Source organism: Megalobrama amblycephala, linkage group LG21, assembly GCF_018812025.1.
Source record: "Megalobrama amblycephala isolate DHTTF-2021 linkage group LG21, ASM1881202v1, whole genome shotgun sequence".
NCBI classification, from domain to species: Eukaryota; Metazoa; Chordata; class Actinopteri; order Cypriniformes; family Xenocyprididae; genus Megalobrama; species Megalobrama amblycephala.
Window position 1 is genome coordinate 9874442 of NC_063064.1, and position 278338 is coordinate 10152779.

The 278338-nt window shown below is 36.9% G+C and overlaps 2 protein-coding genes and 4 long non-coding RNA genes across 8 annotated transcripts; 1 reads left to right on the plus strand and 5 right to left on the minus strand.

Moving 5' to 3' along the window:
- Nucleotides 1–5472: 5472 nt before the first annotated feature.
- Nucleotides 5473–217643, minus strand: lrp1aa (low density lipoprotein receptor-related protein 1Aa). The gene is given in 96 exon segments (XM_048172233.1): nt 5473–6973; nt 10092–10236; nt 11232–11261; nt 11416–11509; nt 11645–11715; nt 12131–12229; nt 13573–13756; nt 15339–15500; nt 15940–16110; nt 17375–17515; nt 17696–17872; nt 19687–19806; nt 19897–20003; nt 20138–20316; nt 21141–21412; nt 23839–23958; nt 25153–25284; nt 26227–26364; nt 28807–28929; nt 29761–29851; nt 29853–29884; nt 30809–30941; nt 31028–31134; nt 34217–34333; nt 35181–35306; nt 35468–35590; nt 36775–36894; nt 38126–38242; nt 38340–38433; nt 38545–38693; nt 39812–39974; nt 39976–40001; nt 40203–40408; nt 40663–40850; nt 40924–41043; nt 41132–41213; nt 42627–42630; nt 44433–44616; nt 45832–46019; nt 46332–46472; nt 49864–49986; nt 50086–50214; nt 50805–50921; nt 52371–52493; nt 54970–55119; nt 55378–55491; nt 58948–59067; nt 59159–59287; nt 59491–59616; nt 62154–62346; nt 63305–63509; nt 63642–63831; nt 68685–68797; nt 68799–68897; nt 68899–69034; nt 69382–69506; nt 69724–69875; nt 72942–73068; nt 73152–73281; nt 73365–73499; nt 73904–74035; nt 75726–75851; nt 78739–78879; nt 78960–79109; nt 80747–80841; nt 82321–82495; nt 85605–85832; nt 87474–87605; nt 88681–88843; nt 88845–88926; nt 89682–89846; nt 92160–92364; nt 93850–94047; nt 95045–95290; nt 96769–96966; nt 97811–97993; nt 99978–100145; nt 101432–101512; nt 101808–101924; nt 106426–106551; nt 106641–106781; nt 108660–108785; nt 108898–109087; nt 109224–109446; nt 109610–109790; nt 109890–110126; nt 110630–110773; nt 110904–111093; nt 114237–114459; nt 114621–114783; nt 128185–128442; nt 128606–128734; nt 132338–132457; nt 144856–144993; nt 176821–176943; nt 217196–217643. Coding segments are annotated over 96 exon segments (13647 nt in total). The 5' UTR covers nt 217293–217643; the 3' UTR covers nt 5473–6832.
- On the minus strand, nt 161132–164708 carry LOC125256330. The gene is made up of 2 exons (XR_007182095.1): nt 164545–164708; nt 161132–163737 (listed from the first exon to the last, which is right to left on the minus strand). It is a non-coding gene; the product is annotated as an uncharacterized LOC125256330 (long non-coding RNA).
- A 12518-nt stretch (nt 217644–230161) lies between the features above and the next one.
- dtx3lb.3 (deltex E3 ubiquitin ligase 3L b, tandem duplicate 3) lies at nt 230162–245097 on the minus strand. Of its 3 annotated transcripts, none has more exons than XM_048172834.1 (13): nt 244935–245095; nt 244368–244516; nt 243628–243707; nt 239520–239627; nt 238770–238998; nt 237796–237950; nt 236159–237106; nt 235238–235455; nt 234511–235096; nt 233865–234082; nt 233130–233715; nt 231653–231870; nt 230162–231533 (listed from the first exon to the last, which is right to left on the minus strand). In XM_048172834.1, the coding sequence occupies exons 1-13, from the start codon at nt 244955–244957 to the stop codon at nt 231464–231466; spliced, it is 3588 nt and encodes a 1195-aa protein (XP_048028791.1). In that variant the 5' UTR covers nt 244958–245095; the 3' UTR covers nt 230162–231463. The 3 variants fall into 3 exon arrangements, with proteins under 3 accessions (XP_048028791.1, XP_048028792.1, XP_048028793.1); XM_048172836.1 differs by lacking the exon at nt 230162–231533 and adding an exon at nt 232748–232850 and having other exon boundaries at nt 231735–231870; nt 244935–245097; XM_048172835.1 differs by lacking the exon at nt 244368–244516 and having other exon boundaries at nt 244935–245087.
- A 10959-nt stretch (nt 245098–256056) lies between these two features.
- Nucleotides 256057–256866, plus strand: LOC125257028. The gene is made up of 2 exons (XR_007182234.1): nt 256057–256291; nt 256794–256866. It is a non-coding gene; the product is annotated as an uncharacterized LOC125257028 (long non-coding RNA).
- Nucleotides 256867–261837: 4971 nt separating this feature from the next.
- Nucleotides 261838–263569, minus strand: LOC125257185. Its single transcript, XR_007182261.1, has 3 exons — nt 263339–263569; nt 262764–262836; nt 261838–262136 (listed from the first exon to the last, which is right to left on the minus strand). It is a non-coding gene; the product is annotated as an uncharacterized LOC125257185 (long non-coding RNA).
- Nucleotides 263570–275890: 12321 nt separating this feature from the next.
- Nucleotides 275891–277461, minus strand: LOC125257161. Its single transcript, XR_007182255.1, has 2 exons — nt 276368–277461; nt 275891–276169 (listed from the first exon to the last, which is right to left on the minus strand). It is a non-coding gene; the product is annotated as an uncharacterized LOC125257161 (long non-coding RNA).
- Nucleotides 277462–278338: the final 877 nt, after the last annotated feature.

Genomic DNA, 278338 nt, shown 5'->3' on the forward strand with positions numbered 1-278338 from the left:
TTTTATGATTGATATAATGATTTACAGTCATTGATTTGCCAGAGGTGTCTGATAGACTAAACTCCAAGTAATGAGCCAACAGTATTTTTATTATAGCCTTTGCTTGTTTTATCTTCAGTCTTTATGTGTCGTTTGATAATTTCTTTGCCAAAATCTGCTGTGGCATAATAAAGTATGATAGACTGTGACATTCCTTAGCCTATTAATTGCTTTTTTCCAGTTGGTAAATCGTTCCAAACAGCTTTTAATCATGTTGGTTAAGCTGTGAAATCATCAACCCTGTAGTACTTTCACAATGAATTTTAGTTCATTTCTACAAAATGAAATTTGTGTACATTAATACACTTATAATGTTGTTACATTATTTGTTAATTGCACCTAATACACTTTCAGTAAAACATTTGCAACTGGTTTGTGCAAATGGTTATTCAAAGTGGATATTCAAAAATGTGAATTTGAAGGCATGGCATGTAATTAGCAAAAATAATTTGTGATTTAAACACATAGGCCTATAGACACAAACAGTCTACATATGGTCTTGGCATCCTGTTCTTGGCAAATGAAAATAGTTTCTGCTCATTATTTTTGCTAATTACAATTGTAAACCAATTGCACAAACCAGTTGCAAACATTTGATTGAAAGTGCATTACACGCAATCTACACAAAGAAGGGCTTTCTCTATCCAGCCTTTTTTTCCTTGTCTCAAGAAATACACACAAAACCACTAAAACGGACTCAAAACGATGTAGTATACATGCCAGATCAGTATGTGGCGCTGTAATTCTGCCACAGAAATACACTAAAAATGGAGAATAAAACTTGGAGCATGAGCATAAACCTTGCGCTCTGTATACAAACTTTAGTAAAGCTTAGAAATAAAGCATTATTTTAGTAAAGGCTCAGTAGCTTCTGCGGCACGAACACAAGCATGTAGTCCGCTATTGTGGTTGTTGTTGCTGATACGTGATGAAGCGGTGTCTGACTGTCGAGGCGTGGGGTGATGACATCATCATTTCGCATCGTTTCTCCCCTCAAAATGTCAGAGGTAGTACTTTTCAGGAACTTTCGGGAATGGGACTTGGGCGCTGAACATGCTGATTGGTTGAGTTCACGCAGCATTTTATTTCAACCACCATTCAAGTCTGTTGAGGTGCGAGAAGTAAGAGTTGTTTGCTATTCGAATTGTCAATGGAGTTTAAAAATACAACCGATGGAGCGACGACGAGCTTCAGGGTTTATTAAGCTTAAATGCAGAGGACGAAATCCAGCAGGAACTGGAAAGTCGCTCGCAGTCCTGCGTCACCGGACTTATCGGACAAATTGTTCCTGGAAATTTTGGTGGAAACAAGGCTTTACATTTAATAATTTAGCAGACACTTTTATCCAAAGCTACTTACAAATGAGGAGAACAACGGAAGCAATAGAAGTTTGACAGTACATACTGGAAGCCCTACTAAGAGAGCATTACAAAAGTCTAGTCTGGATAGAACAAGAGCTTGGACAAGGAGTTGTGTAGCAAGCTCTGATAGGAAGGGCCTGATCCTCCTAATGTTGTAGATGGCAAATCTGCTGGACTGGGCAGTTCTAGCAATGTGGTCTGTGAAGTTTGGCTGGAGATGGAGAAGAGAAGTGGTCCAAGCACTGAGCCCTGAGGCACCCCAGTAGCTAGATGTTGTGACTTATACACCTCACCCCTCCACCACACCCTAAAGGACCTACCTGAGAGGTAAGACTTGAACCACTGGAGTGCTGTTCCTGAGATTTCCTTTGTCACAAGGATTGACTGGAGGATCTGGTGGTTAACTGTGTCAAAAGCAGCAGACAGATCCAGCAAGATGAGTACTGAGGATTTGGAAGCTGCTCTTGCCAGTCTCAGAGTTTCAATAACCGAGAGCAAGGCAGTCTCAGTTGAGTGGCCACTTTTGAAACCGGACTGGTTGTTGTCCAGGAGGTTGTTCTGTGTAAGAAAGGTAGAAACTGACTTGTTCAAGTATTTTAGCAATGAATGGAAGAAGTGCTGGATTTAGAGTTGGTTTTTTAAAGGGATAGTTCACCCAAAAATGAAAATTCTGTAATTTATTACTCACCCTCATACCGTTCCACACCCGTAAGACCTTCGTTCATCTTCGGAACACAAATTAAGATATTTTTGATGAAATCCGAGAGGTCTCTGACTCCCCCATAGAAAGCAATTATTAAATTACCACTGTCAAGGCCCAGAAAGCTTCTAAAGACATCGTTAAAATAGTCCATGTGACTGCAGTGGTTCAACCTTAATGTTATGCAGTGATGAGAATACTTTTTATGCAAAAAAAAAAAGAAGACAATTCAACAATCTCTTCTTGTCCATGTCAGTCTCCTACGCAGTTGACGTAAGCACAATGCAGCACTTCTGTGTTTACCTCAGAACGCCGGCACCAATATTATTACCGTTTAACTACGGTTGATGCTCTGAGCAGCCATATTGGATTCTGAAGTCAGGGTTGTTGAACTTCCTTGAGTTTCCCAATCGCAACTCTGAATTGAAGGGGGTTCCATTTAAAAGTTCCTACTGGGAACTTGGGATTTTCCACTTCTGAGGAAAGAAGGAACACACCACACTGCATCAAGTCAATGTGTGCAATTTGTACTTGTTTCATTTTTCAAGTTTTCGATTGTATCTAGTTTCAGAGGATGAAGAGGTTGCACTTTATAGTATTTGGTGTCTTTAACTACTACTGTGCCTACATGAAAAAATGTTGATGTTGTATTGTAACAGTTTTGCTGCTATTGAGGTGGATATGGTTATGGTTAGGTTTAAGGGTTGGTTAAGGGGTAAGGAAAGGGTCAACATTGTAATTATAGATATACAGAAATGAATTACATGCAGTATAAAAACATGTATGTACACACTAAGTGCAGTGCATCAAATGTTTGCAAATTTAAATGTTTATACATAGAAAAGACAGTTAATATAAAGTATTACCTAAGAAGAATATGACCATCTGTTCTAAATCACTTACTGTGGCATCCAGGAAGGCAACAAGGTAACAGTATGTTTTTTGGGGCAGCTGCAGAATTCTTCCACCTGGCCCTAAGTAACCCAGAGATTAAGAGCTGACACACACAAACACCATTTATCTTCAGTCATTTACTCTGTAAGTTTCATTTAAGTGTCTTTCTGTTTTTATTTCTCCAGATAAGGAGCTTGTTCACTGTACACACTGGTGTCAGTCGCTTTGCTACACTTGTTATGGCTTAACCTGTTAACTGCCACCCCCTTTTTGAGCATTGATCTGAACTTATATGTTGTAACTAAATGCTTTGGAATAGAGCTAAAGTTGGTCTATTTTTAAAGAAGACACTCAGCAGATTATTGCAGAATTCATTAAAGCATAATTTTGTTAAAAAGGTTTGTTTACTGTAAAGCAAATGTACTGAACTAAACTTTTATTTTATACAAAATATATTTTACGAAATAATTTGTACTCTAAAATTGCTAGAAAATCAAAGTCATATGTCAAGTTGATATCACAAAACTTGAGCCCGCTAAAAGGTTTTAAAGTACAGTTTCCATTGTACCATAATGTACCATTTCAAAATGTTTTTCAGAATGAATTTTGAATGTTTAAGCTTTCGAATGATACCTAATTTATATATATATATACCAATCAGGCATAACATTATGACCGCCTTCCTAATATTGTGTTGGTCTCCCTATTGCTGCCAAAACAGCCAAGGTGAAAAGAAAATTACATTTCTATAATGTACTTAAAGTGCTCTATTTTCGTGCACTAATTTTGTACTTAATATACTAAAAATTCTTCTTTAGTACTTCTTTAGATAATCTTAAGAACATCTAAGTGTACTCAACTGTGCTATTTTGAGACACCATGAAATATGAACTGCTATTTTGAGACACCATGAAATATGAACTAAATGTCCTTTTAATATACCATCTCTGTATTTAAAAAAATATATTTAGATACTTATAGTACATTTGAACCCATAGTGTACTACAAGTGGTATCTAAATATATATTTTTAAATCCAGAGATAGTAGGTGGTGGTACATGTCAAAGTAACATCCACATGGATGGCAGGACCCAAGGTTTCCCAGCAGAATATTGCCCGAAGCATCACACTACCTCCGCCGGCTTGCCTTCTTCCCATAGTGCATCCTGGTGCCATGTGTTCCCCAGGTAAGAGACGCACACGGCCATCCATGTGATGTAAAAGAAAACGTGATTCATCAGACCAGGCCACCTTCTTCCATTGCTCCGTGGTCCAGTTCTGATGCCCACTGTTGGCTCTTTTGGCAGTGGACAGGGGTCAGCATGGGCACCCTGACTGGTCTGCGGCTATGCAGCTCCATACGCAACAAACTGATGCACTGTGTATTCTGACACCTTTCTATCAGAACTAGCATTAACTTCTTGAGCAATTTGAGCTACAGGAGCTCGTCTGTTGGATCGGACCACACGGTCCAGCCTTCACTCCCCACGTGAATCAATGAGCCTCGCCTCGCCGGTTCACCACTGTTCCTTCCTTGGAGCACTTTTGATAGATACTGACCACTGCAGACCGGGAACACCCCACAAGAGCTGCAGTTTTGGAGATGCTCTGATCCAGTCGTCTAGCATCACAATTTGGCCCTTGTCAAACTCTCTCAAATCCTTACGCTTGCCCATTTTTCCTGCTTCTCACACATCAACTTTGAGGACAAAATGTTCACTTGCTGCCTAATATATCTCACCCACTAACAGGTGCCGTGATGAAAAGATAATTAGTGTTATTCACTTCACAGTCAGTGCTCATAATGTTATGCCTGATTGGTGTACATACTGACAGCTATCTCATGGTCTATCACAATATTAATGTTACACCAGCCATAAATTATGAGATGCAAACATAAATCAAGAGGAGACTAATTTACCCCAACCCAGGGTTCTTGTGCAGCTGATTAACCTTAACTTGACTCTTGACTCTATCCACTGAAGCTGCAAAATCTTGCTAGGCTATGGACATTAGACATGGAAAACAGAAGTACACCTGTACCATTATACAGTACTAGTAGTGAGTGTCAACTGAGTATAAATGAATGCGAAAAAATTGGTGTCTCAAATTAAATCTCAAATTATGCCACCTGCCATGCTTGCTCTCAGGCATTGAGTTCTGGATACACACACCAAGATTAATTACTCCAGAGGAATAATTCACTGTCACTGTCCCAAGCCTTTCACCAGTCATTTTACTATGCTGAGCCAAAAGCAGACCAGAAAAAATATAATAAAACTTAAACCTTCCATGCATTTTGTATTAAAAGTTGTCATCTCTCAAGACGAGATCAGATGAAGAAGATCTGGCATTAGTCATTGATCTAAGATGATGATGACTGCATTTTTGTTAGTTGTAGATGTTGTTTTTCTTTGATTGTATTTTTGGAAGATGTTTTACAATATGGCTGATAAGCATTCTGACAAAAGCAGCATGTCAGCAACCAGCTGAGCAGGAAAATATGGATTTACTGAGAAAAAAGGTGTACATTTTAAAAGTATAAGCAACATGATGGATGATATATTTCAGAGGAAGATTACAAAAGACGAGATGAAAGTGTGTCAATATTAGAACACATCAGTTTTTCATCTTTAACTGTGACATTTTAAAAACATATATAAACAAGTGTAAAAATTCACTTTCTTCTGTCGTAAACCCTCTTCAGGTTTAAAGGTGCTCAAAACACGCGTCACTACAACCAGTGCACAAATGTGCCTTCGATTGTTTTGGGATTCACTTGTAAGCAGCTTTCTCTTTCAATTACCCACACTTCACTTCATTCATCTGAAAATAAATACAGTACCAGTCAAAAGTTAGGACACACCTACTCATTCTTTACTATTAATCTAAAATGTGAAACTGAAATATGGCAAATATGTAGTGACCAAAAAATGTTAACTCTTTCATATCGTCTAGATTCCACGTGTGCTGCTTTTCCTTCGCTATCTGTTCCAACTCACCCATTTCATTTTATTTTTTACATTTGAACAAAGATGTTTAGTTTTGTAAAGAGATTCATACATAGGCACAATTTATTGTTGTCTATAAAACTAATTTCAAGCAGTTAAGCAGAAGCCTTTCGATCAAAAGGTTTTTAAGATCATGAGAAACATTTCAGTCAAGTGTGTCCAAATCTACAACACTGACATTCTCACTTTAAAAAATCTGTTCTGTAAAAGTTTGTAATAAGCATAAGTAATATTGCAATGGTTTGGATCTGTGCATGAGAAACTGATTATCCTTATAAATAATTATGAACTTACAATGGGAGTAGTAAAACTGGCACATAAATCTGATAACATCTGCTTGACATTGTAGTAAGTTTAAAGCAAACACTGGTTCCATGTCAAAGTTGCCCTCTCCACACAGTCAAACATACAACAAACAGTTGGCATTACTGATGGAACAACATTTTTCTCTATACATCTCATACAAAAATAAAAAAATGTCATTGTTCCAATCTCTTTTTCTTTTTGACTCCATATTGCACAGAGGTAGTGGCTATTAAGGTAAAAGGGAGGTGACCTAAAAATTTAAACCAAAAACTGCATCTTTTTTTTTTTTTTTAGAAAATGCATCTTTTGTTCTTGTGATGTTTTGTTGTGACCAGAAGAATTGGAAAAGAACAAAATATAATACTGCAATCACATACAAAAGTAGTCCTTCATTTTTGTACATTTTATACAGTGTTAACACTTAATCATTGATTTTCTTCATGTTTTCTTTTTTCTTCTTTTTTCTTTTTCTCAAAAAGGCAAATGGTATTTTCCATGAATGGACCGAACTGATTGCCGGTCTAAGCCAGCGGGTCCACCAGCGGCTCCTCGTCACCCCGTGACAGCAGCTCCTTCTTCTCATCTGTACTGGCCAGGGAATTGCGGCTGTTGTGCGCTCCCATGTACAGAGTAGCATACACGGGATTCGTGAAGTTGGTCGGCTACAAAAGACACAAGTTGGAAATATATGGGATTATACATATCTAGTTCAGTCATGAAACTCTAGAGGGTGCAGGCTAATAGATTCCTTTACAGTCACATTATTACTAGTCCTGCAAAATTAACGTGTTAATGAATGTGATTATTTCTTCATTTTAACGTGTTAAAAACGCAATTAATGCAGCATCCACATTTTCCGTCGTCCTTTAGCTACATTATATGATCACGCTCTTATTCATGCAAATGCTTTCAAACCATTCAAGCGTGACAAGAATGCAGTGCGGTACTGGTGCGTTGTCTGTGAATCTCATGTCTGACAGAGACGCACACGACTCGAGCACACTGAAAGCCGCTTCAGACAGCGTGTGACCGCGTTGAGTTCTCTTTTGCACTTGAACAGACAAAAACACACAAATGTATGCCAAAATGCCTGTTTTGTCAAGTATCCTCGTAAGCACAATCTTAAATGAGTTAAATAAAGTTTCAAATGAACACAAAGAGTTGTGAGAAAATAGGATGCAGATCCGCGTTGTCATCACGTCTTAAAGGTGCCCTAGATTATGTTTTTAAAAGATGTAATATAAGTCTAAGGTGTCCCCTGAATGTGTCTGTGAAGTTTCAGATCAAAATACCCCATAGATTTTTTTGTATTAATTTTTTTAACTGCCTATTTTGGGGCATCATTATAAACGTGCCGATTTTATGCTGCGGCCCCTTTAAATCCCGTGCTCTCCGCCCACAGAGCTCGCTCTTGCCTTGAACAGTGCCTTAACAAAGTTTACACAGCTAATATAACCCTCAAAATGGATCTTTACAAAGTGTTCGTCATGCATGCGGCATGCATGCGTCGGATTATGTGAGTATTGTATACTGTTATATTGGTTTACTTCTGATTTTGAATGGGTTTGATAGTGCTCCGTGGCTAACGGCTAATGCTACACTGTTGGAGAGATTTATAAAGAATGAAGTTGTGTTTATGCATTATACAGACTGCAAGTGTTTAAAAATGAAAATAGCGACGGCTCTCTTGTCTCCGTGAATACAGTAATAACCGATGGTAACTTTAACCACATTTAACAGTACATTAGCAACATGCTAACGAAACATTTAGAAAGACAGTTTACAAATTATCACTAAAAATAGCATGTTATCATGGATCATGTCAGTTATTATTGCTCCATCTGCCATTTTTCGCTGTTGTTCTTGCTTGCTTACCTAGTCTGATGATTTGGTTGTTCACATCCAGACGTTAATACTGGCTGCCCTTGTGTAATGCCTTTCATAATGTTGGAAACGTGGGCTGGCATATGCAAATATTGGGGGCGTACACCCCGACTGTTACGTAACAGTCGGTGTTATGTTGAGATTCGCCTGTTCTTCGGAGGTCTTTTAAACAAATGAGATTTATATAAAAAGGAGGAAACAATGGAGTTTGAGACTCACTGTATGTCATTTCCATGTACTGAACTCTTGTTATTTAACAATGCCAAGATAAATTCAATTTTTCATTCGAGGGCACCTTTAAGTGACAGCAGCCTAATAAACCTGCTACAGTCTGTCATTAATGTAAATCAAAGAACAAAAGAAAAAGAAAATCACTCACTACTCTTAATTGAATAACTTTTGTAGTTTTAAAGGGTTAGTTCACCCTAAAATGAAAATTCTGTCATTAATTATTCACCCTCATGTCGTTCCACACCTTTATTCAACAATATCTAGTGATGGGCGATTTCAAAACACTGCTTCATGAAGCAGTGGTGAACCACTGAAATTTCAAAACACTTTACATGATGTAACAAAGACTTGTTTACTGAAATCATGTGACTTTGGCAGTTTGACACACGAACCACTGATTCAAAACAAAAGATTCGTAAAGCTTCGAAGCTTCATGAAGCAGTGTTTTGAAACCGCCCATCACTAGATATTGTTGAATAAAGTCATTATTTTATTTTTTTGGTGCACAAAAATGATTCTCGTCGCTTCATAACATTAAGGTTGAACCACTGTAGTCACATGAACTGTTTTAAATATGTTTTTAGTATCTTTCTGGGCATTGAAAGTGTAAATTATCTTGCTGTCAATGGAGGCCTCACTGAGCCATCGGATTTTATCAAAAAAAAAACAAAAAAAAACTTAATTTGTGTTCTGAAGATGAATGAAGGTCTTACGGGTGTGGAACGGCATGAAGGTGAGTAATTAATGACAAAATTTTCATTTTTGGGTGAACTAACCCTTTAATAAAAATATATCTATGTTTTAATCTAAATTAAGCAGTGAAGACTGAAGTGTTTGAGAACTGCTTTGATTCTGTATATTTCCTTCCTGTTAGATCAAAAATATACTGTCTTTATGTTGCTTCTACATTAATTTGGAGATTAGATGTGAAATTATTACAATATAAAAACATATTAAAAACTTTAATGTTAGGTGCGATAAATCATGATTATTTACAGAAAAATTTGCAATTATTAATTAGTTGTTTTTTTTTTAAATCGATTAACAGCACTAATTATTAACACATGGCAAAAGCTGATTGGCCTGTGCTCATTCTGCAGCCAATGAAATTGCTTGCTCAAAATAGTCTGGTTCAGTGTTCCCTGTAGGCTAGTCCTCTGAACCCCTCCACCTCCCAAGCTCCACCTGCCTAGATCTGCTACAGAATTTATATATGTCTCGCAGCAGCAGCATGAGCTGCTTACATAGGAGCACGTCTATGATGCCTTAAAATGCTGTCTGACACAAAGATTGTTCCAAACCGTACTTATGCCCTCTGGACAGTGAACTTAACTCATGGGAAACACCCCCTGACAGTGATTTTGGGGTGGCCAAAAAAAAAAACTGTAATACTGTCAAATATTATTACAATTTAACAGAAACGTTTTCTATGTGAATATATAGTAAAGTGTATTTTATTCCTGTGATCAAAGCTGTATTTTCAGCATCATTGCTCCCATCTTCAGAATGATCCTTCAGAAATCATTCTATGCTGATTTGCAGCTCAAGAAACATTTCTGATTATCAGTTAAGACTGATTTCATATTTAAATTGGAAAACAATACAATAATACTTAGTAAGTCTAGGACTAATGGAGTAGTGCAATAAAATATTGCCCTGTCTTACTTTGTCGGGATCCAGTGTGAAGTCAGCGTCTAGCAGTTCTCCAACGTCGTCATCTTGCTCTCCTTCATATATTTTATAGGCTGGGTTCCCGATCTCAACATTCATAGCGCCATTTGTCATTCTCTGATGTTGAAAGCCTTTGGCTCTGCAGATATACAACATACAGTTGAAGTCACAGGAAATGAGGCTGTGAGGTCAGTATTACACTGTACAAAGCAGCACAGGCAGAGATATGGCCACAACACAGAGGGATGCCACTAACAGTCACTGGAACAACCTACAACACCATCATAAACCCAGCGCTTACCAACATTAACTGTTTATCTGGACAATTTTTATCCTTTTTGCTTGTAATCAAAAGTATAATGTACCTATAAAAAAAGTGTTGGGCTGTACGACCATTGGACAGCTGGTAGAGATTTTGCTCTATACCTTTTATACAGCAGTAAATAAATTTGCATTTATTTCAATTTAAACTATAGAGAGACTCTACAGTAGGGGTCAAACGACGGAAGAATGTTTGTAACCAAGCAGATCTCGCCCCCCCATTGACTACCATAGTAGGACAAAATATACTATGGTAGTCAATCTGCTTGGTTACAAACATTCTTCCAAATATCTCCCTTTGTGTTCAGCAGAACAAAGAAATGTATACAGGTTTGGAACAACTTGAAGATGAGTAAATGATGACAGAATTTTCATTTTTGGGTGAACTATCCCTTTAAGGACATCGAATGCCTCATTATCTTGATAAACACTGGGTTTTGAATATGGCACATGTTCAACAGATCTGTTTCAACTAATGCAGTCCTGCTGAGAACCAATCTTAGAGAAACATAATGTATTACAGTGGGACGGGTATGACTCAAAACATTATTATGAAAACAATACGATTGGTTCTCATAGTCTAACACGACTAGATCTATTTCTTTATTTTCAGTAACAGATTACCACCTTCTTCTCTGAACAAGGGACAAACCACTTGTAAGGTTTAGTCAGGTGGTTTGACAGAGGTATGACAGAAAGAGATCGGGTGAGACCATGAAGACAACAAGAACACCACAATTCTCCAAACCAGCAAGAAAGATGGACAGAAAGGCAGAGAGACAAAATAAAGACATAATGGACAAAGACCGTTACCGCGGTCGTTTGGAGTGGGATTTGCCAAGCCTACAGAAAAGAGCAGATGCGGTTTACCAAGAAAGAAGGAGAGAAAAGAGGTGTTTTTGGGATGGGAAGTTTCTTATATTTCAAATTCTCAACAGTACAACACTTTAGAGAGGTGAAAATCATTTGAAAAAGCAGTTCACTGTAATATACTCACCCTCTCATTCGTTTTCTGTACCATAATACTGCTCCTCCAATCAGCAACACCAGCAGTATCAGCAAAATCAATGGAATAACTATTGAAGCTGTTCCTAAAAGAAATACACATTATCATTACTATTAAGCATTACTGAGATTTGGGGGAATGTTTAACAAAACTCTTACCAGTATTGCCCTCTATTGGCCTAACATATTTCTACTGGCTGTCGAATTAAAAATGGACTTACGGCCACTGGATTCAGCATTTCCAGTGGAGGCAGGATTATCACAGCGATGACCCTCCCATCCAAGAGGACACCTACATGAGGCAGAGAAATTTAACATTTACATTCATATATAGTCAGAGGCTATATGCACTAAGTGAAAATAGCAGTATTTTCTTTGTACTAAGTGTATATACTTGTTAAATGCAATTTATACTTGTGTCAAATACTAATTGCACCTCAGTTTATTGTAGTAAATTATAAAACAGTATGCAATAATAACATCATATTCAGTGTGTATTATATTTATTAAAATAATAAATGGACGCCATTTTGTTGGGACATTCTCTACACTTACCCCTAGCCCTACCCATTAAACACTTTATTCCCACTATTTAACATACATTGTGCACTTTATTTCCTCTTTTCAAATATTTTCTTAATTTTTATTTAAAATAAATGCCTCTCTCTATATATATATATATATAATACTAAAATGACACTGCTTACTTGCACTGCGGGAGGTTTGTGGTGCTAAGAGAGCACTGGCCATTAGCACAGTATCCTTCACACGTGTAACAGCTTGGCTGGATTCTGCCACTGGTACACCTACAACACATAAAATAGACACACCATATAGCTTCACTTAAGTACTGTAATATTCAGTAAACAAAAAAATAGAGAAACCTAGAAAAAACATGATGAACATGAACGTTTCATCAAGATAAGTTATTACAAAAAGTGTTATTACAGTCAACATGAAATTACATTCACAAATCATTTTACAACAATAACTGAACTTTCAAGGGAGGTTGATTTTAACCAATGGGAAATGTCTCAATATGACATGGGAGGGAAGGGGATGCATTGTTATATGTTGGAGGGGAGGCATTGAAAAGTAAGAGGGTGATGTCAGTTCCTGTTGTTCCAGTGGTAACTCGCTTTTCTGAGCATTAAATCTATCCAGTGATTTCAACAATGGACACTGAACAGGAAAGCCTTGTGAGCGAACAGATGTAGGACGCTCTTTTGGGTCTGTTCATTGTATTATATAGTGTATGGGTGTGTATAGGGTATGTACTGTATTGTATAGTGTATGGCCAATAGCCTACACTGGCCAATAGAGTGTTGCAGGGATGACGTATTTTTGGAGGCCAAAACCTGAAAATGAGTTTCATTTGAGCACATCCGGTTCCATCGTCCTGAAGTCAATTGTTTTTTTGAATGGGTTTTTGTTTTATATGCGTGAAATAAGGTCTCTGGTGAACACAAACTCAAGCTATTTTCACGTTTTATTCTATAACATAAAATACATCTGTAAAACTTTTATTTATCTTGAAAAAGGCGGTTGCTAACAAGTGTCTAAATGGGTCTACTGAGGTTGTCGGAGACATTAAACATCATCGGACGAACAGGTAAACTCATACTCACTAGTTGTTTTCACAGCCTCGTTGTGTTTATAATCGTAATCTTGCAAACTCTTCTAACTCAAACTTTCAGGGAAAATGTTTTTTAAATAAAGACTGAAAGAGTGTCAGAAGATTAATGGTAGTGATGTTGAAGTTGCGTGACCGTGGTGTAGTTTGTTTATAGCCTACGTTTAGCTTTTTACTTCTGCCGACTGTATTTAGAATTCATAAAAGTTGTGTTCATTTGTGAAGATTATAATGATAAACAAAAGTAAGCATCATAAAATTTTGTTGGTCACAGAGCTTAATTCCTGCAGTAATCCAAAAGGCAATGGAAAAATCCAAATGGGTTTTTGTTGAGGGAACCAGTGTGATGCGAACTGACCGTTTGGCCTGTCATCACTGCAGTGATCTATAGCCATTAATGTGTGATTATAAAGGGCTTCATAAATGTCCACACACAAGGGTCAGTTTTAATGCTATGTAGCCCCAACATATGGAGGTTCTAGTTGTATATGTGTCCTAAAGTATGAGATTGTGTACCTGCATGTAACGTCTCCATGAGGCTGGTAGATGTTGGTGGGAATACACTTGCCATCACGGCAATAGTGGCATTTGTCCACTTCACAGTTGTTTCCGATGAAGCGTGGAGGGCAGCGACATTGTCTCGACCCATCGCTGGACTGCATGCATGTCCCTCCATGATCACAGAATCCATCACACGTCCCTGGTTAAAGGGTAGAGAAGACCGTTTAATATCCCACTTTAACTCTATTAATCTCTTCATCATGACTTGAAGATCTCCTTCAGACCTTGCTAATGCATCGATCCCACAGTAAATTCACCTGTTAATTATCTAATGTGCAGTAAGTCAGTAACACTTTATTCCATGCAAACAGCGCTTGACATTAAAGGATTAGTTCACTGTCAAATTAAAATTTCCTGATAATTAACTCACCCCCATGTCATCCAAGATGTTTATGTCTTTCTTTCTTCAGTCGAAAAGAAATTAAGGTTTTTGATGAAAACATTCCAGGATTTTTCTCCATATAGTAGACTTCAGTGGAGCCCAAACGGTTGATGGTCAAATTTACAGTTTACAACGATCCCAGACGAGAAATAGGGGTCTTATCTAGAGAAACAATCACTCATTTTCTAAAAAAAAAAAAATAAAAAAATATATACGTTTTAACCATAAATTGTCATATACAATATGCAAGTGCAAGTATATAACAATTAGTTCAAACTTTGACCTGTGGAGGGCAGTAATACACTTAGCAGTGTCTACACTGCTGGAATTCTAATAGAGAAGAAGAAGAGAGCTAGTTCAAGATGAGCATTTATGGTTAAAACATATACATTTTTAATTTTTTTTTTAGAAAATGAGCGATGGTTTCTCTAGATGATTTTGACCTTCAACCGTTTGGGCTCCATTGAAGTCCACTATAAGGAGAACAATCCTGGAATCTTTTCATCAAAAACCTTCATTTCTTTTCGACTGAAGAAAGAAAGTCATGAATATCTTGGATGACATGGGGGTGAGTAAATTATCAGGAAATTTTCATTTGAAAGTGAACTAATCCTTTAACACCGCCGACCCGCCAAATGCGGGTATGTTTCAGCAGTGGCGTGTAATGCAGTCACTCCTACTAGCCACTTTGGCGGGTTGAACTTATATGACACACACATTTTTCTATTGAGGTCTTTTAAAAAGGAATCTGAAATAATAAACTAAACCTTTTTTCACTATAAAGAAGGTTTTGTGGAGTGGAACGTTTCCATGGATGTTAAAGGTTCTTCATGAAACCATCAATGCCAATAAAGAACCTTTAGTTTTAAGAGTGTACAGAAAATTCCTTCATATTGACAGTACATTGGGCCCATTTTTTACAGACTCTTTTTTTGTGTGTGTGTGTATGTGCAGCTTTAAAATAAATCATCTGTCCAATGGAAATGTTTGGAAGAGCCTAAACAAAAATAGTCTTCAAAAACATCTAGTTTGCCATATACAGTGACAGATTTAGATGAAAGCACCTGCTAAAAGAATTAATACAGATCATGTCAAACATGGCAAAATTCATTTAATACAGCTACTTGACTAAAATAACAATGAACAAGATGCATTTGAGATTAAAACCAGATGTGAAGGGCTTGATCACTTGTGATCAGTTCACCTGAGAAGGATGCTTATACCAGGTGTACGGAGGGCCTTGAGGCAGTATAACATAAGACATATGTGTTGAACATCTCGAGTTCTCATGAAAACTCATTTTATCTCCACGTCCAGTCGGTGTGGCTGTAGTACTTACGATATTGGCACTGGTCTCCGAGGAAGTCTGCCACGCAGCTGCAGGTTGGCTGGTTTCCACGGTTAACTGTGCAGTTTCCTCCGTTCTTACAGTAGTTCTCACATGTGCGCTGGTTACAGTTGGGTCCTGTGAAGCCTGCCAGACAACGGCAAGTCGGAGCTCCTGAAAACATGACAGACAAGTTATTTTAGTTTTAAAAATATTAAAATAATATAATATACCTCCAGGAAGTCACTAATGTGTTGTCTCTACAGAAAGCGGTCTACTGTATGATCACACGTGAGAGTGTGTGCCCCATTTATGCTGTTTTAAAGGTTCCTAATTTTGTTTTGGCATATCCTAAAAAAGTTTACATGCATCCAAGGTCAAATGCACTTTAATTTTCTTATAATATCCATTTCAGCATCAGCTCTTTTCTCTCAGTGTCTGAAACGGTTCGATCAAAGATTCCGTCTCTCTAAACCCCTCCTTTCTGAGAGCTGCTCTGCTCTGATTGGTCAGATGGCCCAGTCTGTTGTGATTGGTTGACCACTTACAGCGTGTGTCGGAAACCAAACACTCATTATCATATCTGAATGTGTGTGTTTTTGTGGTCTTGTACCTGTGGGCGATGCGGTGCAGGTTCCTCCGTTCTGGCAGTAGTCTCTGCACTGGTTTAGCTCACATCTCTCTCCTCCATAGTTGGGCTGACAGCGGCATTTGGGTTGTTTTCTGGCATTCAGGACACAAGTACCACCATTAAGACACAGCAGACTGCAAGTGCCACTCGGAGCTGAGGGATGATAAAGAAACAGATAAAAAGTATTAACTCTTTTTATAAATATTCAAGTCAACAACCCATTTTATTTCCTTATTGTGACATTTTTGAGTAAAACCAGAATAAAAGAAGACCTGAATAAAATGTACAATTGGACTAAATTTTTAGCCATAAATAATTCTTTAGTATTAACCTGCAGTACAGTATAGGGAGGCAGTTTTTTTTGGTAACTGGAGCAGCTGAATTCCTTCTGGAGATCTTACAATAGAGCAAACTCTTGCAACACACATAGCAGGCAAACAACTAGTCCTCATCCTTAACCATCACCGTCTTGTCACTCACTTTCGTTTCTCTAAACACTTCTTTTGCAGTTTTCTGTCATTTTCCTTTCATGTTCTGCACTGCCTGGACTGCAATGCCCTTTTTGCTGGTATTCCAGCCAATACAAGTAAGACTATGCAGATGGGCCAGAAAGTGTCTTCAATCTATATTATTCAATCTATAATCTATATATGTGACCCTGGACCACAAAACCAGTCATAAGGGTCTTTTTTTTGTTTTTTTTTTATTTAGATGTATGCAGGATAGGACACTATTTGGCTGAAATACAACTATTTGAAAATCTGGAATCTGAGGCAATGCATATCCACTCACAAAAATACATTTTTGATATACTTACGGTAGGAAATTTACTTAATATCCTAATGATTTTTGGCATTAAAAAATATTGATAATTTTGACCAAAACAATGTATTGTTGGCTATTGCTACAAATATACCCCTGCGACTTATGACTGGTTTTGTGGTCCAGGGCCACACATTTGTGGAAAAGATGTGCATGGCATGTATGGGAAATATGACTATTTTGCAGTTTTGTTTTATTTCCAAATGGATTAGACTAGTGCCGCTCTGGACCTTATGTGTCCTCACTTCTACTGTTACAGCATTATCAATACTGACACTGAGAACGAAAATTGAACTGAATTGAGATGAATGTTGACACCTTTGTCTTCTGTTGAGCTGCTTTATAGCTGAATCGACTTTGTTTCATAATTGATGAATTTTGCAACAAAAATGTTATTGAACTGAACCAAATGAACATTGAATTGATATTGATTGATATGACTGTTTAGCATATTGTGCCAGTCATAGAGCACCATAGCCTCACATTGACTATGACATTAGATATCAGTTTCCATTCAAAGAGTACCAAATGAAACTGCTGCATCCTTTCTCTGTTTTAAGCATTTTGCAAGGCCACAGCTGTACTGTATACTCACAGACAGGGGACAGTGTCGGGGTCGGCACCTCCACACAGGTACCATTGTCCAGTATTCTGCCATTGGGACACATGCAGACTGGGCCGCTGGGGCTGAGCAGACACAACCACTCACATTTCTTCCTGTCACATGGGTTGGTCACTAAAACAGCAATGTGAACGATACATTTATTTGGAATGATTCAGCTGACCTTAAATACATATATCCATCAAATCATGTTATCTAAATTTCTCCCATCCATCAATCAAGGAACAAATTCACACAAAATAAAGTGTGAGTCTGGTAACATCCGTTGTTTGACAGATTTCAGCCCACACTTACTCTCTGGCTGTTTGTACGGGTGGTACAGGACCAGATCTGTAGCGTGGTTCATTCCTGTGGTCAGATGCTCAACTGAACTCTTGCCAAACTTGTTGACACGGAAGACAAAATTGTTGTGGTAGGTCACACCATATATGAAATCCTCAAAGATGTCGATGCTGAAAGGGTGGTGCAAATCTGTGTGTGCAGAGAGAGAAAAACACTTAATGTCGTTATTTTGTAGCTCAAGTTTTAGAAAAGCACATTCAAACTTTAGTGATGCATTAAGTGATGCATCAGCAAATACTTTTTTCCCAGCCCTATTATCCAGCTACATCATTTTATTCTGGCATATGAATGTACATACAGTGGGTACGGAAAGTATTCAGACCCCCTTAAATTTTTCACTCTTTGTTATATTGCAGCCATTTGCTAAAATCATTTAAGTTCATTTTTTTTCCTCATTAATGTACACACAGCACCCCATATTGACAGAAAAACACAGAATTGTTGACAGTTTTGCAGATTTATTAAAAAAGAAAAACTGAAATATCACATGGTCCTAAGTATTCAGACCCTTTGCTGTGACACTCATATATTTAACTCAGGTGCTGTCCATTTCTTCTGATCATCCTTGAGATGGTTCTACACCTTCATTTGAGTCCAGCTGTGTTTGATTATACTGCTTGGACTTGATTAGGAAAGCCACACACCTGTCTATGTAAGACCTTACAGCTCACAGTGCATGTCAGAGCAAATGAGAATCATGAGGTCAAAGGAACTGCCTGAAGAGCTCAGAGACAGAATTGTGGCAAGGCACAGATCTGGCCAAGGTTACAAAAAAATTCTGCTGCACTTAAGGTTCCTAAGAGCACAGTGGCCTCCATAATCCTTAAATGGAAGACGTTTGGGACGACCAGAACCCTTCCTAGAGCTGGCCGTCCGGCCAAACTGAGCTATCGGGGGAGAAGAGCCTTGGTGAGAGAGGTAAAGAAGAACCCAAAGATCACTGTGGCTAAGCTCCAGAGATGAAGGCGGGAGATGGGAGAAAGTTGTAGAAAGTCAACCATCACTGAAGCCCTCCACCAGTCGGGGCTTTATGGCAGAGTGGCCCGACGGAAGCCTCTCCTCAGTGCAAGACACATGAAAGCCCGCCTGAAGGACTCCAAGATGGTGAGAAATAAGATTCTCTGGTCTGATGAGACCAAGATAGAACTTTTTGGCCTTAATTCTAAGCGGTATGTGTGGAGAAAACCAGGCACTGCTCATCACTTGTCCAATACAGTCCCAACAGTGAAGCATGGTGGTGGCAGCATCATGCTGTGGGGGTGTTTTTCAGCTGCAGGGACAGGACGACTGGTTGCAATCGAGGGAAAGATGAATGCGGCCAAGTACAGGGATATCCTGGTCGAAAACCTTCTCCAGAGTGCTCAGGACCTCAGACTGGGCCGAAGGTTTACCTTCCAACAAGACAATGAGCTAAAATAACGAAGGAGTGGCTTCACAACAACTCCGTGACTGTTCTTGAATGGCCGAGCCAGAGCCCTGACTTAAACCCAATTAAGCATCTCTGACCTAAAAATGGCTGTCCACCAACGTTTACCATCCAACCTGACAAAACTGGAGAGGATCAGCAAGGAGGAATGGCAGAGGATCCCCAAATCCAGGTGTGAAAAACTTGTTGCTTCTTTCCCAAAAAGACTCATGGCTGTATTAGATCAAAAGGGTGCTTCTACTAAATACTGAGCAAAGGGTCTGAATACTTAAGACCATGTGATATTTCAGTTTTTCTTTTTTAATAAATCTGCAAAAATGTCAACAATTCTGTGTTTTTCTGTCAATATGGGGTGCTGTGTGTACATTAATGAGGAAAAAAAAATGAACTTAAATGATTTTAGCAAATGGCTGCAATATAACAAAGAGTGAAAAATTTAAGGGGGTCTGAATACTTTCCGTACCCACTGTATATGTTACAGGGATGTGACATGAGCTGTTGAAGCGAATGACTCAACTGTTTTTAAGGCTGGTGACAGCTATGACCGGATCTGTGCCATTCAGTCTGACGCTCCCAATAACCGAGAGTTTAGCATCAGCCCAGTACAGACGCTCATTGAAGTAATCCACAGCTAGACCTGACAAACAAACACAACAGAAGTCATGTGTTCGGCTGTTACAGGTGCTTAAATCAGTGTGTGTGGTGTTTGATTCACATGATGTCTGACCTGTGGGCCACTGGATGTTTTCATGCACCAGCGTCTCTCTCATGGTCCCGTCCATAGCAGCTGTCTCAATCTTAGGGTGGTTTCCCCAGTCGGCCCAGTACATGGTGCTTCGAGAAACAATTGTTAACATAGTTTTAATGCAAAGCCAAACACGTATTGTGTGTTAACCCTAATTATGAACAGTATAATTAGCCAATACCACTAAAGGATGTGTTTAAGACACTAGTCTGTCTCTTCTCACCCTCTCTGTGGGTCCACCACGATGGCGTAGGGCTCGTCAATCATGCCCGAGATGAGGGTCTTACGATTGCGTCCGTTCATCTGTGCCACCTCAATGACATCCCGACCAGAGTCTGTCCAGTAGATGTTGTTGGCCACCCAGTCCACAGCAATCCCACGGGGCATCTTCAGACCAGGGATCTACAGCAAACCAAAGATGCACATCAAATCTTACTTCATTTATTCTGTGTGTATTACACTCTTAGTTTACTCTGCACTGTTATGCAATTATGTTTTTGTTTTTTTTTTCATTTGAAATATTGCTATTATGTTAATACTTTACAGTCATCATACAGTAATAACTATAAATTATGCATAATTACATGCAACTAACCCTAAACCAAACCCTTATCCTAACCATATAGTAAGTACACGCAGTTACTTAATATTACTCAGTACTTAAATGTATAATTACAGTATATCAAAGACACCTTAAAATTACTTTAATTGTTAATATTACTTTATTGCTCCATTTATTTTATTTTATTGTAATACTCATCATTTGTTATTTTATTCTATCTACAGATATGATTTTTTTATTGTCAAGGCCAATAAAGGGTCAAATTACTGTAAAAAATGTCAAAATGACAAAAGATTATGACCCCCCCCCAAAAACAAAAAAAAGGGTATTGTTTTATTGTTTTATTATTATTATTATTTTTTTTAATTATATTTGTTTTTTAAAAAATATATAATTTCAGTTATTTTAGTATATCAAGTTAAACTAAATGAAAATGAAAAATTTTGCCATTATATATATTTTTTATATATATTTTATTTTTATTCCAATTATCAAAGGTTTTTTTTTTTTTTTTATGGTTTTATAAATGTTTCAGGAGTTAGTTTACTAAAATAACCCTGATATTAAGACAGTCTGTGTGATGAACCCCATGCATCAGTACTGACACTATACTGAGGCTGGACATGGACTCTGAGGTACTGTCATGTCACGGTGAAGCACTGACCTCTAGATCAGTGACTCTGGAGTCCGTCTGCCTGCGGTTGCGGTTCGAGTTTGGCGAAGCGGGTCCAGCAGACGGCTGCTCGAAAGATGAGATCCTGCCCGTGTGCCAGTTGGTCCAAAAGATCCGTTTGGATTTGATGTGCAGGTCCATGGCGTCGATGCGTACGTTGGCATCTCCTTGGAAGGCCTGTTCATATATCCAATTTTGCATTCCAGGATACAAACTCCGAATTTCATTATCATCTGCCACGTACAGAGCTTGTTTGTCACTGCCTAGAACGACAGATAGGGGGCGTCACAGCACAATTACAGACACCGAAATGAAATAACACATTTGATTTGACATGAGCAGATTAAATTTCTCGTTGACCGTTTGTAAAACAATTCTTTCATTAAATGTTGCATCAACACAAACTATTACACAGAAAATTGTTCTGCTCTTATATCATATTTGAGAGACACTGAACAGGCTGTACTTTCTCACAGCATTGTTTGTGTTCATGGAAAACTCAATTATGTTTCCAGAAAATGTACCAACAGGAGACAGATCCAATGTCAACTTGAGCACTTGATGAATACTGTAGTATATTTATTTACACAGACGCAAAATGTAAACTATATTATCACACAGCTCTGTATAGAGGTACAAACCCGATTCCAAAAAAGTTGGGACACTGTACAAATTGTGAATAAAAAAGGAATGCAATAATTTACAAATCTCATAAACTTATATTTTATTCACAATAGAATATAGATAACATATCAAATGTTGAAAGTGAGACATTTTGAAATGTCATGCCAAATATTGGCTCATTTTGGATTTCATGAGAGCTACACATTCCAAAAAAAGTTGGGACAAGTAGCAATAAGAAGCCGTAAAAGTTAAATGTACATATAAGGAACAGCTGGAGGACCAATTTGCAACTTATTAGGTCAATTGGCAACATGATTGGGTATAAAAAGAGCCTCTCAGAGTGGCAGTGTCTCTCAGAAGTCAAGATGGGCAGAGGATCACCAATTCCCCCAAAAAAATAGTGGAGCAATATCAGAAAGGAGTTTCTCAGAGAAAAATTGCAAAGAGTTTGAAGTTATCATCATCTACAGTGCATAATATCATCCAAAGATTTAGAGAATCTGGAACAATCTCTGTGCGTAAGGGTCAAGGCTGGAAAACCATACTGGATGCCCGTGATCTTCGGGCCCTTAGACGGCACTGCATCACATACATGAATGCTACTGTAATGGAAATCACAACATGGGCTCAGGAATACTTCCAGAAAACATTATCGGTGAACACAATCCACCGTGCCATTCGCCGTTGCCGGCTAAAACTCTATAGGTCAAAAAAGAAGCCATATCTAAACATGATCCAGAAGCGCAGGCGTTTTCTCTGGGCCAAGGCTTATTTAAAATGGACTGTGGCAAAGTGGAAAACTGTTGTCAGACGAATCAAAATTTGAAGTTCTTTTTGGAAAACTGGGACGCCATGTCATCCGGACTAAAGAGGACAAGGACAACCCAAGTTGTTATCAGCGCTCAGTTCAGAAGCCTGCATCTCTGATGGTATGGGGTTGCATGAGTGCGTGTGGCATGGGCAGCTTACACATCTGGAAAGGCACCATCAATGCTGAAAGGTATATCCAAGTTCTAGAACAACATATGCTCCCATCCAGACGTTGTCTCTTTCAGGGAAGACCTTACATTTTCCAACATGACAATGCCAGACCACATACTGCATCAATTACAACATCATGGCTGCGTAGAAGAAGGATCCGGGTACTGAAATGGCCAGCCTGCAGTCCAGATCTTTCACCCATAGAAAACATTTGGTGCATCATAAAGAGGAAGATGTGACAAAGAAGACCTAAGACAGTTGAGCAACTAGAAGCCTGTATTAGACAAGAATGGGACAACATTCCTATTCCTCAAATTGAGCAACTTGTCTCCTCAGTCCCCAGACGTTTGCAGACTGTTATAAAAAGAAGAGGGGATGCCACACAGTGGTAAACATGGCCTTGTCCCAACTTTTCTGAGATGTGTTGATGCCATGAAATTTAAAATCAACTTATTTTTCCCTTAAAATGATACATTTTCTCAGTTTAAACATTTGATATGTCATCTATGTTGTATTCTGAATAAAATATTGAAATTTGAAACTTCCACATCATTGCATTCTGTTTTTATTCACAATTTGGACAGTGTCCCAACTTTTTTGGAATCGGGTTTGTATATATATATATCGTTATCCACATACATACAGGCGATATATACTAGGTTGAATATTTATATCATCACAAAATGTAAACTATATTATTGACTAGCGCTGTATTTAAAGTTGGATATTCAGTACATCCGATTTCACCCACATACACACAGTACAGTACACTCACATGAAGAAATACATACTATATAGCAAATCGTTGCTGAGTGATTGATTAAATCGTCACAAAAGGCTAACTATATTATCACACAGCTCTATATATACCCAACTTCATCTGCATACATTGTACTCACGTAAAGCAGTATATACTTAAAACAGAACTGCTTGAATGTTTATATTGTTGCAGAATGTAAACTATATCAACCAGCTCTAAATGCTACTGTAAGGCTTGAAAATATTTCTGAAACTGCTTGAAACAATGTGTATTGTGAAAAGCGCTATACAAATATATTTGATGGTAGTATTATTTGAAACGTACTGTCAGCCTTGCAGGTGTCGTTCACTCTGATGAAGTTCTTGGAGCAGCTGCATTTGTGGGAGCCTTTCGTGTTGTTACAGATGTGAGAGCAGATCCCGAACCGCTTGCACTCGTTCACATCTGTTGAGAGAGAGGGTGTCATTTTAAAAGAACGCCAATAATGACAACATGGACTCCATAAAAACATTAGATCAATAAAGTGAATTTCACATTTGACTCCACTGAATGATGATATGATGCATTCATTCTGGTTTGATGCTGCTGGATTGGTTTGGTGTTGCAGGTGCAGCCTTGTAACTAAAGGATTAGTTCAATTTAGAATGAAAATTTCCTGATAATTTACTCATCCCCATGTCATCCAAGATCTTCATGTCTTTCTTTCTTCAGTCAAAAAGAAATGAAGGTTTCTGAGGAAAACATTCCAGGATTTTTCTCCATATAGTGCACTTCACTGGGGTTCAACGGGTTGAAGGTCCAAATGTCAGTTTCAGTGCAGCTTCAAAGAGCTCTACACGATCCCAGACGAGGAATAAGAGTCTTATCTAGAGAAATGTCAAGAGCGTGACCTTTCCAACACGATTACGTAATGCGTGGTGCATCGTAGAGCAGCTGCAAGACGAGCATTTGTGGTTAAAAAGTATAGAAATTTTTACGTTTTTTTAGAAAATGGCCAATGGTTTCTCTAGATAAGACTCTTATTCCTCGTCTGGGATCATGTAGAGCTCTTTGAAGCTGCACTGAAACTGACATTTGGACCTTCAACCTGTTGAACCCCAGTGAAGTCCACTATATGGAGAAAATCCTGGAATGTTTTCCTCAAAAACCTCAAAAAGAGTGTGTTTTTTACCCATGGGTGTCATGATCATGAGTTGGAGTGCCAAGTTTAGCCACCAGAGGGCACTCCAACTAGGACTTTTGTCACCTGTCTACTACATTACCCATAAGACACTTCCCTGGACTCATTATCTCATTGTCATTGCACCCAGCTGTTTTGTGTTTCATCATTAGTGTCTGTCTATTTATACTCAGTTGTTTCTGTCCTTGGTTGTGGTTTATTGTATTGTTACGTGCACCGTTTGTTTCTCTGGCTTTTGTTTTGTGGACTGTGGATTATCTGGATTTTGACCCCTTGCCTGCCTTTGGAATTACGTTTCTGGATTCCCCAATAAATGCTAATGCTGCAACTGGATCTCTACATCTTGTTCTTGTGTGTCCGTGACAATGGGTACATCAAGGTTTAACAAATAAAAAAATCTGTGGTTTAATTCACCCACAGCAACACGTCCTCTGTGTTTGTGTGTGTTATACCCGTACCTGTGCAGGTTTGCAGGTGTGTTTTCTGGAAGCCGTGTCTGCAGGAGCAGAACGAGTCGGTTCCGTTCACCACACAATGACCTTCATCTCCACACATACTGCGGTTGTGACGGCATTCATTCAGGCCTGAATCTGTTCAGAGACACACAGCAACACAAATACACACTCAGGGTACCTTAATAAGGAAAAAAAAAAAAAAAAAAAAAAATAAATAAAAACCGACATGCACCAGTGGTGTAAAGTATTTGAGTAAATGTAATTAGTTACTGTACTTAAGTATGTTTTTGGCTATTAACTTTTACTCTCTACTTGACTACATTTTTGAACAAGTAAATGTACTTTTTACTCCAATACATTTGTGATGAGTAATGCAGCCAATCACACATTACATTTTGCATGACACCCAACTTATTCTGCAGCAGTTTGTTTCTGATATAAAGAAGCAATATCGCCATCCTAAGGGTATTGAAGGCACTACATCTTGTGTGCTTTGACTTTACTCACCCAAACTTGTCAACAAGGTTACTTTACATGAATGTGAGTGCATTGCAATGTGAGTGCAATGTGAGCAGGTAGTTGCTCAGTCACAGGTGTTTGATTTAGGAGATGAGGAAATGACTGCAGCCGGTGATGAAACCAGCACGTCCAGTACAAGTAGGCTTCGACTATTTCATTTTACTTAACATTTTATATATCCGTTATATTGAAACCATTTGGAAGGGTATTGCTTTATTATATGATTATATATGATTTATTGCAACATTGAGGTGTTCAGTTTTATTTTGATTTTAGAAAATAAACTTGATTTCTCATGTGACAAATCAATTGCTTTCTTATTTTCACTGGCATGTCTCTCAGGACTATTGCATCTCTGAGCCTACATTCAGCATGAGTAAAATACTAAAGTACTATTAAAATCAGAAACTCTAAGACTTTTACTCAAGTCATATTAGAATTGGTGATTTGTAACTTGTAATGGAGTCATTTTTGCCGTAAGGTATCTGTACTTTTACTCAAGTATGATTTTCAGGTACTCTTTACACCTCTGACACGCACACAAACAAATAAACTCACCTTTCTTGTTGCAGTTGATCTCATCAGAGCCATAGTCCTCACAGTCATTGAAGAAATTGCAGCGTAGGTTAATACTGATACACTTCCCGCTACTGCATGTAAACTCGCCCTTTCCACAGACCGCAGGGGCAGGAGTTTCTGACAGGAAACAGAGAGACAATTCACTTCAATAGAGATATACTAGCATCATCAATGGCTTCTTCTCAGGAAACTGGCATCATTTGTGTCCTCATGATGGCCTACTGGCATACAGTTGTAAGAAAAAGTATGTGAACCACTTGCAGAATCTCTGAAAATGTGAAATATTTTAACAAAATAAGAGAGATCATACAAAATGCATGTTATTTTTTGTTTAGTACTCTCCTGAGTAAGATATTCTACATAAAAGATGTTTACATATACTCTACAAGAAAAAAAAAAAAAGCTGAATTTATTCAAATGGCCCCATTCAAAAGTATGTGAACCATTGATTCTTAATACTGTGTGTGGTTACCTGGATGATCTGAGACTGTTTTTATGTTTTGTGATTGGTTGTTCATGAGTCTCTTGTTTGTCCTGAGCAGTTAAACTGAGCTCTGTTCTTCAGAAAAATCCTCCAGCTCCTGCAGATTCTTCAGTTTTTAAGCATTTTTTGCATATTTGAACCCTTTCCAGCAGTGACTGAATGATTTTGAGATCCATCTTTTCACACTGAGGACAACTGAGGGACTCAAACACAACTATTAAAAAAGGTTCAAACATTCACTGATGATCCAGAAGGAAACACGATGCATTAAGAGTCGGGGGTGAAAACTTTTGAACAGGATGAAGATGTCCTAAATTGTTCTTTTTTTATTGAAATATCATTGCTTTTCATTTAGTACTGCCCTCCAGAAGCTACAGAAGATACTTGCATGTTTCCTGGAAGAAAAAAATAAGTACAATTTACCTTGATATTCAAATTCAAAAGTTTTCATCCCCCGACTCTTAATGCATCACGTTTCCTTCTGGAGCATCAGTGAATGTTTGAACCTTTTTTAATAGTTGTGTTTGAATCCCTCAGTTGTCCTCAGTGTGAAAAAGATGGATCTCAAAATCCTACAGGTCACTGCTGGAAAGGGTTCAGATATGCAAAAATGCTTGAAAACTGATGAATCTGCAGGAGCTGGAGGATTTTTCTGAAGAACAGAGCTCAGTTTAACTGCTCAGAACAAACAAGAGACTCATGAACAACAATCACAAAACAAAAAAACAGTCGCAGATCATCAGGTAACCACACACAGTATTAAGAATCAATGGTTCACATACTTTTGAATGGGGCCATTTGAATAAATTCAGCTTTTTTTTTTTTTCTTGTAGACTATATGGAAACATCTTTTATGTAGAATATCTTACTCAGGAGAATACTAAACAAAAAATAACATGTATTTTGTATGATCTCTCTTATTTTGTTAAAATTTTTCACATTTTCACTGATTCTGCAAGTGGTTCACATACTTTTTCTTACAACTGTAATTAACATGATACTGATCTTACTCAAATTATTTGATAGATTTAACTCTTTCTAGAGAATAAAGCTGAAGAAAAACATTAATTTCATCACGTTATCAGTCGGTTTTGTCCCCAATAAATTGAAATGGGTTATTCTGGGTTATAAAAATTGTATCTAAATTTTACTTCTATTGACATTTAAACATCATGCTTTCATTGACATTATGCATTTTCTGAAAAAAAAAAAAAAAACCCTCACTTTCTGTTCAACCCTGTTATACCGTGACATTCCCCCCTACTGAATGTTAATAATCGTTTCTGACATCATATCTGAGGAATGACTTCATCAAGCAAGTTTCTCTTACAGACTTTTAATTTCATTGTTTGCACTTATGTTGGCCTTGTCTATCTCAATATTTCACTATTTCAACTCTGTTATAGAGTCTTTATTTTTTTACATCAGATCTTTTTAAGTGTTAATAAAAACATTTAATGCCAATCATGTGGTATGGTGAAAGACATTTTTGCATTGATCATAAATTCTGTAAGGTTCAACCCCAAAACATGTGATGTAACAAGGGTTTTATTGTGCAAAACATGCTTTAAAAGAGAAATTCCATGGGTTATTGATATTTCTTTTAGCTATAATACGCAATTTGTGAAGGCCCACCAAAACTGTGTTACTACCAGAATTTACTCAGTTATCCATTCGAATTATATGTATATGTATACTGTGACAGGGCTGAAAGGATGTAGGGTTTGTGTATGTAATGACAAATAACTATTGGGAAAACTGTAACCACATATTTAGGTGGAGGGGGTCCCTCAATGGTGGTTACGGGCCCTGGTATTTTGGGTGTGAGGTGAGAAAACAAGATTTCATGCAACCTTTTCAATGAAAAAATACACATATTATATATATATATATATATATATATATATATATACACACACACACACTGATATTTTCAGAAAGAAATGGCACAGAATGACCCTGAAACACATGAGTGGAGCTCATGATGATTATGATGTAATGGCACAGGCAAATATTGCATTAAAAAAACATGACATTTTTAAATAAATCAGCCAAGAAAACTGGCAATTACTCACGGCAGTTGAGTTCATCACTGTTGTCTCCGCAGTTGTCAACACCGTCACATTGTTTAGACACTGGCAGACACACTCGGTCATTATGGCATCTGAACTGTCTGGTGGAAGGACACTGGAATCTCTCTGAAACACACAGAATAAAAACGTGAAGCCAAATTCATATAGAATTCTGAGACTGATGCACATCAGTCAAAATTTTCCATTTTATGTTAATATGGTTTGCTTATTTCGAGTTATTTTGCTTTAAACTCAAGAGTTTTATAAGCTGTTTCACACTTATTTCAGACTAAAGGTCTGTTCACATGAAGAACAAATATATAAAGATAAATATAGTGATAACTACTGTATATATTAGATCTGTTTATTCTAAGCATTTCTATACATTTAGAATGATTTTAAAAACAATATCTTTATCGTTTTCATTATAGTTTTCGTCCTTGGTGTGAACTCCCCCATCATGAGTGGACACTCCCCCTGCTGATGATTGGCTCACTCTCTCTCCGATATAGCGATAACTACTGTATACATTAGCTCTGTTTATTCTAAGGTTTCTATACATTTAGAATGATTTTAAAACAATATCTTTATTGTTTTCATTATAGTTTTCACCCTTCATCTGAGATTTTTTGGCTTGTGTCCATCAAGTTCCAAATAAAAAGAGGAAATAATCAAACGTTGTGAAATATCTTTGATTTGTGAAGTGTTTAATTCACTGAATTATTAAAAAATAGGCATTAGTAGAGGGAGATTTAAATATATAAACCATCTCTGCTTTCATTTTCCCCCAAAAATACTTTTAATGTGATATAAAATGACAAAGCATGATGTAAGATTTCGCTCATATTATCCATCCTTATTGTACTTGCTTGTATCAGAGTTCAGGGAACTATTTCATAGGGAGTCTGAGGGGGAAAAAGTGCTAATTTAGTTGAAAAAAAAACCTGAACTACTCACTGCACACGTCTGGGTTCTCGTCTGAGTTGTCTCCGCAGTCGTCCTCGCCATCACACATCCAGCCCAGCGGCTTACACAGAGTGTTATTACACTTGAAACTCATCCAGGGGGCAGAATCGACCCACTAATACACATACACACACACACACACACACACACACACACACACACACACAGGTTTGCTATCTTAGTGGGGACATTCCATAGATGTAATATATACTGTACAAACTGTACATTCTCTCCCCCTACACTACCTCTACTCCTAAACCTACCCATCACAGGAAACATTCTGCATTTTTAATAAAACATTATTTAGTATGTTTTTAAAGCTATTTTAAATATGAGGACCCATGAAATGTCCTCATAAAACATACCAGTGTAATACCAATGTCATTACACACACACACACACACACACACACACACAGAGTAACTCGTCTGTATTCATTCCAGCACAACCACACAGCAATTACCAAGTGTGTGTGTGTGTGTGTGTGTGTGTGTGTATGTGTGTGTGTGTAAAACGCTTGGCAGCGCATCTTCAGAAAGGCCTCCTTGAATACTAAAACCCTCTCCAGACAGTCTGATCACTCTAATTAATACTGCAGGCACTAAAGGAAAAGTTCACTCATAAATAAAACTTCTGCCATTATTTAGTTTTTCAAATCATTATACTTTCATTATACTTTTTTGCTGCTCTTTCCAAAAACAACCATAAAAGTAGTCCGTTCAACTTGCGCAACACGTTACAAGACAAGAATGTGGGCTAAACGCAGGGAATTTTAGCAAATAATGACCTTTTGGTCAGTTCCTCACACAAAGCTATCTTGTATGACTTTAAGAGACATGTAATACAGTGCACAAATCTACTTCTTTTACGGACCTTGACAAACGTGGGTACGACAAATTATTATCTGGAAAAGAGCTTTGAGAAGATTCTTCAAAAAGTCTCTAAAACAGCACACAATACAGGTGCGAAGCAACATAATATTGAGTTTCAGTTTTAAGGTGAACTATTCCTTTAGCATGTTTTCGAGTGTGTGTTTAACCTCCAGTGTCACAGTTCTCCTCGTCACTGCCATCCATGCAGTCGGTATCAGCGTCACACCTCCAGCGGAACGGGATACAGTGACCGTTCTTACACTGAAACTGGTCATTATCACACTTCACATCACAGCCATTCTGCAAGACACATACAATACCGCAATGAGTGTTTCTGAAAATCTGCTGCAGTGTGTTTTCCTGCACTGAATGGTTTTGTGACGAACCTCATCAGATCCGTCGGCGCAGTCATGGTCTCCATCACACTTCCATCTGCCAGCGATACAGCGGCCGCTGGTGCAGGCGAACTCACTCTCAGAGCACTGCCTGGGCACTGACACGACACAACACAAACCTCCATTATTACTCTGTAATATCTTGTCATATTACAGCATACAGTAGGGTGAATCACACAAAACCAGTCAAAAACAGGTCCAGGTCACATTTCACTACATAATCAAAAGAAAGAAATAATAAATTATATTTAGTATAAAGTAAATGAAGGCTGTTGTTAGGGTACTTTTTTCATCTTGACATTTTTTTTAATGACAATAATGCATATTTTCATCCCAATTCTTATTTGTAGTGCAAAAACAAATCTCATTCTCATCACAGTAATAAAAAAGATGTATTATTTGTAAGGTATTCATACACTACTGTTCAAAAGTAAAAACAAAACAAACAAACAAAAAAACTGTAATTTTGTGAAATATTATTATTATTTAAAATAGCTGTTTTCTATGTGAATATATTGTAAAATATAATTTATTCCTTTGATCACAGCTGAATTTACAGCATCATTACTCCAGAATCACAACTCCCTAACCCCAAACTTTTGAAAGCTAGTGTACATCAAGGTAGAATTTGCTGCACAGGCTATAATTTAAGCTCATTAAAGGTGCAGTAAGTGATTTCTGAGAAACACTGTTGATATCTGAAATCAACCCAAACAAACACGCCCCTCCCTTCATTGCTCCGCCCCCAAAATGCACAAACACACAATGCAAGAGTGAATGATTGGCTGCTGATTGCCTCACTCTCTCCTCCCCCATCATGAATGGACACTCCCCCTAATTCTGATTGCCTCAATCTCTCCTCCCCCATCATGAGCGGACACGCCCCCTACTGCTGATTGGCTCACTTTCTCTCATTCATCATCATGAGTGGACACACCCCTACTGCTGATTGGCTCAACCTGTCTCCTCCCCCATCATGAATGGACACTCCCCCTAATTATGATCGGCTCACTCTCTCTCCTCCCCCATCATGAATGGACACGCCCCCTACTGCTGATTGGCTCACTCTCTCTCCTTCCTCATCATGAGTGGACACGTCCCTACTGATGATTGGCTCACTCTCCCCATCATAAGTGGACACGCCCCTACTGCTGATTGGTTCACTCTCTCTCCTTCCTCATCATGAGTGGACACGTCCCTACTGATGATTGGCTCACTCTCCCCATCATGAGTGGACATGTCCCTACTGATGATTGGCTCACTCTCTCTCCTCCTCCATCATGAGTGGACACGCCCCTACTGCTGATTGGCTCACTCCCTCTCCTCCCCCATCATGAGTGGACATGTCTCTACTGATGATTGGCTCACTCTCTCTCCTCCTCCATCATGAGTGGACACGCCCCCTACTGCTGATTGACTCACTCTCTCTCCTCCCCCATCATGAGTGGACATGTCCCTACTGATGATTGGCTCACTCTCTCTCCTCCCCCATCATGAATGGACACTCCCCCTAATTTTGATTGGCTCACTCTCTCCTCCCCCATCATGAGTGGAGACGCCCCCTACTGCTGATTGGCTCACTCTCTCTCCTCCCCCATCATGAGTGGACATGTCCCTACTGCTGATTGGCTCACTCTCTCTCCTCCCCCATCATGAATGGACACTCCCCTAATTCTGATTGGCTCACTCTCTCCTCCCCCATCATGAGTGGACACGCCCCTACTGCTGATTGGCTCACTCTCTCTCCTCCTCCATCATGAGTGGCCACGCCCCTACTGCTGATTGGCTCACTCCCTCTCCTCCTCCATCATGAGTGGACACGCCCCCTACTGCTGATTGGCTCACTCTCTCTCCTCCCCCATCATGAGTGGACACGCCCCCTACTGCTGATTGGCTTACTCTCTCTCCTCCCCATCATGAGTGGACACGCCCCCTACTGCTGATTGGCTCACTCTCTCTCCTTCCTCATCATGAGTGGACACGCCCCCTACTGCTGATTGGCTCACTCTCTCTCCTTCCTCATCATGAGTGGACACGCCCCTACTGCTGATTCTGATTGGCTCACTCTCTCCTCCCCAATGCGCCCTACTACTGATTGGCTACAAGTGTTGTGCTGCTCAGTCCGATCCACTTTTAACAGTGTTTCTCAGAAATTGCTTACTGCACCTTTAAGTTAAAATGTATCACAGTAAATCACAGTAATAATAATCTAATGAAATTCACCAGTGGCAATAGTAGTAACTACAAACAAACAGAGGAGTAAAAGGTCTGGAAGGATTACAATGAGAAGTTTAGGGGTGGAAATGTGCTTCACTGCCATTAGAAATAATGTCATGGTGCAAAAAAAAAAAAAAAAAAATCTAAATGATCCAACAACAAGATTAATTTTCTTTCAACAAAATGTAATTTCGTGGTGAAATGTGGCCTGGACATTTTTTTTTCTTCTTGTGATTCACATGATCTCGGCTGTAGAAGCAGGGGTTTGTAGGTGATATGACCGGAGACACAGGGACAGATGGAGGTTGGAAGGTTTGGGTGTTTGAGAACAGCAGGGAACAAAATCAAACTCAAACCATAATTGCTCAAAAACTCCAGGAATGGGCTTGACAGTGGCTCACTGCTGAGACTGGAAAAGGCTCAGTAATGTATTATATTGGCTTTGATTATCATGATTATAGCTTCATTAACTGAATAAAAACATGTACATCACTGTCAAAAACAATACTGTAAGTTTTTCATGCATATTAACATTTAATATAAAACATGAGACATTCAAGCCTCCCTGTCATCAGCGAGCAGCCACTGAAGGAAACGTTCCAGGACTGAAGGACATTTGAAAATGGAAACCTACCTCTAACCCACATCAATGTGGCAGTGTGAAATGAAGAATAAACACAAGATGTAGACACGTAAATGACTGGACGTAACGGAAACATGCACGAAGGAAAAAAGACCCCTTGTTCATTAACAATGTGCTCATGAACAATTAAATGAGAATGACAACGATCAGGTTTTTCAGCAAGTGAGAATTTGCTCATTTCATATCTCCTGTCTGGGAGCTTTTCTTTCGGTGTGTTCTGTTCCTGCTGTCATTGCTGTGGTGATGAAACATGAAGTGTGTCTCTGGATGTGTGTCTCAGTCTCAGCGTTCACATGCATCAGCGGCCGGTGGAAACATACCACACTTGTCCTCGTCCGAATTGTCACCACAGTCATTGTCGTAGTCACACTGCCAGCGGCCGGGAACACAGCGATTGTTTTTACAGCGGAACTGATACGGCTCACACGTCCTCTCATCTGCATAGATAGTCACAATATTAATGCAGTTAAAAAAATTTAAAAAATAAACACACACACACACACACACACACATATATATATATATATATATATATATATATATATATATATATATGTTAATAAATAATAATAATAATAATATATATTATTTATTAAGTTAAAAGTTAAATTTACAAGTTAAAGTTAAATTTAAAGTTATTTTAGACCATGTGTATATATATATATATATATATATATATATATATATATATATATATATATATATATATATATATATATAACATTTAAATCTTTAAAAATATATTAAATATATTAAATTATAAACTGAATTATAAGTTTTAAATAAACTATTATAAGTTTTAATCACATTCAAATCTTTTACATTTTTTTTATTTTAAATTTGTCCAAAATTCTTTAAAATATGAATTATAAAGTGAATTTAATTAATAAAACTACAATGAATTTTAATCACATTTAAAACTTTTAAAATTTTAAATTTGACCAAAATAATCTTTAATGTACAAAACTATTGAGTTTTAATCACATTTAAAACTTTAAAAAATGTTAATTTTAAATTTAATCACATTCCAAATTTAAAAAATAAAAATCTATCCAAAATAGTTTTAAATATTAATTATAAACTGAATTTAATGAATAAAAGAAAAGCAATAAATAATAAATGAATAATGAAAAAAAAGAGTTTTGTGACATTTAAAACAAAATATATATACATTTTAAATTTGACCAAAACAACTATAAATTTTACTAATAAACTGAATTTTTAATTTAATTTTGAAAGTTTTAATGACATTTGCTAGTCTTCTAGAGGAGCATATGGACGCACCGCACTCCTCTTTAGGCTCATCTGAGGAGTCGCCGCAGTCGTCCTCTCCGTCACATTTCCAGCGCGCCGGGATACAGCGGCCGGAGTCTTTACAGCGGAATTCATCCACACCACACGTCATCTGAGCTGCAGAGAGACAGAGAAACAACATGATGATAATATCAGCAGATATTCTTGTGATTATTTATCTGTTAATAGTCTTGGTAAAGGATAATGCACAGTTATTTTCCAGTAAATACTGTACATAATGAGTGTTCATTTAATTTCACCAGACAGATTCCACTTACTGCAGTTGGCGGGTTCGTCGGATCCATCGACGCAGTCATTATCACGGTCGCACACCCACACACGCGGGATACAGCGCTTGGTTATGGTGCACTGGAACTGGTTCGGTGCGCACGTCACCTCCGCTACACACAAATAAACACGTTTATACTTCGAATCACATCCACAAAATCATTACTCTCACCTGTGTACGGTAAAGCCATGGCCAAACATACTGAACTACATGTTCACACACTGCATTCCTGTGTCTTACTCATGTGCAAATATATACTACTATTCAAAAGTTTGGGGTCTGTAAGTCTTTTTATTTATTTATTTATTTTTATTTTGGTCATAAATACAGTTAAAACAGTGAAATATTACTATCATTTTCTATGTGAATATATATTAAAGTGTAATTTATTCCTGTGATCAAAGCTGAATTTTCAGCATCATTACTCCAGTCTTCAGTGTCACATGATCCTTCAGAAATCATTCTAATATGATGATTTGATGCTCAAGATCTCACATTCTAGCAGTATTCTGTGTTTCTAAGGACTTTTTCTAAGGAGTGAATTATATTTTGTTTCTTTTGGTATCCGTGTTCATGTTTCCTGTGTTTATTTCCTGTTTCCAGAGTTACTGATTATGTTTCCATGGTTTCTTATTCTACACATCTGTTTCTTGTTTAGCTCCTTGTTATATAGTCCTTTGTTTCCTTTGACTGCTGTCGTCTTTTTCTCTTCAAGTAATGAACTTCTCTCCTGTATCGTCTTCAGGTGTTTCTATTACAGCTGCACTTCAATCAAGGACACAAGATACATTTATTATTATTAATGTTGAAAACAGCTGTGCTGCTTCATATTTTTGTGGAAACTGTGATCCAATTTTATTTTCAGGATTATTTGATGAATAGAAAGTGCAAAAGAACAGCATTTATTTTTAAATAGAAATATTTTGTGACATTATAAATGTTTTACCGTCACTTTAATGCATCCTTACTGAATAAAAGTATTGATTTCTTTAAAAAATATATATATATATATAATAAAAATATAAAATCTTACTGACCCCAAAGTTTTGGCAGTTTATGATCTCAAATTCACATACATTCACACACAGTAATATTTCAGATGAGCAAACGCTCATCATAGATGTTCATCTTCCAGATGTCCAATGTCTGTGATGTATGTATGTGTGGCTATACAATTAACACATTAAAATCAAAATCACAGCATGGTCTTCTGCGATTATTAAACTACAAAAGGCTTTAATATGCCTATTGTTCTTTTAGCAGCAATATTTTTATAATTTTCCTAAAGAAACTCACGGCAGTCTTTCTCATCCTCTCCTTCTCCACAGTTGTCCTGGCCGTTACAGCGGAATATTCCTGGAATACAGCGGCTGGGATTGGTGCATTTAAACTGACTGGGCAAACACACGTGGATATCTGCAAAAACACACACATACACAGAATTATAACATTGATATGGTTATTACCCTACTGGAGCCAGCTGAGGTACAGTCATATTTTGTATTTTTCACAGTCTAAAAATTGAAATGCAAACTCAATACTAATTTAAGCAATGGCTCTAAAGAGTTAATGCGATACAGTAACTTTAACACACATAATATGGTGTTTTTTTTGGCAAAAAGTAAAACTTTTATAAAGTCATAATAACAAAATAATGACTTTATTCAACAATATCTAGTGATGGCCAATTTCAAAACACTGCTTCATGAAGCTTTACAAATCTTTTGTTTCGAATCAGTTGTTCGGAGCGCCAAAGTCATGTGGATTTCTGCAGTTTGATACGCAATCCAAATCACTGATTCGAAACAAAAGATTTGTAAAGCTCCGAAGCAGTGTTCTGAAATCGGCCATCACTAGATATTGTTGAAAAGTCATTATTTAGTTTTTTCGGCACAACAAAAAGTATTCTCGTCACTTTATAATACCACTGTAGTCACATGAACTGTTTTGAATATGTTTTGAGTACCTTTCTGGATCTTGAGAGGTTCGGTGACGTTGCTGTTCTATAGAGTCCTCACTGATTTAATCAAAAATATCTTAATTTGTGTTCTGAAGATGAATGAAGGTCTTACAGGGTGTGGAACGACATGAGGGTGAGTAATAAATGACATTATTTTCATTTTTGGGTGAACCAACCCTTTAACTGCAGACTAGCTTCTGACCGAATCACTGAATCAGTGAGTTGTTGAATCAAGAACAGCAGCAAATGAATCAGTCCGATTGACAAATTAATTGTTCAGTGCGATTTGTGAACTGATTCTTCAGGTTCATTGAGTTGTAAACTGTAGGCTCGCTCTGACCGAATCACTGAATCAGTGAGTTGTTGACTCGAGAACAGCAAGAACTGGATCAGTCCGATTGACAAATTAATGAATTGTTCAGTGTGATTTGAGAACAGATTCATCAGGTTCATTCAAATTGTAAACTGCAGACTCGCTCTGACCGAATCACTGAATCAGTAAGTTGTTGACTCAAGAACAGCGCCAACTGGATCAGTCTGATTGACAGATAAATTGTTCAGTGTGTTTGGTGCACCGATTCATTGGGTTCATTTAATATTTGCTTTTGCTTGTAGTGAAGGAAAAGTGAAAATTTGCCAAAATAAAAATACAGTGCAGATATGCTTTAAAAGTTTACATAAACGTACCGCAGTTGGCCTCATCAGAGTTATCCTGGCAGTCGTTGTCTCCATCACAGATGTACGCTGGGTTTGTACAGATACCAGTGCCGCACTGGAACTGACCCGGTCTGCATTTAAACTCAGCTGTTGAAAGAAATGTGTACAAATGTGCTCTTATTACACATCTGTTAGTCATGGGTTTGGCTGTGAAAATATATCTCCTTCAATCCACGTCACTCACGGCAGTCGGCAGGCTCGTCCGATCGGTCGCCACAGTCGTCCTCAGTGTCACACTTCCACCAGAACGGGATACATTTGTCATTCTTGCAGACAAACTGAGGAGAGATGTTAGAGGTACATATTTCAAATGAGAAACGGTGTGTGTTATTCTGTCTTAGACTGGGTTTAACTAATATCATGATCTGGGTGGAGTGTCATGCCCACACCTGGCTGGCGGTGCAGTTAGACATGCACTGTTTCCCATCAGCAGCCAGGTAGAAGTTATTGGGACAGGCACATTTATAACCACCACCCGGAGACAGCAAACACAAGTTACTGCAGCCGCCGTTGTCTGTCTGACACGGGTGATTCGTGACTACAATGGGAGAGAAGAGAATACAACATTACAGAGGGCCGTCGCTAACGGGGCGAAAGGTGGAGACAATTCTAGAGGCCCCTCGATTTCACCCCCATCCGCCCTGGAATGCGATTTCAAGGAGACCCACAGCAACAACATGCACCGGGGCTACCCCAGCTACAGCCCAGCGTGAAGTATATAAGATTTTTTATGTTAAAATACATTCTCTTAACCCAGTTTATTGTTCACTGAGTACTATTAGTATGTCATTAAAGGATTAGTTCACTTTCAAATTGAAATTTCCTGATAATTTACTCACCCCCCATTTCATCCAAGATGTTCATGTCTTTCTTTCTTCAGTCGAAAAGAAATGAAGGATTTTGATGAAAACATTCCAGGATTATTCTCCTTATAGTTGACTTCAAAGGAGCCAAAACGGTTGAAAATCAAAATGTCAGACGAGGAATAAGGGTCTTATCTAGAGAAACCATCGCTCATTTTCAAAAAAAAAAAAAAAAATTAAAAATGTATACGTTTTAACCATAAATGCTCATCTTGAACTAGCTCTCTTGTTCTTCTCTATTAGAATTCCAGCAGTGTAGACGCTACTAAGCGTATTACTGCCCTCCACAGGTCAAAGTTTGAACTAATTGTTATATACTTGCACTAGCATATTGTATATGACAATTTAGTTCAAACTTTGACCTGTGGAGGGCAGTAATACACTTAACAGTGTCTACAGTGCCAGAATTCTAATAAAGAAGAAGAAGAGAGCTAGTTCAAGATGAGCATTTATGGTTAAAACGTATACAATTTGTTTTTTGTTTTTTTAGAAAATGAGCAATGGTTTCTCTAGATTAGACCCTTATTTCTCGTCTGGGATTGCTGTAAACTGTAATTTTGACCTTCAACCATTTGGGCTCCACTGAAGTCCACTATAAGGAGAAAAATCCTGGAATGTTTTCATCAAAAACCTTCATTTCTTTTCAACTGAAGAAAGAAAGACATGAACATCTTGGATGACATGGGGGTTAGTAAATTATCAGGAAATTTTAATTTGAAAGTGAACTAATCCTTTAATGGGTTTGCTACTGTGAACATCTGGATGAGATGAGTGTGTATATGAGAGTCCTGACCCTCTGGTTGTCTGTAGGGGTGGTAGATGTGGATGTCCATGGGTCTGTGTAGGGTGCTGATCAGCATGGTCTTGTTGGTTCCCTGTGTTTTGTGAGCTCTGTTGATTGACTTGGTTTCCCAGTCTGTCCAGTAGATGTACTCCTCAAAAAGAGTCATTGCGAAATATGTGCGGGATGTCCTGACTCAAAACTGCAGCACAAAAATAAAATATTTTTTTCTTCAGACACAAATCTAGAATTCACTGAAGCACTATAATATAATATAATATAATATAATATAATATAATATAATATAATATAATATAATATAATATAATATAATATAATATAATATAATATAATATAATATAATATAATATAATTGTGTTTATATTTGTCTTTTTTTCCTCACCAGTGTGCCTATTGGATCCGTCTAAGCTGGCAAACTCGATGTAGTCCTCTCTGGCGTCTGCCCAGTAGATGCGATCATTGATGAAGTCCAGAGTGAGACCGTTGGGCCAGGTTATCTTGTCCTGTATGATCACACTCCTGTTGGCGCCATCCATCCCAATGCGCCCGATATGAGGATTATCACCCCAGTCAGACCAGTACAGGTACCTGACAAAGACAAACATCATTGTTCAGACACTTAGCTTACAAACCTACGTAGGCTCAGCAGGAAGTGAGACTGGAATTACTGATGACTCGTTTCAGGCAGTTCAGAATCGAGACAAAAACTCCATTTATCTGCACTTTGATCTTTGAAACTTTTCAGATCTTTTACATTCATAAACAGCTCTATTACACACTACATGAAAGATAATACCTCAAAAATCATAACAGGGACACTTTCAGGTATTTTTATTGCTTACCCATTGCGGACGTCCACAGCTACAGCTCTGGGCTCCTTCAGTCCCGTGTTGACCAGAACAGTCCTGTATGCTCCGTCCAGCTTCGACACCTCAATAGTGTCCCGTCCCTTATCACACCAGTACAGGTTACCACCGACCCAATCAACAGCCAGACCATCAGGGTTGCTGAGAGACGTGCGATGGAGAACCTGCCAAAGAATCCAAAGTTTCAACCAATGTTTGGCTGACATCACAGGAAGGTTGAATTAAGATGCAAATCACCTGAACGTTGCTGCCGTTGATGTGCATGCGTCGTATCATGCTACCCTGAGTCGTGACATCTGTCCAATAGATCATCTGCTGCCTGTAGTCGAAGTCTAATGCAACAGCATTGTTCAGACCCTGGAAATGAAGAGCATTCATGAGGAAAAACTGGAATTAAATGTTACAGTACAGAGTTCAGAAAACTAGTATTAGTGTCAAATCATACCTGCTTTAATAGTGTGTAGTTTGAGCCATCCAAGTTGAGCTTTCTCAAGTAATAACGGTTGGCAAAGATGAGGAATGGCTTCCTCGTCTATACAGCGAAGTGAAAATGAAAACATATTAAAGTAAAAAAAGAAATTCCCATGACTGCAGGTATGAATAAACATGTCATGCACTTGCATATTTTGAGATTTTAGGCTATTTTGCTTCTATTCTTTCAGACTTGTGGAAAGTAAACTATCACTTACAAACCCGATTCCAAAAAAGTTGTGACACTGTACAAATTGTGAATAAAAAAGGAATGCAATAATTTGCAAATCTCATAAACTTATATTGTATTCACAATAGAATATAGATAACATATCAAATGTTGAAAGTGAGACATTTTGAAATGTCATGATTTCATGAAGAGCTACACATTCCAAAAAAGTTGGGACAGGTAGCAATAAGAGGCCGGAAAAGTTAAATGTACATATAAGGAACAGCTGGAGGACCAATTTGCAACTTATTAGGTCATCTGGCAACATGATTGGGTATAAAAAGAGCCTCTCAGAGTGGCAATGTCTCTCAGAAGTCAAGATGGGCAGAGGATCACCAATTCCCCCAATGCTGCGGCGAAAAATAGTGGAGCAATATCAGAAAGGAGTTTCTCAGAGAAAAATTGCAAAGAGATGGAAGTTATCATCATCTACAGTGCATAATATCATCCAAAGATTCAGAGAATCTGGAACAATCTCCTGTGCGTAAGGGTTAAGGCCGGAAAACCATACTGGATGACCGTGATCTTCAGGCCCTTAGACGGCACTGCATCACATACAAGGAATGCTACTGTAATGGAAATCACAACATGGGCTCAGGAATACTTCCAGAAAACATTGTCAGTGAACTCAATCCACCGTGCCATTCGCCGTTGCCGGCTAAAACTCTATAGGTCAAAAAAGAAGCCATATCTAAACATGATCCAGAAGCGCAGTCGTTTTCTCTGGGCCAAGGCTCATTTAAAATGGACTGTGGCAAAGTGGAAAACTGTTCTGTGGTCAGACGAATCAAAATTTGAAGTTCTTTTTGGAAAACTGGGACGCCATGTCATCTGGACTAAAGAGGACAAGGACAACCAAAGTTGTTATCAGCGCTCAGTTCAGAAGCCTGCATCTCTGATGGTATGGGGTTGCATGAGTGCGTGTGGCATGGGCAGCTTACACATCTGGAAAGGCACCATCAATGCTGAAAGGTACATCCAAGTTCTAGAACAACATATGCTCCCATCCAGACGTCATCTCTTTCAGGGAAGACCTTGCATTTTCCAACATCATGGCTGCGTAGAAGAAAGATCTGGGTACTGAAATGGCCAGCCTGCAGTCCAGATCTTTCACCCATAGAAAACATTTGGCGCATCATAAAGAGGAAGATGCGACAAAGAAGACCTAAGACAGTTGAGCAACTAGAAGCCTGTATTAGACAAGAATGGGACAACATTCCTATTCCTAAACTTGAGCAACTTGTCTTCTCAGTCCCCAGACGTTTGCAGACTGTTATAAAAAGAAGAGGGGATGCCACACAGTGGTAAACATGGCCTTGTCCCAACTTTTTTGAGATGTGTTGATGCCATGAAATTTAAAATCAACTTATTTTTCCCCTAAAATGATACATTTTCTCAGTTTAAACATTTGATATGTCATCTATGTTGTATTCTGAATAAAATATTGAAATTTGAAACTTCCACATCATTGCATTCTGTTTTTATTCACAATTTGTACAGTGTACTAATTTTTTTGGAATTGGGTTTGTACATAAATGTAGTCTATAAACTATAGTGTCCTGTACCCATTAGTAAAAAATATAAAAAATGTCTGAATATTTTTTGGTTTGACTGTATTATTCCAAAAAAACATGGTGAAAGAGTTTTTTTTTTTTTTTTTTTGTTTTTTTTTTGGCTGTTGGCAAGGGCTAGATTTGATACAGATGTCTCAATTAGATTCAGATTCGATTCTCGATTTTTTATTTGATTCAGTGAATTCAATGATTTAATTTTCACTGGCCTCACCACAAAAAAGTAATAAATGAATAAAATAGTTGTTTTTGCTGTTTTTGACCCATGTATCATTGTATTGTAATAAACAAGGTTTTTACACCAACATTTTAGATACCAGTGACATTTTAACAATTCTCCAATCCAATTTGGATACCACAGCTAAAACGACTAATACAAATTTCAAAGATTATTAAAGACAAGTAAACAGTCATTAATAACAAAAGAACAAATAATCAAACTACAAGAAATAGCACAAATGAATAAATAATAAAGAACAAAGATACAAATGAAATAATCAGTGCTTTTCAGGTTTTTCATGTTGGTTTAACAGTAGTTTTCAGGTAAAGAAACTGAATAAAGTAATCAAATGTAAAATAACACTGCATATATTCTTCACTATAGAAATTAAATAAAGGTTAATTCTAATTAAAGTTACAAAAAAAAGTTATTCAGTGAAGAGCAGTGAGTAAGAAGAGTTAGTCATTTGTAGTTTGATTACCATTAAAAACAGACAGCAACAGGAATATTAGGCTGCTGTCACTTTAAGACTAATGCACGGATCCAATATAATGATACACGTGTTGTCTTTCACTTAAGCCATAACTGACTTACTGACTGTTTACTAGGATACTCACCAAGGCAAGTATAAATTTGAAATAAATCTGTGTGAATTTGTTCATTTAAGCACCAGGAGAATGGAGAAAAAAAAAAAAAAAAAAAATAAAAAAATATATATATATATATATATATATATATATATATATATATATATATATATATATATATATATATATATATATATATATATATATATATATATATATATATATATATATATATATATATATATATATATATATTATTTGCACACTGTCATTTTGTATTTTCACAAGCGGCCCTCAAGAGAAGTATATGAGTATCGCTGGTCTAGTTTAACAGTATAATATGGCCTTTACTGTTCGTAACAGCGATGGACAGATTGGCTATGTGACTGTGTCACGTGGGTTTTGCAGGTGTTTTAGTTCTGTTTCCTGTTTTTGTATTTGTTCCCATGGTTTCTCCTTGATTTGATCATGATTTGCACCTGTCATTCATTTCCGTTGATTAGTTTGCCATGATATCTAAACCCTGTGTTTGTCCGTTCACATCACGTTACCGATTGTTCTGTTCCCGTTTTGCCTTGAGTGTTTTATTTAGTGTTAAAGTTTAATAAACTGTTACTGGCTGTGATTAGATCCTTCTCATCTCATATTTATGTGACAGTGACTCATACCAGAGGTGGACTTGCAGACCGTGGGGTCGGAGGGGCTCAGCTGGAAGCCGTCCACACACAGACAGCGGAAGCTGCCGTGAGTGTTGATGCAGTGCTGTGTGCAGGGATACGTGGTGGAGCACTCGTCCACATCCACACAGGTCTTCCCATCATCCTTCAGTCTAAAGCCAGGGCGGCATCTGCACTGGAGAGACAAACACATAAGAAATGTAAGTATCGGACAGTGCCAGTGTAAAGTAAATAAAAAGTAAATATTTTTAAAAGCAAGACACTACAGATAAATCTATAAATAAATCTATATTCTGAAGGTTTTTTCATGGAGGGGTTTGTTCATATATCATTCACCTGATTTATAATAAATTTTTTCTTACTTTCTTACTCACTTTTTTCTTGACAGTATTTTCTGAATTACGCTGTGATAAAAAGAGGCATACATTTTCCCCTTGAAAAAAAAAAACTCATCAAAATGAAACAAACCTAGCAAATGAATGCATATTTAATTAGATAATTCTTTATTTGCATATTTAAACATAACATTTCATAAAACTTAATGTACTGTTCTTAATGCAATGTGATCAGTAAACTGGGGAAATATGGTGATATCTGTTTGGTAAAGGTTTTTTTATAAACACTTTTTGATATACTGGTTGAAACTCTCTTCTCATCCTAATAGCAATAATAGAAGTGGTCTTAATATTAAAAAAATATATACATATATGTTCTATGGAAGTCTCAGGAACAAAAAATGTCTTAAATAATCATTGCATTTGGTCCGATGTCCTACCTGCCTGTCAACATACTGTATGTATTTCCATACCTTCGCGCAGACATCACGCATCATCAGCGCGTTCATTAAGGGTATGCAGAGTTGTAGACAGACATCAGTCACCGAGAGCCACAAACAAACAGCAGCACCTTTTACAGTTCCTCCTGAACCAAAACAACAAGCTTATGCTGCGTTTACACCATGTCATAACCGTAATTACGAGATGGCAACCTGTGATGTTCTACCAGGAGTACAACCTGTACATGTCCTCAGACTCGGATTTATGCGTTTCTATGTTAACACTATCAATGGCGAAATGAATCTGCAGCAGTCAGGTGCTACAAGTAAGAGCTCTGTAGGTTGTTTACATTCATTATTGTAATGTTATGTGCTTTGAGGTCATTTAACGCCATCTCTCACGACTCTACTCTGGCTGTGCGTGTTTATGTGTTTTGGAGGAGGAATGGCTTTAGAGACGCTCTGAAGGGGGGTGGGAAATGCTTTCAAAGCTAGCTTATTTCTAGCCTCTCTGAAATTGCCTTCCCTACCTTTAATTTTATTACCCTATTGGTGTCTTGCCTTAATCAAGTTTATTTTCTAAAAATCGGAAACTGCCATAAGCATGATTTTTACCTTGAATCCGATCTTCAGGTCCTCACACAGCTGAGAGCAGCCGCTCAGTTTACTGTTCAGACATTCATTAATGAAGCAGTTCAGCTCATCCGTTCCATCGCCGCAGTCATCGTTGCGATTGCACAGTAACGTCTCACTGATGCATTTACCGTTCCCACATGCGTATGCTGTGTCATTACACTTCTTCTCTGCTTGAAGGAAAAAAGAAAGAATCCATTAAATGCATGTGCAGACTGGACTGCTCCAGCTCATGAGGACATGTTTTCCAAAGCCTTTCCAAAAATGCTCAATTTAATTTGGCATTTTGATATTTTGTTAGTGTGCCTGCACTTGTTCTGTGACTCAGGACCAGTTTGGCCCGATCCCAAATGCTCTCAGTTCTGTTGGTCCTCCTTCACACTTTGGTGGCATGCCCGCACATAGACTGTTGGGTAGTTTGTGGGCTTTGTCATTTAAAACAAAGCCACAGATATCCAGCTGGATTAGCATTTAATTCATACCAGAGCCGTCACAGTGGGGGTTTTTGGGAGCTTCGTCTGAGTGATCGTGGCAGTCAAACTCTCCGTCACACTCCCATGACTTCTGGATCAGGCAGCGGCCGTTGTCACAGCGGAACTCATTGGCCTTACATGCAGGATACTCTGCAGAGATGAATACATACTGATGAGATCGCAAATAATACAGTGAAGTCGAAACCTATTAAAACGTGGCTTCTGTAGTAATGGCTTCCAAATAGTTTCGCTGAGGTTTTATTCTCTCTTCTTTTTATTTAAGTTTTAACAATATCGTTCATAAGGTGTGTTCACAATGAGGAATAACTTCAGACCCCACAACGAATATTGCCAAGATGCAGTGTTATTTTACTGTCATTGATATTCTATTATAGTTTTTGGTAATATTTTGGGTAACACTTTAAGTTACTTTGCAACTCCATGTCAACTAGCAGTCATTAGAGTATTAGTAGACTGGACTGATTAATATCTGCTAACAGTTTATTTTGATGCTTTTAAACGACATTCTACTGACTATAAGTAACTTTGATACATGTCAACTTATTCTAATACAGTTAATGTTTATTTTATTGCAAGTAAAACAATTTTTTGTATGGTTTTAGTTTTAGTTATCGATAAATATGGAAGCTTGAAATAAAAAATGTAAAAAATAATTGCGACATTTTATCTAGCGATACTGACTTTTTTCACAGAATTGTGTGATATAAACTCGCAATTTTCTTTCTTCCCTCAGAATCGGACTTTATAACTCGCAATACTGACTTTATAACTCGCAATACTGACTTTATAACTTGCAAAACTGACTTTATAACGCAATTCTGACTTTATAACTCGCAGTTCTGACTTTATAACTCGCAAAACTGACTTTATAACGCAATTCTGACTTTATAACTCTCAATTCTGACTTTATAACTCGCAATTCTGACTTTATGACTCGCAATTCTGACTTTATAATTCGCAATTCTGACTTTATAACTCGCACTTCTGACTTTATATCTCGCAATTCTGACTTTATAACTCGCAATTCTGACTTTATAAATCGCACTTCTGACTTTATATCTCGCAATTCTGACTTTATAACTCGCAATTCTGACTTTATATCTCGCAATTCTGACTTTATTTCTCGCAATACTGACTTTATTTCTTGCAATTCTGACTTTATTTCTTGCAATTATGACATTATAACTCACAATACTGACTTTATTTCTCGCAATTATGACTTTATAACTTGCAATTCTGACTTTATAACTTGCAATTCTGACTTCATTTCTTGCAACTGTGACTTTATAACACAATTCTGACTTTATTTCTCACAATTCTGTCTTTATTTCTCACAATTCTGACTTTATTTCTCGCAATTCAGAATTTATAACTCACAATTCTGACTTTATAACTCACAATTCTGACTTTATGACTCATAATTCTGACTTTATAACTCACAATACTGACTTTATTTCTCGCAATTCTGACTTTATAACTCACAATACTGACTTTATAACTCGCAATTCTGACTTTATAACTCGCAATACTGACTTTATAACTTGCAAAACTGACTTTATAACGCAATTCTGACTTTATAACTCGCAGTTCTGACTTTATAACTCGCAAAACTGACTTTATAACGCAATTCTGACTTTATAACTCTCAATTCTGACTTTATAACTCGCAATTCTGACTTTATAATTCGCAATTCTGACTTTATAACTCGCACTTCTGACTTTATATCTCGCAATTCTGACTTTATAACTCGCAGTTTATAACTGACTTTATAACTCGCAAAACTGACTGACTTATAACGCAATTCTGACTTTATAACTCTCAATTCTGACTTTATAACTCGCAATTCTGACTTTATAATTCGCAATTCTGACTTTATAACTCGCACTTCTGACTTTATATCTCGCAATTCTGACTTTATAACTCGCAATTCTGACTTTATAAATCGCACTTCTGACTTTATATCTCGCAATTCTGACTTTATAACTCGCAATTCTGACTTTATATCTCGCAATTCTGACTTTATTTCTCGCAATACTGACTTTATTTCTTGCAATTCTGACTTTATTTCTTGCAATTATGACATTATAACTCACAATACTGACTTTATTTCTCGCAATTATGACTTTATAACTTGCAATTCTGACTTTATAACTTGCAATTCTGACTTCATTTCTTGCAACTGTGACTTTATAACACAATTCTGACTTTATTTCTCACAATTCTGTCTTTATTTCTCACAATTCTGACTTTATTTCTCGCAATTCAGAATTTATAACTCACAATTCTGACTTTATAACTCACAATTCTGACTTTATGACTCATAATTCTGACTTTATAACTCACAATACTGACTTTATTTCTCGCAATTCTGACTTTATAACTCACAATTCTGACTTTATAACTCACAATTCTGACTTTATAACTCACAATACTGACTTTATTTCTCGCAATTCTGACTTTATAACTCACAATTCTGACTTTATAACTCACAATTCTGACTTTATGACTCACAATTCTGACTTTATGACTCACAATTCTGACATTATAACTCACAATACTGACTTTATTTCTCGCAATTCTGACTTTATAACTCACAATTCTGACTTTATAACTCGCAATTCTGACTTTATGACTCACAATTCTGACTTTATAACTCACAATACTGACTTTATTTCTCGCAATTCTGACTTTATAACTCACAATACTGACTTCATAACTCACAATTCTGACTTTATAACTTGCAATTCTGACTTTATAACTCACAATTCTGACTTTATAACTTGCAATTCTGACTTCATTTCTTGCAACTGTGACTTTATAACACAATTCTGACTTTATTTCTCACAATTCTGTCTTTATTTCTCACAATTCTGACTTTATTTCTCACGATTCTGACTTTATTTCTTGCAATTTTGAGTTTATATCTCGCAATTCAGACTTTATTTCTCATAATCGTGAGTTAATATCCCGCAATTCTGACATTATAAATCGCAATTGTGACTTTATGTCTCGTAATTATGAGCTTATATGTCACAATTGTGAGAAAAAAAGTCAGAATTATGAGATAAAATTCGCAATTACCTTTTTTACTTTTTATTTAGTGGCAGAAAACAAGCTTCCATAGATAATGTGAAGTCATGGTCTAGGCCGGGCTTGAATGAAATTTCTTGAAATGTCCTTGTACTTCCCCTCTCCTGCATTCATTTCCATATGAATGTCTAGTGTGAGCACACCTTTAGGCCATATACACTGTATTGTAATGTTGCAATGTTTTAAAAATACAAGTCATATAATGGTGCTATTAGAGAGACAGTTTATGTATACACACACTCTGAACAAATGTAAACAGATTCTTCTTCTGTACTTATTTCATTTCGTATTGACTAAAGAGTTGATTTAATTCAAGTGAGAGTCAAGTATCGTGACATCTTACAAATCATTCGCCATTATTATCTCATTGTTTGCTAATTATAAGCTAATCATCTCATAATTATCTTGTTTGAAAGAATCATGAACGCACCGCACTCCTGAGATTCATCGGATCCGTCACCGCAGTCGTTGTCATGGTCACACACAAAGTGTTTTGGGATACACTGTCTGTTCTGGCACATGAACTCTCCTGCTTTACACGTGTTATTGAACACTGAGCAAAAACAAGAAACAATAATACACACAAACATGTTTAGCAGGAGAGATTTTCAGAGTATTTGCACAAAAGCAAGTGATGTATTTGACCACTCACCACAGCCGGCCTTCACACTCTCGTCGGCTCCGTCCGGACAGTCTCTGTCGCCGTCACACACCCAGCGCTGCGGGACACACTTGTGTGAGTCGGGACACTGGAACGCGTCTGCACTGCACGTTTTATTCTCTGAGTCAAAAACACACATGATTCACCAACACATAAAACAATTTCTAGAATAATTTAATGTCATTTATTATGTTAAAGAACCCCTATTATGCTTTTTGACATATTATCTTTCATGTAGTGTGTAATAGAGCTGTTTGTCCTCGTTTCTGAACTGCCTGAAACGAAGTCGTCAGTAATTCCAGTCTCACTTCTACTGTGTAGGTTTGTAACTAATTTGCAGTCTAATGCCAGTCTATGGTCTTCATTGGCTGCCAGTGAACCACATCTACTTTGTCTCTCAAAATACACACTGTAGTTGTAGCTGAGCGGTCAACCAATCACAACAGACTGGGCCATCTGACCAATCAGAGCAGAGCATCTATCAAAAAGGCAGGGTTTAGAGAGACAGAATCTTTGATTGAAAAGTGATTTTTGACCTTGGATGAATGTAAATCAGATGTAGGAGATGACAAAACAAAATTAGGGAACTTTTAAAATAGCATAAAAGTGGGCACTTTAATAAAAATTGTAATCTCTGTTGATTCATCAGTCACACTATTTGTTACTTTAAAATGTCCCAATTAATTCTGTTTTTCAGGATCAGCACTCACTGCATCTGCTGTCCTCATCTGTTCCATCTCCACAGTCGTCCGCTCCGTCACACACCCAGCTGCTGGAAATACAGCGATGATTCCCGCACTCAAACTGCGTCGCTGAGCAGAACTTATCTGAGCAGAATCATTAAACGATCCGTTAGTGAATTATTCAAAAGATTCTTCAGAGACAGAACATATTTAAAATATTCTCTAGAAAAACTCAAATGAACTGTGCAGATCTGAAAGCGTGTTTGTATGTTCTTAAAATCAAAATGGACAATTCTTGTTCTTTTTTTTTAATGGAATATTGCAGTGTTTATTATAAATGATTTATCTGTTCACATCATTGTGTTAAATTCATGTTCCTCGTAATCTTGAATCAGAATATCTTCCCCTCCCTCTTGCAGCATCTCCTCTCTTCTCTGATAATGAGGGCGGGGCAACCTGTCACTCACATTAGATCCACCAATACACAGCAAATTACATATGGTCCCTCTCTATATAGTGTTAAAGTAACACTGAAGCAGAGTTAAAGTTAATGAGATTAATTAAGTTATGATTGAGCATTAGTGATGAACACCTGCTGTTAACAAGCAGAATCACTGAAGAGAAACACAATAACTACAAATGACTTGCCACAGCCTTAGATGAAATCAACTGAAGATAAAAAATATTAAATCTCTCAAGATCTGATTAAACAACTCCACAAACAGCATATTATCCATCATATTAACTTTAACTCTGCTTCAGTGTTATTTAAACTCTATGTAGAGAGGGACCATATGTTCTTTGAGCACAAGGAATCACAACCATCCAATCAATTCCCCACGAACAAAATCAAGCCCCGCCCTACGTTTGTTCTCTTTCCAGAAGCTGTTTCTGGCAGGTCCCCATTTTGATTACCAAATGTAAGCAGTCATCAATGGTCCCTATGAGCAAAACCTCTTAATAAACATACTGCTAAATAATGTCTTAACTCTTTCCCTGCCATTGACAGAATTTTCTGGCAATCCAAGTCTTCACTGTTATACGGTAGGGGGCGCTAACGCATCTTCTGAAAGAGTACATAATCTCCTGAGCGATAGAAGCATAGAAGCGATAGAAGCATTGCTGCTGCTCATGTAAAATAATGGGATCATCAAACAGAATATAAGCATCATTAAACAGAATATATATCAAAACTGCCTAACGTTACTGAATGAAATGTTGAACCCATGAAGAGGAAAAGATTGTGAAGCTTTGGGGGGGGTCGATCTGCTCCATCTGTGTTTTCATCATCAATTTGAATGAGATCATTGACAAAAATGCAATTTTCTCAGCTTTTTGTTCTAAATGTTGCTTTTTTATGAAAGGCAGAGGCTGCGTTCTTTCTTCTGATATATTGCATACGACTATGATATTCATACAGCTAAATATTCTGGGGGCCATGAAAGTTTTGTGGAAATGATCACAAATGCTGGCGCTGGGCGGGAAAAGAGTTAACGAACACGCATAAATCAGAAGTGGGGTATTGTATAAGCACAGTAAAGGTCAATGGAAAATCCCCAGGATGGCAGAAAAACTAAGACGTGTGCAGCTCACCACAGTGTGCCTCGTCATCTCCGTTCTCACAGTCGTTCTCCTTGTCGCAGGTCCAGCTCATGGGGATACAGCGACCGTTGGGACAAGCGAAGAAGTTTGATGGACATTTTCTCTTTTTCTTATCTGATGTGTAAAAAGAAACAAGAGACAAGTGAGTTTAGAGGTTGTGTGTGTATTGCCTGACATGGTGAATCACTTCTTGATCAAATATTTTCATAATTTTCTCTACATTTTTTCTTTATAAAGAAATATTTGCTTGAATGCTCTGTCCTTTATAATTTATACCTAATACTTTATTTCCTTTATTAAGCATCAGTTGATTGCAAAGAAAGTGGCCGGAATTGATTGATGTCATATAGTATGTGTCTTTTCTGAAGTTTCAATCAACAGTAATGAACAGCAATCAACAGTCTTATATAGTTCAAGCAAAATCGAAGAAACAACTGGTGTGACGTCATTTTGACCAAAATCGGGCCAAAGCAAACTTCCTTGGATTCATAAAGAAGAATGCAGAGAGTGCTACTTCTTCTCCTGGTGCTCTTTAGATAAGCTATAGTTTATTCCATGAAAAACATTTGAAGCCAAGACACTCAGGATTAAAAGATCTAAAAACACTTTATTTACTCATGGCTTAAATAATTTAAAAACAGTGTGATGCCTGATGAAGGCTTGTTCAATTATTTAAGCCACGGGTAAATAAAGGATTTTTAGATCTCTTAATCCTTGGCTTCATATGTTTTTCACAAAACAAACTTCAATTGGAGTTTGTTTCAGGAGTCAAAGATAACTTTCCGGAAAAGTTTGATCCGGCCGATAAAAACCTTTAAAGGTGCCCTCGAATGAAAAATTGAATTTATCTTGGCATTGTTAAATAACAAGAGTTCAGTACATGGAAATGACATACAGTGAGTCTCAAACTCCATTGTTTCCTCCTTTTTATATAAATCTCATTTGTTTAAAAGACCTCCGAAGAACAGGCGAATCTCAACATAACACCGACTGTTACGTAACAGTCGGGGTGTACGCCCCCAATATTTGCATATGCCAGCCCACGTTTCCAACATTATAAAAAGGCATTAGACAAAGGCAGCCAGTTATTAACGTCTGGATGTGCTCAACCAAATCATCAGACTAGGTAAGCAAGCAAGAACAATAGCGAAAAATGGCAGATGGAGCAATAATAACTGACATAATCCATGATAACATGATATTTTTAGTGATATTTGTAAACTGTCTTTCTAAATATTTCGTTAGCATGTTGCTAATGTACTGTTAAATGTGGTAAAAGTTACCATCGGTTATTACTGTATTCACGGAGACAAGAGAGCCGTCGCTATTTTCATTTTTAAACACTTGCAGTCTGTATAATGCATAAACACAACTTCATTCGTTATAAATCTCTCCAACAGAGTAGTATTAGCCGTTAGCCACGGAGCACTATCAAACTCATTCAAAATCAGAAGTAAACCATATAACAGTATACAATACTCACATAATCCGACGCATGCATGCCGCATGCATGACGAACACTTTGTAAAGATCCATTTTGAGGGTTATATTAGCTGTGTAAACTTTAAGGCACTGTTCAAGGCAAGCGCGAGCTCTGTGGGCGTGGACCACGGGATTTAAAGGGGCAGGATTTAAAATTGGCGCGTTTATAATGATGCCCCAAAATAGGCAGTTAAAAAAATGTATAAAAAAAAATCTATGGGGTATTTTGATCTGAAACTTCACAGACACATTCAGGGGACACCTTAGACTTATATTACATCTTTTAAAAACATAATCTAGGGCACCTTTAAACTACCAGTGGTCCGTGGCATAGGAGCCAATTTATGTTTCTGCCTGTGGGTGCACATCCTCCATATCATCATGCAAAAAACACAAGCTTTTGTCTCAGGTTGTGTTGTAATGCTAAATATATAACGGTAGAATCTCAATCAATTTTTTGATCGATTAAAATTAATGGAGCATATCTTGCGTAATAGGTAGGTGTAAATCTTCTCTGGTTCATTTCTTCTGTTCAGTTGGTTGAGGTCAGACGCGAGTAAAAAAAAAACGCACAGAAACTGTAGCTGTAATTCTAATTGAAAGTGACACTGACCCTGTCTTTTATGTTTAATACCAGTAAGCTGCTGCTTTAAAGCAATCTATTGTATAAAGAGCTGTATAAATAAACGTGACGTGACTGGAGAGCTGAATTACAGAGCTGGTGCAAACATCAACATCTATGATCTGATGCTTTCTGAACTGCTGTTTTCTCACCGCTGCCAATTTTGTTGTGTGTTTATTTTGTTATGGAGAGGAAAGCGTGCAGCACATATATACGGTATATCTTTGCAAAGATATTATAATGTTCTTTTACCACTAAATGAACAAAAAAGTACTTCACCATGAGTATATTGGGGCCTTGAAACTGTGCTCATATATTCTAAGATCCCAAAGTCTGCAATTAAACTTCAGAGATTTGAATAAAAACACAAACATTTCTTATCAAGATTTTAATTTCATTGCTTTAAATGGAAAGGACAGGAAAGACAGCTATTTCACAGGGTCTTTAAAAGGCTGCACAACTCTGAACGCATGCATGTGTGTTTACCTGGGCAGTTGGTCTCATCTGAATAGTCTCCGCAGTCATTAGCGCCGTCACAGACCCATGACGGAGCGTAACACAGTGTAGTGAACTCACACCGCTGATAGGTGTCGACTTTCACACCCAGACGGAAATAACTGGAACAATCAGAAGCCACTGGGAAAAAAAAACAAGACACAAGACACAGGCTTAAGAAATCAAAGAACAGGATGTGCAACTCTTAAGGAAGGTCTTGCTAATGTTTATTTTGGTTAAGGATAAACTAAAAAAAAAAAAAAATGCAGATTTTCACTTACAAGTGCATTACTGTAAATATGTGTGATTGTCTGTTTTAATCAACAGCATGATACAGTCCATGTCTGAAATACTGAATATTATTATTCATCTTCATGTAAGTAAATGTTTGGAACTTACAGCAGTTCATTTCATCGCTGGCGTCCTCACAGTCCAGCACCTGATTACAGCGACTGGAGTTTGACACACATGATCCGCCTCTGCACTGAAACTGATCCGCCGTGCACAGGGTTGCTACAGTACAACACACACAAAACAGTACAGTCAGAAAAGTGTAAAACTCACAAAAACATGAGGGAAAAAAGAATTATAAATACAAAATAGAATGTAACATATTTTAGGACCATTTCAATGACAATTTAGCACATTTTTAGCACATATTCTTCCCAATTCATAATTTCATATTGTTATATGTGCAGATGTATTACTTTTGAATTTTTTGTGGTAATTCCCATTATTCTTAATGGTGATTTTGAATCTATTTCTCTAATAATTACTGAAATACAATGATTGATTGATTGTGATTTCGACATAATTTTTTTTCCAACAAATATTGCATGTTGCTAATAATTTCTCTGGTCAGCTGCAAAACATTTAATCTGCATGAGTCAAAGAATATTCTACTACTAGTCTATAATTATTCTACTAATATTCTTTAAGGCCAGTGACAATGAAACTGACCAAACGTTCAAAAAATCTCTAATGATTCCTATTGATTTCCTTTGATTTTGGGGCAAAATATGACATTTCACCCATTAAAGGTGCACTATGTAATATTTTCTGGTCGCTAGAGGCCTATTCAAAACAAAGGCGTAGCTTGATGACGCCAAGTTTGAGCGTGGAATCTTGGGATATGTGGTCTTCACCTCAACGGACGGTGCAAAAGAATAGGGATAGGACTCAGGAAGAAATCATGTTCATGGATGCGATTATTAATGTTACTGTAGTATGAAGCAGAGCAGGACCGAGTGTTGTGGAGCTGAACGAGGCCGCTGAAGCGGTGATCAACACACGCCTCACGAGCAGCGTGACTTTTATTATGACACAGTCGCCGACGCCGCTTCCGCTTTTCCGGTCATGAGTATAAGGCAACGCAGCTCTGTTTATCATATTAGATACATTTGAGAGTGTTGAAAATGATGTTATAGCGTTACTCTGTGCGGTCGCTCGGCGGCTGCTGTGAGATACTGTTGCACACTGCAGTAAGATAGATCGATTTTAGACATCATATTAAATGCTGGATGGCTTGTGTTGATAAATGGCATGCAATTAATTTTAAAACATATTGTATGATGGAGAAAATGCTGTGTTACTGTTACTAAAAATAAAGCTGCATCTGATTATGCTGTTAGCTACTTCACAAAATAGTATTTTTCTCTGAGGCATGGTAAAGCATGGTACTCGCAAAAAATCAAGAAAATTGATTTAAACAATAAGACTAAACGTGTTGAGCTATATAACAACGATTAGTTTTCTGTCTATAAATATATCAGAACAGATTAGGGGTGACCCTGAATAGTCGACGATTCGAATCTTCGATAGGAGGAGCCTGATTCGACTACCAATCTCACAGTCGAATCTTCGCAGAGGTGTTATGAGAAGAGATATGGGGGCGCTCAATATCTGATTGATTTTACATAGACATACCGGTTCTCTCCCAATAGGTTAATATACAGCCTATTATGTTAATACCATAAATAAAAATGTGAAAAGAAAGAAGCTTTTAATAAATATTTTTAATGTGCGTGAATAAATCCAACCACCCCTGTGACCGATTTAAGTTTCACTTCCATCATCCGTGACCGGCAGATGAGCATCTTTGCGGCAGGGTTTAAATCTTTAACAATGTCTTGGATAAAGTGCACAATTGGATGCACTTTGAAATGGTAAAAGATGATCCAAAAAACGTATGATGCAAGTTGTGCCAACAGCTCATGTCCTAGAACTCAACAACAACAACAAACATTGCGGCGAGCTTCTGCCGACCAACGAGCTGACTATAGCGCGCTATTTAAAAAGACTCAAACGGACACAGGCAGATCGTGTGAAAGACTGGATTTTTCTCTCTCAATCAGGTAGGGTAGAGCTACAAATGATTTCAATCTATTTTAGACGGATGTAATTTGATTTTTGAATGTTTAGCTAAAAAGACTGCCACTCCAGTTCAGCGTTTATTGTGTCTGCAGTTAAAAAGACAAAGTTGACAATTCTGGCTATAGGCTACTTTCGTTATTTTAATAATTTCTTTAATTTTAATTTATTTATTGATCACTCTGGGTTATCTAATTTAATTATTTGTGGCTTTTGTTTTGAATATATGTTCCCCTGCACTTCAGGCATTTTGCAGTTTGACTTAGCCTATTTCTGTTCTAATTCAATTCTGTAAATTAATGTTTGATAACAATTATAATTGTTTTATTAAATTAATTAATTTTTTTGTTTTTTGGTGCATCAATGTTGCGCAGTAGAGTTAAAGCTTGCTTGGACAGACAGTTTAGCCGTTGTAATTTGATTTGCCGACATATGAAATGTATATCTGCAGTGTGGCTTTTCTGCAGTTATTTTTATATATATTTTAAGGTTTATTGATCCAAAATGTTTTTATTCATTTTCTTCTATATCTTTGAGAGTGTTCTGTACATCGTGGCTGTGAATGTTTATCCGCATTGCCTTTCATTTGTTTAAAAAATATAAAATCATTGTCAGTTTCGTCTATCACTTGACAGGCAGTTTGGTCAGTTTATTAGAAAGACGTTTCTCTGTGCTGTGTGTGAAAGAAAATAAAAGTTGTCTTAAGCCGCGCCCGCGGGTAGGCTATAGGCCTTAGGCCTACTTCATTTTCCGTGTCCCCCTCCATCTCGTGCACAGTTCAGCGCGCGGCCCTTTTAAAGTACGTGCGCACTCTCTAGTGGACTGCTGTTTTTCAAGCTCAAATCACAACATATATGATTCGACTATCAGTCGAATATAGGCAATCTGATTCGAATCGGATTCGACTATGTAAATCCGTAGTCGAGGACACCCCTAGAACAGATATTCCCTTGTCTATTAAAACATGTAAATATTAAAGCTTCTTTGGTGTTTCATGGTTTCTGCAAAATAAAACCAGAAACCGAGGGTAACGCGGGTATGACGCCATCGACAGGCGACTCCTCACAGGTCCCGGAGCCTTGGTTAAAATTGCAATTTTCTCACGATTTACAAATAGTTGCAAACATTTGGGGTACTGTAAGTACTCAAGTGAACAAAATATATAACTCTGGTCAAGTGGTTTTTGGATATTTTACTGCAAAATTCTTACATATTGCACCTTTAAGTGTTGTCTTTTCATGTTTCATTTTATTTTTACAGCAGGTTTAAAAATGACATCAGTTGAGCCAAAATGCTTTACAATCCAAAAGACAAAAACATCAGAGCACTGATAAAGGGGGAGGAGAAATAAAACTAAACAACCTCAGAAAGTTCAAACGTTATATAGGATAAAACAGCTATTTTAAATTCTAATAATGTTTCACAATATTACTGTTATCCTGTATTTTTGATCAATTGAATGCCTTGATGAGCAGAAGAGACTTCTTTCAAAAACATTATAAAATCGTAATTATTCCAAATTTTTAAAGGCAGTGTAATGCAAATCTCATGCAAATGAGGAGATACAGATATATAGTGTATATGAACAGGTGGTCTTACCATTACAGAAGAGTTCGTCAGAGTTATCGCCGCAATCATCCCGGCCGTTACACCAGGAACTGTGTCCGACACAGCGTCCGTTCACACAGCGCTTATAGCCCTTCTTACACACACGGTTAGCTGAACACAAACACAGACTGTTAGAGCGACACGTGGACTTCACAACCGCTGTGAACATTCATAACACACACACACACACACACACACTCACTGCAGTAGGACTGCTTCTCATCTGACTTGTCTTTGCAGTGGGCCATGCCGTCACAGGTGAGTGTGTATTTGATGCAGTCTCCATTCCCACACTCAAAGTCGTCCATACTGCTGCATGACGTGTTCTGAGCTGAAGGACACAAGATGCCAACTATTAACACGCAATAGTACACGCAATTGTATTTACAATCTCTTTTTGAAGCTTGAAAGCTTTGGTAGGATGAACTAGAGCAAGAGAAGGACAGAAATCTGTGAGCACTGTGTTGTAATGACAATAACAGCATAAGCAGACATATGATGCATTGAGCCTGTGATTGGTCGGCGGTATCTCACCTATGCAGGTGTTGTCCTCCAGCAGTTTCCTCTCTCCGCGGCAGCTACAGTTGACCCGTCCATCTGATGTGAGCAGACACAGATCCTGACAGCCGCCATTATTCACCCGACAGGGCGAGAACTCACCTGCACGCACACACACACACACACACACACACAGGAATGTACCATCCTCAGAAGCTCTTGACATTGAGAGGTCACAAGAAGCATTATGTGTATTCATTATGCACCCCTTCATGAAACACACAAACAGATACAAATAACCCACTTAACATTCACTACCCATTTGCACACATATTTACAGAAAACTATTTCCTATTCACAGCACACAGATGTAAACACTCAGTTCTCACAGATGGGATTTTCTGTGCAGCCAGACTGCAGAAGAAGCAACAGCCTATACTTAAAAGGTGAATCTTATAAAGATAAATAAAATATAATAAACTGCTTGACATGTGAGAACCAAAGAAGTTCATTCTCGTGTTACGCAGCATGTTTGAGCTTTCGCAAGAACCAATGAGGTTCATTCTTGTGCGTGCATCCAGCAAGTATGTTCGAGCTTCTGTTTATGTTCACTGATCAATGTTTATATGTGAATAAAAGCCTAAATTAAATCTATTCATTATATAAAGTGATCGAGTCTCTTCAGAAAATTTGGACTAAACTGCTCGATTCATATGGATTAGTTTTACGATCTCTTATGACGTTTTTGAAGCATCAAAGTTGCATAGATGTTCAAAGGAGGGATAGAAATCACTCAGATTTAATTAAAAACATCTTAATTTGTGTTCTGTGGCCTGTTGCATGAAGCTAGTTGAACAAACTCTGAGTTTCAGAGTAGGTTTGGAGTTGACAAATCCAGATAAATTCAACCTGGATTAGATCAGGATCAGATATTGCACAACGCTGTCAACTCAGGTTTAATCCAGAGTTTGAAAAGCGCGTGCAACTGAAAGTGTGACACGTGCGGCAAACAGCCAATCACACGGAACAAGGAGAACGTCAGTTTGATTCACTTCTCACGAGAGAGCCGTGCAATTCATGTCTCTTCTGAAGATTAAGAGATCGTTATGAAAAATATATAATTACAAGCATTTACAAAACGGGAATAAACACTGCTGCAGTGAAAGTTTGAGAAGGCAGCTGAAAGAAAATATCTGACTATATCAATGCATGTGAATCAAAGAAATAGACCAAATAATTGATATAGTTTCACAAAGAGCTCAAAAGAATACATGTAAGCTTAATCTGTTTAAAAGCTTTATATATTATGCATGCCTTATATTTACTTTAATTTAAAAGCAAAGTTTAATATTGTCAATTAATTTAATAGGCCTAATTATATGAATATCTCATGAATTATTCATAATTTTAATTTATTTAATATAAATAGAATGAATAATTAACAGCAAATGTTGAGCAATTTTGTCTCTAAAATGTTTACTATAAACTGATTTAATTTGGAGTGAGAGATACAGGGGGAGTGGCTTTATTGCATCAGATACATGTCACTTTACATGTTTTCTATGTGAATATATTGTAAAATATAATTTATTCCTGTGATAAAAGCTGAATTTTTAGCATCATTACTCCAGTCTTCAGTGTCATATGATCCTTCAGAAATCATTCTAATATGATGATTTGCTGCTCAAAAAGCATTTCTGATTACTATCAATGTTGAAAACAGTTGTGCTGCTTCAGCTTTTTGTGGAAACCGTGACATATATAATATAAAGTATAAAGTTCATATTTTTAACATTATAAATGTCTTCACTGTCGCTTTTGATTAATTTAACGCATCCTTGATTAATTAAAACAAAAACAAAAAACTTTTGAATGGTAGTGTAACTTAATAATGTTTGTTAATATTACTGACAGTTATTAAAGTGTTAACAATACTGTATATTTTCTTCCAGGTGCACATAAACTAAGTCCTACCTATATGTAGGCTATGCTAAAGAATATTTTGCTACTTAAGAAATTAACTGAATCCATGATTCTTATCATTTAGTTTTTCATGGCCATTTTATACCCACTCTGTGACTCTCAGTTAAACAGGCTGTTCTCGCTACTGTACCTTTAAGATCTCTGTATGTAAATGACCTCTGTTGTGATTGGCTAACCCCCACATACGGATGTAGTTCAGTTCACTGTTATTCATTAGGGCAAGTCTGCTTAATTCTTTAAATCTGAAAATATGGATGAGTACGTGATGAGCTCATAGTTTTTTCTTTGCAGAATAATTTCAATAGAAGTTCAGGGTGGATTGGAGAGAGAGCTCTTAATATTAGAATATGTCAAGACATCAAAATCTTCCATGATATGAGGATTTTAAAGTAAACATGAAAGAGTTTTTCATTCTCAAATCTATCATTATTTGCTATTTTTTCGGTTTCGGTCTGGTTATTTGGGAGGACAGTAAATAGGGGTCTTCAGAGATGTTGTCTGTGGGGGTTTGAGTGCTTGAGAATTGCTTCTATCACACTTAGAGAAGCATGATGAAAGATATTGATTGTGTGTGATGGTGTCATTCGCGAGCATTATAGAGCTCTTCTTGGTTCTGAGACAATCACAGAGTACTTTTGGCACATAATTACGCGGGTGAGATGACAGGACACTGTGAGGCACTCTTGACCACGCTGCCGTCGCGTTCGTTCACTTACAGCTATTTGTGTCGTTGGCCACAGCGACGATCCCCATGGGCTGTTGTGGGATATCAGCTCTTAACACCTTCATGTCTCCTCCAACATATTTGTCGGCTCTGAGGACAGCTCTGCGGACCCAGTCTGTCCAGAAGATGTGGTCACCGTACACGGCCAAACCGAAGGGATGCACTGGCTCGTTCTTCAGAACCACCTACAGACGTCAAGACATATACAGAGTAGCCACTCAGTTTGTAGAAATGTTACAATTTTAAATGTTTTCCATTTTGAAGTTGAACATTTCACAGGTCTGACATGATAACTATTTTGGTTTTGCCCCAGAAATAATAGTGATAAATTATATTATTTTCATTTTAATACTAAATTGACTCATTCTTGGTCTGAAAACGAGGTGTGTTCAGGTGCATTGTTGGCATGTTGCTATTTTGAGGCAAGTGAAAACGACTGCGCTATTGACCAACAAAAACCTGGTCTAAAGTCAATGGCGTAGTATTTTTATTTTTTTTTGTTATTTAAAGAGCGTGTTAGTAATATGCACCAATATGCGGGTGCACAACACGCGTACACTCTGCTTATTACATACACAGGGATGTGCAGCAACACAAAAACATGCCAAATATTAAAAATAAAAGGATTGCTCTCTGGAGAAGCATTCAGTCTTTCCACTTGTAAATTCCTCCATGTAAATAGTGATTCCGCTATGGAGCAAGCGCAACTCTCTTTTAAAGGAAATGAGATATGACATTCTAATTGGTTTATTGTATGTTACACCCAAAACACACCCATGACTCATTAAGAGACTAGGGACAACCCTTTTGGACCATGTGGCAATCATTTTTTCCATTGTTAAATCAGCAAAAGTGGATTCGGACATGCCCTAAGTGCACCTGCACCATGCGATTCAGACCATGTGCTTAGATAGTTAAAAAAGGGCCCATGGTCTTTAAAGATATGTATTGTAATTAAAGTCTACAGATGCAAACTGCAATAAAATAAACACTTAAAAGTGTACTTTTCTTCCTACTAGTCTGAAACAACATTATGAGAAAGCCCAAAACTGACCAGTGCATGATAAACCAGTATTTTTAGCTGTAGTGTCATGATGCAAGTTGAACAAAATTGGACACTCATGGGTTCAAGTTCCAACTTACATAACGATGGGTGCCGTCATACTCGCAACGCTCGATCTTATCAAGCGTAGCATCCGAGAAATAGAGCTTCTCAGCACGATGGTCGATGGCGAGTCCATTAGGAGTGCGAATGTCACTGCCGATGATCACAAGGACGTTGGCACCAGACAGCTGAGCACGCATGATACTGGGAGACTGCTCATTCCAGTTGGTCCAAAACATCAAGCTGGTGAACAGCAGAGGAATGTGAGTCAATGACAAACAATTGAGCCCAAAAGGGAACGGTTAATGACTGTGAATGTTGTTGCTCCACTGCTGAAAGTTGTTTGCTTGTGAAATGAAGAAATTGGACACTCACTTCTGACATTCATCCAGGACGAAGGCCCGCGGGTGGTCATCTCCTGACATGGTCACTACGTTGTCCCGATCGAAAGCCCCCCAGCGGCTCTGGTCTACAGTGTGACGGGTGATGGTGGACGTGGTGTAACTGGTCCAGTATAAAGTGTCCCAGGCTCTGTGATACGCCAAGCCTTCTACTGACCCAACGTCTGCAGACAGAGAACATTTAAAAACATTTTAGCTGCTGTATTATTGTAGGGAAATAATTGACAAAATTTGTCTCATGGCGTAGGGCTGCTTGATTATGGCAAAAATTCTAATCAAAATTATTTTGGTCAATATTGAGGTCAATTATTTAACACGATTATTCAATGACTTTGGAAACATTGTGCATTTATTAAAGGTTTAATTCACCCAAAAATGAAATTTCTGTCATTAATCACTCACACCCGTAAGACCTTCGGTCATCTTCAGAACACAAATTAAGGTTGAACCACTATAGTCAAAAAGGTACTAAAGACATGGTTAAAATAGTCAACATGACTACAGGGGTTCAACCTTAATGTTATGAAGCAACGAGAATACTTTTTGTGTGCAAAAACAAAGAGATTGTTGAATAAAGTTGTTATTTTTGTTTTGTTTTTGCACACAAAATGTATTCTCGTTGCTTCATAAAATTAAGGTTGAACCCCTGTAGTCACATGAACTGTTTTAACAATGTCTTTAATACCTTTTAGGACCTCAAAAGGTGCAATGACCTTGCTGCCTATGTGTGGTTCAGAAACCCTTGGTTTTTATCAAAAATATCTTAATTTGTGTTCTGAAGATGAATGAAAGTCTTACAGGTGTGGAACGACATGAAGGTGAGTAATTAATGACAGAAATTTCATTTTTGGAAAGAACAAATGTCAGGGTTCTGTCTGGTTTATTCTTGGTTTGGTGACAGAGCTCTGGCACTCCTTTCGTTTTGTCTTTGTGTGAGCGTGTGGGTTGGAGTTTGTTCGAGCTGTACATGTTTTCCTCTATTTGATATGTTATAAGTTTGTAGCATGGTGTTCAGATCCTGGCAGTTTGGTCTAGTTTGGTTTCAGTTCATTTTTCGGGGTTCGGACATTCATGATCCACGTTTTGTCTTTCGATGTAAGCGTACGTGTTGAGTGTTCATGTTTTCATTGGCCAGATGTTCTTTTGTTGTTATGTTCTACAGTATGTAGCACGCGGCTCGAGTCTTCATCGGCCACATGCTTTCATGTTGTCACACAGTCGGCTATTTCTTTTTGGCTGTGTGTTCTTGTGTCATGTTTTGTGTGAGCACATGGCTTTGTTTTGTTTGTTTCTATGTGCCATGTGCTTCGGTGTCTATAGTCTTAACCCCGCTATTCTTGTTACCTGATTATTAGTTCATTTGCCCTGCCTGCTCTCCTTCATTAAAGTGTTAGTTCACCCAAAAATGAAAATTCTGTCATTTATTACTCACCCTCATGTCATTCTACACCCATTAGACCTTCGTTCATCTTCGGAACACAAATTAAGATATTTTTAATGAAATCCGATGGCTCAGTGAGGCCTGCATCGCCAGCAAGAACACTCCTTTTTCAATGCCCAGAAAGCTACTAAAAACATATTTATATTATGACAGTTCATGTGAGTACAGTGGTTCAACCTTAATATTATAAAGTGACGAGAATACTTTTTTTTTTACTTATTGAAAAAGGGAGTGTTCTTGCTGGCGATGCAGGCCTCACTGAGCCATCGCATTTTATCAAAAACATCTTAATCTGTGTTCTGAAAATGAACGAAGGTCTTACGGGTGTGGAACAACATGAGGGTGAGTAATTAATGACAGAATTTTCATTTTTGGGTGAACTAACCCTTTAACCTAATTTTCTCTCCTATTTATTCTCCTTGTGTTCTCAGTCCTGTGCCAGTTTGTCATTGTATGTATCCCTCGTGTCCAGCCTGCTAAGCCATGTCTTGTCTGGTCTTGTCTCATCCTGCCTTGCCAGTGTGGTTTCCCCTATGGGATACTTTTTTTTTTTTTTTATTTATTTCAAATAAAAGCCCATTGAACTCTGCCTCATTCCTTACCCACAAAACCTGACAAACCTGGGTGTCAACAAAGTGCATTTATTTCTAAACAAAAGTTTTTAAAACTATAATTTCAAAAGATTTAATCTAGGCTCTCATGCCAGTTCCAGTGTTTTTACTCAGAGTTTTTGACTTTTGACGAAAATATCCTTTAAATTTAGTATTTCATCATGTCATAATCATAAATTTTAGTCAGTTTTTCTCTGACTATAAGGGCACTAAATATAAGTCAACGGCATTTTTTTGATCATGAGAAATTGCAAAATTCAACCAAATAATTATACTTATTACAGATTACAGATGTGTTATTACAGAAAGGGCGTATTTAATAAAGGCTTAATACATCATCTGAGATTGAGTTTCTCACAGACTAAGCTTTGACCATCTGAAGAAAAGCTTCACATCCATGTGGAAATAACTCACCATCTATTTTGCACCATGTTTACAAGCAATATCCAAATGTGTGTGTTAGTCATGAGTCAATTATATCTGGACATAACAACAATGAAAAACGGGGAAAAAAAAGATTTGAAAGCAAATAGTTCATTGTTTGTTTGTTCATTCATTGCCATAGACGGTTCAAAGACGAAAGAACTGACATGTGTTTGGCAATGCTACATTTACTCCTGGCTTTAATTACATAACCGGTTCATAGCCAGTGTAATGAAAACCACATGGTAAGAAAAAAGCATTTAGCACTTAAAAAAGCCAAAAACAATAAATATTGTAAAAGCACCAAAGTGCATGAATGCAAAAAAAGAAGACCTCTGCTCTGATCGTGCTGATGATATGAAACCTTTTTCCATTATTTTTCTATATAACTCTGTCAGATGTTTACAATATTTCAACCTTTTTTCTTAGTCAGCAGTGAAATCATACAAGCGCCTGAAAGCAAAGATTCATTTAGTACTTCACCCATTTCCATAAAAGTTTGATTACTACATAACTAAAGCATCCTTATATGTCACTATACACATATATGTCATATTTGTCATATATATTATTTGTTTTTTTTATAAACTTGTAATTGTTTTGGCTTTTATTCAATTAGCTAAAGGTAACATTAAGTCTTTTATTCAATTGACTGGAATTAACTAGTAAATAAATACTTCATGACTACATTTTGAGGCCCTCCATATACTGTAAGTGAGTTTAAATTTGCCAGTAAAAAGTAAAATCAAATGGATCATATAATTATACAGGGTGAGACTCTACAAACGAATCTATAAAACTCAAACATTATTGTTCAAAACCACATCTCTGCCTAAAATAAGAGTAAACAAAGCTAAAGGATGCAGAGTGAATCTGGTTTTGATTGTAGTTTCAGACAGACGAACTTTTCCACTTCAGCAAAAGGAAGTCAACATTCCTTCAGGAGGCATTTGGTCGAGAGTTTGCAATTATCATAATTATCCTTCCTTCATTTGGTGTTTGTGGCAACAGAGGAATAAACAGATACACACATCTTTCTTTGCTCAGTTCTCTTGCTGTGAAAGCCAAGCGTCTTGTGAAAGAATGAGTTTATTGTGCTCTCACAAAGGAACTGTCCGTGACTTCAGACTTTCCTTGTCCTGCTTGATTGTGTGTCTGCCGGCTAGAGCAATGATTTAGTGTTTGACTTGTTTTCTCTCCAGCTGTGAGCTGCTAATGTAGAGTTGAACGAGAAGGTGCTGCGATCAAACCACCACCGCACACACAGCACAGGGACTTGTTTTGGGCACAGCAAAATAACTATAGCCAGGTTTCCATACACTTTTTGTGCTGTTATCAACAAAGTGAAAAAAAAAGAAAAAAAAAAAAAGTTAAAGTTTGCGAAAATAAAAGGGGTGGGGCCTGGTTGAGTTAGTTAGTAGTGTGTTGAAACTAAGGGGTGGGACTTTTCCCAAACGCCAATCATAACACACTGCTCCAGCTGACCAATCAGAGCACATTGTGCTTTTCAGAAGGAGGGGCTTCATAGAGACAGGAACTAAACAGAGCGTTACTGACAGACTGGGAAGAGAGGAGCTGCAACAATATGAGGAAAATAATCAACATTCAAGCATGAAAACCTGTTCTAGAACAGAGCCTGAAAACAACATCAACACATTGTAAAAGAGCATAATATGGCCTCTTTAAAGTAGATTATATTAAATGCCCAAGAACGTTTTCACAAGAAATATAAGTCTAAGGTGTCTCCTGAATGTGTCTGTGAAGTTTCTCAAAATACCATAGATTTTTTTAATTAATTTTTTTAACTGTATTTTGGGGCTTTAACAATGCACTAATTTACACTCGGCGCCGCCCCCTTATCTGCTCCCTGCCACCCGTCGTATATTACAGCGCATTGACACAGCTAATATAACTCAAATGTTTTACAAGATGTTCGTCATATTGTATGCCCAAAGTGGATATTTATTTGTGTTAAAGTTTTATTCGAGTGAATTTGAGGCTGTCCTCCGTGGCTAGATTGCTACACTGTTGGAGAGATTTATAAAGAATGAAGTTGTGTTTATGCATTATACGATGCAAGTGTTTAAAAAATGAAATAGCCCCTTTTCCGTGAATACAGTAAGAAACGATGGTAACTTTAACCTCATTTAACAGTACATTAGCAACATGTAATGAAACTTTTAGAAAGACAATTTACAAATATCAGTAAAAATATCATGCTATCATGGATTATGTCGATTATTGCTCCACGTTTTTCGCTGTTGTTCTTGCTTATGTGGTCGGGGTCTCCAGACGTTAACGGCTGCCCTTGTCTAATGCCTTTTATAATGGGGAACATTGGGCTGATTATGCAAATATTGGGGCGTACACCCCGCGTTGAACAGGTTTATGTTGAGATTCGTCTGATCGTTTAAACAAATGTTTATATAAGAAGGAGGAAACAATGGGTTTGAGACACTGTATGTCTTTTCCAGTATGAACTCTTGTATTTAACGCCAAGGTTCTTTCTGAATAAGGGCACCTTTAAATATTTGAAACTTACTCTCAACCACTGTCTTCCGATCTGACCCGTCGTCATTGATCTGTTGAATATTCCCAAAGTGGATGTCGCTGTAGAAGATCCGATTGGCCCCTTTTCCGCCTCCTCCACGGTACGAACGTTAGCGCGATGACGTTTTTCATGTGGTCGGGGTCTTCGAACGGTTTGATGGGTGCGTTTAGGTTGTTTTCGTCTGATAAGTGCCCACTCTTTAGTGAGCGCAAGGTATCCGTCATAGTCACGGCAACTGACCGTTCGCTGACCGTGAGCGCAAGCACATGTTCGCTGACCGTTACCACGGTAAAGACAGAGCTGTTGGCAGCCACCGTTTTTGTTCTTGCAGACATTAGTTCCTGCGAAGAGATTTGTTTGAAACAATTAAGAAATGCTGCAAGTAAGAGAAATCTGAATCTTGTTCATAGATTCAATGATAAGTGATGGATAGGTCAATATCTTTTTCCCTGATCTTGACTTTACCAAAAAAAAAAAGTCATAAAAGAACTTCTTATATGTGCAACAAAACCGCCTTTATTTTTAAACCTTTGCAACAATTTGGAACCAAGTGGAACATGTTAACCAGTCAGAATCAAGAATGCAATGCAGTGCTAAAATGAATAATAACATCCACATTCCAAACAGTTCTGTGCATGCTAATTTATGTTGTGTTACAGCACACTTCTATAAGTCACTGAACACCCACCTTGCTGTCGAGCTCTGTTAAAAACCTTGATGTCTTTGAGTTGGACGCCGATGCCCGTCCTCAGACTTACTGAATCTGTTGCATTGTCTTTACTGCCGCGCTTTATAGAACCATTTGCATGAGTCCTACAGAAAGAAAAATACTTATCTCTTTGGACAAAGTTCAAAGGCACTTTAAATAGGGTTAGCTAACAAAATGAAGTTTCATTAAAAACTCAATAAAATTGTTTAAATCCTGTTTAATTAATTTTCATGTTGGTTCTTTGGAGAAAACAGTGGAGAGGAAGATGATTTCTGTGAAGAGGAATTAATGGGTTAAAGTGTCCAAATATAGTGCACTGACCGGTCACTCCAGTATATGTAGCTTTCAAACACAGATACGGAGAACATGTCCATGTTGTTGCTGGACAGCACCACCTCTCTGTTCTCCCCCGTCTCCAAGTTAATGCGCTCGATCTTATCCGTACGTGCGTCACACCAGTACAGCATATCTTCCTATAGGACACATGGATAATGATCAGTGGTGAAAATCAAGTTTTTAATGTTGCTTTAACCTGGTAGCCAGCACCCCCGCTTTTGGAAAATCACAAGAAATTACATACCTAAACTAAAACAGATACAGTTCATGAACCCTTTGCATTAAAAGCACAAGTAAGGTCTTATTTGAAAGCAGACACTTTGCAGATTATGGTAAATAATTAATTAATTATTGTCACAATGAATAGTTAAAAATAGCTTCAAAGTTTTGAAAAGTTATTAGAAATTTATTTTTATGAAATATATTTATGAAAATAAAAGTGAAGTTGGCCTTGTGGCAATCTAGAAATGCACTGCAGCTAAAGCCACATGTCTGACCATGTTATATTTCAAATATGAAGATGATAAGTTTAAAATTCTGAGTTTTATTACATGTTTTTCAAGACCATGTCATGAGACTTTATTTAGAAAGGACCCTAAAATGTTAACTGATGTGTATTGTCATCTATTCAAGTGTATTGTCTATATTGTGTTTGTGGTGCTAACTGCCCCATTCAGTTTCAGTCTCCCCTGAACACATTCACACCTCTCCAGCCTGCTTATGGCTCTAATTATTCTTTTCTTTTGTCTCTATTATAATTACTGATGTTCTATTCAAGATGATTTAATCCCTCATTTCATTCACCAAACTTCTCACTTCACCTTCTTTCAAACTGTATCTAATGCCCTTCTTGGAAAAAAAAGAGAGAAAAAAGTGAGCTTTACGATTCAAAATGATTTATTTACATTAGCTCAGAACAGGTGCATCTCTGGGCTCGTTAGCATGTTAGCTTAGCACACCAACAAAACACGACAATTTATAAGATTAAAACCACGTTTTTGCTCCAAACTTACTAGTCGGTTGTTTTAAATAACCTTATGTGATGTGGTGTGGCTTCGGATAAAAAATCTGACAGAAAATATATAATTTAATGCTATTCTGCACAATGAGAAAAGCTATCTCGATTAGCATTGCATTATAAATATAATCTACTATTATGAATACCTGACATGGCGTGAAGAACACAGATAAACCACATATCGTCACAATCGTGTATTAATTACTTTTAAATGTGACGTTCTGTATGTTTATATCAATGATTATAGCGATGTCTGGTAGCCTCTGTTAGTTCCTTCTATGTCACATGATCTCCTTCATCATGTGTCATAATTGTGGACTAAGTGTGCACAGAGCGCCCTCCGGCTGCAGGTATGAGTTGAAAACACAGTAGTAAGTGCAGCGCTCAAATGACGACAACAGCGCGTCTTGGCTAAAAATTGAATAAATATTACTCCTCTGTATAGAAAATTGACATAAACGTACGAGAATCCATCAATATTTATCCAAATGTGGATGCTTTTAAGCTAAAAGCCCTGAGGGATGTTATTTTGTGGAGTTTTTTTCATGACGATCTCACAGAGTTTTTTTTCTCAATGGCTGAGGCTGACGCTCATATTTCAATGAAAAGGTAACGACTCAGTTTCTCATATTCATAACTCCCGACGCATATTAACAAATAACGGTCACTATACGATGTTGAGAGTAAAATAAAGATTAAAAATTGAAGCTCGAGTCTTAGATCTTTTTAATGATGTATAGTTTGTCAAGGTAATTACATTAAATCTAACAGTAAATTTGAGCTAATTTAAACAAAGAAGCTTCGGTGCGTCGGCGCGCCAGTACAGGTTAACAGGTGCAAATTCAGCAGTCAACACCATTACTGAGTATTTCCTCTTTAAAACTGCAGTGGACCAAAGACAGGCTCAAAAACGCAGTTTGAAACCACCCCGTTTCCTACTGTCACAAACATGTGACCAATCCCATCAGTGTGCTGGGCGAGGCTATTACTATTATTATTTCTACAGATGCTGATTGTTAGAAGGCAGCTGTCTGAATCTGACGTGGCGAATGTGAACATGGTTTGTGTAACGTTATCAACACATTATAAGCTGTTTGATAACAGTCATAATCATATTAATTACCGTCATGCGTCGACTTCTATTCAAATTCTGAATGGATTATATATAGCCTAGAAAGCCTGCAAAGACTTCCTTTATAATCATTAAAAAGCTGTCACTCATCTTAGTTCGCGATTTCACAAAGGTATAATTAATAAAGTTGTTTACACTGCACAATGAATCTTTTATTTACATTGTGTTTCGAGCAGTAAATGGATTCTGACTAAATTAAAACTGATTGGCCACTGCGTTCAAGAGATCAACAAACATGTCTGTGATTGGCTACACTGCTCAAAAAACACATTATAAATAGGGTTGAAGGTCAGTTTCAGTGCAGCTTCAAAGAGCTCTACATGATCCCAGACGAGAAATAAGAGTCTTATTTAGAGAAACCATCAGTCATTTTCTAAAAAAAAAGTGAAATGTATATACTTTTTAACCACAAATGCTCGTCTTGCACTGCTCTGCGATGTGCCACACATTACGTAATCACGCGTTACGTAGGCGTAGGTGACGTTTCACCAGTAGGCTGAAAAACTCCATCTCATTTTCTCCTCCAACTTCAAAATCATCTGACATCGTTATTTTAACATTTTTCTTTTGTAAAGGGTGTTTGACTTAGTCTTTGCACATTCGCTTTACACTCGATCGGTTCTTCTGCCTACGTCAGACCTTTCCAACATGATTACGTAATGTGTGGTACATCACAGAGCAGTGCAAGACGAGCATTTGTGGTTTAAAAAGTATATAATTGTTATTTTTTTTAGAAAATGAGCGATGGTTTCTCTAGATAAGACTTTTATTCCTCATCTGGGATCATGTAGAGCTCTTTGAAGCTGCACTGAAACTGACATTTGGACCTTCAACCTGTTGAACCCCAGTGAAGTCCACTATATGGAGAAAAATCCTGGAATGTTTTCCTCAAAAACCTTTATTTCTTTTCCACTAAAGAAAGAAAGACATGAACATCTTGGATGACATGGGGATGAGTAAATTATCAGGAAATTTGAATTCTGAAGTGAACTAATCCTAATCCTTTAAAACAACGGCGTTCAGACAAAGTTGATATAAATGTGTCATATGCACCTGATAGTCAATGGAGATGCCGTTGGGCCAGCTAATGCTGACGTTCACCAGCACGGCTCGATTAGATCCATCCAGACGAGATCTTTCTATGCGTGGATACTGACCCCACTCCGTCCAAAACAGATACCTGCACACACAACCACCAACGCTTCATTCATGCAGCACACACTCACAATAAAAGACAGGAAGTCAGGGTTACGCAGATCTCACCCTTTCTCAGGATGTACAGTAATGGCCCGAGGTTTGTCCAGTCCTTGGGAGATGACCACATATCTAAACGAGCCATTTAATCTGGCCACCTCAATCACATCAAAGCCCTGGTCTGTCCAATAGATGTTTCCTACAGCACACAGGAACAAGATTGGTTTATGGACCAGTATTCTGATAAAGCTCTGAAAGCATGTGAAAGTGCTCAAGACACACCGGCGATCCAGTCGACAGCGATGCCCTCCACGCGCCCGATGCCGTTAGTGATGACATCTTCTCTCCACGTCTGATCTCTCTTAGCTCTGCTAATGGTGCTCAAACCCATGTCAACCCAGTAGATGGTGTCGTTATCTGCATAACAACATACATATGAATTATAGGATAGATTAAATACAGTTACAGGAACAGTAATATTTTATTTTACAGTTCTCCATTTAAAGTCACCATAAAAATCGGAATGGACATTTCTTGTTTTTTATGGAATATACCAGTATTTATTACAAATGATTTAGCAAACCACAAGCATTCAATCAATTCCCCAGCTAACAAAATCTGCAGCAACTGTGTGATGCGATTATGACAATATGGACCAAATCTCTGAGGAATGTTTCCAGCAACTTGTTGAATCGATGCCATAAAGAATTAAGGCAGTTCTGAAGGTAAAATGGGTTCAAACCTGTACTAGCAAGGCGTACCTAATAATGTGGCCGTTGAGTGTATATCTGAAAACATAAATCAAGAGTGTTGAAACTCACCGGCATGAAAATCGATCCCGACGGCGAGAGATGTGCCTGAAACCGGTACAAGGGCATCGGACTTGTCTGCGGGGTCCAGCGGGATTCCTCTAATGCCCTCATGAACAGAGTACAGCAGGAATGAACCCACACCTGAAATCAACACAACAATTGCCATACTTCAGGCTCATTCTTCACTTTCATGTCCACAGGTTTGTTGTTATTAAGAGATTTTCATTCTTTATAATGCCTTCGTATTTTTTTTGCTACTTTTCAGATTCCTTAAGATTTTGTTGTTTTACACTTGTTTTTCCTTCCAAGACTAATTCTAATATTCAAAGGTGTTTCAAAGTTTGGGATTGCCAAGATTTTTTAATGTTACTGAAAGAAAGCTGCACTTATTCGATCAAAAATACTGTAATATTGTGAAATATTACTACAATTTAAAATAGCCATTTTCTGTGAATATATGTTAAAATGTAATTTATCCTGTGATCAAAGCTGAATTTTCAGCATCATTACTCCAGTCTTCAGTGTCACATGATTCTCCAGAAATCATTCTAATATGATGAATTGCTGCTCAAGAAACATTTATGATTATTATCAATGATATTATTATCTTAAAGTAAAACATGACATTTTTTTACAGGATTCTTTGATGAATAGAAAGTAAAAAAAAAAAAAAATGCATTTATTTGAAATAAAAAGCTTTTGTAACATTATAAATATATTTAATCTCACTTTTGATCAACTTCCATGCTGAATATAAATATTAATTTCTTATTACTGACCCACAATTTTTTTTTTGTAGGGTAGTGCATAAAAATCTATAATAACTATTATTATTATATTCCGATATTTTCAACAGTCACTGATGATTAGTAAACAACAAACCATCTATTTTCTAAAAAATAATTTATATAAAATTTACAAAAAAAAAAAAAAATAATTTGTGTTGTTTTTCAAGATGTAATTTTGACAAAGTATTAAATAAAAAGTGTGAATATTTAATTATATGTATTAATTGTGTATGCCACATAAAATGCTAGCTTTGCCACAAAATGTTCGAAAAAAAAATCTGGAAATTGTGGTTAAAATGTTTCAGAAAAATTCTGTCAGAATTCTCCTGTATATACAGTCAAACCAAGATATTTATATATTTTTACTAGTGGGTGCAGAACACTATAGTTCATTTATGTAAGTGAGGATAGCAAAATAAAGTAAACTGAGACATATTATACCCAAACATTCTTCATTCAGTGGACTACCAGTAAAATTGAGAAAAAAAAAAAAAATGGAACCAAAAATTATTCATACACTTTGACCTGACCATGTTTTGCTTAAGTTATCTGACACGATTAAGATTATATTAAGATTAATATAATTAATTTTTTCTGACACAGTTTAACTCTGAGATCTTGACATATTTTATTACCTTTTTTTAAACTATAGTGAATAAACTGTATTAATGAATGAAATGTTCAAGGTGTCGGAATAAATTTTGGTTTGACTGTATGTATGTTAGTAGGCAGTTCATTTTCCAAAAGGCTACAAGGTCAAAACTGCCTTTTGTTCATTGACTACAACAGCATTTTGTAGAGTCTGTAGATAATACAAAACAAATTGATAGATAATTGCAGAAAACAACTATTAAGCCTACAGTATTCAAATGATATTATCGTGCAGTTTGCTGATCCTCTGCATGTTTCTTATGGTGTTTCCAGCTGTTCCCTGAAGGAAATGCAAACACTGTGGTCTACTGTACCTCCATGCCTTTTTCCCAAAAGGAAGTCACATATAATTGAGAGTTTGAACGTCAGATGTGTGTGTGTTTGATTCGTACCCTCACAGGACTGCTGTCCGCTCCTCAGGCTGTATCCTGCGGTGCACATGCAGGAGCGGCTGGAGGGAGATGTGGGCAGACACAGCTGAGAGCAGTCACCATTGTTGTTACTGCACATGTTTGAACCTGATGATACAACAAGGCCAACAAACTCAATTCACCAACGGGACAATTTCAGTACAAAGCCTGCATCTATAGAAAAACCACCCACAAACCAGGTTAAGCAGATGCTATCTGCACTGATACTGATTCAGTATTTAAATCAAGGCAAGGTCATTCTTTTCAGCACAAACTCTCCTTTTTTCTATGCTAATAAGACTCACTGTACAGTAGATTGCTTCTTATTCATAAAACTCATACTGGCACAATGAACCGGCCTGAAAATTTCAATAGAGTCCATTAGTGCTGCCTATTTTTCAGCAACATTTCCATACATTTTTCCCATATGGATTTTAAAAAACGTCTTAGAATGTTGAGCCATGAATGAAACCAACCAGCGATGAGGTAAATCACAACATTACAAACTTTGATTTGAAGCAAAAATGCATTTGAATATTTGTCAAAAAGACAAAGGTACAGGACTCTGAACTTAATGCCGTTAATGAGGGAAACTGACAATGCTTCACAATACCATGAAGCATTGCCAATGACAATCAAATTACTATTTGATTGTCATTGGCAAAAACTATTCACTTAAAGTTGTTGATTATTTGAAAAGAAACAAGAAAAAGCAATTAACTTTATTATTAATATATATATATATATATATATATATATATATATATATATATATATATATATATATATATGTATGTGTAACGTCACTGTTTTTGAAGTAATTAAACTCGCAGCTTCATTGGTTGAAGAGAAAAAGACAGCAGGTAATTTACATACGCAGACGCAGGTAATTTACATACACCTCTCTCTCTCTCTCTCTCTCTCTCTCTCTCTAAAATCAATTCAATTAAATGCTATAATTCATTAATTAAAATAAATGCAATCTTACCGCACTACTTCATATCTGTGTCTAATTTTTAAGCAGGTAGAGTGCTTGATCTAACAAGCTGTAATTGATTAAATCAACCATCATTTTTATCCTTCTGGTCAATTATTGTGCTGTAAACATCATTAACAGCTTTAACTTGTTAGTGCTGGCAAATGACTATGGTATAACCGGGATAATCCACGGCTAACTGTGCATTAAACCATTTGAATGCACTCCACTTCATGTCGGGTGGTCCTTTGCATACACTACCGGTGGATTATCCTTTACATATATAGTATTTTGCCAGCATAGCGAGTCCGACTCAATTACATCATTTGCTGGTGCTTCATGGGAGTGGGCGGAGCTAAAGAGCTCTTTTGGAAAAATTTGCTTGCTGCGATTCTCTGTAATTTCTGTAGCATCATGAGTAATGTTTTTACACCAGTAGTAGTAATTCTTTCACCAAAAATTAAATTGTTAAACATGATTATTTTAAAAATAAGTTGAAAATATAGCTGCAAGCAGCATTTACGGGGCCAAGCACAAAAACGGCACAATAAGCCAGCCAACATGGCTGTGAGCAGCAGACCAACTGCAACAGTGAGCAATTAAAGATCTATTAAGATCATTTTAGGCAAAAGAGCTGAAAAATTATCAAAAATGAGGATTTATTGGTTCATCACTTTCGACCAATAGGTGGTGCTGTGACCAAATTAATGTGGTATGGTAAGAGTGAGGTGTCAATGACACTTGCAAAGTTTGGTGTCAATATGTCATAGCATTGTAGAGATACAGCTTCAAGAGTGGGTTTTGCATAATGCCTCAAATTCGTGGCACCGGTATATGAAAACGGTTTGATGTATCGACTTGAAATCCGTAACTTTTTGTCGGCATGGTCTGAAGATGATATGGTTCAATTTTGGTGAAAAATTTGATATCTATGTTCTCAGCATGACCCAAGGAATCTACTGAGACCAGTTTCATTACAATCGGCTTAATATAGTCAAAAGTTATTAACATTTTTGTAAATTTTGTTATAAATTTTGACCACAAGGTGGTGCTGCACCGAAACTTTTTGAGTATTGTCAGGGCATGGTGCCAAAGACCCATACCGAGTTTCGAGACGATACGCTAATGCATTCGTAAAATACAGCATTTTAGCACAAAATTCAAAATGGGCGATGGTCAAAATGTCCAATATGGGAAAATTGGATATCATTCGATTCGGCATGATGCCCTGAATCTAAAATATGATTTTTTGACAAACCCATCAGAAGTTATAAGCAAAAATATCAAATTTTTCATATCTCCGCACCAGTAGGTGGCGCTGTGCCGAAACACTGCATGACGCCTCAGGTCATGCTTGTGATGACATGTACCAAGTTTGGTCTGAATACGATAAAGCATTGCGGAGATACAGCCTTACGTCTATTTTCGCAAGCACTATGTACAATTCGTTCGCGTGTTTTACGAAAACGGTTTGAGGAATCAACTTGAATAACTTCCGTAACTTTTTGTCGCCATGGTCTGAAGATGATCTGGTTCAATTTTCGTGAAAATCGGAGTAACGGCCTAGGAGAAGTTCGAAAAAGTAGATTTTTCAGAAAATTCAAAATGGCGGAAAAATTTTCATGACAGAAAATACTGGCAAGACTCCAAATTTGCTATGGACAAAGGTCAGACTGTCCTCTAACTGTGTGCCAAATTTCACAACTTTCCCGCAAGCGGTTCTATGGGCTGCCATAGACTTCCAGAGCGGAAGAATAATAATAATTAAAAAAAAAAAAAAAAAAAAAAAAAAACGCCAACGGATACAATAGGTGCCTACGCACCTTCGGTGCTTGGCCCCTAATAATGTGGGCTGATGGCTTCAGCAAAAACATACTATCGATCAACAACCTCAAAACTCACAGTAGTGTTATTTTTAAAAATCAATTGAAAAAGACAGAGTTTTTACTTCCGGAACACTTTTTTTGGGCATCACTTGAACGATTCCTTATACACTACATATGCAAATGATTATTGTACCTGTCTGCACAGTCTCATTGTAGACCTTCATGTGCATCATGGGAGATGTGCTGTTTCTCAAGACCTTCCAGTCTCCTCCATCACTCTTATCACACGTGCCGATCTGATCCGTGCCTTGATCCGCCCACCACAGCTTATCACCTACACAACATCAATCACATCATTATTGTTCAGAAAAAGACAAGAAATGAAAGGATCTTGCAGTGCAGTGCTATATTTACCCATGATAGCCAGCGCAGAGGCTTTGTTCAGTTTGCCTTTGACGGCGTCTAACACCTCCAATTCTGATCCGTCCAGCTTGCAGCGGTTAATGGTGCTGTTTCCTGAGCTGATCCAGTACAGCTGCTCCATGTCAAAGTCTATGGACAGACCTGCAGGCACAGAACACAGACTTTCTGAACTGTTTCAGAGCAACGAATGAGTGTTTTACAGTTCTATACTACAGTTATCATGGAGAAGGTCATCAGACACACAGGGTCTCTTACTAACCGTGCATATAAATATATTTATGTCTACAACTGCGTGTTTTTGCGAATTTATGATCAAATCTAGAATCAGCCTTACAGAAACATGGAAAGTGTTAAGTTAAAATTGTTGTATGTATGAATATAATATAATCAAAATGACACATTGTAACTTGTAACCTCAATTATTCCTGAAACTGTTACTCTAGTACTACTATTCACCTTTTATCTCAGCTCAATAATTGTTTTAACTTCATTGACTAACTAAACACAGGGTTCAACAGTAATAATTTCTTCTTCTTGCCCAGTCAGGACAGTAGTTCGGACTTTCTAGCGACATTTAGCTACTTTGTGAGCAGGCTTTAGCTGCAGTCAATGTTTTATTTTTGGGTAAATGTATAATTTTATATTTAATGTACAGATATTAAATCAAATTAATGACTACATTAGTTAACTTGAACTAACAATGAACAATACTTCTACAGCATTTATTAATCTTACTTGATGTTAATCTCAGCATTTACTAATACATTTTTAAGCAAAAAGTTGTATCTCTTAACATTAGTTAATGCACTGTGAACTAACCCTATGGGTCCTATCATACACCCAGCACAATGCGGCACCAGGCGCGACTCAAGTGTTTTTTGCTAGTTTCAGCCCAACGCAGTTTTCATTTTCACGTCCTGCGCCATGTTGTTTAAATAGCAAATGCATTTGCGCCCATTTGTGCTCCCATGGGCGTGCTGGTCTGAAAACGAGGTGTTTTCAGGTGCATTGTTGGCGTGTTGCTATTTTGAGGAAATTTTTTTGTTATTTAAAGAGCGCGTTAGTAATATGCAAAGCTTTTTTTTTTACAATGCTTTTAGACCAATGACTAGCAAAAGTGGACTTGGACACGCCTTAAGTGCACTTGTGCCGTGCGCTTTAGACCATGTGCTTAGATGGTTAAAATAGGGCCCTACTATTTTTATGAATGAAAACTATTCATGAAAACTGAACTGACCCTCTTTTGTTGACTCACAACAATAACAACAAAAGTCACAGAAAACCAAAAGTTTAAATTTGAAAAGCATAAAGTACACATCGGCGCCATAACCCTGTGGATGGTGCTCTGACATATAGGGCAATAGTGCTTCAAGTGACCTGAGATCCTTTCCCAATCCTGTTTCCCTCTCTACCACCATTGCTTACGGTCATCTCTACACTGTTTTATCTAATAAAGACCAAAAATAAAAGCTAAAAAAAGTGCATGAACATGATCAAAAAAAAAAAAAAAAAAAAGTAAGTAAATATGGTTCTACAAACACAGCAGACTGAACTGCCTGATTCTCTCATACTGGCAATTTGTTGTTGTAGGCAGAGAAGTACACAAAGGAAATTACAATTTGGTGGATGATTCAGATATTATCCCCTGAAGGTAATGTATCTGTCTAATTAGTTCTAATTGTCGTCCCACAACACAGTGCAACCATGTTATAAGCTTTTTGAGCCTGTATGAACACCACTGGAAAAAGCCCTTCAGTACAGTCTCTTCTGTCACTCACCCACTGGAGCTTTCTGATTGGTGAAGATCACGGTACGGTTCGTGCCGTCAGTGTTGGCCATACTGATGTTATCGCCATCAGTCCAGTACAGCTTCCTGGACATAAAACAGTTAAAGAAAGGACAATGTAAAAATAACTTTTATATTGTTAGTAATATTTCAAGATGAACACCAACCTGGATGGAAGCAACTTCGGTTTGCTTGATTATCCACATACTATTTTTTAGAAAAATCATGTTCAAATGTGAGTATCAAATATGGGCCTTTTATAAATCAGGCTTTTGAGGAATGTTTACTTGTTCATCTCTCAATCATCATTGTATTGCATTGCATTGTATGTTTTACAACTACAGAGATTTGATCATAAAACTTTCTAAAAAAAATGGAGGACATGTTATTGGCAGATAATTCAGCATCTGCACCAAACTGCATATTTTTGCTCAGTTTGAGCCTCTAAATAAAACCGAGGTGTTTTTTTCCCCTCCATATTTTATATTATATGAGCCATAAAAGCCTGATGTATCAAATGACACTCAAACCCCCCTTTTTTCTTTTTCAGATTTTTAAAAAAATATTTTGTCAAGTTTCAATAAACTGTTCCATTTAAAGATTTTTCTGACTATTGTTTCATATGTCAGGCTTTACAGGGTTAAGCAGGTTAATAAAGTGATTTCTGGGTTACCACATAAATATTTTAATTAATTATGGTCACAAATGATTAAAATGGTTATTGGGTTATTATTCCACCTACGTCACACGTGACCTTTCCAATGTGATTACGTATTGCGTGGCACATCACAGAGCAGAGCAAGACGAGCATTTGTGGTTAAAAAGTTTATAATTGTTTTTTTTTTTTAGAAAATGGCCAATCGTTTCGCTAGATAAGACTCTTATTCCTCGTCTGGGATCGTGTAGAGCTCTTTGAAGCTGCATTGAAACTGACATTTGGACCTTCAACCTGTTGAACCCCAGTGAAGTCCACTATATGGAGAAAAATCCTGGAATGTTTTCCTCAGAAACCTTCATTTCTTTTCCACTGAAGAAAGACATGAACATCTTGGATGACATGGGGGTGAGTAAATTATCAGGAAATTTGAATTCTGAAGTGAACTCAACCTTAAAGAATTATTAGAAACTTGCAGATATCTTATTTCAAACTATGAGTAAGTATTTCACTCCACTATTTTATTTCATTATGTGCTTCATTTCCACTTGCATGGAAGACGATAATGACAAAAAGCAGTTTAGGCCCTTTTTTATCTTCTCATCCTCAGTATTTACATCACCCTCCACTGAACATCATTTCTGCATGAACTGCCTTAAGGTCACCATTAAATCGAATTTGACAATTCTTATTTTTTTTATGGATTATATTTTTTCTCATGCAAAAAAAGTGCAAAAAAAAAAAATATATATATTCTAAAGCCTCTACTCTATGTCATGATTTCCCCCAGTAAAACATGAGAAAACAATAGTGCATGTGGTTGCATCCTGTTTTGCATCTTTTTCTCTGCCTCCAGGAAGTAAAGCATGAGGGCAGGGTTGTGTGTGTAAATGTCACAAATGTACGCTCACCCCAGTATAGGATGCAGTACGAGGCAGTGGGGCTTGTCCAGGCCCTGAATAACAGCGTTTTTGAAGGAGCCATCCAGTCTGGCCACGTTAATCTGTTTCTTATTGCCGTCATAGCTGGTCCAGAAGAGATTACGTGAAACCCAGTCCACCGCCAGACCATGTGCGTTGGGAATATCTGCTCACACGCAAGACACACAAAATAACCATTTCCAGATATTAATTGCTTGAATCAATATAATCAGATGACAGACACTCAAATCTAAACATCCGCATTCGGTGCGTTTCCACAGGGATAAACATCTGGATGAGCAGAAACACGGATGGTAAAGTGTGAGTCATTATTTCATCATAAAACCCAACATGTCTGTAATTTGGTTTTGAGGGCTGTGCTAATTTTACTTAAACAGCACTCTCCAAAAACACTCGACTGTAAACACGACAGCAGTTCTGCAGTGTAAACAATGACCAAGATTCTCATACACACAGTAACATCAGATTTAAACAACAACATCCTGATATTCTAAAGCCTTATGTGAACTTATATGAGAATTATGGGATTCAACTCAATGGGGTTGGTAAACCAAAAATGAAAATTCTGTCACCCTCATGTTGTTCCAAACCTGTCTGACTTTCTTTCTTTCACAAAATATATATATATATATATTTTTTTTTGTCCATATCATGAAATTCATTGAGGTCCAAAATGAAATTGACTTTCATTGTATGGACAAAAACACAGAGACATTTTTTTTTTTTAAATATCTTCCTTTAGTGTTCCACAGAAGAAAGAAAGTCACACGGGTTTGTAACAACATGAGGGTGAGTAAATGATGACAACATACATTGATTATAATGTAACTGTAATTTTAACAACCATGCTTTCTATGATTTCCACTTTCATTGAGTCTATATGAAGTTAAAGATAAATTTTGAAAATTCTCATATCAAGTATCTGCTTCTGAATTTAAACTTGTGAAACTGAACTAGTCAAAACTAAGATTTTGGAATGTTTTCGAAAGAAGTCTCTTCTGCTCATCAAGGCTGCATTTGTTCAAAAATACAGAAAAAAAAAAAAACAATTTTGTGAAATATTATTACAATTTAAAATAGCTGTTTTCTATGTAAATATATAGTAAAGTGTATTTTATTCCTGTGATCAAAGCTGAATTTTCAGCATCATTACTCCAGTCTTCAGTGTCACATGATCATTCAGAAATCATTCTGATATGATGATTTGCTGCTCAAGAAATATTTATGATTATTATCAATGTTGAAAACAGTTGTGCTGCTTCATATTTTTGTGGACTTTTTTTTTCAGGATTCTTTGATGAATAGAAAGTTCAAAAGAACAGTATTTATTTGAAACTGAATCTTTTGTAAAATTATATATGTCTGTCACTTTTTATCAATTTAATGCAATAAAAGTATTAATATCTTTAAAAAAATCTTACCGACCCAAAATTTAACTTTAACTTTATACAAAATGTAATCATGAATTTGTAATGCTGGGAACATTAAAAGCTTAAAACGGCTTGCGATATCAGTCAACATCAACGGCAGGACATTACGATTAAGGGCTCTATCATACACCCGGCACAATGCGGCACGAGGCACGACACAAGTGTTTTTTGCTAGTTATCATTTTTACATCCAGCAAATTCACTCACACCCATCTGTTCACCCATGGGTGTGCTGGTCTGAAAACGTGGTGTGTTCAGGTGCATTGTTGGCATGTTGCTATTTTGAAGCAACTGAAAACGAACTGCGCCACTGATCAATGGTGCAGTATTTTTTTGCTATTTAAAGAGCATATTAAGTAATATGCACCTATAGGCGGGTGCACAACGCTCGTACATTCTGCTTGTTACACACACAGGGACGCGCAGCAGCACACAAACATGCCAAATATTACAAATAAAAGGATTACAATGTAAACTGGCTTTTAAAGGGAATGGGAGATGAGACTCTGATTGGTTTATTGCACGTTACGCCCAAAACACACCCATGACTCATTAAGAGAATAGGGACAACCCCTTTGGACCATGCGTCGGGTGCGCCGACCATTTTTCCCATCATTAAAATAGCAAAAGTGGATTCAGACATGCCCTAAGTGCACCTGCACCATGCGCTTTAGACCGTGCTCTTAAAGGTGCCCTAGAATCAAAAATTGAATTTACCTTGGCATAGTTGAATAACAAGAGTTCAGTACATGGAAATGACATACAGTGAGTCTCAAACTCCATTGTTTCCTCCTTCTTGTGTAAATCTCATTTGTTTAAAAGACCTCCGAAAATCAGGCGAATCTCAACATAACGTAACAGTCGGGATCATTAATATGTATGACCCCAATATTTGCATATGCCAGCCCATATTCAAGGCATTACACAAGGGCAGGCAGTATTAACGTCTGGATCTGTGCACAGCTGAATCATCAGACTAGGTAAGCAAGCAAGAACAATAGCGAAAAATGACGATAATAACCGACATGATCCATGATTACATGATATTTTTAGTGATATTTGTGAATTGTCTTTATAAATGTTTCGTTAGCATGTTGCTAACGTACTGTTAAATGTGGTTAAAGTTACCATCGTTTCTTACTGTATTCACGGAGACAAGAGAGCCGTCGCTATTTTCATTTCTAAACACTTGCAGTCTGTATAATGCACAAACACAACTTCATTCTTTATAAATCTCTCCAACAGTGTGTAATGTTAGCTTTAGCCACGGAGGACAGCCTCAAACTCATTCAGAATCAAATGTAAACATCCAAATAAATACTATACTCACATGATCTGATGCATGCATGCAGTATGCATGACGAACATCTTGTAAAGATCCATTTGATGGTTATATTAGCTGTGTGAACTTTGTAAATGCACTGTATTATAGTCGAGAGCTCGGGAGGCAGGGAGCGCGAGATTTAAAGGGGCTGCAGCCTGAATCGGTGCATAGTTAATGATGCCACAAAATAGGCAGTTAAAAAAAATAATTAAAAAAAACTAAGGGGTATTTTGAGCTGAAACTTCACAGACACATTCAGGGGACACCTTAGACTTATATTACATCTTGTAAAAACTGGTTCTAGGGCACCTTTAAGTGTCTTGCATGCTGTCCAGAAATGCACATATCTAGTATATTAATCCACTAGCAAAAGAAGCGTTAATTCCCATATTACACCATCTCAGTAAAAGAGAACCAATAAAAGCACTGTTTTAGCAGCTGTACATGTGCATCTGCTTTTATTCCAATCAAATTGAAGTCAACCTGACAGAATGTTGTACCTGCAGACACCACTGTCTCTATTCCTGTGCCGTTGATGAAGGCCCTCTTGATGGTCTGAGTCCGAACATCCGACCAATAGATACGCTTCTCCAGAGCGTCATAATCCACAACCGTGACGTTGTCGATGTCAGGGACGGTGAAGGAGATGATGTAGTTGTAGTATGGATTATAGATGTCCACTCCTCTTATCTCAATCTGACGGGCATACAGCAGGAACTGACGTGACTCTGGAAGAGAGACAGAGAAAAGCGTCCTGACTGAGGCCAGAAAGGAGACAAACCAAACCAGACAAAAGGTCACTGGAAAAAAAAAAAAAAAAAAAATCCTCCAAGCAAATGAATTTAAATGTGAAGATCCATTAACTGAAAATGTCAAACTGAAACTAGGTTTTTTCTATTAATTATAAGAAAGTGATGATTGGTTGAGCCGGGCTCACTGCACAGGGCTTATTGCTTTTAGTCTTTAAAGCCTTCTGCATTGTTAAGGAAAAAATTAGTAGAAAAATCAACGAATGCTGGGAGAAAATTACCAGTACTTTTTCCATTTTCCTTCAACCCTAAAAAAACCTGTGAAAAATCAATACAGAAAATTCCTTCATATTAACATTACACCAGGCCATATTTTGTACTTATTTTAGGGTGCGGTTGGAGTTTATATGGGAGTTTTATATATAGAGTTTTGAGCATATTTAAAGGTTTCTGGAAGAAATGGTCCATGAGAAATTTGTTCTGATGTTTATATGTGCAAGTCTTCTTCCCTGTAGACTTCCACTGTAAGAGCATTACTGGAAAAATAATACATACATGTTTCTATAAACTAAGGGAAAGTTTATTTTATGTGATAATCAAGGCTGCATGAGAGAGACGCCAAGATATCGATCGTTCAGCCAAAGCAACATCAGAAAAAAACATATTTAAAGGAATATTTATTTATATATTACCTCACCCTCATATTGTTCCACACCCTTATGACTTTCTTTATTTTAGGCATCATTGAAGTCAATATTTCACTATTTAAACAAACATTAGGATTTATAAAAATAAATGTAATTTTTTATATAATTATCTTGCTCTTCTACATACTATGTAATGACAGTAAATGGCGACTGCATCACACTTCAAAAATCACGAAAAACACCATAAACCTGCCAAAAAGTTGACATATGCTATAAAATAGAATCAAATGACAAGTTTTGACCAAGTTTTATGAATAAAATGACAAGCGACCAAGTTTTATGAATTAACTTATACTTGCTTATAATTAACTTATAATGCTTTCTGTGCCATTTTTGGAGCTCGACAGCTCCACTCCCCATTCAAAGTATCTTTATTTACACTCTATGGAAGAAAGAAAATCCAAAACAAAAATCCAGTGGACAAAAATCAATTAAATGAACAGTAATTATATCCCTCACATCTTCGTTTTCAATGTTATACACCATTACAGTATTTATTAATATTTTTTGATTAGTTTTTATTTTTATATTTCAGTTTTCATTTTAATTTTAGCTTAAGTAATTTGTCATCTTTATTTGTTTTGTCATTTTTTTCTATTAAGCTTTCAATTTATTTTTATTTGATTTTTAGTTTTAGTAATTTTAGTACTTCTAACTTATAAGTTAATTTTCATTTAAGTTTCAGTTTTTAATCTAATAGTTGTACTTTATTTTAGAAAACAGCTTTACTTTAAAAAACATTTTTTTTTAATAGTTTTAGTTTCAGGTAACAGTAACAGCACTGCTGGTTTTCATTCATGCAAGACTCTACTAAAAGCCCATTAAAGAATACATGTCTAAACTGATGAGATGTTGAATGAATCTGAAGATGATAACAGGTCCGTTGTGCCATGGCTCCAGCTCTAGTTCGTACCGTAGCAGGTGTGGTTGTCTTCACTCAGTCTCATGAGGTGAGGACAAGCGCAGGAGAACGTCTGATTATAGTTGATCAAGCACAGGTGAGAACATGGACCCAAACCACCGTTAGCAGCACACGGGTTCGGTGCTGGAGAGAGAGATGAGACAGTCCGAAATAAATAGGAGGTGACGTACTGAGCTTTATTGTGTCATTGCCACATTTCAATTTAAGGCCAAACCAGAAACCAAACCAACTGAGACAGGAACTAACGACAGACTGGATATGTCGGCCGTGCTGTGCAGATTAACTGACCAACGTTTGACTATTTTTTTGTGATCATCGGAATCTGTGCTTACTTGGCTGATTTATGATCTATATATATGTTTATTCATATGGGTATTTTGATAGAAGTATGATTAAAAGTAAGTAAGAATGAGAAATCCAACGGTTAAAGGTTTAAAACAGATAGAGGAACTTCTGAAAGCATGTCTAAACCAATTCATCCTCTCTGTCTGCTCCCGTCAGACATGAATAAACAAATGTCTGCCTCTATAAGATGAAGTCAGTGAGCTAAACTATCATGACAAGTTTATTCACAAGCTACATTATGAAGCGCCAAACACCATCAACATGTGTGTCCATCAAGCAGACTGGACCCTCCCTCAATTTGACCCACAGTCAAATTTTACTCAATAACTAAACATACAATTAAAAGAAGACTCGACAAGAAATTTTGAAAAATGATCAATAGAATGATCTGTGATGTTCAGACAACAAGCCGCTATTAAAAGCTCAAAAAGGAGATAAATGCCACGAAGTGATTAAATGAATCTTGTTTATTATTAATGAGACTCCCAAAATGCACTGCAATAAGCTCAATGTGATGAGCGCTTCAAAAAGTTGAGCGAAATGCCACTAATAACGAAAAGTATCAAAAACAGTTCTACTGAATTAAAAACTCACAATTTTACCCAATATGTGTGTGCTTTTTACACTTAAAAAAGGAATTGCTGAGAAAATTTCAATGCAACCTCATACATTTAGATTTAAAATGGTCCTAAGCAACACTACTTTGGTTTTGTCAAGTTCACTCACTTACACCATGTGTTACTAACTGAAACACCATGTTACACCATGGTACTTTGATATATACCACTGCATTGAAACAGGCATTAGCAATATTGATAATTGGAGGAACTTTGAAATAAAGTTGGAAGATTACCTTGCGGTTGTCTTGATGGGTGGTATACCTGCAGATCGAAAGGTTGTGTGTTTGTTCTCTGAACCACAGTGACATTGTTTCCTGTCCATTTGTTGGCTTTGGCCAGTGTGTTTGTGCGCCAATCTGTCCAGTAAACCTCTCCTCCGTACATCGTCACAGCGAAACGGATGCGAGAGATACTCGTGTCCTCTGAGCACCTCGATCAGTCCTGACCCATCATACTTGGCTGAATAGATTGCATCAGATCTGAGACATAAGACATAAATAAACCATTTATATGGTCATTCATACATTAAACACACCTAAACCAGCTAATTAAGGTTGTTGAGGATCACTAGAGACTTCCAGGAAGGTGTGTTAGAGCAGGTTGGAGCTAAACTCTACTGGAAAGTGGCCTTCCAGGAGCAGGATTGGACACCCCTGGATTAGGGATTGGGTTAGGGTCAGGACACTGCTTGGTTTGTTCTAGGACCGGAAAGTCAAATCTTGCTCCTGGAAGGCCACAATCTAGCAGAGTTTAGCTTTAGACCTGATTAAACACACCTGAACCAGCTAATCAAGGTCTTCAGGATTACTAGAAACTTCCAGGAAGGTGTGTTGGAGCCAAACTCTACAGGACAGTTGTCTTCCAGGAGCAGGATTGGATACCCTTGGGTTAGGGATTGGGATAGGGTCAGGTCACTGATTGGTTTGTTCTAGGGCCAACTTCCATTTATCCAGAAGCATGTCCTGCATTCTCATAAAAGAATGTTCAAGGGGCAGTACCCCTAAAAGGACATCTCTGTACCTTATTTACCTCTGAAATTTCATTCTAGTACCTTACAGGTACATATTACTACTCTAAGGTACTAAAATACACCTTTTAGGGCTAGATAAGATACAAAGTTGTCCTTTTATGGATACTACCCCAATGACAAGCTGTTCTACCCCTCTAAAGGAACCATTTTTACATGTTTTTTCTGAGAGAGTACATGGGTATAGTACATCACATAAAACATTACCTGGCATCTATCCACAGAATGCGGCGCTCCAGGTAGTCCACAGTCAGTCCGTTGGGCCATCCTCCACTGCCAGTCTCCTTATGGATCGTGCGTCTGCCATGTCCACTCATGGACGCAGCCTCGATCCTGGGCATGCTGGCGTCCCAGTCTGTCCAGAATAGGATTCTACAGAATCAGAGTACAAATGAGGGCTTTTTCTATGCTGCTTAGAAAAGTTTATTTAGTCTCAAAAACAAAAAGTCATTTATGGAACTGGCTTTCACTATATGGAAAAGAGCACTGTGAACATTCTTCAAAAATTGTCTTGTATTTGGAACAACATAAGGTTGTGTGAAATATTTTTCATTCTTTGGATGAAACATTCCTTTAAAGCAGTAGTTCTGACTTTAAGGCACCCCATTCTCAAGACAGTATTTGTCTAAGGTAATTAAGGTAATTCTGGTACTTCTGTTGTAATGATAAAGCTGCTTATTTTCAAGCTTTTATTTACAGAAACTATGAGTGGCAATATATTATAATTATTAAATAAAATAATTACAATTTCATTTTTCCAATAATCTTTAGTTATTATGCTAAAGTGTTACAGGAGGGGGCATAAGTGGAGGACGCAGAGCAGGCACAAGGGATGACCACAGGAGCCAGGATGGCACAGACAACAGGAAGAGCCAGGGAGGAGAAGACAGCGGCAGAAGCCAGGGAGGAGTCAATGGTAGGAGGTGCCAGTACAGAACCCCGAGCAGGAATCCCAGGACATAGTTTCCACGGCAGAGTCGAGGGAGGAAGGAGCCATGGTGGAGATTTGGTAGGTGGAACTAGGGGTGATGATGGCAATGGAAACCCAGGGAGAGCTGAAGAGACAAGGCAACACAGAAGGTCCTGGAGACCAAGGCGGAGCCATGAGGACGAGTGGCCGAGGACTGAGGTGGAGCCGGTGGAAAGAAGGAGCCCGATTTTGCTAAAGGGGTGGACGGACGAGTCAAAGACGAAGGCCCATAAGTCCATGAATACAGCAGAGCGAACGACTGATCAAAGAATGGTGGCGACGGTATGGGACGATGGTTCCAGGTAGAGCAGAGGGGACTAAGGAACCACGGTGGAGCTGACAGGTCAACGAGTGAAGGTGGAGGATGGGCTCGGAGGGCAGTGCAGGCAGAGGGTTACGAAAATTGGACTTTCCTAGCCAATACTGGACACACAGAAAGTCTTGGCCGATGTAGAACAGGCAGAATTTTCAGGAATGGCCCTTTTGGCCGAACACAGAACAGGTAGAGAAGGTGGGAGTGCGAGGCAGGGCGGGAACAATTGAAGACTTCAATAACTCTGTGTTAGGTGAGGAAATGGGCTCAGTGCAGGGCGACGAAACAGGCATGGTGCAATCATTCTCCATCTCCTCAAACAGTATAAGGCAGAGGTCTCCAAACTTGGTTCCTGGAGGGCTGCTGTCCTTGCAAAGTTTAGCTCCAACCCCAATTAAACACACCTGAACCAGCTAATCAAGGTCTCAGTAGGCATACAATAAACTTTCAAGCAGGTGTGTTGCAGCTGGTTGGAGCTAAACTCTGCAGGACAGTCCTGCAGCCCTCCAGGACCGAGTTTGGAGACCCCTGGTATAAGGGGTGCTGAGTTCAGCGCACTTACATCTGCTTTGGCTGACAGGGCAGGGCTCTGGCTTTACATCCGTTGGGACGGTGGTGGCGGGTGGTACAAAGTGCATGGCGAAGACGGTAGCATTGTGATCCTTCTCCATCTCACCAATTGTAAAGAAGATCCGCAGTGAAACAGGGCCCAGTCCACAAAGTACTGGAAGCTCCCTCGAGATCTGTCTCCAGGCAGGTGTACTCTCGTCTCACACAGAGGCTATCTACCTCGTAATGTACTAGATGCACAAGGTCTAAAAATTCCTCTGTGTGTCTTCTCGAGGGAGCAATCCCCGTGGGAGAGGCGGAGGATTTGAACTGCCCCTAGATCCATATGAATGGATTTTCTGTCACACTAGGTTGAAGTAAAGATGAGCAAAGCTGGATCTATGCACTAGCAGTAATGATTTTATTTAAACAAATTCAAAACAAAAAACACTGGACTCAAAACACTAACAGAACAAACTGTATAGAGGGTATGCAATGACATAGAAACAAACTGAAACACAGGAAACTGAACTAAAACACGTCAAACCCACCCAAAACAGAAACAGACACAGATGATTCCTTAACAGAATCCTGATTTATAAATAAAAATGCCAGTTGTTAAAGAAACAAATTAAAATAAGAAACACAATACCAGCTTACATCTTAATTTTTAGCTGTTTTAGCTTATGTTTTGTCTTATTTTAAATCCTTTTAACCCATCCTAATTTGAAATATTAATAAATACTGTAATACTACATAAATAATACTAAAGCTGCTTATGAAGCACGTGTTACACCGAAGGGGCTCAACACAAGTTTCAGAAGTATTAAACTGGTAATAATGGATTGCTTACCCCTCTCTGGGGTCCAGAGCGATGGCTCGTGGATGCTCCACATCTCCAGCTAGTAGAGTGGTGCGCATCGTACCGTCCAGTTTGGCCACCTCAATCTGATCTAGGTTACTCTCCACCCAGTAGATGTTTCCAGCGATCCAGTCTACAGCCAGACCCTCAGGAGTAGCTAATCCATACTGGATCACCACGTCAAAACTTGTCAGTGCTGCTGTGTGAAATAAAAATGAAGGAAAGAGAGAGGAACAGAGACAATATATGTACAGGAATATATATATATTTTTTACCTAACTATTGGTTAATTGTAAAAAAGTCCATATTATAGTTAGTGGCATGCCACTTTTTGTGTGTTTAATGTCTTAATTAAACTTTTTTTGCTGCGGGGCATTAAGTAAAAATGCCTAGGCGGTCTTGAGATTGTTAAAAAAAAAGTATCAGTATAAATCAATATCAGTATTTTTTTTTTAAAACTATAAGGCTGAAATTCGTGTTTTTTATTACTCAAATTTATTAATATGCATAATCTTTATGTTTTATAAATTGCACCTAAAAATAAAACTGCTTCACTGTTTATTTCTTATTAGGGCCAAGCAATAATAAAAAAATAAAACCATCTCGAGATTAAAGTTGTTAAATTTCGAGAAAAAACTTGAAATAAAATGTTGAGAATAAAGTCATTAAATTACGAGAAAAAAGTCGTTAAATTATGAGAACAAATTCGTAAAAAAAGTCGAGATAAAATGTTGAGAATAAAGTCATTAAATTACGAGAAAAAAGTCGTTAAATTATGAGAACAAATTCGTAAAAAAAGTCGAGATAAAATGTTGAGAATAAAGTCATTAAATTACGAGAAAAAAAGTCGTTAAATTATGAGAACAAATTCGTAATTTAATGACTTTTTTCCTCATAATTTAATGAGTTTATTCTCAACATTTTATCTAGACTTTTTTCTCAAAATTTAACGACATTTTTCTCATAATTTAACGAATTTGTTCTCGTAATTTAACGACTTTTTTCTCGTAATTTAATGACTTTATTCTCAACATTTTATCTCGACTTTTTTCTTGAAATTTAACTAGTTTTTTTTTCCGTAATTTAATGAGTTTATTCTCAACATTTTATCTCGACCTTCTTCTCAAAATTTAACGAGTTTTTTCTCGTAATTTAACGAGTCTATTCTCAACATTTTATTTTTACTTTTTTCTCGAAATTTAACAACTTAATCTCGAGATGGTTTTATTTTTTTATTATTGCTTGGCCCTAATCCTCTTCTGTAGTTATTAAATATTAAATTCTATAATTAATATTATAATTAATAACTAAAGTGTTTTTTGACCTTGAATGCATGTAAACCTATTGTAAGAGACTCCAAAACAAAATTAGGAACCTTATTTAACTATTAACAATTGTTATTTCAAGACTTTTTAAAAAAAAAAATTCAATCTTTTAATTAGTTTTTTTTCTTCATGATATCAGAATAGTTGTCACCATGACATTTTTACATTGTCCCTCTAAAAAATTCTAAAAATGAATTGAGAAATTCAAAACATCAGAATGAGCTTTATTCGCCATATGTGCATAAACACACAAGGAAACTTGCTAATCATAGAAGAAAGAGATGTATTCAGACCATTTCATATATCAACTGTACAGCATTTTTAATGTATTTTTGCACAGCTACTAGTTAACTTACCACCATTCTCTGACAGCTTCCCACGGTAAATTTTGTCCTCAACAACATCAGTCCAATAGAGCGAGCTCTCGTTGAGGTGGAAGTCGAGAGCGATGGTGTTCCTCAGGCCTGGCACTAACACGCTGAACTCTCCTTTGTGAAGATCAATCCGTCGGATCTCATGACGGTTGGAGAAGATGATGAAGGGTTTAAATGGATCTGGAAAAACAATGAACTCACTGAAAGAATGCCATGATTCGCTCTAGTAAGGTTTTGAACTGGGTAAATGCTTTGACATTTTTAACATGTCTGTAAAATTATGTGAGATTGGCAAAAACATACATGTCTGTGACATTTCCTCTGTTTATCTAAATGATTTTTATTTCTCAAAGGAATGTGAAATACATCCAGCAATACATAATTCATCATTTGATTGGCTGAGTGGGCTGCTGTGCCACTTCCTGTCACAGTAAATCTTCTCCCCCTCCTCTTTCTTCTGGCATTTACATTCTTTCATTACAAAAATAAACCACCAATTATGCTGCCAAACAGTTCCCCGCCATTTCAGCATGCTTTCTGTCACACACGACTCTTAAACTCAAACCTCAATTTTCAGTCTTTGAAGGAAAAAAAGTTGCAACGACTGTATAGAAGACCACTTCCTGTGCGCGGGTGAAATTTTTCTTTTGCCATACACTGTGAACCACAACATATCTATTCTAGTTTTTTTACCAGCCTTTACCGATTCTTTCCATCTGTTTGTTTTAGGATGCAGTGTAAAACGCTTTTCATTCAGAAACTGAGCTTTGGAATGCCAAAACAAAACACACAACAAAAACAAAACGTATTTATTCAAATCGCTTACAATTATCATAAATCTGTTTATTTTTAAAACAATTAAATGTATTCATGTAGAATGTTTGAATATGATTAAAATATGGCTAGCTGTGGAACAATTTATATGCAACCTAGTTAAAATGTACAAGGTTAAAACAAACTGGGTTGATTGATGATTAAATATACAAACCTGGTTATTGTGTATTTAAAACACAAAGTTTATTAGTACTATTACAGAAATCATCCCAGTTTCATTTAGGTATGACTGATCAATAAGCATCACATTAAGTTTATTAGCTTATGCAAAAAAAAAAAAAATAATATATATTTTGTTGTGTGTGTCTGTAGCTCACTAGGATAGGAACAGAGCGGATCTCACCTGTGCTCCTGCAGCTCTCCATGTCGGGTTCGAGAGCCCAGCCATCATAACAGGAGCACTTCACATTAAACTTATCCTGTTCACAGCGCTGGCTGCACTTCAGGTGTTTGGCACAGAAGCCCTGGATCTGACACGTCTTGTTGTCACTGCCCAGTTCCATGCCCAGTGGGCACGAGCACAGAATGCCTTCACCCGGGGCCACTGTACAGTTATGACTGCAGCCACCATTGTCCAGAGAACAAAGATCTAAACCAAGAGAAACAATACAGTTAGACTAACAACAAAGGAAGAGGACAGAGGAAGAAAACACTATATGGGATTGTTGTATTACATCGGTACTGATGTATTTAATATAGACTGAAATCATTTCAAAGCCTTTACATTAACATTGTAAAGCATGTAATTACACAATAAAATAAAGAAATACACATTTAATGTGTTTGATTTGCTGCTGTAGCTTCAGTGATGATGTACAGGTATGTAAGACAGATGTTTTTTGTTTTTTTTTAATTGCAGTATAAAAACTTAATACAAATTAATAGTTAGAAATAATTAGTTTGTTTATGCTAAAACTATGTAATCCAAATGGATGGATTTTTTATGCAATTCATACCGTTTTAAAAATAACGAATATGGATTTTTTTATGCAATTCATACCGTTTTAAAAATGACGAATACGGTTTTTAAAAGTATAAAAAAACACAATGGAGATATAATTAATTTTGAAGTTTTATTAAGTGTTAACAATGAGATAGTGTGGTTTTTATAATCAATTAACACTGCTTTTGTCATTTTTTTACAATATGGACAAAATTTGTTACCAAAAAAGTCATTCAGTTTAACCAAAATTTCGGTTTTACCGAATGACACTTTTGGTTATACCGAATGACGATATTTTCAAACAATGCTACAGGCTGATATCTAGCTAGCTAGCAAAAGGACAATCAAATATTTTATATTTAGTACAAGTTTTTAAAATATTAAAACATTTTCCATGTTTTATAGCGGTTGTAACCGAATGACCTGATGCTTCGGGACATGCGTATGATCAAGTGAAAACATGAATTTTTCAAATAGTTAAGAGAGAGTTAGTTACTTTGCTTCATGACCATATGGTCCTGTGCAGGTGTCTGACTGATGTCACATCCTGTCACATCCTGTCACATGATATTGACCACATGACTTGATCTAAAATGCTTCCTTTATATTGGTTACTCCAAATTACATCAATGAAACTCATTTTTCCAGGACATTTTTTCTCATAACAAAGCAACGACTTCTACAGATAATTTTAATACCATTTTGCACTATGTTGATATATGATGTTATAAAATCATGCCAGAATAAAAAATATTACATTTTAAGATATTGTAATAACAAATTAAATGGTTGTATTGGCCTTTGGACGGTTAAACCGAATGACCTTTTGACACTTCAAAATCTTTAAAATACCTTTATATGTAGCAAAATATAATAAAAACCTTTTGGATTCATAAAAGAGATCTAGTTGTACTACCTTACATACTTTGGATGTCATATCTTTGTTTTTTTATTATAATTAAGGCCTTTAGACAGAAAAATGACCCGTCACGTCATTAACCCATACATAAATCTTAAATGTAGGCCAAATTTCCATCAGCTTCCTGCTAGTGTCAGTTTGCAAACGACATAAAGCAAGTCTGAATTCAGTGAACATCATCTAATGTAACAGCAATGAATCTTACCACAGAGTTTCTCATCGGAGCCGTCAGGACAGTCGTCTTTGCCATCACAGAGTTTCTCGGCAGGCAGACAAATGCTAGTGTCATTAGCACACACGTGATGGGAGAGTTTACACACCAGCGCCTCGCAGTTATCTTCATCTGAGTTATCTTCACAGTCACTGTCACCATCACACACCCAAGCCTTACTGATACACCGTGCTACAAAAAGAAAAAAAAAAAAGAAAAAATATATTCTTGTTAACATGTTAACTGAGCAAAACTAAATACACTTGAAGTTACTACCTTGTGACCCAGTAAAAAGGGAATTCTGGGAATGATCTTTTCTTGGACCCATTTTATATTAAGCGTCTTAACATAAAATAATCATTTGATACAATGAACTTATTTAGTAAATTTATATTTATGATGCACTTTTATTTAAAAAAAAAAATACCTGCATGTAATTGCAGGAGTACATAATTAATTTCTGTTTACATATTTATATAACAATGTTGATCCTACCCCTATACCCACCCTTAAACCTACCCATACCACCAAACCTATCCCTAACCTTACCCGTAACACACCTTAATAGCAGCACAAGTGTTCTGCAATACAATATGAACACAATAAGTACATTGTACCTAACATTTTTTGACATAAGTACATGGTAGTTAATGAAGTGGGACCAAATATTCAACTAAATATATATTTTGCTACATAAAGAACCTCTAGGAGCAATTTTGAGTGATGACTCAAATGATTTGACGTTATTGAAACAAAACATCTGAATGAATCAATTCACTAATATGAACTATACACCTCTCTTGGATTATTTGGAAGGTAAGAAAGGACATTTTAAGAGAGAGTTTTACTATTGCCTTAACTATTGCATTTTTCTCATAACTAAATCTGTGATGATTATGACCCATTTGCTCGTAAAGGCACTATCTACTCATGGATCACTAAATCTTAAGAAAAGACTGAATCAGTTTTCTTATTGGTCTGAGAACATCAGACCATTAAAATGAGAAGATATCATCTATATTTTATGCATCATTACCAGAGTCCCTACAGCCAAACTTCACTGCTGGATCACACATGTGCGTTACTCCCTCGCAGTTCTTCTCATCGCTCAGATCCATGCAGTCAGTGTCTCCATCACACCGCCAGCGGAGGGGAATACATAACCCATCCACACGACACTGGAACTCATCTGTGTGACAGCCACCGGGAGGACGGGTTGCTGTCGAGAGGAAAAAAGAGGAATTATAAAGAGAGTGTATAGCAATGTCCAAACAAATATATTTTTATTTGGGTGAAAACATTTGTGAACAATCGATAGTTTCATCAGTTTTAAGCTGCTTGTTAACAGTTTACACTCTGTAAAAAATCCTAGACAGATAGGTAGGCTTAGATAGGGGAGAAGTGTTTAAGTTCCATCAAAAACTGTGGGTGTACCTCAAGGTTCGGTACTTGGCCCCCTCCTCTTTTCAATATACAGGCAAACTGATTGTCCTACTAATGCTACACCAATGACAAGCAGCCATACCTTGAATGGCACTTCCATCTCCAAATTTGTGAAGACAGAACTCCGCGTCTTCCCAGCTAGCTAGTAATTCAACACTTTTGCAACATCACGAAGTGAGCAAATTTCCTGCTATTTCACTGTTGTACATTCTGTTGTTTAACTGCTTCAAGCCTACATCTCTGTTTTAGCTTTACATTTTCTAAGGAATTTTGGATTTTATTTGTATTGTGCCACTTCTTAAAAGACACTAATATTTAGTAAAATTATTGATCTGACTACACTGATACTATTGGAAGCAACATGTTCTCCAACCAATACGCCTATATAGGTCGTTTGTTACTTCCCAGAAATACGACCCATATGAGTGTTTACTAAAGTTTCGCCCCTATCGACAACAGGACACTTTCATTTTAATGCATTGTTCCCTTTTATCTGCGTCATATGTCAGGTTTCGCATAGCTTAATTGGCAGAGCATTGCAATATATAACAATATGCAATCATGTGATCGTGGGTTCGATCCCAGGGAATGCATGTGCTCAAAGTGTAAATGCACTATAAATCACTAAAGGTAGGTTTAGGGGTGAGGTAGGGGTAGTCGTTAATAAATAAAAAAATAGTTTTGCTAAATGGAAATAGGAGAAATGGTGTAAAAAGTCCACACATTGCATTTAAATGAACACACATTTTGATTGCTAACGACAGTCATACGTCATTTCATGACGACAGACGTAACACGACACTGTGATTATTTTTATGGCAGCTAGAGGGAGCATGATTTTACAAACGTAAATATAGGTCGTAATAACGTGCTTTTTTTTGGAAGAGAACAAAACTTGAACTGAATTGAGATGGATGATGAAGCCATGTCTTCTGTAGAGCTGCTTTATAACTGAATTTGATTCATAATTGATGAACTTTGCAAGTTATTGCACTGAAATGAATCAATATTGAACTGACTTGAGCTGAATAAGGACACTATTGTCTTTGTAGAGCTGCCCTACAGCAGAACTTGAATTCGTCTTATATTTGATTAAGTTTGCATTCTGTTATTGTATTCTCTTATTTTCTTATTTATTACAGTGAAGCTGCTGTGAAACAATCTTTATTGTATAAAGTGCTATATAAATAAAGATGACTTGACTTCTCATGTTACTGTCTCTTTAGGATGCATCACTTATGTTGTTATATTCTTCATTTGCAAGTCACATCTGCTAAATTAACAAAGGTAAACACTGTGAGTGCTCCAAAGGCGAATAAAACTGTTATTGTGGTGGTTTTGTGAGGTGGGATTTGTTTGTAATAATCCCTTTTTAAATTCATCATCACCCTGTAATGTGCCTCATATCTGACTCTAGTGCTAACAGAGCCGCTGGCAAACACGTTTATCCCCAGGAGAGAGAGCGAGAGAGAGAGAGGTCTATTTTTGGGTAAAAATGGCAGTAGTGTATATGAACGCAAGGATTCCTCATTAATTACCTCAAGATGTGCCTTAATGTGGTTCTTTCTGAGTAATGGCTTCTTTTATTTCTTTCTTTCACTTACTGACAATTGAGCCAAAAGCATATCATCATGTATTCTCAATTCAACACATTGATACTGCCTCAGATTTAGTCCAAAATGTGGTTTCTTAGATTGCAGCATAAGTTTTCTGCTTAGGTTGGCATGGTGTGGAACAAAGCATCAGTGTCATGAACTCACCCTGGTTAGTGCAGTTGGCGTGGGTCTCGTCACTGTAGTCACCACAGTCGTTGTCTCCGTCGCAGGTCCAGTAGTCGGGTATACAGCGACCGCTGTTACATTTAAACTGAGCGCTGGAGCATGAATGACTACAGCCGGCTTCATCACTGTTATCACCACAGTCATTGTCTGGAAGAGGTTAAATTGTCAAATGTATGCTCTGATCCCCTAAAATATAATGTTTGAAGTAAGCCATATTCTGAAGTACACCACCAGTCGAAGGATTGGACACACTTGAATAAATTCATGCTTCTTACAATCAAAACAAACCTGTTGAAATGAGACAAATATAAACTGTCAAGATTATTATTATCGTTAACGAAAACTAAAACCATAAAAAACATTTACATTAACTGAAATAAAATATTAAAAATGTAAGCTTATTTCGTTTCAGCTAGTTGCTAAAATGTCTCATTTTCGTTTGGTTTAACTTAACTAGTCCTAAAATAAAAATTAAAAAAATCTGCAAAATTCCCATTCTGTAATTTGCATTGTTTCACAGTTTTGATTTCTTTTAATCTATTTGATGACAAATTATTAATGGCAAAGAAAGAACAGGTGTGTCCAAACTTTTGACTGAAACTAAAAACTAAGTTTCAATCGCTTTAAAGTATAGTTAACATTTAATACTTTACCAATATAAAAGTAACAGCAATGCTGGGAAACATTTTTTTTATATATACATACTGTACTGGGCCAACATGGAATACCCATGTGAGCTATAGACTATGATTTGATAGAATTAATTTGTAATACAAATACACAAACAAGTGACATCAATATTAATATTGAGTATTTCATATTAATATAACATGGTAAATGTGGCAGCTTGTTTTTAGACACATTTCACACAGTAAACAATTTTGTAACAATAGAAAATGAATAATAAACATCACAGAAACTGCATAGATCACACATGCACCACTGGGAATGAACACTGGTTAATATTTTAAAGCTAAATCTCTTCTTATGGATGTTAATAGTGATGTTAGTTAAAGTGAGATGGGCAGGGGCGTTTTATTTATTTTATTTTTTTTACCATTTTGGGGCAGGATTTTAGAAATAATGAATTGCTGCAGATATTTTAGACCTTTCAACAGCTTTATAGGTATTTCCTGAAATCCTGTTGAGACGTCATTATAATGTTATGACACAAGTAAATTTATGGTGCATGTTGATCTATGCACTAACCGGTCGGGTTCGGACAATTGAACTCATCAGAGCTGTCCCCACAATCCTTTTCTGCAACACACAGCCCATGTGACACAGGGGGAGGGGCAAATGGTCAAGAGAAGAGGACATGACGTTACACAAAAGACACATGAAATGATCAACAAAGACAAATGAGGGAAATCTGTTGAAAAAATGCAACGGACACAAAAACAAAAGAGAAGAAAAACACGTCAGAAGCTCACCGTTATCACAGCGCCAGTTGATGTTGATACAGCGTCCGTTATTACAGGTGAACTGAGTGAGCGGGAAACAGGTTGGGTATGCTGACGACACAAACAACATCATAAACAATCAATGATAACATGGCAAATCTCATAAAACAGTAATAGTATAAGAAGGTTTGAATTTAATTGATCAAAAATGAGCTTTTTCATGAGCCATTAAATAGACAAATAAACCTAGTAAAAACAAAATGTAATTCTAAATGTCATAAAACATTTCCTTCAAAGTTGGAACAAGCACTGAACTAGTTTTTCTAAAAGTATCGCATGCATATTAATGCATGCTGAATTCATCAATTTTAATAAGTTGGCACCAACATAAAGTAACATCATTTACCGCAGGACGCAGGCTCATCGGAGCGATCCCCGCAGTCATCATCCAGGTCACATGTCCAGGAGATGGGAATACAGCGGCCACTGGCACACGAGTACTGATTAGGAGGACACGTCCGAGCTGCAACAGAGAACCAAAACTGAACGCATTAAAATCTAAATGCATGTGTGTTATAGCCTTCGGGTCATCTGCATGCCAGTTTACTCTTAAAAGTATTTAAGCAGCAGATTTACAGTACAAATTATACAGTCCTTCTCTTCCTAGAACAGGAATCCATTCCCCACAGCTTTTCTGTGGAAACAGTTCATCTTCAACATGTTTGCCATGACATTTTAGCACCTAATATGGAGTTTGAAAAAATGCTGTTTTATAAGTGGAGTCATGCGTATTGTGCAATAATAAGAATTTATTCATTTTTACAGTGTTCATTCATTTTATTTGTATTATTATTCATTTTATTTGTATTTACAGGAAGATCTTGACCTTTTCAATATGACAGACATGGTCTCAGTTCTTTCATTGCTTCATGTAATCCCAGACCAACTCAATCACAGTGAGATCTGTTTTGGGTCGAGTGTTGTTGGACTCCTTGTGCATGCAAAAATCTCTAGATTATTACAATTAATGACAAAATCATTGTTTGGAAATGTAAACTGAATCTAACTGAATTTACTACATGGCACACGCTGATTGGTCTGTGTTGATTATGAAGCCAATGAGATTACTTGCTGAACATTTAAAGAGTATGGTTCAGTGTTAGCTGGTCATGGAGCCCTCTACCTCCCCAGCTCCACCTGTCTAAATCTGCTATGTGATTTATGTATGTATATCTTACATGCTCACAGCAGTGTGTCTATTGGCAGTACCTGCTCTGCAGCAGCAGTGTGTGTAGAAGATCTAGTATGCCAAGACCAAATACATTAAAGGTCCCGTTTTTCGTGGTTTTTTGAAGCTTTGATTGTGTTTATAGTGTGCAATATAACATGTGTTCATGTTTCGCGTGTAAAAAAACACAGTATTTTTCACATAATTTACTTATCTGTATACCGCTGTTTCCACTGTCATAAAAACGGGCTGATGACTTCCTTGTTCTATGAAGTCCCTCCTTCAGAAATACGTAACGAGTTCCGATTGTGCCAGCGGTTCCTGTGTTGTGATTCGACAGCAGCTTAGCGAACCATGCCCGGAAAGGTCACGCCTCTTACCGTAACGTGGCGATGCATGCGCTCAGTGTTATTGTAAACATGTCTTTAATTTTACCCTATCAATTTGAGCCGGAATCAGACCCGGTGATTGGACTGCGGGATGAAAATAACAGCGTTTCGATGACATGGCGACAAACACACTCTACAAACGCAACTCTTGTGTATTCCTGTGGGCGGAGGTTAGTCAAAAAACTGTTTTAGTGACGTCATTAAAGAAGGAAGTAGAGGGATGTAGTCCAAACTGGTCGTTCGATGTAGGCGACTTCTGTTAAATAAAATATCTCGCTTGGCATTGAACTTTGATCTTTAAAATTTTACAGATTTTATTTATTCTCTAACAACAACATTACACACTAACTAAAGTTTGAAACATGGGATCACGAAGAACGGGACCTTTAACATTGTCAAACCCATTAACATGCTAAAACTATTCTGAGAGTTGTCATGATTGAAATATACATGTATAATGCACAGTACTTATATATGGATATCTGTAACTGTTTGTTGTGTATTGTACATTTTTTACACAAAAAAGAACATGCATTGGACAAAAAATGACTTGTTTCCTACTGTCTCTAACAACAAAACATACACACGCATAATTATAACTTCAAAAGTGGGAAGTAGGATCTTCTGATCCTAACACGTGAAGGAAATACAAACCTTGTGTGATTTCTGTAGGAAATATGTCAGCACAAAAAAGAAAACTGTGTTGTCAAACCATTTCATGAAATCTTCAAGTAGTAGAAGAGACAAATTCATGAAAATTTTAAATAATATTAATAATAATTAACCGTTTTTATTTATTTTTTTGCACTCAGCTTCCCTGTTATTTCTTATATTTTATCTGAATTTAGATTTTTATGTGAATCTGAACTTTTTGATTTTCTTTTCTTTCAGAGTTGCCAGCTTTTTGTGTTCAAGGCTGTTTAAACGACGTCGCCGGCACCAGACTTATCACGTGATCAAGCGGAACGTAAATATCACTGTACCGAACCTCCTTCCAGAGACCTTGGCATTAGAGTGTTTCAGTATATGATTTTCTAATTTGCATTAGATGTAATATACAGGGCTTTCCTGCAAACATTTATTCACTATAGCATGTAGGTTCAATAATCCACACAGATAATCAGATCAAATCAGTAATTTGAAAACTTTGTTTGAGATGTTTCACAAATAGCAAGAGTGATTCAGCACTGTTCTCTTTCTTTCAAAAATGTGCACATGGCTTCACATCACCACAAGTGAGCTGCATTCTGCGATACAAGACTTTTGCACATAATTGTCACTTTCTCAATCGGTCCAGTGTTGCATTGTTACTAAAGTTTTCTGTGTGCTCATACCCAGAACACACACACATAAAGCTGCTTCTCATACAGCTCGCGAGTTTAGTCTTTTTTTTTTACGGCTTATTGTGCTTAAACAGTTAGAAATGTACAGAATTATGTCAAAATGCCCGCCTTGGCAAGTATTCACATAAACAGTTGGTTAAGTGAACATAAGCAGCAATAAGAGCATCAAACTCACTTTAAGGGGAGTTTGAACAAAACTCACAATATTAAAGGTGCTAAAGAGGATGTTTTGTTTTATACATTTTTGCAATATTACTTGAAACTAACTGATAAAAGACTATTTATTAGGTGCACTAAAAGGAATAATATTAATATACATCATCTGTGCACGAGGTAGGGCCTTAAAAACATCAGCCAATCGTTTACGCGATCATCGCGTAAACGATTGGCCCTCTGGCTTGTCAATCACTGCCGTGACATTCCTTGTGAGAGACGTGCGCGGATTGGCCCTCTGGCTTGTCAATCACTGCCGTGACGTTCCTTGTGAGAGACGAGCTCTCCAGTAACTTTCCACACTCCACAGGCGCCGCATGCGATGTTTTTGTCAGGAGACAGGAGTAACAACTGCAGATTATGAGTACCTGCGGTGAGTCCGACATAATGAATCCAATAACACGACACAGCGAATGCCGGTGGTAAACACTCGTTTTCCAATACTCGTGCAGAGTTTTGGGAGGCTTCCCTCAAAAGGAGGGGGGGGGGTTGTTCTTACGCATGCGCTCATTTCAAAAACTCAGTAACAGTCTTTGGTTTCTCAGTCGACAAAAATATCCTCTTTATCACCTTTAATTTGGTGCCACGTGTCAGACCCCTAAATTCTGGTGCCCATTATGAGAAACTGTTCAATAAGTAGTGCCCGTGTGAGACCAAATTTTACACTACATTGCAGTCTAGAGTTACTTGCAAATGCAGTATCATAGACGGCCATGCCCTTAATATAGATAAGGTCTAAATTAAAGAGCGCAAACCTTACAATTCAGCCATGAAGTCAAATATAGTACAACAGTTTGCTGAAGAGCCCAGAACCGCGTCAGTTATAGCGTGTGTGATAAACTATATATATAGAGGGCTGTCTAGAGCACATTTCAGCTGACTCAGAGTTTAGCAGAAGGTCATGACAACATCACAGAAAAATATTTTCAGCTGATAACTTTATACTTTATTTTTCAGCAATTTTTCAAAGTTCCAGTTATCAGATGGTGTGTTTAGTGTAAATTTAAACCTACACACTTCATGTCTGAGATGGACTATGGCAAAGTTTGTTGGACTTGTGTGTTTATGTTTGGTTATGGATGGATAAGTAACCGAAAGGTGCATTTTGTGGGTAACATGTATTTATTTCTATCGTGTTGTGCAGGAAAGCTCTGCCAATAGTGAAATTTTGTTAGCCCAACTCCACTTAATTGCATTTACCCGCACATAGCCTGGTTAGGACATGCCGTGAGAAGACATTTCTCATCAGACTGTATGAGGGTGTTGATTATAGATGTTATATTTGATTATTTTTAAGCTTTTGCATTTTTATTGGAGTCAGTACACATCATAGGCTGGACTAAAACCTGTATCAACAAGTAAGCATCAGGGCTCAATAACTATGATGATATATATAGGGTAAATTCAGGGTGATTTAGACACTTTTTGCCTTAGAAAAAGTGTCCCAATTATCCTGAATTCAACCTAATATAATATATCATAACAGCCCCTTCGAATGGTAATGGATATGGCAATATTAATGTATTTGGTCTTGGCGAAATAGATCAAGATTATGAAAAAATAACAATTCTCCTGTGCTTCATAAACGTCCACTGACATTAAAGTGGACAAATTAAATAAAGTAATGGAAGTGTGTTTTAAAAGAACTTAATTTCTAAAATTCCACAGGGCAAAAACACACCATAGAAACACCAAGTTAACATCAAATTTGCCAACCTACACTCCGACTAAAACAGTCTTTGCAGAGTGAATCATTGGGCTTAGTGTGAATAACGTCATAGTGTTGCAAATTCAGATTAAATGCAAACAGAAATTGACTGTATGAGTGTGTGTGTGTGTGTGTGTGTGCACCTGAGCATGTAGTGTTAGACTCGTCTTCATCGTTGCCGCAGTCGTTGTCTCCATCACACAGCCAGCGCATGGGGATACAGCGGTTATTCTGACACTTGAAGCGATCTGCAGGGCATGTGTGCTGATCTACAGATGGACAAACGACAACCACTGCATGTGTGTGGAAGCTTCATGCAAAGAGGTTGTTTAAACGTACAACATGGGTGTGTTCTTACGGCACAGTTCAGCGGTCTCGTCGCTGTTGTCCAGACAGTCATTATCTCCGTCGCATTTCCAGCGGTCTTGAATACAGCGGTTATTCTTACAGGCGAACTCTCCTGGCTGACACTGCGGAGGGGGAATGTACGATGGGTTCGCTGTGAAGAAACACACACACACACAAATGTAAATAATTCTGCTGAAGGCCAAGCTCTGTGAAAAAATACATCTGAAGGGTTTCTGTTTCAAACATTCAGACACAAAAACCAAACCGCTTGATGCTGAATTCATCTGATTGTATCAACAGTCAGCCACAGATTAAAGCCTAAGAATGATGCATTATCTGACAGTATGATCGAGCAGCCGGCACAAACAGATTTGCTTCTGCTCAGCAAGGCTTTTCTTACGTTGTTCTCCGTCAGGACTGAATGAACTCTTATCCAGCTTTATTTGGCAGTATGATTGACAGATCTTTAAAAGCCATTTTTAACCATTCAGAGTATAAAGTTACATCCAAACCACCATAGTTAATCACCTTTGATACCCACATTAGAAGTGTTGCAATATACTTGTACTGACCATAACTTGATACTTAAAAAAAAAAAAATTAAATACTGATTGTATTTATAGTTAATGCTACACATTACATCATCATAAATAATCCAGTGCCAGTAACTGTCTGTCTGGTTGATACTCCAACACAGTAGGTGGTGGTGTTGCACCTTAATGCTGGTTGCCACCCTTCATAAAACAAAGGAGAAGACTTTAGTTGCGTCCCAAATGACGCACTATACACTATGCACTTATACACTATGTACTCATCCATGTAGTGCGTGAATTGTATAAGATTATTTTGTCATTAAACATTGGCTTCACTTGAAACAGCACGCTTACTGCATGACATGGAGGTGCCGGTGCGATCACTTGCATTTAACTTAAAATACTCATTTTGGTCGTAATGCAAACTGTAAAGGGTCCACTTTTATTTCTGTAAACTCACAATAACAGCAAAATGTTGTGCTTTTGTAAAACACTGTAAACAATCAGAATGTGTGTTCTGCAGTCTCGGTCTCAGTGAACTTTAGCACGTAACAAAAATGAACCGAAACTTTGAGTATACTTGCCTCACAGACACAAGAAATATATCTATAGAAAGATCGAAATGTATACTTTTAAACGAACCATAAATATCCTCAGGTTATGTACTCAATCATTACATTTGCCGGCGTGCTGTGGCAAGCTTTATGCATTTGAACGCTGATTAGGTTGTGTATTATATATAGGCAATTAAAAGCTCAATATTATGATTTATGGCTTATTAATATAAATGCGCGATTAGTCGACTAATGGTTTAAATGAATGACAACTAGTCAACTAGAAAAATCTTTAGTCGAGGGCAGCCCTAGAAAAGAGTAGTATGTCTGAATTCACAGATAATGACAACATGGTGAATGTAGTATATCCGTATTCCATTCATACTATACAGAAAGCACAGTTTTACAGTTATAATTACAAACTACCATTATTTGTGTTTTGAGTATGATTCAATGGCCAAATTCATTTAAAAACGTATTTTCCTCTAAAATTTCCTCATATTACCATAAGGATGACAGAAAATTTACTCGCAATCGCCGTCCTGCGTCAAAACACAACGCAGGGAATGGCGATTTCATGTGCGTCCTGGACACACCAATGAGTGGAAGGATATTTTGCTAAATAAATAATTGCAAACATCTAGTTCAAAGCTTAAATTATTAAACATTTTGTGAATTCTGTCCTTCAACATTAAATTTTAATATCACATTTCTGTAATAGATGTTGAGTAACATGAAAGCATTAAACATTTTGGCAGTGGTATTTTTCATAAATGCACAGATGTCACATTTGTATTTCAGCAAGTTGTCGTGTGTTTTAAATATAATAAATATCAGTTGCAAAGAATAGATTATTAAATGACCGGTTGTCATAATTTGCTTGTATTAATAACACATTATTATTTAATTTGTAAATATGCATGCAGTGTACACTTGCGTTACCTTTACAGCTGATGTTGTCTGCGGGATCCAGTAATTGGTCCTCAGCACAGGCACATGACCTGCCAGTGGGAGTGGCTAAACACAGACTACTACAGCCGCCGTTGTTTGCTCTACACGCATTACTTCCTGTGATGAACACATGTAAGAATTACATCTGATGAATGTTCCATAGCCAAATCATGCTGGATTTTTTTTTTAAAAACACAAAAATCCAAGGCAAATAACATTCTATAATTACCTAGCTGCTGTTGGGCATCGTACATGCGGATCTCGAAGATGGGTGGCCGTTCGTTGCGTAGCAAAGTGACCGTTTTGGTGTTTTGGTCCAGTTTATAGATGCTGCCGCTGCGGTACTCATTCCAGAACAGGAAGTTTTTGTAGTGGCACAGACCGAAGGCATGGTTCAGTTCCTGTCCGTCATAAACCGTCTAAGCAGAAAGAAGATGTTACATCGACAATTGGCGAGTAAATATGATGTTCTAGTGTTTTCAGCTGTTATTTGTTATCCATTAAATATATGTGCATATGTGCACATCATCTATTAGATCAGTGGTGTGACAGCACCTTGCGTGCAGTGGTGTTGAGATAGACCATCTCGATTCTGTCGTAATAAGCATCCACCCAGTACAGGATGCCCTGAGGGATGTCCAGACTCAGGCCGTTGGGCCACAGAACCGTCTTAGAGGTCAGCAGAACGTTCCGGTTGGTTCCGTCCATCCAGGCCCTCTCAATCTTCCCTCGCTTGCTCTCCTTTGGGTCCTCCTCCCAGTCAGTCCAGTACATCCAGCTGAAAGAGATAAAACATTTTCAAAATGCATAGTTCTTAATTAAAGTAATTTTACCACAGTTAAGGCAGTTTTAGGCAATGATGATATGACATTCATTTATTAGCCCACAAATAACCCAACAACTGCTATACAATTGAACCTTATTGGAGATTTAGAGCTCACCCGTGCCGAGGGTCCACCACAATCGCTCGAGGATGGGTCATCTTGCCCTCAATGAGAGTCTTCCTGGTCTGAGAAGCTTTCTCGAGCCGAGCAACACTGATGGTCTTCTTGGGACCATCATCTGTCCAGTAGAGATTATTGGCCATCCAGTCCACAGCGATTCCTTCAACAGTGTGAATACCTGGAAAACCATACATAATAAGACAATACACCCATAAGCACATGAGAAATAAACACCAGCAATAAGATGAATTGGAAATGAAAATGAACACTTCAGCACCCTCTTTAAGGATGATGTCTCTTTCCGTGCCATCAATCTTCTGTCGGCCAATCAGATAGCTGGTGGCGTCAGCGAAGTAGATGAAGTTACTCTGTGCATGGAAGTCCAGAGCTCGAGGGTTCATCAGGTTCTCGATGGGGATCATGTATTCATCCTGAACTTTAGGGTTGATGTCCATACCACGGATAACGCCCGGACGACCCTTCCCGTACACCAGGAATAACTCATGCTCAGGCTCTGGGAATTAGATACCAGGAATTGAATTGAAAAAAACATTTCAAGTAGGTTTCCAGTTTAATGGAAGCATTTATTTAGTGAACAGTGAGTCTATGGTGACGGTACTAACACACGTTTCTTACAATCAATTCCAATCTCCTCTTCTTGTCTTTTTCAAGGTCATGTGTTCAGAGGTCACTCACAATTCACTAATCAATATTTACCAACAGTTCATTGCATATTCAAAGCAGCTTGAAATCAATATTGGGGTAAATGGTAAAGACCTTCATCATTTTGATTGATTCAGCTAAAATGTGGGTCAAACCTCCAGTCTAGATGATATGCATAGACATCGCTAAGGAACTATGTGAAAAAGTGTGTGAGAGCTTGAAATAACAAATGCTTAATAAAGCTGAGCCGATCAAACTTTTTCATTTTAACTAGGCAAAGCTACGGTAAGTCAGAATGATGATGAATTGATAGACAGACAGAAGTAGAATCTGAATGGCTGTGATGTTTCTCACTCTTGCATGATTTGCCATCGTTGCCCAGGCTAAAGCCAGACCGACAGCGACACGTCCGACTCTTGTGGCTGTTGCCCAACAGACAGATGTCTGAACAACCTCCAGCTTTCCCAAATTGATCCGGCTCACAGGCGTGACTCCGCACTGAAGAAGAATAACAGGAGTTAGACTGAGCTGGAGCTTGACTTCAGTGTAGTGGCTGCATTTTAAACCATTATATATGATACCGGTTCAGTCTATACAGCTGAGCAATAGATGAGAAAGAGTTTAATACCAGGGGGCTGGCGTCTCTGGTGGTAAACATGTAGAGCTCCTCCCTTGTCCACACGGGTGACCACTTGATAATCTGAACTGTTGAATCGATTGACACGGATCACGCTGGTCTTAGGCTGCATGTTGGCATTGTCTGAGTTTGTGGCATATAGATAGTTCTCAAACACTGTGAGCCCATAAAGATGCTCAATCTGAGAAAAAAAAAAATTCAATTACTTCTATTATTTGGAAAGTTGTGTTTGCTCTGTTGGCTTGAGTTAGCATGACATGCACATAAACACACCGATTAGCCTTGGGCTGAGCAGCTAAATCCATAACTCATGCAGAGATGAAGAAATCAGGCTAATATATTTACAGAAATAGCTTTAATAAAATGACTCAGTAGCACTAATGAAAAACCACTGTCTCTCCCATCTACTAAAGCATTTATCACAGTAAATAAAGCTAGCTGCTATTAGACACACTCACAAGGTTCCATACAGCTGCTGAAATGTAAAGGGGATGGATGGATGGATGGATGGATGGATGGATGGATGGATGGATGGATGGATGGATGGATGGATGGATGGATGGATGAATGAATGAATGGATGGATGGATGGACGGATGGATAAACTGATAGACATTAGGATGGATGGATGGATAAACAGATAGACGTCAGGGTGGATGGATGGATGGATGGATGGATGGATGGATGGATGGATGGATGGATAAACAGATCAACGTTATGGTGGATGGATGGATGGATGGATGGATGGATGGATGGATGGATGGATGGATGGATGGACATGAGGGTGGATGGATGGCTGGGTGTTTGGATGGATGGATGGATGGATGGATGGATGGATGGATGGATAAACAGATCAACGTTATGGTGGATGGATGGATGGATGGATGGATGGATGGACAGACGGATGGATGGACAGGTCAATGTTATGGTGGATGATGGATGGATGGATGGATGGATGGATGGATGGACTTTAGGGTGGATGGACGTGAGGATGGATGGATGGATGGATGGATGGACGTGAGGATGAATGGATAATCAGATGGATGTTAGGGCGGATGGATGGATGGATGGATGAACAGATCAACGTTACGGTGGATGGAAGAATGAACTGATGGATGGATAAACGATCAATGTTATGATGGATGGATGGATGGATGGTTGGACGGACGGACGGATGGATGGATGGATGAATGGATGGACGTGAGGATGAATGGATAATCAGATTGACGTTAGGGTGGATGGATGGATGGATGGATGGATGGATGGATGGATGGATGATCAGATCATTACGGTGGATGGATGAATGAACTGATGGATGGATAAACGATCAATGTTATGGTGGATGGATGGATGGATGGATAAACAGATTGACGTTACAGTGGGTGGATGGGTGGATGGATGGATGGATGGATACACAGACTGACTTTATGGTGGATGGATAGATGATGGATGCATGGATGGATGGATGGAAGGATGGATGGATGGATAAACAGATTGATGTTACGGTGAATGGATAGATGGATGGATGGATAAACAGACCGACTTTACGATGGATGGATGGATGGATGGATGTTTGAATGGATTTCATTGCATTGTTTCTCTATTGTACAACACTGTTAAAACATCTGTTTGTTTTTTTAATGTGATTTATAAATAAACCATGATTTGACTTGGATGGACTGGGCAGATGGTTATGAGGTAAAGGGCTGATGAAATAAAGTTTGGATTGACAAAATAATTGGATGATTGAAGGACAGATGGATGTTTGGGTGACTGGATGGATGGCACATTCTGAAGGTGTGTGGGATCTTTATCTGCTCACTGTAAGTGTTTTTTAAAAGATGGAAATCATGTTCATCTACAGCAGGGGTCATCAACTATATTTGTCCAAGGGCCAGAATTTTTCTCTGCAGACACTGTAAGGGCCAGATACTCGTAATATAAAATAAAATTCGAATTGTATCCTAATATGTTATTATTTGATATACTAATTCTAATTCCAAATTTATGTTATTTTTACATATTACCTGTACTGCAGCAAGCCACCAGGGGGCGATAGCGATATTTTAGGCTTCATATTTGTGAGGCTGTCAAGCTGTCCATCACTGTCACGCAATTGTGCGCAAATCCCAGGCAAGGAAAATTTTGACATTTGTGAAAAAATGAGCACGTGAAACAATAAAAGATGTTCAATGAGAGAACGCGTTTATTGTCATTCTTGACTGAAGGCAGGCTATGGCACAAGCTACTTTTCAGAAGGCTTTTTGTTTAGTTAGATTTAAAAATAAAAAACGGTTCTCATTCCCCCTTGAATAAGGCCGGCGACACACTGGCTGCGTGAGCGTCTCAGCTGCGTGGCGTGTCCGTTTTTATTTCGGCTCCCATATTTAACAGTTGGAGTTTGCACACTGAGACACGCGTCTCAGGCGCGCTCGAGCCACACAGAAAACGCGTGCATTTTAGTAATAGAACCGACGCGAGTTCCAGCAACGGGAGTGTTCTCTGGCTAGAGCGCAGAACAGCGGAGTTTATGCATGTCTAAGCTTGTATTTTGTTGCTTTGACATTGTGGAAAATAGAATAATAGAAACAAAATGTATTAGCATTTTTACTCGTTATTATCAATCTAAATTAATCTCGTTTTTAATTTAACTTAATTTCGTTTTCTTTATTTAAATTTCTGTGTCAATTTGTTAGTCAGAAAAATATTAGACTACCTTAAAAGTATTGCTTAATTTAACAGACCTGTGTGTGTGCGTTTTATATCACTAGTGCAGTGTCCGTTCTCGGAGCATAAGTTTATTAATTCTGAATGTGTCGCTTCTCGCGTGTCCATCTATATTGCACCAAATGCGACACTGCACTCCCTTGTGAAGTCGATTGGATGAACGGTTCTCGAAATAATAAAAATGCAAACGGACATACAGACACAGATTCCTGCCTTTATTAGAGAGAAAAATATGTTCAGCCCCTCTCTCCGAAGCTTCGAATAGTCGATGCTCATCAAAAAATGGTATTCGGACCAGCCCTAAACTTTTCCTCTTACAAGGCTATTCCTGAATTCAGTATTATTCTGGGGGCCGGATGGAAATCCCTGGCGGGCCGCCAGTTGACGTTGCATGATCTACAGAATAATGTTGCTTGTAGGGGTAATAAAAGAGGGAAGTTAAATCAGGACCAGGTCCTAAACCACATCATTGCTAAATGTTACATTTTGCAACACTTTGTCATTTAAGTGATTCATAACAATGGAGAAATTAGTTCTGGAGCAATACACAACAATGCAACCACGTGTAAAACATCTGATCTTGGTATTTGCTCCTTACCAACAGTCCTTGAATGATGGTGTGTCTGTTTTTGCCCTCATAGTCCACTACCTCGATGTAGTCCAGATAAGCATCAGCCCAGTAGACCAACCGGTTGACCAAGTCCAGGGTGATGCCGTGTGGGAAGACAATTTTACTGTCCACCAACTTTGTTCGGTTCTGTCCATCCATGTCACATCGTTCCACCTTTGGGATCTGCCCGTAGTCAGTGAAGAAAACCTTTCTGTTGAAGGTAATGTTGAGAAAGAAGTAATAATTATACATGAGTACACTTACACCTCCTTTCACCATTTAGCAAATACTTTGGTTTTTAAAGGTAACTGCTAAATATTCAGCTAGCTAATTGTGTACATGGAGGAAGAGTGAGCTTGACAATGCTCATACCCCATGGTTGGATCCAGAGCGATGCCTTTAGGGTTGTATAGTTCTTGATCCAACAGTGTCACACATGTGGTTCCATCCTTATCACATACAAAGATTCGATCATCCACGTCGTCAACAAAGTAGAAGTTTCCCGTAAGCCAGTCGATTGCCATCTGCTCTACATCTGTAAAGAACAGGGAGTGGAGAGAAATGTAGGTAAAACATTATGTGTTTTATTTGTTCATGTGCCCCATAAGAGTCTGAGTCAAGACAGAGACCAGAAAATGGTCGAGTCCGAGTCAAGACAGAGTCCATATGTTTCCAAGTCCAAGACAAGACAAAGGCCACAACCATGAAAAGGTAGTCTTGGACTCAAACCATATTTTCATGTTTTTGCTCCGGTCATGACCTTGGGAGAATGTGAATTAGATCTTGACTTGGACTCCACCCTCAACCAAATCTTGACAATAAGAAGTCGGCACCGATAGCCTCGTGGGCAGCACCGACATGTAGTGCCGTTGTGCTTCGAGTCCCGGCTCAATTGACATTTCCTAGTCCCGTCCTCCTCTCCCTCTACCACTTTGCTTCCTGTCTGCTTACTGTCCTATCAATAATAAAGGCATTTATTAAGAAAGTAAATATAAAAGAATTGGTAAGCATGCGTTCATTTATATGCAAATAAACACACTGGTGCCTGACTGGCACTGACTGTCCACGTACCAAATCATGCAGTTTTGTGGTTCGATGACTCTGTGACTCTATTTAAAAACAGTGCTAATAATAATACAGTGGTCCCACATCCATGTTTCTCTTTTTCACTTCTACAATGACGCTCTTTCTCTTTGAAACAGCTGAGTCAGGGGACTATCTGAAGGCATGTGCACATGTTACACAATTTCCAAAAAAGTTGTTTTAACAGCTGCGATCGCTGTGACTAACTGTGGATTCTTGCTCCTTTGCAGCCTCCCACCTCATTCTGACCTTAAAATATCAGACATCTCAATGTATCTGAACCTCTCCTCCTTTAACCCCAGATATTTTCAAGATCTTACTAATCATACTTTTAATGGGATGTTGCACATTTGATCATTAGAGTGGCTTTAAAAACGTGGCACAGGAAGGCATAGAAACCATGACTGTTGGGTAAAATGGTACAGGAGGAGATGCAGGAAAATCCAGACAGATGGAGAGATAGAAGGCTCAGGGGAGGAGACAGAGACAGTGTTGGCCTCTCTTGTTTCTACAAAGGAAAATTGGCCATTGTGCAAGGGCCAGACGTTTACCGGAATCAAGGGCTGTATCCCCAAAGGTGTTGTTTATTTAAGAGCCGAGTCCCTGCCTAAACTTTTCCAGCTGCCCGGACTGAACGCCAGTGATTAAAAACACAGATCAAAAACACCAAAGATTGGAGAAAAGAGCAAGTGTACAAATGACGGTTGAGGTAGACGAATGGGTCTTAAAGCAGCTGCCATCTGAACAATGCAAGAATAGAGGAACGCCACAGAGACAAACCACAGAAACAGTGGGCTGAGGAACCTGGCTTCAGTCTCATTGTAATTCCTAGTAAAATGGTAGGTCTGAGTGGAAGGAGGGTAAGAAATTCCATTTGTGACACAACCTTCCCTCTACACTGAAGGAAAACAAACACTCTTATTGCTCTAGCTCTTATTTCAGCTTCATATGAAAATACATTGAGCCTAACAAACAAAGGTCTGTATTTACATCTTTTATTTTATTAATAGTAGAGTTTGTTTAAAGCTGTTGCTCAAATGGCCTTGACATTTCAGGAATGAGTTCTCGAGTTCAAAACTAAAGGCATCTGACAATATGACAAGTGGTCTGCCATTTTTTTCGCTCTCAATCTCTGTACTGACCAGCCAGGTTTACAGCTATTAAGTAAGTAATATTTCTGTCCACACCGAAAGCAAAATGCTGTGTGACAGTCACAGCCAGTCAGTCATATTTGATGCTTGGAGCGGGATTTTGGACCAATGCGATTTCACTGTGGGCGGGACTACCCAGCATGACACAGCAGAAATAGAACCCAAACAACTGACAAAATGTCCTGTCGCTCGTCATGGTCACAGCTAGTAGTAGGATAAAAAACTCAATTAAGACTTGTTTCTTTACTGCATTACATGTATGCTGGTTCACCCGGAACATGTTTTTGTGATTCACTGCACTGCTTTTTAATTGTTTTTCAGTGGTTCTCAAACTTTTTGACTCCAAGGCCCCCCTTAGTCCAAGAACATATCCGAAGTCCCTTCTATCTAAGCCAAAATGCATTTCTTTTGCAATAAATTTAAATTAAAAAATAAAACTTCTGTTTAATATTGAACATTTTAGCATTTTAATTCAGATTTCAAAGATTTCTGGGCCCCCCCTGGAAGTTTGCCAAGGTCCCCTAGTGGGCCCCGATCCCTTATTTGAGAATCACTGGCTCTAGATGGATGTCTTTGACACAGTTGGATTCTACTGTTTGCGGTTTTGTACTTTTATAGAAAAAAAAAAAAAAAACACTTTACGGACAAAGCTGCTTGGTCCAATTTTGATTCCACCCTTTGGCCCACTGTAAATACTACATTGCTTGGCATTTATCAGTAAATTAAATTTTTTGTCATATTTATGAAACTTTGCAGGATATATGTACTGTAGTACCAATTTTTAAAAAAGCAATAAGCCCTGTGCCTAACAACAGTGCTTTGCTATTGTAAAATCACTGTAAACCATGGATTGTCAGGCTTATTGCTTTAAATAGACCCTGAACTTTGTGGCAGCGGATTGTCCGAATCCAGTCCCTTATTGTTTCTGTCTCTTGTCAAATAGACTTAAAGGGACAGTTCACCAAAAATTGAAAATTCTGTCATTATTTACTTACCCTCAAGTTGTTCCAAACCTGTATGAATTTATTTCTTCTGCTGAACACAGAGAAGATATTTTGAAGAATACGGTTAACCAAACAGTGGATGGGGACCATTCACTTCCATAGCATGGAATAAAATTACTACGGAAGTCAATGGGGCAGATCAACTGATTGGTTGCCGATATTCTTCAAAATATCTTCTCTGTGTTCGGCAGAAGAAGAAAACTCATACAGGTTTAGAACAAATTGAGGGTGAGTAAATAATGACAGATAATGACAGATTTTTCATTTCTGGGTGAACTATCGCTTTAACAAAAATAAAGGCAAAAAATACTGACAAATACAAAATAACTGGTGGCTGCTCATCACTCCCAATAACTTCGAAGAAGAAGAAGCAAAAAATGTGAAGTGTTGTTAGCTTAATTTTTTACTCATGTTATTTCCCTATGGTTGTACAATTAAATTTTAACCCACATGATCTTGATTTTGTCTGGTTTATCGTCCCTATAACCCATTCAGTTACTTACTGAAGGCAATTTCTCTGAAGACAAGGAGACATTAAAATGCATTACACTATATGTATAATAGCAGTTCAATAGCAGTTCACCTCTGCCAGTTAGGTTGGATTGCTTCCAATTGCAACAGAAGAACTTGACTCACACTGCACAGCAACATAATGAACAGAAGTCTGACGTGAAAACTCTAGTCTGATCCAAAAGCCTTATAGTGTCAAAGTGATAAAAGAAATTTGGTGTGAGATTTGGAATACTATAAAGATCACAGATGAGATTTGGTCAAGCAAAGCACAGATTGCCAGAGAAATAGGGTAAGGGTTCGATAAAGAGAGATTAAAACCAAAACAATGCCCTGAATGTCGGCGGAGCCAGAAATGTGCGGCGACGCGGTTGAGCGTGAGCCGATTCAAGCACATGACTATTTAAGAGGCTTTCCGGAAACTTCTGTACCATGCAGACCGTATGTCAGAGAGCCGCTCCCTTCTGCTTTAACCCACATTACTTCATTGCACATCCTGTCTTTCCGCTATTTATGCTGAGACACACCAAATTAACGTGCAAGAAATGACTTTACTGGAATGCCACGACTCAATTACACTCACAGTCTCTGATGAACATGTGCATGACATTTTTGTCCATATTTTCCAAGATACTACGAGACACATGCATTTATTTAAGAGATATCATAGTGATGACGTAAAGATCACAAACAGAGGTGGCGTAAGCATCACATCTCCACATGTACATGTCAGTTTTCTATGTTTTCATGATAAAGCTCCGGAGCCGCAGACGGATGGGGGTTGGGTCGCCTCATGTCAACCACAGCGTCTGGAAAATGTTCCACAAAACAGAATATAAATATGCTGCAGCAAACCCCAGCAACCTACACAAACCACTCATAAAACACACACATAAACACAGACACATATGGACATACGGATAATGGTTTCCGGAAGAAGTGCAGTCCAAAGAGAATGTTGTTTAATGGGGAGTGTCTGCATACTGTATCTCACTGGCTGAACTCAACCCGTCCCAGCAGATTCAGGCCACATATATGAGGCACACGTGTGTTTGAGTGATTCAGAGAGCCAAAAGCACTGTCAAAAACAAAATGTGAAACTCTTTCCAATGGAACAACCAGTCACTTTCCACGAAAACAGTACACTTTGATGTTCCATGATTTCTTTTAAAGCATTAGAAGAACAAATTGAAGTACAGAATTCTTTTTTAATCCTTTTAGATATGTTTGATAAACTGATATTTAACATAAAATGAACCTACGCTGTAAAAAATGACCGTGATTTTAACAGTAAAAGACTGTAAAAATGCTGCGGTGAAAAACTGTCAATTGGTTTACAGAAAGTTTCCGTACTATATACGGTGAATAACTGTAATAGATCTAACGGTACATTTAATGTAATTTTACGGTAAAATACCGTTAAATTCACAGTTTTTGGAAGTGAAAAATAACAATTCATTGTAAAATTTACATTGAAAAAGCGTAAATTGACATTCCCACAATTCCCTGCGTGACACTTCACATTTGATATATTTTCGTTGAAATAACTGAAATAAATGTTTCTTCTTAGTTTTTCTAATTTTTTTCTAATCAGTTATGTACATTAGGGTTTTATGTTACATCTAATGTTGTTAAATTAATGTTTATTGCATTTTTAAAATTTCATGCATGTTACCATGATGGTGTTTAGTGTGTGTGTGAATGACACTGTGTGCACCTTCTATATGTTAGTGTTGTCCTTCTCAGCTTGTGTAAAATCTGCTTGTGATGAACTTTGATTCATCATGTGACTCTTATCACCACTGTGATTGGTGACTGTCAGTGTATTATAAAGGTACAAAACAGATATTAGTACTTCATTAGGTTGGTAAATTAACATTATATCAGTTAATGAAATACGTTATTTTACCGTAAATTTAACAGATTTGTTTTTTACGTTGCTGATGTATTTTTTACGGTAAAGTTCTGGCCAACCACAGCTGCCGGTTTTTTACCGTAAATTTTACTGGGATATTTTTTTACAGTGTAGCATGAAATGCAGTGTTCATTTTGACAGCAAATTTTAATTTAGTTTTAGTCTTTTGACTAAAATGCCATTTAGTTTAAGTAATATTTTAGTCACCTGCAATTGTTTTAGTCTAGTTTTAGTAGACTAAATATCATAAGATTTTAGTCATCTAAAATCTAATAGGTCTAGTTAAATTATAATGCATCAATTAAGCATTTCTCTAAAACATCTATTAATCCTGTTAATTAATGACATTAAGGTTTGAATATGCAATACAGACACAGATTTAACTGCTGTGACATATAACATGTCTTTATTTATCTTAAAATTAAATAAAACCATTTATAAAGGAACAAGAACATGGTCTATTCAATCCATGATATATGCATTCTTTATAACAACTTGCATACCAACATTCTTAATTCTTTCAAGCAGACATATTTATTTGTATACATTAAATATAAATGAATCCTTATTAAAGCTATTAACATTATTCAGTCAAGAACATTGAGTGTTTTTCTCTTTTTCTTTTGTTGTTTGATTAACATCAACGACAGACAGTGGCAGGTTTATTAGACTGATGTCACTTTAAGGCAGAATGCACGGATCCAATACACTGATACACATCCGATATTGTGTTTGCGTTCACTTAAGACGTAACAGGAATGTGAATACTTGCCAAAACCGACATTTAGACATAATTTTGTGTGTATTTGTCCGTTCAAGTGTCAAAAGATGTAAAAGAGAACTCAATTTAGTACTTGTGCACTGATGTCTGAGAGACGGCTTTCTGTGTGCGCACAGAAAAACTGACAAAATTGAGCTCTCTTTACGTGTCTTTTACTTTTTCAGAATTTATCCATATATCTGCTCTTCTCTTTCTCCCAGACGTTTATATTTTTAATGTTTTATGAGACAATGCAGCAAGTGTATGCAAAGGTATGTTGTGTCCCACTGGGTAGATCAGCACGTTATAATTCAAATGTGCGCATATACCATGCTGGACATCATTCTGACTGGATCTATTTCCCAAATCATCCCTCCCTAACATTTTTGTCTCATTTTTATTCATTGGCGAAAATGTTAATAGATTTTTGTCATAGTTTTTGTCATTCAAAATTGTTTTTTTTTTTTTTTAAATTAGTTATCATCTCGTTTTTGTCAGTGAAAAAAAGTTGTTGATGAAAATTATGATGAAACTTATTTGTCAATGAAATTAACACTGATGAAATGAGCTAGTTTTCAGCATATCAAATGTATATGTCTACAGTATCCTATAAAAAATATCCTCAAAAAAAAACTAAGAGGCTTTCACATTTAGCACATTTTCTGCGGTCCGAGTCTGAGCACGAGTTTCACACAGTCTGGTTTCACACTTGGTTTCACACTGGTTTCACAATATATTGTTCTTTATTAATTATATGCTATTATGCATAGCAGAGTGATGCAACAACACTTGCGTCTACTGTATATGCGTTGCATGAAGGCAACTTTCTGCTGCTTGCAAACCGGCTCTTTCGAGGATACAGCGTATTACAAGGAATTCATTTGCTGTTCATTTGCATTCAGTCTGCATGATTACAGTACATGCTCACTCTCTCGCTCGTATTGTATATAAGGTAAATCATCGCCACTGTCATCCCCTACATGCATTTTGTTGAATTAGTGACGTCGCCACTGGCTAAAATGCATACACAGGTTACTTTACTACAGTATCTAAACAAGCATGACCTTTCTAACCGAGATTCAAGTAATGCGTTTCACATTCATGCAGAATCAGTGCCACAGATGAGCATTTGTGGTTAACCGAACTCAGATACACCTTCTTTATTTTTTACTTCTGGGATCGCTCGCAGAGTCCGCTTTGACAGCTTTCACATTACCAAGTTTCCATGCGAACCATGCCCCGTTTCAAACTAAACTGACAATAGCACTTTTGGTGCGTACCTGGGTTTGTTTGATCCTCAAAAACCTTCATGTTCTTTTCGGATGTGAACGCTTCCGAAATCGGGTGCACATCTGCGAACGGTACCCAAGTCCTCCTAAAAAGGGTGGTTTACAAAGCGAACGTGCAAAGACTAAGTTCAAATGGCCTTATCCTAATCCTTTAACCCTCTGGGGTCTGAGGATTTTTGGGGCCCTGGAGAAGTTTTGACATGCCTTGACATTTGTGTTTTTTTCAGTTGTTCATAAACATATAAATGACAAAAGTGTCATTACACTGTATTCAGCACAAACTAGGCTACCATAACATGTGAGGAACATGCATGTACATGTTTGTGTTTTTGAAGGAATAACGTTTATGCATGGTTATAGAAAAAACAAAAAACTTAAGTCACTGAAATAAGGCCAAAAAAATTTATTAAAATCTGTGTTCACATGACTTCTGGGTATTGGAGGTTATAGACTAGAGTTTTTGCTTCAAAATGATGTAAAATTATCCTGCCTACTCGTTCATATAAAACAATAGAGCGATTTAAATTTAAATTCTAAGACATTTAAATTTAAAAAGAAACACAGTATGCATGGAGGCGTGAATCATCATGAATAATGCTGTGATTCACACCTGAGAAGACAAAGGATTTGCATAATGAGCCGCATAATGAGCTCTTTCAGTCAGGTAGGCTGTGAAAAAACCCTCTGTGATCATGCTGATAAGAGGATTAAGTATTTGCCTATTAAAATACAAACAACGACTTCTCATTACAAAACAGTCTTGTTACATTTTGTGGTGCTCCATAGTTGATTTTTAATGTGAGAAAGTGTACTGTTTGAATAGCCCAAACCTAAGTGTTAAAACTCAATGTATAGAAGTCATATTAATATTGCCATCTAACATTACAGATTTACATATACTAATACCATCATTTGTGATTTCTAACTAGTGAGGTAAACTTTCTTCATGCATTAAAACGTCTGTTTCCATGAATTCTACAATAGTATCTTTCAGTTTGTTGAAATAAAAAGAGAACACAGCGCTATCCTTCACTGTGTTAAAAATAAAAGAGAAGAAAAGAAGAAGAGTGGAAAACATCTGGTCGTCTCATCTGCATGTCACGCTGAGGTCATGAATCACGGCAAACACATTTCCTGTGTGACCCTTCCAGAGACCGCCAGCTAAAAGAGATCTGAACCTGGGTTCACGACTGTATTTCTACACGAACGCTTCAGGTTTATGAGCTCTCTGGAAAAGAAAGTCATTTTAAAAAGATATCTTAAAAACTATATGGAAAATTTTGCAATAATACGCAATGAAAATACCAAATCATTTTGATGACACTATTTCAAGTTATTAAATTACTGTAAGAAAAGTTTTAACTCGAGACTCTAAATCGATTCCAAGGTCATTATTTGAGATTGTCACTTTCACCCCTTCATTATTATTCTCTCTTTAGTTTTTCTTCCTCACACACGCAGCAGGCAGCTTTATCTTTAACAGGCGACAGGAAGCCAATGATCTCTTTATCGCTTCCTAGTGAGGGCATAGTGCCGCAGTCAACCCTGTGACCTGTGACCCGTGAGCGTGTGTCTGAGAAACATGTTAAAACTGCCAAGAACCTGGAAATCACTGCAGCATTCAAACTAAGACACTCTACGAAAGTATGAGAGAACACAAACATTCGTTCATGTCTGCATTCTTGCATAGAGTACGTTTATGGCCTAAATCTCCATCTGGACGGTTACTGAGTGCCAGCGTTGTTGTAAGACCCAAAATATGCACTCCAGGTTAACACAGACATTTCCTGTCTACACTACTGATCCAACTATAGAAGATGACCAAGAAAGCAGGGACAAAGAAAAAACAAGAGTACAAGAATGTTTTTTGATTAATGCAATACACTTCTATACAGATGGATTTATTTTTTCACTAACAATTTGCAATGCATTCTGGGATTGCAGGAAGTGCATTCAGGAAATGCTGCCTTAGAATTCACACTGGCTTGTCATGAACTGCATGCATTCTTTGATCGCTTTCAGTTGTAAAACTCTCATGTTTAATGGCCTCTTATACTGCATGTCAAAACATTTCACAAATCATGACCTCTTTAATGCCTTGAAAAAGTGTTTAAATGCTGTCTCTGTGGTATAAGAACAGCTCATCTCTCTCACTCTCTTGACGTTGTAAATCCTGGCAAATCTGTCAATCCCAGTTTCTGGTCATTTCCCAAACAATACACAAACTTGTTTTGTTTCCTTCCCTCTGAAATCTTTTAATCTTATTTCCCAGAATGCTTCTTTATTTCATTCATTCAACCTTTCATCTCTTTCATGAAAACTCAGAGGTGATCTTAAACCGGCATCTAAGCACATGAAATCCAGTTTAGACAGCAGCTAAATATGCTGAAGCAGCACTGCACCATGCATGTCAATGATGCATTTATTGTACAATTAACAGCAGCATTGATCACTGTAGAGTGAAACTCTACAGCATATGCAAATAAATGACTCTATCAGATGGCACAAAAGGAAAATATGAGATTTTTAACTTCCTGAAGATGATCACCAATGAACGGCTCTGTTCAGTGTTAGTAAAGATAAATGGTACTTTGTAAAGCTATAACCTGATACCGAGGGAACAGTAGCACTTTATTTTACAGTCCTGTTCCCCATGTACATACTATGTACTTATTATCGTAATTGCAATAACTGGGTAATAACTAGGTACTAACCCTGAACCTACCCCTAAACCTAACCTTAACCCACCCATGTAGTTACCTTATAATACCCAGTACTTTCTTAGGTAAGTACATTGTAAGTACATGTAAGTGCACGTATTGTAAAATAAAGTGCAACCGACGGAACAGTTAACCCTGTAAAGTCTGACAATATTCAGAAATATTATATTCAGAGATAATATTCAGAGATATAATTCATAATATTATTCATGGAACAGTTTATTGAACCCTTAGACAAAATATATATAAAAAAGTTTGCATGTGCATTTTTTTGTTAAATATCATATTTGTCTTTTATGGCTCATATAATATGATATAGTCAGAATATGGAGGAAAAAAACTGAGCAAAAATATACAATTTGGTGCAGATGCTTGCCAAAAACCAAGATTAAATTCTGATCGCCTGTAATGTAATTTGATGAGATCTTTATAATACAGAAGGCTATTTACATAAAATGCATATAAATATCAGTTGTTACTCTATATCTTCCAATAATATGTCTTAGTAAGATTATATTTAAATAATTTCTTACATTGTAAAAAAAAAAAAAAAAAACGGTAAAAGACTGGCAGCTACGGCTGCCAAAACACCCCCGTAAAATTAAAGTAAAATATGTTAGTTCAAATAAAGTGCAAAAACAATCATTTTACAGACATTTTTCATTTTTGTTTGGCAGCCGTAGCTGCCAGTCATTTACCATTTTTTTAACGAGTTTTTTTCTACAGTGTAGGTTTATGATTTATGACAAATGGTCATTTCTCAAAAGCCTGATGGATCATATTTGATAGATCTTGAACATGATTTTCCTAAACAAAATTGATCTTGAATTAATTCTTGAAATATTACTAAAGATATATAAAAGTTATTCTTACACTTGCTTTATAAAAATCAGTAAAGATTTGCAGCAAAAAGACACGTGAACCAGGAGCTGAAGGTGGACGTTTTGATGTTGAAATTTGTGCATCAAATGTGACACAGTAGGCTTCAGGGTTTAAAGACGGGTTAAAGCCCTTCTGTTGAACATTAATATAAATATTGTTGGGAATATGGTGGTCCTCTAATGCCTACTGTGGTTACAACCCTGGTGAATATAATAATAAGATTCAGCAGTAACCCACTTGAGACATATGTTTCAGCAGGCATCATGGGTAAGACTCACACATACTGCTCTATAATTCTCACTCTGTTTCACTCTCCCTCTCTCGGTTTAGCAGGAAGAATGAAAGGAAAATGTACGTTTTATGTACTTTGAGCCTCAGCAATGTGAAGTCACTCTGCATGAGGACTGAACACACACACACACACACACACCTTGAACTGCCGCCTTCATGCTAATGCTCAGACCGATGATTAATATTGTAAATATTTTCATTCAGTTGCAGACAATTGCTCAATGTTTTCACTTAAAAACTATTTCACAGTACTGTGAACTTCATAAGGATGAGATTATAAGACAGAAAAACAATATTTAGAGGGATAGCTCACCTAAAAATATCCTTCCAAAACCTTATGACTTTCTTCCATGAAACACCAAAGGAGGTTTAGCTGAACATTCACGCACTTCTGTTTCATCAAACTGCACGGCTCAAGTAGCGTCTGACCAGGTTTGACATCCATGACAACAAAATGTATCGTTTCTCACATGTCTCATAAATGAACGTAATGCATGTGATGTTCCTCACTTTGGATAAAAATCATCTAGTGAATGAATAAATATAACTGTAAAAGACATTGCGCCGCATACATTAATGAGATTTGAGAGCTATGGCAGAGGGAAAGACTATCAGTGAATAACAATTAAATTCTGTCATCATTTCCACATCCTCATGTCATTCCAAACTCACAAGACTTCCTCTTTGAAACTCAAATGAAGATATTTTTAATGAAACCTCCATTCCGATCCAGTCCATTCAACCAAAACATTCCAGCCTCAAAAAGTATATAAAAGCATCAAAAGTAGCCCATATGAATCAAGCGGAACATCAATTATGGTCAACTGCAGCCAAACTGTATGTGACATGCAATATCAAATCTCATTGGTTCTGGTGTGTCAATCAAGCACGTTTGAGCTTTCGTTTACCATATTTGATGTGCTCTATGTACAGTACGTTTATATGTGAATTTATTATGTTTATTGTATGTTTATTACTTTTACGATGTCTTTTTGAACTTTTTTGGCACTTGAAAGGTTTGTTGGAATGGAAGGACAGAAATCTCTCACGTTTCATTGAAAATATTGTCATATATTGTGTTTCGGAGTTGAACGAAAGTCTTAAGGCTTTAGAACGACATCTGCTTGAGTAGTTAATGACAGAATTTTCATTTCTGGGTGAACTCTAACCCTTTAAAGGATTATTTCACATTTCAAATTAAATTTCCTGATAATTTACTCACCCCCATGTCATCCAAGATGTGCATGTCCTTCTCTCTTCATTCGAAAAGAAATTAAGGTTTTTGATGAAAACATTCCAGGATTATAGTGGACTTCAATGGACTCCAAACGGTTGAAGGTCAAAATTACAGTTCCAGTACAGCTTCAAAGCGTTCTACACGATTCCAGACGAGGAATAAGGGTCTTATCTAGAGAAACCATCGCTCATTCTCTAAAAAAAAAAATAACATTTTATACATTTTAAACACAAATGCTCATCTTGAACTAGCTCTCTTCTTCTTCTCTATTTGAATTCCAGCAGTGCAGACACTGCTAAGTGTATTACTGCCCTCCACAGGTCAAAGTTTGAACTAAATTGTTATATACTTGCACTAGCATATTGTATATGACAATTTAGTTCAAGCTTTGACCTGAGGAGGGCAGTAATACACTTAGCAGTGTCTATACTGCCGAAATTAAAATAGAGAAGAAGAGGAGAGCTAGTTCAAGATGAGCATTTATGTTTAAAATGTATACATTTTTTTTTTTTTTTTAGAAAATGAGCGATGGTTTCTCTAGATCATACCCTTATTCCTCGTCTGGGATCATTTAAAGCCCTTTGAAGCTGCACTGAAACTGTAATTTTGACTGTTTGGAGGCCACTGAAGTCCACTATATGGAGAAAATTCCTGGAATGTTTTCATCAAAAACCTTCATTTCTTTTCGACTGAAGAAAGAAAGTCATGAACATATTGGATGACATGGGGGTGAGTAAATTATCAGGAAATTTTAATTTGAAAGTGGACTAATCCTTTAATTTTGTTGACAAATCTGTTTAAAGTCATATAGGTTTGGTGTTTTGCTGTTCCTTTAAAGCTGAATGCAACAGTAATAATGATGAAACATGCAGCGTGTTGTTTTTTTAAAAAAAAAAAAAACACTGTTTATGGCATAATTCAGAGTGGAAGTGATGAACATTTGACCTTACAGACCTTAAAGACAGTTTAATTGAATCGTCACCAAATTATCTCAAAAACATAGTGTAAGCATCTTCATTAATTAGCATGAATTTCCTCAATTATAACTGCGTAAAAAGTGGTTTGCAATGTGAAATGACGTCAGCGTGACTTACGGTGTAAGCTGAGGGAGATGTTGATGGTTCTCTCATCTGTGAAGCTCTTGAGTCCTGTTATCTTAGCGCACTTCAGAAGTGTGCCCGCAGGGGAGTCGCCCACATTGATCCAGCACACCGTTTCCTGCGCGTACAGGAAGTCCATGGCTGTGGTCTGTTTTGTGCTTATGTGTGATGGGCTGCTGGAGCCGCTTAGAGACGTGATCTGGATGTTCTGAGAGTTCGCAATCACTAACACGGGGAGACGATCCACAGGCACTACGGCAACAGGAAGACATCTGTTTCATCTCAAATATAATAACAGTTCAGCCAATCATAATGAATTAAACTGCTGGCTGATTCGGATGCATGTATGTGAGGGGAACGGAAATGGAGAAGCCTTTTATTTTTATCTTATCTTGGACTGTTATGTTTGTCTTACCGTTCTTGGCCTTGCAGGAGCGGTTGTCTGGTTGGACAAGATAACCTTCCACACAGGAGCAGGTGTATGAGCCGTCTGTGTTTGTGCACGTCTGACTGCAGGTGCCGTACACCGTACACTCATCAAAATCTGAACCCACACAGACACAATAAAACAACATCAATGTTTTTGTCTGGTTTTACAGTGAAATATCCAAGCATCCTTAAAAAATGCCTTTCAGAGAAACTGTATTATTTAAGATAACATCTTTCTTAGATACTTATGAAAGTTTGATACTGCCACCAAATAATAAAAAAAAAAAAGTAAAAGATAATTGCGACTTTTCGCAATTCTGACTTTTTTTCTTGCAATTATGAGTCTATATCTTGCATTTCTGACTTATTTTCTCAGAATTTTAAGATATAAACTCACAATTAGAAGTTATAAAGTCCAATTCTAAGGAAAAACAGACTTTTTTCTCAGAATTGTGAGTTTATATCTCATAGTTATAAAGTCGAAGACTTTATAAATCACAATTGCATGTTATAAAGTCAGAATTGCAAGATATACCCCCGGTTTCACAGACAAGGCTTAAAGGTGCCATAGAATTGAAAATTGAATTTACCTTGGCACAGTTGAATAACAAGAGTTCAGTACATGGAAATGACATACAGTGAGTCTCAAACACCATTGTTTCCTCCTTCTTATGTAAATTTGATTTGTGCAAAAGACCTCCGAAGAACAGGCGAATCTCAACATAACACCGACTGTTACGTAACAGTCGGGATCATTAATATGCACGCCCCCAATATTTGCATATGCCAGCCCATGTTCAAGGCATTAGACAAGGGCAGCCAGTATTAACGTCTGGATCTGTGCACAGCTGAATCATCAGACTAGGTAAGCAAGCAAGAACAATAGCAATAGCGAAAAATGGCAGATGGAGCGATAATAACTGACATGATCCATGATATCATGATATTTTTAGTGATATTTGTAAATTGTCTTTCTAAATATTTCGTTAGCATGTTGCTAATGTACTGTTAAATGTGGTTAAAGTTACCATCGTTTTTTACTGTATTCACGGAGACAAGAGAGCCGTCCTTATTTTCATTTTTTAAACACTTGCAGTCTGTATAATTCATAAACACAACTTCATTCTTTATAAATCTCTCCAACAGTGTGTAATGTTAGCTTTAGCCAAGGAGCACTATCAAACTCATTCAGAATCAAATGTAAACATCCAAATGAATACTGTACTTACATGATCCCATCATGCTGCATGACGAACACTTTGTAAAGATCCATTTTGAGGGTTATATTAGCTGTGTGAACTTTGTTTATGCAATGTGTTTAGAGTCGTGAGCTCGGGGGTGGGAGCGCGAGGATTTAAAGGGGAAGTAGCCTGAATCGGCGCATATTTAATGATGCCCCAAAATAGGCAGTTAAAAAAATTTATCTATGGGGTAAAATCTACGGGGTAGCCTGACGTGGTCATACTCAATTCTAGTTCGAATATGAGTCTGATACTGCTCCATTGGGCTTTGATTATGGGGGCGTATTTCAACCGATCCAGGAAAGACCTCAATTGGATAGACCTACAACCAATCAGAGCTACAGAGTAAGTGACGTATGTTGAGCGACATAGTTGTCAACAGAAGTCTTCTTAGCGACCATCGGGGCCAGCTGATAAATCAAACTTTTGCCGAATTCCGTAGGAAGGACATCTTTCCCATCGGCAAATGCCTTGATCGCGGTCCTCTGTCCCTTTTTTAAAATTAATGCGCTGTCGATATCTTCTATAACGGACGCGATGGCGGAATCTACACATCTCAGTTCTTCAACAGCCATCATTGTTGTAAACTAATTGACCTTTCGCAAAGACCCGCCCCCCTTAGTTACTGTTGCTTTGTCCGACAAGCCGTGGTGCTGTCACGCCACACAGAGTGGAAAATAACATCGCGGAGCAAAGAGGAAACTGACAACACATCGACAGACGAGACAGAGCAGGTTACTTATGATATTAAACAAAGTCCCAGCTTTCAAACTGTGTAGTTATTAAAAAATTCAAACAATAAAAACCGTTTTGTGGCTCTTTAATGGGTTGTGACCATGATCGTGACAGATTGCTGTAGCGCCTCAGCTCAAGAGGCTCGTGAACCGATCATCTCTTCCTACTAGTCCATTTATAGCATCAAATAAACATGAATGAACATGAGAATGAATGTTGTTTCAAACGCGGAAAGACGTCAATATGCACAATTTTTCAAGTTTAACTCCACCGAGGTTAATCTTCTAACTCCTGACTGCTTTGTCAGACAAAATGGCGGATGCGGCGTTCTGATTGGTTAGATCGCTTGTCAATCAAACTCCCCAAGCGCTCTTTGATGACGTGGCTGATTACGTTTCTGGTGTTAATCTGTCAATCATCGCCCTGACAATGTGATTGGTCCGAACAGTTTCTGTTCGGGCATAATTACTCCTCTACGGATCGAGTCCAGACCGAACTCCCCGACCTCAAAATGTTGTGGGCGGCTTCTGGCATCCAGGCTATCTACGGGTATTTTGAGCTGAAACTTCACAGACACATTCAGTGGACACCTTAGACTTATATTACATCTTGTGAAAAAGCATTCCAGGGCACCTTTAAGCTAGTCCTAGACTAAAATGCATGTTTGAGCTGTTTCAACTGAAAGTAACTTGTACTGACATATCTTAAAATATGTCAGTGCCACTGTTTTGTCTTAAGATGCACACCTGTAATGTGTTTTTCTAGTGTATGTTTATAAAAGCTACTTAAATACCCTAATTGACCTAAGATCTTAACCTGGCTTAGGCTGTATGTGAAACCGGGCCTTTATTTCTCAGAAATGCGACTTTATATCTGGCAGTTCTAAGAACTGTGAGAAATAAACTTGCAATTGCGAGAATAAAATTCACAATAACAGATAAACAGCCTCATTTATTTATTTATTTATTTATTTATTTATTTATTTATTATTCATTCATTCATTCATTCATTCATTCATTCATTTATTATTCTGTGGTAGAAACAATCTTTTATACTTACTAGATTTACAATTTAGTACAAGTAAGTATTACAAGTAAAAACTTGCCAATATGCTAAAAATGCATTCTAGATATATTCTCAGATCACAAGTCTTATTATTTTACACATTATTGTCACACCAGTATATTTAACTTGTTTAAAAGATGTTTGGACATTTTTACAAAAAAATAAAAATAAAAAAATAAGACAAAAAAATACTGACAAACAAAATGGGCAATAAATGCAGTAGAAGTATTGTTCATTATTAGTTCATGTTAACTAATGCTGTTAAATAATGTTAACAAATGAAACTTTTTTTAGAGTGTAAGAAAATGAGAAAAATTAGATGTTACTCTATGTCCTAAGACAGTGTGGCATGACGTTATTTTCTCAAATGAGTTCATATTAAATAATACAATAATTGTACATTTATGTAATTATGTTAAATATCCATGTAATGGATTGTTGTACAGTCAGACTGTCAGTATCTTAAAAAAGCCTGATATGAAAAATAATTTGTGACAATGACCGGCTGACTGACATTTTTCCTTTCATGATACCTGATTCTTACATGATTCTAACAGTTTCAGTCTTCATATTGGTTATTCCAATACAATTAAAATAATTATCAAATCTCCATATCTGCATTAATGTCTATTTCGTTGCGTCCATATGTTGGTGTGAGTGTGTGCACTGCAACCGACCTTTACAGTTCTTTCCGTCCTGGCTGATCTCATAGCCGCTCTTGCAGTAGCACATGGGGCCGGAGCGTGTGACAGCACAGTTGTCCTGGCAACCAGTGAGAGTACAGTTGAGCGCCAGTTCTACAGAGATCAGAACAGAGGACAGCTAGAGGTCAAACAACACAACGCAATCTATGACCAAACATACTGACCGCTCACACTGCTGGCTAAAAGAGATTCCATGAAGACCACAAAGTTCAAAAGAGCAAAAAAACTATTAAAAGCAGTCTAAAAGCAAATAAAGCATATGACATATGAAATCTCACAAGCTCTATTTTTACTCCATGTAGAAACAGGAACTTCATCACATACTAGAATTATAATGTAGTGCAAGTAAGGCTTTAAGCACTAGAATCTAGCTAACATCTAATATACAGTAATTTACCAGGGCATTTTCATAGTGTTCAAATATATAGCTGGGTCATTAAAGAATAAGGTTTTAAAAGTGTAAAAAAAAAAAAAAAAACACACAAAGGAGATATAATTAATTTTGAAGTTTTATGAAGTGTTAACAATGAGATTATGTGGTTTTTATAATCAATTAACACTGCTTTTGTCTTTTTTTACAAGATGGACAAAATTTGTCACCAAAAAAGTCATTTGGTTTTACCGAATGACACTTTTAATTACATCGTATTTTCAAACAATGCTAACAGGCTGATATCTAGCTATCTGGCAAAAGGACAATCAAACATTTTATATTTAGTACAAGTTTTTTTTTCAATGTTTTATAGCGGTTGTACCGAATGACGTGACGTTTCGGGACATGCGTATGAGCAAGTGAAAATATGAATTTTTTAAATAGTTAAAAGAGAGTTAGTTACTTTGTTTCATGACCATGTGGTCCTGTGCAGGTGTCTGAATGATGTCACATCCTGTCACATGATATTGACCACATGACTTGATCTAAAATGGTGCCTTTATATTGGTTACTCCGAGTGACATCAATGAAATTCATTTTTCTGGGCATTCTTTCTCATAACAAAGCAACGAGTTCTACACAACATTTTAATACAATTTTGCACTATGTTAATATATATGATGTTATAAAATCATGCCAGAATAAAAAATATATACATTTATTACATTTTAAGATATTTTAATCACAAATGAAATGGCTGTATTGACCTTTGGACGGTTAAACCGAATGACTTTTTGACACTTCAAAATCTTTAAAATCTCTATATGTAGCAAAATATAATTAAAAAAACATTTTGGATTCAATAAAAGAGATCTAGTTGTACTGCCTTACATACTTTGGATGTCATATCTTTGATTTTTATTATTATTAAGGCCTTTGGACAAAAAAATGACCTGTCATGTCATTGATACACATATAAAAAACTTACTATATACATATGAAATTGAACAAACAATCTAAAAAGCATTTATTTGACCCTGGTCAAGGGAACTTGGATCTCTTTTTAGACCACTTTAGCCTGGATATCATTGATCTTCACAATGCATGTTCAGAGCGAGACACACCATAGCAAACTAAAATGTCAAATCAAATGTCAATCGGAAATGTCTTACAATCAAACAGGCTTTGGATCTACTGTATCTTTAAGACTTCTACATAAATCAGCTGTGTTATGTTTGGCTAACTTTTGTGTGTCACCAAACTTCACATTGAAAAAAAGAAAAGAAAAAATTCTGTAGAAAAGTGAAAAAGGTACTGGTTATTATCTGTTTACAGACATCTCTTTTAACCCAAAAACAACACAATTCACAAATACAGGTAAAACACCTGTGAAAAAATCAATATGGAACATTCCTTCATATTAATACAGTACATTGTGATGGTAAGTTTGAGTTGCTGAACAAATGATCTGCGTGGACTTTGGTTATGAATTTTGAGTTTCTTATTTTAACACAGTTAGAAAAATCCTATATTCTGTGAAATGGCATCTTTAACTGATTTAACAAACCACAGAGTGACTGAAATGAAATAACAGCAGCTGGTACCTCAGCAGGCGGTGAACAGGAGTGATGTTAACACACACTCACACAAGAACACACTCACACACCTTTCCCAGAGCTCATGGGACGCCACAAATATGAGCACACTGTCAGAAACAAATGAGCCTCTAGATCAGGGATGGGCAATGTCGGTCCTGGAGGGCCGCTGTCCTGCAGAGTTTAGCTCTAATCCTGATATAAACTCACCTGCCTGTTGCTTTCTAGTAATCCTGAAGACTTTGGCTGAATCTGGGCAGCCGCCTTTGCTTAGTTTGTGCTTGCTGTTTAATAATCATTTGAAACTTGCAGCTCCAGTAGAAAGATGAAAGGATTTATCCTAAATTATGTAATGGAAATTATGTATAAACCTTAGATAAACAATGTAACAATCAATTAAAAACGTATTTTATTATGCTGTATGCTGCGGACGAACGGTTTGTAAAATAAATGAATGGATTGATGGATGGGCGCCATCTTCTGGCAAGACGCGGGAATTCATTCGGCATGCGACTATTGCAGTGCATTATGGGTATTCTAGGCGTACATCCGCTGTACACTCGTTATTGTGGTGCATTGTGGGATTGAATGAGTGTACTCAATAATGTCCACTAAGATTTCAGACACCACTAAAATGACTGTTCCCTCAAATAATGCCCTATTTAGGGGGACTGGGGGCAATTGATTAACTTGTTCAGGTGTGTTTGATTAGGGTTGGAGCTAAACTCTGCAGGACAGTGGCTCTCAGGACTGAATTTGTCCATCCTTGCTCTAGATGAACTGCTTCAACAGCTCATAGCAACTATACTAATATGCTAACAGCTCTTTGTGTAGGTAGCTTTCCGAGCTAACAGGGAACATTATGAACAAATGTTCTTCCAGTGACGTTAATAGCAGGGTTGCCAGGTTTTCACAACAAAACCCACCCAATTGCTCCTCAAAACTGGCCCAATCGCATTTCAGGGGGGTCTCACGGTAAAAATCACATTTGCATTCCAGGGACTAAATATCATGTTATTTTGGGTCAATTCAACCTGTGGGCATGAAAAAACAACCCGTGGCAACAGTGTAAAAGTAGCCCAATTCCGCGGGAAAACCGCTGACTTGGCAACACTGGTTAATAGAGCATTAGTTCAAAGTTATCTGCTCTTTAATAATGTTCTCAAAAAGTTAGCACAAAAAAAATTACTCGTTCATGGAACGTTTTTACCCGAAACATTTATCTAGATGTTCAACTTTTTTTACTTGTTTCAGAACGTTCAGAGAACATTCAAAAGTAACCTTTCTATAATCTTTGCAGAATGATCAAATGGAACGTTCCCTTAACGTTCACATAACCAAAAAAAAATAAAAAATTAAAATTTAAAAACTGGACGTTTTGAAAGTTCAGAGAATAATACTTCACCATTAGCTTAACAAAATGCTAATGAGAGCACTCAGAGCTGCTATGAACAGCATTACAAATCAGTCACTTATTACAGTAGGTTCCATTTCAATTGGGATGCTGCTTTAGAAGACAACAGCCTGTACCAGCGAGACGGTTCGCTAGGTTTTAGGACAGTGTCAGTATATGATAGAGCAGAAAGCATATGACAGTGATTATGTGTTTTGATTTGCATGCAGGTATATGTGTGTGGATGAGGGTAAGCATGTGCAGTAAGTTCTTTACTGCTAATCCTTAAGAGGATTGAGGAGAAATTTGACAGGGATTTTGCCTTAACTTAACATTTCACCACACTATAGTAAAGTGTGTATACTTAACAAGTACTCTGATGGGTTACAACTGACAGAGCCTAACACTTTTCACAAAAATTACATCTCAAAATAAAGTTAAATCAGTCCAGCATTGTACATTTCACCTTTCTTGTTTGCATTGTGTAACACATTTTCCATTTCATTATGTTAATTTGCTGTAATTAAACTATTAAATCGTATATTTACACAGGTATTATATCAACTATTGGTCTAGATATTGTTATAAATACTAAAAATGAAAAATGTTCCTGTCGCTCAAACAGCACTAGCAATGCCAAGATAATAATTTTGATTGCCAGTGACGTCAAAATTGTATATCTTGGATCCATTTAGCTTTGGATAGAAGTGTATGCCAAATGCATAAATGTAAAATGAAAAACTCATATTGGTCTTTTAACAAATCAAGTCAAACTAACTTTTCCTAAGACTAAGTTTTTCCATTAAAATATCATGTAGGAAGAATGATTATTACTGTATGCTGTATTTGGGTCATTGACGAATAAGGTTTTTAAAAATGTCAAAAAATATAATGGAGATATAATTAAGGTTTATTAAGTGTTAACAATGAGATTATGTGGTTTTTATAATCAATTAACACTGCTTTTGCCATTTATTACAAGATGGACAGAATTTGTCACCAAAAAAGTCAGTTTAACCAAAATTTCGGTTTTACCGAATGACACTTTTGGTTATACCGAATGACGATATTTTCAAACAATGCTAACAGGCTGATATCTAGCTAGCTAGCAAGAGGACAATCAAACATTTTATATTTAGTACAAGTTTTTAAAATATTAAAACATTTTCCATGTTTTATAGCGGTTGTACCGAATGACCTGATGTTTCGGGACATGCGTATGATCAAGTGAAAACATGAATTTTTCAAATAGTTAAAAGAGAGTTAGTTACTTTGCTTCAAGACCATGTGGTGCTTTGCAGGTGCCTGAATGATGTCACATCCTGTCACATGATATTGACCACATGACTTGATCAAAAATGGCCCCTTTATATTAGTTACTATGAATGACATCAATGAAATTAATTTTTCCGGATATTCTTTCTCATAACAAAGTAACGACTTCTACACATTTTAATACCCTTTTGCACTATGTTGATATATTATGTTATAAAATGATGCCAGAGAAAAAAAAAAAAAATATATATATATATATATATATATATATATATATATATATATATATCTTTTTTTTTCTGATTTCTGAAGGATCATGTGACACTGAAGACTGGAGTAATGATGCTGAAAATTCAGCTTTGCCAACACGAGAATAAATTACTTTGTAAAATATATTCAAATAGAAAACAGTTATTTTAAATTGTAATAATTTTTCACAATATTACTGTTTTTACTGTATTTTTAATTAAATAAATTAAGCCTTGGTGAGCAGACAAAACTTCTTTTAAAAACATTAAAAACCTTACTGATCCCAAACTTTTGAGCAGTACTGTGTGTATATATATATTTATTACATTTAAAGATATTTTAATCACAAATGAAATGACTATATCGGCCTTTGGACAGTTAAACTGAATTTATATATATATATATATATATATATATATATATATATATATATATATATATATATATATATATATATATATATATATATATATCAGTTAAATATATCAGTAAATATATCTGTTCCTGAATATATTAGCATTTTTTAACAAATCAGTTGAGTGAATCATACAATGATTGAGTGTAAAAAGACAGTCAATTGTTTTGACACTTCAAAATCTTTAAAAATACCTTTATATGTAGCAAAATATTATTAAAACCTTTTGGATTCAATAAAATAGATCAAGTTGTACTGCCTTGCATACTTTGGATGTCATATCTTTGTTTTTTATTATTATTAAGGCCTTTGGACAAAAAAATGACTGTCACGTCATTGACCCATTTGTCTGTAACAGACTGGCTTCAAACATCAAGCTCTGAGATGGTAATGTCTGTTCTAGTTTTCCTGACTAATGCACCTTCTGCTGACCAGTGAACTGTTGACTGTTTCACCGTTCCTCAAGATATAAGGTCAGATCGGATAGTCTTCAGTTTCAATGACTGACTCTGCATCGAGTATCTAAAATGACACGTGGCCTCATACATGGAGCCGTGCAGAGCTAATAGCATGTTTCAATTCAAATTTGAAGAAAATGCACAGCATTAAGTGAAGCAGTTTGAAATCACTGCTTCTGCCATTGAACAGTATTGGGAAGCTACTGTGCAACCGCAGTTTACAAAGCTAAAAGCCATTCATGATGAACCAAACAACATGAAACGACATTAACAATCCATTTTACTTTCGTAATGCGACTGGGTCGTAAAAATACATACCAGAGCGTGTATTTGAATAGGACTTTGAAAACGTCAAAGCTACTGAGAAATGTACATGTTAGTACCATCAGTACATTTTAGTTACTCCAAAAACCATTAAATCATTTATTAATCTAGATGTGTTTATGTATGTGTTGTGTAGGACCGTGGTAAAGCCCAACACTCAACAAGACAGAATGATGTTTATTCACACAGAAGGTCAAATAACATTCTGCGAATGGTGATATTTCAGGTCACGTGTGCATTCAGTACAGAGCATAAGACCGCTAATCCCTCTTCACACTTCTCTCATCAATGCACACTCACGAAACACCATGAATTCCTTAAGAGTGAATCTTTATTTGATGATATTTCAGCCAGTGCTCTTGTATCTTATCAGACAGACCTGTGAGATGAGAGAGAAGTCGCCACGGAAAATCAGCAGCTTTGATGGCGACATCAGCGAATAAACAAACATTAATAAAAAACTGGACACATCGAACGGTGTAAAGCTACAGGTACTTGGAGTAGGACTGTGGTAAAATGTGTATTACATTAAAAAATAAAATGTTTTTTTTATGAATATTTAACAATGAAACTAGGGTGTTAAAGAAATATAAAACTGCAGCTGTTCTTTTCCATACAATTGGAGAGTGTTTTTAACCGCCAACTTAAGTATAAAAAATAACAAAAACATACAATAAAATGTGATCCATACAATGGTCCTTTATTCCAAGATTTCTGAAGTTATAAGAATTTTAGTCACAAGACACACAGCAACCAGTGTCATTTGTTGTCCCTGACCTCAAACCTGGTGTAAAGCATGCCAATCTTGTAAATGGCAGTAATACTTAATTGGATGATCTAACAATTGTAATTAACCTAGAATAAATCTTTTAACTCAGTTTTCTATCTGCATCTCTCCAGGTTTCAGTAGGGTGTTGTGTTCTGGTTCCTTGTCCTCTATCACCTCGCCTGTGTGTTCATGTCCAGACGGGTTTGTGTCACCTCACTGGAGATCACCCGCTAGATTCATGCCCTAAAAGAGTCACTACAGCTGTGTGTGTCAGAGAGAGAGTGTGTGCATATGGGGTGAAGCTAAAATAGACAGAAGGTAATCGAGGTTAACTGCATTTGAAAAGCCCATCAGAACCAATAAAGATTTTTCCTTTCCTTATATACACTATTTGACCTACATTGAGATCTGGGGCTGTATTCACAAAACATCTTAAGTCTAAAAGTAGCTCCTAACTTGCCGATTTAGGAGAAACTCTTAAAAATAATGGCAGTGTCAGTCCTAATTTTAGGACTAAATTTTTGCTCAAAGAGTATTTCACAAAGCAAAAAATAGCTCCTAAATCTGTGAAATGTTAGGAGTAGTCAAGAGGACTCCTTAAGTCACTAAGACAAAATCACAAAGGATCATAATGACCATTGCTGCCAATCTGCCCAAAGACAATGTACGCCATTGAGGCAATAGCGATAGAGCCTTGGGTGCTGAACCTTTTCTTCATAAATGCAATACATATTTTGATTCATAGATTTGAATCTACAATGAGACACCAAAATAAATCTTATCTAAATAAATAAATAATGTCCCATTGCCTGTGGCAGTTGTTTTCGTGAGTTTATACTTACAAATGATCGAATAGAGTAAAAAAATATATTAAGCTTATTTGTCGTGCTGTCCAAGGGGATCAAAGGCTCCGAGCTTGGAATTTAGAACAAATCCAGAGTTCTCCCCATATCCCCAGGAGCGGGATGGCGAAGGGATGCAGAAAACTGTTGAGGTAACTATAGGTGAGTCGGCTCTCGTCTGTGTATATATACCTCCTCTCGAGCTGGGGTGCGTTTCCCGTACAACGGCGTAACTCGCTTCTAAACTACCATAGTATGATGCATCGTTGAACAAATCAACTAGCTAGTCATGACTGTTTCCCCAAACCATATTGTCACAAACCTGTCGTTTAACCATGTTGGTTAATGATGTCACGCAGGTGGTGGAGTAATAAAAAATTTCAGTCAGGATTCAGATCTCATCATAGCACAGAAACTGCGCTCGTTAAAATGACAAACGACTTACTTCTAGCTTCTGACCAAAGCTATATCTCAATACTAGTGTTACTTGACCTCAGTGCTGCGTTCGACACTATAGATCATAAAATACTCCTAGATCGACTACAAAATTACACTGGTATTCAGGGCCAGGCATTACGGTGGTTTAGGTCGTACCTATCAGACCTCACAATTTTCTTTATATAAACGGGGAAAAATCTAAGATAACGATAGCAAATTACGGAGTGCCGCAAGGATCTGTGTTAGGCCCTCTGCTATTTTCAATATACATGTTGCCACTCGGCAATATTATAAGAAAACATGGAATTAGTTTCCACTGCTATGCCGATGATACTCAGTTATATATTTCAATACAACCAGATGAAATCTCTAAATTATCCAATCTGACAGAGTGTGTTAAAGAAGTAAAACATTGGATGACTAGTAATTTTCTTCTATTAAATTCAGATAAGACTGAAGTATTACTTATTGGACCAAAACCCTGTACACAGAATCTCTCAGACTACAATCTGCATTTAGAAGGATGTGCTGTTACTCCATCCTCGACAGTTAAAGACCTGGGTGTTATATTAGACAGCAACTTGTCCTTTGATACGGAATATGTTATCTATTTCTGATGCAGAAAAGTTAGTTCATGCTTTCATGACATCTCGACTAGATTACTGTAATGCATTATTAGCTGGTTGTCCTGCTTCCTCAATAAATAAGCTACAATTAGTACAAAATGCAGCTGCTAGAGTTCTTACCAGGTCAAGAAAATATGATCATATATCACCAATTTTATCATCTCAACACTGGTTACCTATAAAGTTCTGTATCGATTATAAAGTATTGCTAATGACCTATAAGGCTCTAAATGGTTTAGCTCCTGTGTACTTAACCGATCTTCTATTGCCCTACAATCCTTCACGCTCTTTAAGATCACAAAACTCTGGATTTCTGGTTGTACCTAGGATATCTAAGTCCACTAAAGGAGGGAGAGCGTTTTCACATTTGGCTCCGAAACTCTGGAATAGCCTTCCTGATAATGTTCGGGGCTCAGACTCGCTCACCCAGGTTTAAATCTAGATTAAAGACGCATCTCTTTAGCCAAGCATTCACATAATGCATCTCATATCAGATCAATTGCACATGACTATCTTTGCTTAATGTTATGAACAGCAGATACGCTAATTATTCTCCATTTGCTTTTCTGTTTTACACCCGTCCCGAGGTGACTAGAGAGGACATCAGCTTCAGTTTGGATCCAGCCTCTTAAGAAGACAGTGATTGTAAATTAATTCCCTAAATTATTACATTATTTGCTAACTGCATTCTTTAAATTGTAATGTTGACATGCATTCTCTGTAAAGCTGCTTTGAAATGATATGTATCGTGAAAAGCGCTATACAAATAAATGTGAATTGAATTGAACTGAACTTGAATTCTGCATTCTCTCGAGACACAAACATTTAGACATAGTTTTGTTAGTGACATTTAGCCTACATTTTTAAACCTTTATTTCAATATGGCAACATTTTTATTTTAAAATCTTTATTTGAATATGGCAACATGATACCTCATTCTACAATATTTCTATGATTAAATCGCTTACAGAGACTCCTCCCCCATCAGCCAATCACTGTGTGCATAGTCCATAGCAACGAGGTTAACCCCGCCTTTACTCTTAGCTTCTCTATTCACTAGTAAAAGTTGGTCTCAGCAGAAAAGAGAAAACTCTTAACTAAGAACTTTTACTGCCATTCAGATGAACTCTTAGTGGTAAGATAAAATGTTTTGTGAACACGGCCCCAGATCTTCACCCGTCCTATAAAAAACCTACATAAAAACCTCAAATAAAAAAGTCATAAAACTTTGTATTTAAGGGTGCTAATGTTCCAACCAGCAGCATGTGTGAGTGTGATATTGTTTTTTTGTTTTTTTAACAACCATTTAATAAACAAGAAGTTAATACTGAGTAACGTACACTTAGGATACAATATTGCCAGTTAATTTGTGTATTTATAAAATAATTCCAAACCAATTCAAAGCAGGATTAACCATTGTGCATCAGTAGTAAATATATCAGTTCCTGAATATATTAGTGTTTTTGAACAAATCAGTTGAGTGAATCATACAATGATTGAGTGCAAAAAGATTGTTTTGCTCATCAAATGTTTAACGCTATTAAGAGACCAAGTGTGTCATTAGCTATTTTTCCAACTACCTATTTTTATGCGCATTTTGGGATATCATGTCAGTTGGTGTTTACTTGTGTTTCTGAAAGTAACGCCCCTTGAAACGTAGTGTTCTTTGACAGAGAGTGGAAAAGGAGGATGGAAAATCTCATTTTTACAAATATTTGAACTTTTTTGGCACCAAAAATCTTTGCTAACATCATAAGCTAACCTTCAGAAACATAATATAAAATTCATGACCCCTTTAACTTGTTTGGAGGGGAAAATCACAACTGGAGGAATGTTGGGCCATTCCTCCTTCTATTGTGGAATTTTCTCAGATAACTCGATACTCATAGTTTCATCAATGATGGCACTCTGTCCTGGTCCAAAGGAAGCAAAGAACAGAATTATTTAAACCAAATAACCGCGAGCTGTGCTTTACAGTTGGGACACGGTTGCTATTATTGAACGCATGTGTGGTTTTTGCCAAATTGAATGTTGATTATTCAAACTTAAACTTTTTTTATGTTTTTACTTTGGACTCATCTATTAAGAATCTATCATCTATTACATTTTTCCAATAGTCTTCTGGCTCATCCATGTGGTATTTGGCAATCTTAATACAGAAATGTTCTTCTTGGAAAGAAATGTCTTCCTCCTTGCTGCTATGCACATCATTCATGTTCAGTGTTTGTTTGATAGCCTTATGAATCTTAGCCAATGCAAGAGACACCTGTAGATCCTTGTTACCCTGCGGTTCTTTGTGACCTCCTGGAATATTGTGGTCACTCGTCGATAGAGGAAGAGATGGTGTTGAATCTCTTCTCTTTGTACAGTATCTAATGATGGACATCAAACTCTTTATAAATACTTCCCTAACTTTGTTCCAGCCTTGTGAGTAGTAATACATTTTTGTCAGTAACTTTTGATTAAGGCATGGCAGTTTCCACAAACAGGTGTGATGAGGTCCAGATTTTGCTAAACTTTTGATTTCTGCTAAATTCACACCAGATTTATACCACTAAAATAACAGAAATGCCTGAATCCAATTATGTTTTTAAATGGATAGAGAATCCTGGAGGTTCATATATTTCTCCAGGAATGATGTTTACTCCTGCATCATTTTGGGAGATAAATAAGAGAAAATATACACAGATTTGTGTGCTATTGAATTCTATTGATAGAAAGATATAATCACAATGCAGATCAGATTTATGTAGAAATTCAGAAACTTCTTAAGGACTTAATTTCTAGCATGACTGCATTTTGTTTGTGTTTGTCCAGTGAAAATTTGAAGTGCAGATCCATGCACACTCTAACAGCAAACACAAGCCATTGTGCTATAAACATAAGTCATAAAAAAGGTGGATGTGCGAGACTGACAGTGAATTAGAGAGGAATTTGAGTGATAATGATCAATATCGAGACTGATGAAAAGTATTTATTTAATCTGCAACAACATTGTAAACATTTATAAAGAAACTTTTGGCCAATAACTTTTAAAGTCACCATGAAATCAAAATTGAAAATTCTTATAGCACATATGTTTTTTAAAATCCATGTTTCATAATCTTGAATCAGAATATCTTCCCCTCCCTCTTGCAGTGACATCTCTTCTCTAATGACAAGGGCGGGGCATCTGTCACTCGCATGAGCCAAAAGCAAACCACAACCATCCAATCAATTCCCCACAGACAAAATCAAGCCCTGCCCTACATTTGTTCTTGTTCCAGAAGCCATTTCACTCAGATATTTGTCACAATAGGGAAGAAAAGACTAGCACAACTTCTGTTTCATGTCGAGCTTAAATGCATCATTATGCAAAAACAAGCGGCCAGTTCTCCGCATGAAAGACCCACATCTGGCAGATCAACGTGCTTTTTCTTTTCTCTCCAATACAGTAGGAAGAATTGTTGAATAGCATAATTAAATTAACTGAAATGTGTATGTGAGTGTATGTTAACTTTGAAAAGATGATTGACAGTCTAGTTTAAAAAAAGATGAAAAGATGATTGACAGTCTAGTGACAGTGTCACTAGACAGTGACAGACTATGTAGAGTTTTCTGTTTAAGACACAATTACAAGGTGGTAGTATGTCCCAAAACTCTTCTGCTACACACTCAAAAGTATGTACCTTTTCTTCACAAAAAGAGTACATACTTTACAAGTGAGCAATGTTAGTAAGTGGTGCAGTTGTTACCTCTGCAGTGCGGCCCCTCGTCTCCTCCGTCAGTGCAGTCAGGGACGCCGTTACACAGTTTGCTCATGTGAACACACAGGTCTGAACCCAGACACTGATGCTCATTGGGAGGACACCGCGACACACGGTTATGAGGACCTGAAAGAGAGCAGAAAACAAACACATTATGATGATGATTCAACAACTCACAGTACTTTCAAAATCTCCATGTAAAATGCTGAAATGCTAGACAACATTTTGCAAGGCCGTAACCATGTCTTGAACATTGGTGGGACCAAAGTTTTTTTTTTTTTTTTGCTTTTTCTTTAAAGCAATTAAACAGTTAAGGATTAAAACGGATTTATGGGAATAAAGAGTAAAAAAAAGTTATAGGTCTAATTGTAGTTTAAATTTAATCTATTTGCATTTTTAAAAAAATATGCACACATTCATTTATTCATATGTCTAATATGTCAAAAATGCGAAATGTTTCTGGTCTCATCACATTCAGTTATGAATCATGTAACTGATAGCATATTTTCTATTCAAAATGGCGAAATTTGATAATAAAGTTGAGTTTGCATCACTGGATATTTGTCGGTCGTTTAACATTTCAATTGCAAAACCATTGTAAAAAAAAAAAATATTTAGCTGCTTACACATTCTTACACACATATTCTTTCATCGTTTGCATTGGAATTCACACTCATCTTTGATGAACAGTAAAACTTGCCTTCTTTGATTTGATTGGCTATCTCAATAATTTTGAGATCGACATGAGCGTTCTTAGACCGCTGAAGCAGACACGCCTAAAACGTAACTTTTACCTTTTCTAATGAATCAATTTGTAATTATAGTAGCCCTTGAGCAAGGCAAAATATTGTAGACCAAATATTTTGAAAGAATACTACAATTTACTGTGGTGACACAAGGTATCTGTTATTTTTGGAACTGTGGTAATTGAAAAAAAAATTCACCTAATGTAACACATGCATCATTCTGTGGTGATTTTGTTTCTTGCTTTCATACACAATTGGTTAAATATCCCGGTTTATGGTTTTATTATGACTGTGTCCATAAGTGTGCAGTCATGTGTTTGTCTCTGAGTCACTGGATGAGCTGTATTTGTGTGTCTGGGCTCTCATCTGCTCTGGAGTGGACAGAACACTGGGCGTGGAGTGAAAAACACCAAAAGTCTCCAAATTATTGACCAGAAATGAGCGAATGTGTTTTTGCCGAAAGGTTACGCAACACAGCAGAGTTTGAAACAATAAATGTTCCCTGAATGTCTAGCTTTCTGATGAGATCATCAATACAGCGCCAGTACAAACACACAAAGTCACGGCTTTATGAAGTTATGACACGGGTTTCTATCGAGGCGTGTGGAGCTGGCGTGTATGTTTTTTTCCTGGTTGTTAAAATATGTTCTCATATCCCAGTTTCAGTCAATTATATTGGTAGGTTGATATCTGGAATTCTGCTCTGTTTGTGCTCTACACTTTTAAACTAAAAATACAAACCCAATTCCAAAAAAGTTGGGACACTGTACAAATTGTGAATAAAAACAGAATGCAATGATGTGGAAGTTTCAAATTTCAATATTTTATTCAGAATACAACATAGATGACATATCAGATGTTTAAACTGAGAAAATGTATCATTTTAAGGGAAAAATAAGTTGATTTTAAATTTCTTGGCATAAACACATCTCAAAAAAGTTGGGACAAGGCCATGTTTACCACTGTGTGGCATCCCCTCTTCTTTTTATAACAGTCTGGGGACTGAGGAGACAAGTTGCTCAAGTTTAGGAATAGGAATGTTGTCCCATTCTTGTCTAATACAGGCTTCTAGTTGCTCAACTGTCTTAGGTCTTCTTTGCCGCATCTTCCTCTTTATGATGCGCCAAATGTTTTCTATGGGTGAAAGATCTGGACTGCAGACTGGCCATTTCAGTACCCGGATCCTTCTTCTACGCAGCCATGATGTTGTAATTGATGCAGTATGTGGTCTGGTATTGTCATGTTGGAAAATGCAAGGTCTTCCCTGAAAGAGACGACGTCTGGATGGGATCATATGTTGTTCTAGAACTTGGATATACCTTTCAGCATTGATGGTGCCTTTCCAGATGTGTAAGCTGCCCATGCCACACGCACTCATGCAACCCCATACCATCAGAGATGCAGGCTTCTGACCTGAGCGCTGATAACAACTTGGGTTGTCCTTGTCCTCTTTAGTCCGGATGACATGGCGTCCCAGTTTTCCGAAAAGAACTTCAAATTTTGATTCATCTGACCATAGAACAGTTTTCTATTTTGCCACAGACCATTTTAAATAAGCCTTGGCCCAGAGAAAACGCCTGTGCTTCTGGATCATGTTTAGATATGGCTTCTTTTTTGACCTATAGAGTTTTAGCCGGCAACGGCGAATGGCACGGTGGATTGTGTACACCGATAATGTTTTCTGGAAGTATTCCTGAGCCCATGTTGTGATTTCCATTACAGTAGCATTCCTGTATGTGATGCAGTGCCGTCTAAGGGCCCGAAGATCACAGGCATCCAGTATGGTTTTCCGGCCTTAACCCTTATGCACAGAGATTGTTTCATCATCTTTGGATGATATTATGCACTGTAGATGATGATAACTTCAAACTCTTTGCAATTTTTCTCTGAGAAACTCCTTTCTGATATTGCTCAACTATTTTTTGGCGCAGCATTGAGGGAATTGGTGATCCTCTGCCCATCTTGACTTCTGAGGGACACTGCCACTCTGAGAGGCTCTTTTTATACCCAATCATGTTGCCAATTGACCTAATAAGTTGCAAATTGGTCCTCCAGCTGTTCCTTATATGTACATTTAACTTTTCCGGCCTCTTATTGCTACCTGTCACAACTTTTTTGGAATGTGTAGCTCTCATGAAATCCAAAATGAGTCAATATTTGGCATGACATTTCAAAATGTCTCACTTTCAACATTTGATATGTCATCTATATTCTATCGTGAATAAAATATAAGTTTATGAGATTTGTTAATTATTGCATTCCTTTTTTATTCACAATTTGTACAGTGTCCCAACTTTTTTGGAATTGGGTTTGTAAGTAACTTTTTATGTACTAATCAGATATATACTTATACTCAACTATACATATAATGATGACGAATATACAGAAAAGTCTAAGTATATTTGACCTATACTTAAAAATAAAACTTTTGATTGAGATATACTTAAGAAGAGTATGAAGAAGTTCACTAGGCATGTAGTTGGGTTGAGACTATTAAATACTTTTTCACACATATTGGCTTCTTTGAGGCAGTACTCCAGCATGTTTTACATACACTCTTAAAAATGCTGGGTTAAAAAACAACCCCAGTTGGGTTGAAAATGAACAAACCCGACAATTGGGATGTTTTAACCCAGCAGTTGGGTTAAATGTTTGCCCAACCTGCTCGGTAGTTTTATTTAACTCAACTATTGTTTAAAAATGACTGCATTGCTTGCTTAAAATGAACCCAAAGTATGTTGGAAATGAACATTTATTTATTAAACAATAAACATTTCTTAAATTGCTTATTAATAAATGTTCACCACTTGATTATTATTGCCTCTAGTAATTATATATATGATTTTTAATTTCCAACCTATTTTGGGTTCATTTTAATCCAGCCATATAGTCATTTTTAAAACTACAGAGCACATTGGGCAAACATTTAACCCAACCACTGGGTTAAAACAACCCAATCGTTGGGTTTGTCCATTTTAAACCCAACTTGGGTTGTTTTTAACCCAGCATTTTTTTAGTGTACTATCTTGTAAACTTACACATTCGGATTTATATTAACAAGTCACCTTTAAAAGCTCATTTTAACTTAAGTAAATAAGTTTATATGTAAATACTTTAAGTAGTAAGTATACTAATATCACACAAACACACTTTACAATAAGGTCTCAGGTGTTATCATCAGTTAATGCATTAGCTAACTTTGACTAACAATGAGCAGTATATATATATATATATATATATATATATATATATATATATATATATATATATATATATATATATTTAAGCATTTATTAATCTTTAATAATGTTAGTAAAATATAATTGTTTATTGTTAGTTCACAGTGCATTAACTCATGTTAACAGATGATTTTAATAATGTATTAAATGTTGAGATTAACAATAACTGTGCTAACAGTGTATGAGTGAAATGGCCTGAAGGAAGAAGCTGCTCTTGTGCTCCTGGATGTCTGGTGCTCAGTAGCGCCTGCTGGAGGGCTGGAGCTCAAACAGCTTGGGATCTGGGTATGTGCATTCTGTAATTCAATTCTTCAATTAATTCAATTATTTTCTGCCCGTGTTCTGCCTCATTCTGTAGGTGTAAAAGGTGGTGGTAAGGGGGAACTAATCCTATCTGCTCTAGCCTAGCCTTTTGTCCAACTTGGACCCGAAGCAATCCAGAAAGTTAAAAGTCAGATGTAAATTTTTAAATTTTATGACTTGACAGGAGGGTGTTTAGAGGTTTAGTCTTTAGTATAAGGTAGGAACACATCTATGCAGAATGGCAATGCTGACAGCTCATGTGCAGATGCAAATTTCCATCTGTCAAGAGGTTGGTGACCAATGACATGATGGTGGCAGAGAGCTGGAGAGCTGGAACCATTTCAGTTTTTAAACAATTTTTAACAATGCTGACATAGGATTGCATATCACCTTGACAGCTTAGGAACTTATGAAAGATCCTAGTTGTGGTCTTCAGTTTGCCATTCAATACTGAAGAATGCCAAACTGAAGACCACAAATTCATGGGCCAACACCAGTCTCTGAAAAGACATTTTAAGCGCCGACAGGTCTGTCATTTAGTGCTCCTGGGATGATGGTGGAGCGTTTAAGGCAGAAGGGAATATGGAGGTGAGCTAGTCTACACAGTCTAGTCTTTTAAACAGCTCATGAGGTAGATTCAGTGTGATATTCTGAACTATGCTGTTGACACCTGAATGGAAATGCATTGGAAATGGGACTTCCTGAAAAACTACCCTTGAAATTTGAATTTACTCAACAGAAACCTGTGAAGAGTTTGCACCAATGAAGACATTTGTCCAAGTTCATAGAGGGTTCATATGATGGAAAACAGAAGTCTTCTTGCTCTTATGAAATAATAAGCATAAACTGACAGAGCAGTGGCCAAAAGTGTCCGGAGAGGATATTTGTTTTTAATGACCCTACAAGTTCAATTAAACCAACAAAATATAAGGAAAATATTTTATATATTTTAAATATGAGGGAAAAACAAGACACTAAACTTGGTTTAGGTGTAATTATTTTGCGGGAAAAAAATGCATTGAAAAACAAAAAGTTCACAGGAAAAAGCATATATTGACTACAATATAATCAGTTATTAATATTTTATTGGTTCTTTCATGTTTTTGCATGTGTTCATAAGTTCTTTGCATGACAGCCTGGCCAATCGACTCCAAGTACAACTACACAATATGCTTACAAAATCTTTAACACATTGTTAGTAATATATGAATAAATCGTGAAGATGTCAATGTTCGTAGGCCGGACATCACTGAAACATGTAAACTGCAAAAACAACCCGTTTTGAAACTGTTGTGGTTATGACATATAGTTATTGATAATGAATTTGAAATTAAAAATGTTCTGATATTTTCAGGATTGGAATGTGTATGGGAATCCTATCAGCAAACTGACTCATCCAGATGAATGGCAGTACAGTGTGCAACAACGGCAAAATTATTTGTATCTGTATTCTGATAAATCAGATGTGGGTGATACATAAAAAAAAAGACTATTTCAAGAGTAAATTATTTTTCCTATATTTTCTATATAACAAATATGCCTTGTATTATTCATAAAATTATACATAATTACATATTTTATGTAAAAATAATTAAGAAAATAATACTAAATGGTAAACAAAAGTAAAAAGTCCTTTAGTATAGAAGACAGGAGTCATGTGCGTTTGGGACAGGTGGGACAGGCCCTGCCAAATCATGATTTTGTCCACATCAATTTTTTAAAATCCAATAAAAACAGCTTGCAAAACCCCTGTATAGTACAACACACAGAAAGCATCTCCAATCCCTCATTATTCATAATTAAATTTATGCATGTAACAAAATACATCTGCGGATTTCACTTCACACACTCACTAATGCGTTATAATTTTAGGTGACTATTTTATACAAGATTATTATCTTATACTTAAGCAAAAACAGTCAGAGAGCAAGTGGTAAGGTTTTACTTTGAATAATATTACTGTAATATTACATTATTAATATTTTGAAGAAATTAAAAAGCTTAAAAACGACAAACAGCATTAGAAATCAAAATCCTTTGGCATTGTTGCTGTGGCAGGGGTCCTGTGAGTGTGAGGGATTGTGGACACCTTGCACAGGCGTGTGCTGAGACCATAAGCCTATTGTAATATTATGATCACATGTGGCGTTCCAGAGGATCTGGAGGTGGAAACGCTCGTCGAAGGGGAAACGCTCAGTCAAAAAAACCTCAGCCACATGGAAAACTCTGGAATAAGAGCCATCACATGGGGAACATGACCTGGGGCCCCAGCGACAAGACCACATGCCACTCAGACAAATGAGGCAAAGAGGGAGATTTTGAAATATAAAGACTGAATGTGGGAAACTAGTGCAGTTTTCACATGCTGAAGTCTAGTTTATTATAGATCACAGATTATAGATCACAGATGCTTGAAGTTCTTTATGAGGATAATTCACTCCAGGTAAAATAATTTAGGGCAAGGGTCAACTATTTAGTGAAGGCGGATTTTAACTGAACGGCTGAATTGTGTTCTAATAACAGTATTTGTCTTAAATATCAGGCACGTGTGTTTTATTATTTTCTATAAAAGAAAAAAAAAAAACAACAACAACAACTGCATGTATATTATAATTTTATATCATTCAATTTCTGTTTCATCAGGCCAAATCAATGGTTTGGTATTTTTATGCAGTTTTTACAGTTTACTGGTCACACTTTTTCATTCAGGTTTCATTTGTAAACATCAGTTAATGCACTGTGAAATTTGCAAAGGGGTGGACAGCTTCGAGTAAATTTCCAGAAACTTACCTGGGGAATTTTGGAAATATTCAAATTTGAAAACTTAACAGGAATTTATGAGAATTTATGGAAATTTGTGGGAATTAATTGGAAATTTTGGGAAATTTATATACATTTTATATAAATGTATATAAAATGTATCATATACAAAATATAAACATTTTGTTTGGTCATGATAACATGAAATAACAGTTATTTCTTTTGTGCATCCAATTAATTCTAATTTAGTAAATATGTCAAATAAATATATTTTTATTGCAGCAATTGTTATGCATGAGTTATTTATTTCAGTGTCACATGATCCTTCAGAAATCATTCTAATATGCTGATTTAATACTCAGTTATCAATGTTGGGAACAGTTGTGCTGCTTATATTTTTTGGAACCTGTAATAGTTTTTTCAGGATTCATTGATGAATAAAAAGTTCAAAAGAACAAAATCTTTTCTAACAATACAAGTCTTTAATATCACTTTTAAAGGTGCCCTCGAAGGAAAAATTGAATTTATCTTGGCATAGTTAAATAACAAGAGTTCAATACATGGAAATGACATGCAGTGAGTCTCAAACTCCATTGTTTCCTCCTTCTTATATAAATCTCATTTGTTTAAAAGACCTCCGAAGTAGAGGTCTACAAAGAAGACCCGAGACCCGAGGACCCGGGACCCGACCCGGGACCCGTACGGGTTCGGGACTATATTTTAAATGGTCAGCCGGGTCCGGGTCGGGTCCTAATCTATTACTTCGGTTCCCGGGTCTGATTAACATTGTGTGTATACCCGAGCCGATTTGATTCGGAGATCACCCGGCCATGTTGGGAGTCAGACAGCGCTGTGCGTGTTTTGTAACTTGCAAAGTATGAGCCGGGAAATAAGGTGAAAAAACACGAGTGACCCCAGCCATCAGAAGCAGAGCGGGCGGAGTTAATGCAAGCGAACGGTGATCATCGAGTTTTACTATTCCTATCGTGTGCAACAGTAATGCAAACAAACTTCAAATCTCAAGAACTGCTTGTAGCCTTGCACATTCGCATTTAAATAACATAGCCTATTTCAAATCATTAACAAAATATGAACTATCACACAAATGTTTTCTGTGACGCTTAAAGCTTATGTTTCAGGTTGCTCCAGCTAACGCGCATGTCTCATGCGAGCGCACTTTCTTTCTCCTGTTTTTATAATAACATTATGCCGTCTTGTTATATCTAAAGTTTTGATCAGACTCAGCTCAGAAAGCACAGAAATGACCGCAAATAAGTAGGCTAATGCTAGCGTCAGCGGCCATGTCACTGAACAAGCAATCGTAGTTCAAAAGGGCAAACAGTCAAAGTTATTTTATTATGTGAGTTGACTCAAGTCTCCAGATACAACGAAATAATGCAAAACTGCAAAGTCGTATTTGTCATCGTGACAGCAAGTGAACTTTTAAAGCTGGAATAATGAGTGGATTAAGCATTTCAATCGGCAAGAGAGGAATAACAGATGAACTTTCTTGGCAAGTGCATCACAGTCAGGTACAAGGGAGAAAGCTATAGCCTACTAATATTAGGTAAGACAACACGTTTTATTTTCGCAACTTGTTTATTGTCTTATTAATAGCAATTTGCTGTGGAATAGACCTATGTGCCGATCGGGTCCAGACGGGTCCGGTCAGGTTCGGGTCCAGCTTAGACGGGTCCGGGTAGTACATTTATGGCATTTCTCGGTTCTGCACGGGTTCGGGTCCAACTTTCAAAATAATAGTCGGGCCGGGTCGGTTCCGTGTAGCACATTTACGGGTCTCTTCGGGTTCGGGTATGAATTTTTGACCCGTGAAGACCTCTACTCCGAAGAACAGGCGAATCTCAACATAACACCGACTGTTACGTAACAGTCGGGATGTACGCCCCCAATATTTGCATATGCCAGCCCATGTTTCCAACATTATAAAGGGCATTAGACAAGGGCAGCCAGTATTAATGTCTGGATGTGCACAACCAAATCATCAGACTAGGTAAGCAAGCAAGAACAATAGCGAATAATGGCAGATGGAGCAATAATAACTGACATGATCCATGATAACATGATATTTTAGTGATATTTGTAAACTGTCTTTCTAAATGTTTCATTAGCATGTTGCTAAGGTACTGTTAAATGTGGTTAAAGTTACCATCGGTTATTACTGTATTCACGGAGACAAGAGAGCCGTCGCTATTTTCATTTTTAAACACTTGCAGTCTGTATAATGCATAAACACAACTTCATTCTTTATAAATCTCTCCAACAGTGTAGCATTACCCGTTAGCCACGGAGCACTATCAAACTCATTCAAAATCAGAAGTAAACAATATAACAGTATACAATACTCACATAATCCGACGCATACATGCCGCATGCATGACGAATACCTTGTAAAGATCCATTTTGAGGGTTATATTAGCTGTGTAAACTTTGTTAAGGCACTGTTCAAGGCAAGCGTGAGCTCTGTGGGCGGAGAGCACGGGATTTAAAGGGGCCGCAGCATAAAATCGGCGCGTTTATAATGATGCCCCAAAATAGGCAGTTAAAAAAATTAATAAAAACAAATCTATGGGGTATTTTGAGCTGAAACTTCACAGACACATTCAGGGGACACCTTAGACTTATATTACATCTTTTAAAAACATAATCTAGGGCACCTTTAATCAATTCCACATGTCCTTGCTGGAAAAAAAAAAAGTATTATTTTTTTTTTAAAAATGAAAGAAAAAAATTACTGACACCAAAATTCTGACCAATACTGTATATTGTTACAAAAGATTCTTATTTTAAATAAATGCTGTTATTTAACTTTTTATTCATCAAAAAGTATCACAGGTTATAAAAAAATATTAAGCAGCACAACTGTTTCCAACATTGATAATTGAGCATCAAATCATCATATTAGAATGATTTCTGAAGGATCGTGTGGCACTGAAGACTGGAATAATGATGCTGAAAATTCAGCTTTGATCACAGGAATAAATTATATTTTAATGTATGTTAAAATAGAAACTCATTATTTTAAATTGTAATATTATTTCACAATATTACTGTTTTTTCTGTATTTTTGATTAAATGTTCATGTTATGGAGGAATGCACAGTGCATGCAGGGGGTGTGGCCTCAATAGTCACAAATTGACTTTCAAAAATAAACCTAGCCCGAGAAATATTCATTAAAGCAAACAGTGACAACTAGCACAGGAATTTACTAAGCTACAATGCTATTGAAATGTGCAGATTTGACTGCATCACTGAATACATTTTTTTCAAATAAATTCTTTTTAAAAAAACATTCTTTCTTGCAGGTGACCATAATCAGTAAAAATGGTCAGGACATTTGTCAATCTGAAGACCATTAACACATACAATGCAAGCAATTATATCTGTATCACACAGCTGCATCTGCTGATAATTATATCAATAAAACAAAACAAAAAAAATGTCTAAAAAAAAATAATTCAAGGCTGAAAGCAACACTAAAGCTTTCATTTTCAAAGCAAAATCCATTATAAGCATGAAAAATAAATAATAAATGTTCTTTTTTTTTTTTTTTTTTAATCAGCAATGTCTTTGCAATGGTTCCAAGTGATAATCTATTTTTTGTATTATAGCAAATCAAAAGGCATCAGCTTTAAATAATATACCTTTTAAAAATAGTAAAACAGACTGAAAAACAGTTAACTAAAAAAAATGTCTATGTGAGCAAATGTGAAAGGGTTTATCACTGAAGTTTCTCTGTACGACTTCTGGTCTAATTTATACTAGTTTCTATTCTGCACTCTGTGGTTCACCCAAACCCAGCTTGGGTCAGCCATATAATAAATCTCTGACTGTCATCTGGCTGAGTGGAAAACAAACCAAACTGCAGCCAGACATACAATACACCGGCTGTATTCAGAAAACTTCCTGCATTCTGCCCAATATCCACTGTCTATTATCTGTATTTTTGTGAAACAGTGACAGTCCAAATAATGGATCAAGAAACATGATAAAAACGACTACTTCACAGGGCCAAAAAGAGAATTATAGTATGCAATTGCTTGTTTTGTGCCAGTGCCAGTAATTAGCTTATCTTCAATCAACTTAATATGAAGTATATTGGATTAAAAGTAATAAGGTATAAATAAACATTTGTTCTGAATACACCAGCATTTTGAGACTGAGACTAAGCTGATTTGGCAGCCACAGTTTGTGTTTCGCTGTGTTTTATCAGAGTAGCAGCCACAGATCTGACAAAATATCCATTCTTCGAATGTAAGGCCCTGTTCACACCTGGTCGATCGGATCACAAGTGGACGACGCTAAATACAGGCGTAAACGGGGTGTAAAACATTTTGAGCTTGTCCACTTTCAACCACTTCCAGAGGTACACATTTGACCGGATTGTTTTCATAATGTCTCATGTGGTTGAATGTGTTCGAACAGCCACTGAAGACCGCCTACTCTCCGCCTACTGACCTAATGCGTAAACATAATGGGAAGTGCTCTAGCCAGATGGGATTTAAACTTTGTCGGCTGAAGACCCAAGTTTGATTTGAAGATGAAAAATGTACCAAGCACAATGTTCTCTTGGGTCCATAGACCCTCCCCTCGAAGAAATCAGTACAGAAGTGGATAAAAGAGACAGATTAAAACACCAGGTGTGAACAGTTATGTGTCTGCCTCGTCCACTTGTGATCCGATCGACCAAAACGCATCTTAATACCAGGTGGAAACAGGCCTTAAAACACAGTTAAAGTACAAAATGTGTGCAAAAACTACCTTATATAGATGTTTCTCAAGTCTCCAATGCAAGTGGAATTATTTTCATCTGCCAGGTCAAAATTGCATGTCTAAGAAACAATAGCACTTCTTCGCAACAAGCCACAAATGGATGTTATGCATCAAAGTTTAATACTTAAAGCTGCTGTCCACGATTTTTGGCCCTCTAGCGGTTAATAAACAGAACTGCACGCGTCTTGCGGAAGAACATTGTAGCCGGAGCTACTTTTCTCAGTGTATGTCTATGGCAAGTCACGCAGTTACTGTGATACCAGTCTGGTCTGAAATAGTCCGAATATAAACACTTATTATAAGTGTACCACAATGATTCAGGATAAGGCAAAAACACGGTTTGGAAAACGGATTCATGTTGTATATTCTCATTATATAATTTTTGTAAATTTTTAACACAAAAAAGTTGCGGACTGCAGCTTTAAAGTTTTGAATATAAACACATAACTCTAAGTATGAGCAATAGTAATGATGTATTGTTTAGCTAAATGTATACATTTTTGCTTATATCACAACATCTGATATAATGGCCTCCAAGACTCCTATCAGTGAAATCTACAACTCAAATTGTCCATATCAGACATTTCGTATAACTCATGCATATAATGGTACAGTAATGTGCCATTCCAGGTCACTGGTGCATTCATGCGTGAATAAGATCAATGCATGTCTTACTACTCTCCTTAATTGTTCATTAACTACAAAGCAGCCCAAACATAACATGAGAAAGTTTCCACACACAAGACGAATCATCAGCAGATCTTTTGCCAAGTACAATTTTCTATACAGACATGCAGCATTTATAACCGATGTCAGAAAAGCACATTTGTTTTAGGTTCCATAAGCAATGACAAAAACAAAAACACAGTCGCAGTAGTGCATCCTATAGAACACAAACACATTACGGTGCAGAAAAGAGGCTTTCTTGCCCGCTGCTTTTGTTCTGGGCACGCCAAACTGTTATTCAAACAAAAGACCTTACCACACTAACTATTACTAACATGTGTTTCTCTAACAATTGTTTCTCTTCAACCCCTCCTTAGATGTCCGCGGTTTCCAGCTGAGATTAATGATCCAATACAAGTACCCATTTCACATCATGAATGAGGATCGGATGTGAATTCTCGAGGCCTCACAACATCACGCAAACCATCCACATACCACCACCGCTGAGTGTTTGAAGAGGAATCCAAGAGTGTGAACTGGCATGCTACTTCTGAAATTCTTCTTGCCCCTGGATAACTCTGAAGCTCATTCAGTGAAGGAGTCTGTTTTGATGAGTCTCTAGCAGAATGGATCTTTATTTTGGTCAGATCTCTTGAGATCATGGAAGCGACACTCAAAGCCATTAAGAGCCGAGAACAACCTTGTCTAGTTTAAAATACCATTTTAGACTTGTGTTAAGCATTTGTTCTATTTTAACTGATTGCATGCTCTTGCTGCAACTGTAACAGCTTCATGACAACAGTTAATAAAAATTGGCCAGATGAAAGTATTTTCTTCTTTTTAAAAAGTTAAGCAACAATCGAAAACCAAGAATAACAGAAGCAACAGTCTTGTCACCCAGATGATAATATATAATTCCAGCCTGAAGTTTGACATCAGTGAAATATGTATCAATACATAAATGCTATAGGATAATATAACCAACCTACTTAAATAATTCTTAAATTTGAAAATCAAAAATAATAATAATAAAAAAATGTATTAAAACTATGAATAGACCATTCAATATTTATTGTGTAAAGTATTTACCAATACTTTTTAAGGTGCTAATTGAGAGTGTTACCATACTAAAGGCTGATTCACCACAGCTATGTTTTAGGTGCATCTAACTGGAGTATACTGTTTTAGAAATTATATTGCTCCTGTACATTAGGATGACACCATACAGACATTTAAAGGTCCCCTAGAACCCTATTTCACAAGGTGTAATATAAGTCTAAGGTGTCCCCAGAATGTGTCTGTGAAATTTCAGCTCAAAATACCCCATAGATTTTTTTTATCATACAATGTTTTAACTGCCTATTTTGGGGCGTAATTAAAAATGCGCCGATTCAGTGTGCGTCTCCTTTAAATGCTCGCGCTCCCCGCCCCCAAGCTGGCAACTCTATAATACACTGCATAAACAAAGTTCACACAGCTAATATAACCCTCAAAATGGATCTTTACAAAGTGTTCGTGATGCAGCATATCAGATCATGTAAGTATGGTATTTATTTTGCGGGTGTTTACATTGGATTCTGAATGAGTTTGATAGTATGCTGCGGCTAACAATGTTAAAGCTAACATTACACACTGTTGGAGAGATTTATAAAGGATAAAGAAGCGTTTATACAGACTGCAAGCATTTAAAAATGAAAATAAAGGCATGGCTCTGGTCTCCGTGAATACAATTGAAACTTTAACCATATTTAACAGTACATTAGCAACATGCTAACGAAACATTTAGAAAGACAATTTACAAATATCACTAAAAATATCATGATATCATGGATCATGAACAGCTATTATCGATCCATCTGCCATTTTCACTATTGTCCTTGCATGCTTTACAATAGCCTACCTGCAGAACTTCTGATGAATGGCTGTGCACAGATCCAGACGTTAATACTGGCTTGTGTAATGCCTTGAACATGGGCTGGTATATGCAAATGTTGGGGGCGTACATATTAATGATCCCGACTGTTACGTAACAGTCGGTGTTATGTTGAAATTCACCTGTTCTTCGGAGGTCTTTTAAACAAATGAGATTTACATAAGAAGGAGGAAACAATGGTGTTTGAGACTCACTGTATGTCATTTCCATGTACTGAACTCTTATTTTTTAACTATGCCAAGGTAAATTCAATTTTAAATTCTAGGGCACCTTTAAAAGTCAATAAGGGATCTTGAAATCAATTCTGTGTGACACGTAGCCACTGAAGGGATTTAATGTGATACCTCAGCTGAGTACGAGTCAGCACTCTTGCAGCTGCGTCTTCCAGCCAAAACACTTCTGCAGCAGTTAAGTCTCATATAAAATGTGTGAATGAGTTTCTCGCTTTCAGTTGGGGAGAGAATTTTGCATACTTCAGAGATGATAATATGCTGTTTTATAAACATTGCTAATAGAGTTTCTTAAAAATGAAGTTGATGTCAACTATGATTCCCAAATTCTTGATGTGATTATTGGGCTTCAGAGACAAGGACACTAATGGACGTTTCTCTGAAAATAATCAATATTAATTAGGTTGTATAATGTTCTAGTACAACTAGAACAGTGGCATCCAGCAGGGTACTAATTGATTCGAGGAGATCTGATGATAATTACATCAGCTAATGGAAACAAACGTACTCGAGCTGCACGGTTCTGGATGAATTGAAAGTCATGATTTTTGGTTTTAAATAGAGAGCACGATTCTCCCACAATTCTGAAAAACAACTAAACAAAATGTAATTTACTAGAGGTTCAGAGAAAATGATAATTGTTGCAGACTAAAATATATATATATATTAGGGCTGTCAATCGATTAAAAATGTTAATCTAATTAATTACATACTCTGTGATTAATTAATCTAAATTAATCGCATACATAATTTTTGCTGTGAAAGTATTAAATATTTAAATTCAAATAAATCAATGCAGGGTTTTTCCTGGGTCAAAAATGGTCTTCGGTGGTGACAGACATGGTCATCCACACAAACAGTAAAAAGTGCCCTACCCACGTGATCTGCGAGCCCGATACTGACAATAAAGTACCCGTCACTCTCACTGTAATAATTCTTTCTTGCACTCTTTGCAAAAAAAAAAAAAAAAAAAGTGATTTTATAGCTTTGTAAGATAAGATGCTTTTTTGATAAACCTGAAAAGTATTAAAAAGTAGAATATAGAAGTTATATTAACTAATAATATAATTTTCTACCATATTCAATTGAATGCACCTAGTTAACAACAACTTGCTTTGTTCTGGTTTCACCTCACTCCAGTCTAAACTAACTGATTTTATAGGTAGGCCTAATTTACTACACATTGTCATTTAAATAACCTGAAAATATTGTGGATTATTAAGGCTAATTTTACTAACTACTCTTGCTAAATGGGGTAAGCACACTTATGTTCTCATTTCAGAGTTGTTCGAGTAAATGATTCTTTACAGACCGTGTGGACAGATCATCAGTTGTTGTCATGATTAATTAAAATGAATCTGCTCGTTCTGTCCGTCAGCGCAGCAGTCGTCTCCCTCCTTCATTTTACAGTCGAACAGTGGCTAGAACGGCTTCAGGTTCAAAGGTCAATACGGAATGGATTAATCTGCGTTATTTTTTTAATGCGTTATTTTTTCTCAGATTAATTAATCGAAATTAATTATTAAGTTATTTTAACAGCCCTAATATATATATATATATATATATATTTTTTTTTTTTTTTTTTTTTTTTTTTAAATTGGTTTGAATGTATGATTTAATGATTCACTCAACAATATTATTTCATTGTTGGATGAATCAGCTTTTTTGAAACGAATGATTCAATGACAAACACATTTTTTAACAATCACTTGTCACCACCTCACTGTAAAAAAAAAAAAAGAATTGTTGGTTTAACTTAAAGTAAGTTACCTGGTTGCCTTGAAATTTTGATTTCATTGAAGGTGATTGGTTTAATCAACAGAAACACAAAATATCATGTTATCTGAACTACATTAATTATATAAGGTGATTTAACGAAAGAAAAAATGTTATGATAAATCATGAAAATAATTGTTTACAGTGTTGTAACGATGTAATTGACACAATTTTTATTGTAATCCTCAAGTTACTTTCAACAGGAGTTTTACTTTATTTTATTCGCCACCTTAGACATCAGTGTTTATATCCAAACCATAAACTTTTAAGCCAGTAATTTTGTGATAATTTGAATTATTGTAAGACAGAAATAATGATACCGTGTGGTTGAAAAGACTGTTTATGAAGCTGTTTCATACGTGACAACTGCTCTCTCTGGGTCAGCGGCAGCATCAACGCAGATCTGAATATTCAATGTGATTTTGTCAAAGGTTTAATAGAAACAGGCAAATCGTTGTCATTTAGCAATAAGCTTGCATAGGTATTTAAATTGAGATTGTGATCATTTAACGATTAATGCTCGAAAACATATGTAATAAAAAAAGAAATAAAGGACCCAGAATTGAGCCTTGGGGGACACCTCAAAATATCACATGGTTTGTGGAGGTGTGTGTGCCTCGTTCAACATACAGTACTTATCCCCAGCTACTTAATCAGGATCTAAACCAGTATAGGACTGGATGTGATAGGCCAGCACTGTTCTGCAGTCAAGCAGAATCTTGTGACCAACTGTGGCAAAGTCCATATGGAGACAGGATATCGTTATATATGTGAAATCACAATAATGCTAAAGTAGCCATGATGTGTTGCTGTGGAGGCAGTTGTGTGCTAATAGGTTCCACAGTGATCTCACAATGTGGAGGAAGTCATATTTTTATATTGCTGTATGGTTTTAAAAAAGATAATGCAAATTTTCATTCCTCGTGTTGTAAGCCCTGCCTCTTAGAACAAATGCTACAGTACCTGTAAATGATCAGGTGTCGCAAAATTTAAACAAGATTTAAACAAAGAATCCACCTGTTTAATTAGGCATTACTGATTTAAAGCAGGTTTGACACCAGTTGTGTTTGTGCTAGAGGGAGACAATCATGCATTCTGCATTTAAAGACCACAGATATTGAACTCTTGAATGAGTCAGCTAACCAAGTTGGTGTATGAACGATTAAGCATTTTCTAGAATTCAATCTCTAAAGATAAACACATAGTTGATATTTTATGCTCGGCCCATTTTTCCAGCTGTCAGATGTTAAACAACAGACTCTTCTCATCTCAGCGCAGCAGGTCAAAGCTCTGCTGTGAGATCAGAGCTCAGACCTTCAACCCTCTCAACGTGAGACAGATCTAAATGACTTTTACACACACGTGCTACATAGACCACAGCTCTGGGATGAAGAGAGGTTTGGTTGTGGGTACAGTGCAGGGTATTGCATCTAAGAAGTCAATAATTACTTATAATTCTTAATCATTTAATTAAATGCTGTTGGGATTTCAGTTTACCATATGGAACAATTTAGTTTGCCCAAAAAGGACTGATGTTCCATTTAGGCATATTACAGAAGTTCAAACTGACAAATTTGGAAGTTATGAAAATGTGGTGTGCATTCAAGTGATTCTGGTTAGAGTAAAATATATATTTTACTGTATATTTTGTCAGTAACTGACAAAATATAAACCTCAGGGTGAGAAATTGGTCAACCAGCACAGTCTTTAAGTATCTGATTTCAGGTTAATTGAAATGATCACGATATTCATGATTTTATAACATCGAAATCAAATATCTATATGTAATATATATGTAATATATGGCCAAGCCCTACTCTATATCATTATGCTTTTATGAAATTGAGTTGTTGGGGTTTTTTTTTCGCTTTTGAGTGAGACCTCATTTAAGATGGCTTCTCCAGTAGATACAAGATACATGCATACATGCAACATATTGCATGTTTTAATATACACATTTTTGACATTTGACGTTAAAAGAATGATCATTTTTTTCTTTTTAAAAGCATATCAATGTTCACATCTCATTGAAGCCGAGGACCGGTGGTACAAAGCTGTCTATTGTGTAGTAGTGTCCGCAGAGGAAAGCCACAGCAGCTGCAGTGGGCACAGCGACAGACTTCACTGCTAGCCATGGCCACTTTCACAAAAGACACAGTGAAATCCAGCCACGTAAATAAATAAACCTCTTTCATGGGGCAGATCTTCAATGATCTGACACATCTGCACTGAGGAATCCACAAACAGAGCACGTTTCCACACACATCCCGGTTAAGCATGATATTGGTGGTATATTTCTGCTTAAATTCTGTCATCATCTACTCACTTTTTAATGTTATTCTAAGACTTTCTGTCATCACTGAAACACAAAATAACATTAGGTTAAATAAAGGTTCTTTATTGGCGTCTGTTGTTCATGAAGAACCTTTAAAGGTGCCCTCGAATGAAAAATTACGTAACAGTCGGGGTGTACACCCCCAATATTTGCATATGCCAGCCCACGTTTCCAACATTATAAAGGGCATTAGACAAGGGCAGCCAGTATTAACGTCTGGATGTGCACAACCAAATCATCAGACTAGGTAAGCAAGCAAGAACAATAGCGAAAAATGGCAGATGGAGCAATAATAACTGACATGATCCATGATAACATGATATTTTTAGTGATATTTGTAAACTGTCTTTCTAAATGTTTCGTTAGCATGTTGCTAATGTACTGTTAAATGTGGTTAAAGTTACCATCGGTTATTGCTGTATTCACGGAGACAAGAGAGCCGTCGCTATTTTCATTTTAAACACTTGAGTCTGTAAATGCATAAACACAACTTCATTCTTTATAAATCTCTCCAACAGAGTAGCATTAGCCGTTAGCCACGGAGCACTATCAAACTCATTCAAAATCAGAAGTAAACAATATAACAGTATACAATACTCACATAATCTGACGCATGCATGACGAACACTTTGTAAAGATCCATTTTGAGGGTTATATTAGCTGTGTAAACTTTGTTAAGGCACTGTTCAAGGCAAGCGCGAGCTCTGTGGGCGTGGACCACGGGATTTAAAGGGGCCGCAGCATAAAATCGGCGCGTTTATAATGATGCCCCAAAATAGGCAGTTAAAAAAATTAATTAAAAAAAATCTATGGGTATTTTGATCTGAAACTTCACAGACACATTCAGGGGACACCTTAGACTTATATTACATCTTTTAAAAACATAATCTAGGGCACCTTTAACATTCATTAAACCTTTTCAATACACAGAAGGTTCTTTATAGTGTAAAATGTTTCTTCGAATTGTTAAAATGTTAGTTCACCCAAAAATGAAAATTCTGTCATTAATTACACATCCTCATGTCGTCCCACACCTGTAAGACCTTCGTTCATCTTCGGAACACAAATTAAGATATTTTTGATAAAATCCGATGGCTCAGTGAGGCCTGCGATTTGATTTCGCCCGGCAACTCAGTCTGGAAACCCGTACATTCATTTCTACTGCTTCTGTTACACTTTTGCGGGAACCAATCACAGACTGGCTTTATCCACCTTGCTTGCTATTGGCGGGTATAACACGATGACGATAGAGAAGCGACGGCAAGCAGCTTTTTGTTTACACTGAACATGGAGGCCACCGAAGCGCAGCAACCAGTTGATGCTGCTGTCGATGCTGTTTTAAAAGATTTTGCCATTACTGCTTCTGCAAACCGCCGATCAATGCTACAAACCAATACAAACTAAACCTGTCTGGAGTTTTCGCGTCGCTCTTCAAAGTACGTCACCCGGATCGTTGATCTGATTGGTTGAAGGACTATCCAATTGCGTGAATAATGCTCGTTGATCACGCCTCTTGTGCAGTAGAAAATACATAGCAGACTCCCCAGACCAATGTTCAATTTTAAATTGAGCTTGGTCTGGTGATAGCCAGACAAAGGCCTGCATTGACAGCAAGATAATCAACACTTTCAGATGCCCAGAAAGCTACTAAAGACATATTTAAAACAGTTCATGTGACTACAGTGGTTCAACCTTAATATTATAAAACGACATGAATACGTTTTGTGTGCCAAAAAAATTAAATAATGACTTTATTCAACAATATCTAGTGATGGGCGATTTCAAAACACTGCTTCATGAAGCTTCGAAGCTTTACGAATCTTTTGTTTCGAAGCAGTGGTTTGGAGCTTGTATCAAACTGCCAAAGTCACGCCCCCAAGTGGTGAACCATTGAAATTTCAAAACACTTATGACATAACGAAGTCTTGTTTACTGAAATCATGTGATTTTGGCGCTCTGAACCACTGATTCAAAACAAAAGATTCGTAAAGCTTCGAAGCTTCATGAAGCAGTGTTTTGAAATCGCCCATCACTAGATATTTTTGAATAAAGTCATTATTTTGTTTTTTTTTGGCGCACAAAAAGTATTATCGTCACTTCATAACATTAAGGTTGAACCACTGTAGTCACATGAACTGTTTTAAATACGTCTTTAGTAGCTTTCTGGGCATTGAAAGTGTAAATTATCTTGCTGTCAATGCAGGCCTCACTGAGCCATCGGATTTCATCAAAAATATCTTAATTTGTGTTCAGAAGATGAATGAAGGTCTTACGGGTGTGGAACGACATGAGGGTGAGTAATTAATGACAATTTTCATTTTTGGGTGAAATAACCCTTTAAAATGTTTATCACACTAACTGAAAGGTTCTTTGGGGAACCCAACATGTTTCTTCTATGGCATTGTAATAAGAAACCACTTTTGGAAACTTTATTTTTAGGAGTGGCATTGTGTCTCACAACTGAATGTAACAAGTTTGAATTCATGCATTTGTGAATCAGATTTGAGAGCTATGGCAAAGGGCAATAATTCCAATGAATTAAAAATGAAAAACTCAGGTGGCTTCAAAAGACTTGGGATATAGTGCACAAGTTGTATGTACTACTTTTATGACATTTTTATCTTTTTGTCCTTATAGTAACTGGTCATCAAATATGTTCACTGTATGGAAAAGGGAAACTCAGAGATTCTTCAAAACATCTTTTGTGTTCCATGGAAGAACGAAAATTCTACTTGTTTGAAAAGAGGTTGAGTGAATGATGACAGAATTCTTTTGAGAGCAGTGGAACATTTTACTAAAGCTGGGAGTAAGACGTCACATCGGCTCTCAAAGTATTAAGAAAAGACTGTCTAATTTTAATGCAAAGAGCGTAAAGGAGCGTCAACAGCCTGTAGCGCAGCTAAAATAGAGAACGCTGAAGACCAGGGTGTCAGTTGTCTATGTGTGTTGAGAGAGAGAAAGCGAGAGAGAAGTTTGAGCCGAGAAAAGCAGGTCATGAAAAAACAGCCGTTTTCCTCCATTCCTCTGGACGGGGTTTTAATGACTTCCAGACTGAAGGCAGCTCAGCCTGTTTCTCCTCTCCTCCTCTTATGGAGCAGATTCAGCCTCTGCGTACTGCCTGTTCTCTTACCCAACACTTCTGAAAGCCACGCCAGATAAATAATTTCAAAGCATGTAATTGGTTGTGACGAAGAAGTAGAAACATTCCATAAGTCCTAATGCTGCTTCATGAACTGCGCCATTGTTTTCCAGGGCCAGATTTGGAGTAGCAAGTTAATTCTAATTATGTCGCTCCCCCTTCTCCCGCTCGCCTCATGATAAACTGACAGCACATTATTTGCTTAGCGCCTTTCTATTAGGCGGCCCTGCCAGAAAGGGTGCGAATGGAAAGATACTTCCACACTCCACACTCACATACTTCACACCCACTGCGAGTCAAAAACTTTCACCTCAACCTGAGATTAGAAGCTGTTGTTAAATTGATCTTCACTTTCTCGCATTCAAATGAATGTAAATCACGTGCAGTGCTATGTGACTCTTTTTCAGTAGTTGTTTGCCTACTATAGAGTGCTGCTGAATGACATATTTTTGCAGGTAAAACCCAGAAATAAGTTGCATTTTAGCACTTCCAGTTCCATCGTTCTGAAGTCAAATGATTATTTTGAATGGGATTTTGGTTAATTGCCTGAATAAGGTTTGTGATAGAGGTCTGCAATCCCCGACTGCAACAGTGTGCAGCGTAGGACAAGTTTTGAAGTGCTGAGTGCAGATGCAGGAGGGAAGATACTGAAATGCATGTGGAATAAAGAAATGACTTGTGGGTTCCCGCAAAATATAATAATCTAATAATAACAGCACACAGAAATCGGTCACTGTATATCTGAAGCATTGTGTGTGTGGAAACTGAAGCCTAGACATCAGAACAAGACAGAATCTAACCTGACCAGAACAGAAAAATTCATGTAGATCTCTTCCTACAGGCTTTTGCAGGCAGGAACGGGACAAAACATTAAAGTTTTGGGCACGAGCGGGATAAAATATAAAATTTTTGGCAGGAGCAGGCAGGAGCGGTATAGAGTCTTGTGGGATTGAAAAAGTGTGACCTCTAGTTTGATATTTTCACGTTTTATTCTAAGACATTAAATACATCAGTAAAACCCCCTTTTAGTTGTCTTGAAAAAGGTGGTCGCTAGCAAGTGTCTAAATGGGACTACAAAGGTTGTCAAGGACATTAAACGTTATCACACGAACATTTAAACTCATACTCACTAGTCCAGTTTCACAGCCTTGTTGTGTTTACAAGCACTCTTGCAAACTATTTCATTTATAACCTACAGTTTAGCTTTTTTACTTCTGGTAATAATATTTATGATAAAAAATGTTTTTAAAAAGTTATCTGTATCAAAAGTATCATCTGGCTTTGAATGTCAATATCTAATATATAAGCACTAAAAATCAGCCAATTCACGTATATTATACATGATGAGCACTGACTGTGAAGTGAATAACACTGATTATCTCTTCATCACGGCACCTGTTAGTGGGTGGATATATTAGGCAGCAAGTGAACATTTTGTCCTCAAAGTTGATGTGTTAGAAGCAGGAGAAATGGGCAAGAGTAAAGATTTGAGTGAGTTTGACAAGGACCAAATTGTGATGGCTAGACGACTGAGTCAGAGCATCTCCAAAACTGCAGCTCTTGTGGGGTGTTCCCGGTCTGCAGTGGTCAGTATCTATCAAAAGTGGTCCAAGTAAGGAACAGTGGTGAACCGGCGACAGGGTCATGGGCGGCCGAGACTCACTGATGCTCCTGTAGCTTAAATTGCTCAAGAAGTTAATGCTGGTTCTGATAGAAAGGAGTCAGAATACACAGTGTATCACAGTTTGTTGCGTATGGAGCTGCATAGCTGCAGACCAGTCAGGGTGCCCATGCTGACCCCTGTCCACCACCGAAAGAGCCAACAGTGGACACGTGAGTATCAGAACTGGACCCCGGAGCAATGGAAGAAGGTGGCCTGGTCTGATGAATCACGTTTTCTTTTACATCGCGTGGATCACATGGCGCCAGGATGCACTATGAGAAGAAGGCAAGCTGGCGGAGGCAGTGTGATGCATTGGGCAATGTTCTGCTGGGAAACGTCTCGGGTTACGTCTGTAACCCTGGTTCCCTGAATAAGGGAACGAGACGCTGCGTAGTCGCTTTGGGAACGCCTCTGCGCGTTTTGTCTTGAAGCACTCGTGAAATCGAACCAATAGTGTGACGGGACGTCAGTGCGGGTGACGTCACGGACCAGGAAGCTATAAAGCACTCCTGAGAACAAAGAACGCCAGCTTCTGATATGGATGAAGCAGACGCTCACAGGCGTGCAGGGAGTATGGCTAAGCTACGCAGCGTCTCGTTCCCTTATTCAGGGAACCAGGGTTACAGACGTAACCCGAGACGTTCCCTTTCATGGGAACATCGACGCTGCGTAGTCGCTTTGGGAACGCTATCCCAACTAGGCCATAAGACCAAGTGCCTGTCTGTTATCTTACGACGAGAGCACCGAGGACCCTGGAGTGGAGCCCAAATCAAGGTTATACAACCTAATGAAGGTATGCTGAGATGACCACCCAGCCGCATCACATATCTCGTTAATGGGAACCCCCGAGATCAAAGCCTTTGAGGCAGCCATACCCCTAGTAGAGTGTGCCCGGACAGCCAAAGGTGAAAGCTGCCCGTATGACTCATGGGCAAGAGAGATGGCCTCGACCACCCACTTGCTCATTCTTCCTGATCCGGATTAATCAAAGGAGGAGGACAAAAGGCCTGCAGTACAATCGGTCCTGGGACGTTGGTGGGGACCTTGGATTTATAACCAGGTCTAAGATGAAGGAAAGCCCTGAACATACCAGGCGCAAATTCCAAACATGAGGGAGCAACCGAAAGTGCTTGAAGATCTCCAATTCTTTGAGAGATGATATTGCCAACAGGTGGACAGTTTTAAGACAGAGGAATCTTCCAGACACCTCCTCTAATGGTTCAAAGGGAGCCTCAGCTAACCCTTCCAACACAATAGCCCAGTCCCAGACCGGAGTTTTGTACGCACAGAAGGCCTCAGCCTCTGGGTACCACAGAGAAAGCGTATAAATGGGGAGTCTCTTCCACAGAAGAGTCCCCCAACAAAGCATGATAAGTGGAAATAGCCACTATATAAACCTTCAAGGTAGAAGGAGATAAACCATCCAAGTTTTATACTTGGTGAAATTGCAGCACAAGACTGATAGAAGAGTGGAACAGGTCCAGCTGACGTTGTCTACAGCAAGTAGAAAACAACTTCCATTTATTTGTCTGTATAGCTTTCTCGTGGAAGGAGCTCTGGAGTGTAGTATAGTCTCGACAACCTCAGTTGGGAGACCGGATTCTATGAGCCTAGCCCCCTCAGAGGCCAGGCTCAGAGTTTCCACAACTCCAGGCGGGGGTAAATTATCATGCCGCCCACTTGAGACAGAAAGTTCTGTCTGATAGGGATCTCCATGAGGAGCAGTGTAGAAGAGACACTAGGTCTACAAATCAAACTCGGGTTGGCCGGAACGGGGCTATCAGTATGAGATAGACCGTCTCTAGGCAAACCCTCTCCAGAACTCCTGGGAACAGAGCGATCAGGGAAATAGTGTGTACAGACGTAACCTCTGCCACGTCTGCACCATGGCATCCAACCCCAGAGGGGTGGATTAGTCAGAGAGCACCACAGTGGGCAAAGAGATGTTCTTTCGAAGCAAATAGGTCAATTTCTGCACGACCAAAGTTCTCAAATGAGCTCCACCACCTCAGGGTGGAGACTCCATTCCCCGGGCCTCGGCCCCTGCCTCAACAGGATGTCTGCCCCCACATTTTGATGCCCCGGGATAAGTGCTGCTCTCAGGGAGAGGAGCTTCCCCAGGGCCAACAAGAGGATCTGATGGGCTAATCTGCACAACTGGCGAGGCCTCAGACCCCCTGATGGTTGATATGAGAGACCACTGACACGTTGTCTGTGCGAACCAACACATAGTGGCGACCCTTTTCTCTGGGTTTTCTTTGAGTACTCAAAATACCGCCATCATTTCCAGATGATTTATGTGCCAGGAAAGTAGATGGTCCTCCCAAAGACCCTGAGCCAAGCGACCACTCATGATCGCCCCCCAGCCTGTGAGGGAGCATCTGTCGTTAGCATTACACGACGACAAGGAGCCCCCAACACAGGTCCCTGGGACAGGAACCAAGGCTTCTTCCACATGACTAAGGCACGAAGGCATCGCCGCATGACCTTAATCATGCGAAAAGGATTTCTTCTCTGAGAAAACCCCTTGGTCCTGAGCCACCACTGTAAGGGTCTCATGTGCAGCAGGCCAAAAGGTATCACGTTGGACGCAGCTGCCGTAAGACCCAACAGTCTCTGAAACTGTTTTGCAGTGTGTGACTGGCCTAATTTCACCCCATTCACGGCCGAGAGAATGGAACGCATCAGAGCAGTAGACAGACGTGCCTGCATTGTGATGGAATCCCAGACTACCCCTTTTAGATAGTTGGTAGTTTAAGCTGGAAGAAGCACACTCTTCTTGGCATTAATTCCAGCCCTAGCCTTCTGATGTGAGACAGAACAACATCTCGATGTTGGACTGCTATATGCTCAAACTGAGCTAAATTCAACCAATTGCTGATATAATTCACCACGCGAATGCCCTGGAGTCTCAGAGGAGCCAGAGCTGCATCCACGCATTTTGTGAAGGTGTGGGGTGAAAGAGCTAGGCAGAAAGGAAGAACCCTGTATTGATAAGTTTCGCCCCCGAAAGCAAATCTGAGGAACCTCCTGTGCTGAGGATGGATGGATACATGAAAGTACCTCCAACCCTCTCGGACCTTGGAACAAAGTACAGACTGTAAAACCCTGACAGCTTGCCGGGAGGAGAAACCCCTTCTATGGCTCCTTTTTGCGAGAGCGTCAGAACTATGTGTTCCAATACCAGAGACTGCAAGGGGTCCACCACTATAGGGAAGACCCTGTTAAATTGGGGCGGGCGAGACCCGAATTCTGTAACCCTTTTCTATTGTGAGCAGTACCCATTGAGAAATACTTGGAAGTTTCCATCTACCAGAAATCTACTAAGGGAACCAGTCTCTCAAGACTGGCCTCTGGAGTTTTTTTTTTTTTTTGAGCATTTGACTCAGCGCCCTGAAGCGGCGAACCGGCAGGGAACAACCGAATCAAATGTTAACCGGCCCTCCTCAGAAGGTCAGTAGAGACTGCTGCGCCCTGAAGCACACGAGGTGGCAGGGTTGGCAGAACGGCCCCCTGAGGGCACCGAGGAGGGGCGGATACCATATAGTGTGGTAAAGAACCCTCTTCGGAAGGGGGCTACCCTCGATTGTCCCATGCCACTGGCGTCAGGACCTTTTCGAAGCCTTCTTGGTGATAATAACAGTCCGCAGATTCCACAAAGACTTCAGCTGTGTTGCCTGTCCCGGTCCCCAAGCTTTCTGCGGGGGAGCACGGGTGGCGACACTTTTTTTTTTTTTTTTTGAATGAACGGTCAGACCAGTGCCCTGAAATGGCGAACCGGCAGGTAACAACTGAACTGACCACTCTATGACCCTCCTTTCCTTGGAGGATCACTGGAAACCGCTGCGCCCTGAAGCACACGAGGTGGCAGGGTTGGCAGACCGGCCTCTTTTCTTTTTAAATTCCTCAGAATTTAATGTATTCAATATTTCATTTAATTCTCAAATTAAATGCAGCCAAAAACAAACAGTCAAAAATGACAGGCTGAATATATTAGAATACAAAAAGAATTATAGCTCGAAATAGTTTGCAATATTATAGGGAAAGAGAGAAAGGGAACTCCCGTCTACTCAGTTCCCTCCAAATATATATAAACGTATATATATATAAACATATATATAAAATATATTACGGGCACGATATCTATGCGCAGCCTCGGCAAACGCGAGATCCGAGCCGTATATTCTTTATTGCGGACTCAATCTGCGCGCTGCCTTGGCAAACGCGAGATCCGAGCTATATGTTCTTTATTGCAGGCTTAATCCACGCGCTGCCGCGGCAAACGCGAGATTCGAGCCTTGCGTTAGACTTTTATTCCCTCGAGAATAAAGCCAACAGGAGTGGAGCTAAAAACTCTCGCTAGTGCATACTTCTCTTTACACTTCGGGACATTTTTATGAATGAACACTGTCAGCTGTGAACTGATGTGCATGCTCCACTCTCAGCAAACAAAACATCGTGTGCATCCTTACTCGTTTTGTAGTATAGCACTGGAAGGAACGCAACTCAAACTGCTGTTCACTTTCTTTATATATACAAATATATCTTCAATATTTGCAAGTTGACAAATTCAGAAAGATATTTAACTTCTCAGTTAAATCGAGAAAATAATCAGACAAGTATTTCACGGTCTGAATATTAAACAAAATAATCATGGCTTTCAAACACAACTGATTTGTTTTTGATGTTAGAATAAACGTGTGATTTTGAAACACGATATGTGTGTGAGGTGGCGAGTCCTCAAATCAATATCACAATATCCACCTCCTCAGAGCTGGACATGTGAAGTACCGGTGCCTCAACCCGGGGGAAGAAACCGCAGAGCGTGCTTCCACCTGGGAGACGGCACTGAAACTGGCAGGTAAGGGCAGAGAAAGGGCAGCACCCGTCTCTAACCCCTCTGCCAAATTCATCTGCGAACTCCATGATCTGAGCCGCCGCTCTGCCTCGGCAGATGCGCGGGACCCGACCACGAAGAACGCGAGCCGCGGCACCTTCCTCAGAGAGCGCCCGGCGGGAGTGGAGAGGTTTTATATTACAATGCTCGCAAACAACCCCCTCGAGGGCCGCCTGAGCATGCTCCGCTCCCAGACAAACAACACAGAGCTTGTGTGTATCCCCACCCGTGAAGTAATGAAAGTAGGGAAACACACGGTCTGATGCTGTTTGCTCGCCATTATAGTGTCTTTTATATACATATATATGTGGTGTAATACTGATACTCTTGTTCTCAAACAAAAGAGATCGCTTCTGTATATGTAAATGACAGACAACACCAAATAAGACACACGATGACACAGAGCGCTGCTGAAGACACAGAAGCTGGCGTTCTTTGTTCTCAGGAGTGCTTTATAGCTTCCTGGTCCGTGACGTCACCCGCACTGACGTCCCGTCACACTATTGGTTCGATTTCACGAGTGCTTCAAGACAAAACGCGCAGAGGCGTTCCCAAAGCGACTACGCAGCGTCGATGTTCCCATGAAAGGGAACCTTGGGTCCTGCCATCCATGTGGATGTTACTTTGACACGTACCACCTACCTAAGCATTGTTGAGACCATGTACACCCTTTCATGGAAACGGTATTCCCTGGTGGCTGTGGCCTCTTTCAGCAGGATAATGCTCCTGCCACAAAGCAAAAATGGTTCAGGAATGGTTTGAGGAGCACAACGACAAGTTTGAGGTGTTGACTTGGCCTCCAAATTCCCCAGATCTCAATCCAATCGAGCATCTGTGGGATGTGCTGAACAAACAAGTCCAATCCATGGAGGGTCCACCTCACAACTTACAGGACTTAAAGGATCTGCTGCTAACATCTTGGTGCAGATACCACAGCACACCTTCAGGGGTCTAGAGGAGTCCATGCCTCGACGGGTCAGGGCTGTTTTGGCAGCAAAAGGTGACCAACACAATATTAGGAAGGTGCTCATAATGTTATGCCTAATCGTGTATGTTGGAATAATCACTTATATTCCTGTCAGATTTGGGCAAACAAGCTAGTTAAAGTCAGTACATAGATAATAAAAAGAGGTCATCTGTCAACTGATGGCATGTCAGCTTTGTTGATTATAATGGTGATCTAGGTTTATTATAAATAGGAAATAGGAAAACAGATCTGGTGCTCTCTGTGTCTTCTTAAAAGCTCACCATAAACAGATATAAGCAAGGCCAAATTAAGTCAATGTCATTGAAACTGATCAGACTAAACAAGCAGAGCGAAAGAACGTGTGCTTCAGGTCAAAGCCTTCTGGGAAACAGAATGACCACTTAGAGAAACCAAACAGCGATACGTCCTATCAGAAACACGCAACAGCTGCACACAGCCTGTGCTGGGACTCAGATTTCATTCAAATCTTCATCTTCATCTGCTATTTTTATGAATAAAAAAAAAGTTAAGTATAAAAGGCTAAAAGCTCCAAATGAAGAATATTTTTATGACAATAAAAAAAGTATTTTTCCTTATTAAATACTGACATTGTTTGTGTAAAAAGAAATGGTGTAAGTATGTTTAAAGGATAATGTAAATATAAATACACGTTGCACGTTTTTGTCACTTATGGACAAAAATTTATGCAGATCAGGCCTTCTGCATTTTCCCCTGCCACAGTACCATGTGGGCTTTTTACACCAAATATTTTCACTTAATCAACAGTTTCTGAGAAACTATTTATTATCCTTCAACAAAACTGTAAATCATACATACAGTATATGCAATATTTTAAAGGGATTCACATAAGACACCATATCAACAAACAATTCTCATAATTGAAAAATGATTACATGTTGGATCAAATTACCTCTAAATTCAATCTTCTGTTACTGTTCGTAAAAAATATTGTATTATTCTTTCCTCAGTGGAACTTTAGCATCATAGTATATTGGTCCATTTTTTCATGCTTTGCAAGTAGAGTAACATCAAGAATCTAAAAATCTTCGATTAATTAAATCCTTCCGTCTACAGTAATGGACAAAAGTGATGTCCTGCCTAGGAAAATTGACATTGTCACCCTTTATTCAATTATTATTAACAATGTGTTAAAGATTTTGTAAGCATATTGCATAGTTGTGCTTGGAGTCGTTTTATTTGTGATAATAGCACAATGAAACATGCCAAATTGTGCGACATCATTTTTGGCCAGACTGTCATACAAAGAAATGAAAAACACTTGCAAAAACAAGAGAGAAGCAATGAAATATTAATAACTGATTACGTTGTAGTCAATGCATGCATTTTCCTGTGAGCTTTTTCTTTTGCATAGTAAAATAAAACCTGTAGCTTGCTTTTTTTACCAAATAATTTTGTCAGATAAATACATTAACCAAATTTAGTGTTTTGCTCTTCTTTATATATAAAATAATAATAATAATAATAATAATATATATATATATAAATATATATATATATATATATATATATATATATATATATATATATATACACACACACACATGATCCATCAGAAATCATTCTAATATGTCAATTTGCTGCTCAAGAAACATTTATTGTTTACAATTGTACAAAATATGTATGTACAATATTTTTTTTTCAGGATTCTTTGATGAATAGAAAGTTTTATATAATTAAATATAATATAAAATGTTACTGAAATCTAATCTTTTGTAACATTATAAATGTCTTTACTGTCACCTTTGATTGATTTAATGCATCCTTGCTGAATAAAAGTATTAATTTCTTTAATTTCTTTTCAAAAAACTAAAACTAAAAATTCTTACTGACCCCAAACTTTTGAACGGTAGTGTAAAATGTTACAAAAGCTTTGTATTTTAGATAAATTCTGTTCTTTTGAACTTTCTATTCATCAAGGAATCCTGAAAAAAAAGTACACAACTGTTTTCAACATTGATAATAATAACAAATATTTCTTGAGGAACTAATCATCATATTAGAATGATTTCTGAAGGATCATGACTGGAGTAATGATGCTGAAAATTTAGCTTTGCCAACACGAGAATAAATGACTTTGTAAAATATATTCAAATAGAAAACAGTTATTTTAAATTGTAATCATTGTAAATTGTAATCATATATATATATATATATATATATATATATATATATATATAAATATATTTATCCTCATGTGTTGATGGTTAAATCGAGGGTCATTAAAAACAAATATTCCTTCTGGACATCACTTTTGCCTACTACCGGTACACTTTACTACAGAAAGTCCTCCAGCTGGGACTCAAACCGAGGACATATTGAATGAAAATGTGATGCTACAGAAAGAAATGCAGAACTGCAAGGATTACCTGAACACACTGCAACAATTATTTGCAGACCCTGCAAGACTATCAAGGTACTCAAGGTCTAAGATGCAAATAAAACCACAAAAAAACAGTGATACATACAGACATCTGGGGCCTCGTCCGATCCGTCCGGGCAGTCCTTCTCCCCGTCACACCGCCAGCCTTTGGAGATACACGTCACCTGATCCCTGCAAACAAATTGCTTGGGGCTGCAGGTTTTTGGAGCTACAAAAAAGAAGAGCCAAAACAAATAATGATTAAATGCATATCAGCTATTATTTATTAGGGGAAAAAATGCATATATGTGACACATTTGTGTCCAAAATCAACTGAAATCAGACAGTCTGTATGAATGTTTGTGGTCTGGATAGTGTTTGACAGTGTACGAGGACGTCAAGTGCCACCAGTTTACTGCTAGTTGCTGATGTCTATTTCAAAACAAAATTATCGCAGCCAAGCCTATCTGCCCGCCAGACTGTTTTTCCCTAGGCTGGTCATTTCCCCTACAAGGCTGATGTCTGACTCCTGCTTGCTTTACTCTTTCTATTCTGGTCCAATAGAGTTAAAAAAGAACTATTATAATAAATGTCAAACATTTTTAATCAACTGCTTTCTGTCACAACAGGTCAGAGAAGATGTAGAGCAGGGGATCTATTTGCTGCAATATAACTTATAACTTAACACAAAAACAAAGAAGATAATCCAAATGCAAGGAAAGTGACAGCTTTGTAAAACAAAAATAATACCGAAAGACACAACATTCTCACAAAGAGAGAATCAAACTGATACAGGTCCAGTGTGTAATATTTAGGAGGATCTATTGACAGAAATGCAATATAATATACAAACCCGATTATACAAATTGTGAATAAAAAAGGAATGCAATAACTTACAAATCTCATAAACTTATATTTTATTCACAATAGAATATAGATAACATGTCAAATGTTGAAAGTGAGACATTTTGAAATGTCATGCCAAATATTGGCTCATTTTGGATTTCATGAGAGCTACACATTCCAAAAAAGTTGGGACAGGTAGCAATAAGAGGCCGGAAAAGTTATATGTACATACAGTACAGTCCAAAAGTTTGGAACCACTAAGATTTTTAATGTTTTTAAAAGAAGTTTCGTCTGCTCACCAAGGCTACATTTATTTAATTAAAAATACAGTAAAAAACAGTAATATTGTGAAATATTATTACAATTTAAAATAACTGTGTACTATTTAAATATATTTGACAAAGTAATTTATTCCTGTGATGCAAAGCTGAATTTTCAGCATCGTCACTCCAGTCTTCAGTGTCACATGATCCTTCAGAAATCATTCTAATATGCTGATTTGCTGCTCAATAAACATTTATGATTATTTTCAATGTTGAAAACAGTTGTGTACTTTTTTTTTCAGGATTCCTTGATGAATAGAAAGTTCAAAAGAACAGCATTTATCTGAAATACAAAGCTTCTGTAGCATTATACACTACCGTTCAAAAGTCTGGGGTCAGTAAGAATTTTTATTTTTATTTTTTTGAAAAGAAATTAAAGAAATTAATACTTTTATTCAGCAAGGATGCATTAAATCAATCAAAAGTGGCAGTAAAGACATTTATAATGTTACAAAAGATTAGATTTCAGATAAACACTGTTCTTTTGAACTTTCTATTCATCAAATAATCCTGAAAAAAAATATTGTACACAAATATTTTGTACAATTGTACACATTAAATGTTTCTTGAGCAGCAGATCAGCATATTAGAATGATTTCTGAAGGATCATGTGACACTGAAGACTGGAGTAATGATGCTGAAAATTCAGCTTTGCCAACACAAGAATAAATTACTTTGTGAAATATATTCAAATAGAAAACAGTTATTTTAAATTGTAATAATATTTCACAATATTACTGTTTTTTACTGTATTTTTAATTAAATAAATGTAGCCTTGGTGAGCAGACAAAACTTCTTTTAAACACATTAAAAATCTTAGTGGTTCCAAACTTTTGGACTGTACTGTATAAGGAACAGCTGGAGGACCAATTTGCAACTTATTAGGTCAATTGGCAACATGATTGAGTATAAAAAGAGCCTCTCAGAGTGGCAGTGTCTCTCAGAAGTCAAGATGGGCAGAGGATCACCAACTCCTTCAATGCTGTGGTGAAAAATAGTGGAGCAATATCAGAAAGGAGTTTCTCAGAGAAAAATTGCAAAGAGTTTGAAGTTATCATCATCTACAGTGCATAATATCATGCAAAGATTCAGAGAATCTGGAACAATCTCTGTGCATAAGGGTCAAGGCCGGAAAACCATACTGGATGCCCGTGATCTTCGGCCCTTAGACGGCACTGCATCACATACAGGAATGCTACTGTAATGGAAATCACAACATGGGCTCAGGAATACTTCCAGAAAACGGTGTCGGTGAACACAATCCACCGTGCCATTCGCCGTTGCCGGCTAAAACTCTATGGGCCCTATAATACACCCGGCGCAATGCGACGCAAGGCGCAGCGCAAGTGTTTTTGCTAGTTTGCGTCCGGCGCCGTTCGCGTTTTCCCGTTCAGCGCCACGTCCTTAAATTAGTAAATGCATTTGCGCCAGTTAGTGCGCCCATGGGCGTGCTGGTCTAAAAAAGAGGTGTGTTCAGGCGCATTGCCGGCGCATTGCTATTTTAAGGAGCTGAAAATAGACTGCGCCATAGACCAACTCAAACCTGGTCTAAAGTCAATGGCGCAATATTTTTTTGTTAGAGCGCGTTGGTAGAAACTGCGCCTCTGGGCGCGTCCACAGTGTGCGTTGACTTTGCTTATTACACACAGGGATGCGCATCACACAAACATGCCAAATATTAAAAACAAAAGGATTACAGTGTAAAAGAATATTATTGTGTAGTCTACATAAATATAAAAATGTAATGATGTATAGTCATTGCGTGTATTAGAATTAGGCTACCTATTTTCAATTCAGCCTATTACTACTTATAGGCTAATGATGAATGGCTAATTAATTGAACAATCGTGCCAATACACACACATATATATATATTAACTGACTCATCGCGCGGAGCTATTTGAAAGCCTGCATCCAACGCAGACGACTGAAAGATTGACTGGCCACTTAACAGGTAATTTCAGCAAAACATCACTCGTTGAACTCCTCAGTTGAATCGGTGTGTTTAATAAGTCAGTGTATTTTATAATGTCATATAATATATAATTATATAATATATATAATGTTATATCCTGCTTGTCCCGTAGATGATCTGCTCGTGCGCTTTAACTTCGCGCATGAGCAGATCGGTTTCTTCGCTTGAAAAGCATTCTGCTTTTCCGCCAACAAATTCCGCCATGTAAATAGCAATCCGCCATGGCGCGAGCGCATCTCGCTCTTAAAGGGAATGGGAGATGACACTCTGATTGGTTTATTGAACATTATGCCCATTACTCATTAAGAGAATAGGGACAACCCATTTCAAAAATGCGCCCCCGCGCACGGACCGTTTTTCCGTCGTTAAAATAGCAAAAGTGGATTTGGGCACGCCCTGAGTGCACCTGCGCAGTGCGCTTTACACTTTGCGTTGAGATCGTTAAAATAGGGCCCTATAGGTCAAAAAAGAAGCCATATCTAAACATGATCCAGAAGCGTAGGCATTTTCTATGGGCCAAGACTCATTTAAAACGGACTGTGACAAAGTGGAAAACTGTTCTGTGGTCAGACGAACCAAAATTTGAAGTTCTTTTTGAAAATCTGGGACGCCATGCCATCCGGACTAAAGAGGACAAGGACAACCCAAGTTGTTATCAGCGCTCAGTTTAGAAGCCTACATCTCTGATGGTATGGGGTTGCATGAGTGTGTGTGGCATGGACAGCTTACACATCTGGAAAGGCACCATCAATGCTGAAAGGTATATCCAAGTTCTAGAACAACATATGATCCCATCCAGATGTCTGGATCCTCTTTCAGGGAAGACCTTGCGTTTTCCAACATGACAATGCCAGACCACATACTGCATCAATTACAACATCATGGCTGCGTAGAAGAAGGTTCCGGGTACTGAAATGGCCAGCCTGCAGTCCAGATCATTCACCCATAGAAAACATTTGGCGCATCATAAAGAGGAAGATGCAACAAAGAAGACCTAAGGCAGTTGGGCAACTAGAAGCCTGTATTAGACAAGAATGGGACAACATTCAGAAATCATGACAACCAAGGAAACAGGAAAAAGAGAAACCAGGAAATACGGGACGAAATAATCTTCAAACCAACTAATCACATACTAAGTAGGTACTATATTTGAATTTGAATTTATTCCGCAACTGTTAAAAAAGTATGTTCTATATAGTATGAATGTGGGTAGTATGAATGAAATTCGGACATACTACATCCGCCATGTTGTTACTGTCACATGACCTACGAGTGTTGGTTGCGTCGCTTCACTTCCATTCATAAATCCTCTACTGTGACCTCATGGGATAGTAAAGTGTCCTTCAAATGTGCACTTCAGAATCTCTGAGGAAGTAGTAGGTCATCCTGGGAATTTTCACCTACTGTTTTCCAGTACTATGTATTCAGACATACCACTCTTTTGGTTTACTGTTTTTCACATACTATATGGTTGGAAAGTATTCAATTTCAGACACAATGGAGTGAGTCTCTGAACACAAACACCCATGGAGATTTGAAGAAAGACTGTAGAAAGACATGCACACAATTTAGTAAATCAAGGGAACGAAATAGTAAATCGTGCACGATTGAACAAATCGAGGGAATGAATCAGTAAATTGTGCACACGATTTAGCAAATTGAGGGAACGAAATAGTAAATCGTGCTCATGATTTAGAAAATCGAGGGAACGAATCAGTAAATCATCTGTACGATTGAACAAATCGAGGGAAACTAATCAGTAAATCATCTGTACGATTTAGCAAATCGAGGGAATGAATCAGTAAATCATCTGCACGATTTAGTAAATTGAGGGAACAAATCAGTAAATCGTCTGTATGATTTAGCAAATCGAGGGAATGAAATGCTAAATTGTGCGCATGATTTAGCATATCGAGGGAACGAATCAGTAAATCATCTGTACGACTGAACAAATCAATGGAACGAATCAGTAAATCATCTGTACGATTCAGCAAATCGAGGGAACGAATTAGTAAATCGTCTGTATGATTTAGCAAATCGAGGGAACAAAATGGTAAACTGTGTGCATGATTTAGCAAATCGAGGGAATGAATCAGTAAATCGCCTGTACGATTGAACAAATTGAGGGAACGAATTAGTAAATCATCTGTACGATTTAGCAAATCGAGGGAAGGAAATGGTAAATTGTGCACATGATTTAGCAAATCGAGGGAACGAATCAGTAAATCATCTGTACGATTGAACAAATCGAGGGAACGAATCAGTAAATCATCTGTACGATTTAGCAAATCGAGGGAACGAATCAGTAAATCATCTGTACGATTTAGCAAATCGAGGGAACAAAATGGTAAATCGAGCGCATGATTGAGCAAATCGAGGGAACAAATTAGTAAATTGTGCACAAGATTTAACAAATTGAGAGAACGTAATGGTAAATTGCACGATTGAACAAATCGAGGGAATGAAATGGTAAATTGTGCGCATTATTTAGCAAATCAATGGGATGAAATAGTAGTAAATCGTGTGCATGATTTAGCAAATCAAGAGAACAAATTAATTAATTGTGCGCACGATTGAGCAAATCGAATCTGAAAAAAGTGATTCCAACGATATTGTTTCTCTGTGGACTCTGCTATTCTTTTATTTATTTAGAACGATATTTAGAACTATATTTTTATTGTTATCATTATAGTTATTTTCCTTGGTGTGAACGGGCCTTTACACAATTTGATTGAATATTGACTCATTTGTAATTTCTCGTAGGCCTACATGTAAGTTTTAGTTAAAAAAAAAAAATGTCTCCCAACTAATGCCCTCTTATTTGGTAACTACATTACTATAATATTACAGGTTAAAATTGAAAACAGCTAAAACTATTATATTCAACTGCTACTGCTAACTTTCCTAAGGTAAAAGCAATAAGTGGTATGTTCACAAGTTTTACTGACGTCTTAAGTGATTACATGTGAAATAATACACTTTAGTATTTCAGCATACCTTCTGTTCTGATGTTCATTCATGTTCATTTCCTGTAACTTGTATTACTACAAGCGATCTGTCACAGCGATCTGTCACATCACATTTCAGCGTCAAATTGGCATTTATTGTTTAAATTTCGTGATAAACTGGACATAATTTGAAAGCTAAGACTTTGCTTCTTATCAGAAGTAGCAAAGCACAAAGCTCTTTGCTATTTTTGAATGTGAAGGGAATATTTGGTGAAGAGAAAACCCGCGTACTTGGCAACCCAGGCTTGAATCTACGGGTGATTCATAGGGTCAAATAGAACATGCATTAATGTCGCTATTTTTTAAACTGCTTTAAAGTGAGATTGCATCAATACCTGGTCTACAGTTCTGTCTGTGCAATTTTTTGAATTGTTTTGTTCATGAGTTAATTTTCTACAGTATCAGTGACACATTCAACTGAAAACCCCAGCAGTGATTTATAAAGATGTCTCAATTACAAATCTATATTAGTGAATATAGGATGTTGTGTTTTTGCTAATAAATAAGACTCTACAAGACATTTGTCACTTTTTGATATTTGTAGTCTGCAACAAAATGCCCTGCATTGCAGTAAACTCACACCTCTTCTTAAGATGTAATCTTTATTTGAAATAGTATCTTTTGTAACATTATAAATGTCTTTCAGTTTTGATCAATTTATTGTCCATTTATTTCTTTAAAAATATACAAAGATGTGGTAACACTTTAGAATAACTCACGCTATGAAGCATTAGTTAAGCATTAGTAAATAGTTAATTCATCATTTATAAAACATTAATAGACATTAGTAAGCCATTTATAAATACAGCTATAAATGCTTTGTTCTTGATTTATAAGCATATCTATAATGAGTTTAATAATTGTATTTTCATACTTTATTAATGATCGTTTTATCATTTCTAAATTATGTATTACATTATTCACAAACCAGTAATTTAGGAGTTGTCAGTGGTTCATAAGATCATTTAGGATGTGTAAGTAAATGATTAATAAAATATTTAAGTGTACATTTATGCATCTTATTATTTAGACATATAGTATTAGTTACTCAGTGTGTTAATAAATGCTTTATTAACATATTCCTAGTGTCAAAACTACCTCGGTACTAACTTTAAAACATTAGAGAACAGCAATGCAGAAGATCACTGAACCTTTAAATCTAATTTATAAAAGCTTTATAAAGCATAAATAGTCCTCACTTTAGATGAGCTCACAAATATAGCTAACTGACCACTTCTAAATGTTTTATAATTATCTGAATTAAGCATGAATTGCAGTAGGAATATGTGTTAATAAAACATTTACTTACAAACTAAGTAACTATTACTATGTGTCTAAATAATAAGATGTATAAATAAATGTTTAAATAGTTTATTAATCATTTACTTACACTTACTAAATGAACTACTGACAACTCCCAAATAACTGGTTTGTAAATAATGTAATACTTAATTTAGAAATGATAAATTGATTATTAATAAAGTATGAAAATACAATTATTAAACACATTATAGATATGCTTATAAATCAAGAATAAAGCAATTATAGCTGTATTTATAAACCACTTACTAATGTCTATTAATGCTTTATAAGTGATGAATTAACTATTAACTAATGCCTAATTAATGCTTCATAGTGTGCAGTTATTATAAAGTGTTACCAAATATATTTCTGACCACAAACTTTTGAACAGTAGTGTACAGCCATTTTGCATTTTACATTTGAAATAGAAAAAAGCAACATTTCAAATGAACACACACACACACACACACACACACACACTCACACAAAAAATGAGCTATTATTTGTTGACATGTCAAGAAACACGTTGACATGTCAGCTTCATAAGTCAGGGAGGAGAATGCACTTAGTTCTCAACCAGTTTTCTTTAAGTGCACATCGACATGACAGAAGACTGAGCAAGCTGCGAGCTTCAGTATTGTATGTACCCTTGAATTTAGAAAACATTCCTGAGTTAAGATTTCTAGAAAACCCAGACTGACTCAGTAACAAAAAAATTGTTTTGCAGACTGACATGAAAGATGCCAAGCACCCAGTCACGTATATTTGTAATATATTGTAAAATAATGATTCATCTCAGAGTTGGTTAGGTTCAAGGTTTAGTACTCATTATTGAAGAAATGTTTGAAATACCTAATGGAGAAAACAAATGGAAAAGGTATTTCCAGGAGCCAGGCCACTGCGAAAGGGGGTTGTGAGTGCTGAGCTCTTTCCCGCTCTCTCCTGACTGTACGTGTTTCGAGTCAGACCAGCGTGCCTTGGCACATCCAGGTCAGTGTTCCCACACCAGTGCCAGTGATGCAATGAGTCTACAGGCCATCAAAGGACATCTTGTTCTGGTTTGGCTGCAGAAGGTGCAAAAATGTGACCGCTTTTCATTGGTTGACTATTTGGAATCAAGTGTGAATTCATTCCAGACCAGATTCTCAAAAGCTCTCTAAAGGCCTCAAGTCTGCTATAGACACAAACATCTAGAAAACTAGAGCTGACTATCAACTGCAACTTCCTCCACAACACTTGAGTTTCCACCATCAGCTCCTGCAGATTTAGTGAGCTCCTACATTATACTATAAAAGAAAAAAACATTATGCAGACTTATGGACAGATTTGGGTTATTTTCGACCAACTCTGGTTGCGTACAATAAGATTTGAGTTTACTATAGATAGGCCTATAATGATTTAAAATACATTAAAGTTGGCATGAATCAGAAGTTATGATGGTCTTTTCTTCTCAATTGTGACGTACAGTATATCCAAGCGAAACAGCTTCTGGAACAAGAACAAATGTAGGACGGGCGGGGCTTGATTTTGTCCGTGGGAAATTGATTGGACGGTTGTGGTTTGCTATTTGTGGATGAGTGACAGGTTGCCCCGCCTGAGATGTCACTGCAAGAGGGAGGGGAAGTTATTCTGAAAAAAGATTATGAGGCACATAAATTTAAAACAATGATGATGATGTGCACGGATAAAACATTTATAATAAATACTGCAATATTCCATAAAAAAAAAAAAAAAAAAAAAAAAAAAAAAAAAAAGAAATGTCCATTTTGATTTCATGGTAAATTTAAAACCTTGCTTATATACAATTAATTGATTTGCAATCAAAATAGTTGATCCAAAATAGACTCAAGTTTAAAAATTGGGAATATTATGAAAATTGTTCAAATGTCTGAAGCTTTTAAGTAAAATGTATAATATGCTGACATTCTGACATGTTTTTTAAAAGGGGTCATGAACTGCGTTGTTTTATTGTTTTATAATGTTCCCTGGGGTGCACTTATAATGTTAGTATGATTTTTAAATCAAAAATTGCCATAATTTAGAAATAAAAGGCATTTTTCCTACCCTGATTTTAGTCCTCTGATTTGACGCTCTGTTTTAAGGGGTGTGTCTGCTGTGAGACTTCAGTGTAAACGCCCACTGCTGTGATTGGCTGACATCTTTGCAATATGAAATAGTTAAATATTACTCTCTCAAAAACTTTTAGAACATTTTTATTATCACAGCTCTCAAGGTTAACTAATCATGAAAAGTGTTGATTATAGCATTACATTTAGATCTATGGCATTATATTTAGATCGTGGCATGAAAGGTTGCAGTAATGAACATTGAGGTCAATCACAGACATGTTGTTGAGCTCATGAAAACAGTGATCTGAACAGTCATTGAAACTCCATTTCCGCACACTAACGAATGCTTTCATCACAACTAACAGAGCAAACGCATCTAAGAGATTCGTTGAATAAAACGGGAGTTCTGGACTCGTGCCAAAATATACTGGACTCGTCACTGATAAACTCGCTCTGTTTGATTGACAGCTCCAGCGATTGTTAAGGCAGCATTCTTTGATCGCTTTCTTTATATAATTGAATCACTGTTTAAATAACTGTTTAATTATTTTCATCCTACTAAGAGAAACAATGTGAAGTTGAGCGTTTAGTCACTGGTTTGATTTACTGACACTGAGACAAAGATCATCTGACTGTACAAGAATCATTAATATCAGATCAGGCATTAGAATGAACACAGTTACTTACATGTTGTTGCATTACTGTTGAGTCCATATCATAAAAGTCTGTTTGCAAAGCCTGCGCCGAAATGCGATTGGTTTACCAAAGAATCCACAGTTTATACAAATAAATAAACTGAGACACTTCACATTGTTGAAAATAATTAACCATATTCCTTGCATTAGGATCCTTTGAAAGGTAATGTTATTTTAGTCCTGTATCGCTCTTCTCTCCTCCTCATCTAACTAACACACCAGTGGGCGGGGCTAACATTGCAATGATGAAGTAGACATTGATTTCTTCTGTGGAGGTGGAGTTTCACCTATCTATAGGCACATTCCAGGATCAATCGTTCAATGGGTCTGGTGTCAATAAAAGCTTTTATTGGACTAACAAGGAAGTTTTCAGTTCTGAAACTTACAGGATATTCTTATAGTATGATGACTTCTCATATATAAGTTGATTTCTTAATTCTGACTCCCTTTAACTTTTCAAAAATGTTAGTGGCAGGAAATAGAAATGAATCCACACATTTTTCAACGGACTCTAGAATGTTGGAATCACTGAGGTCCCATTGATTCTGTTTCTCTTCAAGGTGACCACACTGACACAGTGTTTATTTATTTTTTATATTGTATATATTTACTTAAATAAGTTTGACCAGTGGTTATTTCAGAGCATTCCTGGTCTGCAAAGACATGAAGGGTATCTTTATGTGGGTTTCTGACAGTGAGGGAAAGCGCACACATATACACATACACTACCGCAAAACTGAAAGACCTACTGCTACTATTAAGACATACAGTATATAAACGATGAAGGAACATCTTCAAATTCTATTTTACTATTATTGTCACAGTTCTGGACTCCACACTCTTTTAACACCATCAATGGATTTACTGTTCATTTTTTTCTCTCTTCTGGCTAATTTTATCTCAGCAATTCTAACATTCTTTGCACATACTAACTGAGATACTTGGATCCACACACTGAGGCCCTAGATGGAGTCTGCATACACACTGCTGAAGTCAACTGCAGCTGTAATGGCAGAGGAATAAATGGAAGCATTTACATGGCATCATAAATCAGACACTATAACCAGCAGCAGCCGCCCGACTGCCGGCCAGGAAGAGGAAGTGGTTAGGAGGTTATCTGCCACACTTCACTTAGACTCATCTTTGGAGAGTCTGACTCAATAATGAGGTTAAATAAACCTTCAACAAAAAAAGGTGAAAGTTGTCAACAGTCTCTTTGGTGTATCTTTGATTCTCAGTTATATGCAGTATTAGAATATTCTGACACAGCTCAAATGTTAATATCACACTATAAAGGCCCATAATGATAATGATATAATTATATTTTTTTTTTAAAAACGATTTAAAAATTGGTCTAAACGTAAAAGAATCAGAGTCCACACCACAACTATAATGATAATGAAGCAAAGAAAAGATATTGTTTGAATCACTTTTAGAGTGTTTTTTTTCCAGCTGATGAGTGATAAAAACATTGACAGCCAATCAGAATCCATCCTGCTTTAAAGCTGCGGACGACAAAAGTGCAGCGCAGTTAAAGGAATAGTTCACCCAAAAATGAAAATTGTCAACATTTACTCACCCTCAGGTTGTTCTAGATCTGTATAAATGTCTTTGTTCTGCTGAAAACAAAGGAAGATATTTGGAAGAATGTTTGTAACCAACCAGATCTCGCCCCCCATTTACTACCATAGTATTTATTTTTCCTACTATGGTAGTTAATGCTGGGCGAGATCTGCTTGGTTGCAAAAGTTCTTCCAAATATCTTCCTTTGTGTTCAGCAAAACAAAGATGTTTATACAGATCTGAGGGTGAGTAAATGTTGACAATTTTCATTTTTGGGTGAACTATCCCTTTAATAAACCAAACGCTGATGTGTACTCTAATATAGTTATCATTATACACTGCTCTCCAAAAGTTTGGAAACGCTCTAGAAAAGTGCGGTTTTGGACAATATTGGCATGAATCCTTTTTAATTTGTGATAATTTTGCACTGATAAGGGACAACACAAACTACGAAAACATATTTTATTACATAAACAGTTTGACAATTTTCGATTCATCAAAATATCCAGCATTAGCAGCTATCTGATCTAAACTGGGTTCTGATTGGTTCATTGTATTCTAAACTTAATTGGCAATCAATTGTTGAAGTTATTAAGGTGTGCTGACCCAAAAATCTTTTACAAACCTGGACCAAGTTTTAACCAGTAACCAGCATCACAGCTGGCAAAGGGGCATGTTGACCATTATTATGTAATCAAAATGAAAATTATTATGCTGGTCTTCAATAATAATGTCAAGTTACTGTAATGTATTTGCACAAAAAATGATAAGGATTTATGCTGATATTGTCCAAAACCACACTTTGCCAGGGGTGTTTCCAAACTTTTGGAGGGCAGTGTAGTTATCGTTCTTAGTGTGAGTGGGACTTAACACACATTTCTGATGTCATTAATTATTTATTTGTCAGTATAACTGCATAACAATGTTTAAAATTCTGTCCGTGAAAGTTGAACCACTAAAACTCCACTGGGTTTTATTGATTCCATTTCAGGATAAACAAGCTAAAAGTTTGGGTTTATCTGTACATTTAACTATAAAATTCAATAGCCTATAAAGGGGGGCAATGATATTTCAATGTCATTTATCATATATAAATAAACAATAAATGTTTATGTAGCATTTGTTGTATTAAAATTTACAAAAATTGTGTCCAAACTTGGTTATTCGACACTTTTTTCTTCCTTTTTGGAGATAAACAGGCATAACTGTCATAAAAAATAATGTCACATTTTCAGTTAAATAAAGTTGCAACTTTTATGATGATACCAATATAGATTTCAAGATGTGCTCAGATTTGTTACTGAACACATTTTAAATGTATAATAATGATCATTTTCTTTATGCACAATATAATATTCTTTTTTGTCTTATAATATTGGGCTGACAACATCTTCAGTATGTTGAGGATAAAAGAAAGCAATGTTCATTATGGTAGAACTCGAGCAAAGAGTACATGCAAATAAAAAAAAGCTCTAACTACTGCTGAAAAATAAAGATAGATAGAATTAAGCTAAAGTAAAGTAACCTCATTAAATATAATCAAAGACATTCATCACAGAAGAAACACTGAATTATTCTTGAAGATGAGCAATGATTTCCCCGTCTGGAGTCTCTAAAGTAGGTGAACAGTGAATAACACTGTGAGTAATAGGCTGCAGTTTGCAGACGGCATGCGACTGTAATTACATTACGAATATAGAAAATTGGATCTGAGCAAAGGAAAAGAACAATAAAGGAGAGAATAATAATGTATGAAGAGAACAAATGGAGTGTTGGAGACTTGAGAGCGCAGCGCAGAGGAATGTCACACATGCAATCAATCAGGGTTGTGTGAACTGAGAATGCCTTTTAAATTACAGTTTCATTCCTGAATTTGAACTAAGGAAGAAAACAGGACGCAGAAATCCTATTCACATTAAACCAGGAATTAAAAAGGCCTGCAGTTCATCGACATTCGCATATCTGCTGTGTGTCATTTTAATTAGAAAAAGAAAGTTTACTTGACAAAGCTGAGTGCAACGTTTCTAGTCTTACTGGATATGAGTCTATTTCAAATTCTCATAACTTGTTCTTCCTCTAAAACAGCACTTCTCAAAGTCCGGACTCCGGTCCGGATCCGGACCCGGAGGGGATTCAATCCGGACCCGCCTCCATTTCGTATTTCAACAGCAGTAATTGTGTGTAAGGGATTAAAAGTCTGGATTTCCTACTTTGATAAACGCATGTCAAAATCATTTGTTTAGTGTTTTATGTCTTTTTGGAGATGGTCCGAAATTAAAGCGAAGGCGAGATATTTAAAGTTTTCCTCCGTGATTCAGTTGCCATGACATCCAGTGAGCATATAGGCTACTTTTGATGTAATTGGGCGCGAGTTGCGCGACGCGACACTTCACGCGCAGTAAGCGTTTGAATGGGTGTGGAGCAGTGGTTCTCAACCTGCGGCCCGTCACAAATGTAAATGCGGCCCGCGATATGCCGACCACAATAATAATAATAATAATAAAAAATTAGCATACAATTTATTTTTGTTTTAAAATTTAAATAAAGTGAATTAAAAAAATATAAATGAGCTATAATGCTTTATTTGTCATATAAAATAATTTGGGTGAGCATTTATTATTTTCAGACATCAGCCAATGTAGGCTAATGATGCAATCACACTCAGTTAACGAAACAAACAAAGTGCGCGCTTAGGAAGAGTTCAAACAGTAGCCATTAATTTTGTAAATTTAAGCCTCAAAATGGTCAAATTTGTTATTAAAGGAGAAAAACTAAATGTGGAAGATAAATGAAGGAACACAAGCAAACAAGAAGAGTCGCAGCATCAGCAGTAAAGGTAAGAAGAATGGAAGAATCAGTTTGCTGTTAATGAGCGAGATGGGCATCCTTCCTGTTTGCTCTGTAGTAAAGTAGCCTACTTGATAAGCAAAACCTACAATTTCAAAAGAATGAACTGTGAATTCGATGTGTTTGATTGATGTATTTTAAATCAGTAAAAATAACCGCATCAGCGCACCCGCGGCTGGATGAGCCCAACTCGGCCGCGCGCTGATCCGATGCTGCGCGAGGGATTGCGACATGACAGAAAGCTTGATCTCGTCAGAGATTGTAATTAGCCTACAGTGCACTCATTGTTGTTTGTAAAAAGAGCTGAGTAATATTTGCTTATTAAGGCGTTTATGTGATTGTTTGGTGACTATTGCGATGATGTTGAAGAGAGTCATAAAGTCATACAGAATTAAATAGCAACTTAAAGTGATTGTATATACAGTTTGTGTGTTCATTGAGCATTACTGATTATTATTGTAAAGCTAATGTCAGTAAGTTAGTTTTTATTTGTTATTTATTGTGTGCAACATCTAAGTATAATAATAGTATTATCTGCTAATACCATAACATTAAATCTGATTGGTTTGCATTGGTGACGTCATATGTAAATTATATGCGGACCGTGAGACTTGCACTTGGACCATTGTGCGGCCCACTGGGAAAAAAGTTTGAGAACCACTGCTCTAAAACAACTTTCATTTTCTGGCAATTATTCACATAACTCGAGTCATCAAATAATATCCATTTCAGCATCAGCTCTTTTCTCTCAGTGTCCAAAACGGTTTGATCAATGATTCGGTCTCTCTAAACCCCGCCTTTCTGAGAGCTGCTCTGCTGTGATTGGTCAGATGGCCCAGTCTGTTGTGATTGGTCAGAAACCAAACGCTCATTATCATATCTGAATCTCAGCTCTTGATTCACAGTGATACGAACAGTAACGATGGCGTCGGTTTTACTGTATCAATCTTATCAAAGTGGATTTGCTTTGGCAGCAGAAAACAGCTTCTCGACATGAACAACACGAACCAAACTCTTCCAGTCTCAGATACAACTACAGTGATTGAGGGCGGGGCAAAGAGACGCGGTTCAGCCAATGAAGAGCATAGGCTGGCAACGAAAGGGAAAAGAAATAACTCAAAGTCAAGCTGGGACTCCCCGCTTCCAAACTAAAACTACAAACTAAGGTGATGTGGTGCCACAAAAATGTGGTGATGTGGCTGTGAAGAAACTCCATTTATCTGCACTTTGATCTTTGAAACTTTGCAGACCTTTTACATTCACAAACAGCTCTATTAGGATACTACATGGAAGGCAATATCCCAAAAGCTTAATAGAGATACTTTAAAAAAACTGCTTAACTTATATGAAATTAGGGTGTTTCTTAGGCTTTATTAGTTGTTTTTAGTTTAATTGCACAACACATTGAGTCTGTTTGATTGTCACCATAATTGACTCTACTTTAAAACATTTAACATTGAACTCTGCCTTAAAACATTACTGACCAATCCTACCTTAAAGTCCCCCTATGGTGAAAATCAAGTGTTTAAAGGGTTAGTTCACCCAAAAATGAAAATTCTGTCATTTATTACTCACCCTCATGCCGTTCCACACACTTAAGACCTTCATTCAATCTTCAGAACACAAATTAAGATATTTTAGTTGAAATTCCAATGGCTCCGTGAGGCCTTCCATAAGGGAGCAATGATATTTCCTCTCTCAAGATCCATTAATGTACTGAAAACATATTTAAATAAGTTCATGTGAGTACAGTGGTTCACTATATATTCAATATTATATAAGCCAACGAAGAATATTTTTGGTGCACCAAAAAAAACAAAATAACGACTTATTTAGTGATGGCCGATTTCAAAACACTGCTTCATGAAGCATCGGAGCACAAATGAATCAGGTGTGTCAAATCATGATTCGGATCACGTGTCAAACTGCCAAGCTGAAATCACATGACTTTGGCGCTCCGAACAGCTGATTCAATACAATGATTCATTTGTGCTCCGATGCTTTCCTGAAGCAGTTTTGAAATCGGCCATCACTATATAAGTCATTATTTTGGGTTTTTTTGGCGCTCCAAAAATATTCTAGTCGCTTTATTAATATTAATATTGAACCACTGTACTCACATGAACCGAATTTAAATATGTTTTTAGTACCTTTATGGATCTTGAGAGAGGAAGTGTCATTGCTCCCTATGGAGGCCTCACGGAGCCATCGGATTTCAACTAAAATATCTTAATTTGTGTTCCGAAAGATTAATGAAGGTCTTATGGGTGTGGAACGGCATGAGGGTGAAGTAATAAATGACAGAATTTTCATTTTTGGGTGAACTAACCCTTTAATGGTTGTTTATATGTCTATCTGGTGTTTTTAATATGCTTTAAGACAACCCATGTGCAAATTCATAAGTTAACACCATTGCTGAGTATTTTCTATTTAAAACTGCAGTAAACCAAAGACAGTCCAAAGAAATCGAAAAGAAATTTCTAGCGTTTCTGACGTCACAAACTACCTTGTAACCAATCACATCAACATGCCGGTGGGCTTTAGCATATCATTAACTGACCGTGCAAGAGTCTCAAAAGAAGGTTATCCAGGTATATTTTTCAGTTGATATGAAAAATCCAGTAGATTTAGCAATATAGTGGGTGTATGATTGATGCATATTACGATGTTATGATGAACTATATGCCTTTCTCCACTGACGTTCTGAGTTGTTCTAAGCATTTGTAAGGATACTGATTGTTAGAAGGCAGCTGTCTGACTCTGAGATGAAGAACAGGAACATGGTTTGTGTAACATTAGCAACACATTATTAGCTGTTTGATAACATATTCAAGCAAAAGGCTAATCTTATTAATTACCGTTATGTGTCCGACGTTGTAAAAAGCAATACCATGTGCAGCGTTTACTTCAGTAAGTTGACCGAGTGGACCTCGTCTGAAATTGTGTGAGTGAGTGAGGGGCTAACGATGATATTCATAGATCCTTGTATATTAAATGAGGCAAGGGTGTAGAGTTACATTCAATGTAAGGATTTTTTTTTAAATAATCTAAATTATTGAATACAGGAGGACTTTAATAATTGTTGCATATATTATCAGACAAAGTTTTGCATAGAATGTGTGTTTGCATCGTTTTAAACATTATTTTACAGAAATTATTAAAATATACAGAAAAATAAAAGTGCACTGTAAAAGTGCATAATAGTGACACGACTTTTTTTTTTTTTTTACATAGCTTAGTGAAGGGTAAATTGAGGTCCTCGTGGTATTTGTGCTACAGATAAATGTGATGTCAAATCTGTTCACTTTCAGCCTTTACATATAATGCATTATAAAAGTATTTTTAATGCATTAATTGTGCCTTGTAATGCACCTTATAATGCATTCTATGATATCATGAATAATTATAACCACAGTTTTGATACTTATCTATTGACTGTTACACCTTCAGAAAGTATAAAGCATTAAAACACACTACAAACAACCAATTTTAGAATCTGCAAATACAGTGGTGATCAGAATTATTGGCACCCTTGGTAAATATGATCAAAGATGACTATAAAAATAAATCTGCATTGTTTATCCTTTTGATATTTAATTAATAAAATTAGCAAAAATCTAACCTTTCATTGAAGGAAAAGAATGGGGGGGGGGATCACATTATGAAATAAATGTTTTTCTTCAAAACAAGTTGGCCACAATTATTGGCACCCCTAGAATATTTATGAGTAAAATATCTCTAAAGTATATTCCCATTCATATTTATATTTTTTTAGCACACCAGGGTGATCATGAACATGAAATTGTCCAGCCATGACTTCCTGTTCCACAGGAGTACAAACATGAGAAATTGAAAAGCATTGAAAATCCCCATTTCCACCATCAGGGCAATAATTAAGAAGTTCCAATCAACTAAAGATGTTAAAAATCTGCCTGGAAGAGGACGTGTGTCTAAATCGTCCTAATGTGTGGTGAGAAGGAAAGTTTGAGTGGACAAAGACTCTCCAAGGATCACAGCTGGAGAATTGCAGAGATTAATTGAGTCAGAGTCTCAGAAAGCCTATAAATTTTTATCAAACACCACCTACATCCCCACAAGTTGTTCGGGAGGGTTTCAAGAAAAATCCTCTGCTCTCATCCAGAAACAATCTCCAGCATATTCAGTTGTCAGTAAAGACTGGAACTTCAAACGGAACCAGCTTCTATAGTCAGATGAAACTAAAAAAAGAGTTTTTTGGCAGCAAACCCACCAGATGGGTTTGGTGCACACATGGATAAAAAGTACCCCATGCCCACGATTAAACATACTGCTGGATCTTTAATCAGATACATGGTATCATGGATTCTATCAAATACCAACAGATAAAAATTCAAAACCTGACCGCTTCTGCTAGAAATCCAACAATGGGCCATGGTTGGATCTTCCATTAGGACAATGATCCAAAACAAACATCAAAACCAACACAAAAATGTGTCACTGAGCCCAAAATGAAGCTTCTGCCATGGCCATCCCAGTCCATGGCAGAAGCTAAAGAAACCTAGGGTTCCTCGACCTGAACCCTAAAGAAAATGAGTGGAGTGAACTGAAGAGAAGAAGCACTAACATGGAGCTGGGAATCTGAAGGATCTGGAGAGATTCTGCATGAAGGAATGGTCTCTGATCTCTTGTCAGGTGTTCTCCAAACTCATCAGGCATTATAGAAGAAGAGTGAGAGCTGTTTTCTTGGTAAAAGGAGGTTGCAAAAATTATTGAATAAAAGGGTGCCAATAATTGTGGCCAACGTGTTTTGTAGATAAACATTTATTTCATAATGTGACTTCCCCCCACTTTCAATTCTTTTTCTTCAATGAAAGGTTAGACTTTTGCTAATTTTAAGAATTAAAGATCAAAAGGTTAAACAATGCAGATTTATTTTTACAGTCATCTTTGATCATATTTACCAAGGGTGCCAATAATTCTGATCACCACTGTATCATAAACATTTTAACTTTGGTTACAGTGATTTATGAAAATATGTAATGCATTACAAAGTACATTATGAATACCTTTATCATGCATTACAAATAAAGGCTTTAAGTAAAGTGTTACCAATAGGACTTTTTACCAACTAAACCACACACTGTGATTTCCTACAAGTGCCACACGTCTACAGGAGACACATTTGGTGTGAATTTCCTGCAAGTTAAAGACAAAGCTAAATTGGAGACAATGCACCAGAAATGGAGGAAAAAACAAAGCAATACTGTAACTCAACTGAATTGTGCACATATGTCAGAACAGGAGAGTTACTGGCAAAATAAAATAAGCAATAACATGTTCCTGCAGCCTGAGTAGGTGTTTAAAGCCAACAGTTGTTCAGTGTTGTACACGCTCACACCAGAATGTCCAAATATTCTTCTGTTGAAGAAGAATCCCCATTGATGCTCAACAGTGAGGGTGGGCGGCATGACCAAAATCCTTCAACAACGCATGAGTCATTTGATATTGACATTATATTTGCTGGAAATTATGATACAGGAAAATTTGTCAGTTTAGCATTAATAAAGTTAATGCTATATTAAAATTGTGGGATTATAAGGTTTATTTAATTTCTGTAGATTTTGTTTTAAGTTGAAATTGTTTCATTTGTCTTTCTCTTTAATCATAGTCCATCTGATTGAATGATTCACAACTCTGCACATGGCTGAAATATATAGAAATACCATCTTGTACGGCCTTAGTGGCAAGCTATGGGTATCTTTGCACATTTTAAATCATTACAATACACATTAAATACACACTGTTGTGAGCCAAAATTTAACATATAGTGCCCTATTTAGCGATCTAAGCGTGTCCGAATCACCTTTTGCTAGATTAACAACCTAAAAAAAGGTTGGCACGCCAGGCGCATGATCCAAAAGGGTTATACCTAGTCTCTTAATGAGTCATGGGTGTGTTTTGGGCGTAACATGCAATAAACCAATCAGAGTCTCATCTCCCATTCCCTTTAAAAGCCAGGTGCGCTTGCATCATGGTGGATTCGCTATTTACATGGTGGAATATAGACACCCTCAATCTGACGATTCAGTTTAAATACATGTGTGTATTGCCACGATTGGTCAAATAATTAGCCAATTTCATTCATCATTACTGCAAATAGTAATTCTGATACATGCAATGACTATCCATTATGACAAGTATGCAATTTTATCTTTATGTACACAATAATAATCTTTTACATTGTAATGCTTTTAATTTTAATATTTGGCATGTTTGTGTGCTGCTGTTTGCGTGCCCTGTGTGTGTAATAGGCAGAGTGTACGGACGTTGTGCACCATATTACTAATGCGCCCTTTAAATAACAAAAAAATATACACCATTTACTTTAGACCAGGTTTTGTTGGTCAATGAACGTTTTCAGTTCCTCAAAATAGCAACACGCCAACAATGCACCTGAACACACCTCGTTTTCAGACCAGCACACCCATGGGTGAACATATGGGCGCAAATGCATTTGCTATTTAAACAACGTGGAAGCTGGATGTGAAAATGATAACTGCATTGGGCTGAAACTAGCAAAAAACACTTGTGTCGCACCGCACTGGGCATTGAAAACGCAAAAATCTGAACGTTACTGTTTACATGGAGCAAGCTCCTAGAACACGTATAGCTGAAAACTCAGATGCCAAGAAAAGTAGAGCCTCCTTTTACAACTATACAGCTTAAATAAAAAAAAAAAATTGTATGAAATAATTAAAATATGTGCAGTAACAGAAATAAAAACTTCAAATTCTGCTTTTAAACATTCCAGAATGCTGTCAGAAATTGACCTGAAATTATTTTCAGTGGACCAATTTATGCTTAATGCTGCTAATAGAGCTTCTCTTTTAATGAACACCTGGACAACAGTGTTGTAAGACTAACAATCTGGTGTTACATATACTAATATGGGCTATTATTTTTAATGATCAGTACTTTTCAGTAATGAATGCAGTCCATCATGCAGGGAACAGAAGATAACTGACTGTAAATGACATACAGGTGACTTTATATCAAGATATTCCTGCATTTTCCACTGAACATTTTTCATACACATTTCATGGCTTGTTAACTTTGACTATTGGTTGGGAAATGTAAGTACTCCTATTATGTTATTTTATTTTTTTTATCTTTTTGTGAAATTAATGCATTCATCTAGTACAATTTAATTATATATAAAAATAATTGTTTACTCATGATGTGATTTTCCTACTGCTGGAGAACCACCATCATGTTTTTGTGAATCTGAAGTCAGTGCAGAACCAGCTAGTACTACAGGAAACACATCATGCCAAACCACACTAAACGACAGCAGACATGGTACAGGATGCCTTCTTGTTCAAAAGCAGCTAGACAAAGTGTAACAGAATCGAAGAAAATGCAGAGTTCTCAAGATTTCTCAAGGTTTTGAACAGTTTTAGTATATATGAAATTGAAGTTGTGATGCAGAACTGACATTTCTGACACTTTTTATCTTGTCAAAAAATGACTGTGCCAAGACATCTAGTTTTAGGTGATAACATTACATTTTATTTATTTAAATAACATTTCAATTTTTGTTTGTTTGTTTTTTTTTAAGAGGCCATTTAATGCTCTTTTACAAAGTCAGTAAAAGACTGACTTTCAGGCTCTACTAGAACAGGTTTCCCTGCTTGAATGTTGATTATTTGTTGTTTGATTTATATGTTACTTATACTTATACTTATATATACTTATATGATACTTATATGTTGATTTATATTGTTGCAGCACCTCTCTTCCCAGTCTGTCAGTAACGCTCTGTTTAGTTCCTGTCTCTATGAAGCCCCTCCTTCTGAAAAGCACAATGTGCTCTGATTGGTCGGCTGGAGCAGTGTGTTGTGATTGATGTTTGGGAAATGTCCCGCCCCTTACCATAACCGCCAGATTCAACACACTACTAACTAACTCAACCAGGCCCCGCCCCTTTATTCTGCATATGAATAATTTAAATGAGGAATATTGTGAAGAAAACTCAAGACTACAATGGAGGCGTTTCAGGGAGTTCAGAAACACTGAGGTCAAAGGTCATTCATCATAGTTTCCGGTTTCGGAGAGGACGCTGGTGCACGTTTGGCTGCCGCTTCTCCTGCCGTATTTTAGTTGTTTATTATTTTAATTAATTTTAAACTCTTCTGAATCATCTTAAACTCTTTTGAGTCTTGACTTGCTGCTGGACTTCCAAATATTTACATTGTCTGAGCCAGCGTTTTAAAGTGTTTCCCCCTGGTCTGTCTGCTGCTGGTCCCATCTGTTTGCCGTGATTCACCTGCACTGTCTCTGCCTGTTGCTGCTGTCTCCATGTGAGATCAAACAGGTCCCTGGAGTTGCGTCAAGTTCTCCATGTGCAATGGCGGTATAACAACTCTTGGATGTCATCATGTGACTTCATATGATCACATGGATTATTGCCGTCTTGATTTTATCAGGAACCAGCGTTAAGCAGTGGAATGAACTTCTGGACTTCACCATGCTGAAGTACTCTCTCTCTCTGAACTCTTATCCCTGAGACACCATGGCCGTCCAAATATCAGCGTCATACAAACTTTGCGTTCCTTGCAGCTCCTTCGCCGGCCTAGTTATAATCATAGAGGCTCTCGTCAGAGTCGCTCTACTGCCGGTGCTGGAGTCACTGCACTTTGGTCGAACCGCAGGCGCTCGCTGCGTCGTACTTCTGGTTGCCGTGGAATCGGCCATGGTAACATACGCTATCCTGAGGTTCTCTCTCAAAAACCCGCGGCGAATGTGTGCTGTAGCACTATGCGACTTGCTCACTTCGACACGAGGTCAATAAACAATAAAACGGCACTTATCACTGACACTATCCTACTTTTCCAACCCATAGGCTGGGCCAAATATTGGATGTGGTATGTTCTGCTGGTGTTGGTATCCAATCTCTGGATAGTATTGACATGAGTATAAGTGACCATAGACTTTTTACTTTTGACATAAATGTTATGTCTTCACGATCCATTTCTGAGCGCACTATCAAATTTCGTAACATCAAGCACACGGACTTCACTCTTTTTTCGACTTCTGTCTCTGGGCTTCCCACTACTAACTCCGTTGAGCACTATAACTCCATGCTATCCTCACTTCTGGATGAGTTCGCACCTGTGTGAGAACGGGTTGTTACTTTTAGGAAACCCTGTCCATGGTTTACCCCGGATTTACGTTTAATGAAAGCTGCCGGAAGGCAATTAGAACAGCAGTACAAAAAATCTGGCCTGATGGTGCACAGGCTTCTTTACACTGAACAACAGTCTGCTTATCATTCTGCTTTGAATACGGCACGTAAGAACCATTATTCAAGCATCATTGGTAACGCTGCAACAAATTCTAAATCACTGTTTAAGACTGTTGACAATCTTTTCAAACCAACTAAGGCCGTTGTTCATTCCTCTGTTGACCAGTGTAATAAGTTTCTTCATTATTTCACTGGTAAGAATTGAGGGTATATATAGCTCTTTAAATATCATCACTCCTCTTGAGCTAGTTGATATCCAGCCTTCAAATTTCCCAACCACTACCTTTTCGAACTTTGAAACGGTTGGAGATGATTTTATTATAAGTACAGTGAAGTCCATGAACTCTACTACCAGTATTTTAGATCCGGTTCCCTGCTCGGTTATTATGAACTGCCTTGCATCAATCTGCCCTTTTATGACTTCAATTGTGAACTTGTCATTGACTTCTGGAATTGTTCCTTCAGAACTAAAAATAGCTGCCATTACACCAGTCCCTAAGAAGACTGGTTGTGATGTTTCTGATTTATCCAATTACAGGTCGATTTCTAACCTCCCATTCTTGGCTAAAGTTCTTGAGCATGTTGTGGCTATTCAGTTAAATAATCACCTAGCACTGAACAGTCTCTTTGAACCTTTTCAATCTGGGTTCAGAAGAGGGCATAGTACTGAAACCGCTTTAATTAGGGTCGTAAATGATCTTCTTATCGTGGCAGATTCCGGTGCATGCAGTATTTTGGTCTTATTAGACCATAGTGCTGCTTTTGACACTATATGTCACTCTCTTCTCCTTGACAGGCTGGAAAACTGGTTGGGTCTTTCTGGAGCTGTCCTCAATTGGTTTCGGTCTTATTTAACGAATCATGTGCCCAGTTTGTTGGCTTGGATAACTACAAATCAGATACCGTGCCTGTTCGACCGGGAGTTCCTCAGGGTTCAGTATTGGGTCCAATATTATTTAACATTTATATGCTTCCACTTGGGCAGATTATCAGGAAACATGGTCTTGGGTATCACTGCTATGCGGATGATACGCAGATTTACATCACCACTAGTCCTGATGTCCATTGCTCATTAATAGCTTTGCGTGGTTGTTTAGCAGAGCTCAGTATCTGGATGCAGAATAACTTCCTGAAGCTGAATGGCTCCAAAACTGAACTGATGCAGATTGGTACAGTGGAGGCTACTCGCAAGGCCGAGCAGATCAGTTTGATTGTTGATTCCAGCACAGGTGCGAAATCTTGGTGTCATTTTTGATCCACAATTAACATTTGAAGCACACATAAAACACATCTCTAAAACTGCATTTTTCCACCTGAGAAACATAGCTCGACTTAGACCTTTTCTCTCTTTTGCAGACACAGAAAGGCTTATACATGCCTTCATAACAGCTAGGTTAGATTACTGTAATGCCTTGTTCTCTGGCCTTCCAGCTAAATCGTTGAGCAAGCTTCAGTATATACAAAATTCTGCCGCTTGTGTGCTCACTCATACTTCTCCTCGTGAACACATTACACCGGTTCTTTCACAATTACACTGGCTTCCCATAAATGCGAGAATTGATTTTAAAATTCTTATTTTAACATACAAGGCACTTCATGGGACTGCAGCTGAGTATCTTTGTGATCTCATCAGTCCTTATACTCCATCACGCTCTCTTCGCTCTTCTAACTCTCTTTCACTTCAACAGCCTTCATGTAAGCTAAAGACCATGGGGGAAAGAGCCATTTCATACAAAGCCCCTAAGCTATGGAATGTGCTTCCTCTACCCATCAGAAATGCACCAACGTTGGATCATTTTAAAAAGTTGATTAAGACACATTTATTTAAGACTGTCTTTCTCTAATGAATTGTATTGCTTTTGTTGTTTTTGTTTTATTCTATTACTGTAGCGCTTTGGGTTTAAGAAAAGGGCATTACAAATAAAAAATGTATTATTATTACTGATATAGAGAAAAACTCCTGCTGGAGTGACTTTGGAGGAACTTTTTCATGCTCAAACAGCAACATTACACACTAAAGGAAGACGAATATGGAAAATAAAAAAGCATAGGTCCTCCTTAAATGTTACATTGTGACAATGTGACATCACTAACCCTAAAATTTACATAAACCCCGCCCCCAAGAACACACAACAAAGGGGTTGAGGCCATGTTGAGCTGCTTTAGAGAAGAGGAAGACTTGTTGTAGTAGAGTGTTGTTGACATGCCGTCATTTTACGCCGGACTGCTTCACAAACGAGGGTCAATTCAACACAAAAGATGAACATGACGGCACATGCTAGTGGATGAGTTGAATCAACTCCACAGCAACTACATAAATTTATCCACTAACCATTCAGAAACGTCCAGTTTCATTCTAAAAGTTGTAACTTCTTCCTGAGTCTCTCCATCAGTGTCGACTCCGGTTTGAACACTTAATACTTAATACTTAACTTAATACTTAATACTTAATACTTTGTACTTAAAGTGCTCTATTTTCGCACACTAATTTTACTAATAATTCTACTTTAGTACTTCTTAAGATAATCTTAAGAACATCTAAGTGTACTCAACTGTGCTATTTTGAGACACCATGAAATATGAACTAAAATGTGCTTTTAATATACTATCTCTGTATTTAAAAAATATATTTAGTTACCACTTTTAGTGCACTATGGGTTCAAATGTATCTAAATGGTGGTAGTGGTATCTAAATACATTTTTAAAATACAGAGATAGTCTGGAAATGGCAAAAACTGCAAAAGTTTTGCAGAAAAAAATAAAAATATCTCAATTTCCTGTTGGGTTTACAGATTTTGGACCCAGGGACTTTTTTGTAGGTATTAGGCTGTTACATGTGTCTATCGCATTTCATACCTGTGCGTGAAATGTAGCTTGAAAGGCGCTTAATTGAAATTTTGTAGGTGGCACTATCGAAGCCAATTTTGCCACACCTAATCCAGAAACCCATACCAGACGTAAATTTTCACCACTTCTGACGCGTGTGCAAAGTTTCATGAGTTTTCAAGGTGTTTAAGGCCCTCAAAAATGTGATTCATTTCAGAGAAGAGGAAGAATTGACTGAGCAATTACAATAGGGTCCTCACACCATCAGTGCTGGGCCCTAATTAGTGCATGAAAATAGAGCACTTTAAGTACATCATAGAGGTGTACTTTTTTTCATCTGGGAAGGCTGAACACTGTTACTGACAATCCTCATTTTTGGCTGCGTGAGATTCTCCAGCTTTGTTGTTGTTGAGCTGTTAAAGCTCCACCCTCTTCTGGAAAGGGGGCGGGAGCAGCAGCTCATTTGTATTTAAAGGGACACACACAAAAACGGCGTGTTTTTACTCACACCCAAATGGGCAAATTTGAAAAGCTATAATAAATGATCTGTGGGGTATTTTGAGCTGAAACTTCACAGACACATTCTGGAGACACCAGAGACTTATATTACATCTTGTAAAAATGGCGTTATAGGTCTCCTTTAAGGAGATCTGGCCTGTATGAGATGTTTTCACAAAATATCGCAGTGCTCAAAAAGAACCATGTGAAAGCAGGTCTCCAGTCATACCCTGTGCCTCGCCATTATGAGCCAGTTATATTAATGTTACATTACAACAGCTTGGAATTGCCCAAAATCTCTATCAGAGATATTATTACACCTGGTATATGAGAACTGCTTGATTACATCCCATATAACAGCACTTGTGCATGATGTCATTATTTATGGGCAGGATGGTTTCATGGTAAACCAATATGCACTGTTCAAAGTTACTGGAAAATACAGGGAATGGTGCAATGTGTGTCAATCTCTGGAAGTCCTGGAGAAAATTCATTTTGTCAGCAGGACAATAATCCCAATCACAAGGTTAAGCTTATATTAAGAGTGAAATAAGAATAGTCAACATAAACACACTCAAATCCAAAGCCAAGAAGAATGGGCCAAAATCACTGACAAGACAGTCAAAGAAGACTTACAGCATTTTCAAGAACTTTGGACAAATGTTTTCGTCCAAATGGTTTACAATCAAGGAGACTGATAATATAATACCCATTTTATCTACAATCAGATTCTCCACATATGTGTCGCAACTGGAGTTTGAACTTCTTGAGGCACTCTTGATAAACTTCTGATTGTAAATGTTCAACTAAAAAAGTTTACAAGAAAAAAAGTCACTTGAAAGTGCATGATTTCTTAGTTAGACGGTTATGCTATTGATTTGTTCATGTCTCTTACATCAGTGCGGATCTATCACATTTACAAGAGTTTTACAAGAGTTTACAAAACTTGATATTCACTGAATAAACACTGTAGAGTCTGAGACTTTCGTCACATTTAGAGCAGTGAGGTGTTGTATATACAGTCCGTCTCAAACACACATTATAGCCTCCTATTTAGACACCAGTCTAGTCTAGTCAAGTATGACAACTATTCTCTGGCAGTGGACTTCACACAAACACTTTAAACCTTAAACAATTTTTTTTGAAGTTTCTGTACTGGATATTCTTTTAGCTTGATGGCATACAGTCCATTACCTAATATTACATTTGAAATATAATACGATTTTTAAAGGTGCCCTAGGATCAAAAATTGAATTTACCTTGGCACAGTTTAATAGTTCAGTACATGGAAATGACATACAGTGAGTCTCAAACACCATTGTTTCCTCCTTCTTATGTAAATCTCATTTGTTTAAAAGACCTCTGAAGAACAGGCGAATCTCAACATAACACCGACTGTTACATAACAGTCGGGATCATTAATATGTACGCCCCAATATTTGCATATGCCAGTCCATGTTCAAGGCATTACACAAGGGCAGCCAGTATTAACGTCTGGATCTGTGCACAGCTGAATCATCAGACTAGGTAAGCAAGCAAGGACAATAGCGATGGCAGATGGATTGATAATAACTGACATGATCCATGATTACATGATATTTTTTGTGATATTTGTGAATTGTCTTTCTAAATGTTTCGTTAGCATGTTGCTAATGTACTGTTAAATGTGGTTAAAGTTACCATAGTTTATTACTGTATTCACGGAGACAAGAGAGCCATCACTATTTTCATTATTAAATACTTGCAGTCTGTATAATGCATATAAACACAACTTCATTGTGAACTGTCTTTCTAAATGTTTCGTTAGCATGTTGCTAATGTACTGTTAAATGTGGTTAAAGTTACCATAGTTTATTACTGTATTCACGGAGACAAGAGAGTCGTTGCTATTTTCATTATTAAACACTTGCAGTCTGTATAATGCATAAACACAACTTCATTTTTTATAAATCTCTCCAACAGTGTGTAATATTAGCTTTAGCCACAGAACACTATCAAACTCATTCAGAATCAAATGTAAACATCCAAATAAATACTATACTCACATGATCCGACGCATGCACACAGTATGCATGACGAACATCTTGTAAAGATCCATTTGAGGGTTATATTAGCTGTGTGAACTTTGTAAATGCACTGTATTATAGTCAAGAGCTCGGAGGGCAGGGAGAGCGCGATTTAAAGGGGCTGCAGCCTGAATCGGTGCATAGTTAATGATGCCCCAAAATAGGCAGTTAAAAAAATTAATTAAAAAAAGTCTATGGGGTATTTTGAGCTGAAACTTCACAGACACATTCATGGGACACCTTAGACTTCTATTACATCTTGTGAAAAAATGTTCTAGGGCACCTTTAATAATAAAAGCCAAAATAAAAATGCAACTCATTCAAGCACTGAACTTCATAGACTGAATTGTTGCATTCTGGGTAATGCAATAACTATAGTTATCACTACATATCATTGCAATGGTTATCTCCACTGTGCATCACAATTTCAGTTCAGTTCAAAACTGAAATTGTAGAAATTTGAAGAAATCAAAGATGCATTTTTTTCAGCTTAACATTTCAGTTAGGTGAAAACAGAATGAAAGAGATCCACCACAATCAACAGCTTAAGAACAACCAGCAGCTGTAAACTGGATGTTACCAAAGCAACTACTGTGTGTTTGCTCTTTCCAATCAGAGGTACTTTTAGGAATCAATACCCCCCACCACGTCCACGAACCCAACAGAAGACTCGTGACTCATCTCGAGAAAGGAAGTGGCCTTTTCTCTAACCTCACCTCTGCAGTTTCCAGCAATTTTCAAAGGAGAACTGTTATTCTTTCACTGAGCACGTTCACATTCGCACCAATACACTGATAACAGTTTACGTTAAAACCAGTATCCTGGCAAAGAAGTAAACCGCATTTACAAGACTTTATTTACTCCCAGGTAGTGACATCAAAGGCCGTGTTTCCACCTGGTATTAAGATGTGTTTTCGTCGATCGGATCACAAGTGGACGACGCTAAATAAAGGTGTAAACGGGGTCTAAAAGGTTTTGAGCTTGGCCACATTCCGGCCACTTCCAAAAGTAGTCGAAAAATGCATTCAACCGGATTGCTTTCGTGGTGTAGACGCTCATACAGTCGAATATGTTCAAACAGCCACAAAAGCCCACCGACTCTCCACCTACTGACCTAACGCGTAAACATTATGGGAAGTCATCACTGGTCACGTTCATATGTAAATTGTGCAAGCTTATTTTGTCCATTAGGTTGAAACACTGACAAAAACACACCCATTTACCCACCCATAGACCCTCACCTCGAAGAAATCAAGACATTAGTGGTTGAAAGTAGACAAAAGAGATGGATTAAAACACCAGGTGTAAATGGGTATGTGTCTGCCTTGTCCACTTGTGATCCGATCGACCAAAACGCATCTTAATGCCAGGTGGAAACAGGGCCAAAATATAATTATTCGTGTATCTGACTCTTGAGTAGTTTGTTATGTCAGTTGTGATGTTAAATAAAGCATTAAAACCCCAAGAGAATTTCAAAATGTCAGCAGGAAACATACGGACTCATATTATACTGTCATGCATTTATGGAATACAGCATTTTGACTGAAACTAATTCATCTGCACATTTTTATAGTTTCTTGGGTCAAAATAGAATCAGCGTGTGCGACATAGTTTCTCGCTCTGTCGCTCTGTCTAGATGCACTTAAATCCACAGTAAAGGTGCAGTCGCATTTACCGCTCTTCTGCCAGTGATTTCAATGGGAATTTGGACGTTTGGGAGTTTCACATTAGGGAGAAAAGTGCCTCAAACATTATTTCACTCATGTTTATGTTGGTCAAGTGAATTTGCCGCTGGTTCCGACTAGGCCTGGGCGGTATGATGATATATAATTTCCACAATGCAAAAAGTCTATCGTTGGAGATTTTGCTATATCGTGTATATTGCTGTATGTAAATATATAGCACTATTGACACTTCAGAGTGATGAAATGCATGAATGAGAATATAAAGAGCAGGAATTATATATCCAGCAATATATCCTAAAAAGAAATATATCCTGTTAAAGTGCACTGCGTCTCTCAGAAGGTGATCGCAAATTCAGTTTTTTTTCCCACATATTATTGCATTTGAGTGGTCGAATACATGTGCAATTATGTCAGTATTCATGTAAACACAGCTGATTCTGTCTCAAGTGAAAGCAAACCAGATGTGTATCAGTATAATGGATCCGTGCGTTTGGTCTTAAAGTGACAGCAGCCTAATAAACCTGCTGCTCATTAATGTGAATCAAACAAGAGAAAATAACTTACTGCTCTTGACTGGATAACGTTTTTAGCTTTAATATGAAAAAATTTATATTAAATTAATATAGTGAAGACTATGCAATATTTTATTTTTACATTTGATTATTAAATTTCTGTACTAATTCTAACTACATTTTAAATAAACCTATTGTACCTGAAAAACTTAATTTAATTCATATTTTTGTTATATTGTATTTGTCCTACTGGTTGTAATTTACTTCTTTTTTTCTTTTTTATAACAGAAATTAGATAAAATAACACAAAATAACTATATTGTGCTATATATAGTTATCGTAAAATAAAATGTTTCATATCATCATATCGCCCACCCCTAGATCCAGCAGAAAGCTGCTTGGTTTGAAAAGTGTCTTCTGTGTTAGCTGTGCTTCATAGTGTACATTGCTACGCAATTGGCAATTTTTTATTAATTTTTGATCAAAATTTCATTAACGTGACCTTCACCTTAAGGACGCTTTCCTGTCACATAGCCAGACATGTGCACTTCAACAAGCTGACAGAACACAGGTTAAGGTGCTCTAAACATGCCGTAATGGGCAAAAATATAGCTGTGTTAATTGGTTTATGCTAAAGCTGTTTTTGACTTTACTCCAATAAAGGAAAACGGGTTAATGCATTTACATGACCATTGTCAGATATGCATAATCGGGTTAGAACTACATGTACTACATGCACCCACAAATCCAATTCTCAAAGTCTTCAACATTTACGTCTCACTAAATGAAAGTTCCCTCAGCTCTTCAGTGCTGTTTTCCTCCATCTGAGCCTGCTGGCGGCCGAGCGAGCGTCTGAGTAATGTGACAGCTATGGCCCTGTGAGCTCAATGTTTCCAGCCTTGCGAGCTCCAAGAACAGCTCTGTTGTCATGAACACTGGTAAAACAGTCTTCACCCTCACTAACACGTTAAAGATGGCAAACACTGTCTATGGGCTGAGATGGTCATCACAGAACTTCACAACTATAGAGAGCCATGCTCATTTTTTAAAGGAATAAAAACATCTTAAATCAGGTTTGCTGCTCTTTAGTTGGTCTCCCAGCAAAATCAGGCTGGTCTGCTGGCTGGTTTAAAGAGATTTGGAGCACTTTTCAGCTGTCTGACAGGGTGACAAACAGGCTAGGCAGCTAAACACTGGCTTGGCCAAGGCTAGGAGACCAGCTTAGGCATTTTTCACCTAAAAATGGAGTTTGCAAGCCGCTGGTAACTGCTTCTGTTGGAGAAGAGCAAAGTGAACATTCTTCAAAATTTCTCCTTTTAAAGGGTTAGTCCACCCAAAAATTATCCCATAATTTACTCACCCTAAAGCCTTTTTTGGTGTATATGACTTTTTTTTTAGCCAAACACAATAGGAGTTATATTAAAAAAATATCCTTTCTCTTCCAAGCTTTATAATAGGACTGAATGGTACCTGAGATTTTGAAGCCCAAAAAAGCACATCCATCCATGATGAATATAATCCAGGGGGTTATGAACCATGAGAGGCATCTAAGCTTACACTACTCCTACATCTTACGTCAGGGATGGGCAACTCCGGTCCTGGAGGGCCAGTGTCCTGCAGAGTTTATCTCCATCCCTGATAAAAACTCACTTGCCTATAACTTTCTACTAATCCTAAAGACCTTGATTAGCTGGTTCAGGTGTGTTTGATTAGGGTTGGAGCTAAACTCTGCTGGGCAGTGACCCTCCAGGACTGAAGTTGTCCATCCCTGTCTTACGTCATACATCAGGTCAGAGGTCACTAGGGCTGCAAGATTATGACAAAAATCATAATTATTCCCTTGCAATTGTAATTGCGATTATTACTTACGATTATCACAATTACATTGAATGATGTTTTGAATAACTACCATTGATCAACTGTATGCCATATTTTATGTAAAAACAAAAAACAAGCTGAATTTTTTATTGCTTTTCTATAGCAATAAGCATCAAATATCAACTATACATTGGTTTGGTTTCTTCTTTAAAAAAGCGAAAATATGCATGTAATAATAATAGGGGCTTTTGCACCATGTTGTTCTAGTTGTTATAGGAACGAGCCACCAGGGTGGTTCCCCGAGAACTAATGTTCCCATAGTGCCATTTGCCTGGTTGCATTCGCACCACCAGTAGGAACTCTGAAGTGACTAATCTGCACTTGTTGAGACTTTTATTTTGACAGCTCAGCTAGAGCACACAGTGCTCGCATTCTCCATCTTCATTAGTTTACGATCTATTTAACAGTCCTGTCTAATACGTTATTAGACAAAGAAAGTAGAAAATAGACAGTATATGAAAAGTATAAGCTTTTGCCGTGTTGTTGATGCCCAATGTCACTTGCTGAACAGAAATACATAATCATTTTCGCATGGTCCGTTCAAAGTCATGTTGGATTTTCTCCTTAGTTAAGCGGTCCGTCTATCACTGTTTTCCATTTAGATTAAGTTTGTGGAATAAAAATATAGGCTGTGTGCACTAGTGATGGGAAGTCCGGTTCTTTTCCATCACTGGTAGTTCCTTTTGTGCTGGGTTAGACCTTTTACACTCTGAAGTAGTAATGAGTCGCCGCTCACAACGTAGCATGCTCTAAACACACCTCTTAAACATGCAGAATAATGTAATGTAATAATGTAATCATGCTACTGAATGATTACGAAATTGTGGCATCTGTAATCTTAATCACGATTAGAAATTCAATTAATTGTGCAGACCTACAGGTCACTCTTCTGCCGGAACTCGACTTACATATGCCCATTACCGAAAGCCATTGATTATACTTTATACATTTTTAAATATGGAATTTTAAAATTTTTCTTACAAAAACACATTGCTTCACTTCAGAAGGCATTTATTAACCCCCTGGAGCTGTATGGATTACTTTTATGATGGATGGATACATTTTTTTGGGCTTCAATATCTCAGGGTACCATTCACTACCATTACAAAGCTTAGAAGAGCCAGGATATACAGAATAGAAAGTCATATACATTTAGGATGGCTTGAGGGTGAGTAAATTATGGGATAATTTCATTTTTGGGTGAACTATCCCTTTAAAGGATTAGTCCTCTTTCAAATAAAATTTTCCTGATAATTTACTCACCCCCATGTCATCCAAGATGTTCATGTCTTTCTTTCTTCAGTCAAAAAGAAATGAAGGTTTTTGATGAAAACATTCCAGGAATTATTCTCCTTATGCTTTATAAACACAACTATTCTTCAAAAAGTTTATGCCGTATGTCCCACACCTTCCCTATTCTACTTACGGAAAAAAATGTACAGTAACTGGTGGCGCATTCGTTCCGTAAGTAGAATAGGGAAGGCGTAGGACATACAGCGTAAGCTTTTTGAAGAATACGGAAAGCAGAAGCACTTACAAAGACGATTATTTGTGTTTATAAAACATATACAGTTGTATTTTTTTCGATAAATGACTGATGGTTTCTCTAGATCATACCCTTATTCCTCATCTGGTATCGTTTAAAGCCCTTTGAAGCTGCACTGAAACTGTAATTTTGACCTTCAACCGCCTGGAGGCCAATAAAGTCCACAATAAGGAGAATAATCATTTTTCATCAAAAACCTTCATTTCTTTTTGACTGAAGAAAGAAAGACATGAACATCTTGGATGACATGAGGGTGAGTAAATTATCAGGAAAATTTTATGGACTAATCCTTTAAGTTTCTGCGGAAGAAAAACAGTCATACAAATTGAGTAAGTGATAACCGATTTTCCATTTTTGGACAAGCTTTAGTTTAAACCTTTAGAACAAACAAGACACCCTAATCACAAACCGAAACAAAGTACCTAGTTAAGATCATTAAAGCAAAAGCACATCATGCAACATTATCCACATAGCCGAAGGGGGCAAGATGGATAAAAGAGAGGGAAGAGCAGCTCAGACTTCCTCCTGTCATCTTATTTAGCTCAACTTCCTAAAATACACCCCTCTCCAATCCATGTTACTTCCTTTCTGTGGTTGATATTTCAAATTTCTGGGAAGGCTGACTCAAGTTTCTCCACCAAACATCATTTGCTCAAAACAAATCGAGCACAAGCCATCGATGTGTAAAGGGTGTTTGAGAGAATATCCTCCCTCCTTTCCACCCTCTCCTCATGCATACTTCCAAACAAATGACCTTTCCCTATCCAGATGTGTTTCACAGTTGAGTGAAGGAGACGTGAGGTTGGGGGTGGGGAACACGCTCGTCTGTCTCAACTGTTTATTTCCTCCTCTCTTTGTCTTTCCTGTGCTATACAGTACGTATCTCATATCTCTTCGGCTCTCCGTAAGGGTTTCCCATCAGTTCAAACTCTTGAAATGTCAAACCCTCAGGGGGTACGTTACCTGTCAGGGAATATAAAGACATCGGTTGCACACAATACTGGCTCAATGGACTCAAGAGGAAGTTTGTTCAACCCAAGCACAACAGTAAAATTGGGTCTTTATCTACTCACGTGGTCGGTTTCTCACACAAAGCTTCGGGAGATTTGGAATACAGCACATGAGTTGTATGGACCACTTTTAAGGTTTTAGTCACCATTTATTAGGGGTGTAGCGCTGAAACACTATTGTAATTGTTAAATTTTCCAAGGATCAGCATTCTCCCCTAAAAGTGATCAAGGCAGACCAAACCGTTAAGTCGTAGAGACTTGAAACATTGAGGGCTGGTAGTACTCACACCATCTACAACGTCACCAAGGCTCTCCCCAGTCGGCCTGATGGGGGCGCTACAGTGGTGAAAAGTACGAAATGGCTCATAACTCCTGAACCGTTAGGCGTAGGCTCACTTGTCTTATGTCACTGGAATCCTTGGCTCAAGATGGACAAATTGCATTCGGATTTGCCTGATCTAGGTGGTTACAGGCTTGCTACTTAAAACATACCTTTTTAAACATGTGCTTAAAGGCCTTAAAGTGCTTGAACCCCGATAATTGCTGCTCGCAGCTATATTTGTAATTGCAATACAAAAAAAAGCCATACAAAGCTGGATCTACAGGAGGGTGAGTGAAGGCCAGTTCACACCAAGGACAATAACGATAAAGTTTTAAAAATCTTTCTAAGTTTAAAATAATACAAGAGTCCAGACCATAACTATAATGATACAGAGGTCAAAAGTACGAAATGGATCATAACTCCTGACGGATAACTCCGTAGGCTCACGTGTCTTATGTCGCTGGAATCCTTGGCAAGACGGACAAATCCGCAAAAAATCAGACAAATCGGATTCGCCTCAGCAAGATTTTCAGGTATTTTGGATTTTTTGAAAAACCTACTTTTTATGAACTAATCCTAGATTTTTGACCCAATCTGAACCAAACCAGTGCAGCTATCAGCGATTCACGGTCCCTAAAGGCAGGAACACACCAAGTCGACGCCGACAAACTAGTGGCGACGAAAGCAGACTGCGGGGTTGGCTCACGTCAGCAGCGTCTGTGTTCAAAGTTGCCCTGACACACCAAACTAACACTCGACAGCCGACGGCCAAGTTGCACGTCCGTTCTGCGCCTGCGCAAGATGAAATGCCTTTTCGAACCAGCAGGTGGCAGTAGCTGAACAGCCAATCAGAATGATCAGATGGCCCGACGGACTGATGAGCTCCGACACTGATTCAACATGTCGAATCGGCCGAAAAAAAACAACCAAGGACCAACTTCAGTTGACAGTGCGGAACACACTGAGAAAACTTAGTCGGTCGATGAAGAAAAACTGCCTGATGGACGACCGTCGGCTTGGTGTGTTCCTGCCTTAAGGGCCGCCAAAACGTTTAAAGTCTTCGGAGCTACTTTTATGAAAATGGCTATAACTACCGAACGGAATTAGATATTTTCACCAAACTCAGCACACCTATGTAAGAGCCCATTCTGTGGTCGCATAAAAAAGGACGCGGCGACTGATCAATTGGTGGCGCTATAACAGCAAAAAATATGAAAATGCTATAACTACTTCACTGTTAGCCCGATTGACTTCAAATTCCGCATGCAATGTCTTTGTCCAAGGTGCCATGACTTGCCTATGAGGACATTGACATATCTCAAAAAACATGTCTGTCATCGGCCAATGAAATTTGAGCAGCTATCAGACAAGGTTAACCGTGGCCGATCGGAGCGAAACTTGCTAAGCCTATTTGACTCACGGCCCTAGAGGCCTGTGAGAAATTCTAAAGAGGTCGGCCACCGGGGGGCTCCTTCGTGTTTTTCACGTGCGTGAAGCATTGTGTATTGCACAATATTTTTTATTCACATGGTAGAACTCCTCATTCTGAGCAGCTTTGCCTCTAGGACCGCCGCTGTCCATCGAATTCTTTGTTAAATATTGGAGATGATTTTTTTTTTTAAAAACGCTTTGGCAAACTAGTCCTAGATTTTTGGCTCAACTTTGATAAAGGTTAAAAAGCTTTATAAACCATAAATTTCCTATGGTAAATTGCCTGTATTGGCTTTAAATGGTCTTTTCCATCTATGATCTAGGTGGTTACTGTCTTGCTTATTAAAGCATACCTTTTTATGTATGCGCTCGCAGCTGTATTTGCAATTGCAATACAAAAAGCCATACAAAGCTGGATCTACAGGAGGGTGAGTGAAGGCCAGTTCACACCAAGAACAATAACGATAAAGATAAAGTTTTAAAAATCTTTCTAAGTTTAAAATAATACAAGAGTCCAGACCATAACTATAACGACACCGATACAATATTATAACGATATTTTCTTGGCTGATGAACTATAAAAACATTAACAACCAATCAGTATCCGTACGACTTTAAAAGGCTTGAGCATTTAAAGCGGAAGATGACAAAACTGCAGCGCTCACATATAGTAAACATAAAGTTATTGTCCATTAGTGTGGATGCCAATATAGTTATCATTATATTTATCGTCCTTGGTGTGAATAGCTCTTAAATCATGATAAACTGAGCAGTTCTAGTGGACCAAGGTCAGTTTCCCTGAGAGCATATGACTGGATGTTTTCTAAAATGGCAAAATATACATAAAACAATTTTAATAAAAGCAACCATACTGTACACTAAATTGCTGAAATTGCCAATTATGTGCAAAAAAAATATTTTCAAAAAAGTCCCCCATCTGCTAAGACTCAAACAGATTGGTCCTGCCCCAAACTCATGGTTCAGCCAATGTTGGTGTTGAGCTGTTCAGGATGTTTAGACAGCCTTACTGAGTCACAATGTTGCACTTTTCAAAGGACTCAAGCTACTAATAGCTTTCGTTATAGTTGAATATTTAAACTGGGATATAGTATTTTAACATTACACACTCTAAATTCACCCAAATGCCAAACTTTTACACTTGAAATTCTTTAAAAATATATTATCTGTTTATTATCTAAGGCTGCTTGACCGATTTTGGACCTGACACATGGGGAAATTAACACTTACGACCAAGAAAGCATGGTGACAATTGATTATCATCATATCAGCTCAGGGAATACTGTGTGTAGGACCATATTCTGGCAAAAAAAAAAAAAAAAAATGGTATTTTAATTCCTTGTTTTATATAAAGAGGCAGCTTTAAGAGGGAGACGACAGTGTGTGTCACCTCAAAAGACCCATGAGAAAACAGCAACCTTCTGTGTAGTTCTCTGATAGGGGCCCCTTAATTAACACCATTGATGAGCTTAGCCAGTGACAGAACTGAATACAAAGTCTTTCAGCGTATTCTATACTGCGGTACAAGCCATTGTGAGAAAATTATGTGTTATTATCATAGCAGTTTTAACTGCACACTGCAGTCTGTAAGAAACACAGACATTAAACAGAATTGTTAATGTTTTAGGTTTACGCAAAGAAATAAACTACTATTTTTCCATTCTTAATGTATGTAAACAAGCAGATAAGTAGGCCTATGTGTGTGAAGATACAAATCTGTCACGTCCTCAGTGTTAAAATAATTCATAAACAGTATATAAATTGTGAAAAAGAGTAAAGTATTCCTTTTGTTTAGGGATAGTCTGTAGTAATTATCAGGAGCTTTATATAAAAACAAAGAAGTCTGTGCTACGTCCTCATTTGCAGAGCTAAGTAAACAAGTGTGTAGTTGTTTCCAGAGTTAGGATTTAATTGCACACAGGGCAGTTTACTTAGTAGATGGCTTGTTGCATTTACTGCACACACACACACACACACACACACACACACACGTTCTACAGTAAACTATGTTGACTTCAGACCAGCATCCACAGCACTGAATGACGAGATGCCAGTGTGATACAAGTCTAGATGATTCCTATCCAGATCACATAGATTAGAGCTTGAAGCTCATTTGTCTCAAAGCTCTTCAACTTTTGAGCTTCATTACAGACTGCATGCATGTAAAAAATAATGTGCAAAAGGCAGACAAGAGGCAAAAATCCATCATGCATTTCAGTCCAGAGATCACCACTCCTTCCTTTCCTTTACAAATGCATCTATAGCTTATTGATGGAAAGGGCCTGCTGGATTGCAGATGCACACAGCCTACTCATGATTCAACGTAACAAACAATCTTCTTCATTTAAGGAGGACTGGACCTCTTCTACAAAATTTACAAGAATCCAATCCTATTCGCATCCCTAAATTGACAGTAACATGTATGTTTTGTGCTGGTGCAAGATTAGTGCACATGCTGAACTGATGTGGAAAAGTTGCATGTGTCATGTTGTATTCTGCTCATGTGCGCTGTGATGGTTCATCCACAGATTATCAATGTATCTGCACTCCTGAGCTGGTTATGTGATGCACGCGCTGCTACTTCAACATAAACCGTCTAATGCATTATAAGATCATCTACCTGCGCATAACCGTGGAGACATTTATATTCGGTTCAGATAGCAACTGTGTATCAACGCATCAAAGGATGGCCGTCTTGATGTGATGGATAAATGCATGGCAACAGTTGCTGAATTGTGGGTGTTGTGTGATGATACATGTACCAAATCATACACTCACCATCTATTGCCCTTGCTGGAAGCACCACCTCCAAACTGTGTAAAACCCCCAAAAAGAACAATCCGACAAGCAGCCTGCCAGCTGCGACGCGCAACATTATATTTCACAGGGGGGGGGGGAAATCCAGAAACAAAAAAGCAAATAAAATGCAAAAGCAAGGTCCGATGATCCAGTAAGGCTGCAGTCTGATCACGGCTGATGCGCCTCTCCAAATGCGCACACTGGCGCAAAAGGCTTCTTCTGGCACACACGATTCACGTATTCCTTGAATGCATGGCACAACCTATGGCTGATATATGTCTGATACACGGCATCACCATGGAGACAGTGCGCTCAAACCATTCCTTTGTTGAGGATGACAGCCAGCGCTCCGCTCTGTGCCAATGACACCTATGAATGCGAGCCCGATTCTCTCTGTTGCTGCTGGTAACACAGATTGGGCGAAATGTGTGGTCCAATCCTGAGCTGGTGATGTTCGACTCGTGAACCGGTTCACTTTTTGCATGAACCGCGAGTTGCGAGTCGGACATCAATTGGTTCGAGAATTCCGACTTGTCTGGTAGGCTATCTGAGACTGCAGGGAAATATTATATTCATCAATGCTATATTCACTTTTTTTGTCGTTTTAAATGAATAATATCTTCATGTTGCCCAGGTCTTTATGTTAATATCGTGTATTTATTAATGTGTAGGCCTATGTAATAAAATAACAGTAGCCTAATAAAAATGTACTGCGCCTCAGGTCTGACACAAAATGAGCCAATAACTGATGACTCATTGAAGCTTGAAATAAATAAACATATATTTACCAACATGTATAAAGCATGTGAAATGTCAAGGAATGTCTGAGGAACCCGCGAGGACGTAAAAGAACCGATGAACTGGTCAAAGGACCAAACTGTTCGAAAGAACCGATTCGCGCAAATGATTCGGACTTCCCAACATGAGCCCCGCTGGCTGCTGTGACGTCATGGAGGAGAGCTCCATCCCTGTCCTGATCGATGGAGAAGCGCGGAGCTTCGTTATTGGCTGATGTGATGTCGACCAAGGGTGTCATCCAATCAGAAACGCATGCGGTGAGTCGACGCCGAGAAATACGACACCTACAACGTCTTAAGAGATTTAGTTTTGCAAAACAGAGTTTTAACGACGTCATTACATCTAATGTGGAAACATGAACCACCCATTAAGTTTATAGTGAACTGGGTACAGTATTTAGTTTAATTGTGAAGATGTCTGTATTGCAAAACACATCTAGCATCCTCTTACTGTAATATCCTACTGTTAATTCTCATATACTGCATGTTTAGTTCCTGTTCTGATCATTTTAAGAGTAATTTGGGGATTTGGAGAATAATTAAGAACACATAAACAACAAATTCTTTCAGAAAGAACACAAAATGTGAGGCATATCTGAGCCGTTTAAAGCTCTCAGTGTGGGGGAAACATTTAAACCAAAACCATGGGTACAGTAAGATACAAATAAACACAGAGATAAAATTGTGCATGCGGGTTGAAAAACAGCCTTAGTTCTGCTCAAGGCTCACACATAGAAAATACTTTGAATGACTTAGCTGGCAATATTTGCGACAATTATTCCTTTTCTCCATAAATGCAGAACTGCTTACTGTGCACTCAGTGCTCAGCTCAAATCCTGTTGTGTAACTAAATGAGTTTATCCAAGAATCTCACTGCGACCAACTGCGCAAGTAAACAACAACTTTCAGTCTAACACTCTAACAGATGGTAAAGAGCACAAAATACTGTATAAGGACACTACAACAGAGAAAACATTCTCATCCACACTGTAAGAAAAGACCATAGAAATAGGGCATAATGAGGAATATTCTGTAGGCCTATAGATTTTATTTTGAATTATGCATTGCATTTTGTGTTTTGGGGTTAAAAAAGAAATGTTCAAAAAAATCACTAGTAGGCCTTTATCATTTTCCAAAAGATTGTTGTTCTTACAGTGCATATTTTACCACAGAATGTGAAGGTGGTAAAGACTGGCCTAATTCAGGGCAATTCGAATCTAAAACACTTCCATATAAGCTTCCCAACAAGAAACAGAATAATATATTTAACTTTAATTACATTTTCAGTTTCAGTCAGCAAATGGATATGTTAATATTTAGACCATAACATTCATAATCCCAAGAAAAATCACATGGTAATTAACATTCCTTGAATATTTGGGCTGTGCTTGGGATAAAACAAAAATGTTTACATAAGTCTGAATATAAACTATACTCCTTTGCAGCCTTGGAAGGGCTTGGTATGGCATTTTATGTTTGTTTTTTTGTGGCATCAATGCAGACAGAACATTATAAATAAGTAATCGCACAGAGAAAGGATGTGCTGTGAATTCCAACAAATGAAAGCTATGTTTTTAATGGTTTATTTGAGTATGTAAGAGTACTGCATAGTGGACTTCCATTAAATCTCTTCGACCGTGCCTCTTTAATAATGACCCACAATGGCCCTGCAACCAATCACCAGCCCAAATAATTTTTTCTTTTGTCAAATCAACAAATTCAAGAATTAATGTGGTTCAGATAACATAATATTTTGAGTTTCTGTTGATTAAACCAATCGCCTTCATCAAATTAACTCAAAAATGTCATTTCAGTGAAGTCAAAATTTTAAGGCAACCAGGTAACTTACCTTTTTTAAAGTTAAACCAACAATTCTTTTTACAGTGAACCCACCAAACCCTAACAATGTCATTTAATAAAATTCAGCAAGCTGCTGACTTTGAATGTCTTAGCTTAACTCTAGAAAATTGTTTTATTATTATTATTATTAGTGCTTCAATATGGATTTTTCTAATATGTAATTCAATAAGAGCAGTAAGAGCAATAATGATTCATTGTCAATTTATTATAATACAGCAAAAGGTTGCAATAAAAAGAACAAATAGTTAAAAAAAACCAGCCAAAAAAGTAATTTAAAATTTAACATGTCCACAAAATAAACACACAGACACACAATTAGACATAAATCATAAATTTAAATTATGTAAATGTTCAAATGCTGTTATTTTGTCTGCTCTTTTGATGCAAAATCATAGTGCAGATGGGCTCCTTTTTGTAAATATGAACAACAGCCATATTAACCATAACCATAAAAGGTATTACAAAATGAAAGGTTTTTCAGTGTTTCTAAGGTACATCAAGGGACAGATTTGTTCTTTGAAGCACAAACTCTTTTGTACCTTTTATTCGGAGAGTGCATAAGTCAGATTACATAATAACCATCAACATAAAGCCATTAGAAATCTTTTGAGGCACATCATTGAAAAAAAGATATGTGGCCATTATGAACGTAATAAATGGTACTCTGTAGCAGCATATGAAGCCTGATTCCCCATGACTCTCTTCTTCACAAAGATGATTCATTCTCTTCTGAAAAGTTTTATTCTTTTCATTTTCAGTGGTTCGCATTGAAGTAGTTATGATGCTGTTCTGTAAGTGTGTCTTTGTGTCATTACAAGCAAAGACACGCATGATAAGTGTATTAATTGTCTCAGATTCAGTCACGCTCAAGCCACGCTTAACAGCCCTAACTGCTCACTCTTGGAGAATTTTAAATTGGTGTTTCGTTCTAAACATGCTTTCTTTCTGAGGAAAGAAATTAAGCCGGCTCACTCTATGGTGCTCACGCATGGGCTGGCATCATTGTCAGCCCTTGTGGAAATCAAGGACTACTCCTCCGTCCAGACCCTGTCTTCTTTGATTGGCAAGTCTTACATGGCTGCTGGTCAAGCAGGTGCAGCACTGCACACAACGTGGGTTCTGCAGGCGTACCAGGACTTATTGGGACATGGGTGACTGTTTGACCCCTTGAGGTTGGTCAAAGAGCTAAGTAGGGAAACTGAATTAATGCTTTGAGCTACTAATCTTCAGAAAAATCCAGCATTACTGATTACCATCATAAGGTATGTTTTGTGTGCTGGGACCAGCAGGAGTTATGCTAATGGTCATTCGATGACAGGTTTAGTTGCAACCAAAAGCCATCTCTGGCTGAATTTAATAGACATCCATGAGAAAGGATAAAACATTTGTGCTAGATGCTCTGATTTCACAGTCTGGGCTGTTTAGCCATGTAATAACTGCTGTCATTCTGCTCTATATTGAAAACAAGATTTTGTCGGTAAAGAAATGTTCATCTCCTAGGGAGTCTAAAGGCCCGTTCACACCAAGAACGATAACTATAAAGGTAACTATAACGATAACTATATTAGCATGCGCACCAATGAACGATAACGGTCTTTTTTATTACAAGCTGTGGTTTCAAAGTAGTGAAAATGGATGTAGATGACCTGCTGCTGCTTTATGTTACACAAAAACATCAAAGGAAAAACAGACACTTTTGGGTACATGAGATCCTTAAAAGAGAGTTTTCGTCTTTTGAAGACACATTTTATTCATGCTTTGCATTTGGACAGCTTTTACCAGCAGATGTCCTCAGCAAGCTACGTTTCAAGTGCATCTAAACAGTGAATCTAGCTAGTGTAATTGATCTAATCAAGTCAATATAGTGCAGGGGTGTCAAACTCATTTTAGTTTGAGGGCCGGATTGGAAAAAAATAACCATGTGTGGGCCGAATTAATAATAATAATAATAATAATAATAAAAAGTTAGTTGCATTAATATTAACCATAAAAACAACAAATTAATTTGCAAGACAACTAGTACACTGCTCTTTAAAACTGAGTTTGTTTTTACAGTGAAAAAACTATTAGATTTTTAAAATAATGCTTTATTTAATATGTTTTTATTAGTGATGCACCTATTTTGATTTTTTTTCATTCTGAATTTTTTTAGAAGCAAATTGACCGATTCTGATACTGTTGCAGATTTTTTTTAAAGCAAATTTATTTGTTGTTTATTTGGTCAAAAAAATATGTGTAGCTCTTTGATATTAGAGAAAAACACTGCATTTTTGTCACAATCCCAACAAAGGTGTTATGCACATGAGCATGAGCAGTTGTTTTTAATTTAAATTATTGTGTAATTTCAAGAAAAACAGCATGGTCTGACTTTAGCTTTGTGAAATTATTGCTACATAAGAACACCTGCACAAAACAAAATCAGCAGATGTACTGAATGAAAATGCAAATTCACTCTCTGACAGTAGGTGGCCGGATGTTTGACAGCCCTGATATAGTGGAATAAAAACAACGCCTAGTCTTTTTCACTGCAACTAAAGGAAGCAAGACAATGTGCTGGATACCCGAGGTAATTTTATGTTACGCTATTTGCTAGCCTCCATGGCATAATGATCGCTTCTCTGTTAATACTTCATTTATTTCGAGGGTATGACCGATTATTTTCCATATATCTTTAAAGAATATATATCATATATTCTTTAAAGTATCCTTGAATTGTCAAACAGTGCTGGGTATTTCTGGATCCCTGCGATTAATTTCTTCACAATGTCGTCTGCCATTTTAAATGCGCGAGCCCTTAAATTAGAATGGATTCTGATTGGCTGTCAGTGTTTTATCGTTCAACAGCTGGAAAAAATCATTCTGAAAGTGATCCCAACAATATTGTTCCTCTATTACGTTGTTATAGTTGTGGTGCGGACTATTATTTTATATTTAGAATGATTTTTAGAACTATATCATTATTGTTATTGTCCTTGGTGTGAACCGGCCTTTAAACATGGAGCGCACCATATTACGAGGCACAGGCTGAGGTCCAGGGAGTGAAGGTAGCATCCCTCATGTTGTCAGGAGTTGGACTTGTCTGCATCCAGCAAGATATAACATTGTCCCTCTGGTTCACTCAATCTCCCCCAGCGCCTCTGGGAATAGATGCTATGGCCCATTTGTGTCCCAAAGCCAGTCTGCATGCCTTTCCACTTGTGCGCTTACTTTTGGCTGTTCTGTGGTGAGTTCAGAAGAACAAGGTTCGTCTTCTCTTAGTGTCCCCATTTTGGCCATCATACACATGGTTCTGAGATCTGATCTTTTTTCTGGAGAAACCTCCTTGGAGAATCCCAATCACAGGCAATCTCTCTCATGTTCAGGGCTTGCTATGGCACCACTGTCCAGAGATATGGAGACGATGGGTTTGGCCTGCAAACAGGGGACTTTGATGGATTCAGGCCTTTCATCTGATATCGCTGAGATCATTCTGAATGCTAGAGCCTCCTCTAAACTTTGTCTCTATGCTTTGAAGTACTGTTTATTTACGTCCAGGGGCATACAACACAGAGTGGATGGGTCCAGTGCTAGAGATTTTGCAGGAGCATTTTACTGCTGGAGCAGGTATATGTCAGAGCTGTTGCTGCTAAACATGTTCCTGTTAACGGCGTATATTTAGGAAGACATTCGCTCATGTTTCAGTGCATGGGACGAGATGGCTAAAGCCTAAATGTCCTGTATTCATTCCATCTTGGGTTCTGGAGGCTTAGGCAGGACCTCCTTTTGAGCTGCTGGAATCTGCCTCAGATGAGCTTTTGACCCTCAAGATGGTCCTCTTGCTGGCCCTCACTTATCTTATGAGAACTGGGGACTTTCAAGCTTTGTTGGTGAGCCCTTATTGTTTGGATTTTGATCCCAGTCTAGTTAAAGTCTTGCTGAGGCCAAGACTTGGTTATCTTTTTCAAGGTGGTTTCTTCTTCGCATTGCACGCAGGCTGTTATTTTGAAGTTTTTCTCTCCTCCTCCTTGCATAGACTTGCAAGGTTGCATAGACTTTATCCTGTTATAGCTTTAAAGTCCCCCTGTAGTCAATCATTTTATCACATAAAGCTAATCTTTGATCACCAAAATTACATACTTTAATGTTTTTTTCCTTGAAAAAAAATTCTGCATGCCTCAAAATACCTTGAATGTAACTCTACACCCTTGCCTTATTTAGTATGCGTGGTTCTATGCATATGCAAATTATACCCGCCTCCACTCACTCACACCAGCTCAGAGATCCACTCATTGACAAGCACAAGTTGATGTGATTGGTTACAAGGTAGTTTGTGATGTCAGAAACACCAGTGATTTCAAACCTTTCACCCATCATTTCCTTCTGATTTTAGGGACAAGTTATGGGTAGGTTTAGGGATACGGATAGGAATACAGTATGTTTTTGGACAGGAATGTTGTTCCAGGATCGTCAGGTACTGATGCAGCATTGAAGAGATCTTAAGAAAGGTTACATACGTAACTTTGGTTCCCTGAGTAGGAATGTGATGCTGCATAGTTGGCCTTACTTTTAAGTCTCTGCTTGGTTTCCCTCATAGTAAATCCATCTATGATAAAGCAAGCACATCTTTATGAGGCGTCACTTCATTGAAGACTCATACGGATGTGCTTGTGCTATCATAGTTGGAGGGTGGGTGGAGCTAGTGCTATCTGCCAATAAATCGGCATCATTAAATACACTCTTTAGAGAATCCTTATATCAGATGGTGTTCCCATAATATCAACTACTGACGCAGTATATTGTTCCTTACCTGGGAACCAAGGATACATAAGGGGCTTTCACCCCGAATAGTTCGAGGAACTAGTCACTAGGATAGTTCCCCGAGAACTAATTTCTTCCCCGGACCATGTTCCTGGTTGCATTCGCACCAGGAATAGGAATTCTAAAGCGGAATTCTAAAGTCTTTAAGCGCAGCATTTACAAACACTAAAAACCGGTGGATGGAGGATGCTGTGATCGGAGCTGTTTGTTGTGTGTCATGGGTTTCGTGATAACAAAATAAGTAAACATGTTTAAACAGCTTTTTAAAAAGGCAGTGACAATAGATGCTATTTACACTAAGTGACAATAGCAGCATTTTCTTAGCAATATGCTATATACACTAGGTGAAAATAGTGATAGATTCTATTTACACCATGTAAAACAATCAGTTCTTTGCAATAAGAGTAAAGATGCTATCTATACTTTATATTGGCAGATAATATTTGCACCTCAGTATTTTTGTACATTAACAGGATGCAATAATATCTTAGAGTGTAAATGATTATATTTATTATAATTATTAAATGGATGATGCCTCATTGGGAGAATAAAAACCCTCCCTACACCTTCCCCTAACCCTACCCAATAAACACCTTTAATATTAAACACACGTAAACAATTTATTTCCACTTTTAGAACCTTATTTTTATTTTTATTGAAAATAAATCCGAACTCAGCAAAAGGCGGATTCAAACCCACGTCGATCGCATTAAAAGCCTGGTTTGTGAGCCTTGCTCGCTACTGCTGCGCCACTGAAAACGTTAAATTCTGCATGTCTTTTTTAAACTTGAGTGGCCCAACCTGACATTGGTGGGCAGAGCTGGTGTAAATAGCATTTGTCAACAAAGGAAGCTATTTGTACTTTTAAATAGACACTCCGTTTTAAAAATGCCGGGTGCCAGTGTTTAACATGCGTTTGACCAATCAATGTACACTTACGTCACCGATAGTTCCAATAGGGCTGGGTTAGACCCTATAAGTAGGAGCTAATTTACTTCCCCCAAAAGGAGTTTCTACTGAAATCATTTAGCCAATAGTTCAGCCATAGGAACTATGAAAAGGTTCCTCTGGTGCGAAAGCCCCTATATGTAACCGAGATGTTTTGGTCAAGTCATGTTTCTGGATTCTTATTAATATAGTTTTTGTTTGTTACTTGTTCACTCATGTTTCAATAAATCAGCAATTAAGTTTATCATGTCATGAATGTTACATAAAGTTTACAAAGTGCCGCAATATTTTTGAACATAACTTTGAACAGTGTATCTGTTGTCATACTAAGCATCAGTGGAACATTTCTATAGTTGTGGATCCTCTGCTAGGACACCTGTAAAGTATAAATTATAAAGTGTATTTATGAATAATTACATGAAACTAACCCTACCCTAACACTAAAGTAGATGTAGTTAATGTCACTCAGTACCTAAATGTATAATTACACTGTAAGAAGGACACATTTAAAGTAAAGTGTAACCAGAAATAGTTGGTGTTATTTATTTATTAATTCACATAATCGTTAGTTTATTTGAGTCCGTTCCGAGAGTACAGTGTAACATCACAGCATTCCAGACTATTGCTGCATCCTGAAGAGCTATAATTTCGATAATGTCCTAGTTAATGCTGGCACTGGTGAAAGAGGGAGCGAAAATAGAGAGCAAATTTGGATGCTGGAGCAGGAGAAAAAACACAGAAAAAACACGTCATCTTACTCTTGTCAACTGAATCAGCAGATTCTCTTGTTTAGTTTGATATATAATGCCTGAATGTTAATAGAAACACACACTCACTTTGGAGACTTAGCAACTTTGCAGTTGAATTACTGTTTGAAATGTAATATTGTGTTAATGTAGACCATTTGTTGATTAAAGGGATAGTTCTCCCAAAAATGAAAATTCTGTCATCATTTACTCACCCTCAAGTTGTTCCAAGCCTGTATAAATTTCTTTGTTCTGCTGAACACAAAGGAAGATATTTGGAAGAATGTTTGCAACCAAACAGATCTCGCCCCCCATTGACTACCATAGTAGAAAAAATAAATACTATGGTATAGGGATGTCCCGATCACGTTTTTTTGCCCTCGAGTCCGAGTCATTTGATTTTGAGTATCTACCGATACCGAGTCCCGATCCGATACTGCTATAATACATAAAAAAAGAATAAAGAAGAGCGAAAAAACAGATCCAGGATCCAGGAACAGTGCTTTTCAGGTTTTTCAGGTATCTAACAGTAGTTTTCACGTACAGAAAATGGATAAAGTAATCAAATATAAAATATCACTGCATATTATCTTTACTGTATAAAATAAATAAAGATTACTCATTATTGAAGTTACAAAAACTATTCAGTCAAGAGCAGTGAGTGATTTCTTTGTTATTTGTTGTTTGATTTAACATTAAAAACAGGCAGCAGGAATAGTTTTTTTCCCTATAAGACATGTACGATCCAGTAGGCCTACATATACTGTTACACATGTGCCTTTCTTTCTCGACTAATATACGTTCACTTAAGACATAACCGACTATGTTTGCTAGGATACTCGCTAAGACGGGCATGTTGACATAATTTTTGTATGAATTTGTCCGCTGAAGCTCAAGACTTGAAAGAGAACTCAGTATTTGCGCGCTGACGGAAATAAGCGTGTGCGCGCTTCGGATGAGCGCACACAAATCTTCTCACAGCGCGCGAGCTCTCTTTCGCGTTTTGGTCTTGAAGGTTTAAATCAGCAAGGCTTAAATGAGTTAGTTAAATATTGATTAATATAGCCTACTGTTATATTATCTGTGCATAATATAGATTTTAAATATTTTGTTGCATTGTTAAAGGTTTCGGTGCATAGGACAGACCTATCCGCGATCGCTCTCCATGGTTCTGACCAAAGAAGAGCGCTTTGGAATCTCCATTACGCATAAAACGCATCATACCTGGGCTGCGTTTCCCGATAACATTGTCTCTTAGCGCGCTACGAAGACTCTTAAGGTATAACTTAACTAAAGGTATACTACCACTAAAGGTATATCATTGCTAGGCGTCTTCAGGGCTATCATCCACTCGCGAGGCATAGGCACTGAAAGGCAGAGGCGCTGGCGCCCTCCTAGCAACGGCGCTGTTTTTGGTAAAACATGATTTTGACGACTTCATTAAGTTTTGTTTTATATAAAACTCTTTTTAAAAGATATTCGTTTTGTATAAATTGTATCTTAATTTTGATCAATGTTTTATCAATCAATTGCCCGTATTTAATAAATAAGAAGCAAATATATGGCAGACAATGTAATAACCTTAGTGTAATTGACAGAATTACTAAAAAATATTTTGCTACCTAAAAGTTAGAGATTTTTTTTGTGTCACGCATGCATGCATGTCTATTTCCCTCATATTAAATATAAAAACGCATGTGGACTGATATTTTTCCAATGTCTGGACTCCTTTATTAATGGAGCATATAAACAGACGTTTCAATATATTGGTATTAAATGCATTTTCTGAGAATTTATATTTCAAGTTTTTACTGCAAATGTCGAAATGCGCGCTCTTTGGTCCATCAGTGCTTGAGTCACTGATCACAATAGAATAAAATATCTCATAATAGAATACAAAATTGACTGATTTATGAATGTATATGCATAGTTCTCATCAGTCGGAAATACAGATAAACGCTTTCATTTGTTATATTTTTGATCCTGAAAGAAAACAGAACAACAAAAGAGCGAATCATAGGCCTACATGGAGTCTGTACGTGTTAAGCCTCGTTTACACTGCACGCGTGTGCGGCGCGTTACGGCTGAGACGTGGCTACCGGAGCTGATTCGCGGCCACTCTAGTCAATGCTCGTGTTTACACCAGCCGCGCCGCGGTGCGTTTGAGAAGCGTCCCAGAAGCTCGCTGCGCCACTTCGCTAAAGACGCCGCGTCAAAGACGCGCAGCTCAAATACAAAATAAAGTCAAAATAATCACCCTGAGTAAACTCCTGGTCATATTTCGCATCACTACGATGCCAGAAACTGTCGACAAGAGATTCGAAGTTGAAAAACTTGAAATGTCTTTGTTTTGTTGTCCATAACTGGAATTTTAAGTGTATTAACTTCATCTGTATGGCTACAGCAAAATAAAGTATGGCATAGCAATAAAAAAAATCAATGAAAAAAACGTCAGACATGCAAATCTCGTGGTATCGGGAATCCAGGCGCTTCGCTTCTGAAATGCTTCTGGTGTGAGTTGACACCGCTCAGAAGACGGCTGTCCCCCCGCCCCCCCCTGTTCCAACGTCTATGATTAAATATCAGTATTACACACTGCTGTATTATCCCAGCTACCAAAAATATGTTCTAAGAGTGTTATTAAAAGTTTAATTAAAAAAGCTAGTGTTTTTAAGTTAAGTTATGAAAACATTATTTCTGAATTTTCTCTGAATGTTCAAAACATCCAGGTTTTTTTAATGTTTTAAAAATGTTTTTTTCTTGGTGTAAGGAAACATTCCATTGTGCAAACATTATGGGAACGTTACTTTTGAATGTTCTCTGAACGTTCTGAAATAAGTAGTAACATTTAAAAGAACATTAGATGAACGTCCAACTAACATTTCAGAAAAAAAGTTGTATAAACAATAATGTTTTTTGGCTAAAGTTTTGAGAATATTTTTAAAGACCAGATAACTTTGAAGTAACACTGGAAGGACGTTTGTTTATAACTTTGAGAGAACCTTGCCAGAACGTTCTGAGAACGTTTCCTGTTAGCTGAGATACAATCTGCTGTTCTTGCCATTCATTAGACTTCTCTGAATCTAATGAAAATTGATCTTTTCCTTAAATAAATACAGAAATGAACACATTTGAGATGTTTTTAAAGCTCCTTTTAAAAGGGAAATTTATGGTCATCAATATTACTTGAGGCAGATAATTCATTGTGCTGAAAAAATGCCATGTTATGAGTACAACGTGTTCTATCGCCCTTATTTGACTACAAACTGTGAGATGTTTCAGGCATGGGAAAATGCACAATGCACTCTTTGTCTCAACAACTTTAAACTCCCTTGGAGTTGTTGGTTTTGGAAAGTGCAACCTGTCTCCCTGAGTTGGGCTTTTGTGAGTCCTTGTCAAAACAGGATAAAGGGTCGACAAGATGCAACAAAAAGTGAGGAAGTGCCTTTGAAGTCAGTTGAATGTTAATGACCCTTTAAAAAAATAAAATTAAATAAATCATTTTGGCAACCTACAGAGCAGACCTGCGTTGTCTGTGAAGGATCTTCACCTAATATAAAGCAATGGAACAAAAACTTATATTAAGGTAGTTTTTACTACATAAGCATTATGTAACTGTCTGAAATATAGTCGTTATGGTGTTTGTCTGAAACTCTTGGTATAGGATACTGCCATCTAGTGGACAGAGGAGGCTTACAATCAAGCTGTTAGTAGCTTTCAACTGTACCTGAATATGTCTGAGCCTGGAGAAGAGAATATCTGTGGTTTGATAACAAATGGCAACTCAGTCAAATACATGTCATTTACACTTTTATTGATTATTGGCTCAATTAAGTTTTTTTTTTAAAAACCAGTACTAATTGCATAACTACCATTGTTTTGTAGTATTGGCTAGTTGCAGGCAGCTGAGTTTGACCACAGCTTTGGTAAACATATTTAAACATCAGTGCTGCCTATATGAAAATTAACTATGGCTAATTTAGAACATATAGAAAACATGTTGAAAGCTATAACTCAAAAAACTGATAAGAATATATGATAGCAAAAAGGCTTTTACTTATTGCCTTTTACTTATTTACTTTTACTTTTACTAGGCTTCAAAATCAAAATGTTTCAAAATTTCAAACTTTTAATTGGGTCCGAAGTGAAAAATTAAGCTTTTCGAAGCTTTGAAGCAACTAAACCAACTGCTTTGCAAAATAATTCACGAGATTCACGTTCATGTTTGTGGCTATAAAGTGGATTTAATTTAAATTCTGTTGCTTTATATGAAAATAAATATGATGAACCCAACAGTATGGTGACATGATGACACCCAAAGTACCGGTTATTGAAAAAGAGAATGCCTTTTATTCAGAGTAGTGAAGTATTTTTACTCTGCTTAAGTACATTTTTCAAGTGTCCGTACTTTATCAGAGTGTTTTTCTTTGGAAAACTTTTACTTCACAACATTCCAACGCATAATGTCGTACTTTTTACTGCACTACGTTTCATATTAATATTTTATTGAATATTTAATTACATTAGAAATCTAGTACTTTCTTACTTTTACTCAAGTAAAAGTAAGTCAGTAAAAGTAAGCAAATACATGTTTAATGTACTTAAGTATTAATGGTAAAGAAAACAACTTTTATTTCTGAAATGTAGTGCAGTAAAAAGTATAACATAATGCTTTGAAATGTAGTGAAGTAACAGTTTTCCAGGGAAAAACACTGATGAAGTACAGATACTTTTTAAATTTACTTGAGTAAAGTAAAAATACTTCACTACTGTCCACCTCTGCTTTTATATGCAGATATCAAAAGGAAAGTTTTTTAAGAACCAGAATCTAAAAGCATATTAAGATATCTTTAATATTTCTTGAGTTAAAAGCATGCAAACCTGAGGCTAAAAACACAAAAAGTGCTTTCTGTCACTGTTTGCATGTAATGCAACAAAGATTGCTAAAGTCAACAGATTTTACTTATAGAGCCCCCAATCTCTGTGTACAAATAAAATAATGATGCTGCCATCTTTATAAAGTCATTTGCAAATTTGCACCTGGCTTAGATGTGTATTTTTTTCTACATTATTTTCTACAGAACATACAAGTCAAATAATCATTCAATGCCTTTGGCCTTTAACTCATCTTTCACTCTCTTCAGGTAGCCAGGGTCTGGATAGCCATACCTGTGGACAGAAAAAATAAAAATACAATTCAAATACAGCCATATTTTACATGAATATTTACACGAATTGATTAGTGGTTTTGCAGGACATGATGGACGATTGAAAGCAGAACTTCATACCTTTCAGGCCCACCGTATATGTTGGTTTTATGAAAAATATCATTCCAGGTGACCACATTCTCTGCACCTGTAGTTGTAGATTTCCCGACAGTAAAGATCAGTTTCTGTTGAAAAGCTCTCTGCAGCAGTGTGAGCACTTCATTTCCTTCATAATTGTCAGGCAAGTACGCTTGACGTTTTGTCCCATGAAAAGGCTTTCCTGGGTTTGGATGCTTCTCCTAAAAATGATCAGAAAAATTATGTACTTTATTACCAAAGCCTTAAACTATGTAATAAAAAAGGATCTACTAGGAGATCACAGATATCGGAGAAATTTAGGGTATATAAATAATAGCCCGTTGTGGCAAGTCATTTATACCTAATATTGTGTATTTATGTTTTCTAGACACAGTATTCTGTAGTTGTTTTTTTTAACAAAGGCACTTCTGTGAATGACTCTAGATTAAAGACTCAGCTTACATGTGTGCTCTCGCAACAGATGAACTAATGCTCAACTTAAAGTTTTTGCTGCCCAGTTCGGATTTCTGCACTATCCATATATGTGCGTCCATTAGTGCAAAATACTTTTATTATTGTTTTCATCCTCAATCGTGAGATATTATGCATATTCAGGAATATGAGAAGATATACTCCGTGCGGTGATGACTGATTTGTTTACTACATGTTAAGTGAGGGATAATGTAAAGTCATTCTGTCATTATCACAAAACAAACACTGACAGAATGTAAGATTTCAGTAATATTACTGCTGAAGGCCTCTGATGTCATTCTAATGCAAGTGATGCTGTCAGCTGTGTTTGAATGAAGCCAGAGAGCGAGTCTGTGTTGTTATATGAGAGACATAAAAGTAGAAACTAAGAAATTCATAATAAATAATCAAAAATAAACTGTATGGTTTATTTAAACCTCAAAGGTAAAACGTGTTAAAACTATTGTGAGATGTGAAGAGGGAGTTTCCTCTGTAAGCTACCTATCCCCTCTCCTAGTAGACCTGCATTGTACACAATAGTATCACAAAGAAATAGTTTGAATGCTTCAAAGATGTCTGTCTCAGCAATGCACAAGACATAACAGCATAAAGAAGAACTTGATATACCTGTAGTATTCTCTTCTTGTGTTGTGTATTAAATAAACTGCATGCATGGAGAGGCATGTCTCAAAACCAGGCATTTATTACAGAACACAAGCAGCTTATGCCCCTGTCAGCACATGAGAGAACTGAAGTCACTTTCTTGTCAATTTTGGCAAGGGAAAAACACTATAATAAGACCAAGACAGCCCCCTAGTGGAGTTAACATGCACCATAAGTGCATATAATATTTACACCACAATACCTCAGTCCTAAATCCCTCAACAGTAAACATAGTGTTTTTACAATAGGAACTACAACACAGATTTTTTTCATCAGCTATATTATCTCCCTGTGTAATCATAAACATTTCTTAAAATAATAAAAATGCAGTTTTACATATTCTTACCGTTTGAACACCACTAGGAATGCTGTAGGTGATTTCAATAGTGCCACAATGTGGATATCCGGGGAGACTTGATCTGCTTCTTGTTACATTCATTGTTCCATACGGTTGGTTTCCCTCCAATTTCCCATACACTTCCTTACACACAGGACAGATGGATCCCAGACTCTTCTCTGATGCGCTTATACAATCCTGACAGAATTCATGTCCACATTTCAGTTTTTTCTTGTCGGTGAAGCTGTCCATACAAATAGCACACGTCTCCTCTTCAGCATGAGCATCTTTACTCTCATGTCCAGAACTGTGTTTTGAATCTTCATTGAATCCAGTTTCTGCTTCACTTTGTCTTCTAAAATTCACTCCCTCATCCCGTACTGATCCTCCAACTGCTCCTGATCCATAATCAGGCGTCTGATTCTGTTTGATTCTTCTTGCGTAACCAGTTGATTTCTTCATCTGGTCATCAAACACATTCTTCTGAAGTTTGTCTTTGAATTGGCTGTCCAGTCCTGTTGTCTCTGTTTCAATGCCTTTGGCCTTTAACTCATCTTTCACGCTCTTCAAGTAGTCAGGGTCTGGATAGCCGTAACTGTGGACAGAAAAGAGAAAAATAAAAACAGTCCAAATTCTGTGATATTTTGCATGAAACTCTTCTAAATATGAAATATTTGATTAATTAATATTTTGATTTTGCTGGACATGATGGATATTTGAAAACAGACTTTAATGAACTCATACCTTTGAGGTCCACCGTATCTGCTGGTCTTATGATTAATACCATTCCAGGTGACCACATTCTCTGCACCTGTAGTTATAGATTTCCCGACAGTAAAGATCAGTTTCTGTTGAAAAGCCCTGTGCAGCAGTGTGAGCACTTCTCTTCCTTCAGGATTGTCAGGCAAGTACGCTTGACAATTTGTCCCATGAAAAGACATTCCTGGGTTTGGATGTTTCTCCTAATAATGATTAAAAAAAAATGATGTATAACCAAAACCTTAAACTATGTAATAAAATGAAATGTTTACAAACATTATAATGTCTGTAAACATTTTACTTTATTTATTGGTATTTTACATCATTTCTGAATGTAATAATAAAATGTAACTTTTTTCTCTCTCAAAAACTGAATTTTATGTGTTGCGTATTTTTGAACTATGCAGCAAACATTTTTCAAATATTTTAAATTTTTTTTACATTTTTTAAACCATTTAACTGATGTTATACTGCTGGTTAATAGTTAACCAGTTATGAGCATTCCTATAAAATCTCAGCTTGCATATGCACAATCGCAACAGATAAACTAATGTTTTAATTGAACATTTTTGCTAAAGTTCGTGATTCTGCATCACTATCCACGTTCCAAATTTCAGTGACATATTCTTACCCTTTGAACACCACTAGGAATGCTGTAGGTGATTTCAATAGTGCCACATAGTGGATATCCAGGGAGAGTCGATCTGCTCTTTGTTACATTCATTGTTCCATCCGGTTGGTTTCCCTCCAATGTCCCATACACTTCCTTACACACAGGACAGATGGATCCCAGACTCTTCTCTGACATTCTTATACAATCCTGACAGAATTCATGTCCACATTTCAGTTTTTTCTTGTCGGTGAAGCTGTCCATACAAATAGCACACGTCTCCTCTTCAGCATGAGCATCTTTACTCTCATGTCCAGAACTGTGTTTTGAATCTTCATTGAATCCAGTTTCTGCTTCACTTTGTCTTCTAAAATTCACTCCCTCATCCCATACTGAGCCTCCCACTGCTCCTGATCCATAATCAGGCGTCTGATTCTGTTTTATTCTTCTTGAGTATCCACTGGATTTCTTCATCTTGTCATCAAACACATTCTTCTGAAGTTTGTCTTTGAATTGGCTGTCCAGCCCTGTTGTCTCTGTTTCAATGCCTTTAGCCTTTAACTCATCTTTCACTCTCTTCAAGTAGTCAGGGTCTGGATAACCAGAACTGTGGACAGAAAAAAAATAAAAATGCAACAGTTCAAATACAGTGATATTTTGCATTAAACTCAAGTAAATATGAAATATCTGATTAGTGGTTTTGCAGAACATGATTGACAACTGAAAGCAGATCTTAATGAACTCATACCATTTAGGCCCACCATATCTTTCAGTCTTATGATGAATATCATTCCAGGTGACCACATTCTCTGCACCTGTAGTTATAGATTTCCTGACAGTAAAGATCAGTTTCTGTTGAAAAGCTCTCTGCAGCAGTGTGAGCACTTCATTTCCTTCAGGATTGTCAGGCAAGTACGCTTGATGATGTGTCCCATGAAAAGGCTTTCCCGGGTTTGGATGCTTCTTCTAAAAATAAGCAGGAAATTGATGTAACCACAACCTAAAACAAAACTATATAAGAATGGAAGAGGGTCTACTAGGAGAAACTGAAGGATTATAAATAATGGTCGACTGAGATAAGTCAGCCATTTATACTGTACATGCATATCAAGGCCGAGCAACTCTTCTTCTGAAGGGCCACTGTTCCACAGATTTTACAGTAGTTCAGACGGTAATCAAACACACCTGATCAATATAATCTAAAATTTAATAAAATAAAATTTAATATAATAAAAAGTCTTCAGGATTACTTGATATTTACAGACAGGTGTGTTTGATTGCTGGAAGTAAAATGTACAGTGGATCCACAGAAGCAGACTAGCCCAGCCCTGCCTTATACTGTGTGTTCGTGTTTTCACTGATTTTCAGCAAAAAACAAACAAACAAACAAACAAACAAACAAACAACAACAACAACAAAACTGATGGAAAATGAGTCAGCACCAAGATTGCTGGTTAATTATGAAATGTAAGACAAAAAATGTTTTCAATGATATAGGCTTTTGTGTTTTCTTTTGTTTTGTTGAAAATAAACTGCATACTGTTAAACTGTTGATGATGAAAACCACTTGAAGAACAGCTATATTAGCTATATTAGGAGCTATATTATCTCCCTGTGTAATCATAAACATTTCTTAAAATAATAAAAATTCAGTTTTACATATTCTTACCGTTTGAACACCACTGGGAATGTTGTAGTTGATTTCAATAGTGTCACATAGTGGATATCCAGGGAGACTCGATCTGCTCTTTGTTACATTCATTGTTCCATCCGGTTGGTTTCCCTCCAATGTCCCATACACTTCCTTACACACAGGACAGATGGATCCCAGACTCTTCTCTGACATTCTTATACAATCCTGACAGAATTCATGTCCACATTTCAGTTTTTTCTTGTCGGTGAAGCTGTCCATACAAACAGGACACGTCTCCTCTTCAGCATGAGCATCTTTACTCTCATGTCCAGAACTGTGTTTTGAATCTTTATTGAAACCAGTTTCTCCCTCATCCTGCACTGATCCTCCTACTGCTCCTGATCCATAATCAGGCCTCAATTTCTTCTTCTTGTCATCAAACACACTCTTCAGAAGTTTGTCCTTCGATTTTTGTTCCAGTTTTGTTGCCTCTCTCTTAACCGCATCTGTAAATTTCTTTGGTCCAAAGAACAGGCAGTTATTGGCAGACATGGTGAACATCATCTTTGTCTCCTCTGATTGGATGTCATGAAGGGCCTCCTTCACAATGTCTGAATATATGTGATTATGATTAATGGCAGCATCACTAAAGCTATCTGTACATCTCTGAACAAGTGTCTGAAAGTCTGCAGTGGTTTTAGACACAGAATCAGGGCTTGATCTCTGGATATGTTTGATTGAGACGGACACTTCTGCACAAATAGAGACTCCATGCTGTTTCTCAAATTGTTCTAACTCCTTTCTGTAAGCGTGATGCATGTACCAGAACTGATAGAGAGGGAGGGTGAATCCAGCTGGTGTCTCAGGGCTCATTTCATCAGTGTTAGTGGCCTCAGCTTCATTTGGAGCTCTATTAGATGCAGTAACATCCTCAACATTGTTTGTGTCTTCTGATGCTGCAGTCACAGGCATAGAGCCGATCACCTAAAAACACATGATGAGATTCAATTTAAGGATTTTATAACCATTGTGAAATTAAAATTATTTCCAAAATTATTGCTGAAGGGGAGCCTATTCAGTATAAATACCTTGGGATTGTCATAAACTGAGGTGGGATAAATGGACTAAAATCATAAACAGGACAGCAAAAACTATATTTTCCCAGTAAGTTGGTGTCACTGTTAATGTCTCAATATTAAAATAATTTTAAAATGCTTTTATTAAAAGTGTTATGATGTTTTGCAATACTTGCTGGTTTGGAAATGTTACTGTAGAACACAGAGTTAACTTAGAAAATTACTTGACATGTTTACAACAAATCTACCAAACTAGATCACTTAGTAAAGGCGTGAAAATCATTTCAGATCACAGGCACCCATTGTCGAAAGAGTTTGAGCTTTTACCAAAAGTTTAGGATGCCAGTATTTTCTAAATCAATCCTTCTTGCTGCAGGCAATTAAGTTTTTAAATAAAAGATAGTCTCCTTTTTTCATATTATGAGTTGACTGTTCTAGGTGATGGATGTGTTATTATGATTTGGTAAACTGATCGTGTGTGAACGGCGTGTGTATTGAAACACATTGAAAGATGATTTACCAACAGGGACAAATAAAGATAAAGAAAGACAATGACTGTGTCCTTCGCCATAATTCTGCACAAAGCAAGCATGATACCTTTGATGAGGGAATTAGATTCTCGTACAGCATGGACGTCTGGCATGGTACAGTCACACACTGTGTTTCATCTGGACAAATCCATGCAGTCACTTCCTTATTTTCATGTTTAAACCTCAAAGGTATAGACCTGAGCTTTTTTAAAGCTTCTAGAGCTACAGAAAAAAATAAAGAGTTTATTTAATGCTGAGTCTTAAAAACAATATGTAATAATTTTCTATAAAATGCATACAGAGAGTTATGCAGAATGAAACAAGGGGCAGTTTTTTTTTTTTAAAGACAGCTAAATTAAATCAATCAGTGGATGTTTATTTGCAGTAAGAAACCTTGCCTCCTCTTTCATACCTGTTGAGCTTCAATTTATAAATGTCACGCAGCTCAATGTAAGAGGCTCATAAATCAATCCAAATGTTTGCAAACATTGCACTAAGTGGTGACAGAAGTGGTGGCTTTTTGTTAACATTAGTTAACTGTATGAGTTAACATGAACAGCAATGAACCATACTTCTACAGCATTTATTAATCAAAGTTAATTTTAACATTAATACATTTTTAAAACAGAGTTTGTTAACATTAATGCACTGTGAACTAACATGTACCTTTTTATATAACAAACATTTTATATATCATTTAATCAAAGATGAATCAATGCTTTCAATGTATTGCTCATTGTTAGTTCATGTTAACTAATGCATATTGACAAATGGGGCCTTATTGTAAAGTGTTACCAAATTTCCTATGTAATGACCAATTTGCACATGCAGTGTTACTCCGATACATGTGGTATCTGTAATTTAGAGCTGGAGGTTCGTGACCCTTGAAGTGCTTAAGCTATTATTAAGTAACTTCAAAAGTACTGTAGCACTGTGATCATTAATATGGAAAAAATACTATATTTAGCTATTTGGGATACTAACATGAGATTTAAATTGAAAAATATATTGTAAGTGAATTATCATAAATCATCATATCACCTGTTGATGGAGTTATCTGCACCTCTGCACAGGACTGATCATCCATGAGTTTAAGGCTGAGGACAGATGCTTTTCCTTCCAGTCTGAGCAAACAGCTCTGAAGGGCTTTCTGTAATGTTGCTCTCCATCTGTCTGGAAATGGTTCGCTCCAGTCCACTTTGATTATAAATTTGGCAATATCCAGTGGTGCTGAAGGTTGTGGCCTTTCATCTCCAGCTGTATAAATGTCCTGTTATAGGGAAAATAGTTATGAATGCAAACTTACATGTCTGAATTTCTGAGTGAAAAAAATACTGACTCATACCTGAGTGTGTTTATGTAATATTTTTTGTAGAAGTGTCAAAAGAAGAATTTCCAGTTCTTTTATAGTATTTCTATTGTTAGCATTTTATTCTGTAATAATAATTTGACAACTGGCTGCAATAATGAAGAAATTAGGAGCTAGATATGAAGTGTTAGTCATTTTAAATCTTTATCAATAAAGATTTAAATGACTAAGAGAAAGAATAGCATGGTGAGTTATAAGTCTGAACTCCAAACTAGTTGGAAATAATGCTGATTATTCCAGATAGATGATATAAGCTGGGAGCAAAATATGAAAATCATGATAAACAGGTGGTTATATGTATTCTAACAAAACAAAACATTTTTATTTGGTACATTATGCTTTGGCATTTAATCATTAATAACCAATTATTGATGTTCTATTAGGAATATGATCCTCTATGGCTAAATCTCTACTCTTTTTACCTCTTCTGGCTGTAAGTATAGCTGATCCATTGTGACGTTTTGATGCTTTGTGTCATCCAGACTGGTTGTTACAGAGTCTTGACCTTCTGTGCCTGCTGTATATAAGTCCTAACATTCAGGGGGAAAAACATTAAAGAAAGTTACAATTTATATATTTCAACTAAATATCTGGAATTAAGGCATGAAGCTGACTGGTGATGACAGCGGAACCTTTAAAAAGATACTGACGGTCAATTCTTCTTTCTCCCACAGGATGATCCTGTCTAACTACTTACTGTCCCACCAAACACAGGCCACTGAACTGGTATGACAAGCAGGCTTGTGGTTCAACCTACTTTAGATGTACATACAGTATACTGTAGACTGCATAAAAAAATGCTGTTATAAAGATGTTTATGGAAACCTCAATATCAGAATAGTTGTAGCACTTCGGAACAAAAACTGATCACATTACAACTACAAATTCAAGGTGCATGCCAACAAATTTAATCAGTTATTAAATCATAAGCACTGATACAATTCCTAACTGATTTTGCATGTTTTGTGTTTAAGGACAGAAAAATTAAAAGCACCTACCAAAGTGCCTTGTTCCGTTACAGCCTCTGGTTTTCTGGTTCTGCAACTGATTCTTTATTATATATAATGGTCATTGTCAAAGTGATTCATTTGAGTTGGTGTACTGACACTATATGTATTTGTTTCATTTATTTTAAATTAAATTTTCGACTGCTGCCTTGTTTTTTTCTATTAGTGTCAGATATTTTTTAATTTAGTCTTAGTTCTGTGTCAAATGTACCTTTTAGTTTTTTTTTTTTTTGTCTTTTAATCATATTTAGTCAACCTTGTCCTGTTTTTGATTAGTCAAGTTTTAGTCAACTAAATGTCTGAGCATTTTAATCTAGTTTAAGTCAGTGGAAACTTACACATTTTCGTCATATTTTCTTCATACTGTATAATGGTTAAAATGATAAAAAATTATTATTTTGCTCAGTTTTAATTGCAATGAGTGTTGACATTTGGGAAATTTATTTTTACATTTCATCAGAAGTTCTTTCACCAATGAAGCACTAATCAATAGAACATTGTTTCATATGCATGGTTTATTTTACCTCATCTAATGTACAGATCTATTAAAGGTTATCAATTTTAAGCTAAATAAACACCAAAGACTTTAGATATACACTCGTCCTGTCTACATTATGAAAACTGGTAAAACAAAAACCTACTCTCAAATATTATAACAGAGAAATTCATAATAGTAATTCCAATAATTCCAAGTTGCATTAATTTTCTCTATTAAAACAACGGCAAAAAAGAGGTTGCCACACAGAGGTTGCATAAGTACAATCAGCAACTACAATCGCAAACAATACAGTCGAGATCCATGACACAACACAGACTGACTGAATGACACTTTCATTTAAGCAGAATTCCTCAAATGGAGATCGCTGAACTCCAGCTTACTTGTACAGTACAGTATGTCAGTGTTTTCAGATCATGGCACCTCCGCAGAGAGCATGTGTGAATGGTTGCCAGATTGCATAAAGCAAAAAGGTGTCCATTTAAAAGAAAAGCTCTGATTGGGGGATTTGAACTCTTGTTACCTGGCAACCGCAAACATGACCACTCACCTAATAAATTCTTGTACAGCAATCTGAAATGTTTTGGCTCCTCTTTTTTCAATTGTATTTATACTCCTGTGTTTCAGTAGTCTGTTATCGGTCATAGTCTTTACCTCCCCGTTGTAAAGCTGTTTCTTCTTTGGATTTCTGCCCTGCTTGGACTTGTACCTTGTTTGGATTATTTTTGTCTGTCAGTAAAAACTGCTGCACTTAGATCCACACCTCGACACTTCCCAGCCAACGCAACAAGTACAAGTCAAGTGTTATTTTGTAAAATAACATAAACATGGATTTTTAGAATTTTTCTTTGTAATCACATGGTTTCTGAGGCAAATATATTTAAAAAATGAAGCTCTGTTTAATAAATTTTGCTCAGAGTCATCATGCCATTCAAACATGCCCCCTCTGATTTTTGAGTCAAATGGATTTTGAAATTCCAAAAAATAAAAAATAAAATAAAATAAAATAAAAAAGATTTGATAATTAAGTTCCACGGTTAATGCAGTTATAAAAGTAATAGTGCCCCAAAGTTGGCACCTACGGAAGTGGATTAGGGCCAAGCAATAATAAAAAAATAAAACCATCTCGAGATTAAAGTTGTTAAATTTCGAGAAAAAACTCGTGAAATTTCGAGAAAAAAGTTGAGATAAAATGTTGAGAATAAAGTCATAAAATTCAGAGAAAAAAGTTGTTAAAAAACTTGTTAAATTAGGAGAACAAATTCGTTAAATTATGAGAAAAATGTCGCTTAAATTTCGAGAAAAAAGTCAAGATAAAATGTTGAGAATAAAGTCATTAAATTAACGAATTTATTCTCGTAATTTAACGAATTTGTTCTCGTAATTTAATTACTTTTTTCTCGTAATTTAATTACTTTATTCTCGTAATTTAATGACTTTATTCTCAACATTTTATCTCGACTTTTTTCTCGAAATTTAACGAGTTTGTTCTCGTAATTTAATGACTTTTTCTCGTAACTTTTTTCTTGTAATTTATTGACTTTATTCTCAACATTTTATCTCGACTTTTTTCTTGAAATTTAACGATTTTTTTCTCGTAATTTAACGAGTTTATTCTCAACATTTTATTTTGCCTTTTTTCTCAAAATTTAACGAGTTTTTTCTCGTAATTTAACGAGTTTATTCTCAACATTTTATTTCGACATTTTTCTCGAAATTTAACAACTTTAATCTCGAGATGGTTTTATTTTATTATTATTGCTTGGCCCTAATCCTCTTCTGTAGGCACCTTTTGCTGAATTTCACCTGAAGTCAAAAATATGTCATTTAGTCCAGCGGTCCTCAAAGTGGGGTCTGTGACCCATAGCCAGGTGGTCCGCAAAATAGTTTGTTACTTATAGCCTACCATTTTTTCCATACTATAAGTTGCATTATCATCTAAAATGTGCTATTTATTCCAAAGTGACTTATATAATGCATTTAACGTCAAATAATCTGAAAAAAGTAGGCACTTAAAGGTTTCTAAAGATAGATATATTTCTCATGTCTGTGCGAGTATTCACTGTGTTTTGGTTTATGTTTTTGGCATGTGCGACAGAAAGATGCTCAAGGAGACAGAGATGACAAAAAGCGCATCCTGTTGTTTTCTGTATTTTTCAAAGGCATGACATTTTTAATGTACAGTTTTAATGTACACACATAAAAAATAGACACTTTACCATTTTGAATGATGTACTCTTACCTGTATGATCATGAATAATTTATAATAAATAAATTTAATAATAAAGAAAATATCCATGTGATTGCGCCTCGTGCATGCACACAATATGTCAGTTCTGCTAATTCATCATGACAATATTATCACAATAAAATACAGTCGACCTAACATGTAAAACGTTCTGCTTAATTGAATGTGTCTGTTGCACACTATGAAGGCTGTCCCGTTCAGTCATTATACTGTCAGCTTGCTGTTATTCCAAATCTCATTTCTCTACATGTGAAGATGCAGATTTATGTGTATATATTGGGACTGAAGTATAAAGCTGTCTTAACATTAATTGTTAACATAATGTGGGGCTACATTACAAATATGGAAACTCTGGACCAAATGAGAGATGCGCGAGCCCAAGCTCTGTGCGGTTTCAGTTTTGATTCAAACGAATTTGTATAAGATTTCTAGCCTATATTATTATTATTATTATTATTTGATAGGGGTACTTATTTTTCATCCTTGTTTTGTTCTGAATACCATTAATTTAAGGATTTGCTGTGGAGTGAGGAGACGTAATAAGCCTACATGTTTTATGTGTGTATGTGTGTGTTTGTGTGTTTCTTAACAACGGGGATGGACCTTACAGTTTGATTAATATCCATTGGTTTGTAAATGATATCTTGCCAAACTAATGTACAACTTATACAAAACTCAACTACTTCATAAGATAAATAAAATATATCTGTAATCAATAATCATTCATCTCTTAAGTTAAATGTTTCATAAATGAATTGTAAAGTTATTCTGTTACTTACATATTGATCAGTATCCATTGGCTCTGGCTGTTCCTGTGACATGGCTGCGAGAGACTCTCCAATCAGCAACTGAACTTTAGCTTTAAGTAAATAAAGTAAAACAAATCAAATCATCAGATTTCTATAAGGGGTCATGAGACTGTGAGTCAGGTTTTTCCTGATATTTTGAGATTGTACAATAAAAAACATATTGTGAGTTTCAAAACTCAAACCTTTCTCTCCATTCCAATAAGAGCATTTATTGTTTGTTAATGATTGATGCCATGCTGCACATGATGAAAACAGGTGAAGATCAAGAGGAAATGACAGTCTTTCATCACTCACCTCATTTTCCCTGCTCCCTCCTGTCTGGAGCAGGAAGGGCATAGGGATGCTCACTTGTATTGGAATTTACCCAGTGATTAAGAAGTAATTAAATCTACACTATAACTTTTGGTTTTCTATTGGTTGAAGCATAAAACTTCAAGTCATTTGGATAGGAACATTGTTTTGGAAATTACTTCAGCTCTGCTGTTTTGTGTGGATGAATCTGATGGCTTGAGGCGTACTGGTGTGTAGCTTCCCACTAAATATGTCCCGACAGCACTAAATAAATAATAATAACATCGCTTTCCATAGTGAATAATTTTGAAGATAGATTTATGATGTACTTGTCAATTGTTTACATTTTGTTCTTTTCAATCAAAAAAAAGTTACATTCTGTAGCTTTAAGAAGCATGTGGAACAGGCAGGGTTGTTACTTTTGGTTGGTTCAGGGGATCCCTGTTCCTGACATTCAGAATCAGAGTCAGGATCAAACACTTTAGACTGAAGATGTGAGACAGTCCAGACATCGGTGTATACGTCGAGCGGTGTATACCTTGACTCAAGGGTCTCCAAAACTGAGCACCTTTGGGACGAAGAGAGGGTGGAATTGCCACTAAAACTTCCAAATTAACACAAAAATGTTAAATTGTAATTCATTGTTTACAATTGATTGATTCGTAAATGGGCTATAATGTTGTACATGAACATGTTATACATGAAGACTGAAGACCGTTTTTAGTTTCATTTTCGTTTTGTATAGTTTGTAAATAGCTGGAAATGAAACCTACTTTTAAACATTTCATTTAAATTTGATGGATCTTTATGTTTGCATTTACACATAACGCTTTATTTAGGCTGTATGTGGCGGTTGTTGGCAGTCAGAATGACGGTATGCTATTAAATTTACTGCGCATTTATTGTCAGCAGTAGTAGGCTAACTAGCAACTGAACCATCAGAGAACAAATAAATAGAAAAATCTGTCTTTTAGTCTTATACTTACGGAAAACCGTGAGGTTTTAACATGTGAGCTGTCAGCCTCTGCACTGCACGATTCAAGCTGATCAACTGGTTCACTTTCAAAGGGGAAGTAGTAGCTTATAGACTTTCTACAGCGGGCGCGAGCGAAGCGATGCGTGGCGACAAATCCCTAATATAGGCCTACAGTATATATATCCTTTATGTTTCTTTTACTCGCGCGCGCGCAAATGCATGATAAGAAGATGCAACATTGTAACAATTTAAATACCTGTTTGGAATAAACTGATATTATGTAGCTTTGTAGCAACTGGATAAAATAATATTTGTATATTTATTTCTGGACAAAGTTCGATTTTCACAGTTGAGGCGCATCATACTCATTTCCAGGGAGAGAACAAGGCCATTTTTTATTATTACTTGTAAAGATTCTATTGTAAAAAACAGCATTTGAATCCTTGAAGACTGAACATCTTTTGCTGAAAAGAAAAAAAAAAAAAAAAAAAAAAAAACAGCATATGCTGGTTAAGGTAGGTTTTGGAGCTGGTTTATGCTGGTCCAGGACCATGCATGGGACCAGCATGTAGCATTGACCAGCATAAACCAGCTTAAATCAGCATACCAGCTTCAAAACCTACCTTAACCAGCATATGCTGTTTTTTCAGCAGCCTATTTAAAGAAGCAATTTTAAAATTGTCTTCTTTTGGAAACCAGATGATATGAATTGCTGGTAATGAACGGGCAGATAAAGCTGCTAAGAAAGCAATTAATCTGAGAATTACAAAATGTCAAAAATACCCATCACCTGATAGTAAAATACTAAAACAGCATAAATGTATTGTTTGTCAGGAAATACCAGAATCAGAAGCAGAGATATCATGAATACAACAGGTTTATTTAACAGCGTTGGCAAAACGAGCAAACAGGTGAGTAATCTTAAACATAGCAGATATAATGAAATAACATTTACTGTGTTATAGGTGACGGTGGAGATCATAGATTAAGTGAAGAAGATCATGGAGAGCACACACTTCCCATGATGGACAGTACAGATGAGTAGACAGGTAATGGATGAGGTTTAACATGAGGAGAGGATCACTGGAGACAGGAAACACAAGGAGTAGGTACGAAATCACTACTTTGGAGAAATCACTGGATGTAAGTAGACCATAGTCATTATCGAGATCAGGGACAAGTGTGTGCTTTTATGCCAGAGGTGATAAGTGTGCTGATGAGGTGCAGGTGAGGAACAGGAGGGATGCTGGGAAATTTAGTGCTAAGGTGACTTGGCTGGTAATGTGAGTTTGTGACAATCTTAAAATTCTATATTAAAAAAAGTGAAAAATGAAATGTGTCCAAAACTAATAAAAAAAAAAAAAAACTGTTATAATTTAAAGGTTTATCCATTATTTTCATTTTGAAAATAGCATTATTGTGTATACAAGATGTCACAAATTCAGGGAGAGACAGAAGGTGAGCTTAAGTGAAGGGTTTTAAGACAGGTAATTGAACAATGAAAACAAATGTAACCCCCCTACCCAGGTCCTACTCACCCTGCCCTGTGTGGGCCTCGAAGGGTCTCCAGCATGGGAGTTGGACGCTCTAAAGGAGGCTAAAGGTGCAACCTCTAGCGTCAGTCGCTAGAGCATCTCTTGGATCAGAGGAGTGAGGTTTACTTGCACAGCGACTACAGGTGTAAATTGCAAGATGAAGAAATTCACTTAAAAAGGATAAACACAGCTCTTAAACTTGAGGGAAGGATTACTCGAGACACATCAATGGAGCAAAAGGACAGAGACAGGAGCAAACAGAGATGAATAACAATGATAAGAGATGACGGTGAAGGAAACCCTTTCGAATGGGAACTCGCACTGCATTCAAAGACACTTTGGGGTCCAGATACTCTATTCACGTTGTCCCTAGTCATGTGGGACGTGTGTTTGGGTGGAATGCCTTCAACTCAAAGAAGATGCTGGAATGTGTTGGGTTGGATGCATTTGCATAACTATCTACAGAGATAGGTAAGGAGCTTGTGTAATGGAGGCCAGCTAGTAGTTGCTGTGTGAGTCACTCCTTGTTAGAGCATCCGCTTCCACGCCGAAGACCCAGGTTCAAGGCCCGCACAAGAGGGACGAGTGACCTGGGTGAGGGGTTACATTGGTGCCGTGACCCGGATGGGATGAGGTAGGGGTTATAACACTATAGATGCCAGGAGAATACACTAAATAAGGGGAACATTGTGCACAACACAAAACAAATAAATAAAACAGGAGACAAATGTCATCAATAAACAAGTGTATTTACAATTAAATCCGTGTACACAAAAACTAAAAAAAAAATCACCATCATGGTAACATGCATGCAATTTTAAAAATATTTCATTAACTGATATAATGTTAATTTACAATAAACATTCTGTTTTAATTTAACAACATTAGATGTAACATAAAACCCTAATGAGGAGGACAATACATAACACACAGTGATTACACACACACTAAACACCATCATGAAAAAAAATGAATAAACATTAATTTAACAACATTAGAAAAAAAACTAAGAAGAAAAAAAAATGAGAAAAACAGAGTTATTTCAACGAAAATATATCAAATGTGAAGTGTCACGCAGGGAATTGTGGGAATGTCAATTTACGGTTTTTCACTGTAAATTTTACAATGAATTGTTATTTTTCACTTCCAAAAACTGTGAATTTAACGGCATTTTACCGTAAAATTACATTAAATGTACCGTTAGATCTATTACAGTTATTCACCGTATATAGTACGGAAACTTTCTGTAAACCAATTGACAGTTTTTCACCGCAGCATTTTTACAGTCTTTTACTGTTAAAATCACAGTCATTTTTTTACAGTGCATGTTAAACATTCAAGGTGAAAAATGTATGTAAATGTGTGTGTGTGTGTGTGTGTGTGTGTGTGTGTGTGTGTGTGTGTGTGTGTGTGTGTGTCTGTGAAAGTCTCTAGAGTCCAGTGCGGAAAAGTTTATATAGGATCAGTCTCACCGGGGAAATAGCAAGTCCGAGAGCAGTATCCTTCAGGAGAAGTCCAACTGTTTAAAGTCCTCTGGGGCGAGTATTTTGTGCAAAAACAAATATACTCCACAAGTGACGGCGAAAAATCAGCACTCCAAAAAACAGTCAGGATCCGAAGCAGATGAAAAAAGATTAATATGAATGAAAAAGATTCCGGTTCCTTATATAGGGAAAAACACTGTAAACATCCCGCTGAGATGACGTAACATCACATGACGACGGAGTGCGAGGAGAATCTCACGGGAGCAGAATCTCACGGGAATATAAATCGGTGTCAAACACAGACAACACATAAGGGAGAAAACAGTACACAGAGGAAAGCTATTTACATATAATAGTCCATGCATTTTTATTAACAATTGAAACTATAATAAAGCTTCCCCTTATGTGGCCTCTGCTCATTTGGGCTCAATTCAGACATCAAGAGTTCTGCCCTCTGTGAGGCCGCCTTGGTAATCTGTCTTTGATTGGACCCGTCTCAGGCCCAACTTTTATTTGGCTCAGAGATGCTGACTTCAAATCAGGCAGGATTGAGCAAGTCTTTTCAGCTCCCATGGGGTCCTCAGGGGTTGAACCAGATCCCCCTAGTATAGTGACAAGGCAAATGACTTCACTTTCTCTTTGCCTGTATTCCCTTAAAGGTAAGGCCTGTCAGGGTCTGGCATTACGAGACCTTGAGCTCTGCCCTGGACCAGGCACTGTTTGCTTGCCCCAGTAAGGGTTCTCCCTTGCATAGGGCATGGGGCCAGGTTGTGGCCTTAGGGAATAGTGTCACTAGCCAGGTTTCCATTCAAGGATTTATTTTTGCGAAAAAAGGTTTATCACTTCATGTTTAGCAATATAGCTGATGGAAATGCCTTTTGTCATTAAGATTTCTCAAATGCCGACAAAATCTTTTTCCGTTTATCTTTAGCGCATAAATTCTATGTCGATACTTGAAATGTCGCAAAAGCTGTTTTGGAAACACTTTTTGTCAAGAAAAAGGGCTTAAATGCAAATAAATGAAGAATTAGCCTATACATGCAGCATCTGTGTTCATGGTGTTGCTCCTGTTAAAGCACCGTTTCTCTGTAGTTCCAAGATGCTTCACAAGGATGAGTAGATGTCTTGAAAATCTCTGCAGCTCGAGAAAATAAGCAGGGTGTCTTTCAAATTGAGGAAGACTGGTGGAATAAAATACACAGCTGTATATGAATAAATAAAAGTAATGTCATAAAATTGTGAGTCTGTTTCGATTTCAAGATCAGAAGCAGTTCTTGACAAATGAAAATCACAAACATGACACTTATGAAATAATTTTATAAGTGCAATTTATTAATATAGAATTTAAGCTCAAGTAAATTAGGAAAATAAAGTGGTTGACTTCTAAAGCTCTAATAGAATTTTAGAAATGTAATGCGACAATAAGCTTTAGTTTAGCTAATGCAGATGATTAAAAAAGGTTAAATAGGCCAAACAAATAAAATGTTTTAGGTCACATCTGCATTACTCTGAAAAAAAATTAAAAAAAACTTTTTTGAAAGGTTTGATGTTATTGAACTCTTTTGCTTTGAATGCATTCCTGGCTGCGTCAAACCGCGACTGGCTCGACTGCATGTTCAAGGCGTTAAAGATTTCTGTAATATGCAAAGACTGAATATTTCTGTCAAGGAGACACAGCCAACGCCCACCAACACTCAAGCATCGTCACCAGATCTCCTCACTCCGCCCACTCATTCACTTTCCCCGGAATACTAATCATGAGAAGAAGAAGAAGAAGTTTTATTTATATAGCGCCTTTCCATAGCTCAAGGTCGCTTCACATAGTGCTATAAAATACATTTACACATCAACATACACAATACAAACACAGAAGGTCAGATTTAGCCACATTATCCACAATAAATATTGAAAAGATATGTTTTTAGCTGATTCTTGAAGGTAGACAAAGATGATATGTTACGAAGTGTAAGGGGTAGGTAGTTCCATAATTTAGGAGCATTAACACTAAATGATCTACCACCTACAGTGGACAGCCAAAAACGAGGAACGGACAAAAGACCAAGCTCAGATGATCTGAGGGACCGGCCAGGAGAGTAGGAGTGGAGTAGGTCAGACAGATATGGAGGCGCAAGACCATTTAATGCCTTAAACGTTTGGAGTAATATCTTAAAATGAATACGTGATGCCACAGGTAGCCAGTGAAGATCATGCAGTAGAGGAGTAATGTGAGCAGAGCGCCTGGTGGAGGTGAGAACTCTTGCTGCTGAGTTTTGAACATACTGTAACCTTGAAATAAGTTGTTTAGGCAGACCAAGAAATAGAGCATTGCAATAATCCAGACATGATGTGATTAATGCATGAATTAAGATTTCAGCATCAACTAGAGTGAGAGAAGATCGAAGACGTGCAATATTACGAAGATGGAAAAAAGAGTTTTCAACGACAAAAGATAGAGTTTGAGCGCAAACTCAAAATGCAGTGTTGCATATTATATTTTTACAGCATCAGCTGAGGGTGTTCTTGCTTGTTTTTAGGGTACTTATATTGGAATTAGACATTGTGATTTTTTTTTTTAACCATGTTTTAATTTTTTTCAAATAAAAAATGGTGATCAAACATTAATTGACGGACCCCCTGCAGTAACGCTACGGACCCCCTAGGGGTTGTGGACCCCCGGTTGAAGACCCTTGATCTACATCTCTATCTCTGTCTGAGTCTGAGACGGAGTCTTTTTATGGACCCTAAAAAGTTTTGCATACTGGACAAATGAACTGCTCTGTCCAAACTGTATTCATACTCTGTTCAAATAAAGGCAGTAAAGTCCTGTCAGGTGAGCTGCTCCACTTCACCGACATCCTCCTATTTAATAACATTATAAGTGAAAATAAGCAGTTGGCGTACTGGCGAATTTTAGTAGTCTCATTACTCTCTAAATTTTTCAAATATTTGGGATGCAAATGCTAAGAATTTGCTATATATGCAAAGTCATGTGTGGAAACGGCTGAAGGGCAGATTTTTTTAGAGATATAGCAAAACGAATGCGACAATGCAATTTTTTAGGGATGACGTCATCTCACACACCATTTTATCGGTAAAAGGTCAACTGGATGGAAACAGCCTTGAGACAGCAAGTTTCACAAATATTTTTTTTGTGCATATTTGCTTTGTTAACAAAACAGCTCAAAAACTAGATGAAAACTTGGCTATTGTTTCCCAGAGGTATGAATCAGGAAATGTATTATAGTTTATTTTATTGAATATTCCATATATATATGTATATATATATATATATATATATATATATATATATATATATATATATTATATTATATTTTAAAGCTTGTTTCATTGAACTACCTCCTCTTTGACGTTTGTGTCATTGAAAACTGATTTAAGTTTGTTTCAATGAGCTTCTATTTTTGTTTCATTGAACTTCTATCTTTTCCATTTTCTCCTGTAGCGCTGTAAGAGTGAGTGTTGCACCTTTTTTCAGTTCATATGCATTTTGGTTTTTTGGTTGTATCTCCTCTTCTGTTGGTAGAGCACTTCTTTTTAACATTTTAAAAAAATCACTTAAATCATAAAAAGTTTTGTATATCAAAAAGAATTATGAGAGAAAAAAAGATGCTTTGAAAGATTTATTTTGTTGACAGAAGTTGAATCTGAATCTTTAAAAAAAGCATAGTAGTTTACATTGTATACCTTTAGTCGTATAATCAGACAAATGCTGCGCTTCAGTAAAACAAGACAATAAAGGCTCAATAACAGAAAGTAACATGCAGTAACTACAGGTTAACTATAAACACATTAGAAAATAATGTTAAAATTAGCACAACATTAAAGAAAGCAACTGTTTGATGCTATTGTACAGTTCAGATCACTTATTTTCCCAGAGCTGGACACACCAGAGATGTTTTTATATTGTCCTGAACTGATGCACATGAGTATATCACGTAAATTTAATGTGCATTGAATAGAGCACAGTTCATGAGCACAGTGCTTTTCAGTATGTACACAGTCTCACACCAGAGATCTGGCTCATCTGTTTTTGTCTTGACAGCGACATTAAACTTCTCATAAGGAGGAATCAGCACCCCTGTATCCCATGAAATACGTTCTGAGGAAACTATTTTGCAAATCGCAATTACGTTACATGCCAACATATAAGCAGTGCTATTACGTTGGTCCTTAACCTAATAAAGCCAATTTATTGCAGTGCTATTACGTTTGTCCTGAACATAATACATCCAAAGCAGGTTTCTTTTCACACGTAGCAGCTAATGCTGTTCATTTTGTTTTAATTATTTACTCCCTTTTTTCTGATCGGGCTACAAAATATTATTTATGCCAGGGGGAGTCAAATGGCGGCACCCAGATAATTTTTATCTGGCCCTCCAACTGGTTTTTGATGTTTAAAACCGCTCGCAATCTGATATCAAAGTCCCGCAAAGGTTTAGCGTTTTCAGCGGTGAGTTTAACGTTGTTGCAAAGATTTTTCTGATCTCGCCAGAATAATGTGAAACTGCTACGTTTTGGTTGCTATGAACAATATTTTGAGTTAGTTTCTGCATAAAAATAAGGTTTGATTACATTTTTAGCGAGAAATATATATTCTATTTTCATAATATTCATTCAGTGAATGTACATAATCACTCGCTTGCGCGTTGTTGCAAAGATTTATCTGATCTCGCCAGAATAATGTGAAACTGCTACGTTTTGGTTGCTATGAACAATATTTTGAGTTAGTTTCTGCATAAAAATAAGGTTTGATTACATTTTTAGCGAGAAATATATATTCTATTTTCATAATATTCACTCAGTGAATGTCAACCCGTTCTCACTCCTGACCGTTCTCACGCTGAAGAAGTCTCCTTCAGAACACATCGCGATATTTGGCATCAGTTCGCGTGTGCTGGATGTTGGTAAGTAGTCGTAAATACGCTGTTCTAATGTTTGATATAATGTCTTTTCTGTTTGCAGATATTAATCAGATTAACGTTAGCTCCCTCATGTTCAGTCACTGCATTATATCTGTCACCTCCGCTAAGGTTTTGCTTTTCATTGTTTTCTATATTAAATACTAAACTAGGGTGATTAAACACTGTCACGTGACGTGCAATATATTGCACAATATATATAACATATTCATATCAGGTTCAAAGTAGTACAAGTGTAGTTTCAAAATGGTATTTGTTGTAGAAGCACGGTAAAAAACAACACTTACCATGCTTTTTACCACAGTATTGGTAGTTTTAATTTGATTTTTGTTGTAAATACAGAGTAACCACAACACTTATCATGCTTTTAATGCCTAATAATGTTAAATCCAAAAACTGTAAGGTCAATAAGAACTTCTTTCCTATATATATTTATATATAAACCTATATATTATATCAGTACCTGGATAATGTAAATGTAACATACCCATGAATGTATTTTATAGAAGCATTTTATTGCTGAAAATATTTAACATTTATAAAATGCATTAACTATTTGAATTTGCCTTTCATTTAGTTACAGTAAAAGTGAACAATAAACACAATATTGTATTGTATTAAAGTTGAGAATGTAAAATGTTATTTTTTTCCCCCTATTCTTTAAAGAAACATATTTTCACATGGAATTGTATCTCATCTCTTGGTTTGTAAAAATAATACTTCATCATATCGATTTGTGTAGTTATATTTCACTATAATAGATTGCCTCTGTAACTGGATATATTTTTTTCTCACAATTAACTGATTTTTATACTGTTGTGCAGTAGTTTGGGGACTACATTTGTCTTTGACACTAAATATTGGAATATGATTACAAAATCGAGTACATTCATTATGCTTTTATTTATATTTATTTTAATTCCAAGAGTTCAAATGGTGAAGAATGGTATAAATAAGTGATTAAATGTATACCTTTAATATACTACATATCTACTGTAAATGTTAGAAGCACTTTAGTAGATGCAATTATATCTCTTTCAAATATATTTATGCATCAGTTTAAAACACAAAGGAGTCTTTCGTTGTAAAATGTGATTTTTATTATATTTAATTAGATTAATTATATATTTAAGGAATCTTTCTCGTCAGCCGGAACCGAAGGAGATCTGTCGTCATTTACCATAAATGGACAAGTAAGCGTGACGCATCTGTTCAGCTGTGTTGTGATTGGCTGTGACTCTATCGCAGAACTCGCTGTGATTGGACTACCTTTCAACCCATATAAAACGGCGCTTTATCTTACAAAGTTTGTTTTAGTGTGAATATTACGTTACTCATACATAAGTTAACTATAAAGTGTTTCCATGTTGTGAGAAATTACTCCTTTACCGAGATCCCAACCCTAACCCTAGCTTCTCCATGAACTACAGCGCCATGTTTCCCGTTCATTGATAGAATGACAGAGACATATGGGTAATGTAGTTTAAAACGTTTAGTAAAGAAATGATAAATGTTAAAATAATAAGATCTTTAATGGACAACTCGATATCTAAATATGTTTATTGTGCAAACATTTATTACATATATGAGGGACAGGCTGAAATTTAATATTTTACTGTAATCACTATTAAAAAACCTTTATGCCAGCTTTCCATGTATGTCTTTGTTAACAAAACAGCTCAAAAACTAGATGAAAACTTGGCTATTGTTTCCCAGAGGTATGAATCAGGAAATGTATTATAGTTTATTTTATTGAATATTCCATATATATATATATATATATATATATATATATATATTATATTATATTTTAAAGCTTGTTTCATTGAACTACCTCCTCTTTGACGTTTGTGTCATTGAAAACTGATTTAAGTTTGTTTCAATGAGCTTCTATTTTTGTTTCATTGAACTTCTATCTTTTCCATTTTCTCCTGTAGCGCTGTAAGAGTGAGTGTTGCACCTTTTTTCAGTTCATATGCATTTTGGTTTTTTGGTTGTATCTCCTCTTCTGTTGGTAGAGCACTTCTTTTTAACATTTTAAAAAAATCACTTAAATCATAAAAGTTTTGTATATCAAAAAGAATTATGAGAGAAAAAAAGATGCTTTGAAAGATTTATTTTGTTGACAGAAGTTGAATCTGAATCTTTAAAAAAGCATAGTAGTTTACATTGTATACCTTTAGTCGTATAATCAGACAAATGCTGCGCTTCAGTAAAACAAGACAATAAAGGCTCAATAACAGAAAGTAACATGCAGTAACTACAGGTTAACTATAAACACATTAGAAAATAATGTTAAAATTAGCACAACATTAAAGAAAGCAACTGTTTGATGCTATTGTACAGTTCAGATCACTTATTTTCCCAGAGCTGGACACACCAGAGATGTTTTTATATTGTCCTGAACTGATGCACATGAGTATATCACGTAAATTTAATGTGCATTGAATAGAGCACAGTTCATGAGCACAGTGCTTTTCAGTATGTACACAGTCTCACACCAGAGATCTGGCTCATCTGTTTTTGTCTTGACAGCGACATTAAACTTCTCATAAGGAGGAATCAGCACCTCTTTCTCGCAACCCTGTATCCCATGAAATACGTTCTGAGGAAACTATTTTGCAAATCGCAATTACGTTACATGCCAACATATAAGCAGTGCTATTACGTTGGTCCTTAACCTAATAAAGCCAATTTATTGCAGTGCTATTACGTTTGTCCTGAACATAATACATCCAAAGCAGGTTTCTTTTCACACGTAGCAGCTAATGCTGTTCATTTTGTTTTAATTATTTACTCCCTTTTTTCTGATCGGGCTACAAAATATTATTTATGCCAGGGGGAGTCAAATGGCGGCACCCAGATAATTTTTATCTGGCCCTCCAACTGGTTTTTGATGTTTAAAACCGCTCGCAATCTGATATCAAAGTCCCCGCAAAGGTTTAGCGTTTTCAGCGGTGAGTTTAACGTTGTTGCAAAGATTTTTCTGATCTCGCCAGAATAATGTGAAACTGCTACGTTTTGGTTGCTATGAACAATATTTTGAGTTAGTTTCTGCATAAAAATAAGGTTTGATTACATTTTTAGCGAGAAATATATATTCTATTTTCATAATATTCATTCAGTGAATGTACATAATCACTCGCTTGCGCGTTGTTGCAAAGATTTATCTGATCTCGCCAGAATAATGTGAAACTGCTACGTTTTGGTTGCTATGAACAATATTTTGAGTTAGTTTCTGCATAAAAATAAGGTTTGATTACATTTTTAGCGAGAAATATATATTCTATTTTCATAATATTCACTCAGTGAATGTCAACCCGTTCTCACTCCTGACCGTTCTCACGCTGAAGAAGTCTCCTTCAGAACACATCGCGATATTTGGCATCAGTTCGCGTGTGCTGGATGTTGGTAAGTAGTCGTAAATACGCTGTTCTAATGTTTGATATAATGTCTTTTCTGTTTGCAGATATTAATCAGATTAACGTTAGCTCCCTCATGTTCAGTCACTGCATTATATCTGTCACCTCCGCTAAGGTTTTGCTTTTCATTGTTTTCTATATTAAATACTAAACTAGGGTGATTAAACACTGTCACGTGACGTGCAATATATTGCACAATATATATAACATATTCATATCAGGTTCAAAGTAGTACAAGTGTAGTTTCAAAATGGTATTTGTTGTAGAAGCACGGTAAAAAACAACACTTACCATGCTTTTTACCACAGTATTGGTAGTTTTAATTTGATTTTTGTTGTAAATACAGAGTAACCACAACACTTATCATGCTTTTAATGCCTAATAATGTTAAATCCAAAAACTGTAAGGTCAATAAGAACTTCTTTCCTATATATATTTATATATAAACCTATATATTATAAATAATGATATTTTCTTTTCTCTTGTTTTAGCTGAAAAGACAAAAAGGGCCTTTTGGAAATGGATGAAGGAGACAGAAAGCTGCAAAGGCAAATAATTGCAATGGTATGTATGTGTTGCTTTTAACCCTTTATCAAACATTTTATCAAGCATTTGTTAAATAGTCTCACAGTAAATTAAAATTAAAGTCAAATCCTGTACATATTTATCACCTTATTTGTAAATCAGTTGTGCCCCTTCTTGGACAGTTGGACGTCCCACACATAAAAGTTTATATTAATTCCATTGAATTCTTTAAAATGATTACAGATTGGGCCCAAAATGTTCCAATGATACATGATGTCTCTCCGCACCTCATAACTACCTCTGTTTGCAAGAGTGGAAATTATCATTTGACTTGTCACATGACATCAGATATTCAATTATTTTGTCATGATCATTTACACTGCTGATAATGTCCTGCTTGCATGTGAAACATGTTATTTATTTATTTTTATTTTTTATTTTTTAAAATATGAATATAGCTTGCTATACTTTTAATCATGGAAATGCCCACACATCAGTGAACTTATTACATAAATGCATTTAACATTTAATTGTGCAACACTCTTTACGGAAGGAAATCCTACGGTTATGTATGAACTCACAACATCATCATCAAGTGCTGTGCACATTGGGCAACAAGTGTCCTCCAACGTATCCAATCTGTGACCACGTTCTCCACATCTTCCCATGGGACACCGACATTCTTCAGGCCTTCGTTTCCATGTCTTCCCCTGCATTCTCCTGGTGGTGTCCACTTCATATCTGTCTTTGGGTGTTGTTGTTTGGTCATGCTTAGGGTGTGTCCGGGGAGGTGCACCCTTCACTCTGTCACAGTTTTTAAAAGTCTTCACGTGGACTCCTCCTTATGATCTCCTTGAAACGTGCAGAACCAATATTGAAAATAGTAATTTATCTTTTTCCATATTCTTGCCTTTATCAAAGAAGCACCAGTGCTCATCCGGAGTTTTGGTAAAAGTTCTAGTAATGCTGCGACTATAGTCAAATATGTATTTCTGCATGTGTGTATAGCAGGTGTTTGTCCGAACAATTGAAGTTAGTGAGAGTGTTCAGGAAAACCCTCTGAGAACAATCAATATTTATTTAATTCTGTTTGGTGCTGATATAGAGTATTACAGAAATGACACATTGACATTCTGGACATTATTCTGTGAGTTTGTTACCTCTTCATTTAGATGGACTTGAAAATGTCTTGCATTTTGTTTCATTAAACCTTTTATTACAGTGTCGCTATGGTAAATGTCCACCTTAACTACATCTATGGTATCATTATATCAGTACCTGGATAATGTAAATGTAACATACCCATGAATGTATTTTATAGAAGCATTTTATTGCTGAAAATATTTAACATTTATAAAATGCATTAACTATTTGAATTTGCCTTTCATTTAGTTACAGTAAAAGTGAACAATAAACACAATATTGTATTGTATTAAAGTTGAGAATGTAAAATGTTATTTTTTTCCCCCTATTCTTTAAAGAAACATATTTTCACATGGAATTGTATCTCATCTCTTGGTTTGTAAAAATAATACTTCATCATATCGATTTGTGTAGTTATATTTCACTATAATAGATTGCCTCTGTAACTGGATATATTTTTTTTCTCACAATTAACTGATTTTTATACTGTTGTGCAGTAGTTTGGGGACTACATTTGTCTTTGACACTAAATATTGGAATATGATTACAAAATCGAGTACATTCATTATGCTTTTATTTATATTTATTTTAATTCCAAGAGTTCAAATGGTGAAGAATGGTATAAATAAGTGATTAAATGTATACCTTTAATATACTACATATCTACTGTAAATGTTAGAAGCACTTTAGTAGATGCAATTATATCTCTTTCAAATATATTTATGCATCAGTTTAAAACACAAAGGAGTCTTTCGTTGTAAAATGTGATTTTTATTATATTTAATTAGATTAATTATATATTTAAGGAATCTTTCTCGTCAGCCGGAACCGAAGGAGATCTGTCGTCATTTACCATAAATGGACAAGTAAGCGTGACGCATCTGTTCAGCTGTGTTGTGATTGGCTGTGACTCTATCGCAGAACTCGCTGTGATTGGACTACCTTTCAACCCATATAAAACGGCGCTTTATCTTACAAAGTTTGTTTTAGTGTGAATATTACGTTACTCATACATAAGTTAACTATAAAGTGTTTCCATGTTGTGAGAAATTACTCCTTTACCGAGATCCCAACCCTAACCCTAGCTTCTCATGAACTACAGCGCCATGTTTCCCGTTCATTGATAGAATGACAGAGACATATGGGTAATGTAGTTTAAAACGTTTAGTAAAGAAATGATAAATGTTAAAATAATAAGATCTTTAATGGACAACTCGATATCTAAATATGTTTATTGTGCAAACATTTATTACATATATGAGGGACAGGCTGAAATTTAATATTTTACTGTAATCACTATTAAAAAACCTTTATGCCAGCTTTCCATGTATGTCTGAAAACTGTGCCCAACATTATTTAGTAATCATAGCATAAGCAGTTGTCCTGTTGATTTTCTCTTTGATACGCTAACCGGACTTTGAGTTACAGCCATTTGAAATGTGCATTTTATTTTGCTCTTCCAGGGGCCGGTACTGGCCCCTTGGGGGTGGAAGGGCATTAAAATCTACACAGGTGTGTACTCCTCATCATGGATAACAAACTTTGTTGAATCACATTTAAATATTGCAGTATTTTATCATTTCCTCATTTTCCATTCTAACATCATGCTTGTATAGGTTTTTGATGGGTATTGTGAGACCATCTGATGAAATATGGAAATATTATAACAAAATGTTGTAATACAATAATAATAATAATAATAATAATTGATTAATTGAATAGTAGTTGATTATTTCTTTGCTTTTTTTTTTTTTTTGTATGAACACCAATAAATATAATGGATGAACCCACAACAACTTGCCATTATCCAGCTGCCAGTGTTGGCAGTAAACTAAAAACCATTTATATTTACACTTCACTATTACTGTTACACAAGGATAATGCACTATTCAGTAAAATAAGAAACTGTGCCAAAATGTCATTATCACCCCCTCTTCTTGCTCCTCACATGCCTGACATCAGTAATGTCCAGCTGTCATTTTGAATGCAGTAGTAGATGTACCAGAATGATCAACATCGATCTTCTTCAGCTCTGCTTGAAGTGTTTGTATCAGTATAACCCACTGCAGCCTCTCTTTATTCACATTCCTTCCCTTTATTTATCTGGAAACTGCCATCCTTGTCACAACATGAAAGTATATGCAACTTTTGGTGCATTGTTGTCCCAAATATCATGAATTAGATCGAAAATATTTATGTAATATATATTTATGTATTAATAAGTAAAACAATCATGGAAATTATATGTCATTTTTTTAAATTATGAAATAAACTCAGCTTAGTTAAATTGTATTTACTCTACCAAACACCACGTTCACCATAATTTATTACACAACACTTTATTGGAGGATACAGCATAAGGTTGAAATTTGCATAAAGACAAATGAGATTCAAGATAAATAAAAACGTGTCTTCAAAAATACGTTAACGTCATAATAATCCATTCACAGACTTTACTCCTATTGCACAAATGAGCGCCACAGAATCCCATCCAGTCAACTATGATCCAGAAAACAGATTTGATATTGAGTTTAAAATAAAGATTCATTATCACAGCTGAACTGGGTTCTTGCTCTTCCCTGTACACGTCTCTATCATGTTCATGTTCTTCTTCTTCTAAACAGTTTGTTCAGTTGTACTCTACAGTACAACTGATGACCAGAAGATGTGATCACTGATGTGCTGTAGCTTTTTCTCAACCAGAGGAAGAAGTCTTAACATCCCATTGTCAGGCGTTCTTTAGTCCTGGTCTAAAAGTAAAACAAAAAAACACACAATTCAAGTTAAGTAGTTTAATGGACAGCCAGGTCAGCTTATGTTCTGCATGATTTAAACAGTGGTGGGCTACTCTGGCCCTCAGCGTCCACGGTCCTGCAGATTTAGCTCCAACCTCAAACCCAACTGCCTATAACTGTCTATAAGTACACCTGAAGACTTTGGTTAAAATTTTCAGGTGTGCTCAATTATGGTTGGAGGTAAACTCTCCACCTCAAAAAGGAGACAGCAAAAGGGCTAGAGTTGCCTGTTCCTGATTTAACTTTACAAAACAGCAGTACATAATATATATATTATAATAAAAATGCAGCACAGACTGTAAGCTAAGTACTGAACAAAAACATTTTACCCATATTAACAGCAACCTGTTTTAAAAGATCTTTTAGAAAGGCATGCTCTCTTTTGAGCCTTGATTTCTTTCAGGACAACATACTCTTCTGTTTCTTGTTTCAAGAGCATAATTTGGTCAAAAACCAAGTGATAACCTGTACAATGTAAAATTGTTAAAATACTGCAATAAAAACTTTAAGGCAAGAATTAAGAATAGGCACAGGACTTACCGTACTCATGAAGAAGCCATGGCCATGCATATTTCTGCCTCTTGTGTTCCTCCGTAGCTGCACATCAGTCGTTGTTCCTCTAGGATCTTCTGTTAGTGACTTCACTTGCTATCTGTTTTAAAACACAAATACAATGTTTTAGGTCTGTGCAGTATAAGGCCTTATTTCAAGCCAAAAAAACTAGGTATTACACATAATTTAAAGAACATTTACTATTTAATTCCTATTATACTATATTATATTATATTAACTCATTATCTTCCAAAGCTTCCCTGTCTGCTTTTATCTAAAAAAACAAACAAACAAACAAACAAACAAAAAAAAACAGAAGGAACAGTTTTCAAGAACTTTTTAAGAACTTAATAGTCCTTTGAGAGAACAACATTAAATTCTGTACTACATATTACAGCATTGCCTCAACACAAGACATACCAATGGACTTCTGTCTTCTTTGGGCATGAGATGGTCATGTTCCTTCCTCACCCTAAACAAAGGAACTTCGATGAGCTTGCTTTTGATATAAGGACTGGTCTTCCTTCTCTGCACAGAAAAACAAGAAAGTCTCTACTTACTCTGTGTGCAATTACTCTTGTTCTTAAAACATACAAATTGAGACAGTTATAAATCAGTTAATTTACCATACCATCCAGGAGAGCATTTGATGAGTAAATACTGATTTAAATATCTAGAAACTTTACCTGGAAAGGGCTGATCACGGCAGGTTTGCAGCGACTCACTAGTAGCTCTTGTGAGGGTCAGCTCTTAAAAGAGCTGTTGAGTTTGATGTTGTAGAGATCCTAAAAAGAAGGACTAAGTAATCTGCAAGTAATCCTGCAAGACAGAAAGGAAGGTAAATTTATTACATCACATTCAAGTTGTCAATTTACACATAACTGTAGGATTTCCTTCTGTAAAGAGTGTTGCATAATTAAATGTTAAATGCATTTATGTAATAAGTTCACTGATATGTGGGCATTTCCATGATTAAACATATGTCTTTAATAGCAAGCTATATTTATATTTAAAAGAATAAATAAAAAAATAACATGTTTCACATGCAAGCAGGACATTATCAGCAGTGTAACTGATTAGATATTGAATAGACATCAGATATTAAATTATTTTGATTATGACAAAATAATTGAATATCTGATGTCATGTGACAAGTCAAATGATAATTTCCACTCTTGCAAACAGAGGTAGTTATGAGGTGCGGAGAGACATCATGTATCATTGGAACATTTTGGGCCCAATCTGTAATCATTTTAAAGAATTCAATGGAATTAATATAAACTTTTATGTGTGGGACGTCCAACTGTCCAAGAAGGGGCACAACTGATTTACAAATAAGGTGATAAATATGTACAGGATTTGACTTTAATTTTAATTTACTGTGAGACTATTTAACAAATGCTTGATAAAATGTTTGATAAAGGGTTAAAAGCAACACATACATACCATTGCAATTATTTGCCTTTGCAGCTTTCTGTCTCCTTCATCCATTTCCAAAAGGCCCTTTTTGTCTTTTCAGCTAAAACAAGAGAAAAGAAAATATCATTATTTATAATATATAGGTTTATATATAAATATATATAGGAAAGAAGTTCTTATTGACCTTACAGTTTTTGGATTTAACATTATTAGGCATTAAAAGCATGATAAGTGTTGTGGTTACTCTGTATTTACAACAAAAATCAAATTAAAACTACCAATACTGTGGTAAAAAGCATGGTAAGTGTTGTTTTTTACCGTGCTTCTACAACAAATACCATTTTGAAACTACACTTGTACTACTTTGAACCTGATATGAATATGTTATATATATTGTGCAATATATTGCACGTCACGTGACAGTGTTTAATCACCCTAGTTTAGTATTTAATATAGAAAACAATGAAAAGCAAAACCTTAGCGGAGGTGACAGATATAATGCAGTGACTGAACATGAGGGAGCTAACGTTAATCTGATTAATATCTGCAAACAGAAAAGACATTATATCAAACATTAGAACAGCGTATTTACGACTACTTACCAACATCCAGCACACGCGAACTGATGCCAAATATCGCGATGTGTTCTGAAGGAGACTTCTTCAGCGTGAGAACGGTCAGGAGTGAGAACGGGTTGACATTCACTGAGTGAATATTATGAAAATAGAATATATATTTCTCGCTAAAAATGTAATCAAACCTTATTTTTATGCAGAAACTAACTCAAAATATTGTTCATAGCAACCAAAACGTAGCAGTTTCACATTATTCTGGCGAGATCAGATAAATCTTTGCAACAACGCGCAAGCGAGTGATTATGTACATTCACTGAATGAATATTATGAAAATAGAATATATATTTCTCGCTAAAAATGTAATCAAACCTTATTTTTATGCAGAAACTAACTCAAAATATTGTTCATAGCAACCAAAACGTAGCAGTTTCACATTATTCTGGCGAGATCAGAAAAATCTTTGCAACAACGCGCAAGCGAGTGATTATGTACATTCACTGAATGAATATTATGAAAATAAATAATATATATTTTTTGCTTAAAATGTAATCAAACCTTATTTTGATGCAGAAAATAAAATATTGTTCATAGCAACCAAAACGTAGCAGTTTCACATTATTCTGGCGAGATCAGAAAAATCTTTGCAACAACGTTAAACTCACCGCTGAAAACGCTAAACCTTTGCGGGGACTTTGATATCAGATTGCGAGCGGTTTTAAACATCAAAAACCAGTTGGAGGGCCAGATAAAAATTATCTGGGTGCCGCCATTTGACTCCCCCTGGCATAAATAATATTTTGTAGCCCGATCAGAAAAAAGGGAGTAAATAATTAAAACAAAATGAACAGCATTAGCTGCTACGTGTGAAAAGAAACCTGCTTTGGATGTATTATGTTCAGGACAAACGTAATAGCACTGCTTATATTAGGTTAAGGACCAACGTAATAGCACTGCTTATATGTTGGCATGTAACGTAATTGCGATTTGCAAAATAGTTTCCTCAGAACGTATTTCATGGGATACAGGGTTGCTTTCTCATCAGGATACCTAGAATATTTTGTCACCTCAGCACCTTCACAAGTGTGGATTTCAAAACAAGACACACGTCCAAAACGTTTAGCTCTTTCACGATCAAGAGAGGTTGAAGCGAATGACCCAAAACCAACATCTCCACTCTCATAAGTAAATTTATCATTTGTACCACGAAAAGTATCAAAGCATTTACTTTCTTTTTTCTTCAGAATCTGTATCGCTTCTGTTAACAGAAAGTGAAGCGAATACCATTTGTATGTATTGTCTTTGTAGCTTTGTCTGCCAGTACGAGTGTCACGACTGAATTCACGACGTACATTATCATCAGCACACACCTTTATTGCAATTTCATGTTGTCTAGTTAATTTTCTTAAAAGATTAAGTTTACTGGTTTCTTTGTCAGCTATTATTCAAGCAGCTTTAAAATTAGGTGAGCTATTTTTTTCCATGTTCAGATATTTTTTATCCACCAGATCTGCCATTTTCTTTTCACAGCCGTAATACCGGTCATCAACAGAGTCCGGTGCCATATCCAATGGATATTCTGTGTCTTCAGCAGCAGCAGCTCTGTGATCCTGCAGCAACACGAATAATAATGATCACATGATCAGTATTAATGTCTGTAATATTCATACCAGAACACAAGCTTACCTGTCCTAGAGCAGCTAAAAAAAGAAGAGCTTCAATGATCAGCAGCATCTTGATTTAGTCAATCCCACAGATCTAATGAACTAATGAAGAACAGATAATGAAACACAACCAGAAACACAACAGCGGCTCACAAATACAGTACAAAATCTGTGACTAGAATACGACTAACAGAACTGTTCACTACAAGTTCTAGCATAATGCAATTTTACATTTGTAGAACTGGTATTTTCTGCTCTAATGCAATATCCTGTGGAATACATATTTAAACCTGTGATGTTAAAAGATGAAAGTGTCAAAATGGACATTTTTCTATATCCTCCAATTAAATTACCTGCGAATACAGTTGTCTTCTGACAATTTCTAGTCGATATTTTCTTCAGGAGCTCAGGAGACGGAGATCATTCACAGCCAGACAACAACTGTGATCTTGGGATGGCTCTTTTATATTGGTTATGATCTGTGACATCACTGTGATAAGAAATAATTACATGAATTTAGGCAGTACAGTCTGTCATTGTTCTTATTGCTTAAACAGGTACAGTAGTGGTACTGTAAACTTGGTTAAGGTATTTATCTGACGAAATTATTTGGCAAAAAAAGGCAAACTACAGCTACATGTTTCATTTTACTATAGAAAAACAAAAGGCTTACAGGAAAAAGCATACACTGACTACAACATAACCAGTGTTTCATTGGTTCTCTCCTGCTTTTGTGTGTTCCACTCAAAAAAATGAACTTTCACTGTTGTTAGTTTCACTCAAACCACCCTTGTTCACATTACATAAAAAACTCACTAACTACTTGAACGTAATTTAACTGTGTTGTTTTTACTAAAAATGAGTATTGTCAGCTTTACTTAATAAGTGTTTTAGTCAACGTAACATTGCTGAAAATGCACAAATTAAAGTTGACATCTGTAGAGATCCATAGTTCCCAGCATGCTTTGCAAGGGAGTACATTAAGAAAGATGTTGTTAGTTTATGTTAGTGTTTAATGTTAAGTTATGTTGGATATTTATAGTAGTTTCTGTAATGTTTTTGAATTTTAGGAGGTTACCATTATGCAGAAGAGTGTTGCCTGTGTTTAGGCTGTGAGCACTCATATAGGCATGTTTATAGGATGAACGTCCTGCTCTCAGTTCAGTTGAGTTTGTTCAATTAGCTATTTTTTGAGTGTATTTTGTAGAGAAAATAGGTCATTTAATAAGGTAAATTAATTCAATAAATGTCTTCACCTTACATAATAAACAACGTTATTAAGTAAACTGCACATATAAATATTATGTAACAGTGACATTCAAATGATTTGTATTTACTCAAAGAAATTTTGTCAACTTTACTTAAATTTCTTTTGTTCATACAACTAAATTGTTATGTGTACAGATTACTCAGTATATTTGCGTGGAACCACTTGACAGTTCTTTTTTATGTAAATCCAACAATTCATTTTTTTTGAATGCATAATTTCTTTTAATGACAGCCTGGCCAAAAATTATGTCTGCACAATTTGATTATATATATATAGGTGTTTTGAAAAGTTTTTGTTTTTTTATTTGAAAATTTGTTAAAAACCACAGTGGAGCTATAAACTATTTTTGGCAGCTGTTACAGAAACATTTTTACAAAAAATCTTCTGATTTAACCTTGAGATTTGAAGTATTAGATAGCTTAGACATTTGCAACACTATCTATAATGATACTAATAATTAAAAATTTCTGATAGAAATGCAAAATCAATCAGTAGTTATTAATAGAATAATGAGACACAAACCTTTACATTTAGTCCCATTTATATTTTGATCACAGTGCATACACATACAAACTTTTAGTCCAAAAGTGCGCACATTTGTAGAAATGCATGTTTACCTCAGATTTCATTAGATAGAATATAAGCTGGGCCGTACGCAGGGTTTCATAATTACCGAGGTCAGAAAATGTAGTTTACTAGGGGGGTACGGGGGCATGCCCCCCGAGAAAATGTAGATTTCCTTGGTGTACATACATCAGTCTGGCAAGGCCAGACTGATGTATCTTCTACAAGATATATCAGTCTGGTCAGTCCGCCCTCCGTTGTTTATTTCAGTGACGCAAACAGCGTCACTCTAGTGCGGCGAAAGTCCCTTCAATATCAACAAAGACTGCGCACGGGAGACCCGAGAGTTTGTTCTATTCAGCCGTGAATTCAGTTTTAAATGACCAAAAACACATTAATTATTTACTTTTCGCTGTTGACTCTCTTGTCGCTTTGCTAACGTCATATCCGCCCTTCTCTGATTGGTTTACTCCGCTTCCTGTTTGCTCGGATTTGCTCCGCCCTAGAAATCGAATAGATTCAATGGCCGACCAGACTCATCCGCTGGTACAGTGGTGAGGCTGGATTTTCCAGGCAAGTACATATGTGCATTTTTAAGACGTTTTAAGGCCAACAATCAAATTGAATAGCAATCGCTTTAAAACCATGTCAACAAATAAATGCATGCACAGTTTTGAGACAGCTTTAATCGCATGTTTTGTAATTTCATGACTTAACTTACAACAGATCAACGACGGTGCATGCTCGTAGTTTGTTTTGCGCTTTATTTAAGCTATAATAAAGTAATTATGCAGCGTGCGCCGGCGCATTTGCGCATGCAATTCTTGAGTGCGTGCCACGATTTTTACCGACATAGCCTGACAACATCTCATCTGACCATAGTTCACTGTTGTTCAACTGAAGCTCCCTCTTCGTCACCTGCACCTTTTCCGCGCTCGTTTGACTTGCACCTGTGGCTGAGGCGAAGTCGAAATGCGCATCTGAGAAGTGTCCCGTTTGTTGTGGTTGTAAAGAGACAGTTCTATATAAACGCAGCGTTTTACTTGGCAATGTTTTAAAAAAAGATTTTTATTTTTGGTATTTTATATGGTGGTTTTTGGAGTAGCATCACCCAGGGGGGGATATTTTTTTATCCCCACCGGGGATAAAAATAATTCAGCAGAGGCAGGGATACATAGACCAGAAGGGGGGAAATCCCCCCATCCCCCCTACAAATCACGCCCTATATATATATATATCAAATTCACTAATGATTAGTGGTTAGTGATTAGTTAGATCAAATTCACTATTGTGTTGATCCAAAATATAAATGTTTGCACTTCTTAAACCCTTTTGAATACATGATGTTGGAATGTTATTTGAAATGGCAATAAGTCACTCCTCAAGCCTATGGAAATGTTATTTTGTAGTCAGAAGAACATGTTAAAAAATACAAAATACAATTTCAGAAGTTTTTTTTAAACAATACTTTCTTAAAGTTGAACAAATACAACCACTAAAGAACCATACACAGGATAATAAACAATGACAAGATATTAAATAAGTTTTTAAATCCATGACAGATGCAAAAAGTAATCTAGCCAATCACACAGCCCTGTCCTCATCTAAGACTCACATTATCTGGACTGAATGTTAAATTCCCACATTTACACCTATAAATGAATGTAGGATGTTTTTTCCCTGACATGTTTGACCTCTTAACTCAAATATCAGAAGTGTGAAGGGGATTAAAGACTGGAAATGCAAAAGTTTGTGTTCATCTGTGTCCTCTTCTCTTATCTGGCAGTGAACTGGACAGTGTAGTGGCACACATTAAGCCTCAGATATACTGTATCGTAAGAGTATATAATAACTGAACTACTGTTAAATTACTACTGTTTGCATTGATAAAGAACAATACAAAGTTATAACATTAACGTGGTATTCACATACCTTTATATGATCACAAACCACAGACTGATAAGAAAAACTAAATGGCTGCAAGTCCAATTACAATAGCAATATAATTTGATAAGGATATTCTGGACACACAGGTTCATTCTGGATCATTTGCATCCTCCTCTCTTAATTGTACAGTACCAGAGCGTTTTAGAACATGCATTTGGCTTTAATTTTTGAAGGTGTTGATCTGACAAAATATATTCTACTTACGGAAGTTACATCTATTTAACGCGGCACCAGTTTCGTTTAGTAGAATAGGGAAGGCGTAGGACACACAATGTAAGCTTTCTGAAGAATACTGAAAGTGGAAGCATGTGCAAGGCGATCATTTGTGTTTATAAATCATATACAGTTGTATTTTTGTAGAAAATGAGTGATGGTTTCTCTAGATAAGACTCTTATTCCTCGTCTGGTATCGTTTAAAGCCCTTTAACGCTCCACTGAAACTGTAATTTTGACCTTCAACCATTTGGAGGCCATTGAAGTCCACTGTAAAGAGAATAATCCTGGAATGTTTTCATCAAAAACCTTCATTTCTTTTCGACTGAAGAAAGGAAGACACAAACATCTTGGATGACATGGGGGTGAGTAAATTGTCAGGAAATTTTTATTTGAAAGTGAACTAACCCCAGCATAGCCAAGCAGGTCCAGTCTATAAAACCTTACAACAAAGGTCTTGTTGCCATACTTTGGGTGGAATGGGCTTACTGGCAGAGGCGAGGGCAGACAGCACGCCTCAAGACCAGAAATTGCTTCCAAAATCCACCTGCTGATTGTTAGTTTGGTAGCTGGGCAGCCCTCTTGGTGGGAAACAAGAATACAAAGACAATACTTTTACATGGTATTCACTTCATTTTCTTTTAACAGAAGCGATACAGATTCTGAACAAAACTCAAAATGCATGTTATTCAACTTTTCATGGTACAAATGATGAATTTTATCAGTGTTCTCAACATATAAGTTAATTTAGGCTCATTTGCTTCATCATCTCTTAGTCGTACAGTAGCAGAGGATTTTGGAACTGTATCTTGTTTTGAACGTGCTAATGTGACAAAATATTAAAAGTATATTTGTAGATTTGCAACTTTTATTTTTTTGTCAGAAATGTAAGGACATGCAACAAGATAAATAGTCTTTTATTTGTTCAATCTGTTTCTGATGTTTTTACTTAATTGTATGCAAAATATAAACATTTTTTGATGGTTGCGACACTCCAAAAAAAGTTGTGACAGGACAAAATGAAAGTGACTATAGAATATCCAACATAAACTGTTTTGAAACAGTACTCAAGGTGAATTGGTAGCAGGTGATGTGTGTGTAAAAGGAATATCCAGCCTTATCAAGCAAAGATGGGTCATGGCTCACCACCTTGTGCCAAATTTCATGACAGAATTGTCAAACAATTAAAAAATCACAGTTCAGAGTCCAAGAATTTGAGTCTTTCACCATCTACCATACATAATATTGTGAAAAGACCCTCAGTATTTTCAGCATGTGTAGGGCAAGACAGGAAACACTAGGAAACAATGTTTGAATAATATTGATACTTAGTATTCTTGACTGCATTCTCTCAAAGCTTCATAGTCAGAGGTGTAAAGAGTACCTGAAAACCATGCTTGAGTAAAAGTACTGATACCTTACAGTGAAAATGACTCCATTACAAGTTACAAATCACCAATTCCAATACGACTTGAGTAAAAGTCTTAAAGTATCTGTTTTTAACAGTACTGAAGTATTTTACTCATGCTGAATGTAAGCTCAGAGATGCACTAGTCCTGACAGACATGCCAGTGAATAAGAAACAATTGATTTGTAAGATGAGAAATGAAGTTTATTTTCTAAAATCAAAATAAAACTGAACATCTCAATATTGCACTAAATCAAGTTCGACACAACAACCTTTAAACATCTACAAACTCTCAAGTCTCAGTTGAGCTCAAGTGGCCATAAGTAAACCAATATCTGTCAAAACGGTCTTGTCAATATAGCGCATGCAACGTCAACTGGCGGCCCGCGGGCCAAATCCGGCCCGCCAGGGATTTCCATTCCGCCCCCAGAATAATACTGAATTCAGGAATAGCCTTGTAAGAGGAAAAGTTTAGGCTGGTCCGAATACCATTTTTTGATGAGCATCGACTATTCGAAGCTTCGGAGAGAGGGGCTGAACATATTTTTCTCTCTAATAAAGGCAGGAATCTGTGTCTGTATGTCCGTTTGCATTTTTATTATTTCGAGAACCGTTCATCCAATCGACTTCACAAGGGAGTGCAGTGTCGCATTTGGTGCAATATAGATGGACACGCGAGAAGCGACACATTCAGAATTAATAAACTTATGCTCCGAGAACGGACACTGCACTAGTGATATAAAACGCACACACACAGGTCTGTTAAATTAAGCAATACTTTTAAGGTAGTCTAATATTTTTCTGACTAACAAATTGACACAGAAATTTAAATAAAGAAAAACGAAATTAAGTTAAATTAAAAACGAGATTAATTTAGATTGATAATAACGAGTAAAAATGCTAATACATTTTGTTTCTATTATTCTATTTTCCACAATGTCAAAGCAACAAAACACAAGCTTAGACATGCATAAACTCCGCTGTTCTGCGCTCTAGCCAGAGAACACTCCCGTTGCTGGAACTCGCGTCGGTTCTATTACTAAAATGCACGCGTTTTCTGTGTGGCTCGAGCGCGCCTGAGACGCGTGTCTCAGTGTGCAAACTCCAACCTGTTAAATATGGGAGCCGAAATAAAAACGGACACGCCACGCAGCTGAGACGCTCACGCAGCCAGTGTGTCGCCGGCCTTATTCAAGGGGGAATGAGAACCGTTTTTTATTTTTAAATCTAACGAAACAAAAAGCCTTCTGAAAAGTAGCTTGTGCCATAGCCTGCCTTCAGTCAAGAATGACAATAAACGCGTTCTCTCATTGAACATCTTTTATTGTTTCACGTGCTCATTTTTTCACAAATGTCAAAATTTTCCTTGCCTGGGATTTGCGCACAATTGCGTGACAGTGATGGACAGCTTGACAGCCTCACAAATATGAAGCCTAAAATATCGCTATCGCCCCCTGGTGGCTTGCTGCAGTACAGGTAATATGTAAAAAATAACATAAATTTGGAATTAGAATTAGTATATCAAATAATAACATATTAGGATACAATTCGAATTTTATTTTATATTTACGAGTATCTGGCCCTTACAGTGTCTGCAGAGAAAAATTCTGGCCCTTGGACAAATATAGTTGATGACCCCTGATATAGCGGATAAATAAAACAATGTTAAGTAAAATTAAATAGGTAAAGTGTACTGTATGTGCTGGTTTGAGCCTCATCACCGGCTGCAGTCAATTCCTCATCTAATAAATCAAACTCCTGCGATCAGAAACTACCTGCTAATGCACTCGGATTTATGTAAAGTATCCTTGTTGACAAGTTTTGGGTGAGTAAAGGCTAAACGCACAAGATATAGTACCTTCAATGCCCTTAGATGGCGATATCGCTTCTTTATATCAGAAACAAACTTTTTTTATTTATTTATTTTTTATTTTATTTTACAAGACAAATATAAGACATTGTAATACATATCAGAGCATATAAAACAAAGAGTACCAACAATAACTAAAATACAAAAAGAAAATGTATACAAAAAAAGAGAGAAAAAAAAAAAAGGATACAAAGTACTACATATTATTAGGGCAGTTACATGAACTTGAAAAGCTTCAGAATTTGTATTGTTTTTATAAGCTTTTTGTTTTGTGATCTCATGTTTGAAAGAGTTTCAAATATATTGTGACATCGGTGTTATAAAATGTAATATATGAGGGTTCTTTTGAGTTATTTTTGTCTTATGAATATAAAACTTTGCCAAAATAATTAAAAGATTAATAACATAATTTTGTTTTTGAGAAAAATATGGGTTTTGAAAACAAAGTAAAATGTCATGGGTTCTAAATTAAGAGTTCTATTTAATTTTTTTTGTTATGTCTATTTTAAAGTCAGTCCAAAAAGAAATAGAAAAAGGGCAATAAAGAAATAAATGTTCAATATCCTCAGATGATGTGTTACAAAAAGTACATTTATCACAGACAGTATGGATATATCTACTAATTGCTGCATTTACAGGATAACATCTATGAATAATTTTGTAAATGATTTCTTTTACTTTATTAGAAATGATATATTTATATGGTAAAGTCCAAATGCTGTGCCAAGATATACAATGAGGTTTAAGCCATTTTGATTGACATGAAGGAATGGATCCAACATTAAAAGAATTTCTTATAAAATTGTTATTAAAATGTTTATCAAAAAAGGAGAGACCATTTACAAAAAGTTGAGGATTTTGTAAGGTTGTATTACTAACATCTACGTCTGAGAATTTGGTTAACATTATTATGCCATTGGGTATAGCCTTGTATTCTTTTTCATTCACAAAAAAAAAAAAAAAACATATTTTGAAATAAAGTTAGGGTATGTATATAATTGCTCATTTTTGTCAATGAGCTGGTTAACAATTAAAATGTTGTGTTGAACCCAATTATCCATGTACAATTACTTCTTATTATGAATGATATTACCATTGTTCCATATAAAACATCTGCTAGGAGAAAAAATTGTGTTTGTACAAAAGTGACCAAAAGAGTAATGCTTGTTTATGATAATTTGCCAAAGCAACAGGAAGTTTACCAGTTATATAAGGACATTGCAACAAAAAATTTAAACCCCCAAGTTTTTCACATAAAAAATATGGGACTATATTGAAAATACTTGTTTGATTTTTTACAAAGTTTTTAAGCCCATTAATTTTTTTAGAATTTGGTTGAAAGTAGTAAAATTTAGTACATTTAACCCACCATTAGACAATTTATTAACAAGGAAGTTGTTTTTAATTTTATGAGGTTTGTTTCTCCAGATGAATTTAAAGAGTAATTTATCCATTTGTGAGCATATATCCTTTGGAGCACTAAGAGAAGAAAAAAGGTATGCTGCTCTCGAGAGACCTTCTGCTTTACTCAATAAAACTCTCCCTTGAATAGAAAGATCTCTTGTTAACCATGAGTTATATTTCTTTTGCATGCATAAAGTTAGAGTTGCCCATTACATCAGTATTTTTAGAAATTTTAATTCCCAAATAGGTTACTATACTTTTAACAGGAATATTACACACATTGGATAGGTTGTTGTTTTTGAGTTGTAAGATCTCACATTTAGACAAATTTAAAAACAAAACCAGAGAATTTTGAAAAGCTATTAATTATATTCAGAGCCAAAGGTACCTCAGTACTATCCCCAAGAAAAATTGTTGTGTCATCAGCAAGTTGCGATATTTTAATTTGCCTTTCATGAATTTCAATTCCTTTAAAGGTCCCGTTCTTCGTGATCCCATGTTTCAAACTTTAGTTAGTGTGTAATGTTGTTGTTAGAGTATAAATAAAATCTGTAAAATTTTAAAGCTCAAAGTTCAATGCCAAGTGAGATATTTAACAGAAGTCGCCTACATCGAACGGCCAGTTTGGACTACATCCCTCTACTTCCTTCTTTAATGACGTCACTAAAACAGTTTTTTGACTAACCTCCGCCCACAGGAATACACAAGAGTTGCGTTTGTAGAGTGTGTTTGTCGCCATGTCGTCGAAACGCTGTTATTTTCATCCCGCAGTCCAATCACCGGGTCTGATTCCGGCTCATATTGATAGGGTAAAATTAAAGACATTTTTACAATAACACTGAGCGCGTGCATCTCCACGTTATGGTAAGAGGCGTGACCTTTCCGGCAAGATGCGCAAACTGCTGTCGAATCACAACACAGAACCGCTGGCACAATCAGAACTCGTTACGTATTTCTGAAGGAGGGACTATACAAGGAAGTCATCAGCCCGTTTTTGGTGGAGCGGTCTAAGATAAGTAAATTATGTGAAAAATACTGTGTTTTTTTACACGCGAAACATGAACACACTGTTTATTACTGTAATTTTACAGTAAAATACTGGCAGCAGGGTTGCCAGCCAGTTACTGTAATTTTTACAGTAGTTTATTGTAATTTAATGTACAGAATTTTACTGTAAACGAGAATACAGTAAAATTCTGTAAATTAAATTACAGAAACACTACTGTAAAAGTTACAGTAACTGGCTGGCAACCCTGCTGCCAGTATTTTACTGTAAAATTTACAGTAATTTATATATTTTGTATACTGCATTTTTACAAAAAATATATTGTATACTGCATTTAAAGGGATAGTTCACCCAAAAATGAAAATGTGATGTTTATCTGCTTACCCCCAGCGCATCCAAGATGTAGATGTCTTTGTTTCTTCAGTAGAACACAAATGATGATTTTTAACTCCAAACGCTGCCGTCTGTCAGTGGTACAATGCAAGTCAGCGGGAACTTGGACTATAAAAGTAAATAAAACACGACAGACAAATCCAAACGAAACCCTGCGGCTCGTGACGACACATTGATGTCTTAAGACACGAAACGATCGGTTTGTGTGAGAAACCGAACAGTATTTATATCATTTTTTACCTCTAATACACCACTATGTCCAACTGTGTTCAGCACTCGATTCGTGAGGTCTGATCGCGCTCCGACAACGACAGTGATGTCTCACGTACATACTTCAATGAGTGCTAAACATCACTGTCGTTGTCAGAGCGCGATCAGACCTCACTAATCGAGTCATCATCAAAAATCATCATTTGTGTTCTACTGAAGAAACAAAGACATCTACATCTTGGATGCGCTGGGGGTAAGCAGATAAACATCACATTTTCATTTTTGGGTGAACTATCCCTTTAACATACTTCTTTAAATAGCAAATACACACATTTATTAAAAAGCTGTATTTTTCACATTAAACTACTTGAATGTGTGTATTTGCTACATTTAAAGAATATGTAAAATGCAGTATACAATATTTTCCCTATTGCTCACTTAATGACTGGCAGCTGAATTATAAATTTAAACTATTAACTGCATAAGCTTTAAACAAATTTGAACTGCATGAAGTGTTGTGTAATGTATAACTTAATTCACAAAAAAATAATAGTAATAATTTTGAGGTCAAAATGTAATATGTAACTTTCAAATTTACATGAAAAATGCCATAAAAAGTGTATTTCGAATTTATTTTTTATTTAGAAAATCATTTTATTTTTTAAATGGACATAAAATTGTCATGAAAACATTTTTAAATTACTTATTGGCCATCATGGCCCTTCACACAAAGAAATATGCAAACTGCGTTATAACTATAACTTGAGCAACATGGTCATATAAAAACATTTCTTAAAAACCAGATCACTTTCATCACTTTATGAACAGACCAACATGGCCAAACAACAAGTCCAACAAACTTGTGATCAAAAATGCTCCAGATGATGTTCCATCCCAGGATTCAAAGAGAGGCTAGAAATATTGAAAGGAACAAAGAGGACAATACATTAGATATATTAAACATAATAATACTTTCAGAGACTGATAGAGGGATGACAGATACAGTCAGTGACAGATAGAGGGACGATAGATACAGTCAGATACAGATATAGAATAATAACAGTGTATAATAAAAGGAAAAATCGATCTTGGTGTGTGTGTATTTCTTACATTTCAGAAATTCCACTGAAAATCTATCACTTTGCACTGAAGAGTGGCAACATGTAGGTTGACCGCAACCCGTTTCTTCTGAACTGTCTGGCTTGTTAGATGGCACTTTTCCTTTCGTCTTTGTTCCTCTCTCCGGATAAATACCTACGAAGTGCATAAAGGGTCAGGAAACAGACATTTCAGATTGGTTTTAGCTTTTGAGGCATGTAATCATGTTTTGGAAATTGTACCAAGTGGTAGAGCAGTAGCTATCACAACTCCAGTCCTGAAGACCTACCTCCCAGAAAGTTTTAGATGTCCCACTAATCAAAACACCTTATTTAACTAATTTGTTTGCCAGCATCAAACAGAGAGACATCTAAAACATTCAACCTAAAAAATAAATGTCTAATCTAGTTGAGAAACACAGTGTTAAAGGCCTCAATGGATATAAAATGAATATCTAAAAGGCAGGTACACGATGATCAGTTTGTTCAAGTGTCAACAAACACACATATTGTAAATAGCACATTTCATTTCAAGTTAAAAAAGATTTCGTTTTGGTATGGTAATAAATTAACTATAGTACAAGGCAAACCTTATCAAACAGAGATGTTAAAGTGTTTGCATTACCTTAAGTTAGCAAATGTCCACAAATGCATCACATTGGTTATGTTAACAGCATGAAGCAGCACCATTTTGCGTGACACATCCTCCGTGAGCGGCCTGATCGCGTTGCGACTTGCGAGGCTTTTTCGTTTCGGCCCGTGTTAACAGATGACTGTCTGCCTGTACAAATGTGATTTCCGCCATAAAATAATCACAACCAAGTGTGCTGATGAACACGAAGTTCCCGTGAATTCCAACTGTTTGTAATTATTAAATTTTGGCCCATAGCCGAATTATATCCTATAGCGCCGGGGAATGTGTGAGATCTTACCGCGACCGCGATGAGGAAGAACCCCGCGCAAGTCTGCTTCGCGCCCCGCGGACGGAGGATGCGTCAATCCGGGGTTAACGTTACCAATATGAATCGCGAATGTAGATACATACATATAGTTACCAAAGACTGAGGGGGAAAATGAAATAATAAGTCACTTACCACAGTTGTAAGTCAATCCTCTTGCTGCTACACGAATCTCGACCGTTGAAGATCCCACAATGCCTCTGTATATTTGAAATTTACAGCAATATTCTGTAAATTTGATTTAAACCGCCACGCCCCCGGAATGCATTGCAGTTTACAGCAATATGCTGTATTATCAAAATACAGCCAGCGGCTGTAAAATATTGCTGTAATTTTTACAGCAATTCATTACAGTGCACATGTTATATTGCACACTATAAACACAATCAAAGCTTAAAAAAACACGAAAAACGGGACCTTTAAATGGGTGTTGGTTTCATATTACTTAACACTTGAGCTACAACTAAAAAAGAAATGCAGAAATTGACATCCCTGACGGATGCCTTGGTTTATTTCAAATCTGGGAGATGTTCCATTAGCAAGTTTAATAGAGCTATTACTACCATAGTACATAGTTTTTACACTTGAAATATTGTCCAAAACCAAAGAGTTTTTAGGGAATCAAATATAAACTTATGGCTTACTGTATCAAAAGCTTTTCTAAAATCTAGAAAAAGTATTAAACGGTCTCTATTTAGTAAATTGCTATATTGTACTAAATCAATAACTAAACAAATATTAGAGGATATATGACGTCCTTTCATAAATCCACATTGAGCTTCATCAATTATCTCATTTAAGGCATTTTTCATACGTTTTGCAAAAAACTGCTGCCATTATTTTATAATCATTATTTAATAATGAGATAGGTTGCCAATTTTCTAGTAATAATATCTTTTTGAGGTTTAGGGATCAAGGTGATGACACTCTGTCTAAGTGATGTAGGTAAGGATCCTTTGTTGATGGCTTCTTCATATACCGCTAAGAGGAATTTAGATTCCTGATATATATATATATATATATAT

Excerpts from the sequence above, each read along its gene's own strand:
- dtx3lb.3 (XM_048172834.1), bottom strand. The coding sequence starts at position 244,957 with ATGTTAAAACCTCACGGTTTTCC. Across the intron at positions 234,083-234,510 it reads TTCCTAGTGGTGTTCAAAGG|GAGAAACATCCAAACCCAGG; the intron begins GTAAGAATATGT and ends AATCATTATTAG. Across the intron at positions 231,534-231,652 it reads ATATACGGTGGGCCTGAAAG|GTATGGCTATCCAGACCCTG; the intron begins GTATGAAGTTCT and ends TTCTGTCCACAG.